Below are 268,392 nucleotides of genomic sequence, written 5' to 3' on the forward strand. Positions count from 1 at the left end.
CCTGAAGGACTATAGAAGGTAAAGACGCCATAGGATTGGTGCATTGAGCCTAGGTCTACCATAATGCCCCTACAAACCAAAGTCAAAGAAAGATGTTATGGCCAGTTTAATTTAACAAACCAGCAAATGGGCGATGATAACATCAAGTTTGAGGCAATCCCTAACCCTGGTTTGTAGCTACAAGCCAAGTTCATCCATGCATTGTTCTTAGGTGCTTGCCACAACACCGCGATGAGCAAGATCCACCTTAACATGTTTGAAGATTTGGTCACACAGAAGATTTGAAAGATATGGACCTAAAACACATAGATAAGGAGCACCATTCATGCAATAGCAATGCTACTTAGTGAGACCATGAGGTCTAAAGAGGTCATAGTGGGAAGCCAAAAGCCTGCCAAGGGAAAAGTCACTGGGACAATAGCTATGGTTGCATTTGGAGGGGTACTAATAGCCATCATTGAAGAAGCATTAAATGATCCCAACATACCCAAAGAGGTGATAACATGCACCCAAGAGGATACAACCACGTCCTCTACACAAGACACAATAAGCAATATGGGATTCAACGATCAAGGATGGAAGGAGCAAACACAAGAAGAAGAAGGGTCCCAAACCAAACTCAACAAAAAGAAACAAGGATATAAACATAGAGGGAAAAAAAGATCGAAGAAGAGAGGAGGAAAGCAGAAGATGCACAGCAAGCAGAGCTACAAGCCATTAAAAAGCAGAAGGAAGAGAAGACCATGAACAAAGAAGAGCCACTGAAAGATGACTAGGAAAAGAACAACAAGAAAAACTCTACAAAAGGGGGAAAGAAGGGCACCACCAAGAAACAAGGTAAGGAAGAAAAGACTTTGTCAAAAGAAGAAGATGCATTAGAAATAACCATGGAGGAGTCCATAAAAGTTGAAGAAAAAACACAAGCCAAGGAGAAAAAAGTAGAGGAGGAATATCTTCTGGCTATACGAAACTCAGTGGAGGAGATGCATAGAAGAGAATAAACCCTAGTGGAAGCCCCACCCAATATTAATCAATCAAGCTCCGCAAATTATGAGGATGTTATGCATGAGAGAGATGCTTTCAAATTGAAAGTGGAGGAATTGGAGACAAAATGCATGGATGTCAATGCAAAATTGGAGAAGGATTTGGATGCAAAGAGAGCAAGTGAAGAGCATGTAGCTTCTTTGTTGCCGCAGCATAGAGATTTTCGGTCAGATGAGCATGATTCTATCATTCAGGAGATGGTTCATACACTTTATCAGGATTTTTCAGTCATGGATCATGGGATCATTCAAAATCATGATGTTGGTGTTGTGGCATGTCAGATAACCTATTCTGACCTCATTGACTGGTTTAATGAATAGGTTCAGAATCATGATGTTGGTGCTGTGGCATTTTCTCCTTATAGAAAACAACATCATGGCTTCAGATAACCTTTCGAGCCTATGGATCCCATAGGCGATAGCTCATCTCACCTACATCTCCATAACTAAGAAATGATACAATAGGAAGATGGTCAATCGCTACCTAGCTCATAACTCATACTAACCATTGGTGGCCAAAATAGGACATGCCAGTAGCAGTCTCGACAGTAGCCCTAGACTAACATTAGAAGGCAATTGTAAAAGCCCATCAGGAAGTCAATTAAGAAAGAAATATTTATCAAAGGCATAATTAGCCAAGGAGTCTACAAAGTGATTCCATTGTATAAGGGGCTTAGCTGGCAAGTCACTGCCTCAAAGATCTCAAAGGTATCCAAGGTCGCACTATGGTACATCCTTAAAATGGGATCTTTCATACTATATGTCCCATTGAATTGGTTGATCACTAACTACGAGTCACCTTTCACCAATAAACCGATGAATATCACCACATCTGGCTAGATTTAATCCCATAAGCAAGGCCTTGTATTCCACCATGTTATTTATAAAAGCAATGCCTAAATATACTCCCATTTTTAAAAACACTTGACGACGAGGGTCTTTTATGACAACCCCTACACTTACATAATTAGAATGTCCTTGAGAAACTCCATCAAAATTTAATATATAAACCAAGGCTTCATTGATGTAACCCGCCATGTCAATCAACCTATTCATACTTATGATAATTAAAGTCTAATAGAGAGAGGGAGTGTAAGATAGTTACAATCCCTCCTTCATTGAACTCTACCCTATGATAGTGGTGGCAATAGACTCGAATATCGCATGTGAAAGAGCCTCTTGCCACTCAGTAATGTGATAATCCTTACTGCACTAGATCACTCTACTTTGGTGGTAATATTTCTCTAAATATGGATGCTCAAGGTAAGGAATAACTTTCCCCATCCAATAGTCTTGGTACCCTATGCAAGTTTAAGTTGAATCCTGAATAACCTGCAAAGGCTCCAAGTACAACTCAACCCCTACACATAATAGGCCTTCAGTTTATTGAAGTTTACTTTAGTTTCGAACTCTATCCCTTGCAAATATGCTAAAGGACTATAGAGCCATTCTTTCTTATACTATAGAAAATCTTATAAGGACTATCCCATTTGGGTTCCAACTTGCTTGGAAAGAGCTCATGAGGATGAGTATAATAATATAGGACCAATTGACCCTTAGTAATACTTCTTAGTCTGAAGATCATGATTATGTCTTGGTTAACAATGCGGGAGAGCCTCTCACCTATGATGAGGCTATGCACAAGGGTGATAGTCACTCTTGGGAGAGGGCTATGCAATCTAAGATAGACTCACTTCACACAAGAATATGACTTGGGATTTGGCTGCACCTCCTCAGGGAAAAAAGGCTTTGCCATGCAAATGGGTGTACAAGCTGAAAAGTACCCCTAGAAACCCCAAGTCAGCTTACAAGGCAAGACTTGTCACTAAGGGTTTTAATAGGAGCATGGAGTTGACTTTGATGAAATCTTTTCTCCTGTGGTCAAGATGACCACCCTATTCTTGGTTTTGGCCTTAGTCACACAACTTGACTTGGACTTGTACCAGATGGATGTCAAGACTGCATTCTTGCATGGGGATTTGCATGATGAGATATACATGGAGCAGATCATATGTCTAAGTTTGATGGTCATCTCCTATTAGTAGGTTCATTCTGCTTATTATGTCTGACCGTGTTCCTTCTTATTACAAAGAGCCCTCAACTTATGTCCACTCAATGTGTGTGCGGTGATCTTTTCGTGCACGGTGCGAAGTCATGCTTTCAGCTTTCAAGCGCACTTCCAATGACAACAATGTGGGGTGCGGATGCAGGATCATGAATGTAGCCCTCACTTTCTCCCCATCCGTTTTCGACCAAATATGGCTCTAAGCGCAATTTCTAGTTGCTCTTTATGGGTTCTCTAGAGCCTCTACTACGTCTCTTAGCTTGGTCAAGGAATAATCGGGGCTTGTGGGTCAATTTGGGGCTCTAAATGGGGAGATAGCTAACACATTTGCTAGTTGTCACTTTTAGGTCATCAACTCGCACTTTTCACAATCACGAAGCTCTATGAGCTGTCAGATGCATCTAGAAGGTTGTCGAAAGGTTTCCCTACTACAAGAGGTGCTCTACCTAGTCTGGGATGTGTTGGATTTGGCAAATTTTCCTATCAGCTTTTGGTCTAATTTGCAAGTATGTGATTATCAGAATTGGATTATCTGATTTCGGTTGGTCCAATTGTTCAATTCTAACGTGTCCGATTTTGAGAGGTCCTAGTGTCCGATTCCCAATCGTTCGATTGTCGATGGCTCGATGATCCAATTGTTTGATTTTCCAAATCAAAAGAGCCATGTGTCTAATCGAACGAGTTGGGTGGTGTCTGAGTGGTCTGATTTGCAAAATTGGGCCATTCGATTATCTGAAATTGGACATCCGAGTCCGATTCTGAGAATCAAATCTTGTTAGGTGCGTCCAATTTCGACGATCGTGGTTCCAAATGAGGTGAAAATTGATGTGATGGCAATGATTCTAGGCATGCCTAGCCATACAAACTTCCAGAATGTGAGAATAGACAAGGGGCAAGGTTTGTATATACCTGACGCAGCTAGAAAATACCCATACGCGACGATCTGTTCTTTGCCCTGGAACTCTCTCTTCTCTCTCACTCTATCACTCACTGTGCTGAGATTGAAATTGAGCCTTCACCCCCTCTTCCTTGGTTGTTGCTATGTTCGTGCTCTTGCCTTGTCAATGGATTTCAACCCCTTTTTTCTCTTGTTTTTGCCGTGTTTTGGGACTATTTACAAGAGCAACCCTAAGTGATTTGCTTCAATTTCTTGGTCCTAACCTACTCTGAATGTAACAAAAATCAAAACCCAAGTATTGAAATGATTTATCCTATTTGCCTAATCATTAAAAACTCAAAATACTTACTAGCTTTGAAGATTAAACTCCCAAATCTCTTATCTAAGCATTGGTTCAGGGATGAAACCCTACTTCAATGCTCGATTTTAAGTGCGCAAGTGCTCAAGATTAAATCTGTTTTGGTCCCAGCAATGAAACCAAAATGAAGTGGGAGACCCATGGACCACTTATTGTTTCAAGTGTTTCAAGTGAGCTCTAATGGCCATTTCTCACCTAGCCGAAGTGCCTCCAATTTCACAAGTGTAGTGAGCTTACCTTGATGCCCAAATGAGTAGCCTCCTCCGTCAAGCACTCCTGTAGCTCCACGATCCATGATGCGAGCTCAAGAAAGCTCAACCCTCTACCATTAAGCTCCATCCACCATAGCCACGCACACAAGATAAGAGAAGAGAAGAAGAGAGGAGAAGATGGAGAGCTTCTTCACCACTGTCCCTCACTCTCATACACTCACACTCTCTCTCTTAAGCACAAGCACAAGCACAAGCAAGAAAAGAAGGAGAGAAGAAGAAGAGAGCTACTTTTGCCACACACCAAGAATGAGCTTCTCCTTCACTTTTTGAGTTTATATACAAGTCCTAAATCCCTTGGGCACCCATTCCCTTTTTTATATGACCGGGCATCTTGCCAAGGTCCTCTTTTTCTATTCCCTTTCCTTTATCTTATCCCTTCACCTATGTCCATCTAGATTTTACAATTTGCACAGGAGGGAGCGTGGCGCTCTTTTATAACATTTTAGGGGCATCTTTCATTTAAATTTTCACCTTCCATCTTTTGCATTTTTTTGAGATTGCTTTTGCATCTTTTTCCTTTTCTCCTTCTTGTTGACTTCATTGGGTCTGCATTTCGAAATTTTCTTGGATTTATTTTTGCTTTCCTTTTTTCTTATCCTATACTGGGGTTAACATAACTTATTATATTTAGTTTGTTGCACCTATCTACAGCTGGCATAGTTATAGCACTAATCGGAGTATAATGAGTTATGCACTATTTAACTAGGTAAGCTATTTTCCTTTATATTGTATCTTATCTATACTTTGTGTACATTGTATTGTGTGAGGGAAAAAGAAGAAAAAACCAGCAAGAAAATGTTCTGGCCTCCATCTCTCTTCTTGTGTTCTTAAGTGAGCTTCCTCTTGTGTGTATGGTGTATATTTGGTGTAGAAACTCAAGCAAGTCCCCCCACCATGTGTTTTTTGATAAAATAGATGCTCACCTAAACACAAATTCATAGAATGAGTAGCTTATGATGACACCTTACCTCTAGGTACATACCATATCCCATACTCCTAGGTACTTCACCATAGGTACAAGTATGCCACACGTAGATTAAAATTATATCACTCTATAGTCAAGACTACTGGCATGCTAATTGCTACGGTATTTTAACCTAGATACTTCACTCAGTGAGAGAGGAGTTTTGAGCCCGGAATGTGCCTAAAATTTGCCAAAAAATCCAAAATTTAGGGAAAAAATATTCGACATCGAAGGCGGCGACTGCAGCTAGGATGATTTTAAGCACCAAGTGAAAGATGGCTTTTAAAAGGCGCCCGAGCGACACTTATGGATTTTTGATAATTTTTCCGACGGAGATGCGGAAGATTGATGTGCAGCATGGGATTGAGAGCAATAGAGGCTCCGTCCGCTGGTCATGCAGTCATTTAATGCATCTCAAGTTTCGTAAAAACACGGTATGACCATTTTTATGATAGAAAATGAAGTTTTTTTATAGTTTATGATGGTAATGATGTTCTTATTGGATGGAAATTTGTTTGAGTGCTGGTTGCATCATGATTAATTACTATTCATAAAAAAAAATTGATTTTGCAATGATTTACATGCGTTATTTAATTCCCGTAGAGCCCGAAATGCGGTTTTTAAGTGGTAAAATGATAGTTTTGTCGTTTCGGGTGGGTGAAATGTGTTCCTATGGGGGGAAAATGGAAGATAAATTGAATGTTAGTATGTTGAAGTGATTGGAACAAGAAAAAATAGAAAATAGCATATTTTATTGATAAATAAATCAAGAAAATGGGAAAAATAAGGGAAAAAATAGAAATACGCTTCACAAAAAATAAGGAAAAATATAATGATTGTTTGTGGATGTATGATAGTGACAAAGCATGAGGTTTAGCATCCGTTTTCCCTACCTCCTTGTCAAAGTTGGTGATTTATTGCTTTTCATACATCAAAACATGACAAAATGAACCTCTACACCTGTGCAACGTAAGTAGTACCTAAACGTAGGGGGTTGGGGTGTTTGAATGGTGTGATTTGCGTGCTAATTATTACTGATTTGCTTATGCATATCATGGCATAGAGCTTGTGGTATTTTAATTAAAAGGATAGTAGCACGAGTGTTGTCTCGGTGCTATCCTTACATCGCCGCAACGAGTTAGTGAATGAGCATTGGAAAGCCTAGCTGTGCACGTCACGTTTTTGATTAAAAATTATGTTTGAGCACTTTAGGATCATCCACTTTTGCATGTGCATGTCAACCATGGTATCAGAATACAAAGGATTGGATGCATAGCACCTGTTTTCGATGATGATGACCCACGCTTGAGTGTGGAAAGGCAACCTAAGCCGTAGGATAGACGTTCGTTTCTTGGGGATATGTTGAGCAACGCATCAAACAAGGAGCTAATCCCTGCGATGTAGGAGAGCTGCAGTGGGGCCGCGGTGATTCCACCGAGAGGTTGCCTCCCATGTATGTGATTATCGTGGTATTTCTTGCCAGTGTGTATGGGTTCTCCCTCTGTGGAGTTTTTTAGAAAGGGAAATGTTGGACTACAAAACTATAAACGCATAGATTAGGCTTTAGGACGGTTCATCCTTTAGTAGTAGATAAACGCTCCTGGCCCACGAGGCTGTGTGGGTGTGTTTGTCTATTATGAGCATGAGGTCTGGCTAGTGCCATAGCCAATGCCGGCCCATTTGAGGTCCCATCAATGGTGCGTCTGCCGGGAGCTGCCAATAAGTGGTGGTTCTCGAATCTAGGGTTTTTAGGGACCAAAAAAGTTGGTTTATGTCCTCTAGCAAGGACCATCAAGCCAAAATACAAAAAGCAGAACGTGCTGAGAGGGCTAGACGGCGGTTGGAGATTGTAAGTCGCTATTCTCCTCAAAGGAGCAGCCCGATATGCATAATAGGTAGTGGTCTTAGTAACTCAACTGCTGCACATAGTCCTTTAGGTGCAAGAGGAAGTGCAAGTTCTTCCTCTCTTCCACCAAGTCAACCCACTTCAAGTGGGGGTGTGATGCCATCAGTCTAAACTCCTATTATTAATCCGATTGTCATCATGGCACAACCCATTGCAATTCCTGCAGGGATGCCGAATCTGCCAGCTTTAGGAGGCCTTTGCCCATTTTTAATGGGTTAGCCGAAGAAGATGCGGAGTTTCACATTTGTGAATTCCAAAGATTAATGTTTAATTACCGCATCCAAGACGAGGGACATCTTATGATGTTCTTTAACATGATATTAAAAGGAAGGGCTGCAGTATGGTATAATACCATAGAGACTGGAACCATAACCACAATCGACCAATTTTATGCAGCTTTCCGAGGAGAATATGCCCCTGAAAGAGGTGGCCAATACTGATTGCGTGTTTTGAATGTAACACACCAAGACCCCCATGAGAATGTGAAAGGCTATGCCAAGAAGCTTAAGGAAGTATTTCGTAAGTTACAAACTTACATTTCCATTCCGCTGGCTGCCCAATTGCAATACCTCTTGCATGGATTGGATTTCAATATTTAGGTACAATTGAGCAATGTGGATTTGGCTGATATAGACATCGCCATCACGCGGGCAGAAGGAGTAGAGTCACGATTACAAACGGCCTACTTCTCTCGAATAAATCTTAATGTGGGTCTAGTACCTGGAGGCAATTTAGCATTGATAAATGGAAGTCAAGGGATGCATATAAATAACCCTAATGGGAGAGGAAGCATGGTTCAAAATGTACCTTTGCTGCCAGCTCCTCCCAGTGTGACTATGCCTATGGCCAGTCAGTTGACTCCACCAAATGTTGGAGGCCAAGCTTCAAACCCTAATGTTGTTCCTGTGAGTCAATAACCAATGCCCAATCAAATTGTTAGGGCAATGGAACGACGCATAGACGATCAAGGCTATAAGTCGAGTGCATCTAATGTCCTTGGTGAAGTTAAGGATATGATGAAGCACTACACTGACATGATTTCTGAACAATATCGGCAAATAGCTATTGACATCAATTTCGTAAAGAAGCAGTAGAATCTGATAGGGAGTGACGCCCTGAAGAGGGTGGTCCCTCAAGATTCAGCTGTAAGTAGTGTGGCGGACAACATTTCCCTAGAAACTGTCCAAATGTTAAATGTGATATTTGTGGGAAGTCGGGCCACTTAGCCGCTACCTATCGGAGTAAGATTAGTTCCCTCCAACAAGGGAGTAAATAGCCAGGTCCAGTTAATCATAGAGCGCAAGGTAGTAACCTCCAGCAAAATGATGGACCAAGGCAAATATTGCAAAGGGGAAAGACCACTATAGAAGAGTTGCCACAAGGCAATGGAGTCAGCTTTATCGAGGTCGTACGCGTCAATGGCGTTGAAACCTCTAACCTACGAGCCGTGACAAGAGGCCAAAAGGCTAAAGAGGTTGACAAAGATAATGCAAAACCGACCAAGAATAACCCTAAGCAAGGGGATAAGGGGACACAAGTCCTAAATCCTGGCGTGGAAGGTGGATCTCTAAGGCCTGTTGATAGAAAAGTCGATCCTAAGAAGGATGAGGAAGTGCCAAGAAAGAAGGCAAGAGCTAAAAAAGAAGCACCAAAGCCGGTCCCGAGACCAAAAGAAAGGATGGTTTGGCGAGGAAAGAGAGCTTTGGCTACCTATCATGATTTTGATTTAGCAAGTTCTCTTTGCGAAGTCAAACCAGATGTAAACCTCTTACAGTTGATTAAATTATCTCCAGGAGTATGCAAGGAAATCAAGAAGATCCTGCATATTGGGTATATTGTAGAACCTTTGGGCATAGCATGAGTACGGGAAGATTGGCTTGATCATGCTAAAAAGAATTCCCCTAGGATTCCAACATACGTGGATGGAATATTAGTGGAGCATGCTATCGTAGACACTGGGTCCTCCGTCAATATGATGAGTTTAGAGTTGATGGAGAGTTGGGTCTAGGCATCCAAAAAGATGGCTCCACCCTTCTTAGAATGGCTCATGATAGTCTAAGGCAACCAGAAGGTTGCGTTACTAAAGTCCATGTTACAGTTGTAAGTGTAGAATGCTTCTTGGACTTTAGGGTAATAAGATTTGCAGGACGTTCTAGCTATCGAGTCTTGCTAGGCAGGCCTTGGATCTTACGAACAGACTGTCAAGTCGATATACCCGCCGGTCGAGTGGTTCTAGGTAGAGGTGCTAATCGAGTAATAGTCGATACTTACCCTGAGTCTCCTCAGAGTGAGAGAGCTCCTTTATCCTCTGCTGAATTAGAGACAGCAGATGATCCATCTAGTAGTGAGACATCATCCAGCGATGAATCTAAAGAGGGGTCCACTACAGAGGATATTTATCAGATAACTCTAAATGAGCCGATAGAGCCGCAAGATAGGATAAGAGACGCGGATGTGCTTGAGTTGGACCTTGGCACGCTGAATGATTTGCGGCCAATTAAATTAGGTTCCATGCTCAGTTCAGCAGAAAGGGAGGACTATGTGTCCTTGATTCAAGAATTTCGCGACATCTTTGCTTGGAGTTATGAGGAGCTAAGAGGCATTCCTCCCAGCTTGGCTGTTCATACTATTCCTGTAAAAGAAGGCAGTCGTCCTGTGCGTCAGAAAGTAAGGCATATGCCTTTTGAATTGAGGGACGGGCTATTTGAGGAGTTATAGAAGTTACGGAAAGCTGGTTTAATCTTCCCTGCATAGCACACAGAATGGTGTTCACCAGTTGTCATCAGGAAGAAGAAAAACAACCAGATCCGACTATGTGTAGATTTTAGAGAGATGAATAAGTAAACGGTTAAGGATTACTACCCATTGCCATTTATTGACCAGATTTTGGATCAATTAGCAGGTAGGGAAATATATTCGTTCATGGATTGCTTTGCAGGATACAACTAGATGGCAATTGCAGAAGAGACAAGTTGAAAACAACTTTCATTACTGTCTTTGGTACTTTTGCGTACCATGTGATGACCTTTGGTTTGTGCAATGCACCTAGATCATGGCAATGAATAGCAGACAAGACCTTTGGTGACATCTCCCCAGGTGAGTTGAAAGTATTTATCGATGACATGGGGGCAGCCACTGTAAGGGAAAGGATGTTGATTATCTTAACAAAGTGCTTTGAGCGCTGCAGACAATTTTGTATCGCTCTTAACCCACGAAAGTGTGTCTTTGGAGTGCCTTATGGGCTATTGCTAGGCCATGTGGTCAATTCAATAGGGATCACAACTGACTCTGAAAAGATCAAGGTTATAGTCGCTATGAGTCCACCACGCACTCCAAAAGAGGTACATAGCTTTCTCATCAATAGGGTACTATCGGAGGTTTATAAATGCCTTGGCAAAAAGGACGTTGCCATTGATGAGCCGAAAGAGACTGTAACTGAAGGAAGTGATATCGAAGAAATGTTTAAAATTGATACAGCTTCTATCCCATCTTGGTATACTGCTATCACGCATTATCTATCAACGGGAGAGACTGGAGCTGGTTTATCAAAATCTGAAAAGAGGAAAATCAAATAACAGGCTTTGAAGTTTTCCTTGATCGTAGGACCATAGCACTTCCCTCTTCAATCGTCCTTGGAGCTGACATTTTTGCCTTTACATCAGTGACTTTCTTTTCGACATGCAATGTCATGGCACTTTCCATTTTGAGCATGACCTTAGCATCTGGTCTCTTATCACATAATCTTGGATGTCCTCTTTCTCTTTCTGCTTAACATTCATGAGTCACACCAGTAGGTTATCGGAGTATCCTAGTTCGGAGAATCTCTTAATAAAGAGATTTTTCAGGCCATTGAAATTGGCTCACTTAGCCACATCCAAACTCGTGTACCAGGTCCTACCCTTGTCGCCTAAGCACAGACTAAAAGCTTGCAAGCGTTGAGCAAGATCAGTGAGGCCATCGGCCTTGCAGACCTGCTCGAACTACTCTATGAAGCTATATGGGTCGTCATTTTGCTACTATTTGTCCAGCTGCTTTGCTACTATGGGAATTTTTGATTGGGTCTTAGAGCCTTGGTTGACTCCTAATCCCGCCAATAGTGATGTTGCTAATGTTGCAGTGCTCTGCTCTGCTGCTATATTATTTAGAAGCTGCTTTGCTCAGTGTGAGGTCTCCTTTTAGCGCTCTCTCATTCTCTATTCGATTTCTGCCTACTAGGACCATCACTCTCTGGATCTCTCACAATTCCATGCTCTGGTATAAGCTCCTAGTTTGATGATCTTGGTTGTAAGCAACTATGCCTTGCAGAGCCTTGCGTGCTAGTTACCTCTCCTCCTCAAGGTCTGCTATGATTCCTCTGTAGATCTGTCGTGATGTTCTAACTGGGTTTGAGCATCATACTTGCTCACTAATTGTTGGATTTCCTCAAGAAAGTCTCCCAGGTCAAGTCCTTCATCGATTTTATGATCTGAACTGCCTTCTACCATGTCTAAGATTTCTTGTTTTGCCAGGTTGTCTATCAGGATGATGAGATCGAGCAGATCCACTTTTTCGATAGTGTTGGTCCTTGGTACGTCTGGCTTTTTTGTTGTGTTTTTATGTCTCAGTGAGTTCCTTGTTAATTACAAATAGTCCTCAACTTACCTTTACTCTGTGTGTATGTGTGTACTCTTTTCTGTGCACTGTGCGCAATCAGGCTTTTAGCTTTTCTCAAGTGTGTTTCAAGTGTGAGAAATCAGAGTGAGTGAGAAAATAACATGTCTAAGAGGCTCTTGTACTCTCGTTCTTGGGTTTGGCTTGATAGGCTTGTATGTTTGGTTTTTGGCCTTCTGGCCGTCCTCGCCGGTTTATAGGGTTTTCACTACACCTTCCACTTAGTCAAGTTTCATTTGGGGGTTCTCGACTCTGCTTGATGCTGGTAACAGGCTGGATCATTGGATAGTCGACCAGTATCGCCTTTACATCTATGTCTCGCCGTTGATTCTTCTATCCCTTGTGCTGAAAAGGTGTTTCAAGTGTCTGTATGGCCTTCGGAGATTCGTATGGCCGATGTCTAGGTGGGTCAAGTCCAGAATTTAAATTTTTTGGGAAAAATCAAATTCAGCCCAATAGGTCTGAATTGCAAGGGTCGAGTATATGACTCGGACGGGGGACCGAGTGGCCAAGGGCCGAGTGAAACTGGGCCGAATCGGGAGGGTCGAATGGTTGAATAATGTAGGGTCGAGTAGTCGACGAGACCGAGGCCGAATGGCCGAGGGTCGAGTCGGACAGGGTTGAGTCCGGTATGGCCAAGGGCCGAGTCCAAGTGGGCCGAGTGGCTGTGTGTCCGAATGGGCGAGTCGGATGGGCCAAATAGATGTGTTCGAATGGAGGCAAAAAACAAGTGATTGAGGGCCGATTTTGGGACTTAGGCCTGAATCAAGCTGCTTAGACGGGCCAAACGTGGTGCATTTCTTATCGAAATGGCAAAAAAATTGATGAATTGAGAGATTCAAGGCTTCATACTTGTGAGTCACTTCTAGATCACATCCATGGATGAAGGAGAAGGGTTGGGTGTACTTGTAGTGGGCGACAAACTCGTCGATGGCAAGATCGAAGCGAATCCATGCAATGGAGCTCTCTCTCTCTCTCTCAACCAGGGTTTCAAATGAGCTCTCCCTTGGCCTCTTAGCTATTAAACCCCTTCCCAAAAAAGGTATTGCTACTCCTAATCACTCACTCGTCGACCTTAATCCCCTTGAGCACCCTTTTTTCCGTTTTTCTTAATTTGTGTCTTGTTTGGGCCTATTTTACAAAAGCAAACCCTATGCTTTTCCAATCTGATTTCTTAATCCTAACCTACTCTAAATGCAACAAGAATCGAAAGCAAAGTACTGAAATGATTTTCCCTACTCTTCTAATCATCAAACCACCAAAATAACCAAAATACTTGTTGTTGTGAAGATTTAAAACCCAAAACTTCCTACCTATCTCAAGCTATGGTTCGGGGATGAAACCCTTACTTCGATGCTCGATTTGAGGTGCGCAAGTGCTCAAGCTTGAATTTTTTGGGTCTCGGCAATGGAACCAAAATGTAGGGGCAAGCTCAACCGCCAAGACCCATGGATTGCTTATTGTTCAAGCGTTTCAAGCAGAGCACTAATGGCTACCTCTCACATAGCCGACACGCTATCCCTCTCTACGAGTGTAGTGAGCTTACCTTGATGCCCAATTGAGTTGCTTCCTCTCTCAAGCACCCCGATAGCTCCACAATTCGTGATACAAGCTCAAGCATCCTCAAGCCTCTTAGCCACGCGTAAGACAAGAAAAGAGAAGAGAAGAGAAGAAGAAGAGAGGATATGGTAGAAGGATTCACCTCCAAGATCCCTCACCCTCACACACTCACTCCCTTACTCACTCACACTCCCTCCCTCAAGTACTCACAAGCAAGCAAGCAAGAGAAGAGAAGGAGAGAAGAAGAAGAGTCCACTTTCCCACACACTAAAGAATGAGCTCTCATTCACTTTTTGAACTTTATATATATGCCCTAAAATTCCATGGGTAGTCATCCCCTTTTTTACATGGCCAGCCATTGTGGCAAGGCCCTCTTTTCCAATCCCTTCTACTTGGCCTATTTCTTTGGCCTATGCCTGTCTACCCTTTTACAATTTGCACAGGAGGGAGCCTAGTGCTCTTTTACAAAAAATTTGGGGCACCTTTCACTTAAAAATATGCTTTTTCCTTTAACTTGATTTTAGAGGCCATCCTTGCACCTTTGCTTGTTCTCCATCCTGCTTCTTCCTTTGCATCCGTATTTTAGTTCTTTTTATTCCATCTCAAGCTAGTTCATTTTCTTTCGTCTCGACGTAGGATTAACACCTGTCCTTTGTCTCTATTGGTTTATTTAAACATACTTGTTAAACCTCCTCAGTAGTAGAACCCTCTTCAGAATCATTAAAACTTGAGGTTCCAACAGTTGAGGTTCCCTTGAGTGCCTCCTATTCTGTAGTGGAAGGTAATGCTCTTTCATCCAACGGGCGATCATGGTATGCATCTAGAATTATTCTCTTTAACCCACACCCAAAAATCAATTGACTAGCTGGGATATCCACCAAAAAATCGAAATGTAATATCCATGGACGTCCAAGCAACAATTGATAGCTTGGCCTCCTAGCGAATTAGATAACATGAAAGTTAAGGACGCACTAAATACTAGCAACCGTCACATGCACTTGTGCTACCGTTCATTTTGGTTTCCTTAGGTTATCATCAACCATTTTTAAAACCTTCATGACATCCTTTTGCAGTGGTAGGCCTAGTGTCTCCAATAAATCCATACTCATAATATTTACAGAGGATGAGCCGTGGTCCACCACTACATTATCTATCAAGATTCTATTGACATATACCTGCACCCTAGGGTGGTGCTTCTCTACGTGATCCCATCATTCACTACCCACTCGATGAATACCAAAAGGTTCTACGACATAATTAGTTCATAGGATTTTCTTGAAATCCTTATGAACGTTCGGTGATAGTTGGTTTAGTTGTAGCACCGGTTTGACTTTACATAATGTATTTAGTAGGTCAAGCTCACAAAAGTTTTCCACTACTCTCTTTTCTTTCCACATCAACCGCTCTTTTGGCTTCTTGATAATATTAATACCCTCCTTTTCTTTAGATTTTTGTTTTCTTTTAGTCACAAGATCCTCTAAAATACCATCATTTTTAAGAGGATCCACTTGGGCACTCAACATCTTCTTATAATCCTTGCTAGGTTTAGGATTAACTTTGCTTGTAATAGGGTAACCTTTTTGAGCCTCTTTTAGTTTTTGACCCCTAGTTACTTCCCTAACATTGTTAGAAGATAAACTCTTACAAATGGGCAAAGTTTTAACTAGACTTACCCTAACGAGCATTTCCTTGAGTGTGGCTTTACCCCTTTGAAAAATTTGCTTAGGATCCTCTCCTTTAGTATTCTCATTATTCGCACGATGGTTCATATGCCCAGGTTACTGACTACCTTATTGGAGAGAACTAACCCTAGTCCAATAGGTAGTGGTGGCTAAGTGACCAGACTTCCTGCATATATCACATTTGACATTAGGACAATGATGAGGGAAATGTTGCCCACCACACCGCTTACAGCTGAATTGTGATCGCCCCCATCATCGGGCTTTCTAGTATCCATCAAATTTTGCAGTGCTTTTAAAAATTAGCATCTACGACGATCTAGCAGTATTGCTTAGTGATCATATCTGTATAACGTTTCATTATATCTTTTACTTCCTTCACAATGTTTGATGCAAGGGACTCATAACCAGTGGCTTTAGGAGCTACCCCCCCTAGGTTGCACAACTTGCAGCTGACAACAAAGGCACATTTTTCATCATGCTTCATCTATCATTTGGGTTGGTCATAGTACTGATTGCACCTTGATCTCCATTAACCAATCCCAAATTATTTCTAAGACTAAGGCTCGAATTTAAATTTACTCTCGATGTGTAGGCCACTTGTAAACAAGACTCTACTTCCTCTTCTCAGGTTATAACAATATCTATATTTGCTAGAGGGACACTACTCAACTGCATTTGGATATTGAAGTCTAATCCATGCAAGAAATATCGCAGTTGGGCAATAGGTGGGATAGAGATAGAGGCTTGCATCTTGTAAAAGACCTCTTTTATCTTCTTGGCATATGCTCATGCATTTTCATGGGGCTCTTTTAATGTATCACATTTAGCATACGTAGCCAATATTGACCACCTCTCTCAGGGGGGTAAATTCCCTTTGAAAGGTTGGAAATAATAAATCAATTGTGGTTATGGTACCGACTTCTAAGTCATGATACCACATTGCAACACTCCCTTTTAGGGTCATGTTGAAAAACATCATGAGATATCCTTCATCCTGATTTTGACAATTAAACATAAGTTTCTAGAACTCACTGATCTGAAGTTCTACATCTTTATCCGCAAATCCATTAAAGATGGGTAGAGGGTAAAGCTGGCAAATTCGATGTTCCTGCAAGAATTGCAATAGGCTGTGCTATAACAACAATCGGATTTGCAATAGAAGTTTATAATTGTGTGATACAACCCCACTTGAAGTGGGTTGACTTATTGGGAGAAGGGGAGCATTAGAGCTTTCTCCTCCTCTTAATGGACTGTTTGTGGCACTAAGGTCATTAAGACCTCTCCCTCGTAGGGGTATCAGGCTGCTACATTGAGGGGAATACCTCCTAAGGATTTCAACCCACCCTCTAGCCCTTTCGGCTCTTTCGGGAAATAACGGGTCTATCTCAATGCTCTTTGGTATAAATTGACTAACTAGTCCCTATTCAATTGGGATTCAAAAATTGCCACTTATCGACAGCTCCTGGAAAACACACCACTTATTGGGACAAAAAATGGGTCGGACACCTAAACAATCCGACGGTCTCACAGCAAGAAGTGTATAGACACTATGAATTGATTTATCGAAAGAATGCATCTATAGATACAATCTCTAGATTGTAGCTCAATGTGATGCCCTTCTCGGCTCCAAGCAGGGGTACCCAAACAAATAGGTGGTTAGCACCTCGTAACACAAACGAAGGGAGCACCCCTAGCTTATTTTGCTATGGCCCACTACGATTTTCCTACACCTTGGGGATTAGCCCTAGGATGCACCATCTCAACAAATAACATATATGCACAAAGTCCACTCTTCATGATATTCGTTCCAAGAGATGGTATATTCCTCACCAAATTAGTTCCCAAGGGAAACGATTAAACTAAACTTACAGCATAGGGAGCCTCACACTCATCGTGGGTCAATAGTTTGAAATAAAGTGCTATGCATCTAAGAGATAGTTCTCTTTATACCGTGTCAATGCAATGCAATGCAAAGTGAATGACTTTGAGTGCACAAACATTTAAACGAAATGAGCATTGTGAATGTGCTCCAACATTCTTTCCATGAATTATTCCACTAACAATTTTGCTGTGAAGATAAGGTAGTGCCGGACTATTTCGTGCCATTATACCTCTTAATATATTTAAAACAAGATTGAAACCTATATAAAAAGTGCAACGATGGGTAGGTTAAGAGGTGTTTCTATGTATGTTTTTGTATAATAAAAATGATAAATATGCACTAAAACATACAAATGGGGGTAAACTGAGGCCACTTCTTATGATTTACCTCCATTATACATGCACAAATATAATCCTAAATTTCTATAATTTTTTAGACACAAACTATTTTTTCCTATTTTCTTTGTCCCAAAATCGTAATTTTGATTAATTTTCTTATTTTCTTTATGTAAAATGCTATGTTTTCTAAAATTTTTAGATTCAAGAATGTGATTCACACTCTAGTCCATCATCATATATAATATCATCCCATATGAACATGATTTGATCACCTTAAGTCAAGAAAACATCATCTTCCTCTTAAAACACACATTTTGGGTTTTTAAAAATTAATAACTCATATGCACAGACACGGGTTCTGCATTTTATGCTTCATAGCCCTCAAACACATCACAACCAAGGTTCAGACAAAATTTTATCATATATGAACAAGATTTGCACTATGAAATGTAAAAAAGAATCCAAATTTTCACTTAAAAAAAGGCTTACTCACATTTTTCATGTTTTGGGACTCAAGAATTGATTTTATGGATAGTGATTGGACCTACCATTGGTCTCCTAACAAAGTTGATTCATCACTCCTCAATGTCAGCATGATTCCACATCAATCCAGTTCAAGTGGACAATTGATCTCTATCCCGATCTTTTCTAAATAATTCCCGCACATGAATTGCCCATTGGAGGAGAGAGGGAGGAGAGCGAAATACTAAATTTGTATCTTTGCATGTAGGCCATCATTTACTGAGGCAAGACTAGAGATTGAAGGTGAAGAAATCAAGAAAGAGGATGATGAGATCAATTACTATGCTTCTTCTTTGCCTCATTGGACCCCCCTCTTCATTTTCATGGCGTCGTGCCTGAATGTACCATTTTTTTTCACCCACTTCAAAAAATGACACCCCCCCTTCACACAAATTTAGGGGGGCCTTCGGTCCCAAGGGTCAAAACTCTTCTTATTAAGGTCCTTTTTACATTTCATTTCAACCCCCTTTGCCCCGAGCTTTATCAACTTCGACTTTTGGCATTTGAATTTCGATCCAAAATTTTTTACCTAAGCATCTTAGAGTCCTACATTGCCTAGAACTTGTTCCACTTTATTCTCATACTTGGAAAAAGTACTAAAAATTCGAGATAGCTGCGAACTCCATCTTCAGAAGCACATTTAAATCCCGCCTTCCATGGCTGCTTAAAATCATCAAATCTACATCCTTTGCTTCCAGTGAGCTTCTATTTCTGCCTCAAATTGATAAAATTTGGCACATTTCTGGCTTCTTTTTTCTAGGCTTAAAATCCCACTCTCAACAAAGGGGAAGTGTGGTGCAAAGCTCAGGGTGATAGGTCTACCAATGTTCTGAGGATGTCTTGCCCTTGAGGTGCCGTGAGTTAAGTGAAGTGGCAAAGGGATAGGGGCTACGATTTCCAAAGTGTTGTGACTGTGTGTGGTCCTTGGTCTTTTTCTTTTCTTTTCCTTTTCTTTTGGTAGAAAGCATTGTGTACTAGTAAATGAGGAGGGATTCATTGGGGCTCTATGTAATCCTGGTGAGGTAGTGGCCACAACAATATTTCTAGGTATGCTTTGCTCATCATATAGGTCTTTAGTGTGGACCTTGCTACCAAGGGTGTCATTGGGAGAAAAGATGGCTACAGCTAGTGAATTGACTGACGTTCATGTCTTCTAGTAACTTAAAACAATATGTGGGTACCAGTGTACCATGAAGGAGTAATCTCATCATGGTGTACTTGTCTATCCTTGCATTCAGATTGAAGAACAATGGGTGAAGACCCTCCTCTTCCATCGCCTTCTTCTGGTTGAGTAGTTGAAGAAGTTATCTTAAATAATTGCATGCCATATAATGAAATCCACATTTAGATAGGAAGATAAATTTTCTATGAATCTTTTAAAGGAAGGGAAGATCAAGTCCTTCTCTTGGAAGTTGAGACTATCTTTTGGCCTTTTTTTTGTTGATGATGTATATAAAAGGAAAATCGCATCTACCATGCCTTGTAGAGTTGTAGTCAACTCCACGTTGCCTAGGATAAGGAAAGTAAGTGGGGTTCCCTCTTTTGGATGGTAGTGAGCTATAGAAGGCCACCCATGCTTCCATGTTGTCATCCAAGATATTCTATCTCCTAGCAGGTTGAGACTCATAAGCTTTCACAGTCCGTGGCACCTCAAACACCTTATCATGTTGCCACAATCCAATGTCTTAAATCTTTTGCTCCAATCATTTTCCCCTAAAATTAATGACACCTGAATGATCTTTTGCATAAGTATCAAAGGAAACATCTATTTGAGCCCATGTAGAAAGTTAAAAGCAAATTGCATAACCATTTCTTGAGCCTCACAGTGTTCCCACGTGATGAGTTCTCTATTCCAATTGATTGATAAGTACTCCCCTCTCTATGAAAAGGGTACGTTTGAGTAGTGATAGTGAGCTTCCTTCTACTTCTTTCTACCCGTACTCTTCTTCTTTGCATAGCTTCCATAATATTTCTTGGGGAGAGTGCTCTTTCTATTTTTGTGGTGGTTTTTGGTTGTGGGGATTCTGATTGTGCATGTTGTTCCTGTTTCAAGTCTACTTCAAGCACAAGGGGTGATGATGGTGGTGCTTCCATGGTTTGGGTGGGTTCTTCAGTGATGGCTATTCCAATTATCTTCAATTTTTTTTGTTGGAGAGTTCCGTTTCCCTCAGCCTCTACACTTGTTCTTCCTTTGACATGTTGTACTCTCACTAGGGAACCATCACCTCTAGGATATGTTTTGAGTACATGCCTAGTGAGTTGCAACTTATTCTTGAGATTTTTCATCATGTCATCATCACATGGCTTCCACACCTCAAGTACTATGTCGATGAAGCCTTGCTACTAAACTTGCAATACTCCTTCAATTGCATTGTCTCTTTCTATTGCTGGGCTTCTTTTACATTTTGCTTGTGCTAAGTGGGTGGCCATGTTCTGCAACCCATCCACATTATTTTCTTCCCACTAGTGACTCATCCTTTCCTTTGCTATCTCTAGCACTTGGTTTTTCCATTGAGCAAGGATTTCAAGTAGTTATATGTGAATTTTTCTATCTCATTTTCTAACTCCACTACCTACCAGGTCTTTTGCTAGGTCTCCCCTTTGGCTTGCTTTGCCTCCTCCATCTCCCTTATTCATTGTCCCTAGACATGCTTCAGCTCATTTGGTTTTTCTTCTAACTTAGCTTTGTCTTTCATGGCTTGGTATACTGACCTTTGAGTTGCACATGGTTTTCTCTTTCTACTTCACATTGTTCATGCAACTCTTCATATCCTTTTTCCTTGTCATTTCCTTCTCTCACTACTACCAATTCTCTCTTTAGACTGAAAATCTCTCTTGTTTTCTATTTGTTTGGTAAGTGGCATGTACCTTCTTTTCCTTTTCTAAAGCTTCCAAGGCTGACTTCCTCTCCTCATCTAGCTAATCCCTTTGTTGTTCTAGCTCTTTTAACAACTCTTCAAAACATGGTGTTGGGCTTAGGGTGTTACCCACAAAAATGCCAAGGACCCTTCCACCCTTGGCATTTTGGGCACCTTCTAACTAGACTTTACATCGACAATTGTAAATTGTTTAATAGAGTGGCCATGGCTTCTTCTAATCTCGCCTATGAGAGAGTGGTGACCTAGGTAGCAAGCATTCAAGAGAGCGGTGACTCTTGTGCACCAGAGCTCAATGCCTTAGTCACATCATGGATGGTTTTTATGGTGTAGGCATTGAGGTTTTTATTATCCATTGCTCGAGTAGCCACACTTTCTAGCATTGTGACTTGGATCTTACTCATCACATGGAGTTATACATGTTTCCAGAGAATAGGGCATGCATCAATTTGGCTTGAACTTTAATTGAGGAATCTAGGATGTCCTCCACAGTAGTGCCATCATTAGTGAAAACCTTTTGCTTGTCCATCTCTAGCATTGCATAGACATCTTGCTTTGGTCACTTCTCTTTCTTATTTGGTAGGACCAATACTTTATGCACCATCATTGGATTAAGAGGAATCTCCACCTGTTTCCATCCATAGTTGTCACTCACTGTAATGGATCCACTATTCTTGTCAGGATTTTAGGTCGTGAGAATTTTGTGCACTATTCATAATTTATTTGCCTTTGAATTTCTCCATATAATTGTGCAATTCACACTAGTCTACTAGTCCTCTGGCATATGGATTTTTGGCAACCACTTCTTTTAGGTTATGGATTTATTTGTACCACAAGTGCTAGTATCCTTTAAGGTACTCAACTTGTAGTCTCCCTGTTCTCCCTCAAAAAATGGTGTTTGGGACATCCTTTTGCATGTGGCTTTGTCTCCTTATCCTGGCATAATCAAGGTCTAACAACAACTTGTGGTGAGTTTTCAAGAAGTAGTAAATTTGTTAGGAGCAAAACATATATGTACAAGTTGCCAATAAAAACTAAAGCTTAATACCTCGCATAAGCATAAAGAAATTGGAAACTTTTGCCTTAAGGTTTCGTGTCTCACACAAGGAATTTTTTTCTTGTTAGAAAAGTTGAAAAATGATTCTAAAAAATGTTTAATTTACAGATTTTATGTAGAGTTTATGCAAATTTGCAAACCCCTCCTCCTCCCAACGGAGTGCAATACTTCCAAGATTGTGCAAGGGGTGATGGCAACAAAGTTTGCAACCACCACTCATAGAAGTGCGGATTGTATCCGTGGCATCGTAATGATCCATCTCCTATGGACAGATATTGATATGGGTAATATAGGTATTCCATGGCGGCGTAATGATCCATATCCTATGGATAGATATCGATATGGGTAATATAGGTATTCCATGGTAGCGTAATGATCCATATCTTGTAGATGGATATCAATATGGAGGTCCCTTGAATCGATTCAACTAGAAATATGAAGCTCTTTTTCACTAAGGACTCGATCTATGTACGAATGCAACATCACATAATCTTCTAACACGCGTTTTGAAAGTGGGAGAAATTACCTAAAAGGACGTGGGGATAACATAAGTAGGATTGTACTCTAATATATTAATGGCACACCATTGTTCTATGTTGGTCATGATTTGACATCCCACTCTTTTCCATTGTGCTCGTAGAGTAAACCAATGCTACATCAATGAGGAGTCAATTTGTGCAAGATGATTGAGGTTGCTAGTTCATTAGAAAGGATCTCAACACAACTTTATTTGAAGGAAGTGATTATTCTTTCTTTCAAGACTTGCTTCCGTGAAACTTGAGTTGCAATAAGCTCCTCAATGATTGAAATAGCCTTGGTGAAGATGAGTTCATATTCTTTCCATGAGCATGGTAGAGACCTCATATCGTCTATGATTTTCTCATCAAGGAGGCCTAGGTCAAGTTGTTTGTAGTTGCAGGCAAATAGGGTGAAGGTGTTATCAAGCTATCGAATACTGTGAGATAGGGAGGAACCGGTAGGGACACTTTCACATTCTTGTTGGTGGATGTGAAAAGTGGCAAGTATGAGGTTGGGAGAAAGGTGTGGACTTGGCATCTGTGTTTGGCTAATCTCATTTGTCGAGCAGGGGGGAGCTTGGAGCAAGAGTCCGTCATGTGCCCGTCATGTGCCCTGGAGTTTTCGTTTTAGCTTTTCCTAGTGGTCAAGCCACTCCTCCTCATAATCCCATTGGAGTTTCTCAATGGTCTCTAGGTTGATTGAGATCACACCATCCAAGTGCTCTACTATTGGCTGCATGTGTATGAAGGAAGAAATTTTCCTTCTCTAGTACTACGCTTTGTTTTGGATATCATCTGCAAAGGCCAACTATGCCTGCTTGCATGCCTCCAATCTTTGCCAATGTTCATGAAGGGTGGCATCCTTCTACTGAAGCTATTCAAAGAGGGTAGTATTGGCCTACTTGAGGTGGTCTACTTAGGTAGTAAGCTCCTCATGTTGGTGTTGCTATAGGGTCAGGAAACCATTGATAAAGTTGAGGGACTAGTGTGCCATTTTCGAGCTGAACTTCGAAGGGATGAGGATGAATTTTTGGAAAAGGGGAGTAGAAGATGGAGCGGCAGCAACAGAGAAGGTGCCATCTAGACTTGTGAGTATTGCTAGAGCGATCATAGGGCACTTGTTGTCTTGGGTGGAACATTAATATCCCAAACACACTGAAATCATCTAAAAAGACTCTCATGAAATCAATCAAATAGGGGCCAAATATCTCCTACATGTCCCTTTGAAAAGAAGCTAGAGCATTCTTGAGACCAAACCACATTATTGCACACACACAAATACCCCATGTTGTAATGAAATCCATTTTGGATTGATCCTTTGGGGCAAGTTGCGCCTGGTTGTAACCACTGAATCCATCCAAAAAGAATACATCTTGTGACAACCACTTCATTTAGAATATTGCCTAAGTAGGGAATAGGAAATGGATTTGGAATGGTGGCGGCATTGAGCTTCTTATAGTCAACACAAATCGTCAACTTCTTGTTCTTCTTGGGGACAATGACAATTGGTGAGATCCAATCAGCTTGATCTACTAGGTCTATGTAGCCAACTCATAGCAGTCGGTCCAATTCTTCCTTAACTTGTTTGGCTATGCGTGGATTCATCCACTAGTATTTTTGCATCTAGATTGGAACAACATCCAGCTTCAAGGGTATCCAGTGTTAGTAGAATCTTAGATTCAATCCTTTCATTTCTGAGTAATCCCAAGCAAACATATCCTTGAATTCTTTTAGTAAACTAAACAATTGCTCCTAGAATCCTGGCTCAAGATGAGCATTGATTTTCACTGGTTTGGTCTCCTCTAGGGACCAATAAATACTGTAGCTAATTTATCTTCTTTCACGCTCGTGACTTTTTGCATTTGAGCTTCAAACTCTCATTCTTATCTCAATACTTCTGTTATCCCAACTTCTACAATGTCTTGAATGTTATCATTTTCTATTTTAGATTCCGAAATCTCAGTTCTGAAAATCTTCAGAGTACATCCCTTGTCCTCTTTCTTTGGGGGTTCTTATGGTAGACTTTGCGGGGTTGCACATACTATCTGTTGATCTATAAAGCATTAATTAGGCATCATGGTTGTAGATCTGCATTGGCCTTTAGAAATTCCTCTTCCTTATCATCACTCAATCCTTTCACCATGTTGACTATTTTTGCCACAACGAGTCGGTATTGTGGTGAGGGAGGGGCAACATTTTGCAAGAACACATAGATTTGTGTTGATTCTATAACGAATACTGAGTTTGTCTTGATCCCAATTGTGAGTGACTCTTTCTTGGAGGAGCCAAGGCCTTCCCAACAAGATGCGGTAACCCTCACTTACATGCTCTAGATTCAAAATAACTAAAGAAACCAAGAAGGGAATGGTAGCACTTTCCAAAAGCACAGAGTAGATATTGCCAAGTGGTCTTACTCTTGCTGATTTGCCATTCTTACTAGAAATGGGGATGCTTCTCAATCCATCAATCTGAATTCCTTATAGGTTGCCAAGGTGATAATGTTGACACCAGATCCACTATCAAGTAGGACGCTTTGGATAATTTTGTCCTTGCATCGAACATGGAGTACTAGAATTGCTAGATCAGACAATGGGCTTGGTGGAACTAGCTCCTACTAGATCCTTTGAAGAATTTTCTCCTTCAAAGCGATCGCAGTCAAAGCTTGTCAAGAATTGCGTGGTGGGGGGATTTTCTTGAGCTATTGCGCCAAACACACATTGTATACACAAGAGGAAGCTCACTCAAGAACACAAGAAGAGAGATGGAGGCCAAAACGTTTTCTTGTTGGTTTCTTCTTCTTCTTCCACACACTATACAATGTACACAAAGTATAGATAAGATACAACATAAAGGAAAGTGGCCTACTAAGTCAAATAGTGCATAACCGACTACACTAATCGACTGGCACTATGTCTTTGCCAGCTGTAGGTAGGTGTAACAAACTAAATATAATAAGTGATAAGTTAGTGGCCATGTGAATATCATAATGACCACCAACGTGCTAAGTGTAGACGTGCAGACTCATCTAGCCAAGTGGTCCATCATCAATGTCCGCACGTGTTGAGCTTGCCATCTCAACACTCCCTCTCAAGCTCAACTCTAACTTTGCAACTCCAAGTAAGCTTCGAAACTTTCGAAGCTTCTCTGCACCCAATGCCTTTGTGAAAATGTCAGCTATCTGATCCTGTGTGATGACATATACCAAGTCAATCTCTCTTACAAGTACCTTCTCTCTCACAAAGTGGTAGTGCACCTCAATGTGTTTTGTCCTAGCATGGAACACTGGATTCCTAGCTAGCTGTATGTTGCTCATGTTGTCACAATGAATGACAACTGGACCATCTCCCTACACATCCAAATCACCTAATAACTTTTGCAACCATACCACCTCACATGCTGCCATAGCAACACCTCTGTACTCAGCCTTTGTACTCAATAAAGCAACTGTAGGTTGCTTTTTGCTGCTCCATGTAACTGCTGCACTATCAAGGGAAAATATGAATCCACTTGTAGATCTTCTGTTTGACATGCTACCAGCCCAATCTACATCTGTGTATCCAAAGACCTGTACATCCTTACCTGCCTCATAAAAAAGTCCATAATGTAAAGTGGACTTCATGTACCTCAATATACATCTAACTGCATCCAAATGAGGCTTTCTAGGTATTTGTATAAACTGACTGACAAGGCCAACAACATAACTCAAGTCTGGCCTTGTGATAGTAATGTAAATCAAACTCCCTACTATCCTCTTGAACATAGTAGGGTCTTCTATCTCATCCCCAACATCAGCACTCAGCTTCACCTTTTGCTCCAATGGTACTAAAAGAGGCTTACATGCTGTCATACCATACTTGGATAACATATCCAAGCCATACTGCCTTTGGGATAGCCATATACCATCATCACATCTGATCACCTCAATACTAAGAAAGTATCTCAGCTCACCCAAATTTTTCATCTCAAACTTCTTCTTCAAGAAGTCCTTAACTTCAGCAATCCTAGTGTCACTATCACCTGTAATAATTAAGTCATCCACATAGATGACTATGATGACCAAACCTGCATCTCCCTTTCTCACATAAAGTGAGTGATCAGTATCAGAAATACAAAATCCAATATTGACAAGATACTCTCCAGTCTTGTCAGACCATGCTCTAGGTGCTTGCGTTAGCCCATAGAGCGCATTCTTTAACCTGCACACATATATGGGATGCTCTAAATCCTCATAACCTACTAGCTGCTCCATATACACTTCTTCTTGCAATTCACCATGCAAGAAGGCATTCTTAACATCCATTTGCTGCAAACTCCAACCTTTGGTTGCTGCCAAGGCAATCACACACCTAACAATTGCCATTCTAGCAATTGGACTGAATGTCTCGCCATAATCTATGCCATATGTTTGAGCATAGCCTTTTGCAACCAGCCTAGCCTTATACCTGCTAACTGAACCGTCTGCATTATGCTTGACTTTGTAAACCTACTTACAGCCAATAGTTTTCTTACCCTTAGGTAAGGCTACCAAATCCCAAGTCTTATTGGCTTCTAATGCAGCCATCTCCTCATCCATTACTGCATCCCAATGAGCATGACCAACAGCATCCTCAAAACAAGTGGGCTCAACATCCTCGACTAGTTTCATCATATAAGCATAATGGTGAGATGCATAACCTTCAAAATCAAATCTTTTAACATGATATTTGACCCTGCTAGATCTGCGTACCATTGGATCACTCAATGGAGCCTTTACATTACTATGAGCTCTCTGTACACCTGGTGTCAAAGGAATACCAAGCTCATCATCCAAGCTCTCCGAACCACTAGAATCTTCATCCAATCCCAAACGACTGGTACATGCATAATTACCATCCAACACTTTCTTCTTTTCTTTGTTCTTCCCTGCAACACTTATAGATCCACCTGAAGATGTGGGGCTACTCCTTAGTCTCCCAGGCTAAGGGCTCATTGTAGGTGTAGTACTAGATGATGTTTCTGCTCCACTAAGACTCCGTCATTCTTGTTTATCTTTCTGCACATAGCTGTCCTGATCATTATCATCATCCAAAACATCACCACCAAGTGTATACCAACTTCCCATCTCATCAAAGATAACATCCTTGCTCACTCTGAACTCACCTGTGACAGGGTTATAACAACGATACCCTTTCTGCTCTAAAGAGTATCCAATAAAAATACATTTTTCTGCCTTTGGATCAAGTTTCTTCCGTAGCTCATCTGGCACATGAATGTATGCAACACAGCCAAATACCTTCAAGTGCGATACATCAAGATTCTTGCCAGTAAAGCATTCTTCAGGAGTCATCCCATAAACTGCAACTGTGGGAGTTCTGTTCATAATGTAAACAGTAATATGGACAACCTCAGACCAAAAATGTTTGGGCATATTCTTTTCAGCCATTAATGCCCCTGCAACTTCTGCAATATGCCTATTTTTTCTTTCAGCAACACCATTTTGTTGTGGGGTATACTTGCAAGTAAATTGCCTCTTTATCCCATGACTCCTCAAGAAGCCACTAAACTCATTAGAGAGGTACTCTCCCCCTCCATCTGATCTCAAGCACTTTACTTTTAAGCCGGTTTCTGTTTCAACAACTACCTTAAAAGATTTGAAGTGCTCAAACACATCACTTTTTTCCTTTATGAAGTATACCCATAACTTCCTTGAATAGTCATCAATAAATGTGACAAAGTATTTGCTGCCACCAAGAGATACATTCTGTGTAGGCCCCAAATATCTGTATGTACTACGTCAAGTATATTTCTGCTTACTTAGCGAATATCTGTAGGCCATTTGCTGATAATAAGATAAAACCTAGCGCAGATCTGCGATGATAGGCATCAAAGAAAGATGAATCAAATGGACATTGTTTGGAAAGGTGGGCTAAGAGATTCACCCTCAGTTGGTTAGTGCTTTGTACATGAGCAGAGGCTTTGTTCTAACGTTGATTCAAAATCACAGAATCAATCATTATATGCCAAGAAGTTTCAAGGCAATCAATCACTTTAAAAGAATATGTCTAGAACATTTGATCTATTTGCAACTCCAAATGTCTGACATATAAAACAGCTTGCAATACCACATCTCTAACATACCAAGACAAATCTTCATCATCAGGGATCAACAAGTCACCTCGCAAGTACATGTAAGACATAAGCATAGTATCCAGAGTCACTGAATCTTCAAAAACCATTCTAACCACATTAGTCAATAAATCAGAAGACCAAGATCCACTCCAGCTATCCTCTGGAGGAGATAAATCCATCGTGAAAAGCTTAATATAAAATGCAAACTTATGTTGCTGATAGTGCACCATCTGTATATTGAGGTTAGAAAATTTTTATCTGGCAGAAGCTAGCTCAGTATTAGTCTTGTTCAATGTAATATCTCCGCATAATAAAAGTTAGTTGGTTGGTTCGTAAGTTAGTTAGTCAATTAATAAGTTAGTAAGATTACTAACTAAAGACTAACTAAGGTAAAAACTAACTAACATTAATTATTGATAATTTTTATTTAATTTAAAATATTTTATTTAGAAAAATCAAGAGTCGTAAATTCGATATTTTTCTCGAATTGGCAAAGACCGTAGCTACCCTTCACGTAAATTACAATGTGAACGAGACTTATGAGTTATATTAATCATTAGGTTGATGTGTATAGTTTAGATGGTCCAAAAATATTAGATTTTGGGCAAAACTAGTATATTTTAGATACTTTAGATATTATCCTAAAAAAAGATATGGAGATTTTTAGAAACTGGATGTCATTTAAAAGAATAGACAAGAGATATTTTAGTTAGTTTGCAGATTTTATAAAAAGAAAAAAATAAAGAAAAGTGACTGGCGAAATTGCGCGCGCCGCGATCGCAATTTACAGGCAGTAGACAGCACTTCGAACAGAGAAAAGGAGTGAACTGAGAGCTTTCTAAACAAGTGTCTTGGGGTTTTACCCCCCTTTCAGAGCCAATGGAACCATCAGATTTATGATCTGAGCATCAGATCACTGATCTTTCCAAGATCCCCCTCCACAAAGAGCTTCACTCCTCAACCACAAGCCCTCTTCTCCAATTCACTATAAATATGAGGCATGGGAGAGGCATAAGAAGCATAAGGAGATCCTGAGAGGCTGCGAGAGAGAAGTAGAGAGAAGGATACCCCTCCAAGAGATTGTGAGGAAGAGCTTGAAAGAGAGCTTGAGAGAGAGAGAGAGAGAGAAGAGTCACCCCGAGAGGCTGCAAGGAAGAGAATTAGCTCAATTCCCTCTGTCTCGATCCTTGGCTTAACCATCTTCTCTTACGATCTCCCATCTTGAATCTATTCTACCTTCTTAAATCTCTTGAGTCTACCTGCGGACGATGGCCTCCAAGCGAAGAATATCGCGTGCGGATGACAATCCTGCAACAACCAGCAACAAGGCTTCGGGCAAAGGCATCACCGTCAATCCAACTGCGGTTCCGGTCGTAAGTAATGTATTTTCAAATTGATAGATGCTTGCTTTGATTCTCGTATGAGATACGTTAGGCCCCATACTACGATGCATGAGTATAGGTTAAGGGAAAGGATAAATTTCATCTCGCCTACTTGGAAGATGGAGTTTGCGAAGTGCATATATCAAGGGTAGATAATTGCACCTAGTTACATATGACTTATTTGCTAGTAGAGCAATTACAATGAAGAATCAGTCAAGCGTTATGAATGGCATAGTCGTAAAAAAAAGAACGGCATTAAAAGATTGGGCATACAAGTGCTAGATTAAAGTATAGTCAAGGGTTATAAATAGCATAATTACTAAAAGAATATGACATTGAGAATCATGAATAGAAAGTACTAGTTAAAAGTTAGATACTTCAAAGGTACTTAGCCTAAGAGCCCGAATATTAAGAAAAACTAGATTCTAGCTCAATGCACGGTCTATTGGAGTCTAATTACTTGAGATCATCTCGCACTTATCTTATTAAGTATTTACACGTTATGCCTATAACATGTTTGATATATGAGGATAATTTTCTAATTGCCTCATGACTTGACTAAGAGCTAGTACAAGAAATTAATCATAAGGGTTAAAACTAGGATGTCTTGAGATCCGTTGGATAAGGATGACTTTTGCCAATCCAAATTCAGAGTTGGGTTATCAATCAAAGTAAGTGACCTATAGAACTTACATCATGAATAGTGTTTGAACCCTTAACATATACCCTAGCCGAAGGAAGGAAGTGTTAAGAACATGTTTGCATGGTATTGCTCTTAGATCCCAAGGGAGAGAGCAAATATACGATGGAAATGTTATATCGTCTATTCTTGCATTGTTTGGAAAGAATGCAATTGGTTTTGTTGATTGATCTAACAATATCCTAAATGTTTTTACATTCAACTGGTTGTTAGTTGTGGTTTGGATGATTATTCCAAGTGCTTGTGATTTATGATAAATGCATGGCAAGGGTTTGTGATGACAAGTCGCCATGGAAATAAAGGAATGTTTTCTTGGAAAATGATATTAGGTTGAATGCCTTGTTTGTGCTTGACTCTTAAAGGATTTAATTAAGGAATGATATATTGTACGGGTGGATCACCTCCATGGTCGCACCGCGTATTAACCCGAGAGGGCACTGCTCGATTCATGGGCTGAAGGTCGAGTGGTGAAAAGGCCAACCACGGGAATGATGTTTCGCTCCTAGACAGCTTGCGGGTCAGTTGGAGCTCTGGACACCCCTTGCTAGGTCAAGAATGGAGTTGAAGACCTCCGTGGCCCCCAACATCTGGCATGTTGGGAGATCCTATTCTAGATAAAGGATTGAGTTTTGGTGCCATGTGAATTGGACCAGTTACTTCTGCAGGGCAGAAGGGATACTTCTGTTGGACAGAAGCGAAACATAATTTCTCCTGTATTGGCGGGAGACAAAGATTAACTTGAAGATAAGTTAAGGAACTTGTTTGATCTTGTTTGTCAATAGATTGATTTGCTCTGTTTTCGTGTCTGTGCTTTAATTTACGCGAACGAACCTTGTTCCCTAAAAGGCTTAATTAATGAAGCTGATTTTAAGTGTCATACATAAATGTGGTAGGACCTAATTAGAAAACTAAAGCTATTAAGGGAAGCGGGTGGGCGGAACCCCCAACGGGTCCGTCCTATGGGGCAGGGTGGTTCCAGAGAACTGGGAGGCTTCTCATAAGTTTTTATCGTCATTCGACCTTTAGGTATTGATAGGTTAGAACCCGATTCATGCCATTTTAGGGGACCGGAATGGGACTATGCCCTATGGGCAGAGAGGTTGAGCAATGCATCCCTCTCGTTTTCCATTCTCTTTGAACCAAGTGCGGCATAGATCTGCTTCGGGTTGGGTATCTCTGCGTAAAGTAGGATGTCCAATACCCGACGCTAAAATGCTAACAGGAGACCTTGACAACTAGGAACCCAAATTTCAGGTCGATCATAGTGGGTTCGGTCGTGAACGTTCCGTTGCGAGGGGGATTCGGGAAACCCTAGGCGACAAAACTCGAAACATTCCTTGGGAGTGCGGGGCAGTGACTCTTAGATTCGTTTCTCGATAGACCACTAAAAGAGTGCCTGGAAAGCCGATAGGCGGGCACCCTCACATTCAACTCCTCCTTGGATTGTTGTATCTCCTCATAAAAACAAGAATAGTGTTGCTGAATACAAGCAATAATTGAGAGTTCAACAGAGCTTTGGATGTGCACAGAAATGAAATTGCATCTCTTGTCACCACATGTTGCATAGAAGAAATTAAAATATCCAGAGTACCATCCCTATGCATTCTGAAAAGATTAGGGGTTGTAAGGAAAGCAGTCAACTGACTACAAGATTGAACATGAATTGGAATTGGAGGAGTGGAAACTGGTACTAATTCAACCACTTGCTTAAGACGTTTCCTCTGAATGACCAAAGGAGGAGGATCAATATCCGCAATAGTAACATTAGGATCTTCAGTAGTAGTAGGAGAAGGGGCTGGAGGATCAACTGGTAGTGAGGGAGTATCCTTCATAGGGGCAGCATATGTCAAGAAAACATAAAGGTAGAAACTGAATGTGACATTAGTCACATTACCCCTCATGACTTAGATAAAATGTTGATCCATTTTAGCAAGGAGATACGAACTCCAATGAATAGCGATACCCTTGAACACCATACGAGAAGTTGTAAACAAGTCCTTCGAAAGATAATTAGAAGGGGTTTTGGCAGGCATGAACCTATCTTGAAGGAACTACCACAGCTGTTTCCAAAAAAGGGTTAGAAATCTTGGACACACTAACTCCCGAAGTAGTAATGACCCACTTAGCATCCAAGACATCTGTGGTGGTCTACTTTTGCAAAATCTTCAAAATGTCCTCATTTGAGAAAAGTTGATGGGCAGCAAAAAAAGATTTCCCACGGTAGGGTAAAGAAAGAGCTTTGCCCAGGTTCTTAGGCATCATGAGGATAACTGTGTCATGAACAGAGCCATGCCTCTTATTGTAAGAAGTTTAGAACCGATCACACATGTCAGGATCAACAGGGATAAGTGGTAGTGTAAGAGCCACAAATTTGGATAACCCAGCCTTAGCAATAAGGTCCGATTCTAGCAACTGCGAATAACATGAGAAACCAATGTAACATATTGGACTAGGGGAGGAGTACGAGGCGCCATTCAGATGGATCACACACACCATACACAACTACAATCATAAGGAATTCTCGCAAAACATCATAACAGCAACATATAAGGTATTGACAAAAGAAAGGACTCACATAGACACGACCGACTGACCACCCCAAGCAATCCACACCCTTAAAAAAATTCGGTATGACCTCTCCACTTATGTGACTGAAAGCTTTATACTATGTAAACATAAATGCACTCAATATCCTCGTAATCAGGCAATCCAAATAAAATATAATCAAGTCACAATGTATCTCTGATTCCAATTGAATGATCAATGAAAAATTGGACTAGACCAAACCACAACTGTGACTGATAACCAAATCATAATTGACTAAGATGGTCAACAAGGACTAAGATTGAAAACCACGTCACCCACCCCACGTAGCGCTTCGTTTAAAAGGGGAATCATGCAATGTGCAGGAAATGAAAAATTTTATTGAGTGTAAATCTTAATAATTAATTAATCAATGGGCGAGGTTTTTATTAAGTGTGATAAACCTTAGCAAGAAAAAGATGGTTTATTTGATCCATTAGTTAAAAATTATTAAGTTCCATGGTGCTTAAATCTTTCTCATACATCGTTCCTAACTTAAGGTCTCCAAATGCAAGTTCATTTTTATAAATTTAATGTGTGTGGAGTGCTTTCTTTTTAGCACGTGCCTTCATGACTGCGAGTTTATTTTATTACAAATTAAATTGTGTGTTTAGCACACGAAACGCATGCTACGTGAATGGTTAGTTCATTTTATTTAAATTATATGTGTGTATATAGCATGGATGCACATGAAAAATGTGCTCAATTGATTCTTTTTTAGCAATTAATTGTGATGTTGGGATATAACAAGACAATAAGGAAAGGAATGGGATGAACAATGATCACGCCCATGATTGAATATACAATACACTTTAGCTATCTAGAAAATTTTCTGTATAAGCAAAAATACCACAACCCATGTGTATTTTGTTTGTATTATTTTGGTTTTCTTGTTTTCTAGATTTTTATTTAATTTAATTTGGATGTGTTTGGTTTGGTTTTGATTGTTTGTTTTTTTAAAGTTTTAATTAATTATTTATTTTTTGAAAATATGTATTCAATTAACAAAAAAGAAAAATCAATAATTAAAATATACTAGATTTTTTCAAATTTTTTGTTAATTTTACTACTAATTTTTTTGAATTTTTAATGGATTTTTAAGTTTTATGAGATTTTTTTTTTTATTTTACTTATATTTTTAGCTTATTTACATGATCAAAATTTTTAAATTTCATTTACTATATTTTTGTAAATTTTTATAATTTTTTTTTTATTTTTTACGATTTTTATATAAAATTTTTAATTTGTTTAATGTTTTTCACAATTAAAAAAATACAAAAACATCTGTACCCGGGTTGGACTGCGTGTGAACAACAACCAGCCCATTGCTACACAGACAAGAACACATGTGCATCCTCGCATGAGAACGACTGCAAAAACCATGACCATTATGCCTCTCGCGCGCGAACGACCACAAATGGAGCGAAGGGACGGGAGGGGCAAAATTGTTGACATGAAAACATGGAGGAAGTGGGGTGTGGGGTTGTTGGTTTTTTTGTGTTTTTTGTGAGTTCATGGTTCATATATATATATATATATATATGATGCACATGGGAATATGTTTTCTTTTTTGGGAGGGGTCAATGGGGGTGGGTAGGGATGTGGTGGGCGAGGGGTTTGGTGGGTAGGTAGGGAGGGTAAGGGGGGTGTGGGTAGGAGGTGCTGGATGGGGGGGATGGGCAAGGTGAAAGGGAGGAAGGTGGACGAGAAGAGGAGGGAGGGTGTGGGATGGCACCGACGGCTGTTATGCGGATGAGGAAGGCTTTGATGTGATGTACGGTACTATATGAGCAACGATGAAGGCTTCGACGATGGTGGTGGCTCCGACAACAATGGCGGTGAAGGCGCAATGAGTGGATGGCATGAGCGGTGGTGACTGCACCGATAGACGACGCTTCAGGGAGAACGGTGGTCGGGGTGGCTAAGGTGGCTGAGGAGGAGGAAGGGAAGAAGGAAGAGGGAGAAAAGGAGGAGGAGGAGGAGAAAGAAAGAAATGGGGAGAAGGAGAAGAGGCGGAAGGAGAGGGAGGAGGTGGTAGGAAGGGTGGGAGGAGAAGGAGAAGCAGCAGGAGAAAGAAAGAAAGGGGGAGAAGGAGAAGAGGCGGGAGGAGAGGAAAAAAGGAGATGGGGGAAAGGAAGAGGGTGGGAGGAAGGGTGGAAGCCACCAGGGAGGGAAGAGAGAAAATGAGAGGGGATGTAATGTCCCCATTACTTAGTTTATTTTAATAAAGAATGTGCGCATACATTCCAAAAATTGATTTATGTTGAAAACAAAATTGCACATTTGAAGATAATTGAGGAGGTATTATACGCCAGTTCATGAAAGAAAGACTTGGGAAAACCTCCCAAGACAAGCTTATTAAAACTATGTTTGTAGTATAGAACAACAAAAAGAACTAGCCTGGTGGATAGTCACTTGGCAGTTAAGTGCACTTGGCTGACGACACTGCCAGGATGGGTGACCTCCCGGAAAGCTTTTCCTACAAGCTAGTGGGAGTTTCTCAGGTGTAGCCAACTGCACTAATGAAGCCATCATAGCCATTGCCAAGTATGCCAAGGGCAAGATGCCAAGGTCTATGCCTTGGTCACTGCCTTGATCATGAGCCTTGGAGTGACGCCCGACAACGTGACATGCGGTGCCGTATCTTTATCTCCACGTTACATTCCAAAAATGGAGAACATCTCTAACATCATCGATGATATCATTGAAAACGCTAAAAGCAAGCGTTCTCTCTTTGCCCCCCAGATTCCTATATAAACAGGGATAGAGTGTCAGGTCAGAACAACAATCCATGCAGAAGTCTCTCCGCTGGCTGCTGGTGACTAAATTGGATAGATAGTTCTTCAAATCTTCTCCTCCTAGAGTACTTGTAGTATGGTTTTTCCAAGTCTCCGTAATCACTGCATAGACTGGTTGGGTTGATATCAAGAGGGTCCTCTATTCTAATTTTGATTCTAATTCAAAGCTCTTGTGGAGACTTGTGGTTATTGGTTCCAGTTGGTAGGGTTCCACTCTTGTTGTTGAGTTGCCATTGAGGGAATTGTTTGAGGCCACTATTGTTGTGGTTGAACCATCATTTGAGGTACTGTTGTCTGCAGCCACTGTAGATTTAGTGCACTGTACTGTAACACTATTTGCATTTGAGGGTAGGGGTAAGAAACAGTCCATGGGACTATGTTTGGTGGGTATACCATTCTTGGTATGGGAGGAGGTAAGACTCCTCTTCTTGATATCATCGACATCCTTGCTTCAACTTCATCATACAATCTTGCACCTTCCAGTGTAGCTTGTAGGTTGACTAGTCTTCTCAATTCCACAAACTTACGAACTTCTAGTTGTAGGTCTTTAAGAAAAACTCCCTTTTGGATGTCTTCATCCAAGTGATGGTTGGTCCATCTCTTTAGTATGGATTCCATTCTAGAGACATATGCTTCCACTCGTTCACTAGAGTGGACTCCTCTAGCATCCGCTCTTCAAAACCTTCACGCCTGAATTTAGTGAGGAGGGCCATTCCATGTGTCAAAATTTCATGTTGCTTGTCTCTTATACTAGTGAAACACCGTACCTTTGAAAGTGGTGGGAAATATTGCCAACCAATGCTCGGAGGTTCAAATATTGTTGGCTACACATGCTCCATGAACTCAACTACATGAAGATCAGGGTCTTCATTGTACTCTCCCTTGAAGATGGGCAACGAGACTCCATTTGTTGGCCTGTCTCATCAATCTTTTCAGGATGGATCTAACTGGGAAGGGGACCATGAGTCACCATGGGGACTTCTGTAAAGAGTGCTGCAACAAGGGCATCAAAAGAGGCTTCTACTATGCTAGCTTGTTCTTAGCTTTGATTCTTGCCTTCTCTCTTCTTACGTACCTCTGGACTTGTTCTAGTGCTTGCTACTTGATCACATCATTCATCAGGGAGTTGGCTCCACCCAGTTTGTATGTACTCCACAATACAGAATCAAAAGGGCTTCAGTCTCTTGAGAACTCTCTTGCTAACATTTCTTCTACTTTCTTCTTTTCAATATCTCTAAATTCAGCTTTTATTCCACTACAGAGGGGAAGATATTCAATTATGAAGGTATTGAAACTCATTCTTTTGAGGGTTGGCATACTGCCATTATCTTGATAATACCAACTTTGGAGAGTTTCAATAGCATAAGTTGTGAAGAACACTCTGTCTACTAGCTTCCAGTGGATTGCTAATAGGATAAACGAAAGGTTATCAATGAACCAAGCATCCCATGTATCTTATTTTTGGGTATCCACGAACAGATTCCAACTCTTTTCCTTCTTGTTCTTGTGAATTTCAACTAACCACGACTCCTGAAGCTTCTTCATAATCTCCCACTTGATGATGTCTGGAAATTCTTCAATGAAGGCCAAATCCCCCATGGATAGTTATTCTCTCTGTTTTTGCTTCTCTTTTCAATTTGTGGAAAACAATTGGCTATTGTGATACAACTTTCTATAGCTTTAGAGATTAGTAGAATCGATTTCTCACACGTAGAGCCCGCATCAAGATAGTGATATGCTTTTGCTTTTGGAGGGATGCACTTCTTATAGAAAGTGGCTTTGGCAATGAAGATCTCCAATTTGTCAATAATAACAGGGATTCTCTAATTGTCCATTGCTTTTTTTCTTCTTCAACAGTGCCATTTTTTCCATTTTTAGCCTTTGTTTTGGTGCCTATTGATGGCAGCTTCTGCGGGCTGCACACAAAAACATGGAACCCCAAGAGGAATACTAAGAAAAAAAAAGAATCTACTACAAGAAAATCTATATTGTATCATCAACAAGCATGTTTTTCATATTTGAATCAACTGCAAGAAGAAAAACAACACAAATCTTCTCAAATCTTCACGTAGCATCATATAACAATTCTCCCACGAATTTATTACAACAAAACTTTGACGTATTCTTCATATTCTTCGTCCAAAGAACAAGAGAACACAAAAAAATGCTTCACTTTGAATGGAAATCATCACATAGTATTCATCGTCAATAGTTTCATAGTCTTTATAGTCTCTCTCATGTAGATACAATGTTTCTCATAGAAAATTGGCTTTCTCTTACCCTTTATCTCTCTCACATATGCTCTCTCTCAATAGTACATTTGAAACATGAAGAATAATCATCCATAATCCCTCTTTGATTGTGGATACCCCTCCCAAGAGAGGCATGTCTGATATGAAGGGTCATCAGAGCTTCTACGGTTTCCTTTTATAGCAATAGTGTCACTGTCACTTCAGTCTTCACTTGAGTCTTGAGTAGCTACTTCTTCCACTTCTTTGAGCTATTTTGAACTTGTATTCATCTCTTCCAAATATTAGGAAACTTTTCCAAGCCACACATTCATCCAACAGAACACTTACAGAGGCATACAAAGTAAAAATAGAACAGAGACACAGGCTTACAAAAGCTCTACTACAAAGGGTCTAGAGTATCGTATAGAAGGTCATCAGAAAGCATTAAGCTCAACTAAAACCATTCAAAACTATCAAGAATCATTCAATAATCCTCCAAACACTCTTAAACTCCATCAATCATCATTCCAACCTCTCATTTAGAAAGAAATCAGAAAAAAACAAAAGCTGACTAGAACCAATCAAAACCTATTACACACTCAACAGAACCTTTCAGCACATCATATGTCCACTGAAAAACATCATAAACTTCTCAAACCTATTCAATCTTATCCAAAACTCTCTCAAACACTTTCAAACCAATAAATCATCATTAGAATCATACAAAAGTCACCCAAACATCCAAAAAAGAGAGCAAAAAACACAGTCATATCAATCCTCAATACATCCTAATCTACAATTAGGATCCAAGGTGTGGAAATAGACATAGTCAAAACAATATAGAGACATAGTCAATATACTCAAACAAGAACTCCCAAGTGTATATTGATATCTGAATCCAATATAATAGTCTCAACAAAGACAAGGATGATAGTATTCGAATACACAAGGACAACACTTGAGAAATAGCATAACTTCATAGACTCCAAGACAATAATAGTACAAAGGGGAAGGCAATATTACTGCCAATGATCATGATTGAGGACATGCAAGGGGGATCAACTTTGCTACTATTGTAGCACTTAATATATCAATCAAAGAACATGTCAAATGGCCTAATTAACAAACGACAACCCCACAGAAAGACCAAAAGGACAAACCCCTTGCTTAGGAGGGCCAGTTGTAATATTCTCTTTGCCCATGTGTCATGCTAATGGTCTTAATTATTGCTACACTCGTATGCTCATCAATGCATTGCTAGCCATCTTGCTTTGAATGCTGCTAATAGCCACTTCCCTTAACACTACTACTAGAGTGCCTTGAAGTGAAAATATTGTCCTATATCATGTGTAGTTAGAATCTTAAATGGGCCTTAGAGAAGAAACAGTTATTGCATATCCTGTGCAATCCCAACCTCTGGAGAATTTGAATTCAAAAAAGTGTTAGGACAGCTACTAGAATCAAGGCAAACATGAGAGCTTTCTATCAGTCCATGCCCAAGGCAACCAAATGCAACGTCCCACAATTTGGCTGGACCTTGTGCATGCCTCTTTCTACTTAGCAATCTCATTGCTTTTTGGAAATTTGATAGGGTTTCTAATGCTATTGTGAAAAGTCTGCTAACTCAACTTGCATAGATTAACTTAAAAATGGAAGAAGACATATGTATTGGAGTCTTGCTCAAGAGTATTCTTCTAGAGTTCGGTAATGTCTCTACCACATTAATTAACATGCCAGATCCCAAGTTGGTAGACATCAAAGGTTCACTCCTTGAAGAAGAGACAAAGCTCAAAAGTAAACAAGGAGCAAGCACTTCAAAGGAAGAACATGTGCTCTATGTTATAACAACAAGTACAAAGGGAAGAAAGACATTGTTTGTGACTTTTGTAAAAGAACTAGGCACATTGAAAATTTTTGTCATACAAGGAAGAGATCACATAAGGTCTACCTTAGAATTGTCAAAGAAGAAGAAGACCACGAAGAAGAAAAAGAAGAAGACACTCAAGAGCAAAAGGACAAGCCTCATCAATCCTTCTATTCACACTATTGAGACCATTAAGCCCTGTATGTACTTGCATTAATTCTCTAATCATAAGCCTTGTAATCCTCATGTAACCTATGCACTACACTCTCTACACACTTAGTGAGGCCTTGTGACAACCTCTAGCTCTATATGGTTGGTTTTTACATGTATACACTTAGCAAGTTTCTACTCATGATAGCCTCTGTATACTCAGTGTTTTTATGGTTGTAATTGAGGAGGGGTGTTGAGAAATATGCAATCACACTCCTATGATAGCCTCTTTATATGGAGCAGTAATGCAATGAACATACAATAGCCTAGAAGAGCTATCTTGTATCCCATAGGCATAGTGAGAAAAAGTGGTATCATCCTGCAACTATAAAAGAATGTACTTGACAATCATTTGAATGCAATGCTATTGTACTTTGTACTTTCAGTTTATGTCTCTGTCTACTCAACATTCTGTTTATGATCCCAAGCTAATCTAGCTTGGAACCTAATTCACTTGAATAATACTCTCAATCGTCATGCTTCTAGTCTATGAGTTCCAACCACCATAGCTAAACCATTGCTCAAGATCCGTGTTTTTAACATGGTATCAAAACCATGGTGAGCTTGGTTTACCTCAGCTCGTTGATCTTCCAACTCTTCTCGATCTTAGCTTAGCTCAGCTCCACAAAAACTCTTCATTCTCAAACTCCATCTCCACTCTACATCTTGATCTCCATAGCCACCCAACACCTTGCTCACTTGGAGCAGCTAGATCTCTTGATCCAGGCCATATCTTAACAAGTTGTTTTCTGGGGGAAATCTTCTCCTGCTCTAGGTGCTTCATCTTGTTGCATCAAACCTTGAGATTAGTCATTCTCATGCCCGACATTGTGTGCTTCCTCCCTCGTTGTCAAAACAACGCCTACATCTTGTCATACACTTGATACAATGCAAACATGCCACAATGCATCCTATGGCCATATGGCATTTGGATCTTTGTGTCTAAGCTCTCTCCTCACCAAATATTAGATCCAATGGTGGACTCCTCGAGTTGCTGGAATAGAAAATTCAATTGACCTTCAAAACCCTAAACATGGCAGCCATAGCCACTTGACCTAAATCTCACTTTTCACTTCATTTTCTTACTCCTCTCAACTCCAACAACTCATTGCCACTTTGTTCTACTACCACACAATGTTTAGCAAGATTGCCACATCAAATCAACAGCGAGGGGAGGATTCAACATCAATCATCAAAGCTCAACTAGCATAGATATCCTTTTATACTCATTTAGTGCTTCATGAGACTATCCATGAGATCACACATTAGAGAGATGGGAGGTAGTCTCAAGAGTTCCTCCCTTTGAGAATACAATTTTGGATTTGTGAGGTTATGTACAAGTCCATACATATAGTTTTCTTACATTTTTTCTTTTAGGCCTTATTCCAATGTGGTAAGGGATTGATTGTTACACTCTAGTTCTTGTTTTAGTTCCTTCGTAGTTTGTGTTTTGCTTTAATGGTAGTTTCAATTCTTAAATTGCTTTGTTCTCTTTTTTCCTCGTGTCACAAAATCCATGAAGTAACAATAAGTCCTCCTCCCATGTACCATAACATCAACAAGAGCTTGAGAGTCATACATGATCAAATGTAGTAAACCCTCTCCTAAAGCTTGTATAGCCCCATGTTCTATACCCATAGTTTGTCACACACACACACACACACACACACACACACACACACACACACACACACACACACACATTCTCTCTCTCTCTCTCTCTCTCTCTCTCTCTCTCTCAACAACCAATCTCTTAATCTCTCTCTCCCTCTCCATCTAAGCCTAGTCTATTGAAGAGCTAGTCTCTCTTAGAACATAGGTCAACTCGTCCAGTCTTTCTACTCCTATCTCTTTTCATCTGACAAAACAGTTTATCTGCACCACATACAATCACTACGTCTACATGATTTTCCTTCTCTCATATAGCAATTTGCCCTATCTCTTATACTCAATTCATATAGTCAACAACTATTTCATGGAACCCTCCTAAATAAAAGCTTGTTCATATAAGTCCGTCTTTTAAAAAAGTTTCCTATATTTTCATCACCTCCCCCTATGATGCACAAGTGACATCTAGGATGAGATGTACTCCAAGACTTTCTCAAGCATCCAAGTAACATTACCTAAGAAAACTTGAGAGCCAAGCCCATGGAAGGAATATAAATGCCAATGATTGTACAACTTGGAAGTAGAAAATGTGGCCTTGAAGGACTGACTTTGCAAGGCGCATGTGTGCTTCGCTCAATTAGAGGAGAAGTTGGCGATGCATGCGACCACAACTAATAAGAATATTGAAGATGAAGTCAAGGACCTAACCAAAAGAGTGCAAATGGATGTACATAAGGAAATTAAATTAAGGAAGGAAGAACATAAACAATGTATGATAGAGACAATTTTTTCTATAGTTAGCGAAGCTACATTGCAAAAGAAGATTGAATCTCATGCATGACTACAAGGACATTCTAATGGATGGCATGGAAAAAAACAAGAGGAACTATAAGATGAAAACCACCAAGACTCTTTGGAGTCATACGAGTTAGAAACCAAACTAAAGTAAATATTAGATAAACAAGGATTCAACTAGATGACACCACAACGCATCACCAAACAAGAGAATTACTAAGCAACTTCGAAGTTTGGAGATGTACAAGATAAAATCAAGGCACTGATGTAATCAAAGTGTTTCAAGGAGACCAAACTATGGATCATAGATGAGTTCACACTAGCACAACTCAAAGCACAACCATGTGAGATCGTCTAGATGAAGGCAACCAGAAAAGAGGGCAAGCAAGCAATTTATATTGAGGTGGTAAAGCCATCATAAAAGAGTTTGAAGCCTAGGCATTAGGCTACTTTCGAACCATCAACATGTATAACAACTCTTGTAGCTTTGGGATTCATACTTCTTCATGTCACTTGATCTTTAAGTGGATTGCATATGAATCTTGAGCTCCATCATTTTGTCCTACATGCCTTGAGACATCTTAAAGGATACTAATCACTTTTTTTGTTTCTACCCATGTGCCATGTTTCATGCCCTATTGTTGCAAAGTTCCTTTTGGCCGAGGGGTTATTGATAGGAATATCTTTTCTTGGAGAAAAGGATTGGTATAGCTTTGCCTCCAACTTGGCCAAGCACTCACTTCTTTCTCTACATTGGACATGAAAAGATCTAAGTGACCTATGAATGGTAGCCCCAATTGCTATAGCTACAACTTTGCCTGTCTCTCACAACACTCGTTAGCATACCAATAGTTTTTTTGGAGTACCGCACAAGTAACATGGTCCATGGGTACGCAACACCGCATCGCATCTAGAATATGCAACGAAAGCCAACTCAAAAGATATGCCAAGAAGACACCTTCATGTCATGGTATGCATCCTCCACGTCCTGTTGTGTCTCAAGGCCATCATTCCATAGATATCCCTCTCGCACTGTGGCTCGCTCGCAACATGTGTGTTGCATTGGAATAGCTTGCACTTGGGTAACTTGGTGCTTGGAGTCACCAAATCGCACCATGGAAGACATCCAAATTCACAAGTATCTACCTTCAACCATCTTGGACCACGGTGCCACAGGGGAAAGATAGGTCACTCCCACCTCTCCTCCATACTTAAGGGATAGTAGTGCCACTAATGCAAGCAAAACTCCTCTCAACGTTGTTGCGATCTCATCCAAAGTCAGTGTGGACACATAGTAGAGAATTTGTTGTATACCCAAGCTGTCCATTGTAAAAACTAGTATCTAGGGTGTCTAGAAACTTGGGTTCCTCAGGGTAAACATTTTACGAAACTCAAATATGAGAGAGAGAGAGAGAGAGAGAGAGAGAGAGAGAGAGAGAGAGTGTTGTGCACACTACGCATGCATAGTATCATGAAAGATGCATGCATACATGGGCATACTTGTGCTAAGGTTAATAGTTGTAAGATACACGAACACTCAAATACTTGAAACCAGACAAAGGTCTGGTCTATCTAGTGAATTCAAGACTGATTTTCTCTGAAAACCTATTAGGCACATCACTCTATTTGGGTAAAAGCTTCCCAAGTATGCATGATCTACTGCCAAATAATTAAGGCCATGGGACAAGTTTGCAGGATGAAACATGCTTTAATGTACAAATGCACAGATCCTGCACAAATGGCACTTGCTCTTGAAGTGTAGAGCAAGGAGTGGCACAGAAAGCTTAAGGTTGTGGATTTGGACAAGAACTGTGCCTGTTTTGGACATTTTTGTGAAGCACTATGCTCCTAATACATATGATCAAGTGATTGTTGCTACATATGATCAAGCAATTGCTTCATCATGTGCATTATCCTTGGATTGCTTTTGCAGAGAAACACAACTGCAACAAGAATGGGAAGATGTCTATAAGATTGTGGCCAAGCTGTTGTCAAAGACCTTGATAGCTCATTATTGCACCTGACAACTTAGCAACTGCATACACGTAGAGTACATCCTCGCAGCTTGAAATGATCCTTGGCTCAGGAAACTGGGAACCCGATTTCTCTTATCAGATCTCCACATGCTCATGATCAGCTTTGGACCTTGCTTATGCTCCAGGCCCTTCAAATGCACTTTGACCACCTTCAGTGTTTGGAAATACAGGACTTGGCTTTGAGTTCCCATTGTAAACATTATTTGTCAGTCGTCCCTCTTAAGGGCTTCTTGTGAAGAGTAAAGAACCTTCTTTTACTATAAAATCAATCCAGTCGCTCGGCTGTTGGTGTGCAAGAGAACCTCCTTTGACTAAATAACAACTGCAGTTGCTTGATCATGAGTGTGTTACAACTTCTGTCTGCTGAAGCATGGTCCAATAACGAGTGCAGGAGGGATTCAAGTGCACTGCTCTTCTGAACCATGATCTTGAACTGTAATTCAAATCTACAGCCCTGGAATCAGTTACGTCTGTACCTTTTGATCTCTTTGCTAGTAAGCCCATTTGAAAGTAGACCTCAGCTGGTTTGTGTTCTGCAAGGAGGCATTCTAGGTAAGCACAGAGGACGAGAAACAACAGAACCAATATTTTGATCAAGAAAGATGAAAAGACTAGAGCAGTGCAGCTAACCTGGAGGCCAAATAGACCATTCTGATCTTATAAGTTTCTCCCATTTCATTGTGTTATTAGTTTTACCCGCCTGTGCCTGGGCAAGCATAAGACTTGCTATTGGCAGCTTCACGACGCTGCTTGAAGCAACTATTGAAAGGCTGCGAACAGCTGAGGCTAGATATGAGGATCCTGAATCAGTTTTGCTTAGCTCCATACCAATTGCACCTGACATTCGAAATGCATGAGAATTGAGAACATAAAATCAATGCTTAATGCAAAATGATCATATCCCTATTTAAAAGTACCATGTAGAAGATGCAGCTCATCAGATTCCGTCCTTAAGGTTAATGCATTTAAAGCTGCTTGTTCTGCACTTATAAAGTCCCCCTTTCGGGCACTCTTCTCTGCAGCTTTGAATGCCAAAAGTGCCTTTTGAGCTTTGGTAATTTGAGGCAGCACTAACTCGTAGCTTTTAGATGGAAAATCACATACTTCCTCTAATCTGCAAGTGGAAGTGAGATCAATAATCGAAAGCCATGTCAGAAAGTCCCCCCTCCCAAGACTATTAATTTTCTCATATGTTGCAGCTACAGCAGATATATTCCCTTGAATAGCATAGCATTTGGCAAGCTGCAAATGACACAGAGATTTCAAAGGATCAGAAAGCTGGAGTGCAGTAGAATCCAGGGCTCTCTGTAAAGCTAGTCTGTTATTTCCACATCGGAGAGCAGCTTCTGATGCACATAACAACATTTGTGCTTCCATGTACAGATATCGCTTATCAGCAGCATGGTCAGCTCTTTCCAAACTTGTGAGGACATTTTCTGTCATCCGTTGAATCATTCTACAAGTGCCAACAGGAAACCGTTGTTCCCGTGTTTGTTGCATCAAACTCAGAATCAGATGATATGGTGCTAAAATGTTCCAGGGTTCCAAATGCATCCACCTAAAGACATACAAAAGATCCTGGTCATACAAATGCAACAGGACTGTCTTTGGCAATGTAGAGATTTGCATGATACAATACCGCTGCAGCTGTTGGATCGTAGAGGAATTTGATTTGCGTTGGGGCCTACAAGATGAGAATGAACAAGAAGACTCAACATTGCCACATACGCTGCAAGCAGCAGCTGTTGCGCCAAGCATTTGGCAGAGTTGATTCATCTCGTCGAGTTTCATACTTGACAAGCTTCTATAGCAGCACCTAGAAGCTAGAATGGTTTCATTTCCTTCACTTTTTTCAAGGAACATCTGCATCAGTTTGGTCCTGACATGTGCATACATCATTAGTATAAGGCAAATTACCAATACAGCTGAGAACAGAAAAGGCTTAAAAATCAGTCAGTTTTAATACTCCTTAATCATCAACTAATTGAAGTTCATATTCACAGCATGAGAATGAGATAAGGGGTCTTACCAACTATCATCAACACGACTACAGCAGCTTCTCAACAGCTGATTGGAGCCTCTCAATATGCACTTGGCTGGCATGTTCATATGAGTAGGATCAAGAAGACCCCAGCAGCATTGCTTGGTACATATGGACCACCAGATGCAGCCATACTATAGATCTATTGGATATACACACCGCGGAGGCTCCCTCCAAGATCTGGTCCAAACTGTCTATGGGAGATAGGAGAGGATGCAAGGCACCTTGGAGACCATCAGGATTTGGGATTCTGGCACCTTTCACTATCAGATATACAGTCTAGCACTATGGACCCCTTCATTGGTTATTTATTCAGGCCTTGTAATAAACTTCCACCTTTGTTGTATATTTTTTGTTAAGGAAGTCCCCTATTGGGTTGTTTGTATACTGTACTTTGCCTTGGGATACATTGTCCCTGAGGAGTTTTATTGATGGAAGTTCCTTTTCTCTGTTTAAAAAAAGTGAGGATCCCAACAGCTCATAGAAGCCTATTAATAAGCACTTAGCTGGTATACAGCAGAGTAGAAGTTGTCCATTGAAGATGCAGAAGTGCCTTACAGTCCAAGCAGTATAGGGTTGTACTGATTTTTCAGGATACTCGCAGAGAGAGAGTTCTCTGTGTATAGTAGTGGCTTCCATTCTAGGCAGAGGGCCAGCCTGTGCTTGTCAGGATTTTCATCCTATTATGTTAGAAGACAGCAGATACACTTTTAATAAATGCATTGGAATTTTCTTAGACAAAATGAAGTGCATATGCATAACTGTACTTGGATGGGAGCCGGTTCTAGAATTATTTGTTTTCACTTGGATTGGTACATTGGGACAAGAAGAGGTGACCAGGTCAAGAAGCAGCAGCATATTAAGGCTTCTGAGCAGTGAGACCCTTACTCATGTTTCCATATGGATAATACACATTCTAAAAGGCTGAATGCACATATTACAGGGTGACTCAGATTGTTCCCTTACTCATGTTCCCTTACTCAGAGAGAGAGGTGGCCTTCTGCCACGTGAGATGCATTCATCCTCTTCCATCTTGGGAACTCCTATATAGTTTGGTATAATTGATGCTTTCCATAATCTTCTAGTGGTGATTGGGAGATGTCTAACATCTATCTTTATATCATTTTATCTACAGTTTTCGCATTTATTGCTCACATAGTGATCTTTGTAACACGTCTTTAGTAGGTTTCTAATCTTGGAGGTTTTCTTCAAAAGTTTAGGCCAGCTAAAAGGTTAATCTTACGTAATGAGGGCATCTCAGAAGACATATTCCCTGCAAATCCTACCGACCTCTCTGCACAAGCCTCCCCTAAGAGTCTCCAACCCTCCATTGTGGACTATGGCTACATGTGTATTCATACACCACTTTCTTCTCGAAGCAAGCACCCGAAGCCTTTAACATGTGCTACCTAGATACTCTCTCGAGTCAATCACCTCCCTCTTTCTTTCTTTCTTTCTTTCTTTCTAGGTGACGATATGATAATTCCTCTAAAGTGGCTGTAACCCAACCAAAAATTCTCCCTCTTTAGAACAGGCCATCATCTCCATCTGAATACATTTTACCTTGTTATAAGATATTAGTGCATAGTCTAGACAGTGCTAACAAAGTGGAGGCCTCACCCAATAAAGCAACACACACACTCCCATAGTTGCCAAGGAACCCATTTTATCAGGTTAGGAAACTCATTTCATACCTGAACATTTCAAAAACCTATGAAACACCTATTTCAAATTTCCCAAAAAGCCAAACCCTAAAAAAAGTGTTTGGAAATTTGTAATCAACATCTGCCACAGATTCATTTGACACACTAATATCAATATTAGCATTTGATTGCCAGGATTTTTCTAGAGTTGTTGATCTATGATGCAAATATGGATTGTGTTACGGGGATGTGAAATTTTAAGATGCTTTCATCTTGTTGATAACATTTGATTAAGTTATTAATCAAATGCGCACGGTTGTTTAGCACATGTGATGCACATGGTAGTTATTTCATGGTAACAGGCCAAGGAACTCGAGAATGTTGTGGGTGCCAAAGACAAAAGCTGTGATAAGTTATGCCAGCTAGGCTTTGGGGGTCAAATTTCTGCAAAAATTAAGGTTTGACAGCCACCTTGGGACCCATGCCAACAAGAACAGGCATCATACATTGAAATCAACACCTGAAATTTGAGGAATTGACAAGGATTTCAAATGCAAAGTCATTCATTGTAAATTGGGGCAGCAGTTGGCCAGTTGGTGGTTCCATTTGTGTAAATCTTGGGTGAAAATTAGGGGCAATTGGCTGAATTACTTGCTGATTGTATGTGCAACAAGGGACTCTTGGATTAGCAAAGGTGATTGTGGAATCTCAACTTGTATACTATCCATTAGCAATTAAAGATAAAGAAATACTAACAAGGGTGCCAGGCTTTTGGGCCAACCGGGTGTCTATTGTCCAAGATTGTCAAGGTTATGTGTCCATTTCAATTAATGCTCAGCTTAATTGTTGTAATTAGGTGCTTGATCAAGTTTTACCAGCATTATCCGAGGAGAAAGGGTGGTTTCTTGGTTCTATTGCCCAGATTCAACTCAATCCCTTGATTTGGTGGGCCACCCAAGGCACATGATTGCAAGCCAAAGCTTTGTGCTAGTGCTGATTTTTGCTCTCAACTGAGAAATTACAGCAATATGTCCTCTTATAGTGAGATATAATGAAGCAATGATGATGCCTTGCAGTATGGATACTCATATGGGGAAGAAGAAAATGTAATGCCTAATCTTGGACAAGGCTCAGACCATGGACAACAAGTTGAAAACGTTGTTCTTGGGCAAGATGCAAGGGCTTCAAGGCATAATGAGGTTGATGACCAGCAAAGTGAAGAGGAATTTGATGACCAATTCAAGAATCCGATGAAGACAGCAGCAAATCTCTTTGCTGAATTGGCAAAGGATCATCAATTCACCGGATTTTTGAATGCTTCAAAGAAAAACAGCAAGGACAAGAAGAACAAGTCATCTTTTATACCTTTGGGACAACAAGGTGCATCGAAGAAAATGCCAAATCCTTAATTTGAAGCTCCCAAAAATGCTATGGAAGCAAAACAATTAGTACCTGCGGGGCAAGAAATGCAAATGCAAGGCCATCATGGAAGTGTCCATCCAATGGATTTTGGACAGTGGGGCATGCATGCTATGATGGGGCAACTAGGATACTTTGGTAGTAGAACAATTTTTCATGCTACGATAGGATAGGGACCGCATACGAGAATGTAAGACAAAAATCCCTACAATATGTAGTAGCCAATGCATGGTGTGCAAGGCCCAATATATTTGGGTACGGCTAGAAATATGCAAAACCCTATGTATGATAGCATTGGCTTGATGCATGGGGCACACAGTAGCATGTTTGGTAATGCACCTACACCCCCAAATACTTATGGGGCTCAAGGAATGAGTGCCGGTCATGCAAATGCTCCGTTTGGTATTAGTTTTGATGTAAATTGAGCGAATGCACTCTTTTTGCAACGGCTAGTGTATGACAACTTGACACCCGAAGAAGCAACAAATGACTACGATGAGAGTGGAAAAGTAGTCAAGTTTGACCTCTTCAATGATGCACAAGATAGGCTGAAAGATTTGACTTTCATTTAACTGTTTAATGAAACCTATTTAAGGAGAAACTTCACGGAGTTCTCAAGGATTTGAAAGGTGGTCACTTTCTTGAAGAGGAGGTCCACTCTTTTGATGCAAGGTAGAGCACCATCAACATGGGTATAATTCAAGCAAATGTTTGCATCGAATTGGTTGACAAGTGCCTTTGAGGTGGACATCATGACAACTTGGAATAAGTTGGATGCTAAGGAATGTAAGAATTTGAAGCAATATAATAAGAAGTTTTGGGATGCATTGCTGCCTATCACTTCCTATCGGCCGGTACCCCTTCATGAGCAAGTGGAAAAATATGTTTCTATATTGCCCAAAGGAATCAAGGATTTTTACATTAAATCTACCGTATCTAGTATATTTTAGCTCATAGAGACTACTAGTACAACAGATACTTTGCTATATGGAAAGGATTCGGGCTTCCTTGAGAGTGGGGAGAAGCCGAATAAAGAGTTGTTTAAAGTTAAGGGGCAGATCCGAAAATCAGCCTGAAAAGATGCCAAAACAGCAAAGAAAGGGCTCGAAAACATTGGTACAACGTAGGGAATTGATGGCTGCAAATAAATGCTTCATTTGTGAACACGAGGATAACATTGCAAGAGACTATCCCAAAAGGCAGCAAGCTGGAAAATAAAAAAATCACAGTGATCCTAAAGGAAAGAAGCCCAAAACATCAAGGGGATTGGTACTCGATGCTATTAGTGATCAGCCCAATGATGATGCTACTGAGTTGTGCAGAGCATGGAGCAAAATTAGGGATCAGTATGCATTGATTTTCTTTGATGATGGTACATGAGCTAACTTCATCTCTATTGACATGGCAGCCCATCTAGGCATCAGAGAAGATGAGATGGAATCCATGGGAAAAGTTAAAATGGCATGCAAAGGCCATACAAAGCCTATCACACCACTCATTGGAAAGCTTCAGTTGCACAAACAAGGATATGTGGACAGCGAAGAGTTCTTCATTACTCCACTTGAAGGTTGTGATGTATTGCTTGGAATGCCATAGTGTCGCTGTACAAATGCAATGATTGATTCTCGTGCAAAAGAGATCACTATTCAGCATAAGGAAAAGACACTCACACTTGATATAAAATTAAAAGATAAATCTATCCCTATTATATCTGGAGCTACAATTTCTAAAGTAATGAAAAATCATCTTTCAGCGTACTTGATTTTTACCAAGGATAAAGATGATAGTGAGGATGTTGGGAATATGCCTAAGTTAGAGGAGGATTGCAAGTCATTTCTGAAAATGTATGTTGATTGCTTCTCTTGGTTACTTCAACAGCGAATACCACTTGAAATGCCAAAAGATCATGGTATAGATCTTATCCCTATAAGTAGCCCACCTAATAAGCTACCCTATAGAGTTAGTGCAGCCTACCACAAGGAGATTATGAGTCAAGTGAATGAGCTGTTAGAAAAAGAAATAATTTATTCCAGTTCATCTACTTTTTGTTCTCCAATGCTTTTGGTACAAAAAAAGGATGGTTCATGGCGTATGTGCATTGATTATCATGCTCTAAACAAGATCGCAATAAAGAATCGCTTTCTGACCCCTCGGATCGATAATGTTATGGATAGATTGCAGGGCCAGCCATATTCAATCATATAGATTTGAAAAGTGGATATCATCAGATATGCATTAGATTGGAAAATGTGCTTGAGACAACTTTTAAGACATCTTTTGTATTGTATGAGTTTCTTGATATGTCTTTTGGACTTACGAATGCTCTTGCCACTTTTAATCAGATGATGGATCACATCTTTAGGCGACATAGAGGATTTGTGGGCACTTTCTTTAATGACATGATTGTCTATTCAAAGAACGAGGCAAAGCATAGAAGAAACTTGGACATTGTGTTCAATGAATTGCATGAGCATAGGCTCCTTATCAATGACAAGAAAAGTCAATTCTTCTTGCATGAAATCCACTTTTTGGGGCATATTGTATCGGTTGATGGTATTCGCATGGACCCTGCAAAGGTTGAGGCAATACAATCATGGCCACCTTTGAGAAATGTGCATGAGATTCGCAGCTTCTTGGATTTATGTTCTTACTAGAGGAAGTATATACGCGGGTCTGCTAAAATTGCATGTTTATTGCATGTCTTGCAAAAGAAGGATGTGTCATTTAGATGGACAGTAGTGGAAATTTTCAGCATTTGAAAAGTTGAAGGATAGGATGACTTCAAATCCTATGCTTGTGTTGCCCGATCTAAAGAAGTCGTTCGTGGTTCAGTGTGATGCTTAAGGTAACAAGCAGGGTGGTCATGTTGTGGCTTATGAGAGCCGAATTCTCCACAGTGCAAAGAAGAATTTGTAGATCTATGAGAAAGAGCTCTTGGCTATAATTTATGTACTGTCTACATGGAAACATTATTTGTTGGGGACTAATTTTACACTGCAAACATATCATCGGACTTTAAGGTACTTTCTGACATAGACAAAGTTCTCATAGAAGCATATGAGATAGGCAAATTTTCTCTCTATGTTTCATTTTCAGATTGTACATATTGATGATAAAAAGAATGTTGTGATTGATGCATTGTTACGTAAGCCATAAAATTTCAATGGTCAGCATGCTTTATCACATGGAGTTGGATACTATGAAAGAGTAATATGTTGTTGAATCGGACTTCGCTAATATTTATGATCAGCTTTGCAATGGCTAGAGGCATGAGCACTTTGTGCTTAGAGATGGATTTCTGATGATGCATGGACGACTATGTGTCACAAAGCAGTTGAAACCTAGAGTTATCACTGAAAGTCATGCTCCTCCGTATGCAGGACACAGAGGTATTAATGCCATAGTCAAGGCAGTGGAGCATTTCTTTTATTGGCCAGCTTTGAGGCATGATATAGACAGTTTGTCAGGACATGCGTTGTATGTCAAAAGGTAAAACATGATGGGCAAAAGATACCCGACTTCTTGCAGCCTTTGCCTATTCCACATAGGCCTTGATAGAGCATTGCAATGAACTTTATTTTTGTGCTTCCTAGGACATCTACAAGGAATGATGGGATATGAACTATCATTTGCAAGTTTAGCAAACATGCCCATTTCATTACCGAGAAAGAAAATAAAGGCTGATCATATGGCATGCTTGTTTTTGCAGCAGATATTTAAGTATCATGGTATATCAAAGTAGATCGTCAGTGATTGAGACCCTCGGAAAACTAGTTTATTTTGAAAGGGGTTATTTGAGAACATAGGTACCACCCTGAAATTCTCATCATCCTTCCATCCCTAGACAAATGGTCAGTCTGAGGAAGCAAATTCCACAGTGTTAGATCTTTTGAGGTGCTATATCTCAAACTAGGAGACACACTAGGAGCAGTATTTGCCCTTGAGTTTGCTTATAACAATACAGTGCATAGTTCCACTGGCAAAGCTGCATTTGAGATGGTTGAGGGTAACAACAAGGTACCACCTATCTTGCAAACTAAGGATAAGATCTTTGAGGTTGAGCGTTATGTGGAAAACTTGGATGCAACCTATGCAAAGATAAAGTATGCACTTCAAAGATTACATGAAAAGCAAAAAAAAACGGTTGATCACCATAGATGTGCTTTGTAGTTTGCAGAGGGCGATTATGTGTTGTCGTATTTTAAAAAGGCAAGGCTAAAAAAGATTAAAGAAAAAGAGAGTTTGTATTCGAAGTTAAGTATGAGATACTATGCATCCATCTAGGTGTTGAAAAAGATCAGCGATGTGGCATATCGGCTCAAGTTATCTCCACATTGACGGATACACAATGCCTTTTATGTCAATTTGTTGAGGCCTTTTCATGGTGATGTGCCAGAAGATATGTCTACTAAAATTCAGTCCGAGGTTAACGAGCTAGATGAGATTTTGATACCTGAGCAGATCTTTGCATATAAGGAAAGAAAGGTTAGAGGTAAAGTTTCCAAGAGATATTTGGTAAAATTTCAAAATTATTCACCAATGAATGCAAAATGGATGGAAGAGGATGACTTGGCAAACCATCCTTAATTGTTGCAACTTTAGCTAGATGCCTTTCAGTTAGAGTCGACTTCAATTTGAGCTCAGCCAAGTTCAGTAAAGCAAGGATCCGGAGTATTACCTGATGCTCGAGGGGGGGAGGTAGCACTTCCACTCCTCCAGTTGTGGACACCCCTTGTATGTAGTGAATCTCGGATTTTGCATCACTTTGGGATCACTTCATGATCAATTGGACATGAACTTTTGCCTCAGTTTTCAGATCAAATTTTTATCAATTTCAACTCAGATTTTGATCAGTTAAGAACCGTTATGATCACTTTTGGAATCAATTTTGTGTCAGTTTTTGCGTTAATGGCATATCAATTTTTGCAATTAGTTTGAGGTCACATTTGCAGTAGTTTGCGATCAGTTCTCAGATCAGCAAGTAATCAGATTATGATCAGGTTATGCTCAAGTTTCAACGGTTTACAGCTGGTTCCATGAATAGTTGAGAAACACATGCTATGGATGCATCCAATGGGTTTTTAGCTGCAAATCATGGCTGGAAACAGTGACAGCAGCCACCTTTTGCACATCAAGAAGCTTGAGGGTGCACACAATTTTGCAATATGGCAAAAATAATGCTACAATATCTTGGTGCCGAAGAAACAAGTAAAGCCCATCAAAGCGAAGGAAATAAGACCAGCAGGTATGGACCAAGAACAATGGGATGATTTGGATGAGCCTACACACTCTACCATAGAGCTCTTAGTGTCAAACAACTTGCTCTTTAGCATTGAGAAGCTAAGTTCAACATACAAAATGTGGCAAAGACTTCAGGAATTGTATGCTAAAAAAAGTGCAGCCAACAAGGTTTATTGGCTGAAAATTTTGATGGACCTTCGCATGAAGGAAGGTACAGCCATGTCTGTACATTTGAACGAGTTCTACTCAATTTTTAGTTAGCTGATTGCTTTGGATTTCTACATTGATGATGAGCTCAAGGCTACTTTCTTGCTATGCACTTTGCCTGAAAGTTGGGATACTTTCAGGACAGCTTTGAGTAACTCAATTGCTCAATTTTTATATTATGATGTGGAGAGTTCCTTGCTGATGGAAGAACTCAATAGGAAAAATAATTCAGCAAACAAGTCTTCTAATGCATTGCACGCTAGGGGCAGATTTCAGCAAAAGGGCAGTTCTAAAAATAGAGCAGGCAACAAGTCTCGTGGCAAAAATATGGAGTGTCATCATTGTGGGAGGAAAGGGCACTACAAACGGGACTGTTTTCAATTGAAGAAAGAGAAAGCCAAAAGCAAAAACACTGAAGACAACAAGATTGAGAAAAAGGACAGCCAACCTACAAAGAAAACCAATGTGAAGATAGAGGTTAATGTAGTCACTCATCAGAATGACAGTGACGGTGATGTACTTAAAGCAATGTGAAGAGAGGTAAATGTAGTCACTCATGAGAATGACAGTGACGATGATGTACTTCTTCCTTCATCTTTGAGTGCACATGCATTTACCAGCAAAATCTGATGATGACATGCACACTTAGATACTTGATTCAAGTGCGTCTTTTCATGTTACACCACATCATGAGTGGCTTTTTGACTACAATGGGGATGCACATGGTGTTGTCCACTTGGGGGATAACTATGCATGTAAAATTGCAGGTATTGGCGATAAACTCCTATATCATAAGTTGTGCCTTTTTTTGGGGGGGGGGGGGGGGGGTGGGGTGTGCGAGGAGCGGACACTACCACAAAACTAGTGGCATTGTGCGGAGGGGAGGTAGACTATAGGTGAGGTGAGCTAGCACGGTTGTGGAGGACGTCGCCCCTGTGGGGGGATACTGTGACTAAGGGGCATGAGGCTGGTGAGGGGCTAGGCAAAGGGGCTGTGTATGTGTGTGTGTTTTGGGGAGGAAGAGGCTTGCTGGGGTGGTGAGTCTTACAAAGGGAGTGGGGGTAGTAAGGGAACCCATGCTCTCCTACAAGGGTGGAGGTGGTGGTTGCTAAGGGGGGGCCTCTAGTGGGGACCTAATTTATGGCCCCCAACCTCTGCTGAGGCTACGGTGTCAACTGTAGCCCATCCTATCTCCTCCCCCTCTAACACTGTTGGACCCTCGTGAATCTCTCGTGTAGCCCTTGCACCAAAGCGAATACAACCCACGGGCTAGTGTCCATTGACCACGGGCTAGTGTCCAAAGCCATGGCATCGTAGGCACTGGGCTGTCCTGTCTCACAATGACATGTTGTCTAAAGGTCTGCCTATCTATCTCAATCTTTGAAAACTTCAAATCTTTTTTGTATCTTCCATTGCCACCCGTACTTTCAGGACCTTTGCAGCCGTAACTACATCAGCAAAAGAGGAGGGAGGACCGTGCTAAAGCAACGCCCATAATCCTCTACCAACTATTAGTACTTGACAACAAGTCCAGGTAAGGCAAGATGACGGAATAGCAAGGAAGTCTGTTGTGGAGCTCAAAGTTGTCAACGGTGGAGCCGTAGTACCACGGGACTATGTAAATGGCTCCCTTCGTGGAGGCTATGAGAAAATATCATTAAGCTCCATAGCTGCCTCTGCTGAAGTACACATACTATAAAGATACCTTAATCCATCAGTCTTGCTTCCCTGATTTGCATAGTACCAATGCACAACATGAAAGGGAGCCAATCACAGAGTTGTGGCCTAGATGGAAAGTGACCGACAACCTTAGATTGTGGTCTCCTCTAGTTCCCTTTCCCTTTCCATGGCACGAATGGACAAAAGCTGCTCCTCCCTGAGGGTGATGCACAAGGCATGTGACTGGGGTGCACTTGCAAAGTGCTCCAACATCAAACCAAGAGTTTCCATTTGTTGGGAATAGAGGGCCACCGTGCCGTTTATACGTGCTCGGATGTGAACATACCCTTCGTACTTGTACTTTACATATAACTATCGCAAAAACCTAAAAGAGGTACAACTCATTGTACCCACACATCGTGTATCTCTCTCACTCTCACTCTCTTCTGCTGCTCACACACACCCACACACTCTCTCTCTCTCTCTCTCTCTCTCTCTCTCTCTCTTTTTTTTCGTAAATCTCTCTCTCTCTCTCTCTCTCTCTCTCTCTCTCTCTCTCTCTCTCTCTTTTTTCGTAAATCTCTCTCTCTCTCTCTCTCTCCGCCATTGTCATTGCTGAAGACTGCATCTCTACTGCACATACACCACTTCACCATTGTGAGTCTTCATGGTGGACCATCCGAGAATACTATCGATGTTGCCCAATCACGAAGGGTGCCTTGAAGCGAGGGGGCACCACCAAGTACACAAAACAGCCCACCTATTGGGGGGGGGGGGGGGGGGGTGTGCCGGCAGGTGTGGGTCACAAACACTTTCCCTCCAGAGAAGTTTGAAGGTTTTCACAAACCTCTAGGCTTACTCCCCTTTGTGAAATACCCTGCAGTCAAATTGTTTGAAGGAGGATATCTTAAAGTTCTTGTTTTTGAAGAATTCAATCTCTTCAAAACTTCTCAATCCTATGGATTCAAGGCAGATCATTCAGGTTTTATCTTTCTTCTTGAAGATCTTGTTTTCCATTCAAGCTAAAATTTTAGATCTGTGATTATTTTGGGAGTTTCAAGATTAAGTCATCATATCAAGATGTCAGGACAATATACTCATAGAGAAAAAAGGTTATGAAGTTCAAAGATGGGAAATACTGATTTGCAATTTTTAGGACAATATATTGTTATGAACAATTATGCTCTATACCTAAATGGACTATAATATTCATGACACTGCATGCCTACAGCCAATGCCTACAGCCAATTATGATGTATAATGCATCCCATATCAAGAATTCATTACCCATCCTTGACATGTACTGCCACCAAGTGTGTGCATATCCCTCTAGGGCTGCAAATTTAATCTTGGCATTCTCTGGTCTAGGATACAAAGAGAAATACATCTCAAGCTTGTCAAAACATTCTTCTAATTTGGTAGGGGATGGATTTTCACCCTTGAAATTAGAAATTTTTATTTTCTCCTTGTATTCCCGCTCATATTGATGAGATTGGCCATTATTGTGTTGCTGTCCATAAAAGTGAGAGAGGGAGTGTGAGGGAGTGAGTGTGTGAGGGTGAGGGACCGTGGGGTGGAGAAGCTCTCCATCTTCTCCTCTCTTCTTCTCTTCTCCTCTCTTCTCTTCTCTTGCTCGTGGTGATGGAGCTTGGAGCGTGGAGCTTGAGGATGGAGCTCGCTTGAAGCTTGCACTCGGATCGTGGAGCTACCGGAGTGTGTGGGAGAGGAGGTAACTCGAACGGCATGGAGGTAAGCTCATTACACCCGTAGATATGGATGGCACGTCGGCTATGTGAGAGGTAGCCATTAGTGCTCGGCTTGAAACACTTGAAACAATAAGCGGTCCCACATGAATATAACTCCTACAAATTCTAGTTCATGATATGATCCTTTGAAAAATGATTTTTAGGGAGGAATACTGAATTATCACACTTAAAACTATTTGGTTAATTCATTGCATATGTTCATGTGCTTGATAAGTTGACAAAGAAACTTGATCTAAAGGCTAAAATATGTATCTTTGTTGGATAGTCGACTAAGTAGGGGTAATTGATTAACTAATTGAGTTTTGATAAAAAGTTAGGAAGGTTGGGTTATGTGTCAAATAGGGGTTAACTTTCGATTATGAGGTAGACTAAGGTTATTATATATATCTAGATAATGCATTTAACTAAGGTTGCCTTGAATTGAACAAGTTATAAGTAGGCTAAATGTGAGGCCATAATGAAGGGGAGGTGGTGATTCTATAGTTTAATTAAAAATTGTAGTAATTATGAATATGAATGAATGGCTAAAAATACTGCATGCCTTCACTGAACACTCCCTCTGTATCTGAGTTAATAAAGTCCTAGCTCCCCCCAAGCCTAGAATTTTCTATCTCTAGGTAGAGACGAGAAAAAGAATTAGAAACCTACTCTCCCACTATAGCAACAACCTGTGTTGAGAACCTCTTCCAAGAAAGATGTGATTTTTATCTTTCCATATGGTTGGACTTTACCCTCGAAATGACATTAAAGAGGAGGTTTTCCAAGGCTAACTGACCCATGCCAAATGACAGATCCCTAGGCTCCAACAATGGAAGATTTGGACCTGAGATCCCCTTCCAAGGTTATTGGCCTTGTTTTATCGAAAGATCTAGTATATGCTAGATTGCCATAGTTCTCCATAATAGCAGCAGTGATGGTCTCTTATCTCCATAGCAGTAACTTCTTGAATGGCTACTCACCTACAAGAAGACATCCCATAAAGAGCTTCAGAAAGCTCTATTGCTAATCTAGTTCTATAAGCCAGAACATTTTGGATCTAGGCATGATGACCTCCCATGCTACCTTCTCACTAGCCAGGCTTCCATCTCCTCCTACACCCAAAGAGGCACTTCACCTAGCCATGCCCTAGAGAACACCCAATAAGAAGCGATATTCAACATGATTGCTAGGACGACTTAATTAGCAACCACAGCTCTCCCTGAAGAAGAAAATCTTGTAGTGCTCTGGTGAAAGAGCTTCTACCTTACAAGTGTTCTCCATTGCATCCACACTGTAGACTTATAGGATGTTTCTCTGCAAGATTTGGATAGAGATAGTTTGCACTCTCCATGGGAGATAGGAGATAATGCAGGGCAACTCAAAGTGCATGAGAAGAAGAGATCCTTCTCTATGGACTGAGGATAGGCACCTTCTTACATTTAGGCTCACATGTGGTCCAACATCATAGACAGACAAACTAGCTTTTTACTCTACCCATGTTTAGAACCAAGTGAATAACTAGAACCTACCTGTGTGCTGAAGAGAATTGAGCAGCAACTCCTAGAACCTCCTGCTCTAGAGATCCCATCCTCAACACATGGTGTAACGTGCCCCACTAAGGAGCCCTTAGCGGCACGACTTAGTGGTCCATCAGAGATTTTTCTTAAGTGATGCCGCCTGGTACTCCTTAGAATAACACGGGGTTTGTCACAAAAGAAGATGCAATCCACAACAACTTATTCTTCTTTAGTGCAATCCCCAAAACAATACACGCCAGTCATATGTAAAAGATACACATCTCTGGTATTTTCTTTACATCGCAAGTCTTTCCCCTAAATGATGCATGCTTTATCATGCACAATCCATGCATAACTCTCTACGTTCCACTTCCACGAATAATCTTTATTTAAACGTATAATTGTTCCATCATTGCTATGCAAAAGCAAACTGGCTTAGGTAAATAAAGCCAAAATAGCACCTAGGCCTGACAATTTCTAAATCCAATCTAATCCAAGTCTAATAAACCCCAATCCAGCCTAGGTCTAATGATATTTATGATCCAACTAGCTTGTTCATGTGGCAACATATTTACTAAGTTAGATAGCACCTAGAAAGTTTGCGATGCGGGTGGAATGGACATCGTAGTTGTGATCGAGTGTTTTGTATTCCAGGTGCCCCTCTTGGGTGTGATTCCAACTCCTAGCTCTTTCGCTTCCTTGACTACTCCTTGTGACAGTCCTTGGATAGTTCTTAGGTTGCCTTCGCAACTTCCCGTCTTCTTCTATCCTTCTTTGATTCCTATTTCTCTCCCACACTCTCTCTCTCTCTCTCTCTCTCTCTCTCTCTCTCTATACTTCCCCCTCTAACGTTCTCTATCTTTGCCTCTCTCTCTCTTTCTCTTCTCCTATCCTTTCTCTCTCCCTCTACCTCTACTCCTTCCCTATCTTATCTCCTCTTCTCCCTTTCCTTCTTCTCCCCCTCTTCTTCCCTCTTTTCTCTTCCTCCCCTATTCTTTCTCTTCCTCTCTTAACTATGTACTCCTCTTCTTCCTCCACTATCTTCTCCTCCTCCTTTTCCCTTCTTTTTCTCCCTCTTCTTCCCTTCTCCTCCTCCTTTTCTCATCTTTCTCTTCCTCTCCACTATCTTCTCATCTTTTTTTTTTCGTAAAAGGTAATTGTATTAATTACGAAAAAAATACAAGATTACTTGATTACAAGATACATGACGACAATCCAAGCCATCATGTGAAGAGGAGCTAAGTACTACAAGTTACAATTTCATGGCAAGGATGCTGAGGAAATCGCCATATGCCAAGGACGGAAGTCCTCCGTAGAGAGCAAATCAGAACGATGGAGAAGAGCTAACTGCCAATACAAGAGGCCCTTAAGCCTCACAATATGCCGCTGAACATTATGGGCGGAATCAAACAGAAAGGCATTCCGAATGGTCCAGTTATGCCAACAGCCCCAGTATCGAAGAAAGTGATACATGAGCTTCATATGTGGCTGTGCGGGAGTAGGGTATTTGGGCTGGCCCAGAACCCAATCAAAGGGGCGCAGTGTGATACCAACCACCCCTTGCCAAACGGCCGACAAAAATAACCAGACTTTCTGAGCGACGGGGCAAGAAATAAATCGGTGGCGGGCGGATTCCATAGTAGTGGTGCAAAAGAAACAGGTGCCATTGGAGATTCGTCGCTTGGAAAGAGCCGAAGCAAGCGGAAGACCCCCAATCATCACTCTCCAAAGAAAGACTTTGTATTTAAAGGGTGTCTTGTTGACCCAGCCCTCCATCACAGTTGCCCTCCACCATGACCGGGATTTGCGCAATCCCCATAAAGCATTCGCTTTAGTAACTAGCCATTGATTATCTTTAATCAGAAGATGATACACTTGGTTGGCAGAGGCTTTGCTCAAATGCAGCCGGCCTTGTAGGTCCCAATCCTGCCAGGGATGATCCGAAGCAAGAGCAAGAAAGGGTTGTCTGCTGTGGATCACCGTCAATAGCTGTTCCCATAAAGGCCTATATGCACGAGGGATCCTGAAAAGCCGCCTAGCAGTACGAAACGATATAAGCACATTGCGACTGGCAAGGGTGGCATCCGCAACTGAGGACAAGCCCAAACGTGCCATTCGGTTGAATTGGGGTCAAAGCTCATGTTTACCTTCCCACGAAAGTAAACGCGAGACTGCCAGTAATTCCAATTGAAAAGAGTTAGTAGCCAAGCGATCCTCCGGTGGGTGCCACTAAGCCTTTTGAAGGACGTGTTTCCAGGAAGACACCAAATGAGTAAGCAGCAATGAAGAAGAACTGGAAAACTGCGAATCAGCATTCAGAACGTGCCACCAAGAACTTCGGAGTTGGGTATTGCCATGCCGAAGCCCATGGCCCTCGAGGAAATACCGGGCGATAGCGACCCACGGATGATGATCATCCGAGCACATGGCGCGGAAAAGGGACCAACGAAGTGCCTGCATGTGGGTTTGGGCATCTAAAATAGCTCCGCTACCCATGCGTTTGGGGGTGCACGCATGCGACCAAGAGATCCAGGAAATACCTGCATGCAATGAGTCCTTCTTCCATAGCATGAAGCGAATAGACTGAGTGAGAGCATTCAGAGTCGTAGGAGTCCAGGGCAACAATGGCAAGAAATAGGTGAGCATTGGCAACATAATGATCTGGGCTACTTTGAGGCGAACATGAAAAGGCCGGGCCTGAGACTTCCAATACATAAACTTGGCCACCATTTTCTGAGAAATCCACTGCAGAAGCTCCTTTGGGGGAATATCAATGCCCAAAGGGTATCCAAGATGCCTGACAATGGAACCTCGAGGAACAACCAGACCCTGCCAGTCCAAGGACTGCAAATCCGACTCCGTGCAGCTTAGAATGGCTGATTTGAGCGCATTGATACGAAGGCCTGACGCCTGACCAAAGAGACCCCAAACATCCAATGCTTTTCGAAGGTTATCCTTGTCCGCATGCAAAATCATAAAAGTATCATCCGCCAGGGATTGGCTAATGAAGTGTTGTCCGGTAGGAAGCGACAGTCCGGCCAACTGGGAGGAGGCGGCCATATGTGATAACATGGAAAGAACTGGATGTGTCGCAAGGGCAAAGAATAAAGGGCTCAAAGGGCACCCCTGTCGGACAGAACGGGCAAGGAGAAATGGCTCAGTAACACCTCCGTTCAGCATGACTCTCGAAGACGCCGCAGCACTAATGGTGTAGATCAGACGAGACATCCGAGCACCAAAGCCCATAGCAGCCATAAGGTCACCAACGAAAGACCAGTCCAGATAGTCAAAAGCCTTTTCCAGGTCCAGTTGAATCAGTACCACCTCCTGATTAGAATGCCGGGCATAATCAATGGCCAATTGGGCATTCAAAACATTGTGGAGAATATTTCGGCCCTTAATGAAACCATACTGGAGAGGGTGCACAAGGGCAGGGAGATGCTTATGGAGCCGATTCGCCATCACTTTGGAAAAGATTTTGTACATTGAACCCATCAAAGAAATGGGGCGCCACTGTGTCAGCTTAGATGGCGAAGGAACTTTTGGAAGCAGTTTAATAAGTCCTTGTTTCCACGAGGGAGGCATGATCCCCGTTTCCCACACCTGCTGAAACAAGGCCTGCAATGGTTTCGCCAGTTGGGTAGCGAAAGCTTCAAAGAACTCATTGGTAAGACCATCCCAACCCGGACTTTTATCTTTGGGCAAGTGTAACAAGACATCCATAACCTCTGCTTCACCAATATCTGACTCCAGAGTAGCTTGCATGTCCTGCGGAAGCTGATTGCGGACCAGGTCATAAAAAACCGAATGGGCCTGAGTAATTTGGGCGGAAGATGGAGAAGCGGAACCGAGAAGGTCACGGAAATAATTCCTGCACATCTGCACAATAGTCTGTGGATCCAGGATAAGGTGGCCTTGTGCATCCTCGAGTCTGGTCATATTCTCTCGAGCAGGAGAGGCATGGAGAGCTCGAAAGAACTTATGGGTCTGACATGCACTATCTTGCAAAGTCTCTGTCAGATGTTGCAATTTGGCCTACTGATACGATTTTAACTGGAATTTTTTAATAAGCTCGGCCACCCGCATGGCCAGTGCAAGCAGAAATGCATCATCCGGAGTGTCCATCAGCAGGGAGCGAACCAAAACCAGCAGGTCCTCCACTGCCTGTCGACGGCGCCGACAAAGAGAGGCATGATAGATCCCATATTGCCGAGCAACCCGCTGCACATTAGAGAGCAATCTTTCAAATGACGCAGTGCCCTGAGAGGAAAAGTCCAACAAGAATCTGTCAAGCAATTGCTGCATGTAGCCTTGGAAAATTGTATGCTTTAAGTAGGACGAGTTGAAACGCAAAGGGAGTCTCTCCAGAAATTGCTTGAAAGGGGCAATGGGTTGTGCAAGCAACTCGAACTGCAGAGGGAAATGGTCCGACAAGACATATTGCTGCAACACTTTTATTTCAAGCATCTCAGGCAGAAAATCATCATTCTGCATGATATATATACGGTCCAACCGCGACCATGTTGAGGCATACTGGGCCGAATGGAAAGTAAAGCCTGGAGAAGACGGGTGGAGCCAGGACCAAAGATCTTGCTTAAGAACAGCAAGAGCCAACTCTTGCCACATACGACTTTCCGGCGCATCCATGACCGAGTGTTCCGATGTAGACTGGGAAGAATCAACACACATATTGAAATCCCCCATGAAGAAGCCCCGTCTGCCAAGCGACAAGGAAGTCTGCAGAGTCTGCCAAAGCTCCCGGCGAGATAACAAATCATTCGGAGCATAGAGGCCAAGTAACCATAGGATTTCCCCTTCGAATAAGATTTCAATCACCAAGAAGCGGCCATGAACATCATTTTTTATAAGAACAGGTTGATATTTGGCATGTACAATCATGAGCACACCCGAGTAATGCATGGCCTGTGTTCCTGCATAGAACAAACGAAAGCCATGGCAATCCACAACTTTACCGGCATCACCGTGACTCTTGTGCTCAACAGCGCACAGGACATCCCACTGATTCTCATACAATGCAGCCCACATGGCATGTTGCTTGTGGCGAGAACAAATTCCTCGCACATTCCACGTGGCTATTTTCATGTGTCTACAAAACACAATCAGGTACGAGGCACAGCTTGCCTCGATTTGACTTTATCGGCAAGAATGTCCAGGACTCCCTCATCCAAGAAATCCGCCAAGACCGCAAAAGAGTTCTGAGGACCAGATTTGGAAGTAGATGGCATATCTGCTTGCGTGGGGTTGGAACGTGGGTAACGACGGTCCCACGGAGTAATGACGTTGCCTCTGGTATCAAAAGCCAGCTGGGCAGGAGGACCCTTTAGACGATCCGAATACATTTTCCTGGCGGGCTGATGACGGGGAGCTGAAGAAACCATAACAGGAGCAGAGCGCTCGGAGGACATCATTTCCTTCCTGCGCATATAGGTTCACATGGAATCTTGTGAGGTAGTAGGCACAGTACTCTCCATGCCAGCACCAATCCTGTTGCCTTTTTTGGGACGAACTTCAACCCAATCAGTGGCACGGGAATCCTGACCCGAAACCTGTTGTTTGCCTTTGGCCCGAACTTGGGGCGGGTGGATAGTATCCAACGACGGAGCATCACACACCATATCTTCCATGGGCGGGGCAACATGACCCGCATCTGAAACGTGTTGTTGCTCTGGGCATTCAGCCATAAAGTGCCCCACCTGTCCACAAAAAAAGCAATGGCCGGCAAAATTGGCCCATTTCAAACGAAAGTGTAACGGATGCATACCGGAGCAATTGAGGCGTAGCCACGCAGGCCGTTTCCTTGCAGTATCCCATAACATGCACAAGCGGTTGCGATTCACAGCCCTGAGACTGGGAGGGACCAGAACCGTGCCCACCGCGGCCATAGCATCCTTCAATAGCGGCCAATAAACAGCCGGACAATTTTCCACTTCTACCCACACAGGGCATTCACGTTGCAGGAGGCGCTGGAAATCTGCCATCGGGCGCCAAGGAACCACATGAAGCAACCGACGATCAAAAAACAAAGGTAATTTAGACAGGAGAGCAACACGGTGCGTCTCTGTTTTCAAGAGGACCTCAAAAAAACCTCGGGATCCAACAAAAATCTCTTCAACACATTCCCCTTGTAGCAGACTCTGCAGCCATTGGCGAATACGGGAAAGCAGCAGGATGCGACCAGTGAAGAAGAGTATCACCGCGCGATCATAAAAAACCGAAAAGGAGCGTAGGACAGTTTTCGGGTCAACGGTAGCTTCCAGAACATCGTCTGGAGCAGAGTCAGAGAAGGCTTCCTGATTATGTTGAACATATTCACCAAGTAGAGTGTTGGCAAATTCCAACAGATGCTCCCAGTCCACCTCCTGAGAGTCCACAGAATCCGAAGCAACCTGCGCATAGGAACGATCCGGAATAACCCCTATCTCTTCCGGGGTATGCTTGGTACGTTAACCCGCAGGCTGGATGTCAGGACCCGGGGGCAATTCTTCAGGGCACAGAACCATATCCTCCGGTTCCTCAGCATCAGAGTCCGGGCCAAGTGCTGCCACCGTTTGGTCAATGAAATCCAGATCCAAACCAGCCATCGTGTAGGACGAGCTGATCTCGAAGGAGGACTGACCGACAGCGCACATCAGTGTCAGCTGCGTTAGAGAGCTGCACCCCTATAAGCTGGTTGCGCACACGGCGGAGGACGACCCGCAGGACGTCATACGGACAGGTTGCAGGCGTTAAAAGTCTGGGATGACCACCACGGTGGCTGACGGGCGAGGGCAGCGTCTCTCTTTCTCTCGCTCTCTCTCTCGCGCCTTCTCAGGCAAAACAGGAGGGCGGCGACTGTCAACAGGGCCCAGGTCCGACTGCAGGACGGGCAAGGCAGCAACTGTGCAGGGCAGGGGGCGGGCGCGGGCAGAAACCCTGACGCGCAGGGCCAAATGGGCGCAGGGCCAGACGGGCGCAGGAGGGCCAGACGGACGCAGGGGCAGACGGGCGCGCAGGGCCAGACGGGCGCAGGAGGGCCCGACGGACGCAGGGCCAGACGGGCGCAGGAGGGCCAGACGGACGCAGGGGCAGACGGGCACGCAGGGCCAGACGGGCGCAGGGCCAAACGGACGCACAGGGCCAGACGGGCGCAGGAGGAAGTGGAGGGCGGAACGTGACAGGTCAGACGACCTTCTGCAGGGCGACAGAATCAGGCGGCGCCAGCGCGATCCATCTCCCCGCCATCGCGATCTGTTCTCTTCTCTCACAGTAGTCTCTCACTATCTTCCCATCTCTCTCTCTCTCTCTTTTTTTCGTAAATCTCTCTCTCTCTCTCTCTCTCTCTCTCTCTCTCTCTCTCTCTCTCTCTCTCTCTCTCTACCTCTTTTCCAGAGAGAGAGGATACCTATGAGGCGGAGATCCTTAGATTGTTACATGATGCAGACCCCGACGTTCCATTACAGGAGCTGACTAGCAGTTCAGTGAGGCCCTACACATTGATGCAGGTGTAGCCTTCCCACACTCACGGCCCATACAGAGAGCCTCCACCGGGGGGACACCTCGGAACAACTGGTATGATGATGAGTGCCGTGAGACCAGAGCACGGCTACAGAGAGAGATAGCACTCAGGTCCACTACCCACAAACAGGCATAGATACTCTTTACACGCCTCACACGGTGGAAGAAGAGAACATTCTTGGCCCAACTGGAACGAGACCTATATCAGTTATTCCTGAGCCAGGACTCTAGAGAGGCTTGGAGGCTTTTCAGAGAGCATTGCCAGGCCACACCTATCACGTCCACCACTATATGGAAAGAGTATGCAGCTAGTCTCTATACTGTGGAGGGTCAGCCACCTCTTCCTGACCCACTTGAGTCTTGTCCAGAGACCACCATTTTCTTTACAGAAAGTAGGGTCCAAGAGGCCATTGACAGACTTAGCAGAGGAAAGGCACAAGATCATGATGGACTAGTAGCCGAGCACTTGATCCATGCTAGAGATTTGATGGCAGGATTTCTAGCTTACATGTTTAACAGAGCCATGTGTGAAGGTCTACCGGAAAGCTTGAGCACGAACACTATTGTGCCTATCCTCAAGTCATGGGACTCTACTCTACCTAGTGCCTACCCTCAAGTCAAGGAACCCTACTCTACCTAGTAACTATCGGACTATCATGGTTGGGCATACATTGGCTAAGTTATATGCTTCCATCCTAGAGCATGAGTTAAGCAGGTGGACAGAGAGGTGGGGTCTTAGAGCACAGGGACAGGCTGGCTTTAGGAGAGGCTTCACACATTGGATCACGTCCTCACACTCAAAGCAATCATTGAGGAGGGAAGGGCCCATGGCCAACGGGGACCTACTGCTACTTTGTGGACTTCCGCAAAGCCTTTAACATGGTACCGAGAGACACGCTGATACATAGATTGCATGCCATGGGAGTACCGAAAGAGCTCAATTGGGGTATTTTGGCACTGTATGAGAGAGTTGTGGGCAGAGTCCGAACACCTGAGGGCCTTTCGGCACCTATTTACTCCACCATTAGGGTGAAGCAAGGATGCCCCCTCTCTCCGACATGCCATTCATAGGTAATTTCTACACCTTGTACTCGCCTTATGTCTCTCCAAGTGATAATCTAGTTTAATAGGAGAGGTCTAAGAGAGGGGTTTGATGAATTAACACACCAAAATCCATGCATGTATGGAAAACAACTCACACATTTCTATATCTATACTTACTTACCTATACGTTTATGATATTGCTTGCTCCACTAGCTGACACTTGGATACGTCTCCTATTGTATGCAAATGACATTGTATTGATAGCTGACTCTCCAAAGGGTCTATAGAGACACTTGGATGCATTATACTCCTATACTTTGGACAGTGGGCTTTCAGTGAACCTTGGTAAAACCAAGGTGATGGTATTTAATACTACACCACAGTGGATCAGGAGATCAGCACCTAAATTCACATATGGATATGAGGAGCTAGAGTATGTGGATTCTTATACACACCTGGGAGTCTTATTCACAGGGCCCACCTTTTCTATGCGAGAGGTAGCAGACACTAGACTGACTCGCATATACACAGCACTAGGTGGTTTGGAGAGAATGTGGTCACAGGTGCAATTCCAAGAACCCCGCACCAAGCTATGACTCTTCGATACACTGGTCACATCCACACTACTTTATGGAGTACAGATATGGGGGCCCAGTCTTGACCACCATAGCAGATCAGGGTGCACTTGTGATGGGGATGGAGATTGATGGAGAAACCCCTAGTGTCCATGATATCTAGGATGATCAAATGTAAGGCCTCAGTGCCACATGAGATCATCAGAGCCGAGCTAGTAGCTACACCGATTGTGGTAAAGGTCCTCACCCGATCGGTCACATATATACATAGCCTACACAGGTATGCACGGTTGGCCCTTAAGTCCTCCAAGCAGCTTGCCAGAGAGGGTGATACTTCATGTTGGTATGCACAGATGTCGGCCTGGTTTAAGCTGCATGGCTTTAGCATGGACAAGTTACCCCCCTTCCAGTACTCCCTTGATGCACCATCTCTTGATCTGAGCAGGTTAGAGATTCGCAAGATCATCAGAATGGATCTTACCCAGTTGGATATCAGGCGGACATGGTTGATGCCAGGGCAGGAGCTAGGGACAAAGATGGCTTTCTGCCGCAAGCATTCCCTTCATACTGCAGATGATGGATTTATTGCTCGCCCAAGATACATGGACACCCACCTTTCCCATGGGATCAGATGTACTATTGGCCAGTTGCGCACCTCCTCACACCAACTGGAGATTGAGACTGGCAGATATAGATCCATCCCATCAGAGGAGTGCATATGCCAGATATGCCAATTAGAGCCAGAGACAGAGGAGCATTATATCTGCTGCTGCCCAACGTATTATGAGGTCCATGGTCGTTTCCACTGTCTTTTTAGAGATGGATTTACCGTCAAGTGGGAGAGGACAACAAGAGGAGGAAATAAGACTGTGCAGTGACAATCACAAGGGATCAATGATAATGGTTTTTCAAGGGAGAAGTTGCTGATAGTTCGCAGGGTGATGGCGCAGTTCGGCAGGAGACGTCATTGTGTTTCTCATTTTTTTCCTCTCTTACAATAATACTAAGGTTTAAAAGTTTTAAAACTCACCCCCTCCTATGTGCTAGTTCATGCAGAGGGGGGGGAGCAACATTACACATGGTGTCCTCTTGAATCGTGTGAAGATCCCAAAGGATGTAGATGAACCATCATTACTTGGAATAAAAATACTATCAATTTCCATTTAGCGCACTTCAACCATATGGTTACACATAGCTAATCTAAGACTTCGCATCCCACTTTACACACACCGTACTATGATCGGACAACAAAGCATATCAAGCTTCATCAGATCTGTACCATTCTTTCTCATGCAGCAATTCCTTAACACAGAATCCTGCTCCAGTCCAGCTTCTAACATCTTCATGGGGCCAGCTGCAGAGGAAAGAGAGAAAAAGAACAAGGGGTACAAAAGTAGGGCCAACGACCAATAAAGAGGCAAGCAGTTAGCACACGAGCTTCCATTTCCACAGAGACGTCCTTGTGCACACAAGCACTTGCACATGCACACAAACACGTGCACACATGCAAAGTTGCCATAAAGCACTAGCCCAAATGTTACCACATTTACAATTTCATATACTTGACCTTTGATAGTAACATGTCTGTGAAAACAATATTTTACACCTATTTTTACAATCTTACCTTTCAAAGACATACTTGACCCACTTTCCACTAATGACCTAGATAATCACAGCTTTCTTTCAAAAGTAGCAAGCATGGCAGACCTGATCAGCAAACTGTCAGGGTATAAATGCAGTGTTTTCTCAAGTGATTTGATGGCATTGCTGTAATCCAAATCTCCAGGAAGCCCTTCGCCAAGCTGTTATTTGAGAAATGAAATGTGAGGACAACTTTATTATTTTTGGTCACCTACACAAGAAAAAATCGGAGAAGCACAAAAATAGAGCTCACCTGCAAGCTCACAGCAGCAAGATAACCATACTCAGCACCCTTGTCATGATTTGAGAGTAAAGGATAGTTTTCCATCATGTTAGAGAGAACCTTGTACAACCCACCAATACTTGCTATAGCAAAGGCCGTCATTGCGAGTCTTATTTCCCATTTCGCATTTAAAAGTGTTGAGTCTATTTCTTCCACTGCAGCAGAAGGTCCAGACAAAGAATACACGAACTTGGTAATCAAAATAGTCGATGCAGATATCTCCATAGGATCATATGCTTTCTTTCTGGACAACTTAGAAAAAGAGAGTGCCAATGCCTTCTTTCCTAACTGCCACAATGCAGTAGCATAACCCCTAAGAGCACTGCTGTCCTCCAGATCACCTGGACAAGTAAAATATCCTTGAAGTTTTAGTGAAAGCCTATTCCACACAAAACCCAATAAAAAGATGTTTTCTCTGGACTGCAGATGTAAACACGCTGGTACCAAACACATATATATTACAAACAGAAACGTGACCAATCTGGATGTCTATAATACAAAACCATGTGCAACTCAAAGTGAAAGAAGAGCGAAGATCACAAATGTGCAGGTACCATCCTGGTTCTAATGTTGTATCATCCAATCTTCTCAAGAAGTCAGCCTCATCCAAACCATTATTGGTTGATGCTGGCATCGCACTCATCTTCCTCATCTCTATCCTCATCCCAATCTACTGGTGCACCAAGAAACTATCCTTGGGACGCTCTAGAAAGGGGTTCTCTCAAAAGCCACCCCTCTAGGTCCCTCTACAGTCACTGAAGAGGCCTTTGAGATGCTTAGTAGCTCCAGCCATCCATTATGCATATTGCTGGATTCAAGGCCAAGTATCGTCTCTGTCACACCCTAATACCCTCACAAGATCCTATAACTCTGACTAATCCAAATCATCTCCCATAAGTCTCCAACCCCCTACAGTTCCTAATTCATAACCTCGAAAAAGTGCAATAACATGTGATATACCACATGGTGGCCATGGCCAGTAAAAACAAATTAGCTCCACCGCCCATCCTCATAAAAAGAACCGCATAGAGCTCCAGTACAAGAGCTTCTACCTAATGCTGAAGACTAAGGTTGCTAGGTGCTGCTCTAAGTTGAATTCAATGCCCACATGAGACCAGAGATACCTTGAGGCTTGTGAAGGTAGGCAAACCTGAATCATAGTCCATGATACTTCGCTGCTAAAGAAAACTTGTTTGGATAGGTAAATGATATCCACGACAAGAAGAAATAACCTAAGCCTGGTAGCCTTGGCAAGCATCTTGTATGCAATCCCTTGCAAAGTGATTGGTCTCCACTAAGTGATCTCCAATGTGTCTCCATTACCTTTGGGGATGAGGTGAATCAACCCCTCAGATAGCCTCCCTGGCATATTTCCTCACATAATAAACTCTGGAAAGGCTACATGCCGTCACTAGTAAGTTCCCAATAACTCAAGAGGAAGGCCATGTCCCATCCAATACCACCTAGGCACTTGCTTGAGGCCAATGCAACTAGAGCTTTTGCATGCCACTCCTTTAAGTAAGAGAGAGTATACTCATGCTCTCAATAGTCACCCTCCTCATGCTCTGCAACATTCTCTCTGTTTCTCTTGTAACTTTGCAATCTGGTCATGGATCCTAGCAAGGTTGTATATTAAATTGTGGCTACCTACCCAACCTCCTAAGGACCTTGGGCCTAGGATCTGTCTTGGCTCTTGAGTTTCTTGACTTGTTGTCTTAACTGCCTTGTCGACGTAATGCAGAACCAATCTTTGTTCACCCCATCCCCTGCTCAAGTCTAAAAGAAAGCCTACACATGATACTATTAGCACTCATGTTTGTCATTCTTTGTCATCTCCTACCTATGAGCCTCAGTCTAAGTCTCAGAGGACGACTTTTGGAGCTCGGACATGTCTGTCATGTGTTTTGATGGGGAAGGCTACTCGCTCTAGAGTGGCTGCCTAAATGCATTTCTTTTGTTTGTCGAGTTCCAATGTCTTTTCCATGGATAGCTTTTCTATTCCCAAGCTGTCCACACCTACCAAACATTGCCCTTGACAATCCGCATCTTTTGGTCACCATTTGGCATTTTTCATGCATTTATTGTGCCACAACCAGCATTAAATGCTGGTCGGCCAGCATTTTTATGGCATTTCCAACCACAAGTCGGCCAGTTTAGGGATTTTGTGGCTATTTATATCTGTCCCCGCTTGGCAATCATTCATCTCAATCAGTCTTCTTCCTCTCCAACAGGTGCACACTCCAACACTCTGTCTCCTCTGTGCTCATTTCTGCCATCCTCATCAGCCTGATCTAGTGCCCTCAATGACACTGTGGGCTGCGTGCAGGGACTGATCAGTCTCCTTCCGCTTTTCTGCTTGCATCAACATTCTTTCTTGTTCAATGCAGATTTCATTCTTCTTTTCTTGTAATCTCTCTATGTTCCTTTGTCTCTCTGCTTTCATTCCTTTCCGTTGCGCACTCTCACATGGTATCAGAGCATGGTATCATTGTTTGAGAGAGGCACAAAGTCCGTGATTCAAGTAGAGGAGGCCATCCACATCTGCATTTGCTGAAAACGCAAGCTTCTACTGTGTTGGTGACATCATTTGGTGGCCAAGCAACTGCTTCTGTGGACTACGACATCATCAGGCGACATCAACCAAGTGTAGGCGACTGCTTCTAGGCATCAGGCGACACATCTCCATCAATGTTTTGTTCAACGCAACCTTTTGGGTGGTGGCGACAATTTCCTTGCTAGGCGACAGTCATTCTCCAATCAAACGCAACCTTGGTGAAGCAAGCAACAACATACTAATCAGCGTTTTGTGCTTTTCGCAATCTTCTATGCACCAACAATAGCTTTTCACCCTCTGGCGCACCTTCTACATCGAGATCTTAGCATCCTCTCGCCCGTTTGTTCGGGACCCTCTCCTCCCTATTCTCTCCATGTCTCACAAAACGTCCGTTCTGTAGGCCTCCATATCCCATCCATGGCACCCTCTATGCAAGTGCTTGTACTCTCTTCTTTACCCAAAGACGACCAGCTTGATGGTTCAAACTATTCGCTTTGATCGTGATAGCTAGAGTGTGTCCTTGATACCTTTGATCTTTGGGAGTTTGTTACCCCCCCTATTCCCCGTCCAGTGGAGGATCCCACCGTTGGATCATCGATGGATTGTGCAGCCTTATGGGATCATCTCAACTCTAGAGCCCGATCCTTCCTCTTCATGACCTTAGAGGATTTTGTCCTAGTGCACATGTGCAGGTTGTGGAAAGCAGCAGAACTATGGACAAAGCTTGCTTCTTTGTACCATCAAAAGACATTTGCCCACAGGATTACTCTCGAGAAGAAATTACAGATACTCACTGCTAATGATTCTCCTTCCATAAAGGATCATATTAACAAGTTGGAGGATATAAGAAATAAGCTTGTGTCCCTTGGCAAGATTTTCTTCAAAGGATATGGCTATGATTCTTTTGACTTAGCAACTATGTCCCTGGCTTTATATCTTCTACACCAACCTTCTTACATCAAGGAACCGTAAGAAGCTTCTACAGAAGGGGCTTGCCTTGCTTGTTTTGGAGCATGATGAAGAGCGTTGTCAAAGGGTTTTCTGTTCATGGCATAAAACATGGAGTTCTTATGTTTGCAGAAGAACTTCATTAGGATCCACATAAGAAACTTTCATACATAATTCAGTCATTATTCCCTTACATTTAACTTAGATGTCATTTAATCTCATAAGTTCCTTTGTAACTTGACATGCAATTTTCAATTTGTATCAAGAAAAATAGCAATGATAGTGTATATGAGGACCTTCAACTTGATCAACAGGTGGTAATTGATAGTTTACAGGCTATGTCACATTGGTTTAAGAAATTTATTAGCTTGGAAGATCCAACTGTTGTCAAGAGCACTCCAAAGTTGACTAGGTCCACAAAAGACACGGAGTAATAGTTGCAAAGGACTTATATGACTTGTATATGATTTATGTGGACTCTTTTTTGTGTGGAAGAAGGAGAGGAGTGCAGCCCGCGTTTTGCGGCGGATTTTTCGGGCCTGCACACCTGTGGAAGATGGAGGGAGAGTTGAAGACTATGGTGAATGCTCCAAAGCATGCAAACAGAAAGAAAACTGAAGATCAAGAGAAGATACAAACAAAGAAGGTAAGAGTCCTTTTGCCCCATCCATTTGGTAACACAAAAATGAGTGGTATGACAGTCCATGAAAGGGAAAAACGGAGATAAAGTATTCAGCCTGCTCTTATGAGCGTCTTCCTCCATTCTCTTACCATATTCGTGTACCATTGAAGCCCTTCTTGTGCCCAAGTACTTGAGTGACTTTGGGGCAAGTCAAGATGTGATTTTTGCCAATGTATGGGCTGAATAGGCTCTCCCAAAACTGTCATAAACAGGGCAGCCATTAAAACTCATTCATTTGAAGGGGTTTCTTAAAATCTAATTACTTCCTAGTGTAGACCCGGTGGTAGACCTTCGACCCCCAACACGACGACAGCGTGCCAGAGAGGTTGCCAGTCGATCCACCTCCACAAAAGCTTTTGTTACAAGTTCAAGAGAGGGGAAGAAGAAGAAAGGGAAGTCAAAGGCTAAAAGACACGAGAGTTCTTCAGGTTCTGACTCTGATTCAAAGAAGCCTAAATGTCCATATTGTGAGAAGGAGACACATCCAAAGGAGAAATATTGGAAGAAATACCCTCACCTTCATCAAGGAGTGAAGGATGGAGCTAAAACATTCGAGCCTTCTACCTCTCCTCCAACAGTTACCCATGAGTCAATGTTCCTTCATATTCTTTAGGAGCCCTTTTCAATGGTTGCCTCATCTTCTAAGAGGCCTTGGCTGGTTGATTGTGAAGCTTGTAGTCATATGACTCCACGAAGTGATTTGTTGGAGGATCTATGCCCTTCTCAGGGTTCACTCACTCTTGGTAACATTGTATTGGTGCCTATTAGTGGTGTAGGCACTTTGCCTTTGTTTCCCGACCACGCTTTGCGCTCCCTTTCACAAACCCTTTATATTCTGGACTTCGGCTTTCCACTCATCTCAGTTTATGGCCTTCCTAGGCTCGGTACTGTTGAGTGTAAAGTCCCTTCGTCTCCTTGTAAATAGTCTTACGGGTGTCAACACATCCTTATTGCACCTTGTACCCTAACATATAAATACAATCTTTTATTCTTTGTGTACCATCACGAACTGGTACAGCTATCTCTGCTTTCACTCCCTCTAACTCTGAGCTCAGCTCTACAGCTCATGCCTTGATCTCGCACTCCATTGCGCACTCTTCCCTTCAAACTGGTATCAGAGCACAAAGTGCATGCTTCTCGAGGTCAAAGGGAGCTTGTGAACAATCGAGACCAAGAGACAGGTCCAAGGTGACGTGGACCAACAAGAGCAGGCACACCTCGGGCAAGCAATCAATGGGACTACTAACTGATGGGCGCCAGGTGTAACCAACCACCGCACAAGAACTGCACGTGACGAGGACCAGGGAGATGGGCACTATGGTGCTCCAGGTCGAGCGAGCAGTTGACAACCAGCGCGGGCGAGAGCAGGCAATCGACAAGACTAATGGGCGACAGCTTTGCGAAAGTCAACACAAGCGACTTCACAACTCAGAGGCGACAGGTCCAATTGACAAACAGGTAATAGGCCGGCAGGGTTCCAAGAACGCAACTAAAGGGTCGCACGTTTGGCACGCAGAGCTAGACGATGGACTGACGCCATCTAACGGGCACGTCAACGGACCTCATCACTCCTTTTTTTTTTGTCACAAAAATTTGGTTTTTTTCCTCCAAAATTCTCCTTGAATTTCCCCTTGGCCTGACTGAGGTTCACGCACGTAAGCATAAAATTCAGATTTGTGCATATTTATGCCCAAAAATGTGGGGCTTTTCAGATTGAGTGCTGCTCATGCAAAATTGAGGCATGTGCGTCAGAAATTCCAGACATTGTGCACATTCGAATCGGGGATTTCGCCAAATTTACTGAAATTTTGCTCATTTGAGTGAAATTTCTCAACATTGGATCCATAAAATTTGGGGCTTTTGTTGTATTCGTGAAATTTTGTTTAGCTGAGTTAGATTGGCTGACATTGGTGCACAATTGGACCCGAGAAATTTGGGGCTTTTGCAAAATTTTGTGAATTTTTGCTAATTTTGCCCGTTTTATGCTTTCGAAAACATGTATTAATGCAATTGGGGCAGATCGATTAGTGAAATTTTGGGGCTTCTGCTGAAATTTGTGGATTTTGGCAAACTTAATGCGTGAAATGCACTTTGGGAATATTGCTGAAGCAATCTTGTGATTATAAGCAGAGTAATTTGAGCATTTTTATCTCCCGTTTGTGAGATTTTGGAGAAATTGCAAAGATTTCTTGGTGTTTTGGGTATCAGAAGATGATACGAGCACATACGTATGCAGTACACATGTTGGACAGCTCCTATTGAGTTGATGTATTGCTGATTATTCATGTTGCAGCAGTCTTAGTGATCATTTGCAGATCTGGGATTGTTGCAAATGTATTTTTGGTGATATTGCTGAAGTGGGAGTTAACTGGCATTGATGTATGCATTTAATGTATGCTGAAATTGCAGTCATACTGCTGAAAGTCATTCATTCTACTGCTCTGCATGTACTTGGACTGAATCTTGCTATTCTTTGCTGAAAAATTGGGCTGAAATCAGCTGAATATTCAGCTCATTTTTGCTGTCAAAAATTACAGCATTGAATTCCTGGTTTATTGTTGAAAAATGGCTGCAAATGCTTCTAGCAGGCAATGACACTAAATCCCTCTTTGAAATCAAGAGGTTTGATGGCACTGGCTTTGACTTGTGGAAGGATAGGATGCAAGGTATTTTGTTTCTCAAGGACTGTGAAGATGCTCTCTTGGAGACTAAGCTTGCAGCTATAACAGATGTGGATTGGGCTAGACTTAATAAGAAGGCCATTGCATACATTAAGATGGTGTTAGTTTGCCCCTAGGACCATTAATTGGCCATTAATGTCAGTGGTGACACTAGGGACTAGGCATTAATTAAAGGATTAATGCTTGTCCAAGGGTCAATTAATGCATGGGACCACTTTAGGTTGCAAATGGCCTAGCCAATTAATTTTTGAATGGGCAAGGTCAATTTTTTGGGCATGGATTAAGGGCTGAATTAATTAATTCTGAAAATTAATTAAATAGCTGAAAATTGTTGAAAATGGATTAAGAAAACTGCCACTTGGCAAAACTTTCCCATGCAAATGGGGGAAAGGCTAAATAGGGCTGAAGGGAGAGGGAAATCTCGTTTTTTCTATTTTTTTTCCTTTGGAGCTGTTGGAAAGAGGTGTTAGACTGTTGCTGCTAGCTTTTGGGGCCAATTCCCAGCCATTGGAGACCATTTTGGTGATGGAGATTGCATATTCTTGACCTTGGGAAGCTGACAATTGCTACTATGCACTTTCTCCTGGAGATCACAGTCTCTGATGCTCCTATTGTTGTTGGTGCATCTGTTTGGGGCTGGTACAGCAGGGCAACAACTAATTCTGATCAGTTCTTCGCGACAAATCTCAAAATTTTCTCTCTCTACAGCATTCTCTCATCTCCTTCAGCCTATGCTCAGCCATTCTCAGCAATTCTCAGCCATTCGGAGGAGATCTCAGCCATTTTTGGTGGGCTGATCTGTAATTTCTGCAGAAAACCCTAATTCACAGCAGAAATTAGGGTTTAGCAGCCACCTTGGGATCCGTGCCAGAGATCGAAGGCTCGAGGGACTGAAATCAACAACTAATAATTGAAGATTATCAAGGGATTTCAAGAGCCAGCCCATCCCGAATTGATTCAGGGCAGCATTTGGCTAGCCAAGGGTCAAATTGGAGAAGAAGTCCTGGGTGATCTACTGTCCAAGAATGTTATGGTAAAGTGTGTATTTCATTTTATATGCATTTATTTATTGCTGTAATTAACTCTTAAATCAGGTTATCACCACCCATTCCAAGAAGGAAGGCTGGTTTCAGCAAACAACAAGATGTCACATGCTATCAGTGTGGGCATAAAGGGTATAAAAAGCCCGATTGCCAGTACTTCAAGAAAGAGCAAGAAAGAAAGAAACAGCAGGGTAAGAAAAAGAAGGATGATAAGAAAGATGATGACTCCTCTTCCTCAAAAGAAGTTGCAAAGGCGAATATTGCATCCAATGTGGTCATTGAAGAGCTTCCTGACACTGAAGAGATACTTGTTGCAGCCTCATGTAATGATCTAGATATTATGGCAGCAGCAGGTGATATGCACATAACCAAAGAGGAGGTAATTGATGCCTTACTTTCAGCTCATGATGGGGATAGTGGACAACGGTGCCTCTTTTCATGTTACCCCCTCCTTGGAGTCATTTTCCGAATACATAGCAGGTTGCCTAGGCAAGGTTTACTTGGGTAATAACTATCCATGTGAGATAGAGGGTGTTGGCACCATTCACTTGGCTCTTGAAAATGGCCAAGAGCAACATTTTGTAGGATGTCAGATTTGTACCTGGCATAAAGAAAAATCTACTATCAGTTGGGCAGCTTGATGCTAAAAGATATTTTACTACCTTTGGTGGTGGATCTTGGAAGGTCCATAAGGGCTCTATGCTGATTGTTAAAGGCAGCAAAAGGGGAACTTTATATTACTTGCATTGTGAACCATTACCTGGCAAGTTCTTGGCTGTGGTGAAGTCCATTCACAGATGGAGCTTTGGCACAAAAGACTTGGTCATGTGAGCCAAAAAGGCCTTCAGGTTTCTCCTCTTTAGGGAGATTTGATATAAAAGGCTCTAGTCTCGAATTTTGTAATGATTGCTTATATGGAAAACATGTGAAGTCTCCTTATTGCTCTGGTGTCATTAAGAAGTCTAATGCTCTTGACTTAGTACACTCTAATGTGTGCACTATGCTTGTTAATTCATATGGGGGTGCACGCTACTTTGTTACTTTCATTGATGATTTCAGTAGAAAGTCATGGGTATATGTACTTAAAAGCAAAAGGGAAGTGCTAGATGCTTTTGAAAAGTTTCATGCTTTTGTTACCACACAAAAATTGCTTAAGTTGAAAGCCATAAGAACAGATAATGGGGGTGAGCATGTCTCAAATGAATTTAACAAGTTTTGTGAGATGCATGGCATTAAGAGGGAGTTGACAGCCCCTTATAATCTTGCATCAAATGGCGTGGCTAAAAGATTTAATCACACACTTTGTGAGAGGGTCAGATGCATGCTGTCCATAGCTAATCTCCCGCAGCAGTTTTGGGGAGAGGCTCTTAAAACTGCAATTCATGTATGCAATCGCTCTCCCAATCGTGCATTGAAAAAAGGCATTCCTAAAGAGGTTTGGTCTGGCAAACTTGCTTCATGTAACCATTTGCGTGTCTTTGGTTGTGATGCCTTTGTGCATGTACCTATAGAACAGAGGACCAAACTAGACATGGAATCCATCAAGGGCATCTTCATGGGATATGGAGAAGAGGGAGAGATGGGTTATAGAGTTTGGCTTCCTCAAGACATGAAGATTGTACGCAACCGAGACGTAGTATTTAATGAGGTAAAGTTGCTGAAAAATGCTACACATGGTGATCCTGACAAAAAGAAGGTCAATTTTCAGTATGAACAGCCAGCCATTCAGCAGCCATTAGCTGAAAATTCTGTCCCTTTTGATGCTGAAAATGAGCAGCAACCTATTGTGCTACAGCCCAAAGATCATGGACAGCAAATAGATGCACAGGATGAACTAGGACAGCAAGAACATGCTGAAAACAGATTACAGTAGCAAGAAAATGCTAAAAATCAGCCACCTGGTAATGGTGTACACATTCCTCAGGATGTAGGCCCATTGTGTCTGATAATACAGATCATTGGGTAAGAAGGTCTACGCGTGTCAGAAGGCAGCCACAGAGGTTTCAGCCATCTTTGGATTGCATTTTGTTGACTGATGAGGGTGAGCCTCTGACATTTAAAGACGCACAATCATGTGAAAACAAGAGAAAGTGGGAGCGCTATGCAGGAAGAGATGAAGTCTCTATATGCAAATAACACATGGGAGCTTGTACATTTGCCCAAGGACAGGAAAGCTATTCCTAAAAAATGGGTTTACAGAGCGAAATGTATTGATGGGAAGCCCAAGTACAAGGCACAGATGGTTGCCAAGGGCTATACACAGAAGGAAGGCATTGACTTCCAGGAGGTCTTTTCACCAGTGGTGAAGATGACTTTATTCCGCGTTTTGTTTGCTCTCACTGCATCCTTGGATTTAAAGTTGGATCACATGGATGTAAAGACTGCTTTTCTTCATGGTGACTTGGATGAAGACCTGTACATGAAGCAACCTGAAGGATTTATTATTCCAGGAAAAGATCATTTGGTTTGTAACCTGAAACGCAGCTTATATGGGCTGAAACAAGCCCCTAGACAATGGTACATTTAAATGCAATCATGCAGATTACTACTTATACACTAAAAAGGCTGATGATGGAAGCCTTATTGTGCTTGTTTTATATGTGGAGGACATGCTGATTGCAGAACAGCATAATAGTACTTTGAATGCTCTTAAAAGGCAGCTGAGTTCAACCTTCTCAATGAAAGATTTGGGGCAGCTGATCTTGGACATGCACATTAAAAGAGGCAGAAAGCAATGTTTGTTGTTTCTCTCACATGACAAGTACATCAGTAAAGTATTTGACAGGTTTAATATGGTTGATGCTAAGCCTCTTGGTGTGCCTTTACCACCACATACAAAGCTTAGCAAAGTTGATTGCCCTAAGGATGATGCACTTGCTAGTGCCATGAAGGGTATACCTTATGCATCAACTTGTGGATCTTTGATGTATGCCATGGTTGCAACTCGCCTTGACATTGCTCATGCAATGGGAGTTGTTAGTAGATTCATGTCTAATCCTGGCAAGTCACATTGGGAAGCAGTGAAATGTATGTTCAGATATTTGAAAGGTACACAAGAAAAATATATATGCTATGGAAAGGGTACACTAGAGTTACAACGATTTTGTGATTCAGACATGGCAGGAGATCTTGACACTAGAAAATCTACAAGTGGGTATGTTTTTTCTTTGGCTGGTGGAGCTATCTCTTACTGTTCAAGATTGCAGAAAATTGTGGCACTGAGTACTACAGAGGCTGAATATATTTCAGCCACAGACGCTTCCAAGGAAACTATTTGGCTTGGCCGTTTGGTCAAGGATTTTGGTCTTTCTTCACGTACTCCAGTGCTTGGTTGTAATAGCCAGAGTGCAGTATGTCTGGCTAAGAATGCCATGTTCCATGCACGTACCAAACACATAGATGTTCGGTATCACTTTATTCGACAAGTCTTGGATGATGGTCTTGTCACACTGACTAAGGTCAAAACCCAAGATAACCCTACAAATGTTCTCACTAAGTGTCTTGCAAAGGCTCAACATGAGCATTGCATTCGTTTTGTGGGAGTTAGCTAGCTTAGAGGTACCACTTCGGGCCTCTGACTGGGAGGTTGTTGGGTGTAAAGTCCCTTCGTCTTCGTGTAAATAGTCTTACGGGTGTGAATACACCCTTATTGTACCTTATACCCTAACATATAAATACATTCTTTTATTCTTTGTGTACCATCACGAACTGGTACACCTATCTCTCCTTTCACTCCCTCTAACTCTCAGCTCTGCTCTGCAGCTCACGCCTCGATCTCGCACTTCATTGCGCATTCTCCCCTTCAGGTACCCGAGTCATCGAGCATGCCGTTTGTATTGAGGATTCTTCTACAAGGGTTGTTATCGCGATAGGTTGGTAGGAGAGCGAGCTTTATAGGCTCCATTCCCCTTCTCTTACACAGGGTCCTCCAAAGCGGTCTTGGTGTTGTGGCTATGGATTCCTTGGCCCCTAATGTTTCAAAGGGGGTTTTCCAGGATTGTGAGGAGCTTCTTCATCAACAATCTACATCGACCAACTTCATCAACATTGGCATTCCTCTTGCCACCCCAAGATCTTTTTCTTCCTTGGCCTTCTGCAACATCGAGGATCTGAGAGGGGGTGTTACCAGTCATGTTTGTCATGCTTTGTCATCTCTTGCTTGTGAGCCTCAGTCTGAGTCACACAAGGACTCTTGGAGCTCTAACACGTCTATCATGTGTTTTGATGGGGAAGGGTACTCACTCTAGAGTGGCTATCTAAATGCATTTCTTTTGTTTGTTGGGTTCTAGTGTGTTTTCCATGGGCAATTTCTACATTTCCTAGCTATCCACTCTTGCCAGACATTGTCCTTGCCAATTGGGATTTTTTGAAGGCGATTTGGCATTTTTCAAGCATTTATTGTGCCAAGACCAGCATTAAATGCTGGTCAATCAGCATTTGTGGCATTTCCAACCATAGGTCAAACACTTTAGGGATTTTGTGGCTATTTATAGATATTCCCCACTTGGCAATCATTTATCTTAGTCAGTCTTCTTCCTCTCTAGCAAGTGTACACTCTGTCTCCTCCATGCTTAGTGCTACCATCGTTATCAGCCTGATCCGGTGCCCTCACTGATGCTATGGCCTGCATGCAAGGACTGATCAGTCTCCTTCTGCTTTCTCATTTGTATCAGCATTCTTTCTTGTTCAATGCAGATTTCATTCTTCTTTTCTTGCAGTCTCTCTTTGTTCCTTTGTCTCTATGATTCCATTCCTTTTCATTCCACACTCTCACAGATACTTATATTCCCATCTAGTTTTCTTCATGGCATCTACCTCTACTTCAGTAGTGTGTATCCTCTCAACCACCGCCTTGGACACCTCTCCTCTTCTAAACTTCCCCTTTTAACAACGAACTGATCTAGGCAAGTATAGTGGCAACATTGTAGCTACAAATAGAACACTGTCACATTATCCATGCTAGCTTTCTAACCATCTCCAAATAGACATTTTGGAGGAGATTCACTTTATCCCATCCTATCATAGAGGAGCTCCCATCCTTCTGACATAATCCTATGAGGGACATTGTAAATAGTAGGAGAACCATAAGCTCTTGCCCACATTGATCACTCCATTGTTGTGTTATGATTGTTTTGTTGTTCTCTAGAATTCCATGGTAGGAAAAATACCACATATCATTCGCACATGGCACAAAAGTCTAATCAGGCATTTATTATGGATTTGTTCATTTTATGCAATAAATGTTTTACATTAATATGACTTTGTGTGTTCTAAATGCAATAAATTCACTATCTTTTTTCTAACCCACTGTGTGGTCCATGATTGGAATACACCCATTTGTGGCCAACTCTTCATGTGCTATTATAACTAGATCCCTGTGAATGTAGGAAAGCAAATTCAAATAGATAAATATAGACCTAATTCCCAAGGGCTACTTCAGAAGAGCAACAACCAGATCAAACTTTTAATGATAACAATCTACAACTAGGCATTCCAATCAAATCTCTGACATTGAGGGAGAACATAAGGGTTCATGACTATTAGGAAATTCAACTGAAATCCACAACACCAATCATAAAAGAAGTTTAAAGTATAGTACATATAGTTTTTGATTCGGCAAATTATCTTATGTCCAGAAAGAACAAGAATTTCTATTAATGACAGAAAGCATGCCTGATTTTGCAACCATTTCATATTCTTCAACAGCATCTTGCACATGTCCAGCCTGCATTAAACTACCTGATTCAGTAAAAACAAATTAAAGCAAAAAATTTCTTCCCTAAGTTGCATGTAAAAATGACTGCATCGAGTTCACCTTGCAAAGACACCGTGCTAGGTTGATAGCAATTGCACATTTCCTTTCGTGAAGAGAGTCTGGGCTCAAAACTGGAATGTGATCCAAGGCAGAACGTGACAACTGAAAAGATTCAATTGCTTGTTCATAATTGCCCAGGAGCTCACACAAAAGGCCCCTAAGATTGTGCACTTCAGGTCTGTCTGGAACTTGAACTGCTGCCTGCTGAACTGCTGCATAAACCTGTAGAGAACGCTCACTTGACAAGTTAACAATCTTTGTGATATCATCATGCAGTTTATATCAAAAGGCATGTAAAGAACATTTCCACCCCTTAATTTAAAAGCTCCTCCTTAGGCTGTCTAGTTTCCTTCCTTGATAGGCATGCTGAGTCCTAATTCTCCTCATCCTCTTCTGTCCTCCACTCTTCTCTCTCCCCACCTCTCATACACTCCCTTCACACCACCTGGGTATTTCAGCAGCCCAGAAGCACTGATCCCTGATGTCCGCCACCACACCCTCTGCTTGCAGCTGTCCTTCGCTCCTCTCTCCCCTCTTCTTGTTGGGTATGTGTAGGTACCAAAGAATTCATTAGTCATGTCGGCTTTTATCATTTGGCAGATGCAACAAGACATCCATGACTTCGCCCTCATGGATATCAACTTTGAAGCAATCTTACATGTCATGGGGAACCTAATTTCTAACCCAAGGATAAAAGGGCGCACGAGCTTGCCCAACCTGCAAAGAAGATATCTGTGGTGAACCCAAAAGGTTTGCGAAGTATTCCCTACACATACTTACAATTGATCAGGGATTCTGTGACCATTTGACCTTCTATACCTTGCAATCTCACCACATTTTCCCGCACAAGGGATGCATGCAAGGCCCGAAAGAATTTGTGAGTCTCGCAAATTCTGTTTTGAAGACTATCAGTCAGATTCCTCTGCTTAGCTTGTTGGTAAGACCGCAGTTGAAAGCCTTGAATAAGTTTGCCCAATCGAGCTGCCAATGAGATCAGATAATCATCATGCGATAGGCCAAGCAACAGCAGACATACCAAGGCCAACATGTCTCCCGCAACATGCAAACGATGCCTATCAAGCAAAGCATGATAGATGCCATATTCTCTTGAAATCACTCCATCAAAGGAGTCCAATCCTTGTAGTGGAAAATCGCATGAACACCTTTCAAGTAGCTGAGTCATGTAGCCCTTGAAAACCACATGACTTGAAAAGGAAGAGTTGAATCTCAAGGGCAGCCTACCCAAGAGACCGGCAAAAGCATCCACCAGCTGCCTAATCATGTCAAAATACAAAGGAAAATGGTCAGATAATACATAGTGATGCAAGACTTGCATCTCCAAATTTCTATGAAAAATGAGTCTTCATGCATGGCATAAATGCGGTCTAATCGAGACCACATGGCCATGTATTGAGGCAAGCAAAATGTAAATCTTGAAGCAGATGGAGAAAGCCAAGACCAAAGATCATGTTTCAAGACATCCATGGCAAAGGCCTAGCATGCCTTGCTTTCTGAGTTATCCATCAAAGACTGTTCCGAAGTGGACTGGGATGGGTCAACACACATGTTCAAATCACCCATAAGCAAACTATTGGGATATAAAGGTCCGGTGACCTCCATGTATATAGTACACGCACACTGTACATGTGAACGCACCCTTTATGTGCCCTAAGTATAAATACATTTTATTCTTTGTGTACCAACACAATTGTTGGTACTCTTATCGTCTCGTACTTTCACTCTGCTCACACTCACTCCAGCCATCACACTCATACGCTCACTCTTGCTCGATCTCAAACTCTCTCAAAAACAAGTCAAATTTTTTCTCTGATCCCCTCATTACCACTTGCCACTGACGGGAGTTCACACGCCAAAAGCACAGATCACAGATTTGTGAGGATTCCAGCCAGAAATCTGGGGCTTTTCCCAAACTTGATATAATTCATGCCTGTCATTGACTTTTGAGTCAAAAATTGTAGACATCGCGAGCGGTGACCTCAATTAAATTGGGGATTTTGCCAATTTTGTCGAAATTTTGCATTTTTTGGGTAAAATTTTCTAACATTGGATCCCAAAAATTTAGGGCTTTTCATGTATTAGCAAAGCTTTACTCAGCTGGGTCAAATTGACTGACATTCATGCAATTTTAGACTTGAAATTTTGGGGATTTGCGCAGAATTTTGGTAAATTTCTGCATCTTTGCCCCGTGCAGTGGCTGGTTAATGTATAAACAGCAGAGATTTATTTCTGGTTGAGGCCTGAGAAGGTCAAGTCAGAAATCAACGAGATGAAGACCCAAATGACGAAGGAGATCAACATATGGGCAGCGGTCGTGAAACAGGCACAAGCTGACAAAGCGGAACACTCCAAATGGATCCAAGTAGCAAAAAGGACCCCCACAAAGAAGGAAGAGTTCGTCAGCGCAGCCATTGAGAAGGAGAAAAGGAGGAAAATAAGAGCCCTCCATGTCAAGGTGGTCGAGTGGAAAGAGGGAAACACCCCTATGGAGGATGCCAAAGGCATTTGTGAGAAAATGGGGGTGGAGGACCCCTCCCTCGTGGAAAAGGTGTGGAGGGTAGGCAAGGAGTTAGTATCCTGAAATTTAACGACTTAGAGTCACCATGCGCCTTCCTCTCCAAAAGAACAACCCTCAAAGGACAGAAAATATACCTGGAAGACGATCCCACCCCAGCCCAAGTGGCCCATAGACGGGAATGTATGCCACAGATCATGAAGGCACACAAAGCAGACAAATGGGCGCTCTATCGGGATGCGCGCATCATCATCATGGACAAGCGCCAATGACGGGGCGTGGTCTATGAGACACAATTGAGATTTGCAATGAGGAACTTTAATGAAGCCATGAGAACAGATGTTGGGCTCTTCCAGGAAACCTTCATGGGCAGGGACATAGTCATGTATACAGAGATACACCAGAGCCCGAGCACGTACCTACCAACAGTGAGAGGCTACAAATGGGAGTCAGCGTGCTGCCCCCGAGCCAGATCTCGAGGGGGGGCCAAAGGGTCCGGGGCAATGGCAATACTCTATAGGGAGGAGCTACAACACATCGTACAAGTCATGAAGAGAGATGATGAAGCCTGCTTCATGTGAATCAGGATACATACAAACCGCCCATGGGATACACATGTCGCAGTATGCTACTTCACCCCAGCAAATTCCCCGTATGCGAGACCGGGAGGGTTGTCCCCGTACCTACCCCTATATGAGGATATCATGCACTACTCCAGCATAGGAGACGTCCTGCAAAGGGGGGACTTCAACGCCCGCACAGCACAGAGCCAAGTCCTTTTCTTTGGGAGAAGATGGAATTCCCCTTGGTGATGATGATCTCCCGGCTGATTAGGAGTAAACCATCAGTACCACACAAGATCGTGAGGGCACAATTTGGAGTACCACCTATAGTGGCAGAGGCCCTATCCCAAACGGTGACTTTCGTGCACAGGCTTTGGAGCCTGCCGCGACACAGATACTCCTGCCTCGCACTAGAATCATCCAAACAAATCACATCGCAAGGGGATACTAAATGTTGGTACGTCCATACTCAGGTTTGGTTGCAGCTGCATGGGCTACACATGGACCACCTCCCGCCCCTACAATATAGTCTGGACTACCCCCACCTGAAGATTAGCCAGGAGGAGCTGAACCACATCATCAGGGCAGATATTATTCAGCTAAACATAGCCAGGACATGGGTATTACCTGCCGAGGATTTGGGGAAAAAGATGGCCTTCTACCGAAAGCACCTCCTACGCCTCACACCTAATGGCTTCATTATACACCTGAGATACATGGATGTACACCTGTCCCATGGGATCCAAAGTGCCATCCGGCAACTCCATACGTCATCACACCAGGTACGGATCAAGACATACAGATACGGACCGGACTCTCTCCCCCCAAAGAACAGGATCTGCCAACTCTGTCAGCTGGAGCCAGAGACGGAACATTACATATGTAGATGCCCAGTGTACTACGAGATCAAAGGCCGCTTCCACTGTCTCTTCAAGGAGGGATTCGGGCCACTCTCCCAAACACTAGACTCCCTCGACCAGAAATGCCTCGAGCTCTTCCTCCTAGAGCTACGCCGACATAGAGACCACCTTCTACGGGTCCAGGACTAAACAGCCAGGAACACACAACAACGCACCCTCCAAGAGTTCTATAGACCCTTGGCCACCCCCTCCACAACAAGGATTGCAGCCAACCGACGAGTGGCCCCACCCCGAGGAGTCACCTTGGATAGAGCTACAAAGAGAGGCAGAGCTCGCCGCCCACACCCAGTAGGCCCATGCCCCGTAGGAGACATCACCTACAGATACAACGGATACTACAACGCCACCGGGGAGCCATACCCCTCCGCTTCAGCCTCTCCATGCTAGACAAGCCCATGCGGGACATCTTAAGATGACCACGCTCCATGAGCAGTTCCACGTTGCACGTGAAGTGCATCTAGATTGTATCGAGTCACTATACCACTTTGTACCTACTCACCTAGTTCACCATAACACTAGATAGTAGCTTTATTGGGACTTGGAAAACTTCCCAAACATTTTGTATGTAACCTTTTGGTCTCATAGGCCAACTTGTCCTTTTGTAGACATTAATATAAAAAGACCATGAAAACCACCGCAACTGGTAAAGGAACGGGTATTACCAAAGATATGGGAGTGCCAAAGGTTGGTGGAGTTGTCATTACCAAGGGAACATCAGGTGTGACGAATACAATTGCAAGCACAGACAAAATTCCCAATGCCGTTGTGCCAAACGAGGCTATTCACGTCTCAAAAATAGGCTATTGTTTTCATATCGTCACATAAAATAATTTGTTTTTTATCGAAATACAAGAACTGCTTGTTAGATTGCATGGATAACAGCTTCCATTTTACACTTACATGAAATGACAGCTTTCATCTAAAGAGTGCATTGGTACATGCATATACTGTTAACTGCTACCTATGATTTGTAGTTAGATTAGTTGAGATTATAATCCATAGGATCGCAATGGAAATAGTTGTAGGAGGATATTGCACGAAATGAGTAAATGACTACATGCACACTCGAGATTTAGTAAAATAACTTGATATATTTATTGTCAAATACAATAAGGTTAAGTGTTGATTAATGCTTAAAAAGGAAAAGTCTATTTAAAGGTCTCGGGTTAATTACTCATGAATATATTTGTAATAAGGTATTTTTTAATACCATTTTTGTACATTTTTTACATACAGAAAGGTGTAATGTAAAGGGTTATTTACAGATTGAATAGAAAAGGGTTATGTTTTATTTAGGAAAATTTCATAGATAAGGATATTTATAAATAGGCCTTGAATGCACGTGATGTAGAGGAGCAGAGGCCGACTACAGAGACCTTGCTTTGGTATCCAGGTCACTTACTCAGCCAGTCTCTTTCTGCATGTCCACATAAAGGGCAGACAGCAGTCAGGAAAAGGCACACACGGCGCTGGTAACTGTGTATGCTGAACACACTGTCACAGGGCGCCAGGAAAGGCAACAGGTCAGGCAGGCAGAAGCTGCTCGCCGCTGTGCAGAAGCAGGGTGAGGGGACTGCAGTCACAAGGATGGCTGGTGGCATGCAGGGCAACGGCCCCCCAACAGCTCGCTCTCTCTCTCTCTCTCTCTCTCTCTCTCTCTCTCTCTCAATGATTGTAAACAGAGAAGTTAATCAAATGTATTTACTTAAATTATGCTACGTCCTTTTACTACAGATTCTGCTGCACACCCCCCACACATGATACCTTTGTAACATACACCAAGTACATATATGCAAACACACATATGTGGATCTTTATTTCATTTATACAACTCTTTGAAATGCTAACATCATAGCACATGTAAGCTCTAGATCTCTCCCCCACACACAATATCTTTTGAACTCGACAAATCCACTTGCTTGTATTCATGTCGATTTAACCACATTGAATGCATGCATTGCCAACCTTAAATGCTTAGCTGTAAACATAAAGAATACAATTTACCTATTTGCATATTCATGTGGGTATAGAAAAGCCCAAATTTGCATACAATCTCTTATGTGCATTTGCAATTACATTACAGTAATTTCACATGAACAGTACAATCCAAATGGTATACGTCAATTGATTCTAGTTTTTCCCCATAAAACAGAACTAAAAGGACAGAAAAAGTATGTTGCATTCTTTTATTTGCATCCTTGAGCATGTACATACCTGTGATACCTTATCTTTGAATTTCTCTCTCTATCCTCCTCAAGTGGTTTGGATCTATATCTGCCAGTCTCAATCCCCAACTGATGTGAGGATGTGTGCAACTAGCCGGCAGCACATCTGATCCCATGACAAAGGTGGGCATCCATATATCTCTAGTGTGGACAATAAAGCCATCAGCTATAGTGTGGAGAAGATGCTCTCTATAGAAAGCCATCTTCATCCCTAACTCTTGCATTAGTGCCAGCCATGTCCTAGTTTTCTAGCTAGGTGATGTCTACCTTGATGAGCTTGCTGATCTCTGATCGGCTCAAAGGGATGGTGTATCAAGGGAGTACTGAAAAGGGGGTAATCTGTCCCTGTTGAAGCCATGCAACTCAAACCAAGCTGACACCTGTGCATACTAACACAAAGTGTCACCCTCTCTCGCAAGCTTATGGGAGGACTTGAGAGCTGTTGGGCATCTCTATATCCCATAAGCCTTGTATGTAGGTGATGGACCAGGTGAAGGCTTCTACTACAATCAGCATAGCTGCTAACTCCACTAATGATCTCATGTGGAACTGAGGTCTTACATCTGATCATTCTAGAGATCATGGATACAAGGGCAGAGAGTCGCTTCATTTTCACCCTGTGCTTCTTTCCTTGACCTGGCTACATTCAGGACTCTTGCATTTCTCTGCATTATGTTGCACCATCCTGCCCCAATCATTTCCTGCACCTTTCAGCATGAACTTGCTGGTTTGCTACACTCATGTTATCAATGTATCCTGCCTCACATACTCCAGTTGTTCATCATTCACTTTGTACAAGTATTCTTTCCTTAGTCATGTTTATTCATATATTGTACTCTATTAGCACTAGGGTTCTGATTCATAGTGCAACGAGTTTCAGTTCTTAGGGCTCTTTTCTCACATGGCTAACTCACCACATATCCCAAGCTATTGCAAAAATACCACAAGCAACAATGAAGCCCTGCAGAATGGTGTCGTAAATGAAGTGCATAAGGATGTCAATGGAGTGGGAGAGCCAATACAAAAGCATGATAGGGTCAAGGTAGAAAAGTTGATGCATGAAGAAAAATTATGTCTTTTTCAATAACAAAATACAACCTTGTATTTTGATTCTTAAAAGCTTAAAGAAAAGGCAGAACTATAGTGCCACTAGCTCAATCAACCACATGCCTAGAACTATGCCACTGATACCAGAGTATATTCCAAGGCAACAGCCATCTCACAATTGCCATGATAAAATTCTGCAAACTTCTTTTCATGCTCAAAGTGGCCTTCATAGGCCGTCATAGAGGCACCTCTTGACACAAATTCAAGGACATCACTGAAAATCTCACATCTTCAATGCAAGTCACATCTATAAGGCCAAGTCCCAAGAAAATCATATGCATCTAGCAAGGTATCAATTCATATTTATCCAGAAAAATATCAAAATCCTTGAACGTTTCAAAAAGTCATTATTAACTACCATTGTCAGCCCTAGATTTGAATTAATCATAACTTCACACTTAGATCACACATTGAAACCTATACATCATATCAGAGTCATACCAAGATAAGGAATTGCATCTGAAAAATGTACCTAAATCCAAGAACTTAAACCATAAGATGCTTATAGAACTACCATACCTGGACAAGCTGAAGTTGGTGTGTCTTTACTGCATTTTGTGCCAAGCCCAATTGAAAATCTGCGATCTATAAACCAATCTCAATCTCTCTCTTTTTTTCCTAAAAACCTCTCTCTCTCTCTCTCTCTCTCTCTCTCTCTCTCTCTCTCTCTCTGGCAAAGATGCTCAAGAAAACCCAACAGCACGTAGAGGAGGTGGAGCAATGGATTCAAATTGCAAAGAAGGGGAAGCACCTGGCACACGCACCCACAAACACCATAATCAATGACACATTGGAGGAGGAACAAAAAAGGGAAATGAGAGCACTCCATGTTCGGGTGACGGGGCTCAAGATGCATGAAAAAGTGGATGAGGACACCAAGGAGCTATACACATTAATGAATATTAAGAAAGACATGTATGTCTCCGCTTGGAGAGTGGGCAAGAAAAGCACAAAAGGGGAGAGCTCAAAAGAGTGTGCACTCATTCTCTGCTTCCCCACCATGGAGGCAAGGAGAGACTTCCTAGCTCAACGCCGTACATTGAAGGGGACTGGTGTGTTCTTCGGTGACGACCTCACACCAACCCAACTAGCCCACATGAGGGAGTGCATGCCAAAAATTAAGGCAGCCAGGGAGGAGGGCAAACTCACCTTCTACAGAGGAGGGAGAGTGGTAGTCATGGAGAGGCGCCACAAATCACGGTGTGAGACCTATGGTTGCAATGGCAGTTTGGAACTGTAATAGAGCCCTCCGTCTAGATGTGGGAGCTTTTGAGGAGACATTCAAAGGGAGAGATATAGTATTCTACTCAAAGGACACATCAGGGACCACATACTACACTTCCACAGGTAACAAGCTATAGGTGGGAGTTAGCGTGCAGGAAGGAGACACGCACACACTACGAATTGCGGGTTGGGAGAAGTGGCAGTGTTATTTAGGGAGAAGCTACAACAGATGATCCCAATAGTCCACAGAGATGAGTAGGCCAAATACATGTGCGTGGTGAGGAATGCACTTTGTATGTTGCCATATGCTATTTCCCCCCTATGACGTCCCAATACGACCCAACCAAGGGACAATCACCATATGTGGCTTTGGATGAGGATATTTGGGAGTTCTCGAAGGAGGGAGATATTATCTTGCTAGGACGCTTTAATGCCAAGATAGCCTCCCATCAAGTGTCTTGCTTTGATGCATCTGAGGAGTTTCTACAGGAGCAGGATATGTCAAAGCTACAACCACAGAGGACATCTCAAGATATGGGAGAAGTCACCGAATATGGGGGATACCTTGTGGAGATGGGCATAGCACATACGTTGGCCATCCTCAATGGCCTAGCTAGATACCGCCTATCTAGCACCTTCACATGTTATCCTCAACGACACGGTGCCAACAATAGACTATATACTTGCTCCACCAATGCTGATATCTCACATCCAGGACCTCTCGGTATCACCACACCTTCTCGGAGTTGTAGTGGATCATGCCTACCTATCATTCACCATCAACCTCCAATTCACTGACACGCGGACCCATCATGCAACTCACCAACACCCGAGATACCGCTTTTCCAAAGAGACAAAGGATATCTACAAGGTGAAGATCCTTAGATTGTTACACGATACAAACCCCGATGCTCCATTACAGGAGCTAACTCGGCAGATCAGTGAGGCCCTACACATCGCTGCAAATGTAGCCTTCCCTCACTCATGACCCACACAGAAAGCCTCCACCAAGGTGACACCTCACACTACAGAGAGAGATAGCACTGGGGTCCACTACCCACAAACACGCACAAATACTCTTTAGATGCCTCACACAACGGGAGAAGAGAACATTCTTGGTCCATCAACTGGAGCCAGACCTATATCAGCTATTCTTGAGCCAAGATTCTAGAGAGGCTTGGAGGCTTTTCAGGGAGCATTGCCTGACCACACCTATTACGTCTACCACTACATGGGAGGAGTATGCAGCTAGTCTTTATATTGTGGAGGGTCAACCACCTCTTCCTAACTCACCTGAGCCTTGTCCAAAGACCATTGTCCAAAGACCACCACTTTCTTTACAAAAAGTAGGGTCTGACAGTGACAGACTTAGTAGAGGAAAGGCACAAGATCATGATGGATTAGTAGCCGAGCACCTAATCCATGCTAGAGATTTGGTGGCAAGATTCCTAGCTTACATGTTTAACAGAGCCATGTGTGAAGGCCTACCAGAGAGCTAGAGCATGAACACTATTGTGCATATCCTCAAGTCAGGGGACCCTCCTTTACCCAATAACTATTGGACTATCATGGTTGGGTATACATTGGCTATGTTATATGCTTCCATCCTTGAGCATGAGTTAAGAAAGTGGGCAAAGATGTGGGGTCTTAGAGCACAGAGACAACCTCGCTTTAGGAGAGACTTCTCCACATTGGATCACATCCTCACACTCAGAGAGATCATTGAGGAGGGAAGGGCCCATGGCCGACAGACTCACTGCTACTTTGTGGACTTTCGTAAAGCCTTTGACACAGTACCGAGAGACAAACTAATACACAATTTGCATGCCATGGGAGTACCGAAAGAGCTCAGTTGGGATATTTTGGCACTGTACAAGAGGAATATGGGCAGAGTACAGACACCCAAGGGCCTTTCGGCACCTAATTACTCCACCATTGGGGTGAAGCAGGGATGCCCCCTCTCTCCAAATTATTTGGCATGTACTTTGATGGGATTGCTGATTATATTTCACAGGAAGGAGATAGAGGACCTCCACTAGCTAGCACCTAGATACCTCTCCTATTGTATGCAAATGACACTATATTAATAGCTGACTCTCAAGAGGATCTACAAAGACACTTGGATGCATTAAACTCCTATACTTTGGACAATGGGCTTTCAGTGAACCTTCGTAAAACCAAGGTGATGGTATTTAATACTACACCAAAGTGGGTCAGGAGATCCGTACCTAAATTCACATATAGATCTGAGGAGCTGGAGTATGTGAACTCTTATACATACCTAGGAGTCTTGTTCATAGGGCCCACCTTTTCTATACAAGAGGTAGAAGACACTAGACTGACTCGCGAATACACAGCACTAGGTGGTGTAGAGAGGATGTGCTCACAGGTGCAATTCCAAGAACCCCGCACCAAGCTATGGCTCTTCGATATACTAGTCACATCCACACTACTCTATGGAGTACAGATATGGGGGGCCCAATCTTGACCACCATAGCAAATCAAGGCGCACTTATGGCATATGGAGATCGATGGAGAAACCCCTAGTGTCCATGACATCCAAGATGATTAGATGTAAGGCCTCAGTTCCACATGAGATCATCAAATCTGAGCTAGCAACTACACCAATTGTGGTAGAGGCCCTCACCCGATTGGTCATATACATACATAGCCTAGGGGACTTACCCAGACACAGATATGCACGGTTGGCTCTTGAGCCCTCCGAACACCTTGCCAAAGAGGATGATACTTCATGTTGGTATGCACAAATGTCGGCCTGGTTTGAGCTACATGGCTTTAGCATGGACAAGTTGTTAGAGATTGTCATCCCTTGGACAGGCACAGTTAGGGTTTCTGCACAATTAGGGTTTGTACAGCAGTATACAGTGTGTTTTCCAGCCAGACAGCCACCCGAGAGGTTTACAATGTGCAGAGCAGGTTGACGGATCCGTCAGGGTCTGACGGAGCAGACCAGTGCCACGTCAGCAGCCACGTGGCAGTCTGGTGCAGGTCAGCCAGATCTGTACCAGTCGGCTGCAGCCGACCTGTCATATTTTATCGCATTTTCTCAGGCTATTTATAGCCGGCAGCCAGCACACTGTTTCTCACTTGCGATTGCAGATTCCAGCAGATCGGGCAGATTGCAGCGTACTTCGAGGTGGACAGCAGGTTGCATCATCGAGGTGGAGACACGCAGTCACACACACTGCGCCCGTGTACATATCTGCATATCTTTTGTATACAGCATACCTTATACAGCAGATCTTCATCTTCCACTGTCTCTCTCTCTCTCTCTCTCTCTCTCTCTCTCTCTCTCTCTCTCCTCTCTGTGTTCACTCTCTCTCTCAGTCTTGGTCCCACGCTTCCGCATCGCTGCACTCTGACATGGTATCAGAGCAGTGAAGGACTGACTGAGTGAAGAACCTGCCTGAAGAGGAGATTCCATCGTGACACAAGGCTGCGTTTTCAGTGTTCGAGGGCGAGAGGGAGGGCTGCGCATCGGAACAAGGCTGAAGCGAGCGTGGGCGCGCGGGTAAGGAGTCCAGTTGGTAAATTTGCTGCTGTTTGAAGAGGAGGAAGGCTGTGTTTTCAGCTTTCAAGTGCAGTTTTTACTTTTTCATCGCCTCCGGCGGTTGAAGAAGGTTCCGGACGCGGAAGAAAGAGCCCTAGCAGGCTGCGTTTTCACAGTCAAAGGGGGCTGCTTTTGCGTTTGTGCAGGCATTGCAGGTGAAGATGTCTACAGAGATTGACTTGGAGTTCCAGACGATCATGGATCGGAAGGTGCCTGTCTTACCGGCTCTTCCCTCAGATCAAAAGCTCGATGGCGACATTTACCGCATCTGGCACGTGATGATGTTGGCCATCCTTGAGTCTTACGATTTGGCGAAGCTTGTACAGGAGGAGATCGACCGGCCCTCAGTGAGAGATGAGTCCAAACTCTCTTCCGATGCCCGTGCGGAGTTGGCCAAGGCCCAGTCTCACTGGGCCAAACTGAATGCCCGGATTCGTTCTTTTCTTTTTCTGTCTTGTACTACAGCCGTGATAGCTCACATCGAGCACTTGACTGTGCTCGGGAGATATGGCTGGAGCTTGACCAGATGTATAGCCGGATGACCCTTATGAAGAGGGTTTCTTTGGAGGTGCAGATGCGGACCTTGTCCATGAACAACTCTTCTTCATTGCGAGAGCACATCAACAAGCTTCGACAGCTTCAGATACAGATTCACAATGCGAGGAAGCCAATTTCCTCCGAAGACATGGCGATCACACTCTTATCCCAGTTGCCGCCACGATTCGGTGCTTTGTACTCCGCCCTTATTGCTTCGGGGCGTGAGTCTACTCTTCGGTGGGAAGAGTTGGTTCCTATGGTCTTGGACCAAGATGAACAACTGAAGGGACAGAATGCTTCCAAGTCGGAAGCATTGACAGGTCAAGCCTCTCAAAAGAAGGGGAAGGACCAAAAGAATAAGGAGGACAACAAGCCAAAGAAGGACAAGGAAAAAGAATCAACATGCCATATTTGTGGTCAGACCGGCCATTGGAAGAAGGATTGCCCCGACAAAGACAAGAAGGACAACAAGAAGGAGGACTCGAAGGATTCTGGAGCGGTGGCTGCACCCTCATCAGCTGCGTTTCTTCATTTAGCAGTCATTGAGGACAATACACCGCAGGCTTCTAATGCTGCGATGACAGCCCCACAGGCTCGAGAGTGGATCGTAGACAATGGTGCCTCCCGGCACATGACTCCTTCATCAGTTGGTATTGCCCAGTCGCGACCTTTGCATGGGCAAATTCTCATCGGAGATAGCTCTTCGGTGTCTATTGCAGGACGGGGTGAGATGCAGCTTATTCCAGATGGACGTGGTGGTACTCATACCTCAGAGGTCTTGCACGTGCCAGGTTTAGGGTATCATCTACTTTCGGTTCATAAGATTTGTTCACATGGACTTTTGGTGGAGTTTGACAGTGATTCGGTGCGAGTCCTTGATCGTGGGTCAAGGAAGGTTCTCTCATCAAGATATGAGGAGAACGGCATCTACAAATTGACGTCTTTTACCGCCCTCCCTACTCTTCTTCTTACCTCTCAGACACAGTCAGAGCTATGGCATGCTCCGTTTGGTCACCTCAACTATGATTATCTTCGGAGGGCGTCACATGGACAGCTTGTTCGAGCGACATAGTGGTGAGCCAGCAGCCATGCGTCTCCTGCATTCGTGGGAAGCAACATACGGATGTGATTCCCAATAAAGCTTCGCGGCGGTCTACTTCACCGATGGAGCTTGTATCTACGGATCTTTGTGGCCCTATGAGGAACGAGTCCTTGAAAGGAAGCTCGTACTTCATGTTGATCGTAGATGACTACAGCGGGATGACTTGGGCCTACTTCTTGGCGTTGAAGTCGGAGGCTTTCTCCCACTTCAAGGATTGGCTTCTCTTTGAGGAGAACCGATCGGGCCGGCAATTGAAGACCTTGCGCTCCGACAAGGGTGGTGAATTTGTTGCTCATGAGTTTGCTCGTTTTTGTGCAGATAGAGGCTTTCACCAAGAGTTTGCTAACACCAACACTCCTCAAGAAAATGGCATTCTTGAACGGAAGAACCGAAGTGTGATCGAGAAGGCGCGCACCATGATGGAGCACCGACAGACACCTCAATTTCTGTGGGCCGAGGCTGTGGCTACTGTAGTCCACATCCTCAACCGATCCCCCACTTCGGCCGTTGATGGGATGACACCTTTTGAGGCTTACTTTGGGACTAAGCCCGATGTTTCTTATTTTAGGGTTTTTGGGTGTCATGCCTATGTTCACATTCCCAACACTCATCGTGATAAATTTGAAGCGGCTTCCCGACAGGTGTTCCTTGGCTACAGCTCTCAGTCCCAAGGCTATCGCTTGTATGATCCCGTAAAGCGGGATGTGTACACCAGTCGAGATGTGCGGTTCGTGGAGATTCTAGCAATAGCAGCGGGTGAGGAGCATCCCATTCTTGGAGATCCAGGGGAGAGTTGGGCTCCCGAGACAATTCCTTTGGAGCCAGCGCCTTTTGATTCCAATTCTGTTACAAATACAGAGTCTACTCTTCCACCAGTCACCCCCGAGGAGCTACCACCGGTGGCAATCCCAAAGTCTTCAGCTGATGTAGAGAGACGAGGAGAGATCCGGCCTCCTCCTCATTGGGCCCGTGACACACTCCGAGATTCAGGGATCGAGGGGGTCCCTGAGGAATAGGGACCGCAGGATGGTCCGCGGCAGTCACGGAGGCACCAGGCACATTCTACGGAGTTTGTTTGCTCTAACTATTGTTTGATGACCCGTGTTATGCAGGATCGAGAGCCCACCTCCGTGAAGGAGGTTTTACAGTCCGCACCATGGAAGAAAGCTATGGAAGCCGAGTTGGAGGCTATTGAGAGGAATGGCACTTGGTACCTCGTGCCTCGCCCCTCTCATAAGAAGGTGATTGGCGTCAAATGGGTCTTCAAGACCAAGTACCTTAGCGATGGTTCTTTGGACAAGCACAAGGCTCGCCTTGTTGCTAAAGGTTTTGCACAACGCCCAGGGATTGACTGTCATGATACTTTTGTCCCCACTGCTCGTATGGCGACTATTCGAGCTATTCTTGCCTTGGCTGGCCATAGGAGGTGGCCTGTCTACGAGTTGGATGTGAAGTCGGCCTTCCTCAATGGTGATTTGAAGAAGGAGATCTATGTAGAGCAACCTCCTAGCGTTGAATCTTCAGATGAGCAAGTTTACAGGTTAAAGAAGGCCTTGTATGGCCTAAAGCAGGCTCCGCGTGCATGGAACGAGAAGATTGACTCGTTCCTTCAGTCACAGTTGGAATATTGGCGCTCCAAGGCCGATCCGCAGCTTTATGTACACACTTTCGAGGCTGATTGTGTTCTTTTTGTGTTGTATGTTGACGATTTGATTGTCATAGGTGATCATGCACAGAAGGTCAAAAAGACGAAGGCAGCTTTACATCAGACGTTCGAGATGACGAACTTGGGTCTACTCCACTTCTTCTTGGGCCACGAGATTTATCAGTCTCAGAGGGGGATTTTCATCTCTCAGCAGAGATATGTACAGGAGCTCTTGGTTTCTTTTGCGATGGAGGATTGTCGGACCATTTCTACTCCTATGGATCCGAACTGGAAGGCCACTTCACATTCAGATTCTCCCTTGGCGGATGCTTCCCGCTACCGTCAGTTGATTGGATCATTGATTTGGCTCCTCAACACTCGTGTTGATCTTTGTTTTGCTGTAGGTCTCTTGGCGGGGTTCATGAGTGAACCTCAGAAGATGCATTGACACGCTGCCCAGAGGATACTTCGGTATTTGAGGGGGACCTCTGACTTAGGGATTCATTATCCAGCAGGCAGAGGTGGTTCAAATCTTGTACTTGCAGGTTGGAGCGACTCGGATTGGGCTGGCAATGTGGACCACAGGCGGTCTACTACAGGCTACTGTTTTACCTTGGGTACAGGAGTTATCTCATGGAGTAGCAAGAAGCAGCCCACGGTAGCCCTTTCTTCTACTGAGGCGAAGTATCGGGCCGCGTCTTCCACCACATGTGAGGTTGTGTGGCTTCGGAGATTGTTGGAGGAGCTTGGCTGCCCCCAGACTCGTCCTACTTTTCTGCGATGCGACAATGAGAGTTGCATTGCCTTGGCACGAAATCCTGTTTTCCATGCCTGGACGAAGCACATAGAGATCCAATACCACTTCATCAGGGAGAAGCTTCTGGATGAGACCATAGATGTGGAGTACTGTAAGACGGAGGACAATCTTGCAAATTTGTTTACGAAGGCGCTTCCCCAGACTCTACTTCGGAGACATGCCAAATCCCTCAGCCTTATGCCCCGTCCAGGCTCTGAGAGGGGGTGTTAGAGATTGTCATCCCCTGGACAGGCACAGTTAGGGTTTCTGCACAGTTAGGGTTTGTACAGCAGTATACAGTGTGTTTTCTAGCCGGACAGCCACCCGAGAGGTTTACAGTGTGCGGACCAGATTGACGGATCCATCAGGGTCTGATGGAGCAGACCAGTGCCACATCAGCAGCCACGTGGCAGTCTGGTGCAGGTCGGCCAGATCTGTACCAGTCGGCTGCTACCTGTCATATTTTATCGCATTTTCTCAAGCTATTTATAGCCGGCAGGCAGCACACTGTTTCTCACTTGCGATTGCAGATTCCAGCAGGAGATCGGGCAGATTGCAGCGTACTTCGAGGTGGCCAGCAGGTTGCATCATCGAGGTGGAGACACGTAGTCACACGCACTGCGCCCGTGTACATATCTGCATATCTTTTGTATACAGCATACCTTATACAGCAGATCTTCATCTTCCACTGTCTTTCTCTCTCTCTCTCTCTCTCCTCTCTGTGTTCACTCTCTCTCTCAGTCTTGGTCCCACGCTTCCGCATCGCTGCACTCTGAGCAGGTTAGAGATTCCCTTGATGTACCATCTCCTAACATGAGCAGGTTAGAGATTCGTAGGAACATCAGCATAGATCTTACCCAGTTGGATATCAAGCGGACATGGTTGATGCCAGGGCAAGAGCTTGGGACAAATATTGCTTTCTACCGTGAGCATTTCTTTCGTACTACAGATGAGGGATTTATAGTTCACCCGAGATACATGTACACCCACCTTTCCCATGGGATCATATGTACTATTGGCCAGTTGCACATCTCCTCACATCACCTAGAGATTGAGACTTAGAAGACATAGATACATCCCACCAGAGGAGCGCATATGCCAAATATGTCAGTTAGAGCAAGAGATACAAGAGCATTATATCTACCGCTACCCAACGTATTATGAGATACGTGGTTGTTTCCATTCTATCTTTAGAGACGGACTTGGACCACTATCCAGACTAGTGGATTTTACCAATCATCGATGCCTCGGCCTCTTTCTCCTTGAGATACAACGGCTTCATGACATGCGCCTCAAGAGTACACCTGCTCCAGGACACCAAGGCCCTTTACACAGGAAGCTCGCAAACTTCTTACAAGGGGTATTGATTGATTGGGCCGTTCAGCTTAGCTTGTCCAAACGTCCTAGGCCTCGACACTGTTAACCCCAACACGAAGAAAGTAAAAGGAAATAAAAAGACGCAGGGCAAAGGCGGAAAAAAGGTAGCCCGACTAAAGAAAGAAGAGGAGAAAAGGCCAAAAGCACAAGGGCAACCTTCAAAGTCCAAGGCAAATGCAAAAGGGGAAAGGTGCATTTTAAAATAAAAAGGCGCACCCTGAAATCTTGTAAAAGAACGCCGGGCTCTCACCCGTGCAATTTGTAAATGTAGACGGGCGGTGGAAAGGAAGCTAGGAAGATAGAAGGACAATGGGAAAACGGGCCTAGGCTATGGCCGGCCATGTAAAAAAGGGAAAAAGGGGATGACCGCCCAAAAGGGATTTAGGGTTTTGTATATAAAGTTGAAAAGTGAATGAGAAGCTCATTCTTGTGTATGGGCCAAAAGTAGCTCTCCTCTTCTTCTTCTTCTTCTTCTTCTTGCTTGCTTGAGCTTGTGCTTAAGAGAGGGAGGGTAAGAGTGTGAAGGAGTGAGTGTGTGAGGGTGAGGAACCGTGGGGTGGAGAAGCTCTCCATCTTCTCCTCTCTTCTTCTCTTCTTCTCTTCTCTTCTCTTCTCTTCTCTTGCTCGCGGTGATGGAGCTTGGATCTAGAGCTATCGGAGTGCGCGGGAGAGGAGGTAACTCGAACGGCATGGAGGTAAGCTCACTACACCCGTAGATATGGATGGCGCGTCGGCTATGTGAGAGGTAGCCATTAGTGCTCGGCTTGGTACGCTTGAAGCAATAAGCGGTCCGTGGGTCTTGGCGGTTGAGCGAGAGCTCCCACATTTTGGTTCCGTTGCTGGGACCAACGGATTCAAGCCTTGAGCGCTTGCGTACTAAATCGAGCTTGAGATAGGTAGAAAGTGAGGGGGTTGAAGATGGTATTTGATCTCCTTGGCAAGTAGGTTTTTTGTTTTGTTTGAGGTTTATGTTGTGAGATGGAGTAGTGTAGGTATTTACTTTATGATTTGGATGCATTAGAGTAGGAGAAAACAAAGAAAAACAAAGAAAATCAGCATTAGGGTTTTTGTTGTCAAAACAGGGAAAGGGGGTTTGATTTGCTTGCCGATTTGTACTTTGGAGGTTATTTGCTATTCCAAGGGTATAGAATCCTTCATTCATGTCTATTCTTGCATTCTGGAAGTTTGTGTGACCCCTCAAGACCAAAATCATAAAAAACGAAGCATTATTCGTCAAATCTTCCAAAACTGCGCCGCGCTCGGCGTGTTCGAGTGACGGCGATTCTGGGCCGAGTCTCAGAATTGGCCCTCGGCACACTACCACTCGGCCCATCTAACTCGGCCCTCGGACCGCTCAACCATTCGGCCCTTGGCTCACTACCACTCGGACCACTTTGAAATTCGGCCCTCGGCCCTGCCGACTCAGCCCACTTGGCTCGGCCCACATGACTCAACCCTCGGCCCACTCGGCCCTCGGACAACCAGACTCGGACTGGCCGAATTTAACATTCGGACCAGTCACATTCGACCCTTTCTACTCGGCCCTCGGACGGGCCGAATCGGACACTCGGCCCCTGCAATTCAGACCTGTCAGGCCGAATTTAGATTTTTTTCAAATTTTAGCCTAAAGGCAATGAAACCGATCGAGAGACCATATAGAGCCGAAACCATATCGTAGATCGATCACTGGGCTAAAATTTAGAGCACGTAGTTCAAAATTTGGCTATAAACAGTCCTCCAAATTGCGTATGGCGTTTACCATAACGGCCCTGCGGGCCGAGAGGGACTACCCTGCACCCCCGCAGAGGGGGCTGCCCCCTCCGCACCTCCCCCAAGTAGGTTGGAGAGAAAACGCACGCCGTGACAGGTCCTCCAAATTGGACCCTAGTGTAGTAATGGCTCTACACGAGCATGGATTCTCACTTGCAAAAGAGCAACCAAAAGCCCATACCCAAACAGAGAGAAACAGAGACCCTAGAACATCAATGGGCCAATCTAGCCATCAAAGGCAAAAAGGCCACACTCCGAGAACACAAAGACATTGTGTTCAAACCATGTCTAGTCAGAGCGAAATGCAACATCAGCAAGTTACAAATGCCAAGATGACTAGACATAACACTCTTAACGAGAGATATACCTTGAGCAACACTGCACAGACAACCCAAGACATTGGTGGAAAAACCACGTCTGGTCATGCAAGTGGGGACTCAAGGGCATCTGTCAGAAGGCTTAAATTTACAAGCCAAGATCCGGAAGATGAAGACATAGTACCACCTGCTTATCTTAGGGTCAAACTCACCGCGAAAAGAGAGCATACTATTGATGCTCTAATTGATGAAGGAGCAGATTTTAACATCTTGACCTATGAATCATGGACCCTACTAAGCCAACCAGAGCTCACACCGACTAGTGCAACTCTTAGCCCTTATGGGGGACACCCACAAGCACTCATAGGGAAGTGCAAAGTCCTTACGACAATTGAAACGGAAAGCTTGCCTATCCTATTTCATGTTCCTCCAAATAGTACTAGCTGCGGGAAAGAAACCCTCCTAGGAAGACCCTTCAAAAGGGCGACCAAGTGTGAGGCCGACTATGTAGCACAGAGGATACACCTGACACTACCGGGTGTGAGGATAGTCACAACCTTTAGCAAGGGTGACCTCATCAAACCTCGAGGGAAAGGCAAGGAAGGTGCTGACGTAATAGTCAAGCCTACTAACGAGAGCAAGGACTTGTTGGAAAAACTGATACAAGCATAGGTCGAACAACGAGAACCAGTGAGTGAGGCCATGCCTGAAACAAGAAGGTCAAGAGACAATGCCAAGGACGAGCTTTGGACTTACAAATATCGTAGGAGACCCCAAAAGAAGCCCAAGCCTTATAGACGCAAGCATCGATGAAGGGTCAGCACAACGCCGCGATGGATATCCAAAGCGTTGCTACGTGCTCAAGGGTACTACGCAGGTAACCGATGGATTTGGGTACCAAAATCCCCTGCTAAACCACCTCTATCAGCTGACGGCCAGAGTGCATCAAAAGCAATGAAGCACAGGAGGAAATCTACGAGAAACTCTAGGTCTCGAGGCAAGAAACCAGACATGAGTGTTCGAAAGAAAGAGCCTCAACCTAGCATGCTTAATAAGCAGATGTCATATGCAGCCATTGAGCGTGCACAAAAGCCATTAGTGCCCAAAGAGCCTTTGATTTTCCAAGAGGATAACACACATCATAGACACAACATTGCTCATGGCAAGGCTGATCGCTCAACAAAGCAAATGGCACAATCGTCTAATAGCCTCGAGCAAATCATTCATCCAGTGCCAAGTCCACCTAAGAGTCCTAGATCTCCTACATCCTCTTTTTCCAAACGGACACAGAAAGCACAACAGCGGTCGTCAATGGCGGCTGCTCACTCCCAATCTCTATCTCCATCAAAGCTTCCAAATATCCGAGAGGGGGGACATGACACTAGCCGTAGCTCTCGGCCCAAGGATATGCCTGTACAACCCAATGTGACCAGATCAACTCATGCTCGATCTATACACATGAATGCTCAAAGGGCAACAAAAGACATGACCACTTCCAATCGCCCTAGGGACCTGACACCGCAATCCACCAAGAGTAGCCAGCCCACTGGACTAGCTGCTACTACTTCAAATCAGGGATCACAGCAGTCACAGCCCTTGGCCGTGACAATGCCCCTTATGGAACGTGTCCTTAGTAGTTTACCTGTGCAGGAGGCGCCGCAACCAACTTCATTAACAACTCCAGCACTTCCAAAGCGCCTAAAGCCTAGACTGGAGGAGTTAAACAGAAGGGAAGAGCTAGATTCTCCAAAAAGGGAGGTAGTCGTACCCTCACAGCCTAGCAAGGCTATTCAACAGGCCACGGCTATGTCCCATAAGGACGCACTAGAGCAGGGGAAAGTCAAGGCCCAACCAAGCACATCAACGACTGACCTAGTTCAGGGTCTTGAGTCATTAAGTTATCCACTTTCACTGACCAAGAAAAAGAGGAGAAAACAACGAAAACAACAGCAGCTATAGGTAGTTGTGGACCCCAAGAGGATTGAGACCAAGAGCGTTGGAGAGCTGGGGAATAAAGCATCAAGTCTATCCACCAATGAACCCATTGATCTCTCTCCTAATAGCGGTGAAACCTTAGACACATCTCTGTGCTCTGAAAAATCAAAGCAACAATTACCTTCAACTATTGCTTGCAACACTCAATCCACCGATAGAGAAACTCGCATTGATCAATCAAGAGTGGATACAACACTGTCACAACAGGACCCTAAGACCACGCCGGTCACATCCAAGGAGAACCATGACACAACTACCATAAAGCCTCAGGAGAAACATGAAAATCTCGAAGTCATAAGCAATCCTGGCATTGATCAATCTTACTCATCTAGGCCTGAGCCCCCAGCTATGCTAAAGCCTAGGCAAACTCCTAGAACCTTGCATGAGATAGCAACCGAGTAAGCCCTCGTTGAACATAGAAGTGTCGCAGAATGCTTAACTGAGTTGGATGCTAAGCTCAAGGTGTTCGCACGTGTCTACGTCCTTGCGGACATGGGCGCATTCCCTAAGGAGCAGCTTGGGGAATACTTGCCATTTTCCCTATCGTGGGAAGAGCAAGAATATCTTGACAGACATTATGACAAGCTCTTACATGCACGCATGCAACTCATCTCTGACGAGGAGGCTGACGAACTACGCTTAACCGTGACATTTAATGAAATGCTCTGCCAGCCAAATCTCTTAGAGAAAGAGCAACTAAAGCGACAATCAGAGGGTAGAAGCCAATTTGAAAAACGTTGGTTTGAAAACCGCGCTACAATGGCCGAACTTGGAGCCCAAATCATGACAGTCTCACAGGAGCAACTGGCTAAATGGCGGTCCCAAAGAGACCCGACCTATGTGGCACCAACTTCATTTCGAGTTCTAGCTACAATTCGAGGTATGGACCTAGCTGGAACTAGCCTAGAGAGCCCTTTGATTAATAAAGTTCTCATTGAGGAGGAGCTACATGTTTCCAGTCGACTCGGACAAGGCACCATGCTACTCGATATTGCCAAATATTTATTATTGCTAAGTAGGCTACCACAGAAGCTAGATATGTGTGCCACACTCGAGTACAATCCTGAGTTCTACAATTGGTTTTTATCCTCACGGAGTGACATGGTTTCATGAATATGTACATAAATAAACAACGTGTTTTGTGACTGTGTAAATAATACCAAAAGAAGCAAAGGCCAACACACCCCATGAGCAATGATGACCAAGTGTAGGTGATAAGCATCAAGTCAAAACTAAGGGATTCAGGTTGGCGATGTCTTGTTTAGCTGGACATTTTCATTATGGTTGAAGCATGTGACTTGCATGTACTCTCACGCCTTTCCAAGTGAATGCAGAATGACACAGGTCAATGTCTAGAAGCGTTTAGTCATCACAAGACCACCAACCCCACAAAGAACCATTATGGGGGAAGTGACAGGAATACCAAGAAACAAAAGCCATGACGGAAACACCACTGGATGAGAACCCAAGGACACCTCTGCAGAAAGCACATATTGCAACTGAGCATGGCCAAAGCATAATCATCGATTACCTCCTCCTTCTTGGCCAAACTCTATGTTCGGGCAGGAGCCACGCTCTCAACAAGGGCAAACGTCTCTTCATCATCTAGGATTCAATTCGCAAAATGCTCTGCCCTTGTCCATGCACAGCTCACTCCAAGCGCTACCTCAATTGTTCGATATCTCACATGATACAAAGAGGTTTGCAAAATCTCAAGTGTATCTCTTCATCTCAACAACAGTTCCTCTAGCATCAAGGTTGGTGACACAATCATCTCTGTAATATCCATTCTTCATAGCCTTTGAATCCCAACATTTCTCAGTCCAAATGAAAGACTAATAGCCTCAATGTATGGCATTGATTGTATTCATTTTTTCTACCAAGAAAAAAAAAGGAAGAAGAAAGAAAGAAAAAAAGAAAAGAAAAGAAAAGAAAAGAAAAAAGCACACATGATCACAGCACCGCACCTAGGGGTCCTCAAATTAGGTACGTCCAGTGACCTTGGTCGGCTGGCTCCGTCTCTAATCCCCTAGCCCTTTGTACATCCCCCACAATTGTTCAGGGCACATTAAAGGCAGGACATACCTAGGGAGCTTGCCTCGCCTATGGTTAGACCTGTCACCCTGGACCACTTGCACAATTATTTTACACTCCATCTCAATGCCATTACAATCAACAGTGGTAAGCAAGGCATGAAAGACAATGGAAAAGTACACCATACTTTTCAAGCACTACAAGTAGCCACTAGCTACCAAAAGCTAAGACATCAAGGAGCTCAATTATGCTACATTGCCTTGACAAGACCATAATGATATCTCAAGCAATCTTCAAGTGTACTCCCCGTCTTCATCGACAAATTTTTCCATCAACTTAGCCCCTTGCTTCACTGACCCATTGCTATACAAGGAACCAGGCTGACAGTCTTCTAACTAAGTAATACCTAAATACACACGTGTACTCACTTAATATTCACACTATAATCTATACACGGTTTGGGTCCTCAACTGCAGGACAATACTCCAGGCTTGCTTAGAGTTCGACCTGTCTCCCAAACTAATACAAATATGTCTTGTGCATGATAAGAAGATTAGCACTACCCCTTAGGGAGAGACCACATGAGAGGTTTTCCAATTGCAGGTATTAAAGACTCCAACGAAAGCGCCGTCACCTCTACATCAACACTCAACTCTGAACTCTTGTCCTTTACTTCATCATGCAAGACCACCAGAGAATCATCACGAGTAGAATCCACCATGAGCATCCCAAGAACACCAACACCCGTGCCACCTATGAGTGACCATTCCCAACAAAGAGTAGCCCTATCGCCACCTACAACAATTATATCACCAGCCAATCAGAACAGCAAAGTGCCACCAACAACCTTCATCTGCACCAACATCAGAACTTCTCCAAGGCAAGCCACAACAGTCCCTTCCACCCACGTCTTCGGTGCAAGCTCCGCATGCTACCTTCGACAAAGAGTGCCATGGGACTGGCACTCGTCTAGGAGGGGGGTAATGTTAACCCCAACACGAAGAAAGCAAAAGGAAATAAAAAAGACGCAGGGCAAAGGCGAAAAAAAGGTAGCCCGACTGAAGAAAAAAGAGGAGAAAATGCCAAAAGCGCAAGGGCAACCTTAAAAGTCCAAGGCAAATGCAAAAGGGGAAATGTGCATTTTAAAATAAAAAGGCACACCCTGAAATCTTGTAAAAGAGCGTCGGGCTCTCACCCGTGCAATTTGTAAATGTAGACGGGCGGTGGAAAGGAAGCTAGGAAGATAGGACAATGGGAAAAAGGGCCTAGGCTATGGCCGGCCATGTAAAAAAGGGGAAAAGGGGATGACCGCCCAAAAGGGATTTAGGGTTTTGTATATAAAGTTGAAAAGTGAATAAGAAGCTCATTCTTGTGTGTGGCCAAAAGTAGCTCTCCTCTTCTTCTTCTTCTTCTTGCTTGCTTGCTTGAGCTTGTGCTTGAGAGAGGGAGGGTGAGAGTGTGAGGGAGTGAGTGTGTGAGGGTGAGGGACCGTGGGGTGGAGAAGCTCTCCATCTTCCACTCTCTTCTTCTCTTCTCTTCTCTTCTCTTCTCTTCTCTTCTCTTCTCTTGCTCGCGGTGATGGAGCTTGGAGCGTGGAGCTTGAGGATGGAGCTTGCTTGAAACTTGCACTTGGATCGTGGAGCTACCGGAGTGCGCGGGAGAGCAGGTAACTCGAACGGCATGGAGGTAAGCTCACTACACCCGTAGATATGGATGGCGTGTCGGCTATGTGAGAGGTAGCCATTAGTGCTTGGCTTGAAACCCTTGAAGCAATAAGCGGTCCGTGGGTCTTGGCGGTTGAGCGAGAGCTCCCACAGACACAAACACTAACCACACCTTCATAGGTGGATATACAAGGGATTATTGCTCAGGAGAAAGCTAGACCCTCCATAGCCACATGAGATTGTACCATCTGGAGCTCATTGTTACTAGATAGAGTTCTATATTTTACACATAGCCATAGTTAGTTTCCTTTCTTATTTTGCTTTATGCTACATATTTTGCCTAGACAGTTGTACCATCATACACATGATTGTAACTCTTGGTCTCATAGGTATCATTTTGAACTTTTGTAGACATTAATATATCATTTCATCTCTCTCTCTCTCTCTCTCTCTCTCTCTCTCTCTCTCTCTCTTTTTTCGTAAAAGGTAATTGTATTAATTACGAAAAAAGGTACAATCACATGATTACATGATTACAAGAGACACGAGGGCCCTAGGCCAACGTGTGGAAAATCCCCGTACTAATGCACTAAAAAGGTTACACCAATCATGGCAACGACCCAGACGTAATTGCCATATGCCAGGGATGCAAATCCTCCCGAGGGAGCAAGTCGGAATGTCGAATGAGATCTAGCTGCCAATGCAAGAGCCCTTTAAGCTTGGCAATATGTCTCGGTACATTAGAGGCCGAATCAAAGAGAAAAGCATTGCGCGTTGTCCAGATGTGCCAGCATCCCCAGTATCTGAAAAAGTGAAATAAGATCTGCATATGTAACTGTGGCGGTGTGGGGTACTTTGGGCGCACAAAAACCCAATCGAAAGGAGTCAGTGAGGACCCCACCACCGCGCGCCAGATTTGCGACAAGAGTAACCAGATATTCTTGGCGAGCGGGCAAGAAAGAAAACGATGTCGGGCCGATTCCGCAGTAGTGGTACAAAAGAAACAATTGCCATTCGAGATTCGACGCCTGGAAAGGGCCGAGGCAAGAGGAAGACCACCAATCATTACCCGCCAAAGAAAGACTTTGCATTTGAAAGGTGCCTTATTCCGCCAGCCCTCCATTAGCGTCGCCTGCCACCATGACATCAATTTCCGCAGTCCCCAAACAGTATTAGCTTTCACACCCAGCCAATGGTGATCTTGAATGAGAAGATGATACACCTGATTAGTAGAGGCCTTTTCCAGACTCAACCGGCCTGCAAGGTCCCAGTCCTGCCAAGGACGATCCACAGCCAGGGCAGGAAAGGGTTGCCTACCCTGAAGCTCCAACACAAGCTTTTCCCATAAACCACGGTATCCGCGCGGGATCCTAAAGAGTCTCCTAGCAGTCCAAAACGATGCGAGGACATTGCGAGTGGCAAGGGTAGCATCCGCAATCGACGTCACACCTAAACGGGCCATGCGGTTAAATCTCGGTCTGAGCTGATGTTTGTCTTCCCATGAAAGCAATCTGGATACTGCCAATAATTCCAGCTGAAAGGAGTTAGTCTGCAAGCGGTCCCCTACTGGATGCCAACGGGCCTTTTGGAGCACCACTTTCCAAGAGCCGACCAAGTGCAGTAACAAAGAAGAAGAGGGACTGGAAAATCGAGAGTCAGCATTAAGGACATGCCACCAGGAGGCCCGAAGCCGCGTGTTACCATGGCGTAGCCCGCTGTCCTCAAGAAAATAACGGGCTATGATGGTCCACGGATGATGATCCACACACATGGAACGAAAAAGAGACCAACGAAGAGCCAACATATGAGTTTCTGCATCCAAAATAGCTCCACCACCCATGCGTTTAGGGGTGCATGTATGTGACCATGAAATCCATGAAATGCCTGCCTACAGGGAATCCTTCTTCCATAGCATGAAACGAATGGGATGAGTGAGAGCCTTCAAAGTAGTAGGCGTCCACGGCAGCAATGGCAGGAAATAAGTTAACATTGGTAGCATAATTGTCTGAGCCACTTTAAGGCGCACATGGAAAGGCCACGCTTGCGACTTCCAATACATAAACTTCGCCGCCAGTTTTTGTGAAATCCACTCCAGGAGGTCCTTTGGCCGTACATCCACTCCCAACGGGTATCCAAGATGCCTGACAATGGATCCACGGAAAACCACCTGGCCCTGCCAGCCTAATGACTGTAAATCAGGCTCCGTGCAACTGAGAATGGCCGACTTAAAGGCATTGATGCGAAGACCAGAGGCCTGACCAAAGAGCATCCAAACATCTAATGCCTTTCGAATGTTGTCCCTGTCTGCCCGCAAAATCATAAAGGTGTCATCAGCCAAAGATTGGCTAATGAAGTGCTGCCCCAAAGGAAGAGACAATCCTACCAGCTGAGCAGAAGCCGCCATTCAGGATAACATTGAAAGGAGCGGGTGAGTCGCTAGGGCAAAGAAAAGAGGACTCAAAGGGCAGCCCTGTCTGACCGAGCGTGCAAGGAGAAATGGCTCTGTAACCCCACCATTGAGCATAACTCTTGAAGAAGCCGTAGCACTAATGGTGTAGATCAATCGGGACATCCGGGTACCAAAGCCCATAGCAGACATGAGATCTGCAATGAAAGACCAGTCCACATAGTCAAACGCCTTTTCCAAGTCCAATTGAATCAATACCACTTCCTGACTGGAGTGCCGCGCATAGTCAATAGCCATTTGCACATTCAAGATATTATGCAGAATGTTGCGGCCCTTGATGAAACCGTATTGGAGAGGATGCACAATAGCTGGAAGGTGCTTGTGAAGCCGATTCGCAAGCACTTTGGAGAAGATTTTATACATCGAGCCCATCAAAGAAATTGGTCTCCAATGCTGCATCTTTGACGGCAAAGGGACCTTGGAAATCTGTTTGATAAGGCCTTGTTTCCATGAGGAAGGCATGACCCCTGTTTCCCAAACCTGCTGACACATGACCGCCAATGGCTTCACCAACTGCGTGGCCGAGTTCTCAAAGAATTCATTAGTGAGACCATCCCAACCAGGACTTTTATCCTTCGGCAGGTGCAACAAAACATCCATAACCTCCTCCTCGCAAATATCCGCCTCCAAAGTGGCTTGCATATAAAGTGGAACCTGCTGGCGGACCAGATGATAGAAGACCGAGCGGGCATGCGTAACCTGGCTAGAAGGCGAGGGAGAAGAACCAAAAAGTTCCATAAAATAATTTCTGCACATAGTGACAATGGTCTGCGGATCAGTGACCATGCGACCTTCCGAATCCTGGAGTCGAGTCATATTTTCGCGAGCCAGAGAAGCATGCAAGGCGCGAAAGAACTTATGAGACTGGCAGGCACTATCTTGCAATGTGTCAGTCAAGTTATGCAACTTGGCCTGCTGATAAGATTTCAACTGAAAGACTTGAATAAGATGGGCCAAACGCCTTTCCAGTGACAGCAAAAAATCATCATCTGGGGAATCCACGAGCAAGGAACGGACCAAAGCCAGTAAGTCCTCTGCTGCATGTCGACGTCGCCGGCAAAGAGAGGCATGATGAATCCCATACTGGCGAGCAATCCGCTGCACATTAGAGAGCAGCCGGGCAAATGCAGCCAGGCCGTCAGAGGCGAAGTCCAATAAGAACCTCTCAATCAATTGCTGCATATAGCCCTGGAAAATGGGATGCTTTAAATAAGAGGAGTTGAAACGTAAAGGAAGCCTATCCAGCAACTGCATAAAAGGTGCAATAGATTGTGCCCGCATCTCAAGCTGGAGGGGAAAATGGTCCGACAACGCATATTGCTACAAGACCTTCATTTCCAGCATCTCGGGCAGAAAATCATCCCCTTGCATGATATACATTCGGTCCAACCGCGACCAAGTAGTTGCATATTGTAAGGAAAGAAAAGTAAAGCCTGAAAGAGAAGGGTGAAGCCACGACCAAAGATCTTGCTTAAGCACGCGCAAAGCAAAAGAATTCCACACCCGGCTTTCCGGCGTATCCATTACCGAATGTCCTGAAGTGGACTGAGAAGAGTCAACACACATATTGAAATCTCCCATCAAAAACCCCCTTCGGCCAAGTGACATGGAGCCCTGCAAAGTCGACCAAAGATCCCGTCGGGATGCGGGATCATTCGGAGCATAGAGGCCCAGCAACCATAAAATTTCTCCTTCAAATAAGACTTCGATGACCAGAAAGCGGCCCTGCACATCATTTTTGACAAGAACAGGCTGGTATTTCTCATGGACAATCATCAGCACGCCCGAATAGTGCGTAGCATGTGTCCCTGCATAAAACAGACGGAAGCCATGACAATCCACAATTTTCCCTGCTTCAGCGTGACTTTTGTGCTCAACTGCAGACAATACATCCCACTGGTTCTCATGCAAGACAGTCCACATGGCATGTTGCTTATGACAAGAGCAAATGCCTCGCACATTCCACGTGGCTATCTTCATATATCTTCAAACAAGGGAGTCAGGAACGAGGCGCCTGTTGCCTCACTTTCACCTTTTCCGCGAGAGCATCTAGGACGCCCTCATCCAGAAAATCAGCCAAGTCTGCAAACGAATTCTGGCGACCTGCTTTAGAGGTAGAAGGAACATCCACTGCCTTGGGAGCGGGGCGGGGATAACGCCGATCCCAGGGTGTAATCACATTACCTTTTGTATCAAACGCCAGCTTAGCAGGTGGGCCCTTGGGGCCGTCTGTATAGGCTTTCCTTGTAGACTGATTACGGGGGCCAGACGGGGCCATAGTACGCGCAACCGGCTGTGAAGTGAACATTTCTTTCCTGCGCATATACGTGCGCACGAAATCCTGTGAAGTATTAGGCCCAGGATCCGCTAGGCCTGCATCCAACTTTTTACCTTTTTTTTTACGTGCCTCAATCCAATCAGTGCTACGAGAATCCAAACCCAAGACCTGCTGTTTGCCTTTATTCACGACATTTGGTGGCTGAAGGGCCTCCTGTGTCGGGGCATCCAGCACCATGTCATCCTTAGGCAGCACAACCTGCGCATCCTCGGAAGACGGTTGCCTTTCAGGGCATTCGGCCATGAAATGCCCCAATTTACCACATGAAAAGCAGTGGCCTGCAAAGTTGCCCCATTTTAAGCGAAAATGCAAAGGATGCATGCCAGAACAATTGAGGCGAAGCCACGCAGGCCTTTTCCTGGCTGTGTCCCATAACATGCATAAACGATTTCGATTCATAGCCCTGAGGCTTGGGGGCACCAGCACTGTTCCCACAACGGCCATTGCATCCTTCAACAATGGCCAATAAACCGCCGGACAATTTTCCACTTCCACCCATACCGGGCATTCTCGTTGAAGCAGACGCTGGAAATCGCCCATAGGGCGCCAGGGTACAACATGGACCAAGCGGCGATCAAAGAATAATGGCAGCTTGGACAGGAGCTCAACTCGATGTGTTTCCGATTTCAACAGCACCTCATAAAAGCCGCGAGGTCCAGTGAAGAAAAGTATAATTGCACGGTCATAAAACACGGAGAAGGACCGCAAGACTGATTTCGGGTCCACCGTGGCTTCCAGCACATCATCAGTGCCCGCGTCAGAAAAAGTATCATTGTTGTGCTGGACATAATCGCCAAGCAAAGTATTGGCAAAGTCCAGCAAATGCTCTCAGTCAATCTCCTGCGAATCCACCGGATCAGAGGCAACCTGCGCATAGGAACGTTCCTGAGGACCCATTGGCTCGTCAGAAGTATGCTTGGAGCGTTTGCCCGCAGGCGGTAGTTCAGAACCCGGAGGCATCTCCTCCGTGCAGGGCACCATATCCTCCGGCTCCTCTGTATCGGAATCAGGGCCAAGGGCTGCCACCGTCCGGTCTAGAAAATCCATATCCAGGCCAGCCATACTGCTTCCTTAGCGCTGCCCGCGGACGAAAAGCAGGGGACCACAGGCGAACAGGCGTGCACTCGTTCACGCGTCGCTCTCTCTCTCTCTCTCTCTCCCTCTGTGTACAGATCAGGGGGTGCACCACCCGACTGCAGCAACAGGACTACAACAGAGAACCGGGCAGACACGCGCTGATGACCCGGAGTGTCGGGTAACAGGAGAAACACGGGGGAGGTGTAAATATGGCTGCAGCAGCCCCGTACGCTGACACAGAGAAGTCGACCACAGGCGGAGCAGATGTCGGGCAGGGCGGACAACAGGCGGGGCAGGCGTCAGTCAGGGCGGAAGTCAGGCGGGGCAGGCGTCAGGCAGGGCGGTCGTCAGGCAGGGCAGACGTCAGGCGGGGCAGCGTTCGACACGAGGGGCAGACGCCAGACGTCGATGCAGGCGAAGTCGCAGCAGGCGTGCAGCGAGCAGGCACGAGGCGCAGACGGCGGTGGCAGCTGCGACAGGCGTGGCCACGCAAGGGACTGACGGGCGCAGCAACGGCACGCTCTGACAGGGTTCGCGGCTGCTGTACAGAAGGCCAGGGTCGTTGGGCAGGGAAAACGGCGCAGATTCGCCCTCGCTGGCTCGCGGTTCGGCTGCACGCAGGGTCAGGGCGATCCTGCGCAGCCCTGGGGAAAGGGTTTCAAGCGACGCACAGGGCAGGGAGGCGCACGGCAGGGAGGCGCGCATGGCAAGGGTCCGCCATCGTTCCTCTCCCCCAACTCTCTCTCTCTCTCTCTCTCTCTCTCTCTCTCTCTCTCATGATTGCAACTAATGGTCTCATAGGTCATTTTGGCCTTTTGCAAAAATTAATATATCATTTCTCTCTCCATCCCTCCCCCCGCCTCTCTTTTTCTTTTTCATGAAAATAATTAAATTAAGTAGTAAATATTTACATCAGACCATCAGGTCAGCATTCTCTCCATATCTCTTACTTTCTATTACATCATACCATCAGATCATCAGAGAAACTCTCTCTCTCTTTCTCTCATTACATTCTGTTACATTAGACCATCAAATCCTCAAAGAAAATGACGAAAGACTATCAGGACTTTATCACAAAGAGAAAATCACAGTGCTGGTGTAGAGCGAACAATGGCCAGCTAGGGGGCAGCAATGTCAAGAAGAACCAGGTCAGCTGACATCATAGAAGAAATCTGCCATAGCACTAAACCTCGAATACGAACCACATGACTATGGATGCCCAAGACCGAATCAAAAATAAAGGTATTCCGAGTCCGCCAAATATCCCACAAGGCAGTCCATCTAAGGAACTCGAACATGCAGGAATAATCAGAATGCCAAGAAGGCGCGGAGGGCATCTTTCCCATAATCCATGACCAGGCTGTTATCCAGAGCTGAGTCGCCGAGAGCCACACGCAAGAAATAAAACACCAGATCTGTCGCACAACTGAACAAGAGACAAAAAGATAAAGCAATGTTTCATCGCATGTAGTGCAGAATACACAACAACCAGCAGAGATCTTTCGAGCATGCAGCACCTCTCCAGTTGGAAGACCACCAATGAGCAGTCTCCACAAGAAGACTTTTCCTTGACAGGGAACCTTAGACTTGCAAAGTTGAAGGAATCTTTCCTACTACTTCTTTTTGCCATCCCTAATATGCCATAATTTATTCACCTTGGTAGTGACCCATCTCTTGGGCTCCACCATCTGATGGTATATCTGATTAGCAGACCTCTTCTCGAAATCATCCGGAATCACAAACTTCCAATCACGCCAAGGATATAATGGTTGTAGCGCTGGTAAAGGAGAGAACCTTTGAAGTTTGACCTGTATGGATGACCAGATGTCACAATATCCACGGGATATCCGAAAGTGTTGAAGAATACGCCGAAAAGAGTAAAGACGGGACTGCCCAAGAATAACCCCATCAAAAACTGTTTGCAGCCCCAAACGAGCCATCCGATTAAACTTGAGTCTATGCAAATCTTTGTCCGGCCAATCCAACAACCTAGAGGAGGCCAAGACCTCTCCTTGCAGTGAATTCGCCTCCTTGCGAATCTCAGGAGAGCGCCAAACTGAAAAACGTAATATTTCCTGCTAGGATGCAATCAAATGAGAAAGGAGAAAAGACCGGTGATCTTAATTGGCCTTGAGGAGTTGAGCACATGCCACCTGAAGGCACGAATAACCATATTACCATGAGAGATGCCAATCTTTTCAATGAAAAACTTTGCAATGTCTAACCAAGGATGACTCTGTATATATAAGGCCTGCAAAAGGGCCAACCTCAAGGCTTTCATATGCAAATTCACATCCAACAAAGCTGCTCCCCCCCATTCGTTTAGGCGTAGTCACATGCTGCCACAAAATCCAAACCTGACTCAACCGGTTCCCCTTCTTTTTCCACAACATAAACCTGATAGGCTAAACTAGTTCCAAAAGGGACTTCTTAGTCCAAGGAAGCAGTGGCAAAAAGAACGATATCATACTGATCATAATACTTCGAGCAACTTTCAGTCTGTCATGTAAAGGCCAGCCTTGAGATTTCCAATACCTAAACCTATCATGCATCCGAGAGGCCATCCAATCCAGTAAGGCACGGAGTGCTACCTCCACACCAATAGGATATCCCAAGTGTCTAGTTATGTTTCCCTTTGGGATCACAATTCCATGCCAACCCAAGGCTTGCAAATCAATCTCCATAAAGGAGAGATGTGTAGATTTCTGTGTGTTAATATGAAGACTAGATGCCAAAGCAAAAAGATTCCATGCCACCATTGCCTGATTAACATTAGTACGATCAGCCTTAAGAAACATAAAAGAATCATCTGCCAAAGATTGACCCACAAGTTGAGTCCCACTGGGAAGAGTCAAGCCAACTATCTCACCTTGATCCGCCAACGTATCCAACAATGAGAGCATCAAGTGAGTGACCAAAGCAAACAGCAAAGGGCTGAGAGGGCAGCCTTGCCGAAGAGATCAAGATAAGGCAATTTCTTCCGTGATCCCTCCATTAAGAGCAATACGAGCCACAGCTCCTTGACCTATAGTGTCAATAAGAGAAACCATGCGAGAGCCAAATCCCATTGTAGACAATAACTGCCGCAAGAAAGGCCAGCTAACGTGATCAAATGTCTTCTCAATATCAAGCTGAAGCATAACTACTTGCTATGCTGAAGCTTTAGCATAGTCAATTCCCAGTTGAACATTCAGGATGTTATGCATGATATTCCGACCTTTAATGAAACCATATTGACGTGGATGAACTAGGTGTGGAAAAACTTTTTGCAATCTGTTGGCAATGATTTTGGAGAAAATTTTAAATAACGAACCCATAACAGAAATAGGTCTCCATTGTTTCAAAGAGGTTGGGGAGGGAACCTTGGGCAACAACCGAATGACAGCGATCTTCCAATCGAATGGCATGATACCAAAGTTTCACACTTGCTGACACAAGCGAGTCAATGGGTCTTTAAGTTGTTGCACATTAGCTGAAAATAGCTCATTAGAAAGCCCATCCCAGCCAGGGCTTTTCCTTCGAGGTAGATGAGATAGCACTTCTTCCACTTCATCTTCAGAAATACACCTCCATTAAGTCCACCCATTCTGGTTTGGCCTGGTTGCTTCCCAAGCCGCAAATATATCGACGAACAGAGAGGACAGCATCAGAAAAATTATCTTGCGGACCCAACAAGGACTTATAAAAGTCGACACACCTACGAATGATGCATGCCGGATTAGTCACCATGACACCCTGTTCATCCATTGGGCGCACAATATTTTCCCGAGCATATTTCTAGTGCAGGCAAGGAAAGAATTGATGGGATTGACAGTTATTATCATGTAATGCTTCAGCTCTGGCCATCAATTTGTATTTTGCATATTCCTGTACTTCAAGAGAATGAACCCTGCCTTTCAACCATTCAATGCATGTGATCAAGTTATCATTAGAATCCCCTGATTGACTTAGAGAGAGGGAGTGGGCCAATAAAGATTGGGCTTTCTGCAATTCAGCTCGTAAAGAGGAAGCATGTTGAATACCATACCGACGGGATAACTGTCGAGCATTATCCCTAAAAACAGTCCATGCATCCCTTTCACCAGATAGGACCTTCAAGCTAAAAGAAGCAATCAGTTGCTGAACATATTCCAAAAACTGATCCTGCTGCTCATTTACAGCAGGTATTTGCTACTGTACAACGGGCACATTTTGCTGTCCAAAAGGTATTTCTTCCCGGAACACAACCCTACGGACCTCCTTAGTCTTTTCGGGCTGTTTGTGCATGTGATCTTCTCGGAAGATAACACCATTGCTGCTTACTACTTTCCTTTTCTCAGGATTCCACAATCTATACCCCATTTCACCCTCGTCACCATATCTTAGGAAAATGCATTTACAGGACTTTGGCTCAAGTTTGCTATGTTTTTTTTTACAAATGTGCACAAAAGCCTCGCAGCTAAACACTTTCAGATGAGCATATGAAGGTGGCTTGCCCGACCACGCTTCTTGGAGAACTCCCTCCCCCAAAGACCTATTTGGTGACCGATTTATTAAGTAAACGGCTGTCATAACAGCCTTTGCCCAAAAACCATGGGGTAATGCAGTATGAGACAGCATCGTACGGACCTTATCCTGTATGGTCCGATTCATACGCTCTGCAACTCCATTTTGGGGCGGATTATGAGGGGCACTGAGCTCCCTCTTTATCCCTTTGTTGTCACAAAATGCCTGAAAGGCCTTGGACACATATTCCCCACCATTGTCAGAGCGAAGACACTTAAGTGTCTTATCTGTCCGATTTCAGCCAATGCCAAGAATTTTTTAAACTTTTTAAGCACTTCATCGTTGCTACGAATAGGGTAAACCCATACTTTCCGTGTAGCTTTATCGACAAAGGTGACAAAATATTTCTCTGTCCCTAAAGATAATCTTGGCATTTGACATACATCCGAATGTACTAGCTCTAGAGGAGAAGATTTCAAAGAAAGAGACTTTTTGTGAGACGTCTGTGCATGTTTGCCATAAATACAATGATCACAATACTCAAAATGAGCATAACGAAGACAAGGCAAGTAACCCAAACGAGAAAGCACTTTCATTCTTGTTTGACTCATGTGTCCCAACCGGCCATGCCACAAAGAAACGCTTGGCTGCTCGGTCACGGCAACAACCTCTGGCAATAACCCTAGATCCCTTACAGATCTTCCATTTTCCATAACCAAAGGTGGTATGAAAACCATCATCATCTAGTTGCCCTGTGCTAATCAAGCTCTTCTTGAGTTGAGGTACATGCCGTACATGCTGAAGTGTAAAGACAAAGCCATGTTGAAACTGTAACTGCACACTGCCAATACTTGCAATCTCACATGCATAGTTGTCCCCAAGATGGACAACACCGTGTCGACCCTGTATAGGCAGAGAACCACTCACAATGAGGGGTGACATGAAAGGAAGCACCTGAATCAAGAATCCAGGTATGCATGCCATCATTTGTATTTGCAAGTAATGCATGTGCACTGAAGTGTGAAGAGACAAAGAGTACATCACTCCCACTATCACTGTCATGAGTGACTGCATTCACCTCTTTAATTTTTACACTGCTCTTCTGTCTTCTTGCCTTTTCCTTTCTCTTTCTTTCATTTGTAGCAGTCACGTTTAAAGTGACCCTTCTTGCCACAATGATGACATTCAACATCTTTGCCACGTGATTTATTGCGTCCCTTGCCAATATATTTGCCCTTTTGCTGTGATCTACCCCTAGTACGCAAAGCACTGGAAGACTTACTGGATGCATTGTTTTGCCGATTAATCTCTTCCATAAGTAGAGCACTCTCTACATCAGCATACAAAAGGATTACATTAGAATTGCTCATAGCAGTCCTGAATGTATCCCAACTCTCTGGTAGAGTGCAAAGTAAGAAAATAGCCTTAAATTCCTCATCAATCATGAACTTCAAGGCAAGCAGCTGGCTGAAAATGGAGTTAAACTCACTAAAGTGAGTAGACATTGCTGTACCCTCTTTCATACGCAAATCCATAAGCTTTTTCAGCCAATACACTTTGCTTGCAGTACCCTTTTGTGCATATAGTTTTTCCAGTCTAGTCCATATAGCATATGCAGAATCCAAACCTTCAATGTTGAAGAGCAAGGCATCTGAAATCGATAGCTCTATGGTTGAGCGTGCAAGCTCATTTATCTCATCCCAATCGTCTTGATCCATGTTTGTGAGCTTTGCCCCTTTGGTTTTGATCGGCTCTGCTTGCTTATTTTGTAACAGGATATTGTAGCACTGCTTTTGCCAAACTGCAAAATTATGTGCGCCTTCAAGCTTCTTTATGTGCATCAGATTATTGCTGTCATTGCTGCCAGCCATGATTTTCAGCCCAAATGTGACAAAAAAACCAGCAAATGCAGGCCCAAAACTGGCACCCAAGTGACCAAGGTACAAACAAGTACCAATCAGCAATAAATGACCACGCAAAAGCACAGATTTCAGATCTGTAGTTAAATTTTTAGAAGCACCAAACCATGTGCTACAGCATTATCCAACTGATTACAGGTGTTGCAAGGGCATATGCATCACATTACATAAGGAATCCCAAAATTTCAACTGCAATTTCTTTTGTACATGTACCCATGGGCATAAAATTTGACACGAACGGTCAAAAGCCCCAAAATTTTGTCCTTAAAGCATCAAACACACATCTGCATTTCCTCTCTCATGCATAGGACAGTCCAATTTTGCCAAAATAGAGCAATTTCAGCAAAACCCCAAATTTTACCAAGTGTTGATGTCTAAATTGCGTGGAATTCAACCTGCATGTACATAAAATGACCAAATGCTGCACAAATTTAGCCCAAACTGCAAAAGCCCCAAATTGCACAGGGTCCAATGTGCATCAATGTCGAGAAATTGGGTAAATTTCAGCCCAATTTGCGCATATACATTAAAAGCCCCAAATATCGGGGACAAAATGACACAAATACCTTCCATTTTTGAGACAGATATCATTGTTGCATCTTGCTCGCACCAAATCTAGACAAATCCCCAAATTTTCCAAGTCCTGCATACACTAATTTTAGTGAAATTGAAAGAATTTCACTAAAATGTAAAAAGCCCCAAAATTCCCGGGCAAATGTGCACCGACTTTGCAATTTCTGAATCAGATAGTCCAATTCTGTGTTGAGATCCCCAAGTTTAGGAAAAGCCCCAAATTTCTGGCTCAATTTTGCACAGATCTGCACACTGTGCTTGCGCGCGCGAATGCTCGGAGGAGAGGAGGCAAAAGTAAAATCTAATGTTTTTGGAAAAAACAAGAGGAAGATTGCAGGTCAATAGACCGTTCAGGTCTGTGACCTGTCGTGCCTGCAAAGTTGCCGCCCGCTGGTCGCGCTCGTCAGCGCCCGATGGTCCCGCCCCACAGGAGACGTCCTGTCCGTTGCGCTTCAGCCGTCGCGCACCTGGTCCACGCCTGCTCTAGTCGATTGCCTCTGTACTTGTCGCCTGGTCTCCAGCAATCGTCTGGTCTTGCTGCGATTGACTGCCGTTTGCCGCTGCCCACTGCCTACACATCACGTCGGTGACTCCCCTGCTCGCCTTTCCTGTTCGAACTCTGAGAGGCACGAACGCCTCAACCGTAGCTCTGATACCAGTTTGTAGGGACTGATTAGGCACAGAGATCGAGATAGAGACTGTCGTTGCACGTAGTGAGAGACAAAGAGAGCGAGTGAGAGCAGAGTAGAGAGTGAGCACGTATTCAGGTACAATGACGAGTGTGTACCTTTAGGTTTTTAGATAGATATATATGTGTAAGCAGAAGTGCTAAGGGTGTGTTCACACCCGAGTACATTTAAAAGGCACGAGGCTTTTATTCCCAACAATATCTTATAGGTCATGGCCATCCCATACCACTAAAAGATTTGTTGATAAAAAAACTAAAAAAAGCTAATAGTTTTAGTAAATTTGATCTTAAATCAGGTTTTTGGCAACTGCCCCTCAAGATGGAAGATCGGTATAAAACTGGTTTCTGTGTTTCCCATGGTCATTATCAGTGGACTGTTTTAGCCTTCGGTATCAAAACTGCTCCCACTCAATTTCAAGGATGGACAGATCAAGTATTTGCCAAATTACCCTTTTGTTTAGTATATATTGATGATATATTAGTCTTTCAAAGACTATCAAGGACCATATTGAGTATCTTACTCAATTTGCTAAAGCAGTGGAGGATGTTGGAATGGTTTTATCACCCACAAAATCCATAATGTTCCAAAATTTTGTAGAATTTCTAGGTTTGGAAATCTAGCAAGGCACTTTAAAATTACAAGATCATGTTTTGACCAAAATTCTTGATATCCAAAAGAATTTTCCAGTGTGAAACAACTACAACAGTTTTTAGGGTGCTTAAATTAGATTAATTTTTTCCCACACCCAACATTGCCACTTATTCCAAAGACCTTTATCCACTTCTCCGCAAAGAACAGTTCAAATGGAAGCCTCTTCACACACTGGTTGTCCAAAATATAAAATATAAATAATTTGATCAGACATCTACCTTCTCTTTGCCTACCCACTGGCCTACCTCTGATTCTCTACACTGACACATTGGATTCCGGATGGGGTGCTTGTTTATGTGAAGAAGAACAAACTACCTCCCTATCAACTCTTCACCCATGCAGATATGTCTCAGGGATTTTCAACAATACACAACAAAATTATCCCTCCTATCAAAGAGAGATTTTGGCAATGATCAAAGCCATCAAAACTTTCAAGCTCTTTGTTGAATTTGTTTCCTTTACCATTTGAACGGATCTTAAGCATGTCCCTAGTTATTTGACCAAAAAGGCCCCTAATGAAATAGGGAATAAGCGCCTTTTACTGTGGTCTCTCTTTTTCGATGCTCTTGATGTGACATTTCAAGATGTTCTAGGCATCCAAAACACTGTAGCTGATCTTTTGTCTCGACAACCACCATGATACATGTAAAGATCATGTACAATATTCCCCAGCACTATTGATTGTACAATATTTCTCCACTATCCTCAGATAGTGCACCAGATCACATAAATGCTCTTCCATCAGCATCTACCACAAAGATGCTTCCTTATCTTCACTCTCATGAGTATGTCCACTAACGAAGCCTATAAATTTTCCCATTGTAATTCATTTTGTCAGAGAGCAACCAACGAGCAATATACAAGCAATCTAAGGTTTTCTTGTATATCATCTTCTTGAGTTCACACCCTGTGTCGCACCCTGTGTTTCTTGTTCTGAGTTCAGTTTCACTGTGTTGAGTTTCAATTTTTCGCCTTCCGCTTTGCTCACTCTGTGTTTGGTATCAGAGCCAATAACATACACCTCTGTGTTTTGATTTTTGTGGTCATTGTCTTTATGGCAAGCAAACACCTAGTTCTCATAAGAAGTTTGACCTTATCACATGGATGAGCCTCTGGCTCTTGTTCATTTTGATTTTGTCAACCTATGTCTTGTCAGTTGCTAGGTGCGCTAATTATTTTGTTACTTTCATTGATGATTACTCACATGAGATTCTAGTTGTCCATGTTTGACGGACGGGTCAACTCGACTGAACCGTCTTATCCAGTATGACATATCCAATTACATCCAATGGCGTCCAATGGAAACCGTTCGACTCATTTGGGGTAAGTTATAGGTGTTGCTTAGGCTTCATCTCCACAACGCACAATTACATACCCCCAATCAATTTCTCTCTTCCCCACCTCCTCAAGCTCTCCTTCGCCATATCTCCACCCTACCTTCACTTTCAAGCTCTCCATTGGCCATCCTTTCTATCCCCAAGCACTTAATATATAGACTCCTGGTATGAAGTCTCTAAATGTTTAAAGTGTATTATTTTAAGTCCCAACATTAAGTACATGTATTAAAATTATATATACAATTTATTTCATTGGACGTAGCATGGGATGTAGGGCCAAGATTTATTAGTCCAATTAGTACCGTAGTAGTATCAGACAGTACTAATCGGAGCCATTAGATGCGACTAGACATACCCCGTAAAGTAGAAATCGAAAGTATTGGCTACGCTTTAGAGTTGGCTTGCTCTTGTTGAGAACCAGTTTGGGTATGGGTTGGCATCAATTGACTGCCTTGCACACTCCACTCTAGAATGGTATGGCTGAGCGCATGAACATGACGATTCAAGAAGAGTCCATAGTATGCTTAGCTGGACAAGCTTCTTGGTTATGGGGATGCAGGTGAGATGGGTTATCGCTTATGGGATCTGCAAGCTCTAAAGGTCATTCGCAGTCATGACATTGTTTTCCATGATGATGAGAAAATGCATAAGCAATATGAGCAAGTAGTTCAGGTACGCATGGTGATCTTTTAGGAGGAGCCTCCATTTATTGTACAACCAGGTAGACAACTTGCAATCGATGCTCCAGTGGCCCATGACCATGATGTTAGACAGGATGTACAAGGCCCACAACTTGTTTTGTGACGGTCTACTAGAGATAGATGTCAGTTGGATCAGTTTGCACCCTCCATGGACTATGTTATGATGATAGATGCTGGTGAGTCTCGTACCTATAATGAGATCATGTGGAGAGGTGATAGTCACTCTTGGGAGACGGCCATGTAGTCAGAGTAAGACTCATTACAGAAAAATCATACGTGGGATTTGGTTTCATTACCTAGTGGAAAGCATGCTTTGCCATGCAAGTGGGTATACAAGTTAATGAGTACCCTTGGACGCCCTAATTTGGTATATAAGGCTAAATTGATTACTAAGTAAGGGTTTTAAACAGGAGCACAGTGTTGACTTTGATGAGGTCTTTTCTCTTGTAGTCAAGATGACTACCCTAGGCTTGGTACTAGATTTGGTTGTTGATAGGGCTCACGTATTCTTGGAATCCGCATCATGTGCGATCACTCTAAGGGGCTCATGTTACAAAAGGAGTGCATCGAGAAGATCCTTGAGCGGTTTTACATGCAAGATGTTAAGTCTATTGGCTGTCCCTTGCCTTCTCATGTGAAGGTTAGTTAGGCCGATTGTCTGTAGTTTGATGAGCAAAAGGACGAGATGACCAAGATCCCTTATGCATCCGTAGTGGTTTACACCTGGCACATGGCATTGGGATGCCGTGAAGGTTATCATGAGGTACCTTAAGGGCACTGTAGATATGTGTATATGTTATGGTGGTGATGATATAGAATTCGTGATAATCACTGACTTTGATTATGCAAGACATGCAAACAGTAGGGAGTCCATCTCTGGCTATGTCTTCATCTTTGTTGGAGGTGCTGTTTCTTGGATGTCTAGGGTGCAGAAATTCACGGCCCTATGTACTACAAAGGTAGAGTATCCTACGGCCACTGAGGTTTGCAAGGAGGATTTTTGGTTAGGCCGTCTCGTGGTAGACCTTTGTATTATTGATAAGGTCCTAAAGTGCATTCAGATTCTATGAGCACTATTTAGTTCGCCAAGAATCTAGTCTTCCATGCGAAGACAAAGCACATTGAGGTGTGTTTAGCACTTTATCAGAGAGGTCGTTGAGGATATGTCCATTGAGCTTGTTAAAATCTAAATTGACCATAATTGTGTAGATTTGCTCATAAAAGTTTCTCAGCGGAGGGTTTGCCTTCGTTAGGAAGATGATAGGCATTGGATGAGGTGACGCCTATTCCTCATTCTGTTGTACTTTACGCACATTTATACTTTGGATCAGTCAATTAATTTTATCATAAAATGGTTGAGGATAAGAGATGGATGACTGAGAAAGCAAAGAAAGTTTGGTCTGCTTAGGTTAGCAAAGTGAGATGGCATGATTAGTTGCTTCAATTGTGGAGGTCTAGGCTTTCTTTGCAAGACAATTTTTTTTAAGGAGGCTTTTTATCGAGGGTTTTCCCACATGGAATATGTTATGCAGTTGCATGATCTTTAGTGGTAGATGTTTTTTGTATAGTGTACTATATTTAATAAGACTCAAATTTATGTTTTTATCTCTTGCTCGTTGCTAGATAGATTGGGTGTTTCATTTCCTGAGTATGCAATTCAATGGCACATCAACATACAATCATCTATTCTTGGGTTTTGGGCAAGATGTCATCCACGGCTACTTCAACTGCAACATTCCTGTCTCTTTCAATTTATATGTTGGATTTGGTCTTTGGCCCTTGTGTCTAGGGTGACTCCTTGGAGTGGTGCCACCAGTCATTTACGAAAGGAAACATCTTGCTACAAAAAAACAGAGAATTGAAAATACTAAAAATGCACTAGGGATCTAATACAATATGAAACGGATATAGAGATTAGTATCATCCCAAGATCTCTCACGAGAGAGAGAGAGAGAGAGAGAGAGAGAGAGGGAGGGAGGGAGGGAGCGAGGGAGGGAGGGAGAGAGAGATCTCTCACGAGAGAGAGAGAGAGAGAGAGAGAGATCTCACGAGAGAGAGAGAGAGAGAGAGCTGTCTGCTGACCTTGTTCGCATCCGTGTCGTCGCCACAAACTGTGCGAGCCACAGTCGTCGCCTGGACTTGTGTATCCATGCCGACGTCGTCTGGACCTGCGGGAGTCACTATCGTCTCCCGTTGTCGCTTGGACTTGCCCCCAAATTTGCCTCAGCGAGAGGTCCAGGCTTCTGGTCCACAACCTGATGGGTCTCTTCAGTTCATGTTGGCCACTACCAATCATCTTATGTCTGATTATGTCCATGTTAATGAGAGTAAAGCTAACTCTTTTCCGGAAGGGGATCAGGTAGATGCAATCATGGGAATGGAACTGGTGCTATAGTAGATAGCTGCCTTTCATGAGAGGGTAGTCATCTTTTTTTTTTACAGGAAGAACTCCCCTGATCACAAGGATTCGTGCTTGATTGCAATCTATGCTTGTAAATGCTCAACAGTGCCAAGAAGATGCTCCAGGGCATGTGTAGGCCCCTCTTGTTGAAGAGATTTATGATGGTCCCAAAGGGTTTTTGGAGGTGCTTTTTCGCTCCTCGAAAGTGCGGTCTTTCATCATGCAACGCATCCCTTTGTTTTTGGATAGGCAGCTGGTTCACATGGTCCCTTGGAGGCCCATGACCGAGTTTCAGGAGGTCTTGAGGTAGGCATACCCTATTTGGGTAGAGGTGGTTGATTTCCTTGCGCATCTTTGGAGACTGCTCCCTTTGGTCTTGAGAACCTTAGGCGATGTGTTGGTAGAGCCTTGGTTGGCTTCTTGCAATCAGAACAGGGCATGTATGCTATGGGACATAGGAAAACCTCGCCCGACCAAAATTCGTGTCTTCAGGTTCCAGGACTGCAAACCTTGGTTTATGAGTTGAAATGGGGTACTTTTGCAAGACACTGTTTCCGATGCGGCCAATTGGGCCATTTTATTTCGAAATGTGACGAAAATCCGGAGGTTTTGCAGTAATCTATGGTTCCAGACATGGATATGCAAGACCACCATCCTCCCCACATACATCAGCAACCTCAAGCTGATTCTGAGATGCCTCCCCAACATGGTCGTGATGAAGGTAAGAAGGAGGTTCCTCAAGTGGGTCCTGAGCGTACTTCCATTCCGGTTGATCGGAATAAGTCTTCCTGGGAAGATTCTTGGGTATCAGTGGTTAGATGTAATGCAAGACAAGCTTCTCTTTTGGCTCCTGCCCACCCATCTTCACACCCCATGACTCAGACCTTTCAACGTAGAGGTAGGGGGTTTTACATGAACCCTCAATCTTCACGTCCTTCAGCTGGGGATGATAAAAGCAATTCGAATTCTGCTTTGCGCTTCGATGTGCAGGGGAGGCTTGTGCCTCCTAGGGATGTTTTTCGTTCACAGCAGCAACAGTTTCCTTCGCGGGCTTTGATTACTGGTTTGCAAAGGGCAGACCTTGTAGATGTAATCCGAAGCAAGATGGAAAGATTCCAGGCAGTGAAAGCTATAGATGTAAAAGAGAAAGGAAAAGTGGTGGTTCAGTAGTTTTCTCATTTCCGATTTATTATGAGAATTGCTTTGTGGAATGTGAAAGGTATCTCTTCGGGCAGCAAGCAGTATCGGGTATGGAAAGTGGTGTTCATTGGAAAGTGGGATGTACTTTGTGCGGTGCAACATAAACAACATGCTTTGGTAGGATCCTCTTATGTTTACAAGGATTATGTGTTTTTCTTCAGTGGTCGAGTTCCATATAAATCTTGGGTTATGTTGGCTGTCAAATCCTGCCTGCAACCATCTCTAGTTTCTCAAGACTCTTGAGGTCGATTTGTGATTCTGGAAATACTTTGTGAGGGAGAGGTTTTGTGGTTGGTAGGCATGTATGCTCCTTCCACGGCTAGGGAACGTTGTCTACTTTGGAATGACTTGCACTGCTTGTCGATGGCCCGTCAAGGTTTTGTCATGGGAGATTTTAATGCATGTCTATCTGGGGATCAGGCTACTTCTCTGTACTCAGTTATGGATGATCCTGAGAGATAGGCTTGGGATGCCCTTGCAATTGGATCTTTGAAGCAGGACATGTGGTCCTGGATGTATCCATCACAATCTGGTTATACTTATCGATCTTTGTAGCATCCTAACACTTGGGCCAGACTGGATCGGATATATATTTGTTAGAGTGATTCCTTTCTTCCAGCAGTTATTGACATGAGGGTGGAACGACAGCATGTCTTATCAGATCATTACCCTTTGGTCTTGGAAATGCAGGAAATGATGCTGGAAATAATCAGCCAGCTATTGCCCATGAAAATGAGCCATTACATGTGCACGAACAGCCAGGATAGCAAGCTGTTAATGCTAATTTGCAGACCGAATTGCCACGACAGCATGCTAAAAATGGAAATTTGCAGGAATAGCCAGCAAACAATGACCATTGGTTTAGGAGATTGTCTAGGGCTACTAGACAACCTGACAGGTTTGTTCTTGGTGCAATTAATGTGGCTGATTATGTCATGTTGACAGACTGTGGTGAACCGTCTTGCTTCAAGGAAGCAATGGACAGACAAGACAGCAAGAAATTGTATAAAGCCATGTTATTAGAGATGGAATCTCTTGAAAAAAATGGCACTTGGGACTTAGTGCAGTTGCCTAAAGGGCAAATCCGTGCAAATGGGTTTACAAGATGAAGGTCACTTCTAGTTCCTCACCAAAGTACAAAGCAAGACTGGTTGCAAAGCGGTACAAGCAGGAGCATGGAATTGACTTTGATGAGATTTTCTCTCCTGTAGTCAAGATGACTACATTGAGAACCATTTTGGGCCTGGTTGCAGTTGAGGATATGGAGCTCATACAGATGGATGTAGAGACTGTGTTTATACATGGTGATCTGCATGAAAACATATATATGCAACAACCTGAAGGGTTTGTTGAACAAGGGAAGGAAAAAATGGTATGTAAACTCAAAAGGAGTTTGTATGGACTGAAACAAGCACCAAGAGAATGGTATCATAAGTTTGATACATTCATGCAGTCCCAAGGCTTTCATAGAAGTCAAGTGGATCATTGCTTGTACACCAAGAAGGTAGCATATGGCAGCCTGATTATCTTGGTTTTGTATGTTAATGACATGCTGATTGCTGGCAGGGATACTCATGCTTTGGATTCATTGAAGCAAAGTTTTCATGGCAACTTTGACATGAAGGATCTTGGTGATGCAAATCACATTATTGGCATAAGAATACTCAGAGATAGATCGAAAGGCTTACTCTATCTATCTCAATAGGAGTATATCTCCAAAGTTTTGCAACGTTTCAATATGGAGGGGGAGAAAACAATTGGGGTTCCATTGCCTCCATATGTGAAACTTAGTGCAAAGGACAGCCCTACATCTAATGATGAGAAGGCTGAAATGGCCAAGATACCATATGCTTCAGCTGTCGGCAGTTTGATGTATGCTATGGTTGCTACACATCCTGACATTGCCTTGGCAGTGGGAGTGGTTAGCAGATACATGGCAACCCCTAGCAAGAAGCATTGGGATGCAGTGAAAGGTATTATGAGATACCTAAAAGGCACAAAGGAGTTGCGCATCTGCTTTCAAAGCAAAAGGCATTTGTTGTTGGCTTTACGGATGCAGACTATGTTGGTCATGCGAACTGCAGGAAGTCCACTTCTGGGTATGTGTTTACTTTCACAAGAGGAGCAGTCTCTTGGATCTCCAGGCTACAAAAGTGTGTTGCATTGTCTACTACAGAGGCAGAGTATGTGGTTGCCACTAAGGCATGAAAGGAGGCTTTATGGCTTTCACGTCTGGTGGGAGAGCTTGGCATCACAGAGTTACATGTTCTCCATTGTGATAGTCAGAGTACTATCATGCTAGCACAAAATCATGTCTTTCATGCAAAGACAAAGCACATACACGTGAAATACCACTTCATTAGAGATGTACTTAACAGCAAAAACATTGAGCTTGTCAAAGTGCATACAAATGATAACCCTGCAAACCTTCTCACGAAGGATCTTCCAGCAGAGCAGTTTGCTCATTGCCGATAGATGATGGGAGTTGGATAGATATATGTATTTCAAGAATGGGAAGAGAGACTGCATAGGAAACTCTTTTTTCTTTTTACATAAGTGGGTCATCATGCATAAAGGTGGTAATATGATATTTGATCTTCTGAATTTTTTAGACATGCAATTGCATTTCTCCTTTAATCCAATGTTCTCTAGCAACAATCTTTTGTTGGGATAAAGATTCTGTAATGGAATAAACACTTCGGCCAATTTTAGATAGCAAGGGCATTTTTGCCTATTTTCCCTTATAGGAGACTATAAAGTGATCAGTCCAAAAAGTATATGGAACCAAATGCTGTAAGATGTCAATTCCTATAAGCAAATCATATCTCATTTGCTTCACCAATTGAACCTCAATAGGAACCTTGATATGGCCAAGTTTGAGAAAAGCTTATGTTACATGGATCAATGTAACATTCTTAATGTTGGAGTATTTCACTATGATTGGAGAGGAAGATTTTATACAATGTGGAGGAAAGAGTTCAAAAGGGGCGATAGTTAGACTAGATCTTGTGTCTAACAAAGCATCCACATATGATGAAAACTGTAGCATGTTCTTTAATTGAACACATATCATAGGAATTGGACCACCAGTAGTCGTAGCATTGATCTTATGTACCTGTGGTTGTGACAATCTGATTTGATTTACAGGTTTAACAAGAATTTCCATGGATAAGGAGGAGTTATGCAATCCTTGCAGAATAGCCGTCGTACCTTGTGCTAATTCTTTTTGTCCTCTAAGAATCCTTCTATAGACTTTGCATAGGGAGTGTAATTCCTGTTGCATGAGAGTAAAAGCTTGAATCATACCAGCACTTACTTGTTAAGTACTAATAGTTGCAAAAGAGAGAGATTGCATTAGTTGTGTTGTTATTCGGGGCTGATGCATTTTCTCAAGGGTATATGGGACAAACATATTGCCTTGTCCTTTTGTTTCTCGGCCAAGAGTACCTGGTTTAGGAAGATCACACAAGTTAAAGAAAAATTCTTGGCGTATTTTATTTTTATGCTTTTTTGAAGAGGTGCTTGTAGAAGTGTCAGAGTCATTAGATTCTGACGAGCTTTGTCTGCCTTTGTATTTTCTGGAAGATTCACCTTTTACAGTAGAAGTAGCACCAACGAAAAATTTATTCAATTTGTCCTTTCTCGCAAAAAAATGAACTGATTGTGCATTTACTGGTTCAAATCTTTCTAGGTGTACAGTGTCATCTTCAGAATCTTCAGAGGTATCACTTGTTGATTCTGTATCTGTCTGTGTAGAGGCATCTATTGATGTAGAGTTTTCTATATCTGTATAAGAAGTATACCAAGAGCTTGTCAGAAGTGGTGTAGCAATGGAAGCATAAACAACATGCTAAAATAAACTGTTGAAACACAATACAAGAGAAAAAATGAATGAATGAACACAAATACAAATGAGAACTCAAATGTATGCTCAAGAAACGGAATACATATCGAACATGAGACAACAGCATACAACAGTGACTCGTGAGTCACTGGCTATGTAGGCACCCCGGCGCCGGCTCCACTCTCCCCTGAAGAATCCACAAGTGATGGCTGAAGTACCACGAGAGGAGAAACCCAGCAATAAATAGGCATAAAATGGGAGGAGCAATAAATGCATTCGGCCAGCATTTAATGCAGGTCGGCCATCATTAAATGCTCCCCAACCCTAAAAACATGCCAAAAAATGCCAGATAAATACTACATAAAATGTTGCATAAAATGCCACAACCTCTGTAGCACAAACTCGCAACTGGGCTGACTAATCTGCTAACACCCTCTCTCAAATCAAGGGTGATCGGATATAATACAATAGTACAATGATGGAGAATCATAAACTATACAACATAGAACCACTAGAAGAACCATGGATATCCAAGCAGTGAGTGGCCAACCCACCACCAAGATACCTCGGAGAGTATCTGATGTCGATCATAACAGCACCACCTAAAAATAGAGAAGAATCACAGCATCTCTCTGTGTTATGTCACCTATGTCACGCAGGACATAGAAGACCAATCTGCCAAACATGTCTCTGAACATGTGACCATGGAATCCCCGCCTTCGGCCAAAACTGCCAAAGTGTCCCCTCATGTGAGCTCCAGACGAAAGCCTCCCGCTCTCTGTCAAGAAAAGAATAGCCCACCATGAACCCAGATGTCAAATCCAGACTCTAGGATTTCACTACCACACAACAATGATGCGTCAGGGACATCCCTCTCTGGGTCCTGTGTATCTGTATAAAACTATGGATGAGGCACGCTTGCCCCACCACCACACCCTCTCACACTCCCTCTCTGGCACCAAAGAGTCGTGAGGCATGTCATCATGCCATCACTAGAAAGTAGCAGAGGGTTAAATCAGTCTTGAAAGCAGCAATAAAACACAGCACAAGGTGTGCACAACCTAAAATCTGATACCATGTCAGAAGTGGTGTAGCAATGGAAGCATAAACAATATGCTGAAATAAACTGTTGAAACACAAGATAAGAGAAAGAATTAATGAATGAACGCAAATACAGATGAGAACTCAAATGTATGCTCAGGAAACGGAATCCATATCAAACACAAGACAGTAGCATACAACAGTGAGTCACTGGCTGTGTGGGCACCCTGGCACCGGCTCCTCTCTCCCCTGAAGAATCCACAAGTCATGACTGAAGTACCACTAGAGGAGGAGCCCATCAATAAATAGGCATAAAATGGGGGGAGCAATAAATGCAGTCAGCCAGCATTTAATGCAGGTTAAATGCTCACCAGCCCTAAAAAACACATCAGAAAATGCCAGATAAATACTACATAAAATGCCACAGCCTCTACAGCATAGACTCACAACTAAGCTGACTAATCTACTAACAGAGCTATTGCTATCACTAGATCACTGGAGTCAAAAGAATAGTCTTCACTTTCAGAATAGGAAGCATACTCATCAGAGGAAGAGGAATTGCTAAGATAATGCATATTAATCTTAGCAGCATTGGTTTGGGACTTTCCTTTCTTCGGGCACTTATTAGCAAGTGTGAAGAACTACCACAAATGTAGCATTTCAGCTCTTTTTTGTATTCCTTGTCATGATATTGAGATTTACCAGTGTTAGTCTTTTGGTGAGACTTACCATGTCTATGGCGTTGTGAGTGTTTGGAGGATTTTTTGGAGTAGAAATTGTGATCTTGCCTGTTAAAATATGGCTTGTAGCTTCTAGAATGGCAATGCAAATGATATCGGTGTTTGGGGCCATTGTAACTAATAGAACCACAATTGCATTGCTTGCATTCAAAGTCAGCATCATATTTAGAAATAGATTTATAGATTGACTAAGAAAATGTTTTATTTAATTGGGTCATTTTCTGGTGGTGACAAACCTCTTTGATTGTCTGTTCAATTGTCTATATTATGTGACCCACACTATCTGTAAAGTCTTGGTTCTCTGCCTTCATTCTTTGCTTGCAATAGAAAGGGATAGGCTTTGGAAAAGAACAAACTAAATTTTCCTTCATGGAGTTATCATGTGCACCTAAACCTCTGCCTTCATTCTTTGCTTGCAATAGAAAGGGATAGGCTTTGGAAAAGAACAAACTAAATTTTCCTTCATGGAGTTATCATGTGCGCCTAAACCTTCATAGAGTAGATCCCTCATATAAATGAGATACTCTTTATACAGTCTTGGGTCACAAAGCTTTGATTTGAAAAATGCTTCTCTGGCTTCCAGAACATCGTCTAATTTGTTTCTGACCAATTCACCAAGGAGCAGTTCAAAAAACAGTTGGATTGGGTCGGCATGTTGTACAATTGCCATTTTGACTTGGGGATGTATGGATTTCCACCATTGTTTCAATCCACCAACAAATCCATGAGTCATTGCATTTAGGATGTCAATCCTGTTAGTTTGGGGTATTTCCACAATTTTTTCACCAATATAGCCATACATCATATAAATAAGAAGTTTAATTTCTTTTGGGGACTTTCCATCTATAGACCAAATAGGGAAAGACCCTACTTTCTCTGGTATACCAATCTTCTTATAGAAATTGGTATATGAAGGTTTAGAATGCGAAGCACTTACATTCAAAGGAACAATAGAGTTATTAATAGAATGAACTGGAGTTGATTTACTTACAGTATGTGCATTGAGAAAAGCACAAAGAACTAAATCCGAAGAAGTGTTTGCTCTATGAGAAGTGATACAAACAAAATCCTCATCCACCACACTATCACCATCTTCATCAGAAGAGGAGAGTGTGTAAGCAACTTGTCTTTGGAAAGCGGCTTGGTCTCTGAAATACCATGCAAGGAGTTCATTTGGAGGAATGTGAGGAGGGTGTTTCTCAATACTTTCTCCCATCATTCTTGAGTCAACTCGGGCTTCAACATGGCGTTGTAAAGCATCCTTCTAAAGGTTCTCAGGATCATTACACAAAGGCATTTGATCTAAGATTTGGTTTACTTCCCTTTGTCTTTTGATACGATCAAGATCATAAGAGTCAATTGTATCAAATGCAAGATGATAGTCGTTCTCAGACCAATCTGGGAACATAAATTCAAGGTATTCTGCCAATCCTTCAGCAGTATTTCCTGGTTACAGAGTTTTTTTATATAAACTTGGTGGGGGATCATTCATTACTTCGAACAAAGCAAGACAGTAGATATGTTGTATCTCTTTTAATATATTTTCTACATCCTGATCATCAAAAGAAGTATCCAGATCTTCAGAACAATATAGATCCATATTAGAAGTAGAGGTTTTTTTTAAGTACCTTTCACCTGTAGGGATAATCATTTTTTCTTTACCTTTGCTATTGGGGCAGATTTGATGTACATTCAATGTTCCTGATGATGGAGAAGCAAAGTGGGAACTCCATTCTTTCTAGAGTCTCTTTGTCGAGAAATTAGCCCAGTCAGTAGCAGTAGTTGTAGTTGGAACTAATGAAGAAGCTGTACTTACTAGTAGGGTTGTAGGAGTACTGGTACTGGATTTTGGGGCTTTAGTCATTCATTGGCATAGCACAAGAATTTGTTCAGTGAGTTGTTGCAAAGTATCCATTTTTTCTATCAAACCTGTGAGGGCCAAATGTGTCCAGTTAGCGGCCTGTAGTTCAGCAGTCCATGAAGCAGCATCTTGTGGCCTCAAGTATGGGGCGGCTTTATACTTGTTATTTTCATACTCAAATTCTTGAGTAACATTGAGAACATCAAAATTAGAGGAAGAAGCGTGTTCAATAAGTTTCTTGCAGTGCTGGCAAATACCATGTACAACCTGAGTATGTGAACACAATTGTGTATGAAACTTCAAAACATTAGCTCGTTGAGAAGGGGAGACCTTTAATTGTGGTTGTAAAGATGTTCGAGGTACCACAATATTACCAGTAGGAGGCTCAGGAGCTTGATATTGAGGCAGGAGAAATGTTTTGCCTTTAATATTCTAGATCTTAATGATCTTGGGAGCCAAAAGTTCTTTCTTCTTTAAAGAAGATATATCCATCTGCCATTCATGGGGAAGTTCTGTTTCTAACCAGTTAACATAGCCATAACAATATATGTGGTACTCCCACACGTAATCTTCCATAAGGAATCACCAAAAGATACAAAATAACAAGCATCATCCAAGTGTCTAGCAAAGAGTAGGCTTCTGGTCAAAGTCGCAACATGGTGTACATCATGCATCGTAAAGATATTGCCTAATGCAAACTACAGTCGTACATCTCCAATAACAAGTATATCCAATGTCAAGTCATTACCTAATCTGACAAATCTTGTCATGTTACTATAAGAGTGGAACCACTCTCAATGAGGGGTAACATGAAATGAAGCCCTTGAATCAATCAGCCAATACTGAGCATAAGCAGACAAGGCATCAATCAACTGTGAAACATCAAAAGAGAAAAATACAAGCATGTAATCATCATCTGACTCAGTCTACACTGCGTTAATCTCTTCAATCTTGACATCGGACTTGCTGAGGACAATGCTGCAAATCATCACTCTCTTTCTGCACTTTGCCCTTTTCCTTTTCCTTGCGCTTGTCATCACGTATTTTGTGACACTAGCCGAATATTACCTAGCTTCCCACAATAATGGCAAGTCAATGCGGACTTACGGCCACAAGACTAACTACGAGACTGTCCACGTGATTGAGAACGAGACTTCTAAGAGTCTCTCCCACAACAGTCATTACTACTCTTAGCATTACTGCCTCTGATTGTCAAAGCATGTGAGCTACACAAAGCATCAACATTCTTTCTGTTAACTTCTTCATTCAATAATGCACCCTCTACATCCTATCAGCCCATCAACAGGCATATTTGTACACATAGCAGTACAAAATGTGTCCCATAATTCAAACAATGTAACCAAAGACATTACGGATCTTCTCTCATAATTGCCATGCAGTCTGCTCTTTAGAGACAATATTATAGAATACTTGCTTAGAGAGTAACAAAATAACTGTTGATTTACATAACTCATCCAATTCAGACCAATCCTCCACATCAAAGTGCTCTAGCTTACACCCTCGTGTCTCAATGGCTTAATCTGCAATTTCTGCACCAAAACTTGCCATGTCTATCTTCCAGTAGTTGTAATTAGTGCCATCCACTTTATCAATATTAAATATAGCACTGTCATTTGATCCACCAGCCATCATGCCAACAAATGAGCACAATGCAAGAAAACAATCTACTATAAATTACTACAAATCAGCCCCAGATCACACCCAAGACAAGGCCTAAACAAAAGAAAACACCAAAGTGTAGGGCTGTCCACTAACTGCCAATAATGAGCTGTCAAATCAAAGCATTTGCGCTCATAAATAATACATAAACTTGCAATTACGGCACTGCTGTAATAAATGCAGCAATGAATCCAAGACCAACTGTGGGCAATCAATTAAGAAAAGCCAGGTTCCCACTCCTAGGTATATCTGCCAACAAAGGGGATTTGTAAGAGCAACTAGCAATCAAGGTGTATACAACCGGTACCAAGATCTGTCACATCTCAATATGTCAGTAAACCATACATCCACTAGGCATAGACATCATGCATGTAGTAGGTCTCAGGAGAAATAAAAGAGAACTGCCAAATGCACGACCAAATGAGCAAGGGTAACAAACTCAATACATAGCCAAGCAATGTGTATACATCACTAACATCACACTAACAGAGATAGATGCCAGATCCAAAGCATAAATCAAATCAGCCCATTGAAGAGTAACTGCATCCAATAAGCATCAAGAGAGCATGTACACAACTTAACGAGTCCCACTATCTCAATGAGAGAAACTCAACTGCATAAAGCCCCAAGCTCTACTCGAATGCAAAATATCCAAGTAGCTCAAGTGACTCCCACTAGAACAGAACCGAATGCCAATTGAGCAAGACAAGCTCAATAGATCATATACATGACATCCAAGCATCCAGGATACATCAAGTACATAGCCGCAAGCATAAAACCCAATAAAATCTTCAAGCCCGTAAGTGAATGATCACTACAGAAACTAACAAAGCTCTAAGCTCAAAAAGCTCAAGTGTCACCATAGACATATCGGGATGCATACACAAATGATAGACACCAATACATCCAAACGGTGTACCCATATAGCTTCAAAGCATAATAGGCAGAGCCGTGTCCAAGGTAACTGCTTGCTGTCCCACTGTGTACAGCTGTAAAATAGCCTCTGAAATCTAAGTCAAATCAGCTGAGTGCATCCACAAAGCATTCCCAAGAGATTTGCCAAGCATCTAGCAATGATCCAGCACTAATAGGCATGAATAGAACCATAACCAAGCTTCAAGCTCTGAAGAAAAGACCCTTCACAGTCAAATAGCTTGCTGGTTACTGTATTACAGCAGTGGAAACTCTGCTAAAACTGAGCCGAAAATCAGTCCATTGGAACCTTAATACATCACCATAATGTATCCCAAGCATCCGGGCAACCAATGAGCATTAGTAGAAGTAAGAAATGAGCTCCAATCACTGAGGAAAGACTGTTACAGAATTATAATAGCAGGTCAGTTGTATATTACAGCAAATAACAGAGGTTGGGAGCTCCAAAACTGAAGTGTCCACTGCCAAAGAGTGTGCCAGAGGTTGCCCAAGTGTCCAAGAGGAAGTAATAGTGGAAATGGGCTGCTACAGAGCAGAGGGAGTGCTATCTAGGAACAATCGCAGTCCACACTAGCTGATCTGGAGCAAATGTTGGTGTTGGTGGCCACTTTGGAGCACTTACTGTGACAAAACATGGATCTTGGACATGGTTATGGAGGCTGAAACTCAAAGAACGAACTCATTGAGACATAGACTAGAACAATGACAATCACACAAGTGAATGAGGTTCCAAAATTAAGTGCTTGGACTCATGACCACAAACTTGTGTGTATAGATAATGACACTGACTCTTGACCAACAACTGACTCTTAACCAACAACAAAAGTACAATTACATTGCATTGAAAGGTGAACCAAGTGCATGCCTTTATAGCTTTCCAACTTCTCCACTCTCCTCACTGTGCTTATGGGATACAAGTCTCCTCATCATGCAGCATACATCATTTGACCTATTTTCCAACACTTACTAGTGCTTGATCAAGTCCTCCTCAATGCTAGGAAGAAGCCCACACAAGCCCAAAAAGAAGCCAATGAAAAGTAGGACTGATACATATCTTCTTGAGTAGCAGCCATTAACCTTGGGCTGAAGCTTTCAAATCTGACCTGAAGCATCACTAATGAAGCTCCTCAAACCAATGCTCTGATATCAGTTGAAGGGAGAAGCCTAAATGGAAGCACGAGCAAGAGCCCTCTCCCACTTCAATCTTCACCCTCAAGCCTTCTCCCTTAAGACTCAAGCCTCCACCTCTTGCTCAAGCTCAACTCCACCTCCACCTCTTTCTCTCTTCCAAGTTAACACCTTCTCTTCCTCTTCCTCTCTTCCCACCTCTTCCTCTTCCTAACAAGTTCCATCTTCCTCTTCCTTTTTCTCTTTCGTTCTTTAATCTTACAAGTTACCACATCCTCTTCCACCTTTCTCACCTCCTCCATCACCTCTATCTACCACCTCCTCTATCTACACCTCTCTTACCACCTCCGTCTCTCTTACAACCTCTATCTACTCTTGAGTCTTACCTATAGTCTATCACCATACCTAAAGCCCTTCATGAAGCCTTTTCATTGCATACCTCACACATTGAGAAAGCCACTTATAGCACCAATGCTTATCGTTGGACTTGGCAAGTATTGGGGCAAGGTCCAAACAAGTAGTGTGGTGGTCCACTTGTCCAAGATAGGTGGAGAATGTGGTCCATGCCCAAAGATCCCCCAAGCAATGGCCAATGAGATTATCAAGAAATATTCCCCCATTTCAAAGGTATTGGCCAAGGTCTCCTCTAGTATGGTGCAAGCTTAAGACAAGATAGCCTCGCTTGACACGTGCACACCCACGGCCACCCTATTGGTTATACATATGGCTACTGTGGAGGGATTCATAGATCCCTCCAATTCCCCTTCTGCTTCAACTGCCACCGCTGCTGCCACCATCCATGAGTCCAAGAGGCTTAAGAGACAAGCCACGCTTATTGAGGCAAGGAGATGTGTTTGGAGCCCACTCTCGTTCCTTCGAGATTGATTAAAGAATGTGGAAATTGAGATTGCACAAACCATCATTGAGTGTAATCTCCCTTTCCACATTCTAAGAGATGATAGATGGAGAAGAATGGTGAAGGCTATTAGTGTCGTGGGTCCATGCAAGAGGTGGCATGGATTTATCTACAACAACATGCACACAAAGAAGCTAGATAAGGAGAGGAAGAGAATCAACAAGTCCCTCGACCCCATTTGTGCCGGTTGGGTAAAATATAGATGCTTCATTATTATTAACATACTTGTCTCTTGCCCTCTTAGGACTTACTTCTTGTGTGCCGTGGATGCGGGCGTGAAGGGAAGTAGAAACAAGACGACTGGCCAATTCATCTACAAGCACATCCGGCAAACCATTATAGAGTTGAATCGTCTTATCTTTTATACTTTATACTTCTTGAATATCATTTTTTATCTTTTAGATTTTATGTTTTTAACTTTTATACTTCTTGAATCTTGAATATCTCCACATCTCTCTACATCTATGTCTACCTCTATTAGTAAAGGCTTTATCTCTACATATTTTCCGATTACCCACCTCTTATCTCTAAGCCATACTATATTCCATGTGTATGTAGGTGGGACCAAGTTGTCCAAGTCATCACCAACAATGCTTCAAATTGTTAAAGGATGAAACAATTACTTGAGGAGGAACTCCTCTCTATAGTGTGAACACCTTGTGCCACACATTGCTTCAATCTTCTCATGGAGGCGTAGGTAATTTGGAGTGCATGAAGAAAATAGTAATGGATGCAAATGCAATCACCGATTTCATCACAAAAAATATAAAAGTCCTTGCTATTTTCTACATTTACAATAATGTGAAATTAAAAAAGCCATTAAAACTCACTTTGCAGTCACATGGTTACTCCTTGAGTGGCTCTATGACATGCAAAGAAAGTTGCAAAAGTGTATGGTATCTGAGTAATTCAAAGTATGAGTAGACAAAGAGCCTATACCTAGCATGGAGGAAGGCAACGCCATCCAATCGCTTTGCCTAAAAGAATCATTTTGGGTGGGCATGCGAGCATTAGTTATTGTGATCACATCCTTGTACAGAATTCTTCACATGACAGATATGGAGGGTGCCATTATAGACTTTCTCACTCATTTCATGAGAGGGGCCATGGAGAAGATTTAGGCTTCCATCATTCTTGATGCCATGATTCCATGGTAACAAGTTGTAATTAGATTTTTTTTAATGCAAATTCAATCTTTGTTAAATAATGTTTAATGAAGCTCAACTAATTTTATAGCTATTGGTTTTCTCCATTAATAGTGACACTATTTTGATGTTTTGGATGATGTCCCATGATGGGATGACATCCTCTACCTCGTTGAAATTTGGTGAAAATTGATAAAGAGGCCTATCCATGGCCAAGTAGCTCTCTTGCATCCCGCTTACAAGAATCCCTCCCTCTTCATGGACCAAGAGCTAGCCTCATATAGAGATGCTCATCTCCCAAAGACTCCCAAAGGCTTTGCATGAGGATTTGCATCGTTCATTCCTAGGAGCTAATAAACTATGGAGACCAAAGAGAAATGGCTTTTGCTAACACCATGTGCTGGAAAAGGGTCTCTTTGGTCAAGCGACTATTCTAGGAGTCGTTTGGATATCTATTACAAAATGTGTAAAAGGTAGTTTTAAGAGTGCTTGCTTAGATAATTCAAATTTAAAGCTTATCATTACGTTTCTAGTAAAGCTTTCTACTTTTCTTATTATTTTTCACTTTTAACAAGTTGAAGTTATTTTGTTAAATTTGAATAGGATTGTTCATCTAGCATGTGCGAGAGAAATTAGTCAATCTATTCTCTTATACACACCAAGATCTAAAACAAACTTAGCACCAAATAGTTAAAACGACTTATCATTTGTCGTTCTAACTTGCACATACTTAGAGACATGCATGAGATGTCAATAGAATGACAAGTGATTTTGAACTTGAGTCCATGCTTATTTTAGATTTAAGAATATAAAATTGTTAAGTAGTCTTCATACGTTGTATTGAACAATACACATACTACAATCACTACGCTACCGTACCATACCAGTTTATATGGATTCGTATGATAAAACTGCTGCAGTTTGGACACCGTGTCTAGCACATTCCAACATGTTTAATCCACATCCCAATTGCATGTCATGCTTGCCTAGCACCTTTTCCCAACCCACTTGGCCTTGGATACTACTTGCTCCAGCCCTTTTTGAGCTGTGCGCACCCCCCGCCCTCCCCCGACCCTTGAATTCCATATACAGCCACCTTCAGCCTTCTCATTGTCCACACACTTGAGCCTTGGATTCCAGCCCTCTAGGCCCTTGGATTCCTCTCTTCCCCCACACTGTGAAAGGAGATCCTCCCCTCCATCTTTCAAAACCAAATCAGCAAGCATTCAACCTTCTAATCTCGCTTTGCTAAGCATCCCTTGACATGGGGCAGCCGCCAGTCGTCTTATCTTTTATACTTTATACTTCTTGAATATCATTTTTTATCTTTTAGATTTTATGTTTTTAACTTTTATACTTCTTGAATCTTGAATATCTCCACATCTCTCTACATCTATGTCTACCTCTATTAGTAAAGGCTTTATCTCTACATATTTTCCGATTACCCACCTCTTATCTCTAAGCCATACTATATTCCATGTGTATGTAGGTGGGACCAAGTTGTCCAAGTCATCACCAACAATGCTTCAAATTGTTAAAGGATGAAACAATTACTTGAGGAGGAACTCCTCTCTATAGTGTGAACACCTTGTGCCACACATTGCTTCAATCTTCTCATGGAGGCGTAGGTAATTTGGAGTGCATGAAGAAAATAGTAATGGATGCAAATGCAATCACCGATTTCATCACAAAAAATATAAAAGTCCTTGCTATTTTCTACATTTACAATAATGTGAAATTAAAAAAGCCATTAAAACTCACTTTGCAGTCACATGGTTACTCCTTGAGTGGCTCTATGACATGCAAAGAAAGTTGCAAAAGTGTATGGTATCTGAGTAATTCAAAGTATGAGTAGACAAAGAGCCTATACCTAGCATGGAGGAAGGCAACGCCATCCAATCGCTTTGCCTAAAAGAATCATTTTGGGTGGGCATGCGAGCATTAGTTATTGTGATCACATCCTTGTACAGAATTCTTCACATGACAGATATGGAGGGTGCCATTATAGACTTTCTCACTCATTTCATGAGAGGGGCCATGGAGAAGATTTAGGCTTCCATCATTCTTGATGCCATGATTCCATGGTAACAAGTTGTAATTAGATTTTTTTTAATGCAAATTCAATCTTTGTTAAATAATGTTTAATGAAGCTCAACTAATTTTATAGCTATTGGTTTTCTCCATTAATAGTGACACTATTTTGATGTTTTGGATGATGTCCCATGATGGGATGACATCCTCTACCTCGTTGAAATTTGGTGAAAATTGATAAAGAGGCCTATCCATGGCCAAGTAGCTCTCTTGCATCCCGCTTACAAGAATCCCTCCCTCTTCATGGACCAAGAGCTAGCCTCATATAGAGATGCTCATCTCCCAAAGACTCCCAAAGGCTTTGCATGAGGATTTGCATCGTTCATTCCTAGGAGCTAATAAACTATGGAGACCAAAGAGAAATGGCTTTTGCTAACACCATGTGCTGGAAAAGGGTCTCTTTGGTCAAGCGACTATTCTAGGAGTCGTTTGGATATCTATTACAAAATGTGTAAAAGGTAGTTTTAAGAGTGCTTGCTTAGATAATTCAAATTTAAAGCTTATCATTACGTTTCTAGTAAAGCTTTCTACTTTTCTTATTATTTTTCACTTTTAACAAGTTGAAGTTATTTTGTTAAATTTGAATAGGATTGTTCATCTAGCATGTGCGAGAGAAATTAGTCAATCTATTCTCTTATACACACCAAGATCTAAAACAAACTTAGCACCAAATAGTTAAAACGACTTATCATTTGTCGTTCTAACTTGCACATACTTAGAGACATGCATGAGATGTCAATAGAATGACAAGTGATTTTGAACTTGAGTCCATGCTTATTTTAGATTTAAGAATATAAAATTGTTAAGTAGTCTTCATACGTTGTATTGAACAATACACATACTACAATCACTACGCTACCGTACCATACCAGTTTATATGGATTCGTATGATAAAACTGCTGCAGTTTGGACACCGTGTCTAGCACATTCCAACATGTTTAATCCACATCCCAATTGCATGTCATGCTTGCCTAGCACCTTTTCCCAACCCACTTGGCCTTGGATACTACTTGCTCCAGCCCTTTTTGAGCTGTGCGCACCCCCCGCCCTCCCCCGACCCTTGAATTCCATATACAGCCACCTTCAGCCTTCTCATTGTCCACACACTTGAGCCTTGGATTCCAGCCCTCTAGGCCCTTGGATTCCTCTCTTCCCCCACACTGTGAAAGGAGATCCTCCCCTCCATCTTTCAAAACCAAATCAGCAAGCATTCAACCTTCTAATCTCGCTTTGCTAAGCATCCCTTGACATGGGGCAGCCGCCAGTCGTCTTATCTTTTATACTTTATACTTCTTGAATATCATTTTTTATCTTTTAGATTTTATGTTTTTAACTTTTATACTTCTTGAATCTTGAATATCTCCACATCTCTCTACATCTATGTCTACCTCTATTAGTAAAGGCTTTATCTCTACATATTTTCCGATTACCCACCTCTTATCTCTAAGCCATACTATATTCCATGTGTATGTAGGTGGGACCAAGTTGTCCAAGTCATCACCAACAATGCTTCAAATTGTTAAAGGATGAAACAATTACTTGAGGAGGAACTCCTCTCTATAGTGTGAACACCTTGTGCCACACATTGCTTCAATCTTCTCATGGAGGCGTAGGTAATTTGGAGTGCATGAAGAAAATAGTAATGGATGCAAATGCAATCACCGATTTCATCACAAAAAAGATAAAAGTCCTTGCTATTTTCTACATTTACAATAATGTGAAATTAAAAAAGCCATTAAAACTCACTTTGCAGTCACATGGTTACTCCTTGAGTGGCTCTATGACATGCAAAGAAAGTTGCAAAAGTGTATGGTATCTGAGTAATTCAAAGTATGAGTAGACAAAGAGCCTATACCTAGCATGGAGGAAGGCAACGCCATCCAATCGCTTTGCCTAAAAGAATCATTTTGGGTGGGCATGCGAGCATTAGTTATTGTGATCACATCCTTGTACAGAATTCTTCACATGACAGATATGGAGGGTGCCATTATAGACTTTCTCACTCATTTCATGAGAGGGGCCATGGAGAAGATTTAGGCTTCCATCATTCTTGATGCCATGATTCCATGGTAACAAGTTGTAATTAGATTTTTTTTAATGCAAATTCAATCTTTGTTAAATAATGTTTAATGAAGCTCAACTAATTTTATAGCTATTGGTTTTCTCCATTAATAGTGACACTATTTTGATGTTTTGGATGATGTCCCATGATGGGATGACATCCTCTACCTCGTTGAAATTTGGTGAAAATTGATAAAGAGGCCTATCCATGGCCAAGTAGCTCTCTTGCATCCCGCTTACAAGAATCCCTCCCTCTTCATGGACCAAGAGCTAGCCTCATATAGAGATGCTCATCTCCCAAAGACTCCCAAAGGCTTTGCATGAGGATTTGCATCGTTCATTCCTAGGAGCTAATAAACTATGGAGACCAAAGAGAAATGGCTTTTGCTAACACCATGTGCTGGAAAAGGGTCTCTTTGGTCAAGCGACTATTCTAGGAGTCGTTTGGATATCTATTACAAAATGTGTAAAAGGTAGTTTTAAGAGTGCTTGCTTAGATAATTCAAATTTAAAGCTTATCATTACGTTTCTAGTAAAGCTTTCTACTTTTCTTATTATTTTTCACTTTTAACAAGTTGAAGTTATTTTGTTAAATTTGAATAGGATTGTTCATCTAGCATGTGCGAGAGAAATTAGTCAATCTATTCTCTTATACACACCAAGATCTAAAACAAACTTAGCACCAAATAGTTAAAACGACTTATCATTTGTCGTTCTAACTTGCACATACTTAGAGACATGCATGAGATGTCAATAGAATGACAAGTGATTTTGAACTTGAGTCCATGCTTATTTTAGATTTAAGAATATAAAATTGTTAAGTAGTCTTCATACGTTGTATTGAACAATACACATACTACAATCACTACGCTACCGTACCATACCAGTTTATATGGATTCGTATGATAAAACTGCTGCAGTTTGGACACCGTGTCTAGCACATTCCAACATGTTTAATCCACATCCCAATTGCATGTCATGCTTGCCTAGCACCTTTTCCCAACCCACTTGGCCTTGGATACTACTTGCTCCAGCCCTTTTTGAGCTGTGCGCACCCCCCGCCCTCCCCCGACCCTTGAATTCCATATACAGCCACCTTCAGCCTTCTCATTGTCCACACACTTGAGCCTTGGATTCCAGCCCTCTAGGCCCTTGGATTCCTCTCTTCCCCCACACTGTGAAAGGAGATCCTCCCCTCCATCTTTCAAAACCAAATCAGCAAGCATTCAACCTTCTAATCTCGCTTTGCTAAGCATCCCTTGACATGGGGCAGCCGCCAGTCCATCATACTCTACTAGGGCGCACAATGGCAAGGTCCATGGGACAAGACAAGAAAGTTGGTCTTCAGCCACCATGTGGGCATCCCCAAATAGGGTCAATTGATTAAGAAGGGATGGAGGTGGCTCGTTCTCCATCATGAAGGGTAGGCCACATTTGAATCAACCATTGCGAAGTGTGTTAATGCCACATATATTTCTTTTTTGGAAACAAAAGAAAGAAGGACTCATAATAGGCTTTTCCTTCTTCTCTTTTTCTTTTCAAGACTCCTTTCTTTGAACCTTGGGATCTTAACAAAGCTGCCTCCCTACTTCTTCTTCTTTTTCTCAACGACTAAACAAATCTCCATTAAATGCACTCTGTTTGCGATCATGTTCTCTACAGATATTATTTCATATTTACGAGCCAAGAACTCGAGGAAATCAGCGGATGTCAAACGCAAAAGTTGTCTTAAGTAATGTTGCACGATTCTGCTCGTATCTAGTGTGAGAAATTGACCTAAGACATTTCATTAGCCATAAGTGTCAATTGGTGACACTAGGGATTTGGCATTTAATGGTACCTAACGCCAATCCAAGGGCTAAAGAAGACTCCGAAGCACTTGGAAGATGAATTGGCTTAGCCAATTTAATTGTTGGTTGGTCAGACTAATTTTTTGGACACTCAAATCAACAAAGGAAGAGGCAACTGTGCTCTTTCCCTTCTCTACAGAAGATGAGCTTGACCACGCCTTGGCCTTCGCCTTGGCAAGAGGATTTGAATTAGAGCCAGATGCAACTGTGCTCTTGCTCTTCTCTACAGAAGATGAGCTCGTCCACACCTTGGCCTTCGCCTTGGCCAGAGGATTTGAATCAGAGCTAGAGTCTAAGGAAAATGACAACTCATCGGAAGAGTCCATATCCTGCTTCTTTTTCTTCTCCTCCTCCTTCCACAATGCCGCTAGCTCTTTGCAATCCTTGCATAGATTTTCCTTCTTACCATAGTGATAACACTAGGCCTTCATCTTGTTCTTCTTGTCATCCCTCTGCAAAGCTACAAAAGCCTCCTCATGGCCACGATACCAAGATGGAAGCCTCCCCTATAGCCTCAAAGATATCTCATGCTCAAGCAACATGAAAGACATATGTGTAAAGCTCACTGATGTCAATCATGTCTAGGCTTGTAGAGCATTGGCAACTCCATCAAATTCCAAAGGGAGCTATAGAGTACAAACCCCACCAAATGAACCTCTAGAAGAGCAAACTGCATGTGCTGAAGCGAATCCTACACCTGTTTAACACAAACTAGATAAGACTAGATAGTATCCTTTGACTCAAACTTCATTTGTTGGAGCTCACCATAGAGGGTCACAGCTTGCATAGTCAATGGAGCCTCGTACAACATCTCTAACTCTCCCACACTTGTCAAGCTGTTCTACAGCAAGTAACCACCTAGAGGACCTCTTTAGAGATGCAGCTAAGAAGAGTAGAATAAGCACATGCATCATCCAACTCCCATGTAAGAGCAGTTTCCTCGTAATTGCCGGAGTCACAATCATTTGGAAGAGGATTTGGAATACACAAATGCACATTAGCTCCAAAAACCATGTACTACATGTGCTTTTGCATAAACCAAGCTTTCATGACAACACTCCAAGTTAGGTAATCATTACCATGAAGCTTATCATTAGTTGAAGCACAAGGAGGTGCCATTGGAGAGGAGAAGAAGTGAAGATGAAGAATAAAACAAAAATAGATAGAGAGTACAATCAAAATACAGCACACATTGCATGTATCATGAGTTCACATGCATGATGCAGTGAAAGAAAAAGAAATTTTTGTGTCCTCATGACAATGGCGAAAGAGCAAGCAAGGTAGAAATGGCTAGCAGCGAGGGGCAAGCAAGGCAGCAAGATATGGCAACACTATACTGGCACATCAGGGTACAGCAAGGTAGAGTGACCCATGTTCATAGTGTTTAACGCAATCAAGAGAAAAATATATCTAAGTTTTTGCACTTGTATTTAGCAAATAAGCTTAAAAATCACTGATCTAACAGGAATAGACCACCAAGCTCTTAAGATTCTCACTAAGCGATTATCATCAACAACTTGCAACAATCAAGATGCACCTTCCTCTATCTTGATTTTACTGACTCGATGCTATTTAGTGTCAAAGTGGCTGGAGGGATATTTAGAGAAGGAGAGTTCAGCCTTGAGGAATGATAATTTCCTCTGATATTTTCCCAAAAATCACATTTGTCAACCTCCCAAGTTCTAGTTGGAATGTACAAGAGGAACAAGCACAAGAAGAAGCATCTTCCTCCACATAATATAACAGTGTCTTAGAGTCTCTACAGAGGTCTGAAACTAGTCGCTCCCATGACAAAGGTGACTAAGACATCATAAGTTAATTCCTATTGCTCTTGCAAAACCAAGTGTTCATGATAGTTTAGCAAACACAAAGTGTATGAATATGACTAACAAATGAACTCAAAAGAAAACCCAAATGAAGAAAACACACCAAGAATGCTTAAATGAAACACATTGAACAAACTGAGTGTGCTGGCTGTGATATAATGGATGCTCAAGGAGCATAGGGCTGTCCAACAGCCGCTGCCTCTTGTGGAGACAGGCTGAGGGAAGCTGAAGGAGAGTGTCATCCTCTGGAGCAGATTTTAAATGCAGCAAACTCCTAAAGCTCCGTGGCGCACCACGCATCTAATGGAGCAAGCCTAGCGGCCAGATGACAGAAGGCTCTCATGATGATCCATATGATGGCAATGCATGCTGCAGAGTGAAAATGCAGCCTGTGGACCTGAAACACCAGAGCTGGGACTGCCAGACAGCAAGATGAAGATGTGTGACAGCAGATCTTGGATGAGAATGTAGATGTGGCAGCAGCTGCTGACGAGGACCAGAGTGAGAATAAAGGGCAGCAGCTTCTGTTAGATGACCAGCAGCAACACCAGGCACCAGGCACTCCAGAGCTTCAGATGATGGCAATGGACCAGCAGAGAGGGTGCTGAGGAAGGCTGGTGTCTGATGGTGGCGGTGGTGGCAACGACATGAAGGAACAGGCTGATAGTAGCAAGGTGTTATTGGAAAAAAAAATTTCCAAGAAATTGAAGGTGGCAGTGGTGGCAATGACATGAAGGAACAGGCTGATGGTAGCAAGGTGTCATTAGAAATTGATTCCAGGATGAAAGAGAGGTCACACACTGATGCCCTTTATAGAACTCTTCATGTCATTTGTACTACCAAAACCTCTGCAGTTCCATATGTACATAAGCTTATTTGGAATAAGTTGCGGAGCCGTACAAGAGCCAAAATAATTTAGCCCTCACTTCAAGTTTATCTTTAAGATAAATTTTGAATAGCTTAATGATAAGATACCTAAATCTGAAACCATGGTGAAGCAGCTCAAACCAAGGGATATAAGTGTTTGGGTTAGAAGAAGCATCGGCAGGTGTAGACAAAAATTCAAACACATAGGAACCTGCTCAAAAGAGTGTACGCAAGTTTATCCTAATCTGAGTAGCTTGACAGGAACATCACTCCATCTGAAATCTTGGTGCAGCCGCTTAACTTGAGGGAGTAAAAGTCTACTAGATGTAGAACAAGGATGGGGATGTGTATGTGAAGATGGGAGGCTATGGAAAACCTGCTCAAAAGAGTGAATACAAGGAATGATGGCATGGGGAAGCCTGAGGTACAGAATTTCATATCAACTGTTTGTCTTGGCACTACTTTTGTAGCACGTGCTTAATGAGAGCCCCTGGGAGTACTAGAGAGGCATTGTGGCCACGTAGAATTCCAGGAGCCACTGAAAAAAGTTTAGCTGTCTGAGACACTGATCACTCCCAATCTGATCTTCAGCATACGACAAAGATTGATAAGGCGAGTAAGGAGAGTAAACAACTAGGCTAGTTCTTTACTATCCATTCCTGATGAATTCAACTGGTCTTTGATTTGGACATGGACAAGCTTCAATTTGACCCTACATGCCAACAAGCTACTCGTTTCTTTCAGTTGTTTTCTTTAATTCTCAAATTTTATAGACCTGTTTTCTACATTCCTTGTGCAATTCTTTGGCACTTTTCTTGGCTCAAAGCTCCTAGAATTTGTTGAATCAATACAAGCTAAGGTAAATAACATGGCATGTTATTTTTTCCATGAACTGAGGTCAATGTAGTTCTTATATGGCCTGAAATTCCCACAGCGAAACTAACAATTATTTAATTGTCCAGACCATAGGGAACTGCCAAATTTAATCGTCTGCAGCATATGCAATAGCCTTTGAGATAGCATTTGAATCTTTTTCAACCATGCTTCATCCTATACCCAAAACTCTTAGACCCCCCTCCCCGGCACCAAAAAAAGAAATTTTTCAAAAAGCACAACTACTTGGCACTCTTTGATATTCTTACAGGTGATAACTGTGAAGCATATAGAATGCTGGCAAAAGCTTCCTCAAAGCCATCACTGCAGGGTTTCACATCAACCAAGAGGGATCAGCAAAACGAACAATTGTGTATAGTTACAGCTTGCACTGTAATCATCCAATTCAAAACAAAACCCACCATCCTTCTAAAGTATAAATAATAGACATAGCAGCCCACGGCAGAGCTAAAGTAGGATCTGCAGTTCTAGCATGAGTAAATGCTTCTTTAGCTAGCCGGTAGTCACGTTCTTTCAAGTATATCTGTCTCAAGCACCACATATCCCAATCCATCATAAACAAAATGCACAAATAACAACAAAAAAAGCGTTGTTAGACATTTTACTGCCTGAATGTATGCTGATGGCAAAATAAACAAAAGCAATGCTCAAGAATCTTCTTAAAGGACAGTACATGTCCTAGATGTGCCCATGCCACTGCATGGTTCCCATTTATGAGCAATGCCTGAATAAGAGCATGCTGACGTATCGCTTTATGCCTTGCCACAGTCCCTAGTAAAGTCCACAACTCTACATTGTTGGCTTCCAGCACCAGACCAGAGCAGGCCATGGCTTCTGCTGTCATAGCCCTATGTCAATCAACCAAAGTTGGCATATTATCAGTAGAGAAGCAAGAGCATAAAGGAGGAAATAATGATCGAGCAACTACTTACTGGCTTGATAGCTTCCCATTGCTGGCCTCAAAGTTTGAGGCCAATTTGAGGCATGCACATAAGTCCATATGCAAGTTTCCCCTCCCTGGTTGCAAATGAAGGGCTTGTTGATAAGCTATTTTTGCTTTTGCAGCAGCCAACCGTCGTTGCTTGTTCCAAGACTCCATCGATTCTCGGAATTTCTCAAATCTGAACTGTTGTCTCTGTTTGCCATTTAGTAGACTCCAATTTTTATCACTGCCAATAAATTTCCAAGGGACCGTTCTAGCATAAGTCATCTGTAACACAGGAAACTGAGTTTGTAAACCTACAAGCCTTTCCACACAGACTCAAAATGAGAACTAAATTTTAAAAACCCTCAAGCCATAACAGGCAAAAATATCTTCGCAGTGCAGTACAAGATGTTATGTGGCAAGATGCCATATATCCTTCTTTCAGAAACACCTGCTTCAATACTTGGGCACCCAGGAACTTTTTGGCAAGGCAGAGAACAATGAACCATGACGATTGACTTTAGACAACTGGCACAAAGGGTTTGCCCTTGATTGACACTCAAGTTACGAGATTCCCCATCCCCACGTTGATTATTAAGCTTCAACTGTCAACTTTCCTAATAACCCAAGGTGAACAACGATGGACAGTATTGAGAACTGCCAACTATTTTTGGTTAGTTGCAAACTCAAGTTTTGATGAAATCGGAATGTGAGACTAATCTTATGAATCTTTCCACACTAATAGTCCATTCCCTTTTTTCTTAATTTCTTGAAACTCAAAAACAATGAAATAGGAATTATTGTATTACAATTGCTTCTCACTAGTATCTAGATTAATATTCGATTTAAGAATCTTGAGTGATGCATGCACAGATTCAGGGTTAATCAAACTGAACAGGAAAACAGTGGCTGGAAATCATGACCACGTAACCATCAAACTTTAACTTTGATGATTTATGACATCAAAGATCATGAGGCATATAGTGGACATTCTTCTAAATTGTCTTAAAGAACCTGAAAAGTATGAGACACCTTTTTTTGGCTGTATGCATGCAACTATACCTCAATATCTCCCAATAGCTTCCACAAGGAGGCAACATTAGCATGCTTGACTGTTCCAGAAGTTGCGAAATGAGATGCCTCCTGGAAAAAAAGAAGATGGTTGAGCCCACAAAACTGCCGGGTTTTAGCAATCACACATCAGTGTTGTTTTTAATTTAGAGACACAAGAAGTTGTAATCAAAACCTTGGCATAGCCTCATCATATGTGCAGCTAAGTTGCAAGATATGTAGACAATTTCCATTCAGAGAATTGGAAGATCCATAAGGCACAAGCTATGTTTTTTTAGGCTCAAGGTTAACCAATGATGTAACAGAAAACTTCTGTGAAGAAATTTTTCGTGCATAATTTAAGCAAGTAGTTCTCATATCAATCTGCATATGTTTCACAAAAAGGGTGCTATTAATACCTTCAGTCGTTTATCAGGAGGACAGCAAAACACAATCCCCATGGAGTCATTATCAAGCATGCGTTTATATGTTTGTGTGACTTTTATCCTTACTTTGCATGTTCTTTCAGATATTTACATTTTTAACCCCGCTGGGAGTTCTGCCCTCCATGAAACAACTTGAGTTGTATAATGCATTAATATAACACGCCTGCAATCAAGACTTCAAATGCATTCGAACAAGAAAAATCATCTTGCATTCTGTCTTTGCAAACGTGATTTCATATAGTACATGCAGATACGTATTCTCATGGCCAAGATTAGTGGTAAAGATGTGCATCATACAATCATAAACAGAAGTATTGAAATATTTCTACCAATTTAAAAGCAGAATTGTGAATATTCCTCATATACGAGGTTGCCTACTTGTCTTTTTTGTTCAATTATGTTATTTTGCAACTAAAGTATTATATAATAAACACCCACCTTTAAAAGTGAGGCACTCCACTCAAATGCAGCCATCAGTCTGCACTCGTGTGCAAGCCCAAGCAGTGCAGATGCCATTCCATACTTCCCAGCCAAATGTTCTGGCTTCTTCTCCAATGCAGTTTCAAACATGTGCACTGCCTGCAATCTTTATTGTATGTTATTTCCATACAATTCAACCCTTTATGTGAAGCTGCATCTTTACAAATATGATACCAACACACCTTTCTGTATGATCTAAGTGTCAAAAGAATATTGCCACTCTGTTGTAGAGCAAATACTGAACTGCTACCCTGAATTGCAATTACACGACTGTATGCCTGGATTCAAGGCAATCTTAGAACTGAAAAAACTAATAAACTCCATGTTTGATCATCATAAAAACTAGAGAACACAGGTGACCTTCAGAGCGGCTGTAAGCATTCCAAGTTGCTGATATGCTAAACCTAATGCCTACAAACAAAACAAAACACATAAGATAACAAAGAGGATAGACTTGATGTCCATCTCTCCTCCATGTGATGTCACAGCAACCAACACACTAACAGAACATGTAAATGGACAAATTCGTAGATAGATCCCTAAGGGAAAGTCATACCTCCCACAGATTGGCACAGTTTGGATAGCCTCTAACAGCGTGCTGAAGATTCCTTACTGCATCAGGCCACTCCTTCCGCCTGACCTATATTGTTCAATATATCACCAAACAAAATGCTTCAGGATACCTTGGGTTTTCAAAACCGAAGAACCCAGTCAATGTGACATTGCATTGCAAACTTCGATAACTATCAAGCTTCATTCATCAAGCACAAGGGCATGTGGATGCACACATGTTCTGTGTACATAGTCTACATGCATCGCGTGCATATTCTTTGTGAAGAAATACTATAATAACAATCAATATACAAAATGGCTGAACAATATTTTAAAATGCAGCCTAAAAACTGCAGAAGCACCCATTCAAACTATTCTATACAAAAGCTACACGTGCACACATACACACAAATTAAATCACAGTAATTAGCAGCTGACATCATATACAATGTGCATGTCTACGTGCCCACATGCACCACCATGACACTCATCCATCCACACTCACACACCATATAACATGCACAAAACAGGTAAATATAAATATTTCCACCCCATAAGCTTGCATATGAAGGCATTACTAGACCCAAGGTGAAAGGTGCATTATGATGTGAGTGTGTGAACTATGTGTATGCTCCCAATCCATGCCATTTGAGCATCCCATTCAACATGCTCAACTTTATGAAGGCTCCCATGTTTATGGACTGTTTTGTATCATTCCATTTGCAGACCTGTCTAAACATGACCTATGCATCATCTTTGAACTTGAAAACTTTGAAAGAAAGCTGAACCTGAGTTAGTTCATTTCAGCAAAACTCGTAACTCAAATTTCTAGTTTCTCATATCAACTATATTAATGGCTGTTGGGTTCTTGTCCAACCAAAAGCTCTACCTGCAGATAGCCTAAACGGCGGAAAGCCCAAAATGAACGAGGTGACTTCTGAGTTGCTTCATGACAGCAGGTTATTTGCAATAGTTCTTGGCCTCCACTGTCCAACAAATCACACAACGCTTCCTGAAGCAGTATAAGTGATAAGCAAGCAAAAGCAGGCTTGCATGCAGTCAAAACCCACAAGTTTGTTGTCAAACTGGGCATGACAAAGATTAAGCAACAAAATCTGATGAAATGTGTTATCATCTGAACTACTTACCCCCGCTTCTTCATCTTCAGAGTTGAGAAGTATTGCCTTTTGATAGCAACGCAAAGCCCTTTTCAGGCCATCAGGGGTATCTCTATAGTAATGACCCAAAAGGCGGAACACTTCATATTGTGAAGAGTCCAATCGTGCAGCATCTAAAAGATGGCTTAAAGCCTTTCCTTTGCAATGCAGCATATTGTCAGACATCCAATACAACAAGGCCTGCATTCAGAATGTTTTTGTAAGAATGATAATTCAAAGCAGAACACTACCTTTCCAATAAAACTCACCAGAATGAAAAACCTCAAACACTCAATTGCACTCTCTGCATAGATTAAATTGTTCAATGCAATATAAAAAGGTCGAATTGCTCTCTGTGGACACAATGAACATTCAATGCATCAACTTAGAAGTAAATGGCAATGGGTCACATGCGTGTGGCAAAGTTGCCCATAAAACAAGAATTACAAATGAACACTGCAATGATGAGCATTGTTTAGCAAGGCAAATTTCAATAGCTCATATACATGTGCCAAAATGCCTGCAAAAAAAGATGTTGAAAATGAACAGGAATGAAAATTGTATACCAATTTGTAGTGGTATCTTGCATTTTCTGGGTTAATGGTTACTGCTTTCTCAAGATTAATTCTTGCTTGCTCAAAGTCATGCTTTTGAAAGGCCAACCAGGCTAGTTCCACTAGTGCCCATGCATTGTCAGGATTGTCAGTGACTAATAATGAAAGAGCTTCTCCAGCTTCCTGCACACGTGCTTCTGCAAGAAGCACCTTTGCTTTGCCCTGCAAACATTCAATAAGACTAAGCAAATTCTTAAAGAATTCCAACAGACTAAAGAATGAACCAATAGCAACCACAAGCATTAAAGGAAAATTGCAAACCGTAAGGATGTACTAAACAAAAGGTACTTACATAAGTGTGCAAAAAAGTGGTACATAAGATTGGCTGATTAAAAGTGCTCTCTGAGGTTGTGGTCTTACTAGAGAACTTAAAGAACAGGTGAATACAATTATGCCAAACTAGGCATACAATAAATTGGCAAATACAAGCTGCCAGTGCACATTTAATGTGCAGTTTGATTGAGAAGATTCCCTGAACCTTCATCCTCATCTAAAGATCAGTAGTAAACTAATGTGACATTTGCCCTGCAGCTCAAAAGCCAGGAATTACGAAAAGCAAAGACTTGAAAAATGGTCATAGAGAACTTACACACATTCTCAGAAGATGTACATTGTCACAAGGACATGAAATTTTGATGCTATGCGTAGCATTTGACTAAGTGTGACTAAAGTGTGCAAATGCGAGGTGCACATGTGATGCACAAGTTAGTTATTTCACAATGATGGGCCAAGTCAGAGGCTATCAAAGGCAAAGACAACCAAACTAGCTTTTTACTCAACCCATGTATTAGAACTGAGTGTCCGGATGTTCTATTTAAGTTGTATTATTAATAACACCTCTGCAAAAATCCTAAGGTAAAATACAAAGTGCAAGGAACTCTATGAAGAGTAACTAAGTACATCACAAATATAATGGTTGTGTGCACAACCAATCTAGTGGGCTGTAATACCAAACCATACAAGGGGCAGCCTGTATTCCATGTCTGCAAAAAAGCCTCTTCTCTTCCTTATCCTCTCAAAGTTGCCCTATATCCTCTCCCGTGGGCCGTCTCCAACAAAAAGTGTGAATGATCTTTGTCCAGATCCTTGATAGAATCTCCCCTATGGTTACATGTACATCCAAAAGGTCAATAGCATGGCTGCATCTTGCAATCCAAATAACCAGCCTATGATACTAGCAATCAACTCCCATCTATGGTAGTGTCCCTGGGTCCACTGCGCCTCTGAGTAATCTAATGTACGGATCCTACTCACATGTTGTCCAACGATGAGAAAAGAATAGCTCCCTTGAACATCCTCATAGCCACACACTAGACCTCTATCTGTGACCCATGCTACACCCCCCACCCCAAATTGCCACCATGGCCTTTGTTGTGCCGTGAAATATCATCTAGAGGGCTCTCCTCCAAACCTTATGGGCTCTGGGGAAGTCCCATAGGCAATGTCTCTATGGATCCACTAGCTCACCACATCTTGCGTATGCTACTGGGTCCCTACCATATCTAATCCATGTGCCAACTACTAGGCTCCTATGAGTTACAAGCCATAAGAAGAGAGATCTTCCTAAGCCTAAAGCTGTCATGTAGCATTCTCCAAAAGTCACATATAAACTCATCTATGATTTCCTCTTTGTGCCAATGGGAGGTGACTGCTAGCTATGCTCGAGGCACCACCAGTGGCCATGTTGCAAGGTCTATCAAGGAATGAATCCTTCCACACCCACTCTCCTAGATCCCATTGTAGTCTTAGTAAAGGTCTACTTAGGTAAGCCCGATATCTCCATCATTCTGTTGAGCTTAAAAATGCATTCCATGTTGATTAGCCTCTTGAATAGCCCCAAAACATGCTTATTCAATGAAAAACGCAAAATCGGTGTGAGGTTAGCAAGAGCTTCTGTGAAACCCTAATTTGGGAGGGTCCATCCACATCTATCAATAGACAGGCTGCCCCCACTCAGTCCTAATCCCTTCTATGCAGGTTTTTCACGTTCACGTGAAGATCTTCGCCATCAGCCTTCCTCCATGTGGCTGTCCAGCCTTTGTGATTGCTGCCACCACTCCATGTGCTACTCCAGCCCCTGGTGACTATCCTTCTAGCTACCGCCTGCTATGTGGCGCTTCTTCCACTATTGTGTTTGGCCGTAGACAGCACTCCGACTAGTGGTTACAGCACTCAGGATCCATCTTCAGTGGACATCACACTTCAACACTCACCAGTTTGCCCTTGAGCATTCTATACACTCTTATATTCATTTATTCCATTGATTCATACACTTCAAAGTCCTTATTCTCTCTATGCTTGTATTTGTATTTTTGTATTTTTGAGTTTTGCCTTTTGCATTTCGGGTTTGAGTTTTTCACGTCATTGTTTGTGTCTTTGTGTTTCTGTCATAGTCGTGCACTCTATGTGTTGAGCTAAAAATGCATTAGCTTCCCTTAAACAGCCCCAAAACATGCTTAATTAATGCAGTAACCTTGTTTATTTAAAAGAAATGCGTTCCTAGAGAGTGTTTGTGTCCCATAAGCACAAACCCACTTTGGAGGGCCCCAAATTTTCTATGAATAAGTATGCTGCCCCCCATTCAGCCCTAAATCTCGCTTTTGTAAGCTTCAAGTGTTTTCAGCTTGCTGCCCACACCCCTTTTGCGGAGGACATCGCAATCTCAGCTATCCTTTGCTGTCATCTATTGTCTGGCGCCTATTTCCAGCCCTCCACCTCCCGTTTGCTGCTGTTTCCCACCTGCACAGCTGTGGTACAGCCTGCCACATCAAGATACTGCTGCGTTTGCAGGTCCCAGCTGCCGCCAGCACAGTTTTCACTCTCCTGACTGCTGTCACTGCAGTTTTCTCTCTCCTGTTAGCCTATTGCAGTAGATTTTCTCTCTCCTCAGCCTGTCGCAGCAGATTTTCTCTCTCCACTGCCTGCGTTTGCGGTTTTCTCTCTCCTGCAGCCTGCCTTTTTAGTCTTTCTCTCTCCTACAGCCTGTGATTTTAGTCTCTCTCTCTACTACACTACCATTTACATTAGATCCAACCTTCCTTGGATGTGTTTGTTGGTGTTCAACATCCGGAGGCTGCCTTGTTGCGATTCGGGATCCCTTCAAAATACGACACACTCTCCAGCTCATTACCCCTGCCCTGATCCTTGAGATACAGGAGTTCGAGGTTCAATATTCATTCACTGCATAATGTGTTTACTACATGAGTATTGTATATTCAATAATCATATCATTTCATTTATTCATTGTGTTCATTGTCTCCGAGTTACCCTAACCCTAACTGTGTTCTTTTATCAATCTATGTTTTGTCGTACGATTGTTATTTGTGTTTCTGTGTTAGGGTATTTCTCTACATGGTATCAAAAAAAGGTTCTCTGAGAGAAACCTAGGCCTTGATCTAAAAGCTCTCCGCAGAAGACAAAACAATAGTAGGTTCAGATGGCTTCGAACACAACAACACCGGTTCAGTCTCACCAGAAACATCTATGCCGAGAACCAAGCAAGAATGGGCAGATCAGCTTGCTCCACAAAGCTTCGACATGGTGGAAGACACTTCTGACCACACAGAAGAAAAGCTATATAAGTTGTCCATTGAAGAATATCATGCGATCATGGCTTTTAGACGAAAGAAGATTAAGGAGCTCAATCGAAGGATTGCCCTTCAAGAGAAGCTACTCAATGAAGATATGCATGAACTTCTCTCTTCAGATGTTGCACATAAATCTGATGATATTGCAAGGCCATTGAGACCTCCCTTAGGCATGGGCCCCCCTGTTGGAGACAGAGATCCGGAGTATATTCCATTCTTTCATCTTCTTCCGTCTACTCCAATGCAAGGTACTTTAGATTCGTCTTTTGTTCCTTCGTCTTTTGCCTCTTCTATTTTGCAATATACTAGTAGAAATCATAAGGAAGAAAGAGTACAATCTGTTGACTACAGAAAAAATTCTTTTTGGGACCAATTCTTGTATGTTAGCACACGTCGTACTTCTTCTTCTACTCTTCCTTCTTTTCACTTTACTTCTCAAAATCAGAATGAATTTGGTATTCCTATTCCTTCATTACATGGTGCATCTTCATCATGATCTTTTCATTTTCAATCATTAAATGGAAAAAATGGATAAAATGCATCTTCACCTTTCACTCCACAAATTCAAAACCCACCCATCCCACCATCTTCTTGCGCTACTTCTCCACTTCCATTCACACCATTCACATTTCCATTTCAAACACCTCATATTGCACCACATATCACACTGGGGTGTTATGGAAACATAGGCACACCTTTTAGGACCTCATCCTTGCCTCAGTCGGGTGGTGTTCCATCTTCTTCTCACACACTTTCGGGATCAGTGCAGCCTGGGTATCCCTCCCAATCTCTCCCGAGTGTGGATCAGTCAGTACCACAGTTTGCCTCCATGGCCTTACCTAGTGGACCTTCTGGTCGTCATACTGTGCCCCAACCGAACTTTGGACAAGACTTTTGTGTCCCAAAGCCTCCACCTACACCGGCACCTTATGGAAATATTCATCTTCCAGTGCCTCCGCTTCAATCAGCACTTCACAGCCCATTTCTAGCTACCCACCTCTTTCCCCTCCTTATCAAACCCCTCCACCACCACCACCAGCTTATTCCACCCATCCATCTTACCCCACTTTCCCGACAACTCATCTTCAGCCAAGCATGCATTCAATGACAAGACTCGTTTCAACGGATCAAACTTTACCGCTTGGTCGAACTTAATGAGACATGTCCTTGACTCATAGAACCTATTGGATCTTGTGCAGGGGTTGAAACCCCAACCCGATCCCGCACTTGTTCCATATGAGGTCATCCCCTCATAGAAGGCTAGGAATGCCTCTGCTATTGTTGAGCTAATGCAAGGCTTATTGTTGAGTTTCATTCTCAGCTTCAACATTTTGACTTAGCCTCAGAGTAACGATCACACTTGATTGATCGCTATGCGGCTCGAGATAGGACCCGTCATATCAATCTTGACCATGAGCTTCAAAATTTCAAAATCTCTAACCAGGATGACTTGAAAGTCAACTTCGCTAAGTATCGGTGTCTTCTTGCCGAATTCTCCACTATGGGGACTCTCAAGTCCTTTGAAAATCAGGTCACACCGTTTCTAAACAAACTCCCCAGAAAATACTTCAATTTTGTGGAAGGTATAGTTTCAAAGTCTACCATACCTACTTTCTACGAATTTGAGTGTCAATTATTGCATTATGCACAGTTGTTCTATCAATTTCGTATGAATAATCCCTCAGAGAGGGATCTTATTGCTCATTCTCAGAAGGGGCAACAAGGGAAGGGTAAACAAAATCAGACTTCCACTCAAAAACAAAATCAGTCCAGGGATTCACAAGGAAACTCCCGGTCACAACTCAAACCAGGGTGGCAGAATGTACCTAAAAAGAATAGGTATTGTCAGCATTGTCAAAAGGATGGCCATTTTGACGACGAGTGTTGATCAAAGGCAAGAGGCACAGCACCAAAACCTAAGTCTCAAACCCCAACCCCTCAATCGAGCAACCCCCAGCAAGGGAGGTAGAGTGATGGCAAGGGGCAGTTTCAAGCTCAGACTCACACGGCCACCAGTCAGCCATCTCAACCGACAACGTTCTCAACTCCAGAGGGCTTGTCTAACTAGTCTGCAACGGCCCACATCGTCTCTGTAGAGACATCAGATGCGAGTCTCGTTCATATCTATGAGTTGCCTCCTGACGAGGTTACCGCAAAGGCCCACTCATCACAGCCGAGCACTTCAGCTCCTATTTGGATTGTGGACAATGGGACTACCCATCACATGACTCCTATAGAGGACATCTTCCGTACCCGAGCCCATACAGCCGGGCGGGTCCGCGTAGGAAACAACTCCTCGGTCAAGATTCAAGCTCAAGGTTGCGTCAGTTTTGCCACTGACAAGGGTCCGGTTCTCGCTGGACAATGTATACCATGTCCCTCAGCTCGGGGTGAACTTGTTATCTATTTAGCAGCTTTGCCGGTTGGGGGGAGTTGTTTTCTTTACAGCAACCACAGTCGAGGTCCTTGACTCTCAGACTACTTTAGTGATTGCTCGCAGTGAAGCACAGCCTAATGGCCTATACCACATGGCACACTTTCTGACCAAGCCAACAGCCGAGGGCTCCGTGTTCCATAGCTTTCAGGCACTTGCCACATCTTGGGAGCCTACAAACAATGAGCATCTTTGGCAATTTTGCTTAGGGCATCTTGGTTATGACTCTCTTTATGAGTTGTTACACCACGCGCTAGTTGAGGGCCTTCCACGCGTGAAACTAGCTCGAAATGTCTGTAAAGCATGTCAGCTCGAGAAGTAGCACTGTACCCCTTTCTCTCAGCAGTCCACACATCATGCTGAGGCGCCTCTTAGATTGATTCATGTCAATCTTTGTGGGCCGACATCCGTTGCCGCCTTGAACGGCACGCTGTAGTTCTTTTTGATAGTGGATGATCATTCTAGATACATGTGCATGTACTTCCTCAAGCATAAGTCAGATGCTTTCACGTATTTTTCTACTTGGGTGCTGCTCGTTTATAACCAGGCTAGACATCATATTGGTTGCACGAAGAGTGATAACGGTGGTGAGTTTATCTCCCACAAGTTTTCCGAGTTTCTACAGCAGTATGGCATCTCTCACCAGCTCACCTCTATCAACTTTCCCTCTCAGAATGGAGTTGTAGAGCATAGTAATCGGATAGTCATGGAAATGGCACGCTCTTTGCCATTTGCAACAGAGCTCCCTCAGCACCTTTGATCAAATTTATGAAACGTTCCTGTCCAAGTTTATGATTGGAGGAATGAGTCTTTTCAACAATTTGTGTCTCGAAGGAAACATAAATCTATGTTAATTCATCTTCTTATTTAAACAAAAGTTACCCTTAGCTCATGAACTTACTTTGAGAATTTATCTTGCATCTAAACTTCTTCTTTTGTGAATTTGCCTTGAGTTAAGTACTCTTCATCATCTTTTGCTCCCATCTTGCTAAAGCATCCCTATGGCGAGCGACTTTCACGAACCCCCTTGCGCTTATTATTTCCTGCAACAACGGTCACAGAGAAAAAAGAAAATTTGCGGCAAAGCAACAAGCTGCCCTACCACATGTAGCACTATGTGCTGTATTTAGGCCATACAAAAGGGTTACAGTAAGGTGTACAGTGGTCATCAAATGAAGGCAAAGTATACTTGAATCTACAAGATTGATACATAAAATAAATACAAGATCGCTTAATGAAAAAGGCTATTAACACTTCAGTGCGCATCCTCAACCAGTGCCCGATTGCGGCTCTTCCTCTCAGAAAACCCCGTATGAGGCATTCTTTGGCTCCCGGCCTGTCATTTCCCACTTCAGAGTCTTTGGGTGTCGTGCCTACACACACACATACACCTGATGATAAGATAGGAAAGCTCACTCTCCGAGCTGATCTCCTTATTTTTGTCGAATATTCCTCTGAAGCAAAAGCCTATCGTTTGTTCGATCCTCGAACAAATAAGGTGATCGTTTGGAGACACGTTGTTTTTAATGAGATAGATATCGTGCAGTCCTTTGGACCAAATTCCGATCCGATTTCTTCTTCCACATCATCGAAGATCGTGCCTACTGAGCCTAGTCTACTTCCCGCTCCTGATATTCCTACAGCTTCTTAAACTCCTAGGCCCCCTTCGCTAGACCCGTTACCTCGCTGGTACTAGCACACCATGCGAGATTTGGGAATCTTACCACCGGATTCCACTCTGAAGAGGGACCTAGAAGATCTACCCGGCTTGCTCCTCAAACATCATTTGCATTGTTGTTTACAGCTGATTACATAGCACATTCTGAGCCGGATACATGGCAAGCGGCTCTTCAACACCCTCAATGGCGAGACGCCATGGAAAAGAAGCTAGAGAGTATTGACCGAAATGAGACTTGGACATTACTGGATCGTCTAAGCCTTCTTGTCATCGGGACAAAGTGGATTTTTAGGACCAAGCTAAAAGCTGATGGGACTTTAGACAAAGTACAAGGCTTGCCTTGTAGTGCAAGGGTTTTGCCAAAAGCATGGCATTGATTATGAAGGGACTTTTGCCCCTACTGTGTGGTTGGCATCTTTCTAGTTACTTCTCGCGCTAGCCACTCACCACAGTTGGCCAGTATATCAAATGGATATCAAGAGTGCCTTCCTGAATGGTTATTTGGAGGAGGAAGTCTATGTGGAGCAGCCACCAGGTTTTCCTTCGTGGAACCCGAGGGATAAGGTATTCCGCTTGCAAAAAGCTCTTTATGGACTGAAACAAGCATCGCAGTCTTGGTTCCATAGAATGGACGAGTTCTTACAGACTCAGGAATACCATTCTACCCCTTATGACCCGAACTTATATATTCGATCTACTGCCAAGAGGGTCAGCTATATCATGTTGTACGTTGATGACCTACTTATCACAGGCTCAAATTCTACTGCCATAGCAGAAATTAAGGCCAAGCTTAGTGCTACCTTCAAGATGACACACCTTGGTTTGTTGTCTTATTCTTGGGAATGGAGGTAGTTCAATCTGGGGGCTGTATTTTTGTGTCATAGTGGAAGTACGCACTTCAGCTCATGGAACAACACACTTCGGATTAGACACGGCCAGTGGCCACACCTCTTGATCCTACTGTCCACTTGTCGAAGGATAACCTAGGTCAGCCCTTTGATGCACATACCTATCAATCTGTTGTAGAGAAACTTCTTTGGTTAATTTACACTAGGTCAAATTTAGCTTACCCAATTAGCATACTCAGTCAGTATTTCATAGCATCTAGGATGTCACATTGGATTGCATGTCTTCAAGTGTTGCGTTATTTACGGTATACTTATTCTTATGGCCTGACATATGGTTTTGGTTTATCTTTATAGGGGTACACTGATTCTGATTTGGCAAGAGATCCTGACACCCAACCTTCCCATGGCGACTACCTCTTTACCTTGGGCACAGCTCCCATTTCATGGTCCAGCCGTCAACAGGAGAGTGGCGGCTTCCACGGCCGAGGCTGAGTATAGGGCTCTCTTCAATGGCACCACTGAGGCCATCTACTTGAGGAGCTTACTGGCGGCACTTCATTTTCCTTGTGACTCTCCCACCATTGTCTACTGCGACAACCAGAGTGTTATTGCCCTTGCGGACAATCCGATCGTCACCCCACGGATGTGGCATGTGAAAGTTCACTTCTACTTTTCCAGAGAGCAAGTTGAGCTAGGCACTATCCACCTAGAGTTTGTGCCTTCATCAAATAATTTTACAGACATCTTGACCAAAGTGATCAACAGGCCGGTCCTTCAATACCTGCTACCGGGGATGGGCTTGGGTACACCCTCCCCTACTTCTTCAAATTGACGGGGAGAGGATGCTTTCCCTTCTAGTTTGAGAGGGAGCGACTTCTTCTCTTAATAATGACAGTGATAATGCTTACAAATTTTAGATATTCATTTATTCTTTTGTATTGTATTATGGACGTTTGTAACTTCATCCGCACTGTTAGGATGATATGATTATAAAAGGGTGTTTGGACAAGTGAACAATTCCCCTGTGAGGGCACTGTCCAAGTAACACCGTTCCATAGCATTTTGCATGAGCATGACATCTTGCATCTCCCTTTGCATTACCTCATGCATTGGCATTCTGTTCATGTAAATACGCATTTGTGCGCATTTATCCCTTTTCGATCTTTTGAAGTGATCGACTTTAGATCCACCATATTCATGGCAGTCTCCAAGGCAATTTTTTCCTAGCTTGTCTTTCTTGCTTCCCATATTTGCTATACCCACACCTTAGCCATTTTCCTTTTTCACTCATACCCATAGGGATGTATGCTTGTTTTGTGAAGGTCTTGGGTCTGACCATCCCTTATCACTCTCCCGTATTGGGACACAAATACTCAAAAGGACGAAAACTAATCTGCAACCCTCATTTAATGCTAAATCTATCAATTCTAAAAAGCCCTCTAAAAAAAAAAAATCCATAGCAGATTCCATCCACCTTTGTAGGGCTTGGTAGGCCACTGGGCAGCCTATGAGCACCCTTTGTCCGATGCCCTGTCCTCTCTGGGGTGATCACTTGGACTCCCTTGGTAAGATAACCATCGCCTCTGTAGTCTTAGTAGACCACTAGGCAGCCGACACGCACCCTTTGTCCGATGCTCTAGCTGCTTTGGGGTGGAACGCCTTGGGGTCAAATATGACGAAAAAGGGCTTAGCTGGCCTTCATTCTCATGGCACTATTGTTGGGCTTAAGAGGGGGTGTCGAGCTAAAAATGCATTAGCTTCACTTAAACACTCCCAAAACATGCTTAATTAATGAAGTAACCTTATTTATTTAAAAGAAATGCGTTCCTAGATAGTGTCTGTGTCCCATAAGCACAAATCCACTTTGGAGGGCCCCAAACTTTCTATGAATAAGTATGTTGCCCCCCATTCAGCCCTAAATCTCACTTTTGCAGGTTTCAGGTGTTTTCAGCTTGCTGCCCACACCCCTTTCGTGGAGGACATCACAGTCTCAGCTGTCCCTTGCTGTCACCTACAGTCTGGCACCTGTTTCCAGCCCTCCACCTCCCATTTGCTGCTGTTTCGAGCCAAGCAACTGCTGCTGACCACCTGCACAGCTATCGTACATCCTGCCACATCAGCATACTGCTGCGTTTGCAAGTCCCAGCTGCCACCAGCACATTTTTCTCTCTCCTGACTGCTATCGCTGCAGTTTACTCTCTCCTGTCAGCCTTTCGCAGCAGATTTTCTCTCCACTGCCTGCGTTAGCTGTTTTCTCTCTCCTGCAGTCTGTGTTTTTAATCTTTCTCTCCTCACCTGCGTTTTTAGTCTTCTCTCCTGCAGCCTGCGTTTTTAGTCTTTCTCTCTCCTACACTACCATTTGCATCAAATCCAGCCTTCCTTGGCTGTGTTTGTTGGTATTCGACATCCGGAGACTGCCTTGTTGCGATTTGGGACCCGTTCAAAGTACGGCACACTCTCTAGCTCATTACCCCTGCCCTAATCCTTGAGATACAAGAGTTCGAGATTCACTATTCATTCACTGCATAGTTTGTTTACTGCATGAGCATTGTATATTCAATAAATCATATCATTTCATTTATTCATTGTGTTCATTGTCTTTGAGTTACCCTAACCCTAACTATGTTCTTTTATCAGTCTGTGCTTTGTTGTACGATTGTTATTTGTGTTTATGTGTTAGGGTATTTCTTTACATTGTGTTTCCTCAGTGCAAACCCTAGCAATTTCTTCACACGTTCTACCTGATAGGTGGCTTGGTCTAGGTCAATCCCTAGTGGTTTTTTTTCTAGTATTTTCAATTATTTGTTGTTTCTAGCTAAATGTTTTTTAGATTATGGTTTCTTTATTCTACTTGGGAGACAAGATGGTTCCTTGAACTTCAAATGTCTCTGTTTTTGCCTCATAGGCCGATTTGGCCTTTTGTAGACCTCCTCTCTCTCTCTCTCTTTTTTTTCGTAAAAGGTAATTGTATTAATTATGAAAAAAATACAAGATTACTTGATTACAAGATACATGATGACACAAAGCCATCATGTGAAGAGGTTCTCTCTCTCTTTCTCTCTCTCTTTTTTCTGATTACAAGAGACACGAGGGCCCTAGGCCAACGTGTGGGGAATCCCCGTAGTAATGCACTAAAAAGGTTACACCAATCATGGCAACGACCCAGAGGCAATTGCCATATGCCACAGATGCAAATCCTCCCGAGGGAGCAAGTCGGAGTGTCGGATGAGATCTAGCTGCCAATGCAAGAGCCCTTTAAGCCTGGCAATATGTCGCGGTACATTAGAGGCCGAATCAAAGAGAAAAGCATTGCGCGTGGTCCAAATGTGCCAGCATCCCCAATATCTGAAAAAGTGAAATAAGATCTTCACATGCAACTGTGGCGGTGTGGGATACTTCGGGCGCACAAAAACCCAGTCGAAAGGAGTTAGCGAGGACCCCACCACAGCGCGCCAAATGTGCGACAAGAGTGACCAGATATTCTTGGCGAGCGGGCAAGAGAGAAAACGATGTCGGGCCGATTCCGCCGGTGTGGTACAGAAGAAACAATTGCCATTCGAGATGCGACGCTTGGCAAGGGCCGAGGCCAGAGGAAGACCACCAATCATCACCCGCCAAAGAAAGACCTTGCATTTGAAAGGTGTCTTATTTAGCCAGCCCTCCATCAGCGTTTTCTGCCATCATGACAGCGATTTCCGCAGTCCCCAAACAGTATTAGCTTTCTCACCCAACCATTGGTGATCTTGAATGAGAAGATGATACACCTGATTAGTAGAGGCCTTTTCCAGACTCAGCCGGCCTGCAAGGTCCCAGTCCTGCCAAGGGCGATCCACAGCCAGGGCAGGAAAGGGTTGCCTACCCTGAAGCTCCGACGAAAGCTTTTCCCATAAATCACGGTATCCACGCGGGATCTTGAAGAGTCGCCTAGCAGTCCGAAACGATACGAGGACATTGCGAGTGGCATGGGTAGCATCCGCAACCGACGTCACACCTAAACGGGCCATGCGATTAAATCTTGGTCTGAGCTGATGTTTATCTTCCCATGAAAGGAGTCTCGATACTGCCAATTATTCCAGCTGAAAGGAGTTAGTCTGCAAGCGGTCCCCTACTGGGTGCCAACGGGCCTTTTGGAGCACCACTTTCCAAGAGCCGACCAAGTGCAGTAACAAAGAGGAAGAGGGACTGGAAAAACGAGAGTCAGCATTAAGGACATGCCACCAGGAGGCCCGAAGCCGTGTGTTACCATGGCGGAGCCCGCTGTCCTCAAGAAAATAACAGGCTATGATGGTCCACGGGTGATGATCCACACACATGGCACGAAAAAGGGACCAACGGAGAGCTAACATATGAGTGTGTGCATCCAAAATAGCTCCACCACCCATGCGCTTAGGGGTACATGCATGTGACCATGAAATCCACGAAATGCCTGCCTGCAGTGAATCCTTCTTCCATAGCATGAAACGGATGGGATGAGTGAGAGCCTTCAAAGTAGTAGGCGTCCATGGCAACAAAGGCAGGACATACGTTAGCATTGGTAGCATGATTGTCTGGGCCACTTTGAGGTGGACATGGAATGGCCACGCTTGCGACTTCCAATACATAAACTTCGCCGCCAGTTTTTGTGAAATCCACTCCAGCAGGTCTTTTGGCCATACATCCACCCCCAATGGGTATCCAAGATGCCTGACAATGGAGCCACGGGAAACCACCTGGCCTTTCCAGCCTAAGGATTGTAAATCAGGCTCCGTACAACTGAGAATGGCTGACTTAAAGGCATTGATGCGAAGCCCAGAGACCTAACCAAAGAGTGTCCAAACATCTAATGCCCTTCGAATGTCGTCCCTGTCCGCCTGCAAAATCATAAAGGTGTCATCAGCCAAAGATTGGCTAACGAAGTGCTGACCCAACGGAAGAGACAACCCGGCCAGCTGAGCAGAGGCTGCCATGGAGGATAACATTGAAAGGACCGGGTGAGTCGCCAGGGCAAAGAAGAGAGGGCTCAAAGGACAACCCTGTCTGACCGAGCGTGCAAGGACAAATGGCTCTGTAACCCCACCATTAAGCATAACTCTGGAGGAAGCCGCAGCACTAATGGTGTAGATCAATCGGGACATCCGGGTACCAAAGCCCATAGCAGACATGAGATCTGCAATGAAAGACCAGTCCACATAATCAAACGCCTTTTCCAAGTCCAATTGAATCAATACCACTTCCTGACCGGAGTGCCGCGCATAGTCAATAGCCATTTGCACATTTAAGATATTATGCAGAATGTTGCGGCCCTTAATGAAACCATATTGGAGAGGATGCACAATAGCTGGAAGGTGCTTGTGAAGCCGATTCGCCAGCACTTTGGAGTAAATTTTATACATGGAGCCCATCAAAGAGATTGGTCGCCAGTGTTGCAGCTTTGACGGCGAAGGGACCTTTGGAATTAGTTTGATAAGGCCTTCTTTCCATGAGGAGGGCATGACCCCTGTTTCCCAAACCTGCTGAAACATGAGCACCAATGGCTTCACCAACTGCGTGGCCGAGGTCTGAAAGAATTCATTAGTGAGACCATCCCAGCCAGGACTTTTATCCTTCGGCAGGTGCAACAAAACATCCATAACCTCTTCCTCGCAAATATCCGCCTCCAAAGTGGCTTGCATATCAACTGGAACCTGCTGGCGGACCAGATGATAGAAGACCGAGCGGGCATGCGTAACCTGGCTAGAAGGCGAGGAAGAAGAACCAAGAAGTTCCATAAAATAGTTTCTGCACATAGTGACAATGGTCTGCGGATCAGTGACCATGCGGCCTTCCGAATCCTGGAGTCTGGTCATATTTTCGCGAGCCGGAGACGCATGCAAGGCGCGAAAGAACTTATGAGACTGGCAGGCACTATCTTGCAATGTGTCAGTCAAGTTGTGCAGCTTGGCCTGTGGATAAGATTTCAACTGAAACACTTGAATAAGATGGGCCAACCGCCTCTCCAGTGACAGCAGAAAATCATCATCTGGGGAATCCAGAAGCAAGGAACGGACCAAAGCCAGTAAGTCTTCTGCTGCATGTCGACGTCGGCGGCAAAGCGAGGCATGATGGATCCCATACTGTCGAGCAACCCGCTGCACATTAGAGAGCAGCCGTGCAAATGAAGGCAAGCCCTCAGAGGCGAAGTCCAATAAGAACCTCTCAATCAACTGCTGCATATAGCCCTGGAAAATTGAATGCTTCAAATAAGAGGAGTAGAAACATAAAGGGAGCCTATCCAGCAATTGCACAAAAGGTGCAATAGATTGTGCCCGCATCTCAAGCTGGAGGGGGAAATGGTCCAACAACGCATATTGCTGCAAGACCTTCATTTCCAGCATCTCGGGAAGAAAATCATCCCCCTGCATGATATACATTCTGTCCAGTCGCGACCAGGTAGTTGCATATTGTGCGGAATGAAAAGTAAACCCTGAAAAAGAAGGGTGAAGCCACGACCAAAGATCTTGCTTGAGTACGTGCAAAGCAAAGGAACTCCACACCCGGCTTTCCGGCGTATCCATTACTGAATGCGCTGAAGTGGACTGAGAAGAGTCAACACACATATTGAAATCTCCCATCAAAAACCCCCTTCGGCCGAGTGACATGGAGCCCTGCAAAGTGGACCAAAGATCCCGTCGGGATGCGGGATCATTGGGAGCATAGAGGCCCAACAGCCATAAAATCTCTCCTTCAAATAAGACTTCGATCACCAGAAAGCGGCCCTGCACATCATTTTTAACAAGGACAGGCTGATATTTCTCATGGACAATCATCAGCACGCCCGAATAGTGCGTAGCATGGGTCCCTGCATAAAACAGACGGAATCCATGACAATCCATCACTTTTCCTCCTTCACCGTGACTTTTGTGCTCAACTGCACACAATACATCCCACTGGTTCTCATGCAAGACAGTCCACATGGCATGTTGCTTATGGCGAGAGCAAATGCCTCACACATTCCACGTGGCTATCTTCGTGTATCCTCAAAGAAGGAAGCCAGGAACGAGGCGCCTGCTGCCTCGATTTCACCTTTTCCGCGAGAGCATCCAGGACACCCTCATCCAAAAAATCAGCCAATACTGCAAAAGAATTCTGGCAACCTGCTTTAGAGGTAGAAGGGAAATCCACTGCCTTGGGAGAGGGGCGGGGATAACGCCGATCCCAGGGTGTAATAACATTACCTTTGGCATCAAACGCCAGCTTGGCAGGTGGGCCTTTAGGGCCGTCGGTATAGACTCTCCTTGGAGACTGATTACGGGGGGCAGACGGGGCCGTAGGACGTGCAGCCTGCTGTGAAGTGGCCATTTCTTTCCGGCGCGTATACGTGCGCACGGAATCCTGGGAAGCAGTAGGCCCAGGATCCGCCAGGCCTGCATCCAACTTTTTACCTTTTTTGGGACGTGCCTCAATCCAGTCAGTGCGACGGGAATCCACACTCAGGACCTGTTGTTTGCCTTTATCCATGACATGAGGAGACTGAAGGGCTTCTTGGGGCGTGGCATCAAGCACCATGTCATCCTTGGGCAGCACAACCTGCGCATCCTCCGAAGATGGTTGCCTTTCAGGGCATTCGGCCATGAAATGCCCCAATTTACCACATGAAAAGCAGTGTCCCGCAAAGGTGCCCCATTTTAAGCGAAAATACAAAGGATGCATGCCCGAACAATTGAGGCGAAGCCACGCGGGCCTTTTCCTGGCCGTGTCCCATAGCATGCATAAACGGTTGCGGTTCAGCGCCCTAAGGCTTGGGGGAACCAACACTGTTCCCACAACCGCCATCGCATCCTTCAACATGGGCCAATAGACCGCCGGACAATTTTCCACCTCCACCCACACCGGGCATTCGCGTTGAAGCAGACGCTGGAAGTCGGCCATGGGGCGCCATGGCACAACATGGACCAAGCGGCGATCAAAGAAGAGTGGCAACTTGGACAGGAGCTCAGCTCGATGCGTTTCCGATTTCAGCAGCACCTCATAAAAGCCGCGAGGTCCAAGGAAGATCTCCTCAACACACTCCCCTTGCAATAAATGGTGCAACCACTGGCGAATATGCGAAAGCACTGGGATCCTGCCAGTGAAGAAAAGTATAACTGCACGGTCATAAAACACTGAGAAGGATCGCAAGACTGATTTGGGGTCCACCGTGGCTTCCAGCACATCATCCGTTCCCGCAACAGAAAAAGATTCAGTATTATGCTGGACATAATCGCCGAGCAGAGTATTGGCAAAGTCCAGCAAATGCTCCCAGTCAATTTCCTGCGAATCCACAGGATCAGAGGCCACTTGCGCATAGGAGCGTTCCGGAGGACTCGTTGGCTCATCAGAAGTATGCTTGGAGCGTTTGCCGGCAGGCGGCAGTTCAGAACTCGGCGGCAACTCCTCCATGCATGGCACCATATCTTCCGGCTCCTCTGCATCGAAATCAGGGCCAAGGGCTGCCACCGTCCGGTCAAGAAAATCCATATCCAGGCCAGCCATACTGCTGTCTTCGCACTCGTCTTGGCAGAGGGCGAGCTAGGTTAGGCGAGGTCAATCCTGCGCAGGGTCGGATTGCAGGTCCCCAGCTTCACGCAGGGTCTAGTCAAGCCTGCGCTGCCCTGGGGAAAGGGGCCAGGCGGCACGCAGGACAGGACGGCGAAGAAATCACAAGGCAGGGCGGCGCAGCACGCAGGCAGGTCAAAGACGTCACGCAGGGGGCGAGGAAGGGCGACAGGGCAGGGGGCGACGAAGGGCGCGCAGGGGGCGACGAAGGGCGCACAGGGGGTAGCGACAGGCGACAGGTCAGGGCGGCGCCAAGGGCGACCGACGCAAGCACACGTGCACTCGCTCTCGCTCTCTCTCTCTCTCTCTCTCTCTCTCTCTCTCTCTCTCTCTCTCTCTCTCTCTCTCTCTCTCTCTCTCTCTCTCTCGCACCTGCAGGAAACGACGGGCTGCCCTGGCCAACACGGGCGTCGGCGGCGAAACCTGCGCCTCCACAGGTAGGCGCCCGCGCGCAGGCGGACGTTTGCAGGCAGGAAGCGAGGACGACGGGCCAGACGGCGGCTGCAAACGGCGGCTGCAAATGGCGACGAACAGGCACTGACGACGGCGGGCTTCAGAGGCAGGCGACGGGCCTGCGGGCGACGGCGGCTTCAGAGGCAGGCGACGGGCCTGCGGGCGACGGCCAGACGGCGGCAGATAGCAGCAGCACAGGTACAGGGGCGAGTCAGCGTCAGATCGAGCTCCTCCATAGCTCTCTCTCTCTCTCTCTCTCGTGATGGATTTGGACCCCTTCGTCACATCATGGAGTACAAGGACCAGAGATGCCTAGATCTTTTCCTCCTGGAGCTCGAGAGGCGCCGAACTACACTACTATGAGACAGGAGGCCAGCTCACCCAGAGGGACACACACAGAGAGCAGTGACAGACTTCTTCTACAGAGCCGACCCTACTGACACTATCAACCTAGCAGAGACAGAGCCACCCCGCCAGACACCTCACAGGCCACACCGTGGTGTCACATTGGATAGAGCCACTTCCCTTCGTCGAGCACGACAACCCCGTCTACCAGGACCACGTCCGAGGAGGCCACACCACAGTCGAATTAGAACCATTATCATGACACACCGTAGACTCACCACCAAGCATATCAGTGAAGCAGCTAGGGACCGCATCATAGCTGAGATCATGTGCAGATCTTGAGATCACCTACAGCCCATAGTCCCCACCACACTTTTGTACAGGGTTCTATCAGATCTGGTTCTCCTTTCCTTTCCTTTTCTTTTCTATTGATGGAATAACACTACACATGGTTCAACCCTAGTATAGTCCCATCATATAGTTATTTTCAGTATTGTTTCATAGGCCACCCACTTATTTGTAATGTTATCTTTACCTTACTGATGAGATGACACTAGACATGGATGTACTCTGGATTTTGTCTCATAGGCCACATTGGCCTTATGTAGACGTTAATATATCTTTCTTTCTTTCTTTCTTTCTCTCTCTCTCTCGCGTGTGCATGGCTGGGTTCATGTTGGTTAAAACGTTCGAACAGTTCTTGAATTACTTCCAAGTTTCATGCACTCTTGCAAAATGATATGCCATGTGGACACAGAAATCTACAGAAACAGTCGTATATTTAGTACACTCCTATTACTTACAAAGCTAGATTATGCCTTTAACAAAAGGCCTACAAGGCATTGTTTGGAAGTACCTCAGAAGCTGCTGTACGTAACTTAGCAGCATCCATGCCGTTCAAACTTTCAGCAGCCTGCAAAGACCTAGATAAGTCATAGAGATAGAGTCAGAATTCTTTAAAGCTTTCCATTGCATCAAATTACCTTCATTATACTTTGGAAGTTTTGACAAGCTTCATCATAAGCTCCTGACTTAAGAAGGGAATATCCAAGCACCAGTTGTAAGCTAAGCTCAGCAAGCTGCAAAGTCAGCCCATAAAGGAATCGAAATCTGGCAATAACCTGTTGACCTCTCCGGATGCACTCAGCAGCACTTGAATGTGATCCTTCAGATGCTCTAAGTTCTGCCAGAACCTGCCATCTGTGCATGAAAATGCTTCAGATCAGGACATTTAGGACCAACACAAATATCAGAGATCTGTTTTGCAAGTAAACCACATAGACAGGCCAATGTGAAGAGCATTTCGTACCCCACTATGCTGTTCTCATTCATACGCAAAGCATACTCACAGTATGACCTCTTGCGCCCTAAACTGGTAAGATTAAAAACGTCAGCTGCACGACATTCTCCCATTTTCTGATATTACACTCCACCATCACCACCAACCAAAACAGATATCAAAACTGGTATGATTTGACAAACCTTGAGAAATGGGGGAAAGATTCATGCATAGCTAACACAAGAGCTGAGAGTATAGGCCCCTCATTGGGATATGTGTGGGAAAGTTTTCTCCCTACATACACAAGCCTATTGACTCGACCCTCTGCAAATTCTGGCATTCCCAATTCATCAAATATGCTATCTACATTATCTTCTTCACAAATGGCAAGAAAGATAACAGCAGCATCAGTTGAAGCATGTTGAGACAGTAGAGACAAACAAAGTTGTGTAATTTGTAAGAGCAAATGTCTGTGTTCTTTGCCTGCAAACATTTCAGAAGCCATGCACAAATGAGAGGCATGCCAATATGGCTTGCAGTATCCCAGAAAGCACTAGAACAGCACATGCTTTACTTATACCAGACCTGAGCTGCTAGTACCACCTCGCATACGTCGAACAAGTAGCTGCAATAATAAACTGCCATACTTCCAGGAATCTCCCATCTTATTCAGGATGCACCACAGCATTTCCTCCATTTTCTGAGATTCCTCACTCCGGGCCCATTCATGCTCTGCAATATGTCTCGCTGATGCAGCATCAATAGTTTTATCTTCAGAAAGGTGACTTCTGCAAGTTTCCTCTATTTTGTTTTCCATCATGCCAGCTTTGGCATCAACAATCCCACAAAGGGCCTCCAAATGAACAGCTTCTGAAATGACTGGTACTTCTAGCAGAGATTCCCAAGCTTCATGTGCTTTTGCATGATCAGAATTTGCTGCACAAGCAACAGCCAATCTGCGTATATATTCTGTCGTGTGTACCATATCACCTGCATTTTTGAATATTTGCACAGCAGCTTCACAAGCTTCAACAAACTTTGTGAAATTCCCAGTTGCTTCATGAACTTCCACAAGACCCTGAAATTAGTGAAATATTGAGCATGTGAACAGGATAAACAAATTTGAATACTGACAAACAGTTGGACTTTGTTTCTGCATACTGCATCGCCAAAATTTCTGATGCCAGTTATTCAACCAAAAGTACTAAACAAATGACAACTTATAAAGCTCGACTTCCAATTTTATTAACACACCTAATTGTCTGCAGAAAGTCAACTGTTACTTACAGGGCTGCTGGTTGATTCCTCAAACATATAACCAAACACACAAAGACAAGCAAATCTGGAAACAATAGCCTGAGAGTTGGCTGGTTGCAGCCCAAAGAGGAATAGCTGAAATGAGACCAAGGGGGAAAAGCAACCAACAAAGTGTAAACCGAAAACCACTGAGAAGGTGGAATCGATGAAAAAATGACTATACTAGCTGTAGCCCCTCATTGAGAATGACTAACAAGTCTGGCAAAACTCCTGACCTATTTCAGACACAGAGTGAAGTAAACAGAAATGAGAGAGAGTGGACAGCAAGGAGAAGGTAAACAGAATCAAGGTGGAGGCACAAAGAACCTGGACTAGCTCCCAGGCCAAAAATGCTAAAATGAGAACTCGCGTGGTACAAAGTGTGGGCACCTGATAGTAGGCGACCGTGTGGAAATCTAAATGACTAGTAGGACCAAATATGCCAAGTGTACATATAGGGTAATCTCACCATGTAAATACCTGGAAAAAAATAGGGAGCTCTGGACTGTTAAGAGCGTGCACATCCAGCTCCATATTTGGAGCAGACTCATGTTTTATGGCCCTCTATCCATGGGCCCAGTCCCATGAATCTTCTGTCATGGGCATTTTGCCATTTAGGTTATCCCATGATTCATGCTTGCAGGTTGGTCACATTTTCCCAAAATCATGTCCGTCCCATCTCAAACTCCTGCATATATATGCAGCAGCCCACCCAGCTCTACATAGCTCTCATTAGGAGTATTTTGAAGTGTATCAAAGGCACGGCCGCCATTCAGGTTGAGACCGATCATGAAGGTAATTACAAGATTCTTATAGCTGATCAAGTGTCTTTGGCCGCCTTTATTTCCATCCTCTCCAAGAAAAGTATATGATAAATGAGCTAAACACAAAAGTGCTTCTCTTTGGACGTATTTCCCAAGGCACAATCACGTGGAGATGCTCAAGACATCAAGCTAGTCAGAGAAGGAGACATTCCAATAGAGTCTGTAACCAACTATTTGTATATCAATAGTTACCTTTTGGGTTTGACTCATGCCTATGCTCACAAAGGAGTGTCGATGATCCGCGGTAGGGCACTGGGGCACTTTTTACTCTCCTTATAAGAGGTTTTTCCCCCCACTTGCATTATCTTCTATTTTATGTGCTCGTGTTACACAGTTCGGTCACTTATCGTGTTTTACACCTTGTGGGTGTGAACGCACATTAACAACCCTAAGGTTTAAGGGTTGTACTTTGTACTTTCAATACACTCTTGGTAATTGCATTGGGAGTCGTGCTGTGTCTTCACTATCTCTCACCCTCTACTGTCAACTGTGTACTCTCAATTGAGAGCTTCCATCTCCATCCCTCACATTTGGTATCAGAGCTGCGGACTCGCACAGTCCATCTCAACCTCACGAAGATCTCGGTCAGCTCAAGCCACCAGCCATTGCTGCCCCCGCCACGAGTGCCAGCTCTGTTCGCTGGTTGCAGCACCAGCCACCCTGGTCCAGTCTTGTGCCACCAGCCACCTCGTCCAACTGTGCGCCAACGCTACCAGTCTTCAGCGATGCCACCTCCTGGACTATCACTAACGCCGATTGCTGGTGCCACCCAGCAGTCGCCAGCACTGCCTCCGCCTGCAGCAGCTCCTGCCCTGGTTCGCCAGCCACCAGCTGCAGCTCCCCCGCCTCCGCGTCCGTCAGCTGCCACAAGCGCAGCAAACACTTGCACCAGCTCCGCTTGTAGGCCCGCCACCTGCAGCACCACCATCTGAGCAACCAGCTTGTCTCCTCCATTTGCTCACCTCTCACTGTCCCTCCGCCAATTCCTCTTCCACAGCTGTATCACAGCTCCAGCAGGCCAAAGGCAGTCAACATCAGACGTAAAGGAGACATTTATTCATTTTTTATTTAAAAAATCTGAAATCACAGCAAAGGGTGTTTGCCCAAGCAGTCCATTTCTACTCCTCGACATGTCTTGGACACACTTTCTGCAGAAATTTCTTGGGAAGTGGGCCGAAAATTTTGGGGCTTTTGGGTATTGAGCAGACATTGGCACATGTACTACAGGTTCAGTCTGAAATAGACTGAAATTGTACATTTTGGACAGCAAAATTTTGGGGGCTTTTTTGTTGCTCAGTACTATTTGGGCATTGGACAGCGTGTACATTGGACAGTTGTGATCAAGTGTGACACAGATTTGCTAATTACACCTTGGTGCATGCTGTAATTTCTAGAAATTTTCAGATTTCCAGGTTGTTCCAGCTTTGGCTCTTGCTTTTGTGTTCTTTGAAACAATGACATTTACCATGGCCAATCACGGACACAATGATGTATTCGCATATGTATCCAAGGACGATAGATTGGACAGCAATAATTATTCTCTATGGTCTTTCATGATGAAAAATGTGCTGATTGCAAAAAATCTTTAGGATTATGTTAGTGGTGAAGTGTCCATCCTAGAGTTCTGGCTCCTGCAACACCTCCCACAGGAGGACGTGGTCAAAGGTCCCCCTCCAACTCAACCACTTCCCCAAAGATCAGCAACACAAAAGGCTTGGGACACATAAGATGCTCAAGCATTGTCACTAATTGCATTGGAAGTTCAACGGTCTATAATCCCACATATACGGCCTGTAGCTTCTTCACGAGAAGCGTGGCTCACACTGAGCAGATGTTTGCTGGAAAAAATGAGAGACACATTTCTTTCTTGAAAAAAGAGCTCAAGAATGTGAAGATGGATGAAGGTGATGCCATGCAGGATCATCTTAACAAAATTCAGGACTTGTGTGACCAATTAATGAATATAGATGAGTATTATTCTAATGCACAAATGATCTCTACTACTATGAATTCTGTGCCGCCCTCTTATTTGGCATTTCACACGGTCTTAAATCTCACCATGAGAATTTCTCCGCAACCACTTATCTTTCTTCAATTGGTTAGTTTACTCCTAGAAGAAAAGCAAACCTTTCTTCAGTTGGTTAGTTCGCTCCTAGAAGAAAAGCAAACAAGAAAGAATAGTAAGGTGGATGTTATAGCCTCTGAACAAGCTTTTATGGTGAGACAAAAGGGCAAGGGCAGCTAGTTTAGAAATACTCCACAGAGTTCTAGAAGTTCACGTACTTCACAGAGCAACAAGAAATAGGGGGCACACAAGCCAAGAAGGGCAAGTGCCACTATTGTAACAAGCCGCATGACTACATCACGGAATGTAAGAAGCACATTGCCAATGAGGAGTCAAAGATGCCTGTTTCTAATGCACCTTCTACTGCTATAGAGTTTGTGTCTCTTGTTGTAGACCATGACTACTATTTTTATATTTGCAGTTATGACTCTTCTTGGGTTGATAGAGCATTTAGCTCTACTGAGGATGATAGCACTTGGTTATTTGACAATGGTGCTTCGTAGCACATTACACCCCGCAGGGATTTGTTTAATTCTGTTATTGCAACTCCTATTGGCAAGTCTGCGCAATGTGCCAACAATGCATTTTACCATGTTTAAAGGTGTTGGGAAGATTGTCTTAAAAGCCATTGATGGCTCTACTCTCCGTTTACACGATGCATTATATGTGCCACGGATTTAAAAAAACTTTTTGTCCATTTCTACTTTAGCAAAGTGTGGTATACAGGTCACATTTGATGATGACAAATGCATAGTCAGGGATAAAGAATTCTTGACTTTAGTTTTGACTGGCACATTATGTCATGGACTCTATGAGTTAGATGCCTATTTGATTGATCAGTCAATCTATTTAGCATCTACTCTTACTCTTACTATGTCATTAGCAGAGTTATGGTGTACTCACAGGGGCATGTGAACTATGGCAGTTTGATGCTTATGCCGCGTACTCAGATGCTAGATACCTCATCTCTCTTGGAGAGACATCCTAAGCATTTTTACGAGGGATGCATTTTGGAAAAAACGCATTGATTCTCGTTTCCTCGTGATGTTGCTTTTAAGGCAACAGCCAAATTAGATTATGCATTCGGATGTATGTGGACCTATGCAAAGAAAGTCATTGGGTGGATGTTATTATTTCATCACCTTCATTGATGACTTTACTCGTTTTTGTTGGGTCTACTCATTGGTGAAAAAGTCTAAGGTGTTTAATGCATTTCTAACTTTTGTTGCACTTGCTGAAAAACAATTTGGTTGCAGAATTAAGACTCTCCATTCAGACCAAGGAGAGAAATACTTATCTTCCTTGCTCAATAATTTCTTGAAGAAGAAAAGCATTGTCCATCAATATACTACTGCATATACTCCACAACAGAATGGGGTTGTAGAAAGAAAGAATTGGTCACTCGTGGAGATGGCCAAATATATGCTGAAAGCTAAGAGTTTGCCACATGGCTTTTGGATGGAAGCAATTATGTGTGCTTGTCATGTTTTGAACAAGTGCCCTACCAAGGCATTAAAAAAAGTTACGCCTTTTGAGGCTTGGAATAGCCGGAAACCTTCAATTGCGTACTTTTGGGTGTCTTACGTATGCTCTATCAGAAGTGGTGCAGCAATGGAAGCATAAACAACATGCTGAAATAAACTATTGAAACACAAGACGAGAAAAAAATAAACACAAATACAGATGAGAACTCAGATATATGCCTGAGAAACGGAATCCATATCGAACACAAGACAGCAACATACAACAGTGAGTCACCAGCTGTGTGGGCACCCTGGCACCGGCTCCTCCCTCCTCAGAAGAATCCACAAATGATGGTTGAAGTACTAGTAAGAGCTCGGCAATATATAGGCATAAAATGGGGGCAGCATTAAATGCAATCGGCCAACATTTAATGCTAGTCGGCCAGCATTAAACGCTCCCTAGCCCTAAAAAGAGCACTAGAAAATGCCAGAAAAAATATTGTAGTCTCTGCAACACAAACTCACACCTGAGCTCACTATTCCCAAAGTACTAAGAAAGAAGTTGGACAACAAGGCTGTCAAATGCATTTTTGTAGGGTACAGCAATGAGAGCAAAGGATATAGACTATATGATCTTGTTTCCAAGACAGTCTTTGTCATTAGGGATGCAATTTTTGATGAAAAATCAGAATTATCCCTTGCTGGTTTTGATACATATCAGGCAGCAAATGATGTATTGAAAGGGCTGCTGCCCATTTTTTTTGGTGATACAACTGGAGTTTCAATAAATGAAAAAAATGTTCAGCCAGCTGCTCCATTGAGCAATGCAGAAATTCAGCCAATGGCTGATCTGAATATTCAGTCAGATGCTATATTTGAGGTTCAGCAAGAGCTTGCACATAGTCACGAAGCTAGACAGATGCCTAGATGGTACTTGTAGACTATGAAAGATAGTCATTTGGATGCTCCTATTGCTGGTCATACTAAAAGACAAGCCCGTCCGAATGATCATGCTAATACAATAGAGTTTATTATGGCAACACACACACTAGTAGATGAAGAGCCTGATTGTTTTGAGAATGCACAAGAGTGTGCATTGGATGGCAGCAATGCAAGTTGAATTTGATTCTATCATAAAGAATCAAACATCGGATTTAGTGACATTGCCTGTTGGAAAAAAAGCCATTGGAACAAAGTGGATCTATAAGCTGAAAAGAAAAGCGGATGGATCCATTGATAAGTATAAAGCCAGGCTTGTGGCAAAAGACTGCATGCAAAAGAAGGGCATTGATTATGAGGAGACATTTGCTCCTACATCCCATATGACTACCATTCGGTGTATGGTTGCTTTGGCTGCCCATCATGGTTGGACTGTGCACCAGCTTGATATTAAAACTGCATTTTTACATGGGGAACTTCAAGAAGAAGTGTATGTATAGTAGCCCATTGGTTTTATAGTTGAGGGATCTGAACACTTGGCATGTAAGTTGAAAAAGGCTTTGTATGGTTTAAAGCAAGCTCCACGAGCTTGGTATGCAAAAATTGATGCCTTTTTATTTAGCCAAAGGTTTAAACAGCCCATTAGAGTCTACTCTTTATGTATGCAAAGAAGGGGGATCCTTGCCGGCCATGTCTTTATGTAGATGATTTTTTGCTCACAAGGGCACATGATAATCACATTTCAATATTCAAGAAAAATTTACAGCAAACTTTTGAAATGTCAGATTTGGTTTGCATGATGACAATGATTTGTTTGACATTCATACATATGCTCCAGCAATTGGATGTCTCATTTATTTATGCAACACAAGGCCAGATATTCAACTTGCAATTTCAACCGTGAGTAGATATATGCACAGCCCACGTATGTCACATTGGCAAGCTGTGAAGCGTGTTTTTTGTTACTTGCAAGGTACTAGGACTCTTGGACTACTTTATGCCAAGGGGAGACCACTGCAACTACATGCTTACAGTGATTCAGATTGGGCTGGTGATTTTGATTCACGTCGCTCTACATGTGGAAATTGTTTCTTTCTTGACGTATCTTGCATCTCTTGGCTTAGCAAGAAACGTTTCATGCACGCATGAAACACATAGAAATCCACTATCACTTTGTCAAATAGAGGCTACATGCATGAGATATCAGCCTTGTCTACTGTCCTACCACCAACAATGTGGCAAACATCTTCACCAAAGCTCCCTCCGGACAAATTTGAAGCATTTCACAATGCTTTAAATTTGATCTCCTTTGGTGGATGATCCTTTTATGCTAATCACTTTTCACTCCAGGGGGGTTTGTTGGTTTTGACTCACGCCTACGCTCACAAAGGAGTATCGGTGATCCACAGTAGAACACTGGGGCACTTTTTACTCTCCTTATAAGATGTTTTTTTTGTTAGCGATCAGAGCCTGTCCAGGACTGCACAGTCCAGTCGGACTGTACAGTCAGTCCGACTGACTGCAGTCCAGTCGGCTGCATGCAGCCGACCTGCCTGATTTTTCGTCCAGATTCTAGCTATTTATAGCCGAGTTCTTCAGCAGTCTCCTGCACTTCTCTACTCGCAGATTACAGACTGGTGGCACGCACAGATTCCATCTCTGTTCGCAGATTTCAGACAGGAGACAGTGCAGACTGCAACGGACTTCGAGGTGAACAGCAGGTTGCATCGTCGAGGTGGAGACACGCAGTCCAGCGCACTGCGCCCGTGTACATATTTGCATATCTTTGTATACAGCACACTTTATACAGCAGATCTTCATCTTCCACTGTCTCTTTCTCTCTCTTCTCTCTCTGCGTTCTCTCTCTCTCAGTCCTACGCTTCTGCACCGCTGCACTCTTACATGGTATCAGAGCAGTGTTGAAGGGCTGATTGTGCGCAGAACCAACCTGAAGAGGAGTTTCTATCACGACACAAGGTTGCGTTTTTCAGCGTTTGAGGGCAAGCAGGAGGGCTGCGCCTTGGAACAAGGCTGAAGCGAGCGTGGGCGCGCAGGAAAGGAGTCCAAGTGGTGGATTTGCTGTTGTTTACTGCTGTTTGACGAAGAGGAAGTTTGAATTTTCAGCTTTCAAGTGCAGGTTTTGCTTTTTCATCGCCTCCGGCGGGTGAAGAAGTTTCAGGACGCGGAAGAGCCCTAGAAGGCTGAGTTTTCACAGTTAGAGGGGGCTGTTTTTGCGTTTTTTAAGGCATTACAGGTGAAGATGTCTACAGAGATTGACTTGGAGTTCCAGACGATTATGGATCGGAAGGTGCCTGCTGTCTTACCGGCTCTTCCCGCAGATCAGAAGCTTGATGGCGACAACTACCGCATCTGACGCGTCGTGATCTTGGCCATCCTTGAGTCCTATGATTTGGCGGAGCTTGTACAGGAGGAGATCGACCGGCCCTCAGTGAGAGATGAGTCCAAACTCTCTTCCGATGCCCGTGCGGAGTTGGCCAAGGCCCAGTCTCACTAGGCCAAACTGAATGCCCGGATTCGTTCCTTTCTTTTTCTATCTTGTACTACACCCGTGATAGCTCACATGGAGCACTTGACGGTGGCTCGGGAGATTTGGCTGGAGCTTGATCAGATGTACAACCAGATGACCCTTATGAAGCGGGTTTCTTTGGAGGTTCAGATGCGGACCTTGTCCGTAAACAAGTCTTCTTCGCTGCGGGAGCACATCAACAAGCTAAGAAAGCTTCAAATGCAGGTTCAGAAAGCGGGGAAGCCGATTTCCTCCGAAGACATGGCGATCACACTCTTGTCCCAGTTGACGCCACGATTCGGTACATTCTACTCCGCCCTTATTGCTTCGGGGCGGTGTTGTCAGAGTGCAGCGATCCACATCCTTAATCGATCCTCCACTTCGGCCGTTGATGGGATGACCCCTTTTGAGGCTTACTTTGGGACTAAGCCCGATGTTTCTTACTTTAGGGTCTTTGGGTGTGATGCCTATGTTCACATTCCCAAGGCTCACCGTGATAAATTTGAAGCAACTTCCCGAAGACAGGTATTTGTTGGCTACAGCTCCCAGTCCCAAGGCTATCGATTGTATGATCCCGTCAAGCGGGATGTGTACACTAGTCGGGATGTGCGGTTTGTGGAAATTCCTGCTATATCAACGGGTGAGGAGCATCCCGTTCTTGGAGATCCAGGGGAGAGTTGAGGTCTTGAAGACCCACTTGACGCCAATCACCTTCTTATTCGGGGGGCGGGGCATGAGTGACCAAGTGCCATTCCTCTCAATAGCCTCCAACTCGGCTTCCATAGCTTTCTTCCATGGTGCGGACTGTAAAGCCTCCTTCACGGAGGTGGGCTCTCGATCCTGCATAACACGGGTCATCAAACAATAGTTAGAGCAAACAAGCTCCGTAGAATGTGCCTGGTGCTGCCGTGACCGCCGCGGACCATCCTGCGGTCCCCACTCCTTAGGAACCCCCTCGATCCCTGAATCACGGAGTGTGTCACAGGCCCATCGAGGAGGAGGCCAAACCGCCCCTCGTCTCTCTCCATCAGCTGAAGAGTCTGGAATATCAACCGGTGGTAACTCCTCAGGGGTGACCGGTGGAATAGTAAACTCTGTGTCAGAAACAGAATCATAATCAAAAGGCACGGGCTCCAATGGTGCTGTAACAGGAGCCGAACTCTCCCCTGGATCTCCAAGAACGGGATGCTCCTCACCCGTTGATATGGCCGGAACCTCCACAAACCGCACATCTCGACTAGTGCACACATCCCGCTTGACGGGATCATACAATCGATAACCTTGGGACTGGGAGCTGTAGCCAACAAATACCTGTCTTCGGGAAGCTGCTTCAAATTTATCACGGTGAGACTTGGGAATGTAAACATAGGCATCACACCCAAAGACCCTAAAGTAAGAAACATCGGGCTTAGTCCCAAAGTAAGCCTCAAAAGGGGTCATCCCATCAACGGCCGAAGTGGGGGATCGATTAAGGATGTGGATGGCAGTAGCCACAGCCTCGGCCCACAGAACCTGAGGGGTCTGTCGATGCTCCATCATGGTGCGCGCCATCTCGATCACACTGCGGTTTTTCCGTTCAAGAATGCCATTTTCTTGAGGAGTGTTGGTATTGGCAAACTCCTGGTGAATACCTTTATCTACACAAAACCGAGCAAACTCATTAGAAACAAATTCACCACCCTTGTCGGATCGCAAGGTCTTCAACTTCCGGCCCGATCGGTTCTCCTCAAAGAGAAGCCAATCCTTGAAGTGGGAGAAAGCTTCTGACTTTAATGCCAAGAAATAGGCCCATGTCATCCTGCTGTAGTCATCTACGATCAGCATGAAGTACGAGCTCCCACGCAAGGACTCATTCCTCATAGGGCCACATAGATCCGTAGATACCAGCTCCATCGGTGAAATAGACCGCCGCGAAGCTGTGTGGGGAATGGCATCCCTATGCTGCTTCCCACGAATGCAAGAGACACATGGCTGCTGGCTCACCACTATATCCGACAACCCTCGAACAAGCTGTCCACGTGACGCCCTCCGAAGATAATCATAGTTGAGGTGACCAAACCGAGCATGCCATAACTTCGACTGTGACTAAGAGGTAAGAAGAAGAGTAGAAAGGGCGGTGTAAGACTTCAATGTATAGATGCCGTTCTCCTCATATCCGGATGATAGAACCTTCCTTGACCCACGATCAAGGACTCGCACCGTAGTACAATCAAACTCCACCAAAAGGCCAAGGGAGCAAATCTTATGAACTGACAGGAGATGATACCCTAAGCCTGGTACATGCAAAACCTCTGAGGTATGGGTACCACCTTGTCCATCTGGAATAAGCTGCATCTTACCCCGTCCTGCAATAGATACTGAAGAGCTATCTCCAATGAGAATCTGCCCACGCGAGGGTCGCAAATGGGCAACACCATCTGATGAAGGAGTCATGTGCCGGGACGCACCACTATCAACGATCCACTCTCGAGCTTGGGGAGCCGTCATCGCAGCATCAGAAGCATTCGGTGAAGAGTCCTCAATGACAGCTAAATGAAGAAATGCAGCTGATGAGGGTGCAGCCACCGCTCCAGAATCCTTTGTGTCCTTGTTGGTGTCCTTCTTGTCTTTGTCAGGGCAATCCTTCTTCCAATGGCCAGTCTTTCCACAAATATGACATGTGGATTCTTTGTCCTTGTCCTTGTCCTTGTCCTTCTTTAACTTGTTATCCCCCTTCTTCTTCTTTTGGTCCTTCCCCTTCTTCTGAGAGGCTTGACCTATCAACGCCTCCGACTTGGAAGCATTCTGTCCCTTTAATTGTTCCTCTTGGTCCAAGACCATAGGAACCAACTCTTCCCATCGAAGAGTAGACTCTCGCCCCGAAGCAATAAGGACAGAGTAGAATGTACCGAATCGTGGCGGCAACTGGGACAATAGTGTGATTTCCATGTCTTCGAAGGAAATCGGGTTCCCCGCATTCTGTACCTGCATCTGAAGCTGCTTTAGCTTGTTGATGTGCTCCCGCAGCGAAGAAGACTTATTTACGGACAAGGTCCGCATCTGTACCTCCAAAGAAACCCGCTTCATAAGGATCATCCGATTGTACATCTGATCAAGCTCCAGCCATATCTCCCGAGCCACCGTCAAGTGCTCGATGTGAGCGATCACGGCTGTAGTACAAGATAGAAAAAGAAAGGAACGAATCCTGGCATTCAGTTTGTTCCAATGAGACTGAGCCTTGGCCAACTCCGCACGAGCATCGGAAGAGAGTTTGGACTCATCTCTTACCGAGGGCCGGTCGATCTCCTCCTGTACAAGCTCCGCCAAATCATAGGACTCAGGGATGGCCAACATCATGACGCACCAAATGCGGTAGTTGTCGCCATCGAGCTTCTGATTTGTGGGAAGAGCCGGTAAGACAGGCACCTTCCGGTCCATAATCGACTGGAACTCCAAGTCAATCTCTGTAGACATCTTCACCTGTAATGCCTTCACACACGCAAAAGCAGCCCCCTCTGACTGTGAAAACTCAGCCTGCTAAGGCTCTTCTGCGTCCTGAAACTCCTTCACCCGCCGGAGGCGATGAAAAAACAAAACCTGCACTTGAAAGCTGAAAACTCAAACTTCCTCCGCGTCAAACAGCAGTAAACCGCTGAAAACGCAAATTTGTGTCGCGATACAAACTCCTCTTCAGGTTGGTTCTGCACTCAATCAGCCCTTTAACACTGCTCTGATACCATGTCAGAGTGCAGCGGTGCGGAAGCGTAGGACTGAGAGAGAGAGAACGCAGAGAGAGAAGAGAGAGAAAGAGTTAGTGGAAGATGAAGATCTGCTGTATAAAGTGCGCTGAATACAAAGATATGCAGATATATACACGGGCGCAGTGCGCTGGACTGCGTGTCTCCACCTCGACGATGCAACCTGCTGTTCACCTCGAAGTCCGCTGCAGTCTCCACTGTCTCCTGTCTGAAATCTGCGAACAGAGACGGAATCTGCGCGTGCCACCGCTCTGTAATCTGCGAGCAAAGAAGTGTTGGAGACTGCTGGAATGCTCGGCTATTTATAGCCAGAAAACTGGGCGAAAACTAGGGCAGGTCGGCTGCATTAAATGCAGCCGACTGGACTGCAGGCAGTCCGACTGTGCAGCCGACTGCACAGTCCGACTGGACTGCGCAATCCCATACCCGTACAGGCGCTGATCTCTAACAGGGGTCTACTCTTCGGTGGGAAGAGTTGGTTCCTATGGTCTTGGACCAAGAGGAACAACTAAAGGGACAAAATGCTTCCAAGTCGGAGGAACTAATAGGTCAAGCCCCTCAGAAGAAGGGGAAGGACCAAACGAAGAAGAAGGGGGATAATAAGTCAAAGAAGGACAAGGACAAGGACAAAGAATCCACATGCCATATTTGTGGAAAGACTGGCCATTGGAAGAAAGATTGCCCTGACAAAGACAAGAAGGACACCAACAAGAACGATACGAAGGATTCTGGAGCGGTGGCTGCACCCTCATCAGCTGCATTTCTTCATCTAGCTGTCATTGAGGACTCTTCACCGAATGCTTCTGATCCTGCGATGACGGCTCCCCAGGCTCAAGAGTGGATCGTTGACAGTGGTGCCTCCTGGCACATGACTCCTTCATCAGATGGTGTTGCTCAGTTGCAACCCTCGCGTGGGCAGATTCTCATTGGAGATAGCTCTTTCGTGTCTATTGCAGGACGGGGTAAGATGCAGCTTATTCCCGATGGACGTGGTGGTACCCATACCTCAGAGGTCTTGCATGTACCAGGTTTAGGGTATCATCTCCTGTCAGTTCATAAGATTTGCTCCCTTGGACTTTTGGTGGAGTTTGACAGTAATTCAGTGTGAGTCCTTGATCGTGGGTCACGGAAGGTTTTATCATCCGGATATGAGGAGAACGGCATCTATACATTGAAGTCTTACACCGCCCTTTCTACTCTTCTTCTTTACCTCTCAGACACAGTCAGAGTTATGGCATGCTCGGTTTGGTCACCTCAACTATGATTATCTTCAGAAGACGTCATGTGGACAGCTTGTTCAAGGGTTGCCGGATATAGTGGTAAGCCAGCAGCCATGTGTCTCCTGCATTCGTGGGAGGCAGCATAGGGATGCCATTCCCCACACAGCTTCGCGGCGGTCTACTTCACCGATGGAGCTTGTATCTACGGATCTATGTGGCCCTATGAGGAACGAGTCCTTGCGTAGGAGCTCGTACTTCATGTTGATCGTAGATGACTATAGCAGGATGACATGGGCCTATTTCTTCGCATTGAAGTCAGCAGCTTTCTCCCACTTCAAGGATTGGCTTCTCTTTGAGGAGAACCGATCCAGCCGAAAATCGAAGACCTTGCGATCCGACAAGGGTGGTGAATTTGTTTCTAATGAGTTTGCTCGTTTTTGTGCACATAAAGGTATTCACCAGGAGTTTGCTAATACCAACACTCCTCAAGAAAATGGCATTCTTGAACAGAAAAACCGCAGTGTGATCGAGATGGCGCGCACCATGACGGAGCACCGACAGACCCCTCAGGTTCTGTGGGCCGAGGCTGTGGCTACTGCAGTCCACATCCTTAATCGCTCCCCCACTTGGGCCGTTGATGGGATGACACCTTTTGAGGCTTACTTTGGGACTAAGCCCGATGTTTCTTACTTTAGGGTCTTTGGGTGTGATGCCTATGTTCACATTCTCAAGGCTCACCGTGATAAATTTGAAGCAGCTTCCCGAAGACAGGTATTTGTTGGCTGCAGCTCCCAGTCCCAAGGTTATCGATTGTATGATCCCGTCAAGCGGGATATGTACACTAGTCGAGATGTGCGGTTTGTGGAAATTCCGACCATATCAACGGATGACGAGCATCCCGTCCTTGGAGATCTAGGGGAGAGTTGGGCTCCTGCTACAGTTCCATTGGAGCCCGTGCCTTTTGATTATGATTCTGTTTCTGACACAGAGTCTACTGTTCCACCGGTCACCCCTGAGGAGTTACCACCGGTGGATCTTCCAGAGTCTTCAGCTGATGGAGAGAGACGAGGGGAGGTTCGGCCTCCTCCTCGATGGGCCCATGACACACTCCGTGATTCAGGGATCGAGAGGGTTCCTGAGGAGTGGGGACCGCAGGATGGTCCGCGGCGGTCACGGAGGCACCAGGCACATTCTACGGAGCTTGTTTGCTCTAACTATTGTTTGATGACCCGTGTTATGCAGGATCGAGAGCCCACCTCCGTGAAGAAGGCTTTACAGTCCGCACCATGGAAGAAAGCTATGGAAGCCGAGTTGGAGGCTATTGAGAGGAATGGCACTTGGTCACTCATGCCCCGCCCCCCGAATAAGAAGGTGATTGGCGTCAAATGGATCTTCAAGACCAAATACCTTAGCGATGGTTCTTTGGATAAGCACAAGGCTCGCCTTGTTGCTAAAGGTTTTGCACAACGCCCAGGGATTGATTGTCATGATACTTGTGCCCCCACTGCTCGTATGGCGACCATTAGTGCTGTTCTTGCCTTGGCTGGCCATAGGAGATGGCCTGTTTACCAGTTGGATGTCAAGTCGGCCTTCCTCAATGGTGATTTGAAGGAGGAGATCTATGTTGAGCAGCCTCCTGGCTTTGGATCTTCAAATGGGAAAGTCTATAGGTTGAAGAAGGCCTTGTATGGGCTCAAGCAGGCTCCGTGTGCATGGAACGAGAAAATTGATTCGATCTTTGGGAGTTTGTTATCCACCCTATTCCCTGTCCAATAGAGGATCCCACTATTGGATCGTCGATGGATTGTGCGGCCTCATGAGATTGGCTCAACTCTAGAGCCTCATCTTTCCTCTTTTTGAGCTTATAGGATTGTGCCCTAGTGCATGTGTGTAGGTTGTGAAAAGCAATAGAAGTGTGGACAAAGCTTCCTTCTTTGTAGCATTGAAGACAATACAGTCCGTGGTTGGCTTCATCATCATCTAGCATCATCTTCAAGGCTGCATTTTACAGCTTTGGATGTTTTAGCCATGTCTTGGTGGCTAGGTCTTCCTATACCTTCCAACATGGAGTAACGGAGCTTATAGGTTCTCTCCCACGGCTGAGTTTCAGGTACTATCAGCTCATCATGTGTATTTTTCTTCACTATAGGTTAACTTACAGGTGGAATATTGGGATTTTAGGGTTGATCTTCTCTCTCTCACTTCTCTTTTTCACTCCTTTTTGGGCTTGAGAGGGGTTGTTGAGAAACCAAGTCATTTAGTACATTTATTCTCCTTCATTCCTATTTTGGTTTCCATTTATAGCCCCAAAAAGGCTCTATTTGGATCATTAGTAAGTGTGTGGGTGCCACTCGAGAGAGCTTGGGCGCCACCCAAGAGACTTCAGTGGGCGCCACTTGAGAGAGTTGGGGCCCCACTCTAGACAATTTGTGCCTATAAATATGGCACTGACTCCACGTATTTGCCATGCCACGCATTCATTCCTTGTTACACACTGTCGCTCTCCCACATTCTTCTCTCCTCTCTCCATCCTCTCCATAGCCGTTCACATCCCTCAGGAGGACAATATAGTTCGCGGTTGGCTTCAGCATCATCTATCATCATCTTCAAGACTGCATTTTGTAGTCTAGGAAGGTCTTCTCCACTTGGCATCAGCCACTCCATCTGGCATGATCTTTAGGGCTGCGTTTGGAGTTTGGGAGGACTTCACCCCATTTAGTGTTGATCTCTCCCTACCTTGTGACATTATTAGGGCTGCATTTGGTAGTCTAGTGAGTCGTCCTTCATCTGGTGACCTTGCTCTCCATCAAGTGTTAGTATGTGGGCTGCATTTTGCTGTCCAAGCACCGTTGCCGCGTCGGCATCAGCTCTGGCATGCACTTGCTATCGTAGGAGACTGTGTTGTGCAGCTCTTTCTCCATCTAGGGTTGGATTTCTTCATCCGACAGGCATCCTATCCTTCTTCACCCTCCAAAGTTCACAGGAGTAGTAGTTGGTGATCTTCTTTCTCGACTCCGGTAGCCTCAAAGGACTGTGATTTGCTCCCTCAATAGTTGTCCTGCATCTTCAGCATTACCTTCTATACTCTATAGTGGGAGGATTGCGTTTTGCTCCCTCTACAATGGAGGGTGTAGGGTTTGCACTGAGGACACACAGAGTGTACGACCACGACAGAAACACAAAGACACAGACACAGACATAGAGGACAAAACTCAAACCCTAAACGCAAAACTCAAAACTCAAATCCTAAACGCAAAACTCCAAACTCAAACACAAACAGAAGAAGGGAGAGAGAGAACACAACTCTGAAGTGAATGAATGCTGTAAATGAATGTAAGAGTGTACAGTGTGCTCAAGGGCAGAGCAATGTTGGAGTGTGACGTCCACTGAAGACGGATCCCAAGTCTGTGACCATCAGTCGGAGTGTAGGAGTGCTGAATAGTGAATGGCAGCAGGATGGTCACCAAAAAACAGCAGTTTGGAGGCTGGAAACTGGTAAACGTAGTAGTGTACCACCGATCGGGGGCTGGAAACTGTGCACAGTCTGTTGTGAACAGCAGGCTGAAACAGTGTCTGAGAGTGTCAAGGCCTGCAATGCTGAAAACGCAGGCTGGCTGACCTTGGAGATGATGGATAGCAAGTTGAACAACAGTTTGGGACATTTTGGAGTAGTCGCCAGCAGCTGAGAGCTGTCGCCTACAGCAATGGACAGGCTGAAGATGATGTGGCTGCAGTCGATGATGGCTGGACAGCAGATGGAGGCGGGTTGCTGGTTGGAAATTGGGTGCCAACAGCCACACCTAGAGACATGCTAGTCTAAGAAGGTGGCCACCATCGCGTACATCCAGTAGCAAGGCTCTGCCAAGGGAATGCTTGACGAGGTGGAATGGAAGGTGAGATAGATGCATGAAGTGCAACGGGATCAGTACCTGCAGACCAATCAGCCAATCCTTCAGGAGTAGAGAAGGATGGCCGCTGAGGCTGTCCGTGTGCCACATGTCCAGCAGTGGCTGTGGGGGCTGGAGGAGCAGATGGGGCAGGAGCGGAAGGCGTAGCTCCATTGGACTGTGAAGTTGCAGCGGTCTGTTTGAGTTGCTGCCAGATAGGTCTTGATTCTTTGGTTCCATCGGAGGAAGAGGAGTCACCCTTTGATTGGCTTGCCTTCGCATCTAGCGAGTTCTTGCCACTGGTGGTTTTTCCTCCCGAAGAAGAAGCAACCAACACCCTCTGCTCTGAATAAGGCTGTGATGAGGATTTCTTGTGGACTTGATCATGCAGCCTTGCGTAACGCAAGAACTGGCACTCAAAATCGTAGAAGGTTGGCAATCGAGGTTGGGAGATGATGTGTTGAATGAAATTGAAGTATTTTGCAGGCAACTTATTCAAGAAGAATGTAACCTGATCGTCATCTGACTTTGGAGAGCCAGTAGTGGCGAACTCAGCAAGTAACCGTCTATAGTTAGCAAGCTTGACTTTCAGATCATCCCCTTTCTTAAGAGAGAACTCTTGAAGCTCAAAGTCGAGATTGATGTGTTGAGTACGATCACGAGCCGCATAGCGGTCGAGAAGGTGACTCCAACTCTCTCACGCAAGCGGGAAGTGCTGCAACTGAGAGTGAAACTCAGGAAGCGATCCCTGCATCAGCTCAACATTGGCTGTAGCATTGCAGACTCTCTATTGACGGATGTAGTTAGGGTGAGCTAGTCGAGGGTCCGGCATAGGCTCTAGACCAATGACGAGGTCCCAAAGACCCTGAGACTCAAGCACTTGTTGCATGAAATTCGACCAAGTAGTGAAATTTGACCCGTTAAAACGTGTCTTATCCGTGAAGGCATTCTTGGCCATTGCAATAGGAGTGGTAGTGCTCGGAGATGGATAGTGTGAAAAAGTGTAGTGGGGGTAGGATGGGGGAGCGGAGTACACTTGGGAATGGGCCCCAGAGTGCCCACCAGGCATGTGGGTAGTGTGCAAGGTGGATCCATAGGTAGGGATGGGCTGACTAGGCATGGACATGGTAGCCACATGAGGAACCCAAGGAGGTGGGATGGGAACACGGGGAGCAGAAGATGGGAATCCCTGTGTAGGTGTAACCCAAGGAGAGTGTGAAGACGCGCCATAAGCTGAGGATGGAAACCCCTGCCTATGAGTGGTCATGGGAGATATGAAGCTGGGGATAGTGAGGGGGATGCCCATCACAGTCAACCCAAGAGTGATGGGTGTGCTCATTTGCTGAAAGGTGAGAGGAACTGTGTTAAAGGGTGGCATTCCCCCTAACGAAGTACCATGGTGCAAAGAGGTAGAGAATGGGGTGGAGAAGGAAAAGGTGCTAGGAGCGGAGATGGTAGATCCAACCCCTAGGGTGTGTGATGCAGATGTGGAGTATAATCCAAGATTTTGGAAAGATGATGAGAGATGATCAAGGTGTGATATAGAAGAGGGTGGGATGGGAGGGAAGTGAGAAGTGTGTGTAATATACTCAAATGAAATAGAAGCTGTAGATGTATCTGAATTTCGTCTGCTTTGTGAGCCCCCTCTATTGAAGTTCACATACGCAAAGCCATTCGGATCCTGTATCTCAAAAGAAGAAACATGCGAGGGTTTTGATTCATGCAACACAAAAGAATTATACAAACCTGACATTGGACCTGGCGGAGATACTGCCGTATGTCCTCCATGATCTGCGGAGAGGTGGCCAGCCTCACCAACTGGTCTGAATGTGGTAGTAAAACTGGTAGGAGGGGTGTAAACATCATTGTACTTGTTGCAATAGTACTCCTCAAAGTCCTCCTCTGTCATGTTAGTGAAATCTGGTGAAGGTGGAGTGTCGTCCTCCTCACCGAGTCCATAATGCCGTCTCAGGGCCTCCAATGATGGAGAAGCCTGATAAGACATCATAGGAATTGGAGAAGAAGGTGTCTGGGACATTGTGATTCGGTTACGAGTCGTATTGCGTGCCTTGCACAAAGACTAGCTCTCAACAATATCCGCAGGATACTCTTTACAAGAGCACCGACTTTGATACCATGTTAAGAAGACTGCTAGGGTTTGCACTGAGGACACACAAAGTGTACAACCACGACAGAAACACAAAGACACAGACACAGACACAGAGGGCAAAACTCAAACCCTAAACGGAAAACTCAAAACTCAAACCCTTAACGCAAAACTCAAAACTCAAACACAAACAGAAGAAGAGAGAGAGAGAACACAACTCTGAAGTGAATGAATGCTGTAAATGAATGTAAGAGTGTACAGTGTGCTCAAGGGCAGAGCAATGTCGGAGTGTGACGTCCACTGAAGATGGATCCCAAGTCTGTGACCACCAGTCGGAGTGTAGGAGTGCTGAATAGTGAATGGCAGCAGGCTGGTCACCAAAACCCAGCAGTCTGGAGGCTGGAAACTGGTAAACGCAGCAGTGTACCACCGATCAGGGGCTGGAAACTGTGCACAGTCTGCTGTAAATAGCAGGCTGAAACAGTGTCTGAGAGTGTTGAGGCCTGCAATGCTGAAAACGCAGGCTGGCTGGCCCTGGAGATGATGGATAGCAGACTGAACAGCAGTCTGGGACAGTTTGGAGCAGTCGCCAGCAGCTGAGAGCTGTCACCTACAGCAATGGACAGGCTGAAGATGATGTGGCTGTAGTCAATGATGGCTGGACAGCAGATGGAGGCAGGCTGCTAGCTGGAAACTGGGCGCCAACAGCAATAGAGGGTGTGTGGGCTGGTGTAACATGCAAAACAAGGATGATGGCTGAATGGGGGCAGCCTGTCTACTTATAGATGTGGAAGGGCGCCCCAAAAATTAGGGTTTCCACTAAACTTTCTCGAACCGCTCCCCGTTTTAGGGTTTCCATTGAACTCTCTCGAACCGCTCCCCGTTTTAGGGTTTTACTCTAAAAGAGCATTTTTAGTGTGTTTTGGGGCTTTTTAAGAGGCTAATCAGCAAGTAATGCATATTTTAGCTCAACAGAGGGGACAGTGTAGTCATCTTTAGAGCTTTGGCTTTGCTGTATGAGCTTGGTTCACTTAGCATGATTGAATGATTTGTCATTCATCATCTTCTTCTTCTTTGTTTTTCTTGAGTTTTTCTTCTCTTAGTGCTTGCCGCACACTTTGTGATTCTCCTTGCAAACCCTACAGTCTCTCTAATATGGTATGATTGTATTCCATTCCATCACACTATTATGACACAAATGGTGGTAGAGAAGGCTCAGAATCAGAAGCAACCTGAGCATAGGAACGATCCTGACAATCCATTGTCTCTTCCGAAGTATGTTTGGTGCGTTTGCCTGCAGGCTGGAAGTCAGGACCAGGGGGTATCTCTTCTGTGCACGGAACCATATCCTCTGGTTCCTCGGTGTCAGAATCCGGACCAAGAGTGGCCACCGTTTGGTCTATAAAAGCCAGATCTAGACCAGCCATATTGTACCATTGCGTATGCCGTCAGAGACCGAGTGAAGAGCTCACGGGAGGCAGAAACGCACAGGCCTCTCTCTCTCTCTCAGGCAAAACAGGCCCTGCACTGGACTAGCGGCTTCAGTCGTGGCCTGTCCCAATAACGCGAGTGACAGGGCACAACCCTGGCAGTACAGGTGCAAAAGGGCGAACCACAGGGCAAGGCGCAGAGCAGGGACGAGGCGACGTTCAACTCTCAGGATGTTGACTGGGAGCATTTGCTGGAGTTTGCCAACACTCTGCTTGGTGATTATGTTCAACATAATCACGAAGTCTTTTCTGACTCTGCAATTGAAGATGTTCTGGAAGCCACTGTGGACCCGAAAAATGTCTTGCGCTCCTTTCCAGTGTTCTATGAATGCGCTGTGATACTCTTCTTCACTGGCAAGATTCCACAGCTTTCCCGTATTCGCCAGTGGCTGCACAATCTGCTTCAAGGGGAATGTGTTGAAGAGGTTTTTGTTGGGCCTCGAGGCTTTTTTGAGGTGCTGCTGAAATCTAAGGCGCACCGTGCTGCTCTCCTATCCAAACTGCCTTTGTTCTTTGATCACCATTTGGTCCATGTTGTGCCATGGCGCCCAATGGCAGATTTTCAGCGTCTGCTGCAACGTGAATGCCCTATGTGGGTTGAAGTGGAGAACTGTCCGGCTGTCTATTGGCCACTGTTAAAGGACGCCATGGCCGCTATGGGCATTGTTCTGGTCCCCCCAAGCCTAAGGGCCGTGAATCGCAACCGTTTGTGTATGTTATGGGACACTGCTAGGAAAAGGCCTGCTTGGTTACGTCTTAATTGCTCTGGCATGCATCCTTTACACTTCCGTTTGAAATGGGGCAACTTTGTAGGACATTGCTTTTCTTGTGGAAAATTGGGGCATTTTATGGCTGAATGCCCAGAGAAGCACCACACTTCAGAAGCTGAGCATGTTGCGTTGCCCATGGAAGATATGGTGTGTGATGCTCCGTGGCATGATGCCACCCAGCCACCTCAAGGTTTGGATAAAGGTAAACAACAGGTTTCGGGTTTGGATTCCCGTGGCAATTACTGGGTCGATGTACGCGCAAAACAAGGCAACATGCTTGTTGCTGGCATGGTGGATACTGTGCCTACTGCCCCACAAGATTCCATGCGTACTTATATGCGCAGGAAAGAAATGTTGGCTTCACAGCACTCTGCTCCTGCTATGGTTTCCTCTGCTCCCCGTCAACAGCCCACTAGGAGAGTGTATTCGGATGGTCCAAAGGGTCCACCTGCTAAGCTGGCTTTTGATACTAGAGGTAACGTCATCACCCCATGGGATCGTCGTTATCCCCGTTCCATCCCCAAGACAGCGGATATGCTGTCTACCTTCAAATCTGGCCGTCAGAACTCTTTTGCCGTGTTGGCTGATTTTTTGGATGAGGGAGTTCTGGATATTCTTGCAGAAAAGGTCAAATCGAGGTAAGTTGTGCCTCGTACCTGATTTTCTTTTGAATACACATGAAAATAGCCACGTGGAATGTGCGAGGAATTTGTTCTCGCCACAAGCAACATGCCATGTGGACTGTATTGCATGAGAATCAGTGGGATGTCTTGTGCGCTGTTGAGCACAAGAGTCACGGTGAAGCAGGAAAAGTTGTGGATTGCCATGCCATGGCTTTTGTTTGTTCTATGCAGGGACACATGCCATGCGTTATTCTGGTGTGCTCATGATTGTACATGAAAAATATCAGCCTGTTCTTATTAAAAATGATGTACATGGCCGCTTTGTGGTGATTGAAATTTTATTTGAAGGAGAGATCTTATGGTTACTTGGCCTCTATGCGCTGAATGATCCTCTATCTTGCCGGGAGCTTTGGCATACTTTGCAGACTTCCTTGTCACTTGGTAGACGGGGTTTTTTGATGGGGGATTTCAATATGTGTGTCGATTCTTCGCAGTCCACATCGGAGCATTCGGTAATGGACGCGCCGGAAAGTCGTAGGTGGCATGAGTTGGCTCTTGCCATTCTTAAGCAAGATCTCTGGTCTTCGCTACACCCTTCTTCTACAGGGTTTACTTTCCATTCTGCCTAGTATGCAACAACATGGTCGCGGTTGGACCGCATATACGTCATGCAGAATGATGATTTCCTTCCTGAGATGCTCCAAATGAAAGTGTTGCAGTAATATGCCCCTCCTCCCTGAGTCTCCAAAAATCATCTCCATCTAGCCACTCAAGCTTTGAGGTGCCACTGTCGGATCCTTTCCCTCTACACCTTGAGTTGCTTACACAACCCATTGCACCTTTTAAGCAATTTTTGGAGAGACTCCCTTTGCGTTTCAACTCGTCTTATTTGAAGCATGAAATCTTTCAGGGCTATATGTAGCAATTGATTGATAGATTCTTATTGGACTTCTCCTCTCAGGGCACTGCTTCGTTTGAACGATTGCTCTCTAATGTGCAGCGGTTTGCTCGGCAGTATGGGATCCATTATGCCTCTCTTTATCGGCGGCGTCGACAAGCAGTGGAGAACCTATTGGCTTTGGTTCGTTCACTGCTGGTGGACACTCCAGATGATGAATTTCTACTGTCCTTGGCAATGCGTGTAGCTGATCTTATTAAAGAGTTTCACTTGAAATCTTATTAGCAGGCCAAATTGCAACATCTGACGGAGACTTTGCAAGATAGTGCTTGTCACACTCATAAGTTCTTTCGAGCTCTCCATGCTTCTCCTGCTCGAGAGAATATGACTAGACTCCAGGATGCAGAAGGTCAAATGGTCCATGATCCGCAGACTATTGTGAATATGTGTAGGAATTATTTCCTCGACCTTCTTGGTTCCACTTCACCTTCAGGCCAAATTACTCATGCCCGTTCAGTTTTTTATGATATGGTCCGCAATCAGGTTCCGCAGGACATGCAAGCTTCTATGGAGTCAGATATTTGTGAGGCGGAGGTTATGGATGTTTTGTTATACTTGCCCAAGGATAAAAGTCCTGGTTGGGATGGTCTCACCAATTAGTTCTTTGAGGTTTTTGCTACCCAACTGGTGAAACCATTGACGGCTTTGTTTCAGCAGGTGTGGGAAACGGGGATCATGCCTGCCTCATGGAAAGAAGGACTTATTAAACTGCTTCCAAAAGTTCCTTCGCCGTCTATGTTGACACATTGGCGCCCAATCTCTTTGATGGGTTCTATGTATAAAATCTCTTCCAAAGTTATGGTGAATCGGCTTCATAAGCATCTTCCTGCCATTGTGCATCCTCTCCAATATGGTTTCATTAAGGGCCGGAACATTCTGCACAATGTATTAAATGTGCAACTGGTGATTGATTATGCAAGGCATTCTAATCAGGAGGTCGTACTGATTCAATTGGACCTGGAAAAGGCTTTTGATTATTTGGACTGGTCTTTCATTGCAGAACTTATGTCTGCTATGGGCTTTGGTGCTCGGATGTCTCGTCTGATTTACACCATCAGTGCTGCGGCGTCTTCGCGAGTCATGCTGAATGGAGGCGTTACCGAGCCATTTGTCCTTGCTCGCTCTGTCAGACAGGGGTGCCCTTTGAGTCCTCTCTTCTTTGCTCTTGCGACTCATCCAGTTCTTTCGATGTTATCTCATATGGCAGCTTCTACTCAGTTGGCTGGATTGTCGCTTCCTTCTGGATAACACTTCATTAGTCAATCCTTGGCTGATGACAGCTTTATGATTCTGCATGCGGACAAGGATAACCTTCGTAAAGCACTAGATGTTTGGGCTCTCTTTGGTCAGGCTTCCGGTCTTCGCATTAATACTTTGAAATTAGCCATTCTCAGCTGCACGGAGTCGGACTTGCAGTCATTGGACTGGCAGGGTATGGTTGTTCCCCGTGGCTCCATTGTCAGGCATCTTGGGTACCCTTTGGGTGTTGATGTGTTAGCGATGTCTGTCAGATCCTGGCTGTACCAGTCGGACTGGTCGGACTGACCAGTTGCACTGCCACGTGGCAGTCCGACTGTACTGCACCAATCGGCTGCATTTAATGCAGCCGACCTGTCTTTTCTGGCGCATATTTCCTGGCTATTTATAGCCGATGTCCAGCACAGTCTCTCTCACTTCTGATCGCAGGTTTCAGGCTGGAGATTCGTGTAGATTACATCTCTGTTTGCAGATTTCAAGCTGGAGATCGTGCAGACTGTAGCGGACTTCGAGGTGAACAGCAAGTTGCATCGTCGAGGTGGAGACACGCAGTCCCGCGCACTGCGCCCGTGTATATATCTGCATATCTTTGTATACAACACACTTTATACAGTAGATCTTCATCTTCCACTGTCTCTTTCTCTCTCTTCTCTCTGTGTTCTCTCTCTCTCAGTCTTGGTCCCACGCTTCCGCATCGCTGCACTCTGACATGGTATCAGAGCAGTGAAGAAGGGCTGACTGAGTGAAGAACCAACCTAAAGAGGAGATTCCATCGCGACACAAGGCTGCGTTTCCAAGGTTCGAGGGCGAGCGGGAGGGCTGCGCCTCGGAACAAGGCTAAAGCAAGTGTGGGCGCGCGGGAAAGGAGGCCAGTTGGTGGATTTGCTGCTGTTTACTGCTGTTTAAAGAGGAGGAAGTCTGAGTTTTCAGCTTTCAAGTGCAGGTTTTGCTTTTTCATCGCCTCCGACGGGTGAAGAAGGTTCGGGACGCGGAAGAAAGAGCCCTAGCAGGCTGCGTTTTCACAGTCAGAGGGGGCTGCTTTTGTGTTTGTGAAGGCATTACAGGTGAAGATGTCTACAGAGATTGACTTGGAGTTCCAGACGATCATGGACTGGAAGGTGCCTGTCTTACCAGCTCTTCTCGCAGATCAAAAGCTCGATGGCAACAATTACCGCATTTGGCGCGTGATGATGTTGGCCATTCTTGAGTCCTACGATTTGGCGGAGCTTGTACAGGAGATCGACCCGCCCTCGGTGAGAGATGAGTCCAAACTCTCTTCCGATGCTCATGCGGAGTTGGCCAAGGCACAGTCTCACTGGGACAAACTGAATGCCCGGATTCGTTCTTTTCTTTTTCTTTCTTGTACTACAGCCGTGAAAGCCCACATCGAGCACTTGACGGTGGCTCGGCAAGTCTTCTTCGTTGTGGGAGCACATCAACAAGCTTAGACAGCTTCAGATGCAGGTTCAGAATGCGGGGAAGCCGATTTCCTCCGAAGACATGGCGATCACACTCTTGTCCCAGTTGCCACCACGATTCGGTGCTTTCTACTCCGCCCTTATTGCTTCGGGGCGAGAGTCTACTCTTCGGTGGAAAGAGTTGGTTCCTATGGTCTTGCACCAAGAGGAACAACTGAAGGGACAACATGCTTCCAAGTCGGAAGCCTTGACAGGTCAAGCCTCACAGAAGAAGGGGAAGGACCAAAAGAAGAAGAAGGAGGACAACAAGTCAAAGAAGGACAAGGACAAAGAATCCACATGCCATATTTGTGGAAAGACCGGCCATTGGAAGAAGGATTGCCCTGACAAAGACAAGAAGGATACCAACAAGAAGGACACGAAGGATTTTGGAGCGGTGGCTGCACCCTCATCAGCTGCGTTTCTTCATCTAGCAATCATTGAAGACTCTACACCGAAGGCTTCTGATGCTGCGATGACAGCTCCCCAGGCTCGAGAGTGGATCGTTGACAGTGGTGCCTCCCGGCACATGACTCCTTCATCAGTTGGTGTTGCCCAGTTGCGACCTTCGCGTGGGCAGATTCTCATTGGAGATAGCTCTTCCGTGTCTATTGCAGGACGGGGTGAGATGCAGCTTATTCCAGATGGACGTGGTGGTACTCATACCTCAGAGGTCTTGCATGTGCCAGGTTTAGGGTATCATCTACTTTCGGTTCATAAGATTTGTTCACTTGGACTTTTGGTGGAGTTTGACAGTGATTCGGTGCGAGTCCTTGATCGTGGGTCAAGGAAGGTTCTCTCATCAAGATATGAGGAGAACGGCATCTACAAATTGACGCCTTTTACCGCCCTCCCTACTCTTCTTCTTACCTCTCAGACACAGTCAGAGCTATGGCATGCTTGGTTTGGTCACCTCAACTATGATTATCTTCGGAGGGCGTCACGTGGACAGCTTGTTCGAGGGTTGCCGGACATAGTGGTGAGCCAGCAGCCATGCGTCTCCTGCATTCGTGGAAAATAGCATAGAGATGCGATTCCCAACAAAGCTTTGCGGTGGTCTACTTCACCGATGGAGCTTGTATCTACGGATCTTTGTGGCCCTATGAGGAATGAGTCCTTGAAAGGGAGCTCGTACTTCATGTTGATCGTAGATGACTACAAAAGGATGACTTGGGCCTATTTCTTGGCGTTGAAGTCAGAGGCTTTCTCCCACTTCAAGGATTGGCTTCTCTTTGAGGAGAACCGATCAGGCCGGCGATAGAAGACCTTGCGATCCGACAAGGGTGGTGAATTTGTTTCTAATGAGTTTGCTTGTTTGTGTGCAGATAAAGGTATTCACCACGAGTTTGCTAACACCAACACTCCTCAAGAAAATAGCATTCTTGAACGGAAGAACCGAAGTGTGATCGAGATGGCGCGCACCATGATGGAGCACCGACAGACACCTCAGTTTCTGTGGGCCGAGGCTGTGGCTACTGCAGTCCACATCCTTGACCGATCCCCCACTTCGGCCGTTGATAGGATGACACCTTTTGAGGCTTACTTTGGGACTAAGCCCGATGTTTCTTATTTCAGGGTTTTTGGGTGTAATGCCTATGTTCACATTCCCAAGACTCATCGTGATAAATTTGAAGCAGCTTTCCGAAGACAGGTGTTCGTTGGCTATAGCTCTCAGTCCCAAGGCTATCGTTTGTATGATCTCGTCAAGCGGGATGTGTATACCAGTCGAGATGTGCGGTTTGTGGAGGTTCCGGCCACAGCAGCGGGTGAGGAGCATCCCGTTCTTGGAAATCCAAGGGAGAGTTGGGCTCTCGAGACAGTTCCTTTGGAGCCAACGGCTTTTGATTCCGATTTTGTTTCTGATACAGAGTCTACTGTTCCACCGGTCACCCCCGAGGAGTTACCACCGGTGGATATCCCAGAGTCTTCAGCTGATGGAGAGAGACGAGGAGAGGTCCGGCCTCCTTGCTGGGCCCGTGACACACTCCGTGATTCAAGAATCGAGGGGGGTCCCTGAGAAGTGGGGACCGCAGGATGGTCTGCAGCGGTCACGGAGGCACCAGGCACATTCTACGAAGCTTGTTTGCTCTAACTATTGTTTGATGACCCGTGTTATGCAGGATCGCGAGCCCACTTCCGTGAAGGAGGCTTTACAGTCCGCACCATGGAAGAAAGCTATGGAAGCCGAGTTGGAGGCTATTGAGAGGAATGACACTTGGTATCTCGTGCCTCGCCCCTCGAATAAGAAGGTGATTGGCGTCAAATGGGTCTTCAAGACCAAGTACCTTAGTGATGGTTCTTTGGACAAGCACAGGGCTCACCTTGTTGCTAAAGGTTTTGCACAGCGCCCAGGGATTGATTGTCATGACACTTTTGCCCCCACTGCTCGTATGGCAACTATTCGAGCTGTTCTTGCCTTGGTTGGCCATAGGAGATGGCCTGTCTACCAGTTGGATGTGAAGTCGGCCTTTCTTAATGGTGATTTGAAGGAGGAGATCTATGTCGAGCAACCTCCTGGCTTTGAATCTCAAGATGGGCAGGTCTACGGGTTAAAGAAGGCCTTGTATGGTCTCAAGCAGGCTCCGCGTGCATGGAACGAGAAGATTGATTCGTTCCTTCAATCGCAGTTGGGATATCGGCGTTCCAAGGCCGATCCGTAGCTTTATGTACACACTTCCGAGGCTGGTTGTGTGCTTTTTGTGTTGTATGTTGATGATTTGATTGTCACAGGTGATCATGCACAGAAGGTCAAAGAGACGAAGGCAGCTTTACATCAGGCGTTCGAGATGACGGACTTGGGTCTACTCCACTTCTTCTTGGGCCATGAGATTTATCAGTCTCAGATGGGGATTTTCATCTCTCAGCAGAGATATGTACAGGAGCTCTTGGTTTCTTTTGCGATGGAGGATTGTCGGACCATTTCTACTCCTATGGATCCGAACTGGAAGGCCACTTCACATTCAGCTTCTCCCATGGCGGATGCTTCCCGTTACCGTCAGTTGATTGGATCGTTGATTTGGCTCCTCAACACTCATGTTGATCTTTGTTTTTCTGTTGGTCTCTTGGCAGGGTTCATGAGTGAACCTCAGACGGTGCATTGGTGTAAACGCCCCGAACAACGTAGTATGCTTAACAATTATGATATTTGCTTGTTTTCGAGATTTAATATAAAAGAGAATGAACACTTAAAGCTGAAAATGAAAATTACTCACAAAATTACAGCCATGAAAATGTAAAAGTAATGGAGACAAGATTGAGGGTTGAAGATGGGCAACCCCCCCCGAAGGAATGTATTTCTGCTCAACCCAAGTACCTTAGGGAAGAGCTCAGTTACAATCAACCTGAGAGTGAGAGGAAGTAATTCTCACTCTCACAAGATCATGCAAAGATGTACAAACACACATGCATTATCTATTATGCAATGATAAGAACTGATTTCTTTACAGTATGAGAGAAGAAAAAGGGGAATTCAGCCTTTCTTCATCGTTGATCAGCAGTACATGGATAGAGCTTGCTTCTTGTAGCTAAAATGGAAGAAAGAGCTCAAGAAGGAGGTGCTGTAATGAATTTACAGGCTTGCTGTCTTGTAAAACAACAGTGATAGAAGAGGGAATATGGAGGAATTTGATAATGGAGAAGTGGGGGATGATGATGGGAATGGATGGGGCCAGTTTCTGGCTATCTGTGGGTGCTGTACATGAGTTTACAGCAAAGAAAAATGATGTTGAATGAAGAAAAACGAGCTCTTATTTATAGGAGAGGGGAGAGCTAGTACAAAAGGGGAAAGTGGAGTAGCACAAGACAAGTGTCCAGCCACATGTCATGAGATGTGACAAGTGGTGGGACACTTGGAAACTTGTGTGACAAGTGTCTTGACACTTGTCTCTTCTCTATGGCCTTCCTTTTTGGGTTGAATACTGTCAAGAATAGAAACAACCAAATTTAGTAAGCACAGTCAGAGTACAGAACTTACTATTTTTAGAATGACATCCCTATTTTTTAGGACTAGCATTTTTAGGCTAATTCGAGGCTCCTAAAATTTAGGGACCTCCTAAAATTTAGGGATCTCCTAAAATTTAGGGACCCCCCCAATATGGGTATCATATGAAAGCTTTTTCCGTGTACATCGCAAAAATGGTATCCGAATCTTCATGTGACTTTCCTATGCAAAGAAATGTGCATTTCAAGCTTTCAGCCCACACATGCACATTATACAAGCATTTTATGATCATGCCATCTTGTTGATTGTAACTGTCTGTTCTGGTGGATCTAGCCCACACTTCAAGGCATCAATCCTTTCTGTGTGCGAGTCTAACCCTGATATGCATGAGTTCTAGTCACAGGCGCCCAATCGGGTCATATAAGTGGAAGTGTGAACTATCTTTCTCTAACCCACTGTGTGGGTCCACCATAACCTGTGACCACTCATCAGTGGCCAGCTCCAATGCACTTTTCTTTATATCTAATTAGTGCAAAGGAAATAAATTTAATAAATCATTATATAGATAAATTAATGAAAAAGGATACAAATTCTGTTTCTATAGAGTTGTGACAGCCCTCTGGCTTTTATTCAGCTGTCCTCAGCTGAAAAGCTTCTTGATATTGTTGTAGAATATTTGGGTAATCCTTCATGAATTTTTCATCTACCCACTGTGCATCTGTTGTGGGTAGATTCTTGAATTTTAGCAAGAATTTTCGTGTCACAAGGCCACTTCTCGTGGTTCGATCCTTGAGAAACAAAATCTTTTCAGGTTCCAAGAGTTGCTCTGTTTCTTCAACTTCTGGGGGATCTTCAGTAATGGGTTCCTTTGGTTCTGGTCCTATGTAAGGTTTTAGCAAACTTACATGAAAAGCATTGTGTATTTTCCAATGAGTAGGAAGCTCAAGTCGATAAGAAACTTCATTTATTTTCTCAATCACTTTGAAGGGTCCAAAGTATCTACTGGAGAGCTTTGGAAAAGATGAATTTTGACCAGAACCTTGTTTGAGCCTGCTTTTATCAAACTTTAGCAAGACATATTGACCTTTTTCAAAAGCCAAAGGTCTTCTTCGTTTATCTGCTTGCTTCTTTTGTCGCTCTTGGGCAACTTTGATAGTGGCTCGAACTTGATCCACTGCGGTTTTTAAATCTGAAGCAAACTCATCAGCAGCAAAAATCTTATCTTTAGTGCGAATAATTGGAGGGGGAATCACTTTACCCTGTACTATTTCATTTGGAGCTTTCCCTGTGGATGAGTGCACTGTATTGTTGTAAGCAAACTCCAATAATGGAAGATATTTCTCCCATTGTGACTTATGTTCACTAACATAAGCTTTCAACATATCCAAAAGAGTGAGATTCATCACCTCTGTTTGGCCGTCAGTTTGAGGATGAAAAGCTAAGGAGAACTTTAAAGTGGTTCCCAAATTCTCAAATAAAGCACGCCAAAAGTTACTTGTGAATTTGGAGTCTCTATCTGAAATGATCTCAGAAGGCATACCATGTAATCTGAAGATATGTTGAATGAAAAGTCTTCCAGCTTGTGCGGATTTCAATGTTTTATGACATGGAATAAAATGTGATTGTTTGATGAATCTATCAATTATGACCCAAATCATATCATGACCTTGAGGTGTTCTTGGAATACCTGAGATGAAATCCATTGTGATAGATTCCCATGGATCTTTGGGCACTGGAAGAGGTTGCAACAATCCTGGAATCTTCTGCCTATCATATTTGGATTTTTGGCATACCAGACAAGCCTCGATGAAGTTATGTGTATCTTTTCGTAATGTTGGCCAATAAAAGTAGCGCTCAATTGCACTTAGAGTGGCTGCCCTCCCTCTATGCCCTGCATAAGGGGGTTCATGACTTTCTTTAAGCACCTTTTATCGAACAGGAAGAGTGACACAAAGGCGATTGTTCATGAGAAGGTAACCGTCTTTGATGGAATAATCTGGATGAGAACCTCCTTGCTGTAAATTTGACCAAACTGCTGCAAAATCAGTATCTTCATCATAAGTATTCTTCATCGTTTGAAAATCTTCATGATGAGCCACTGTAATAGTTGCAATGCGAGGCACTCTAGAAAGTGCATCAGCAACTACATTTTGTTTCCCTGGAGTGTACATAATTTGAAAATGAAACATAGACAAGAAATTTTCCCATCTTGCATGTTTCTCCTGCAAATGCTTTTGAGTCTTGAAATACTTCAAGCTTTGATGATCGGTTTTAATAAGGAATTCATTGCCTAAAAGATAATGTTTCCATATCTTTAAAGCATGAACCACTGCTAAGAGCTCCTTTTCATAAATGTCATACCTTTTCTCCACATCATTTAGACGGCGGCTTTCAAAGGCTACGGCATGGCCTTCTTGATTTAGCACTGCACCAATACAATCACCGCAAGCATCTGCTTCCACCACAAATGGTTTTACCAGATCTGGAATGATAAGAACAGGTCCAGAAGTAAGAGCTGTTTTCAGCCTTGTGAAGGCTGCCTTCTCTTTTTCCTTCCATTGGAAAGAGATCTTCTTCTTTGTAAGGTCATGAAGTGGAGAAGCCATATGTGCAAAATGCTTGATGAAGCGGCGGTAATAAGAACATAAGCCAAGAAACGATCGCACCTCATGTACATCACGAAGATGAGGCCATTCTTGGATTATCCTGATCTTTTCAGGATCCATCTGAATCCCTTCAGAAGAGATGACATGCCCAAGGTAATTTATTTTATGCATGAAAAATTCACTCTTTTTACCATTTACCAAGAGTTGATTTTGTTGTAGTAATTGTAGAACAATTTCCAAGTGTTGATGATGCTCCTCTTCATTCTTGCTAAAGACAAGAATATCATCAAAGAAAGTACCGACATATTGTCGATGCTCTCTAAAGATGCGCTCCATCATTCGATTAAAGGTGGCTGGTGCATTGGTTAATCCGAAAGGAACCACCAAGAATTCATAAAGACCGTATGAAGTGCGGAAAGCAGTTTTGTGTACATCTTGTGGTATTACCCTAATTTGATGATAACCACTCTTTAGATCAATGCGGCTGAAAACCTTTGAGCCTCCTAGACGATCCAAAATGTCGTCAATTCTGGGAATAGGAAACCGATTCTTCACGGTGATTTTGTTGAGGACTCGATAATCAATGCACATCCTGAATGTGCCATCTTTCTTTTGAACAAGAAGAACCGGTGAACAAAATGGTGAGCTACTTGGCCTAATTAGCCCACGGTTGAGTAGGTCTTCGACTTGCTTTCTGATTTCTTCTTGTTGAGGACGGCTCACACGGTATGGTGCTATATTAGGAGGAGAACTGCCCGGGATAATATCAATATGATAGTCTTCTGGCCTTTCTGGGGGAAGCTGATAAGGAAGATCTTCCAAAAAACAATCTTTATACTTTTCCAAGAGCTCTCACTTCTGATCGCAGGTTTCAGGCTGGAGATTCGTGTAGATTACATATCTGTTTGCAGATTTCAGGCTGGAGATCGTGCAGACTGCAGCGGACTTCGATGTGAACAGCAGGTTGCATCGTCGAGGTGGAGACACGCAGTCCCGCGCACTGCGTCCGTGTACATATCTGCATATCTTTGTATACATCACACTTTATACAGTAGATCTTCATCTTCCACTGTCTCTTTCTCTCTCCTCTCTCTACGTTCTCTCTCTCTCAGTCTTGGTCCCACGCTTCCGCATCGCTGCACTCTGACATGATGTTCCCCCAAAGCAGCTACTACAGTGGATTTCACACAAGTTGGCGGCTAAGTTTCTGTATTGGAAGTCTCAGGCCTGGCCCTTCGATGTTCGCCTCAAAGTAGCCCAGACAATTATGTTGCCAATGCTCACATGTTTCTTGCCATTGCTGCCCTGGACTACTACTACACTGAATGCTCTTACTCAGTCTATTCGTTTCATGTTGTGGAAGGACTCCTTGCATGCAGGCATTTCCTAAATTTCTTGGTCGCATGCGTGCACCCCCAAACGCATGGGTGGAGGGGCTATTTTAGATGCCCGAACTCATATGATGGCGCTCCGTTGGTCTCTTTTCCACGCCATGTGCTCGGATCATCACCCATGGGTCGTTATAGCCCGTTATTTTCTTGAGGATCACGGGCTTTTGCATGGAAATACCCAAATCCAGAGTTCTTGGTGGCATGTTCTTAATGCGGATTCTCGGTTCTCCAGTCCTTCTTCATCTCTGCTTGCCCATTTGGTATGTTCCTGGAGACTGGTCCTCCGGAAGGCTCAGTGGCATCCAGCGGAGGATCGCTTGGCTACTACTTCTTTTCAATTGGAATTGTTGGCAGTCTCACGGTTACTTTCGTGGGAAGGTAAACATGAGCTTCGACCAAAATTCAACCGCATGGCACGTTTGGGCTTAACTTCAGTCGTGGATGCCACCCTTACCAGTCGCAATGTGTTGATATCCTTTCGTACAGCCAGGAGGCTTTTCAGGACCCCTCGTGGTTACAGGCATTTATGGGAGCAGCTTTTGATGGTGCTCCAGAGCAGACAACCCTTTCTTGCCCTTGCTTCGGATCGTCCTTGGCAGGACTGGGACTTTGCAGGCAGGCTGCATTTAGATAAGGCTTCAGCTAACCAGGTGTATCATCTTCTGATTAAAGATCATCAATGGCTGGTTACTAAAGCTAATACTCTATGGAGATTGCATAAATCCCGGTCATGGTGGAGGGCAACTGTGATGGAGGGCTGGTTGAACAACACACCCTTCAAATATAAGGTCTTTCTTTGGAGGGTGATGATTGGTGGTCTTGCGCTTGCTTCAGCTCTTTCCAAGCGTCGAATCTCCAAAGGCAACTGTTTCTTTTGCACTACCAGTGTGGAATCTGCTCGTCACCGATTTATTTCTTGCCCCATCGCTAAGAAAATCTGGTCATTCTTGTCAGCTGTTTGGAGAGCGGTGGTTGGTTTCTCACTACGCCCGTTTGATTTTGGGTTTTTGTGCAACCGAAATACCCCACACCGACACAGCCACATATGAAGATCGTGTTTCACTTTCTTCGATATTGGGGTTGTTGGCATAACTGGATCATTCGGAATGCTTTTCTTTTTGATTCCGCCTATAATGTTCAGCGGCATATTGCTAGGCTTAAGGGTCTCTTGTATTGGCAGATGGATCTTCTCCGGCACTCTAATATGCTCTCTCGGGAGGACTTATGTCCCTGGCATATGGCAATTTCCTCTGCGTCTTTGCCATGACTTTATAACACTTAGGTCGCTTGGTTATTGTAGAGAGACAATGTGTTCTTTACACACGATGGGGTAGAGCCATGGTGTATCTTGTAATCATGTAAACTTGTACTTTTTTGTAATTAATACAATTTACCTTTTACGAAAAAGAGAGAGAGAGAGAGAGAGAGAGAGAAAGATGTCAGAAGTGGAGCAGCGGTGAAAGCATAAACATGTGCTGAAATAAACTGCTGAAACACAAGACAAAAAGAGAAAAGAAAAGAACACGATACAGATGAGAACTCAAATGTATGCACGGGAAATGGAATCCATATATTTGAACACGAGACAGTCGCATACAACAGTGAGTCACTGGCTGCGTGGGCACTGGCACTGGCTCCTCTCTCTACAGAGTCTGCAGATGGTGAAATGAAGTGTCTGACTGAGGAGGAGCCACTGAGTATAAATAGGCTGAAAAAGTGGGGAGCAATAATGCTGGTCGGACAGCATTTAATGCTGGCCGACTGGTGCATAAAATGCTCCACTGGCATAAAATGCCACACCAGAAAAATACCTAAAATACCTAATAAAAATGCCCAACCCAGGACTCACACATGAGCTGACAAATACTCTGCTAACACCCTCTCTCAGATCATGAGTGATCTAATACAATACAATAGTACAATGAAAAGGGATCAGAAACTATACAACATAGAACCACCAAGTAGAACCATGGATACCCAAGCAGTGGGTGATCAAGCCACCACCAAGGTGCCTCGGAGAGAACCTGATGTCAATGTCGATCGTACCAAACACCTGAAAATAGAGAAGATCATAGCATGTCTCTGTGTCCATCACCAATGTCTCGCAGTAGCATACAAGACCAGCCTGTCAAAAATGCCTCTGAACATAGGTGACCATGGATTCCCCGCCTTTGGCCAGACCGCCAAAGTGTCCCCTCATGTGAGCTCCAGACGAAAGCCTCCCGCTCTCTGTCAGATGACCAGCTCATCATGAACCTGGATGTCAATCCCAACTCCAGGATTTGATTCCGCCAGACTGAAGTCGATGCGTCAGGGACGGCCCTCTCTGGAACCTGTGCACCTGTATAAAAGTATAGATGAGGCGCGGCTGCCCCATCTGAACACCCGCTCACACTCCCTCTCTGGCACAAGAGAGTCGTGAGGGATGACCTCATCACCACAACTAGAAAGCAGCCGAGGAAGGGGTCACCAAGCCCTTCCCGCGATCCAAAGAAGAGGATCCCTTCCGCACCTTGGACTTCACCTTGGTCGGAGGATCGGAGTCAGAGTCTAATGAAGGAGAGGACTCATCGGGAGAGTCAGCATCCCGCTTCGTCTTCTGCTCCTTCCTGGAAGCCGCTAACTTCTTGCAGTCCTTCCGCAAATGTCCCTTCTTGCCACAGTGGTAACACTGGGCCTTCGACTTCTTCTTCCCGTCACCCCTCTCTGAAGCTACATAAGCCTCACCTCCATAATGTGCCGGAAGCCGCCCCTGTAATCTCAAGGATGCCTCATGGTTGTCCTCATCAAAGTCTTCAGGAAGAGGAAAAGGACGGAGAGGTCGAGCAATAGCTCCACAGACGATGTACCATAACCGCTTCTGCACAAACCAAGCTTTCATGACAGCACTCCATGTGAGATAATCAGGTCCATGTAACTTATCATCAGTGGAAGTGCACGGAGGAGCCATATGGAGAGGATAAGAAGAGAAGTAGAGATGGAATTGAGAGGAAACACAGCCAAAACACAAGCACAGACTACAGAAAAAGAGAGTTCACATGCAATAGAACCCAAAATCTGATCAATAGAAGACAAAAGCTGCTGCAGAAAGTCAAAAAATCAGTCAAAAACTGCCAAAAACAGCCAAAACGGCCTCAAGTAACAGTCACACAGCCACGAGAGACGCTGAATCAGCAATACGCAGACTGTAAACTGCAGAAAAACAGGTAGAAAACTGTCGCTAGCAGTTGCAGATGAAAAACGCAGGCAGCAGAGGGTGCGTAGGCAGCAGAGGGGGCGGAGGCAGCAGGCGATGGCAAAACTGCAAAAAACGCAGGCTGAAAACAGCCCCAAAACAGGGGTACAAAACAGTCCTGAAATCAGCAAGAAAACATAGCAGAAACACAAATCTTGAAAACTGATACCATGTCAGAAGTGGAGCAGCGGTGAAAGCATAAACATGTGCTGAAATAAACTGCTGAAACACAAGACAAAAAGAGAAAAGAAAAGAACACGATACAGATGAGAACTCAAATGTATGCACGGGAAATGGAATCCATATATTTGAACACGAGACAGTCGCATACAACAGTGAGTCACTGGCTGCGTGGGCACTGGCACTGGCTCCTCTCTCTACAGAGTCTGCAGATGGTGAAATGAAGTGTCTGACTGAGGAGGAGCCACTGAGTATAAATAGGCTGAAAAAGTGGGGAGCAATAATGCTGGTCGGACAGCATTTAATGCTGGCCGACTGGTGCATAAAATGCTCCACTGGCATAAAATGCCACACCAGAAAAATACCTAAAATACCTAATAAAAATGCCCAGCCCAGGACTCACACATGAGCTGACAAATACTCTGCTAACAAAAGAGAGAGAGAGAGAGAGAGAGAGAGGAATTGGTCTCTCCCCCTGTACAAGATTTTATTGAAACAAACCATGAGTACCAAGTGCGTGAACCATATACAATGGGCTGATGTGTTGCAATTCTGAACATTAAGGTTTTGAAACCCTGATTTTTGTATACTTCGGGCAACAAGCTGATTTTCTTCTTTAGTGCTTGGATTTCATCAAGCTAATTATCTAGAATAGACTTGTCTCTTCAAAATGACATGCGTCATTCTAGATGTCACATGTCACTTTTTGAGAGAAAGAAGCTTCTAAACCTTCTACTTTAAAAATCTGTCAAATGGTTAATAATCTATGATAACCGTTGAAAACAAAGTTGTTCTTCGTGAAATTTTGGAGCCTTTGCCACGAACATAATTTCCATTTGAATAACTTTAAAGATAACAATCTCCTAAATCTTAGGAGTCACCAAATTTGGATTTAGAAGAGCTTAATTGTATAGTTTTACTAGTCCATGCTTTGATCATGAGCATTTGGTTTTACTTTTTGAATCTACTCATTATATGGGCTTCTAGTTAATGTGACTATCTAAATGAAATAGTCTTAGTTATTTGGACTTTTTGGTTGATTTGACTGCCTGAATAAACTTTTAATTTATCTTGGGCATCTCGCTAATGACAATCCAAGTATAATTATAGGGCACTCTAGCCGTTGGCTAAGATGAACATTTAACCATATTTTGAAACACTCAAATAATACAAATCACCTTTCAAAATAGCCGTTGGCCAAGATGAATATTTAACCATATTTTGAAACACTCAAATAATACAAATCACCTTTCAAATTATATGAGCATCAAATCAATTTGAATCATTGAGCCAATATATCTTGGTAATGTGAGGGATGGAGATGGAAGCTCTTAGTTGAGAGTACATAGTTGACAGTAGAGAGTGAGGGAGAGTGAAGACACAGCATGACTCCCAATGCAATTACCAAGAGTGTAATGAAAGTGCAAAGTACAATCCTTAAATCTTAAGGTTGTTAATGTGTGTTCACACCCAAAGGGTGTAAAACACGATAAGTAATCGAAATGTGTAACATAAGCACATAAAATAGAAGATAATGTAGGGGGAAAATGTCAGAGTGCAGTGGTGCGGAAGCGTAGGACTGAGAGAGAGAGAACGCAGAGAGAGAAGAGAGAGAAAGAGACAGTGGAAGATGAAGATCTGCTGTATAAAGTGTGCTGTATACAAAGATATGCAGATATGTACATGGGCGCAGTGCGCTGGACTGCGTGTCTCCACCTCGACGATGCAACCTGCTGTTCACCTCGAAGTCCGCTGCAGTCTGCACTGTCTCCTGTCTGAAATCTGCGAACAGAGACAGAATCTGCGCGTGCCACCAGTCTGTAATCTGCGAGTAGAGAAGTGCAGGAGACTGCTGAAGAACTCGGCTATAAATAGCCAGAATCTCGGCGAAAAATCAGGCAGGTCGGCTGCATTAAACATCACCGGCCCAATCCGAGTCGCTCCAACCTGCAAGTACAAGATCTGAACCATCTGTCCCTGCGGGATAATGAATCCCTAAATCAGACGTCCCCCTCAAATACCGAAGTATCCTCTGAGCAGCCTGCCAATGCACCGTCTGAGGTTCACTCATAAACCCTGCCAAGAGCCCAACAGCAAAGCAAAGATCAACACGAGTGTTGAGGAGCCAAATCAATGATCCAATCAACTGACGATAGCGGGAAGCATCCGCCATAGGAGAAGCTGAATGGGAAGTGGCCTTCTAGTTTGGATCCATAGGAGTAGAAAGGGGCCGACAATCCTCCATCGCAAAAGAAACCAAGAGCTCCTGTACATATCTCTACTGAGAGATGAAGATTCCCCTCTGAGACTGATAAATCTCATGGCCCAAAAAGAAATGGAGTAGACCCAAGTCCATCATCTCGAACGTCCGATGTAAAGCTGACTTCGTCTCTTGGACCTGCTGTGCATGATCACCTGTAACAATCAAATCATCAACATACAACACAAAAAGCACACAACCATCCTCGGAAGTGTGAACATAAAGCTGCGGATCGGCCTTAGAACGCTGATATCCCAACTGAGACTGAAGAAACTTTGTAGATGCCCGGCCTAGCCAAGATAGATTGTCGCATGCCCAAAAACCTATTCATTTGGGGTAGAAGAGTTATAGCCAATAGCCAGAAGGGGTCACTTGATGCAAACGAGGCTACATTTGCAGCAAATGCAAATGCTGATGATTGTGTTTTCAGCCTGGGGTTGTCTCGTCTACAAAATCTTCACTCTCCTTGCATTTAGCTCTCATACCATGTGAGAGCGCATTGTCAGAAGTGGTGCAGCAATGAAAGCATAAACAACATGCTACAATAAACTGCTGAAACACAAGACAAGAAAAAATAAACACAAATACAGATGGGAACTCAGATGTATGCCCGGGAAACGGAATCCATATCGAACACGAGACAACAACATACAACAGTGAGTCACTGGCTCTTTGGGCACCGGCTCCTCTCTCCTCAGAAGAATCCACAAATGATGGCTGAAGTACCAAAGAGGAGCCCCAACAATATATAGGTATAAAATGGAGGGAGCATTAAATGCAGTTGGCCAGCATTAAATGCTCCCTAGCCCTACAAAGGGCACAAAAAAATGCCAAAAAAAATACTACCATAGCCCTTGCAGCAGAGACTCACCCTGAGCTGACTAATCTGCTAACACCCTCTCTCAGATCAAGGGTGAGTTGATACAATACAATAGTATAATGATGGGGTATCATAAACTATACAACATAGAACCACCATAAGAACCATGGATATCCAAGCAATGAGTGGCCAGCCCACCACCAAGATGCCTCGGAGAGTATCTGACGTCGATGTCGATCATAACAACACCACCTGAAAATAGAGAACAATCATAGCAACTCTCTGTGTTATGTCACCTATATCACTCAGGACATACAAGATCAATCTGTCAAACATGTCTCTGAACATGTGACCATGGAATCCTCGCCTTCGGTCAAAACCACCAAAGTGTCCCCTCATGTGAACTCCAGACGAAAGCCGCCCACTCTCTGTCAAGTAACCAATCCATCATGAACCTGGATGTCAATCCTAGCTCTAGGATTTGTACCTGCCAGACTTCGGTCGATGCGTCAGGGATGTCCCTCTCTGGATCCTGAGCATCTGTGTAGACATATAGATGAGGCACGGCTGCCCCATCTCACCACCCTCTCACACTCCCTCTCTGACACTGGAGAGTCGTAAGGGATGTCCACATCACCACCACTAGAAAGCAGCTGAGGAAGGGGCCACTAAGCCCTTCCCGCGATCCGAAGAAGAGGATCCCTTCCGCGCCTTGGACTTCGTCTTGGCTGGAGGATCGGAATCGGAATCTCAGGTAGAGAATGACTCGTCGGAGGAGTCCACATTCCGCTTCATCTTCTCCTCCTTTTTCTTCCGAGAAGCCCCTAACTCTTTGCAATCCTTCCTTAAATGACCTTTTCTTGCCACAGTGGTAACACTGGGCCTTCGCCTTCTTCATCTTTGAACCCCTCTCTGAAGCTGCAAGAGCCTCACCTGAACCTGCATAATGTGACGGAAGCCTTCCTTGTAGTCGCAAAGTAGCCTCATGCTCAAAAAGCATGGAGGACATGTGAGAAAACTAACAAGAGTCATAGATGTTTGCACCCGTAAAGCATTCGCCACTCCATCAAACTCTCGAGGAAGCTTGTAGAGTATCGTACCAACAAGATGTGCCTCTGATAGGGAAAATTGCATAGTAGGAAGCTGGTCCTAGAGTTGGGTAACACGAAGTAGAAAGGATTGAATCGTATCTTTGGATTCAAACTTCAGTTATTGGAGCTGGCCATAGAGAGTAATGGCCCGCATGGTGGAAGAAGCCTCGTACATCAACTATAACTTCGACCATACGTCTAAAGCCGTCGTACAAGAGGTGACCGCCGGTAGAACTTCTTTGGAAATACATCGAAGTAAGGCTGAATAAGCACGGGCATCATCCGTATCCCATGTAAGCATTGCCTCCTCATGGTTGTCTTCATCAAAATCAAATGGAACTGGAGAAGGTTGTCCAGGACATGCCACAGCTCCGTTAACCATGTACCATAACCACTTCTAAATAAACCAAGCCTGCATCATTGCACTCCACGTGTAATAATCACGTCCATGGAGCTTGTCATCAGTGGATGTGCATGGAGGAGCCATCTGGAGAGGATTTAGAAAAGAAGGAATTGGGAGAGGGATCACAGCCAAACCACGAGCACAGATTGCAAAAAAACAAGAGTTCACATGCAGGATAACCCAAAAACTAATCAAAAGAAGCCAAAATTTGCTGCACAAAGTCAAAAAATCAGTTGAAATCTACTAGAAACACCGAAAACGGCCTGCTCTGCCAGTCACCCAGCCCAAAATAGTGCTGTAAACAGCAAAACGCAGGCTGCACACTACCTAAACAGTTGTAGGGAACTGTCGCAAGCAACTTGATGAGGAAAACACAGGCAGTAGGAGGTGTTGGACAGGCAGGCGATACATATGCTGATCAAAACGCAGAGTATGAAAGCCAAGATCTGGTCGCAACCAGATTGACAGCAGTCGCCAAGGCAGCAAAGGGGTAAATCAGTCCTGAAATCAGCAATAAAGCACAGCAGAAACACAAAACCTGAAAACTGATACCATGTCAGAAGTGGTGCAGCAATGGAAGCATAAACAACATGCTAAAATAAACTGCTAAAACACAAGACAAGAAAAAATAAACACAAATACAGATGAGAACTCAGATGTATGCCCGGGAAACGGAATCCATATCGAACACAAGACAGCAGTATACAATAGTGAGTCATTGGCTGTGTGGGCACCCTGGCACCGGCTCCTCTCTCCTCAAAAGAATCCACAAATGATGGCTGAAGTACCGACGAGGAGGAGGAGCCCCAACAATATATAGGTATAAAATGGGGGGAGCATTAAATGCAGTCGGCCAGCATTAAATGCTCCTTGGCCCTAAAAAGGGCACCAGAAAATGCCAGAAAAAATACTGCCATAGCCCCTGCAGCACAGACTCACCCTGGGCTAACTAATCTGCTAACATGCGCAACATAAGAAGGAACGTGAACACACACATAGACAACCTACAAGGAAAGAAGAAAAGAAATCTGCATTGAACAAGGAACAAATGCTAAATATAGAAAAAGGACTGATCAGTCCCTGCATGCAGTCCACAGTGTCAGTGAAAGCACCAAATCAAGCTGATGATGATAGTAGCACCAGAGACAGAGGAATATGACGAACTCTAGGTGTACACCTGCCAAGGAAGAACGAAGATGATCTGCCAATTGAGTGGGGAAGGCTATAAATAGCGAAATAACCCCAAAACTGGCCAATCAACATTTAATGCTAGTAAAAATGCCAGATGTGCTCAAAAAAATCCCAAAAATAGTGAACAGTGCCCGATAGGTGAGACAAACTGACATATGCAAAAACTGCCCAGAAAATGCACACAAAATCCCAACTGGAGGAGAAAATGCACCAAAAGGCAATAACCTAACTACTCTAGAATAAGCTACCTCCTCCATCAAAACAAGTGACAAATAGGTCAGAGCTCCTAAAGTCCTCGTAGGTAGGAGATGACAAGGCATGACAATCATGACTGCTAACAGTAGGACCCTCCAAAGAAATCTGTACATCAGCCAACAATCCACATAGCCATGCATATTCCACTATTGCGGTGTGAAGGAAGCCTCACAAGATGAGGTGGCCACTACAAGTTGCTTCTCACTTAGCCATGAGATCCATCAATGGCCCAAAAAGAAATAGTCCACAAGTAGACTACCCAGTGCCTAAATCACCAGCCCAATTTGAATCATTGTAAGCCTGTAAATGCAAGTCTCCCCCTAGGAAAAAATAAAGCATATAACTATGTACCTTGCAAATATGTGAAGATTCACTTGGCAGCTTGCCAATGTATTGTTCGTGGGTTGTGCATAAACCTGCTCACCTGAGATATTGCATACTATATGTCAGGATGTATTGTTCGTGGGTCGTGCACAAACCTGCTCACTTGAGATATTGTATACTATATGTCAGGACGTGTCTCTTCACCATCATGCATCGACAGCTTAAGTGTTGGCTCCATATGAATGCACATAGATTGCAATCTTGCATATTAAACCTATGCAAAAGCTTATCCATATATTGCGATTGCGACATGATGATGCCATGCTGATTTTGGGTGAATTCAATCCCCAAATTGTGTAAACATCCCATATTTCACATAGCAAAAGCATGTTTCAGTTCAGCCTTGAAATCTGCAATTTTATGCTCTTTTGGTCCAGTGAGCAGCGTATCATCTACATATAGAATGATAACCACCAAGCCCTCCCCTTCATTCTTAGTGTAGAGAGTGATTATAGTTGGACTATTTGTGAATCCAATGCTGGCCAAGTAAGCATCAATCTTAGCATACCATGCACAAAGAGCTTGTTTTAAACCATAAAGAGCTTTATGCAAGTTGCGGACCATGTGCTCCTTGCCTTTTACCACCACAAACCCTAGAGGTTGTGACATAAATATCCTCACGTAGGTCACCATTCAAGAATACCATATTAATGTCCAACCAATGTACCTCCCATCCATAATTTGCAGCCATTGCAATAACACACCTAACTACTCATACAAGATGTAGGAGTAAATGTCTCCTCATAATCAATGCCCTTTTTCTGTGCATATCACTTGGCTACCAAATGTGCTTTGTACATGTGTATACTATCATCAACCTTGCGTTTTAGTTTATAGACCCTGTTGGTTCCAATGGCTTCCTTGCCATGGGGCCCATAAATGCATATTCGTCACATGAATCATCTACTTCTAACAAATCAGCCAAATGACACACCCCCCCCCCCCCCCCGCATGTACTACATGTCTAGCAGCCCTTATGGTGTGCTTAGGCAAGGGAGCATCCATTTTACTCTCTTAGAGAGTCTGTAACAGCCATGTTGGGATTGTTTTTGCTGCATTTACAGCAGCCCTTGTCAAGAAAATGACAAAGAGGCTAGCGAGACAATAGGGTTTACAGGGAGTAATATAGAGTGCGTACGGCAAACACAGAGAGAAGAGGAACTCGGAAACACAATAAGAACACAGTGATGATACATTGAATCATGCTATGAGAAGAAAAGCTGATACAACGGAGCCAAAGCTCAAAAGATAACTGCACTATCCTGTCTGAATCAGGTAGCAGCACCGGTGGGAAATCTACATAATGAAGGGAGCGAAACACGGTCCTCCAAGCAATGGGCTATCGAAGTAATCACTAGAAGGTGAACGAGAGCTGTTGAGGAAGTGAACCGCGGTCCTTTGATGCCATTGGAGATATGGGAGATCATCACCAACTATCGAGGGAGTGAAGCGCAGACCTCAAATGCTAGAAAGATGCCCGATAGCAAAAAGCACAGCAAAAGAAAATCAAAAAGACGCAGGACAAGGTGGAAAAAGGCGGCCCAACAAAAAAACTGGAGGAAAAGGGCCAAAAGCACAAGAAGCAAATTTGAAAGTCCAAGGCGAGTGCAAAAGGAGAAAGACACATCTTAAATATAAAAGTGCACCCTAAATCCTTGTAAAAGAGCCCCAGGCTCCCTCCTGTGCAATTTGTAAATGTAGATGGGCATGGGTGAAGGAATAATGTAAGTAGGAAGGGAATAGGGAAAGAGAACCTAGGCTAAAATGGTCAGTCATGTAAAAAAGAGATGGGCGCCCAAGAGAAGTAGGGCATGTATAAAAAACAAAAAGTGAATGAAGAAGCTCATTCTTGTGTATGGCCAAAACAAGCTCTCTTTTTCTTGTTCTTGCTTGTGCTTGTGCTTGAGAGAGGGAGTGACGGAGTGAGTCTGTGAGGGTGAGGGACTATGGTGGAGAAGCTCTCCATCTTCTCCTCCTCCTCCTCTCCTCTACTCTTCTCTTGTCTCATGCATGGCAATGGAGCTTGGAGCTTGGAGCTTGAGGATCGAGCTTACTTAAGCTTGCACATTGGATCATGGAGCTACCGGAGAGCTTGTGGAAGGAGGCAACTCAATCCGGCATAAAGGTAAGCTCACTACACTCTAGGCGTGAGAGTGTGCACGGCTATGTGAGAGGTAGCCATTACACTTGGCTTGAAACGCTTGAACAATAAGCAGTTCATGGGTCTTGGCGGTTAAGCGAGAGCTCCCACAGTAAGGATGTTGTCGCCAGGTATTGGAGACTGATGCCAGGCAATGGAAAGGCCTCTAAATGCCAAAACGTAGAAAAATATGAAAGCCAGTGTAGAAGAAACTTTGTGGCCCGGAAGGGAGAGGGGGCACAATGAGTGCCTCGAGGTAGATGCATATACACCGGGGGTATAGGGAGCAAAGGTCTATGTCAGCAAAGCATTGGTGGGGCTATCACCTCCTTTCAGTAGGTAAGATATGTGGAGTTGGCCTCACGGTTGAGTTTGGCACGGATTCTCTCCAGTTCTTGATGAAAAGACTAGATAGGTGCTTTGCCAAGGGCGTGAGAAGAATGGTGTCTACAAGATGTGGAGTTCTTCAGCCCTTACATTGCTTCTTCTTACATCTAGTCTCAATCCAAGCTATGGCATGCTCAATTCAGCCACCTCGACTATAAGTACCTGCAGAAGGCATCTCATGAGCAACTTGTGCATGGATTGCCAGCTATTGGGGTCTACCAATCGCCATGTGTATCTTGCATCTGAGAAAAACAGCATAGAGATGCAATTCCCAACAAGGCTTCAAGGGGGGCAATGGAGCCCTTGGAGCTTGTTTCTACAAATTTGTGTGGATCAATAGACAAAATCCCTAAAGGCCCAAGTGTGACATTAAAGTGATATTTAATGTGACATTAAGGTCACAAACATTGAATGTGACATTAAAGTGACATTTAATGTGACATTAAGGTAAATCAAGGGGAACACGCATGAGGATGACCGTCTGGGCTCTTGGGCGCCCGAACGGGGTTTAGGGGAGCCTAGAACCAAAGAGAGTCCAAGAATAGTAGGACTCACCAAGGTTTGACGGCTGGCAATCGGATCACGATGGGTCTGGCCAGCAATGAACTAGGCAAGGCTGGGAGGTGAAAGGATCACTCGTGCTCATTCATCCCGACTGCTTTCTCTGGTTTTTATGGTCTTCTTCAGAGTCATCTGTCATTGGTATCAGAGCCGACGGGTCTAGTCTTGTGGATCCGTGACGTTTTTCGACGAGAAGGCAAAGTCGACGGGTCCCGCTATTCGTTTCAGTCGACGGGTCCCGCTATTCGTTTCAGCCGACGGGTCACGTTAAGCTATTCGCTTCCGGCGCCTGGTGATACGTCATATAAAATTTGACGTGACGATTAATCGTACTACGTCACGTATTTTATGGCGGAGGAGCTATCTTTTATATCGAATGTTGTATGCTAGATCGCGCGACGAATTTTGGCTGGAGCCCGTCTGTAAACGCATCAACGGACCTGACGTCTTGTTCACCTTTCCGCAGGTTGGTCCTTCAGTTTCGTGAAACTGAAGCTATTTTCGTGAAACTGAAGCTATTTTCTAGTTCATGTGTGATCAGTCGACTGCACGCTCTGGAAATTTCTCTCGCCAGCCCGATTGCACTTGCATCACAAGTACAAGCTCGGCAGAGAACAAGTTCAGGAAAGGTGCATTGATGGCCTGCGTGAGCATTAAGAAGGGGGCTGAATACTAGCTGTTTCTGCAAAGAAGCTCCATTTCCTGCGTGACCGACTTTGTTCGAAAGATAAAATTTGTTCCTTACTCTTCGGGTTTATTTATAAACCAGCAACAACTACCTACCATTAAAACCAGGGAAGTACTTTACTTTGTATGCAAATTTCTAATCTTTGCTTTCCAATTTCAATGTATTAATGGCAGAAAAAGGAAAAGAGAGAGTAATGGAAGGTTCTAGTTCTGGGGACCATCCTATGGTAGATCCCCATGAATCGGAACTGCAAGAAGAACAGTGGGAAGAATTTTTTGCTACACGAGAACAATTTGATGATCTTACTGCTCGTGTACAGGCTCAGGGGGTTCAAATGGAATTTTTAACCCAAACACTCACTGAAATAAAATCTCAATTAACTTTATTGTTAGAAAGAGATAAAAATAAGATAGAAACCTCGGATGTCCCATCTTCATCGAAAGATTTAGATGTGACTATGCGAGATCCTAAGGAACCCCACCCTAAGTTGAGGGATAATCCAATTCTAAAGGATATGAAACCCCCTCAGTTTCACGGGGAGGAAAAAGATAGAAATAAAGATACAATCTTTAATTTCCTCCAAAAATGGAAAGATTTACATAAACTTAAAAAGACTCCACCACATCTCCAAGCACTGGAGGCTAGTTTAACTTTGGGGCCCAAAGCATATAAGTGGTGGCGAACTTTAAAGGAGGCAAATAAAATACCTGAAACTTGGGCTCAATTTAAATCCGTCTTTTTGAAAGAATTTCTTTCTGAAAATGAAATGGAAAGAAATTGGGAAGATTAGGATTATGTCAGACAAAAGGGAAGACCCCTGCTGACATATTTGGAGGAATATCGTGAGATAATCCTCAAATTGGAAGGAATAGATGAATTTCAAAAGACAAGAGGATTCATTAGGGGACTAGATAAAGCCTGTAAAAAGGAAGTAAAAATGAGTTCACCTAAGACGCTGGAAGAGGCAATTAAATTTGCATTAATCAATGAATATAGTATGCGTCTAGGTACACTCACTAGTCTCACTGATACGGAGCCCAAGTCTAAGGAATTGGAAACCTCAAAATTTGTGCGCAAATTTAAAAGGAAAATGCCATTTTTTAAGGGTAAAAAACAATCTTTTGAAAAGAAACCATATGTGAGGCCAAAATTAAGTCCTGATGACTTTGATAAGGCCAAAAAAGAAAAGTTGTGTTTCAACTACCTATCCCCTAACCATGCTGCTTGGAATTGCCCTCAAAAGAAAAAGGGGGAAGACAAAGGAAAGGATAAGGACAAGGGCAAGGGAAAAGAAAAACAAATCCATGTAGTGTAGACCTTAGAATTAAAGGGGCATGAAACGTATAAATCTTTACAGGTCCTGCACATGGATGTACAACACAAGTGTTGTATGTCAACTTCTATGTGGCAGCCTACTTTTGGGCCACATGATTTAGTTAGAGTACATGGATTGATAGCTGGAAAGAGGGTTAGAGTCATGATTGATGACTCTGCTACACATAATTTTATAAATTATGTACTTGTTAAAAAATTGAAACTTCCCCAACAAAAGAGTGGGCATCAATACGTTGTTCGTATGATGCAGGCCAAGACAATAAAATATGGGATACAATGGTATCCAATTTGAAAATTGAGATTCAAGGATATAAAGATAAACTTGATTTCCAAATTATAAACATGGAAAGAGCCGATATTGCTCTAGGGAGGGAGTGGCTATGGGGATTGGAACCATCCTTAAAACGTAGTTACCATCATAATACACTGGAATTTAAAAGGGATGGTAAGACTTTTGTCATTCAAGGTGAACATGAAGTATCTGATAATCCTTTGCTGTGTTCTACTGAAGTTCAAAAGCTGATAAAGAAGGAAGTTTGTGAGGTATATATGTTATGGTCTCTTCCTGTATAGAACACTTTTACTTTCTGTAATCTAAAGCAACAATTTTCTTATGTTTGTGAGTTGAATGTTAATAATGAATTAAGTAGTTTGTTAGATGATTTTAAATATGTGTTTCCTTCTGATTTACCAAGTGGCCTTCCACCAGATAGGGGTGATATAAATCACCCAATTGACACAAATAAGGATACACACCCTATTTCTAAACCGCCATATAGGTTAAGTGAAACACAGCATCAAGAAGTTGAAAGACAAATTAAGGATTACCTTGATAAAGGGTTTATACAACCCAGTAATTCACCTTGGGCTTCACCAATTTTATTAGTAAAGAAAAAAGATGGTTCTATGCGACTTTGTGTTGACTATAGAGCACTTAATAAAATAACGGTGAATAATAAATTCCCTATGCCCAGAATGGAAGATCTTTTTGATCAATTACAAGGGGCAAAATTCTTCACAAAGATAGATTTAAGATCAGGCTATCATCAAGTAAGAATTAAGGCACAAGATGTTCCCAAGACAGCATTTCGTACTAGATACGGGCATTATGATTTTTTGGTGATGCCTTTTGGCCTCACTAATGCACCAGCTACCTTTATGAAGCTGATGAATAGTGTTTTACGGCCCTATCTAGGACATTTTGTAGTAGTCTTCTTGGATGATATCTTAATCTTTAGTAAATCAAGAGAAGAACATTTGGAACACTTACAATTAGTATTCCAACTGTTAAGAACACATTCCCTTTATGCGAAGAAAACTAAATGTGAATTCTTTGCACAAGAGGTCAAATATTTGGGGCATATTATCTCGAAAGAGGGAATCAACATGGATCCAGAAAAAGTAAGGGCAATTATTGAATGGCGATCTCCAAGGAACCTGGAAGAGCTGCAGATCTTCCTAGGTTTATCTGGATTTTATCGTAGATTCATTCGAGATTATGCCAAAATAGCTGTTTCAATGACAGACCAACTTAAAGGGAAAGGAAAAAGTTTTAATTGGGGAACAGACCAAAATGAAAGTTTTCAAAAACTTAAGGTAGCTATTGCTACAGCTCCAGTACTATTAATTGTGGATCCCAATAAACCATTTGTGGTTGAAGCTGATGCCAGTGAGGCGATAGGCACGGTCTTATTACAAGAAGGTCGACCAGTTGCTTTTGAAAGCAAGAAATTAGACCATGCAAAACAGAATTATTCTGTTTATGAAAGGGAGTTGTATGCAATAGTACATGCAATGAAGAAATGGAGGCACTATCTGTACGGTGCCAAACTTTTGATTTTATCGGATCATGAAAGCATTAAGTGGCTTAATGATCAACCGGATTTACACGGGCGTAAAGCCAGATGGGCCCAACTCCTTCAAGAGTTCGACTATGAGATAAGGTATAGAAAAGGAAAGTATAATATAGTAGCTGATGCACTCAGCAGAATGCCCATCATTAATGAATTGAGTTTTACTCAGTTCACTTCCAACTTGCTTGAATCTTTAAAAGGAAAATGCCAGGTTGATCCGGCATATTCCAACATATGGGAAGCAATAAAAAATGGGGATCCAATTGAAAGTGCTTCTACTGAGGAAGGAATATCTGAGGATGTTCAACAAGGAAATGGAGCATCAGGGGTTGCTCAAACTGGATTCAAGTGGAAGAATTTTACCATTGATAATGGTTATTTACTCTACAAGGGTAGGGTATATGTCCTGAAAGATACAGAAATAAGGCGCCAGATACTCTTTGAGTGTCATGATACCGCTAGCGCGGGACATCCAGGAGTTAATAAGACTTATAGTCTTATTAAAAGGCAGTTCTATTGGCCTGGAATGAATAAGGACGTCCTTGACTATGTGGTCAAATGTAATAAATGCCAGGTTAATAAAGCTGAAAGATTGAAAATGGAAGGACTTCTCCATCCACTAGAGATTCCTTCGGGAAAATGGGAGAGTATCTCCATGGATTTTATTGTTGCTTTACCCAAAACACAGAGGGGCCACGACTCTGTGTGGGTGATTGTGGATAGGTTAACCAAAATGGCTAGGTTCATTCCAACTTCAACTGATGTTAAAACACCAGAATTGGCTAGATTGTTCATAGAGAACATATACCGATTGTATGGCCTTCCGGCAAATATAGTTCTTGATCGGGATAGAAAATTTGATAGCCAATTTTGGCGTGCGGTATTTAGGAAATTGGATACTAAACTTAGCATGAGTACGGCGGATCACCCGCAAACTGATGGGCAAACTGAAAGGGTTAACCAAATTCTTGAAGATATGCTTAGGGCATATGTAAGTAAAAGGCAAACTAATTGGGAAGAGTATCTACTGATAGCAGAGTTTGCATATAATAGTGTCAAGCACTCTTCCACTGGATATAGTCCATTTATGTTAATGTATGGGTTTCAACCCAGAGCTCCTTTTGCAGTAGGACTACATAAGGAAAAGGTTCAGGCAGCCAAAGACTTTTTGGAGGATATGAATAATATGTTAAAATTTGCTCAAGAAAATATTAAAAAGGCTCAAAATCGAGCTAGAGCATATCCAGATCCTCACCGAAGAGACATCTCCTTTGAAGAAGGAGAATTGGTCTATCTTAAGGTGCCTGAACAAACTAAAACTATGAAAAAGGGACAATGTCCAAAGCTTTCACCAAGGTATTGTGGTCCTTTCATAATACTTAAAAAGGTGGGAGAATTGGCTTACAAGCTCCAACTACCTGCTGGTAGTAAAATACATCCAGTTTTTCATGTAAGTAAATTAAGGAAGAAGCTGGGTGATTTGGATAATCTAATCTTAAATGATGATATTGAGGAGCTATTAAATGACCAATCTAATCCACATGAACCAGAAAGAATATTAAATGTTCGTAATAGGCGAACAAGGAATACTATTTATCAAGAATGTTTGGTTAAGTGGAAAGATTGTTCAGAAGAAAACTCAACATAGGAGCGAGTAAGTACTTTAAAGAAAAGGTTTCCCAATTTACAGTTAGACCTTCCAAGTATCGTTTTCGAGGACGAAACCGATTCTTAAGGGGAAGGAAATGTGACATTAATGTGACATTAAAGTGATATTTAACGTGACATTAAGATCACAAACATTGAATGTGACATTAAAGTGACATTTAATGTCACATTAAGGTAAATCAAGGGGAACACGCACGAGGATGACCGTTCGGGCTCTTGGGCGCCCGAACGGGTTTTAGGGGAGCCTAGAACCAAAGAGAGTCCAAGAATAGTAGGACTCACCAAGGTTTGACGGCTGGCAATCGGATCACGATGGGTCTGGCCAGCAATGAACTAGGCAAGGCTGGGAGGTGAAAGGATCACTCGTGCTCATTCATCCCGACTGCTTTCTCTGGTTTTTATGGTCTTCTTCAGAGTCATCTGTCACCAAGGGACCTATAGTAGGACTGAAAATTAAGTGTGGTTATTTGTTTAAGATTCACCACCTCCCACTTCTACAGTTCCCTCAGTTTGCAAAACTGACTCAAAGGCCAAAAATGCAGCCTTCAATCTTCCTTTATTCTGTTCCCTCTTCCCTAGGCATATCTTTGTTATAGAGAGAGAGAGAGAGAGAGAGAGAGAAAGTTATATTAACGTCTACAAAAGGCTAAGTTGGCCTATGAGACCAAAAGGTTACATACAAAATGTCCGAAAAGTTTTCCAAGTCCCAGTAAAGCTACTATCAAGTGTTATGGTTAACTAGGTGAGTAGGTACAAAATGGTATACATACTGATACAATCTAGATGCACTTCAAGTGCAGTGTGGAACTGCTCATGGAGCGTGTTTATCTTAAGATGTCCCGCATGGGCCTGTCCAGCCTGGAGAGGCTGAAGCGGCGGGATATGGCTCCCTGGTGGTGCTATAGTATCCGTTGTATCTGTAGGTGATGTCTCCTGCGGGGGCGTGGGCCTGCTGGGTGTGGGCGGCGAGCTCTACCTCTCTCTGTAGCTCTATCCAAGGTGACTCCTCGGGGTGGGGCCACTGGTCCGTTGGATATAGAGGGGGTGGCCGAGGTTCTATAGAACTCTTGGAGGGTGCGTTGGTGTGTGTTCCCGGCTGTTTGGTCCCGGACCTAAAAAAGGTGGTCTCTATGTCAACATAGCTCTAGGAGGAAGAGCCAGAGGCATTTCTGGTCGGGGGAGTCTAGTGTTTGGGAGTGGCCCGAATCCCTCTTGAAGACACAGTGGAAGCCTGTCTCTGGCTCCAGCTGACAAAGTTGGCAGATCCTGTCCTCTGGGGGGAGAGAGTCTGCTCCGTATCTGCCTGTCTCGATCCGTAGCTGGTTGATGACGTACGGAGTTGCCCGATGGCACTTCGAACCCCATGGGACAGGTGTACATCCATGTACCTCCAGCGTATAATGAAGCCGTCAGGTGTGAGATGTAGGAGGTGATCTCGATAAAAGGCCATCTTCTTCCCTAGATCCTCGACCGGTAACACCCATGTCCTGGCTGTGTATAGCTGAATAATATCCGCCCTGATGACGCGGTTCAGCTCCTCCCGACTAATCTTTAGGTGGGGGCAGTCCAGACTATATTGTTAGGGCGGGAGGTGGTCCATGTATAGCCCATGCAGCTGCAGCTAGGCCTGAGAATGAGCGTACCAGCATTCAGTGTCCCCTTGAAATGCGAGTTGTTTGGATGATTCTAGTGCAAGGCAAGACTATCTGTGTCGTGGTAGGCTCCAGAGCCTGTGTAGGAAAGTCACCATCTGGGATAGAGCCTCTGCCACTATAGGTGGTGCTCCCAATTCTGCCCTCACGGTCTCATGTGGTACTGATGGTTTACTCCTGATCAGCCGGGAGATCATCATCACCAAGGGGCGTTCCATCTACTCCCATCCCATCCTTTGTATCTCTCCTTCCCTTCAGGAAATGGCTGATCTTGTGTGGTTCGCCGTATATGGTAGAGACTAGACCCCCATATCGGGACCCCATACAAAAGTGCTTGTGTGACCAAGGTATCAAAGAGCCATAGCTTCGTCCGAGGTTCCTAAAATTGTACATGTGCACATTGGCTTTTCATGAATCCTAGGGCAGCACAGCCGCGTGTCAATCTGTCCGCCACGACTGTCCTCAGGGTAAATCTCGGCCCTAAGAATGTGATTCCCACGTAAACATATTTTTGGACCACCTCGACTATATCCTCTCCGTATTTGAAGTGGGGTACTGACCGGTGGATCCATTGGGTGGATGTGTTGAATACCATGATCTTGGTTTTCCTAAGGTTCACTGTGAGGTCCTTGTTCTGACAGAAGGCCGTAATGTGTTTAAATGGCACTACAGTCCCTCCGGCGTGCTAGAGAGGAGAACTACATCATCTACATACAGTAGCATGGGTATCAGTGTCTCTCCCAGGCAGGACCCCTCCCCTCCAAGTCTGTCCACATAATCTGATATCTTGTCAATGTAGAGCCCGAGCAGGGTGGGGGAGAGGGGGCATCTCTACTTTACCCCAATAGTGCTAATAATCTCCTTTGACAACCCTCCCGGTGCTCGAACCCGTCCAATGATAGACTCATATAGAGCCAGAATTCCCCATCTCATCTCTGTCAGGACTTCGAGCGCCTGTAGTCTCTCCATGAGTCTGGCTCGGGGAACTGCATCAAAGGCCTTGCGGAAGTCCACAAAGCAACAGTACACCTGCTTTCCCTATGCCCTGTTCTCTTCAATGATGGCTCGAAATGTGAGGATGTGGTCAAGTGTAGAGTAGCCTCTCCTAAAGTCGGCTTGTCCCCCTGTGTCTCCGCCCATTTGCTTAGTTCATGCTCCAGGATGGATCCGTAGAGCTTAGCCAACACATGGCCGACCATGACCGTCCGATAGTTTGTGGGGACCATGGGGTCTCCAACCTTTAGGATTGGTACTATTGTATTAGCTGACCATCTGGCTGGGAAGCCTTCACGTAGTGCCCTGTTGAATAGGTGGGCTAAGAGGGGGGCAATTGTATCTCTAGCGAATGAGAGGTGTTCTGCTACTAGTCCCGCGTGGTCTTGGGCCCAACCTTTTTGGAGTCTGTCAATGGCATCACGGACCATTTTGGTCCTGAAGAAGATGGAGGCACTTGGCTTGTCCTCTGGCGGCCGAGGTAGGGGGGGTTGTCTTGGCACGTAGTATAGTGAGGTGGCGTAGCTATGCCATGTCTGTGGGGAGGTAATGGGTGTCTCTACTCAGGGTGCTTGGAACGCCTTCCATGCCTTCTTACTGTCTTGCCCCAGGAATAGCTGATGAAACTCGTGCTCTTAGCCTAGATAGGTATGCCCACTTCTTCCTCCGCACTAGGCGACGGAAGATTATGCGAGCTTGGTGGTGTGTGTATGTCCCTTCGGCTTCCCCTTGTTGGAGGTGGAGGTGCATTTCCTTGCATTACTCATCGTACCAGCTATTCCGCGCGGCACTCTTGCTAGGAGGGGTGGAGTGGGGGCGTGTGTGGGGGAAGTACGCAATGGCTAATGTGTGAAGGGTCCTGGCCAGTTGTGTCGTGAACTTCTCCAAGGGTGTGTGTGGGTCCATCTCCTATAGGCTCTAGTACAGATGATCTGGGTAGACACTTGCCGTCGTCCTGGTGAAGTGGTATCTGGGGAATCTTTGAGGGCTGCTCACTTTGCCGCTTGTAATTACATGCGATGCTAAATTGGAGGTATGCATGGTCTGCAGCTATCGCCAGTGGGCGTGGTGAGATGGTGAAGGCCTATATGTCCGGGATCAGGGCAGGCGGCCCTAATAGGTAGTCCACTGTGCTGCCTCCTCCCGAGCCTCTAGATGCATGCTTATGTGGAAAGCATGTGAGTGTATCAAACCCAGGCCATCTAGCCAGGCCGTTTTGAGAGAGAGAGAGAGAGAGAGAGAGAGAGAGAGAGAGAGTGTGTGTGTGTGTGTGTGTGTGTGTGTGTTAAGAGTAGCTGCCACTGTTTTCACACATTGGTGGAACATGCATTGCTGGATTTGCAGTGTTTTGAAGTGAGTATATACTGCCTTTGCAAAAACAAAAAGGCGTATATGGCACTAGACACGCAGGCTTCAAGCAGAAAGGCTGAGGAGAGAAAGCGACAACAAAGGTGAGTTAATGACCTGCGCCAGTCTTGAAACAGGTATTTACAACTTTGCCAGGTGTTCAAACCATGATTGAAGGACTGGTAGACAGCAAAGTCACTCTTCCTTCATTTTTCTTTTTCTTTTGTTACTTGGTGTTTTTGGGTGGGTGTTGTTGTTGGTTGGTTGGTTGTTTGTTTGTTTGTTTGGGTTGGGGCAAATGTAACCGTGAAATGTGTTTCACTGGCTCTGAAACTTGAAATGCTTGAAACGCCTGATGACCTGAATGACACGGCCAACTGAAAACAGATATTTAAATGAAGATAAGAGGGCTGTTGCATTAAATTCCGATACTTCACTGAATTGCATGAAAATAAGTGATTCTTTTGCTTTTTGGGCTCTAGTTTGAAGGTGAATGGCTATGTTACCAGAAAACTGAGATGAACAGGAAATTCTGTCGTCTGTTTGAGAGAGAGAGAGAGAGAGAGAGACCTGCCAGGCTTTAATGCCAGATGCATTGATTGGGACTGCACGGCGGTACGATTGCTCTGCCTGGTCGTACTGCTTGTTGAGAAAGAGAGCCTTTCCGAGAACGACCAAGGCATCGTAGTTGCTGCGGTCTTGCTTGAGGACGTGCTTACAGCAGCTGATGGCCTCCGCAGAGTTGCCTTGGCTCAGGGCGTTCAGAGCGGCCTTGAGCAGCGATGAAGGCTTCTTGCTCGCAGGAGGCTCCGCCATAGCTTGTATCTGTGTTTGAGAGAGAGAGAGAGAGAGAGAGAGAGAGAGAAGGGCACACTATTAGGAATAGTGGTTAAATTTAACAAGACAAGAGACATAGGCTAACCACTAAACACTTCTAAGGATTTTGAAGCTATATGGAGAAAGTGGTTAAGATCGACAAGACATATGACATACGCTCCGACATGTGACATAAGCTCCTGCAAGATTAATCTTTGAACTCATAACAAAACAAACATTAACATTGCTAGGGCTTTTGAATCCTTTGGTTTGTGGATCCCTAATTCGGATTGTAAGGCCCTCAATTTTAGTGTCTAGAAAGTTACCAACCTAGTGTGATGCTACTTGGACATTGGACCAATGAAGCATCAATGTGTTAGCATTTCAAACCAAATGGCCTAACTACAAGTAGTAGGACCACTCTATCCTTCAACAATTAGTTATTTCAGACTCGATAGTTAATGCTTGTGATAGTGAGGTCTTGAAATTTGTGCAAGGGTTGATAACCTTTAAGGGAGATGGCTCTCCTCAATTGTCCGTTTCACTTAACTCGACAAAAGGTGCTCTAAATCCCAATCTCTAACTTTAAATATAGAAGAAAGGGGTTGGTAAATAGCTAATTCATGGGATTCAACCACATTAGATTAGGTTGAAGTGGGTGTTGCTCATACAAAGTTTGGGCTATCATTAGAGAGAGACTCGACGAGTTCAATAGACACTTCTTAGCTTGAAGACTAATTTGCCAACATTCCAAAGAGTTGATTTGCATTTCTATTGTATGTATTCTAGTGAGTGGTGTTGGTCTTACTAAACACTCACCTAGAAATGCTTTAAGTCAAGAACTAATTAACAAGCAAATAGATTTTGGCAAAGGCATGAAGTCAACATTTCTAACGATGCCTTGCAAGCAACCATCTTGAAGAGCTAGAAAGTAACATTCTTTAGCAAAGTTACATTCATGCTTTAGAGAGTGGCCATGAGGAGCTCCTACTATGGATAGATTTTAAAAAGTGAGCCTTGGTTTGATCTATTTCCCTCACTTGGCTCATGGAGAAGAAACATTGTTAGCCTATTTTGGAGCTCCAAGAAGGTTATGAGCCATGGAGGAAGCTGCAAGTGTGGATTGTGAGAGCTAGATTCCATGAAATGCTCACCTACTAGAAACAAGCTCTCCTCAGAATGAAGGGTAGGATGAACATTATTATAGGGCTAATCTTGTATGCAATCCAACAGTCACACAAACAAGCTAGTCTTTAGGTCAATGCCACAATTTTGCTAATGTCCTGATGAAAAATTCACAAAGTATCTTGGGGGGTCCTAAAGTTCTCACATCAATCTACCATGAAGGTAGCACTAAATTGATCATTTTAGAGCTACTTAACCTAGTCAAAGATGATCTTCTTAGGATTACGCAACCGTTACCCCTCATTACTTGAGTTAACCAGCATACTTATTGGGGAAGAATTCTAATAAGAAAAGGGCAATGCTCCTATGCATGCTTGTGCTCTCTTGTTGTTTAAGACATAGATATTATTTTTGTGAGCATATGACATTCTTTGTTCCCAAATATTTGAGTCCTCCTTGTGTACTTTTGCTTAAAACTTTTTTCACACCCACACGATGCCATGCTTTGCACAACAAACACACATCAAAACATATACAAACATATCCTACCAAAAAGAGAGAGAGAGAGAGAGAATGCTCTCTTTTGTAAAACACTTCCATCACTATAAGAGTCCTTAGTTTTACATGTGTTTGAGAGAGAGAAAAATAAATCCAATTGCAAGAGACAACCATCCCTATGTGCATATCCATTAGGAAACTAATACACCCATATGTGATAAGGAGCTCTCTTAGAATATTTTTGGCAGTTTGAAGGTGAGAGAGGGGGTATGAGCTTATGGCTTATGATGGCCTTATGACTTATTTAGTAGTAGTGCATATCATACACTTTATGTGAGCATTAAGCATGTTTAATGGGTTTATGAGTCCCTTATAGCACATAATAAGAGATCCATTCGAAAGAAACTCAATACAAGGCACGATAGACAATCTGCCACCTAAAAAAGCAAACATGAAACCTTTGTTTTGAAAATTTAACATCCTCATCTTTACCACAACAACAAAGAATAACAAAAAAGCTAAGTAGCACATTCTTTCATCATACATGAGTAAAGATCTTTGAAGAACATTAGATAAAGTATTTATGTGAAAGACACTCACCTACTATTAGGCAAGAACTTTGGATAAAAATATACTAAGTGTTGCTGCTATATCTATGTAGAATACATAACACGACAGAGAATGCTTCATGGGATAAATCCCAAATCTCATAACCAAAACTCATAGAAACTCAGAACTAACCACATAGGGATATAGAAACACTAACTTCAACACTACAGATAAGAGAATAAGAAGTAAATCACAGAGAACATGTTGCAAATAAGATAAAGACACAATAGATGATGGCCCCAATTGCTAGATCCTCAATATATCCAGATAAATCCATCATACATCAAGCATAGACATCCAGGATGATCAAATTCACAAAAATAACGCATAGAAATGCCTCATCAAGTCATGTTTTCTAACTGCCTCAAAACTGCACTTCATGAGGCACTAAACTTCATAAGACAAAAAAAGATCGCCTCACACATAAGACTAACATAACTAAGGTCCAACCATGCTAAGGGTATAATACATGATCCATAAAGTGTGAGACCATGACCATGGCTAACACCTAGCATAGCTCGATGGATGGCTGGCATAGCCATGACACGAACCCTTGCATGATCCCTCAAGTCAAAATGCCTTATCCAAAACCTAACATATCTAATTAGAAAAAGTATGCCTTACCCATAGCCTTGCACCATGAAGTAAGCCACAAAGAAAAACCATAAGTAGAGCCTCTCCACAGTAGGATACTTATAACCTTTTGGATGGTTGCATAATCCCCTCAAGAGACAGTCAAAACAAGACATAAAGGCATACATATCAAGTATGAAATAAATATGATGGATGAACAAAGAAATAGATATGACATTGGTACATCAAAGTAATTCATGAACTAGGAGGCTCATGAGCATCATGGCAGTTCGTAATAGACTGCTCCCAGTCATGCTGCTCATGTGATGATCCAAGGGGTAAAACATCCATGTCATGAACCTTATCTACGGTAAGCTCCCTTATCTGCACCTGGTTATGAATATCATGCAATATATCATTAATATCAGCCTTGATAACATCAACATCAGAAGACCAATTTTCAGCATGATCAATTTGCTTAACACTCTGCAAAGCAGTAACCATTGCCACAAATCTATGATACTTAACCTACATCTCATCAATTTTCTCCTTAAGAGCACTCTTTTCATGAATAAATGCTTCCATATTTTCATGCAGAAATGACTATTGTAAAACTGCATATGGCCAAGATATAACCTGTGACATCCTATTAGCAATACCCACTGATCATGCATCAAAGTAGTCAATGTAGCCCTCATTGAAGCCAAATCTTGCTACATAAAAACAGACCCATCTAGAACAACCTCCATGTCAGTCAAGAGTTTATTTTCAACCTTTAGAAGAGATTGCAAACGAGCATCCAAGAGTACTCTATTAGCTTAGCATTTTCCTTAGCCAACAAATCAAGTTCACCATTGAATTTATCTTGCATATTAGCTGTCCATTCCTTGAAAGCAAGCGAAGACAATTTACATTTAGCCAACATATCAACATAGTCATCAATTTGCCTTCGTAAAGCACCCACCTCATTATCATGCAATTCCCTCATCTTTTCCATCTCAATATGCATTTGCTCCCTTTTAGTCTTCATGCAAACCATTTGCTCTTGCAAAGATTGCACTACATCTAACTTCACTGCACCACTAGCATGCATTTCAGTCATGAACTGATGTAAACATATCATAAAAGAACAAGCTTCCTCAAGATTTTGAGGGACATAGGCATCTAAAACCACTTTCATGTCATCAAGCAAAACCAATACCGTGCTGCAACGAATCAATATGTTTAGGGATAGGCATATTCTCCATCTTGATCTTGGAGAATCTTACCTTTTTCTTTACCCCTATAATCACTACATATTCATGAACATTTGCATTTTTTACATCATCATTCAACCACTCTGAAATGTCCAAAGGCATAGAAGTTGCAAAAGCATTAACATGTGAGATTTCATGAGAGGAAAGATTCATGAACAAAGGATCCACCAAGTCTTTTGCCTTATCATTTCTAGTATCAACCAAAGCATTAGCATGAGAGAAATCTTTGTCATAGAGATCAACAAGTATGCCATCCACCAATTTTTGCCTCTTAAATGCACTAACCTTATCCATTTTTGGAGACTCCCAAAGAGATGGATGCATGGTCGGGCACACAACCTGGAAATAAGCATACAAGGCCACCAACATAGATCCAATCCTATTTTTTGTTGCTATTTCCAAATAGTTGGTACACGGACTTCTTGCATCAGCTTATCATACAAGGTTCCAGGCCAATTAGGAACTCCAACATTTTCAACATACCATAAAATACCGAATGTATCCTTTATAATGACATCTGCCTTAATGAACAACAAAAACCTTTGCATAAACTACTTTATAAAGAATCTTCTTTTTGGGTCAGCATGTCTCAAGACATATTGATTTCGGGCCCTAGTAGCAAGTCCAAATTCTTGTTGCATGACTTCATCGGTACACCTCCAATGCTTTGGTCTATCGTTGATTTCAAGAGAGAATACTTGAGCCATAAGAGAATAAGTAAGTTCCAATTGACCACCAATTTTGCCACTCTCTTGGATCATCAACAACTATTGTTGAGCATGTACATTGTTACCCCAAGTATCCCAAGGCAACTCAACAAAATTAAGCAAACCAATCTGCTTCAACTAGCCCTTGGTATTGGGATCATTTGTATCCATAAGAATAGAACAATAAATCGTTGGTGTGGACAGCTCACCGTCGTCATCACTAAATATGATAGACAATACCTTCGGTGTTGAATCCTTGGCTTTAGAAGGAGTAACATCTAGAGGACTATCACTCCAACCCTCATCACGATCAAGAACAGCTCTTGGCCATTGTCTTCCTCTCTTCATAAGAAGTTTAGAAACCTTTCTTTGCCTAGTTTTTACCATGGTAGTTTTGCCGCCACAACCTGTTGAGAATCAGAGAGGTAAAGAGATGAAAAATATGAAGAAAGAAGATGGCGTGGAGTTGCAGGATGGCATTGTTGGATGGGCATAGGCATCAACACACATGTCTTCTTTCCCATGCTTTGCCCTTTTTCTTCTTGCCCTACTTCCCAATGAGTTACACTCCTAGAAAAGAGAGAGTGTATCACATGGTGATGACAATATGTACTTACTAGGAGTTTGACATATGTTTGAAGTCTCTTCAAATAAGCCTCATGTAACTGAAACTCAATGTCTTCACACAGTTCCATTCCCACAACAATTGAAGTTGAAATCAGTTGCTCTACTAAACCATAATGCACAAGTCCAAAATTAAAAGGTAAAAGGCCTTTCAATGCACATTCACTCTATGCCATGATAAGACTTTGCCAAGTCATAATATATTGTGAGAAGTCTTTAAAAATATAACCACCATAATGCAAATTCCCATAGCCCACTTCTAATTTAATAAAGTGCCACCACTTCATGAAGCTCCTTTGCTCTTGTAACAATACAAAGAATAACTCTAAAGTATCCTACACTTCATAAAGCAACATTGAAATTTGCATAGCTTCCTTATGAAGACCATAAGTAATAGAAAAGATAGCATCACCTGCCAACATCTGACAATAAAATAATGGTTTTGTTTGTAAAGAATCAATCCAAGCAACCCTAAAAAGAATCATCAGGTGTAAGGAATCATAAACTGCTCTATGGGGTAAAATCCCATTGCTTGCTCCACGAGGCAACATTACTAATGGTTGAATCAAATTAACAGCAACTGTTGGTTTCTCTTGAACTTCATGAGGTACATCATCATAATCTAGTTGTACTAGTCTTCTTAATGTAAACCCATTTACTACAGGCTGGAGTATGTTACCCTACAAAGTAGCCAACACAAAAGTACCTTGGCCCACATCTTTTACAACCTCATAAGGACCAACATACCTCAACTTTAGCTTTCTCGGATGCTTTCCAAGCCTTGAATTATACACCATAACAAGGTCTTCCTTTAATTATCTTTTTCTTGATGTGTCTGTTTACCCATGTATGTCTTCTTGATTGCACCATTGCTGAAAGGTAATGAGCTATAATCCGATCTTCTTCCAGCTGCATTAACTTCTGCAACCTATCATGAACTGATTCTTCAGGACAACCTATAATTAATTGCCACTCTCAAACTAGGAACCAAGAACTCCTTGGGGACAACTGCCTCAAGGCCATAAACCAACTTGAATGGAGTTAAACCAATAGACACCTTATATGCTATGCGGAAAGACCACAATGCCGAGTCCAATTTAGTATCCCAATCCTTACAATTATCAACAACCATCTTCTTAAGAATCTGAAGTAAAATCTTATTAGAACTTTTAGCTTGCCCATTTCATATGTTTAGAAGTCAATTCCTTAATCACTTTAGTAAGAAAATGCATACCTCGATTATTACCAACTCTATGGGGCATCCAAATCGAGTCATTATATTAGAGTAGAGAAACTCTACCACACTTGCTGCCTTATTGTCCCACAAAGCTTTAGCTTCAACCCACTTAGTACAATAATCAGTACAAACCAAAATATACTATTTTTACTTTGACGAGCAGCTAGCTTGATAGGATCCACAAAATCAATACCCCACTTTTGAAAATGTTCTAAATGTAAAACTAGATGATCTTGCATTTGATCCCTAGATTGTGGTTGACCTTCATTCATACAGTTAATGCACTCCTTTGCATATCAATAAGCATCCTTAAGTACATCAGGCCACCACAAACCAACTTGAAGAATCTTCTTACCTGTAATTTCTCTTGAAAAATGACCTCCAGTGAGTCTTGCATGTGCCTCATGCAGAACAACAAGTTGTTCTTGCGCAGTTACTCATCTCCTTAACACATTGTCAATGTCCCTCCTACAGAGCACTCCCATAATAATAACTTGAAATTTTCTGCTCTATAATGCCAACCTTCTATGATGGTCTCTTGATAAGTCTATAGGCATCACTTCATGGAGCAAAAAATTCAACATTTGATCATAGAAGGAATTGAATTGACTTACTTGCACACTAAATAGCTCTCCATCAGGCAACTGATCATTTACCCCCAATGCAGGGTCCATTGACTCAAGTCTACTCAGAAAATCAGCTAATACTGCATCCTCTTTACCTAGTGTATGTACTATTTTATAGTCAAACTCTTGCAAAAGTAGCATTTACCTTGCCAATCTTCCCATAAGTTGCGGTTTGTTAATGAGATACAATAAAGCTTGATGATCAACATGAAAAATGACTTGATTTCCCAATAGATAATGCAGAAATTTTTGCAATGCAAATATCATCCCAAGAGCCTCTCTTTTAGTTATTGTATAATTCTTTTTAGTTGATGTAAGCCTTCTACTTTCATATTAAATAGGCCTAAACCAAACAACCACTCTTTCCTACATTAAAACTGCACCCATTGCAATGTCAAATGCATTTACAAACACATGAAATGGTATATCCCATTGGGGAGGTTGCAAGATTGGAGCCACTACCAACATCTTCTTCAATATCCCAAAAGCATTATCTTGATCATGCCTCCAAACAAATTGAACTCTCTTCTTAGTAAGCAAAGTGAGAGGAGCACAAATATGAGCTAAATACCACAAATACCGACTATGCCATTTGACTTGCCCCATAAAGCGCATATCCTCTGAGGCTGTAGTAGGGACAACAACCTTTAAACAACTTGAATTTTCCTTGGTTCAATAGGCATACCTTCCTGTGATATAATATGTCCAAGAAGAATTCCTCTTTTAGCAAGAAAAACAGATTTAAACAGATTAAGTGACATTCCAAATTGCCGACATCTCTCAAAACACAATCTAAGATGCTATAAATAATCCACTTTCTTACCAAAGACACAAAAATCATCTATAAAGACTCTCATGAAAGATGTAAGATATGGATCAAATGTTTTATAAGCTCCACCTTGAAATTCTGGTGGTCCATTCTTTAACCCAAAATTCATAACAATACTCACAAATGCTCCCCACTTTGTTATAAAGGCTATTTTGTCCATATCATCTAGATGCATGTGGATTTGATTATATCTAGAGAAACCATCCAAGAAACTATATATCTCATGGCCTGCTATATCATCCAATAAAGAATATGTGGACAGAAGAGGAAATGGATCAGTGGATTGTTGCTGCATTCAATTTCCTATAGTCCATACAACCTCGTATCTTGCCATTCTTTTTGGGCACCACAACAATAGGTGACAACCAAATCACTTCATTGACGAGTTTAATAAAACCAACTCGAAGAAGTTTGTCAATCTCTTCCTTCACCTGCTTAGCACAATTGGGATTCATACAGTATCATTTCTGCATAATGGGCTTTGCATCTGCCTTTAAATTAATCCTATGTTGACAGACCCTTGGATCAAATCCTTTCATGTCAATATACTCCCAAGCAAAGATATCTTGAAAGTCTTTACACAAATTGATCAATTGCTACTTGAATTCTTCCTCAACAAAAATACTCACCTTTATCGGTTTAGAACTTATTTTAGCTTCCAAATATACTTCCTGAACATCATCCTCAAACACCGTAGCTGACTTATTCATAGTATGTTCATATTTTAGCTCTACATCAATAATAGCTTGCTGACTTACTATGTCTAGATCCTCCTCTGTCTCTAATGAAGGTTTCTTTTTCTCTTTAAGGGTTTCTAGATCAAGTTCTTTATTCTCCTCAGGAGTAACATTGCTTTCCACAACCAAAGTACTGTTCTGTTGTATGAAATCACTGCTCTGCTCTACAGAGTTACTATTTTGCTCTATGGAGTCACTATTTTACTCTATGGAGTCACTATTTTCCAAAGGTGATATTGTTGGAAAAACATTATACTGAGACAAAATCTTTTCAGCATCCACTTCAAACACTCATATAACAATAGGATTAGCATGCAAAAAAAGTTCCTCCTCATCATCTTCAATCTCAGGGGGTACATTAATTGTTTGAGCAACTAATGGATGGTATTTAGACTTCAATACCACTTGATTCTCAGTAGATAAATTGACCTCCCTCCCCCCATGAGGATAATTACTGTATCAAAACCCCAATCTTGTTTCAACTTGGCTAATCTGAACCAAGGTCTTCCCAACATCATATTATAGGAATCTCTGAAGCCTTCCATACGGAGAACTACAAAATTGACCTTGAACTTCAATCCTGCTACTTGAATGAGTTGATTCCTTAGTATGCCCAAAGGTTGAAATATTTGTTGATAAGCCATTTTAACCTAAAATGGTGCTGCAACAAGTCCTTGCAATTTGTGTGCCACATATAGTTCTTTAGGCAAAATATTAACCCCTGAACCTCCATCTAGTAGTACATCATCAAACTTCCTACCCAAGTATTCAACTAGGAATGGTTGGGACCTTATAATCTACCACCTCCGACTGTGTGGGGATTATTGCTTGACACTTTGAGATCAGTCCACTATCACCATCATGATGATTCCATACCCTATCCTGTTAGACATAATCTTTGCAATGAGCTTTTCCTTAAATCCTAGAATCAAATCAAGAATTTGTTCCAAAGTTAGCTGTAAATAAGATTTAACTAATGTAGCAAATAACTCATGGGAACCATGAAATGACTCATATGGGTCAAAACTTTGATGCTGGCCACTAGTTTGCTTTGCTATCAAAACCATATCATGTTGTTTGTCCTCATGGGGCACTTGAGTCTGCTGAACCCCATGGGGCAATTCTACATCTTTACACCGTTTTGAGTGTTGCTTCTTCTGCAACTTCATAACCTCCTTAGAGAGACCACTTCTCTAGCCTTTTCCCGATCCCCACAATTAATCTTTTGCTTAGCTTTTTCCCTAGTAATGGCCAAAACTGCTATCTCATCTGAACAATCTTCCACAACTATGCAATTTGAATAATCACAACCCAATTGCGGTTCTAACCCATGATTGGGTACATCTAAAACATCCTTATTTGGCACCTCTTTGTGACTTACTACTTTATTTTTCTGCTCTACTGATTGACTTAGTGCTTGGCCATCCATGACTTCATAGGGTATCTCAACCAAGACCATTGCTACATGTGTCAGTGGTGGTTGCTGTCCACGGGGTAGTCCTACTAGTGGCCTTCCTTGTTGCTCTCTCTGATCTACATTCCCCTTTCAGCCCTATGGCATACCCATAACTCACAGCTAGGTCCTGACATATGTCCATGCCTACCACAGTAATAGCAAAGCCCTTGTTTCCTTTGCTGAGCATTATTCCACTACCTTGGCTGTGGTCATTGCCCCATTGTTTAGGTGGCTGACCCTTCCTGTTCAAACCTTTAAACCCTCTCTGATGTACCATTTTTGGTACAATTTGATTTATTGGTGCCACTGGGGGTGCTGTATGTTGTCTTGTATTTTGCACTACTGAGTTGTACTAGCATTCTCTAGCTTCATGGCCAACTTTCTGACATATACTACATGACTTCCCCTTTCTTGAAGAAGTCACAACTCCCATATCCGAGAGTTGTTTGCTATCTTCTTTTCCAACCTCTTTTTCAAAGTTGTCTTTTCTCCTTTCTCTTTCTCCTTTTGCTTCTCCTTAGAAGAACTCTTATCCTTCTTAGATTTCTTTTTATGCCATCTTTACCTCCTTTTACTTCTTTCATAATTCGAATCACTTGATTCAGAATCTGTCTCAGAACCTGATGAGGTATCTTCATCATCAACACTATCATCAGAATCAGAATATGAAGAATCCCGATTACTTTTCTTTTTAGACTTGCTTATACCAAGCCTTTTTTCCACTCTTTGTGCCGCTTTAGCCAACGCATCAATGGCATTATTATTTCCCACCTCTGCATTAGCAATGGCTCGTGCAATACCCTTATCCAACCCCTTAACAAAATATGAGTATTGTAAATCCAATGAAGGCCTATCCTATTGATTCAACCTATTCACTAGGTTCTTGAATTTTTGGGTATAATCCTGAACTAACATATTCTTTTGCTTGATTTGCTTTAACTTTTTTAAAACATCTTGAGCAGTCTTATATTTTCTAAACTGCTTAGAAAAGCATTCTTAAGATTATCATATGTTGTGAAATGTCCAACATCATAATAAGTACAGTACCAATCCATTGCTTTACCCTCAAAGGTTGCTGCAAACTACTGTAATTTGACCTGATCCCCAAACTACTGTAAAACCATTGGCCACCCATCTTGTTTGAAACTGTGTGACATGGCAGTCAAGATCTTCTTTCTTTTTGCCAAAGAAGTTAGATGCCCTAACCTTAGGGTTAAGTGGTGGATTAGGATTCATAGCTCTTGGTTATTCTTCTTTATTGGAGGCAAAGGATCAAAAGTAAGAGACTTCTTTCCTGTATTTACTCTACTCCTCAATAAGATGGTACTCCCTAACACCAAATGCTGCAATCTTTCTGCTGCTCTATTAGGAGGAGTGTGAAAAATAATCCAATTTAGGTATTCCATTTTCATCTTCAATGGGACTTGGAGGAGATTCATTGGATGTGGTAGGAGAATGATATGGTGTAATGGTACTAGCAAAGGTACCAATATCTTGGACCTCCTCTCTAAATAAGGAAAGCACTTCTTCATCCAGGATGGGATTTCCTCCTGCTTCCCCAGCATCATTTTTCAATAACCCCTACCATTGTCCAGCCAAATAACTCTCTGAATTCTTTGGATTTGCTGCTATGGGTTAAAAGAACATTTGATGGGTACAGGTAATTCTCTAATATATATGCAAAAATGCAAAGTTAAACCTTTAATTTGCATCATGTTGCTTCAAGCAATCTACCATAGCTTCAAGAATAAACCAGATTCTCATATTTATATCATCAACACATATTATTTTGATTATGCTTTAACATCCAAAATAGAAAACAATAGAACAAGGTTGATCCCCCTACCTATGATACTACATAGTTGCTTCCTACAACGATTCTGCTTCATACAAAAAACTAATTCATGTAGGAAACTGCTTCATGCATGAACTACTACTTTATGCAGGAATTCTACTTCAAACAGAAAACTCACTTCATGTAGAAATTGCACTCCATATAGGGATCTTGCTTCATACAGCAAAATCGAATTTCTGGCCTTAATCTTTATCGTTTTTAATGGTGTTTGAACACAGGACACATAGAATTAATGGCAGCATATACCGACAGAAAACCCTTCGAGCTCCATACAGAAAATATGTTTCTCATCCATAAAACAAAGTCGTTTTTCACAAAGCTTAGTTTTTACTGCTTCAAGTCTATGCACAAATTTTGCACCTAGAAAACCTTTCAAACTGTATATAGGAAATTAGGTTGTCTTCCCCAAAACAAGGTCGTTTTTTATAGAGCTTCCAATTTTTGGCATCAACTGAAGTCATTTTCCTTTTACACTTCCACACTAGAGATTCAAAAAAGCATGGCAAGATCGCCAAAGTGTTGCTTCTCTATCTATGTAGAATACATAACAGGACAGAGAATGCTTCATGGGGCAAATCCCAAATCTCATAACCAAAACTCATAGAAACTCGGAACCAACCACATAGGGATATAGAAACACTAACTTTAACACTACAAATCAAAGAATAAGAAGTAAATCACATGGAACATGCCGTAAATAAGATAAAGACACAATAGATGATGGCGCCAAAATTGCCAGATCCTCAATATATCCAGATAAATCCATCATACATTAAGCGTAGACATCCAGGATGATCAGATCCACAAAAATAACACACAGAAATGCCTCATCAAGTCAAGTTTTCTAACTACCTCAAAACTACAGTTCATGAGGCACTAAACTTCATAAGACAAATAAAGACCGCCTCACACATAAGACTAACATAACTAAGGTCCAACCATGCTAAGGGTATAATACATGATCCATAAAGTGCTCTTGCTCTCTTTCTTCTTTCACCATAGCTCTTGCTTCTACTTGCATGCTTCCACTCAAGGCTTCTCCCTTCAATTGGTATCAGAGCTATTGCACACAGGAGTCTCCTTGGCATTCTTCTCAACTCATGATGAATACCTATAGCAATTCACTCATGGGAACCACAATTTTTTTACCCCAAGGTATGCATTGATGGTTTTCTCCTCTAGTACTTATCAATGCCTATTGAGCCTTGCTCTCGGCATCAAATAGACCTCTTTGAGATTTAGAAAACTCTTCATATAGTGGGCAACATCAGCATCAGGACCCTCAACCCCATCAACATGGACTGCACTTGTTTTTGGGCAGTGCTTCCCTTGCTTCATAATAGCCTACTTTCACATGTCCCTTCACTTGGACACTTGGGTAATCATTTAGTAACTCCCACGGGAATCCTTGGTTGCATTGGAGCACACTTTTGAGTAGCATATGATCTTATATTGGAGCTCAATATTCAAACATGCCTATTATTTATAGGTTTGAACAACCTGTAACCCATTTTCACCCACTTCTATGATGTTCTTAGTACTTGGTTTTAATACTTGGATGGTTATCTAATGCTTGGGAGTCTCTTGTGGATTGGATTGAGCCCGAATAGCTCAATTTTGACAGAGATTTACTGTTGTACATAGCTTTGGATAGCAAGCTTTGACAAGGAAAGCTTTATGCCTATTATGTCTTGAAGTCATTCAACTATGATACATGCTTATATGATGCTAGGATCATTAGAGAATGCTTACCCCATGCCTTGAGATGATTTTTGAGTTGATCTTGAGCTTTTCTTGGATTGTATAGAGCAGCCATTGCTAGTTATTGCAGATAGTTTGCTATAATACCTTTGGGCTAGCCTATTTCTCAGAGTTTTGGAGACCTACTAATGCTTGTATGCCCACATATTGATGCCAAATCATTGGGGGTTGTTATGTTGATGTCTTGGAATGCTTTAGGGCTTGATTTGAGCTTGAAATAGCTCAGTTTTGATTTTGATTTGAGTGCTATAATAACATGGCAACACACCATTTTATATGTACCCCCCTATACCTCTTGCTCTCAAATGCTATTAAATCACTTTATTAGATGCATTGATGTTTGGCATGGATGCTACACACTCAATAATGCTTATTGAGAGCTCTTGAGCTATGCTTTGGGCTTGGTTACATTTGCATTGGCTATGATTTATGCTATTGGCTACCACTTTGGATGATATAGTAAGAGCGTAAAGAAGATATTGGGTCTTGATTCTCCTGGATATATGTCACATGTATCTTGGATGCTACACCTCTCATGTATTGAGCTTCTTTTGCTCATTTGGCATTCACTCTTCATTGCGGTGGGAGCTTTCCTAACATTTTGGCATTACATAGAGCTTTGGATATTTGCAGTTGAGCTTGAGCTTACTTTCACTAAGACCACGGGACACTTCATGTACATGCTCTCTTGATATGTATTGGATGGAGTTACCCTCTAGTGGGTTAATTTCATCACTCACTTTGAACTTGGCACTTATGTCTAACAATGTGTTATCAATGATATTTATATGCTTCTAGGTTAAGAATTGAGCTTTGCTTAGTGGGTTATACATTTGGCAATTATCTTCTCTTTACCTAGAGATATCCTATGCATATGATGTCTATGCATTACCACATGTATGGTTACTAACCCACTCTAGTTGTGACAACTTTCAATGTCGGTTGTTCCTCATCCTCCTTTCTTGGTTGCTCATAGTTGGTTGTTGGCATATTGCTGCAATTTATTATAGTAGTCTTTCATTTGAGTTTTATGCATTCTATTTGAGGGCAATCACTTCGATTTGATAGTTACTTGATTACAATTCATGGATAGCTCACCATTTTGGCAGTTCCTCTTGCTTGGCCCTTGATTTAGCTGTGATCTTGGGGTCGTTTTGTTGTCATTTACAAGAGTCTATTTGTCTTGGATTGTGCTTTCATTTACTCCATTTTGGTAGTGGGTCAAATGATAATGCTATCTTCAATATCGACAAGTTGAATGACACAACCACAGCTATTGGAAGGCACAATTTGGTAGGTCTTACTGCAAAAATTGCAAATTAAGCCATTGAGATATGAGGGTGTCAAGATCATGAATGCATTAATGCATAGGATTGGGTTGAACTAGATGAGTTATATAAATCCACAATCATTTTGTCACTCTCTAAGCAGGTCTAATATAATGATGTCTTTGATGAGCAGACCACTTGGTAGTTATGGGATAAGATTCATAATATCTATGATAAGCAAAGCCCTACCTCTCACATGTCTTGGTTGAAGCAACTCATGGGCCTTCATATGAAGGAGGGGACTTCCATGTCTACCCACTTAAATGAGTTTCGTTCTATTTTTAGCTAGTTGTTTTCGCAAGGAATCAATTTTAAGGACAAACTCTCTCCCTTGCTCTTGTTGCTGGTTACATTACTTGAGTCATGGGACACATTTTATACTGCTATATGTGCAAATATGCATGCTGGTGGGTTGAAATTGTAGGATGTAGAGGGTGTGCTCTTGAATGGAGAGGTTAACCAAAAGAATGTACAATCTTCCCGCACCTCTCATGCTTTGATAGTAAGAGGCAATAATGGTAGAAGTGGTAATGAGCACCATGGGTGAGACTCTCAAAAGTCTTACTCTTAGTCATGTGGACAATCTCGCATCAAGTCTTGTGGCCATAAGTCTGCATTAACTTGTCACTATTGTGGAAACCAAGATCATATTTGGCCACTATGCCATAAAATGCATGATGATAAGCGCAAGGAAAAGGAAATGGGTAAAGCGGAGGAAAAGAATGATGGTTGCAGCATTGTTCCTAGCAAGTTTAACATCAAGATTGAAGAGATTAATGTCGTGCAGATTGATTTTAATGGTGACTACATACTCACATCTTCTTCTCTTGATGTTTCGCATTTCACTGATGCCTTGTCCACCTATGCTCGATGTTGGCCGATTGATTTAGGGCCTCATTTCATATCACCTCTCGTCAAGAGTGGTTCCAGTCCTATCACATCATGACAAGATCTATTAGATTGGGCGATGACTTAGCATTTGATATTATTGGTATTGGAGATGTCCAACAATTGTTTCCTCTAGGCAATATATTTACTTTGCATGATATACGCTATGTTCTAGCTTAGAATAAAAGCTTACTTTTGGGCTGGACAGTTGGATAATGCATATTATGTTGTATCTTTTGGTGATTCCTCATTGGAAGCTTAGCTGTGGGAATCTTATTATCGCATGAGGTGCCAAGTCTAGCACTCTCTATCCCTTACTTGTATCTAGGTCTATCAACCATGTTTTGGCAGTGGCTATAATATCACCAGTATCGTTATGGCATTGTTGCCTTGGGCACATGTTATTAAAGGGAGTAAAAATGCTTACTCATTTATAATATCTTCTGCCCCTTGACTATAAGTGTTTTGATTCTTGTGATCATTGTCTTTGTGGCTAGTAGACCCATAATTTGCATAAGAAGTCTGGCATTGCATACATGAGTGAGCCTATGGCTCTTGTTCATTCTGATATTTGTGGACCTATGCCTTGCAAGTCTTTAGGTGGTGCAAAGTGTTTCATTACTTTCATTGATGATTACTCGCCGCATAAGATCTAGGCATACCTTATAAAGTAGAAATTTGAAGTTTAGGCTACATTTTAGCATTAGTTTGCACTTGTTAAGAACCAGTCTAGGTATAGACTAAAATTTCTACAATGAACAATGGGGGTGAGTATATATCTAAAGCTTTTGAGAAGTTTTGTGATGAGAGGGATATTAAGTGTTAGTTGACCACCTTGTACATCCCACCCCCACCCCAGAATAATATGGTGACTGAGCACATGAATAGGACAATTCAGGAGCAAGTTCTTAGCCAGGCAAGCTTATCGCAATACTTTTGGGCTGAGGCAGTTACTATTGACATACATTTGATTAATTGATTCCCATGTGCTGCTCTTAACTATTAGATTGTAGAGGAGGTATGGTTTGGAAAATCTCCCTCATATGCTCACTTGCATGTCTTTAGTTGTTTTGAGAATTTTTGCCATGTTCCCAAGGACAAGCACAGTCCTATATGTGTTAGGATCCATAGGATCCCCTGACTTGTGGATAGGTACAATGGTGTGCTCTGTCCACGAGTCAGGGAACCCCTCAGACAATGCACGGTTGAAGAGGTGAGCAATGAGTGGAGCCAATGTGTCTCTGCCATATATAATATGCTCTACCTGAAGATCAAACTGGTCTCAAGCGCGGCCATGCTGTAACCGTGAGATAGCATGTTTCACCATACTAGTGGTGAAAAAGGATGAAATACCTGGTCTCGGTGTACATGGTGTGGGTATCAGCGGCTGTGCGGGTACATGATATAAACTCTGTGCGTATCCATGCCATACTGCAGGGTCATGTATCGATGTGGGTGAGTGTGGTTCTCTGATCTGCCTCCATGCCTCTGCACAATCTCTGCTCATAAGAAGGTGGTATATATCCCAATATCTCTCCTCCTCCCATTCCCGCTTTTTACGGCGGGTCAAGCGGTGCATGCGTCTCTGCGCCTGTCTGTGTGTGATCTCTCCTCTGGCCTCCAAATCGCGTAGCTGTCGACGTAGATCTCTGCACTCATCATCATACCACCTATTTTGTGGCATGGTACTGGTCCGAGGGGGGTGCGTGTATGTGTGATGTGGAAAACTGAGTGTAGCAGAATCATGCAGAATGCGTGTGATATCAGTGGTTAGTGTATCAAGGGGTGCGTATGGATCAAGTGACGTGATGTGCTCCTCCAGATGCTGTGAGTAAACATGTGAGAGCTCATGAGTGAAGCGTATGGTAGTATGCATGTGGGGTATGATATTTGCAGGTGGTGATGGTAATGAGATGAGGAGTGAGAAACTGAGAAAGGTGTGATCGGCACCGAGTGGAAGTCTCCCAAGGCCGAAGGACTCGATAGTATGCATCCCATCGATCGGTCCGAGCAGATAATCTACAGTACTCTCGCCCCCCCGTGTGGGAAGCATGTAAGACCTCCTGAATATGGCCATCGTGCCATCCCGTTATAAATAACGAGATGATGTCTACTACCAAGCTCAAGTAAATGCCCTCCATACCCTGTGGCGTCTGGCCCGGTATCTGCTGACTCCCTACTGATCCCCAACTCCTCAGGGTCTAATGCTCTCATGATCTCTGGCTGCTCCATATCAAAACTCTCACACTGTCGGCTCTGTGTGCGCCCATTGAAGTCCCCCATAAGGAATACCTCACCCAAACTAGAATACAGAATAATGTCCTTTGAGAGCTGTGAATAAGGGGAGGGGGAATCTCTGGCCTGAATATCACCCTGCGTAGTAGCATATCTGGACCCTCGTGGTGAAAAGTAGCATACTGCCATATAGATCCATCTCTCATCTGATATCTACACTCTGATCCATATGTAACTGGCCTCTGAGAGAGAGAGAGAGAGAGAGAGAGAGAGAGAGAGAGAGAGAGAGAGAGAGAGAGAGAGAGAGAGAGAGAGAGAGCTATTGCCCGATTCGATCCGATCGCACCAACGACGAGCCCACCACTCTATCCAGGTATATGAATCCCTTCCCTTACCCCCTTAGCTAGGATCTGGAGGTTTGTGCCTGATATGATTGAGTAAATCAAAAGGAACGATCGAAATCAAACTCGCGTTGTCGACGAGCGTCGCGCTCGGCCCATCCGAACGGTCACTTCTGGGCCGAGTCCCAGAATCGGTCCTCGGTCCTATTTCACTCGGCCCACTCAGCCCAAACCCTAATTGCTTGACTCGGCCCGTTCGAGTTTACCATTCAGACCATGGACCAATTCGGCCCTCTGCCACGTGTCAAACTCGACCCTCGGCCCACTTCCCTTGGCCCAATTGCCTCGGCCCATCCGAGTGACCTCGTCCGAATTGACCACTCGGCCCGTCCGAGCGACCTCGTCTGAATTGACCACTCGGCCTGTCTGAGCCAATCTGTCCGAGTGACTTCGTCCGAGTCCGCTCCTTGGCCCATTCAAGCCCACCCTGTCCAAGTCCCAAATTCAGCCGTCGGCCCATGCGCCTCGGCTCGTCCAAGTGACCCACTCGGACCCTGCAATTCGGACCAGTTGGGCCGAGTGTAGATTTTTATCAAATTTTCAGAAATTTGACCTGACCTGGCTAGAACTCAGTAGCGCAAACTATTGAAAGCCCTTAGGATGTTCAGAACTTGATTCTGGCACACGGAATAGACAAAATCGTAGGGCGCAGTCGCTTAGCAACTAGAAGTAGACAGTTACGAGACCCAGAGGCTTAGACGCAAACCGCTGAGTTGTAAAGCCTGATTGGACCAAAAACAAATGAGACAACATATTAGAGAAACGCTAAATCCTACCAAGATGGCCAGAAAATTGACCAACAAGCCTATCAGGCCTGAAACAACGCGAGGGTGTGTAAGATGCCTAGAAATTGGTTGCTGCACTCACCCTGAATTTCTGCACACTTGAAGTACACTTAAGGAAACTGAAAGCCTGATTGAGCACAAGTGCACATGAAAAGACACACACATTGAGTGGCCATAAATTGAGGATTGTATTGAATAACTGAAGGAACTCACCCAGATAAACCACTCAAGAAACCCACCAGTAGGAGAGGACCCAAGACATAGACAAACCATCAGCGTGCAAAGTAGGACCAAGCAAGGGGCATCGACGAAGTGGATTTGACAAGTCTACTGAACCTGATCGATAGCTTGGCGGAGCAGGAGAACTCGACAATGGAAAAAGAAAGTTTACACCGCAGATCTAACGAGGAATTCGACTTAGGAGTCTTTCCAGATGCTATTCAGCAGCTGGTCAACAGTTACAACGCTCATGCCCGGCATGAGCACCGCGGCAGGATAGCAGACGCTATCATCGCAGATCTAGAAGAGGAGAGAAAGCTAGCCCGTAAAGCATTGCAAAGCATGGATGAATACAGTAGGGATCAGTAGGCTAGGAGCCAAAGGCAAAGCATAGAGTTGCCAGACGTGCAGCGGGTGCTGAACCTGGTTGGCAGAAATCGAACGGACCATGAGAGAGCACTAGAAGGAGACTTAACGCTGAGTGAGCTTCTCATGAAGCGGCTGCTCGATAACACAGCTGCAGAGCAAAGTGCCACGGCTCTAGCGACATCGCTGCTTGCAAGATTAGGAGCAAACCAGGGCTCAAAGAGCCAGTCTAAAATCCCTATTGTTGCCAAGCAACTCGATAAGTACCAGCCCCATGATGATCCATACAACTTTGTTGAGCAGTTCGAGCAAGTCTGCGAAGCCAACGGCCTCAAGACCTAACTCAATGCTCTCAAGCGTTCGGACTTTGCTTGGGCGACAAGGGTAGGACGTGGTATACGAGCTTAGATGCCGCAGAGCGAGCCAACTTCGATGGCCTCAAGGATCTCTTCATTAAGAGATTTGCCGAGCCTGAATACTTCGATAATCTACTAGTACGCTTGATGAACGTCAAGCAGAAAGAGAAGGAGGACATTCACGATTACGTGACCCACGTGAGGAGTCTCTTCAAGAGAATTCCTACTCGAGAGCAGCCGACTGAAAGAGTAGTATCAACTGTATTCATCAGCGGGATTCGGAACGAGGAACTATATAAGGCTTTGGCAGGCAACTCGAGCTTGCAGCAAGATGCGCTAGCTAGGGTCTTTGAGGAAGCCATCCAAGTTGACGATCAGCTCTGCTGAAGAAATGAAACTCTAGGAGCTCGAACTCTGAGCAAACCAACTCGTGAAATTCAAAGAGAGCGTCAGCCTCGTGTGAGCGATCAGTCCCATCATCCCAAGATAAGGGGAAAACCACCGAGACGAACCAAGACTTGGCTGACGTTAAGATGGAATTAGCCAAGTTGCAAGACATGTTGAGACGACCAATGCGCCCACACATCCAATGCGTGTACTGTGGCAGAAACCACTTGCCAGCTGAGTGTCAAGACCCTAGGTCAAGACCTTACGCTAACTGCAGTAGGTTCGGTCATGAAGTCGCACATTGTAGATTTCCAAGAAGAATTCCATACTCACAACCATACTGCCAGCCTTACCTAGCGAAGAGGCCGCAACCATTTTTCGAAAGGGGAGCCCCATTGGCCCTCCTTGTGCCTAACGACATTAAGCCGGTTGTTCCTAGGATGGAAATAAATCCTACAGGCATTCCTAGACCGCCTGGTCCTTACGTAACCCATCCATCGAGTGACGCTCCTGTCCACTACATGGAAGAACCAACTGAAGAAGAGACCTACGTATACCCTTACATCTCGCATGATGACGAGGGCAATGCAGTCCTCATGGATTATCGACCAGTGCCGGTGATGGCGTTGGGAAGAGGGCGAGGTAGAGACCTAGGAGGGCAAACGCAGGATCCAATCATTTGTTAGACTTGTGATCACCCATGACATGTCTCGTCACGCTGCCCTGAAAGGGAGCAACAAAACAGAGACAAGGCTGACCAAAGATGTGCAGAGTGCAGAATCACTCATCTCTTCGTTGATTGCCCAAAGCGAAAGCCATCTTCTAGTTCAGTCAACGTGCCATCTGTCCCATTGGGGCTGTTTGGTGTCGAGAACCTCGATGGGGAGGCCACGCCTATCCCATTGCGGGTCATGACCCATGCCCAAACGAAGTAGGCTGGCATCTCTCTGCCAGGACCTAGCAATTAGATGCAGCCTCGATAGGAAAGAAGAGCTGTAGATGGAGGAGGAAGAGGTCGGAAGCTAAAATGGTTCTAAAAACGGAGAGTGCTACAACTCTGCCTACTAGAAAGAAGGTCTCTGATGCAGAGGCAAAGACTTTAGCCCCTAAGACGGCCGCAAAGGGAAGTGCTAAGGTAGGGGAATACCCGCATCCAAATCACAGTTAGAGGCCATAGAAAAGGTGAAGGAATGGGTGAAGGAAGCCCAAGAGCATCTAAAAGACATTGAGCCCATCCTAGAGGATGAAATCGATGACCTCTCTAGCATAAGTACGCCAACCTCACCTCCACAACCAAAGTCGGGAGAAGCAACTGCACCACAAGCAGTGCCGCTAAGGCCAAGCCTCGGCATTGCAGGGCCACAGTTCAGTCATGGCCATTGGTCAGGACGATCCAGGTTAGACGAGAGATGAGCACCCAATGATCTCTTGACCACGTTGGTGACTATCCCCATAACACTTAGCCTGGGAGATCTGCTTAGGCAGCATCCCACCCTATGGCAAGATCTTAAGCATTGGGTTGAAGGGTCACGAGAGCAGGTCACGGAAAACTCTCATGACCATGACGCAGAGGCGCAAATACCGAGTTTGACGCTGCACTCTATACCTAAATCTTTACACGTCAATGCCTTCTAGGAAGGTTCCGAGATGCATGCGGTCTTACCAATTTTAGCCCTAGGCGATACAACGAGAAAGGGAATCGTGGACACGGGAGCTGGGGTTAGTGTGCTTAGCCACGTAGTGCTTCAGACTTGGGGAAACCCACTTGTTGAGACTACTAGGTTTAATGTCACACTAGCAAATGGTATGAGAGTCAAGCCATTCAGGGTGCTTAAGAATTGGCCAGTGAAGATCGCAGGTGTCCAGTTCTCCGTTGACTTTATAGTCATGAAGGGAGTGGACTACGACATCCTATTAGGCCGACCTTGGATGCGCAATGCTAGAGTCATCGAAGATTGGGGTAACGGCTTGATCTTCCTTGGCAATAGGACGGACACCGTGAGAGTAGAGATGGACACTTGGAAGACCTCACCAATCGACTTAGATGCCATCTCTGCTATGCTCAATGGTAACACCCATATCAAGAAATCCTACGGGACCTTGACCAAGTATATCCCATGCCCAGAGGACGAGCAAGATTGGATGCATATCCTTGCTACAATCGACCTGCCATTCTCCGATCACGAGGCATATGAGCAAGCCATCAAAACAATCGGCAAGGCTAACGACACACCCTCCGTACCAGTCTGCATGATGGTAGGAATCCTTTGTGGAAAATCGAAGCCCGTCAACTTTCAAGTCCCAACCAAGAAAAGGGAACTCCAGGAGATATTGGAATACCTAACGGACAAGCTAGCTGGCAATCCAACTGCAAATTTCAAACCACTGCAGGACCTCTTAGATGAATCCAAGTGGCAATGGACCAGAGTGCATGACTTAAACCTCATGTATAACTGAGCTCTAGTTCCTGACCAACGACAAGAGATATACCGAGCCCTAGGAGACGACGAGCAGTCTAATGAAGAGGATTCTAACGACGAATACGAAGACTGCCAATCCTTCAGTGATGAAAATAAGGGTGAGGTAGATACCGTGGAATACGACACTGAAGGACAAGAAATAGAGCAAATACGAGCAGACTCCAAGCCATAGAAAAAGAGTATCTTTTGGATGGAGCAAGGAGTCATGCGCATGGAGTGTGATCACGCCTGGTTGGAACACGTAGGAGCCATAGACCTTGAGCAAGCAAGCCTAGCCCAGCCAGGAACGACATCAGTGCTTAGGACTGAATCACCATCTGAACTGTGCCCACCAGGGGAGACCACCTCTTCTAGCGAAGATGGAGGGTTCGACTCTGAATCGGAGGTTATAGTGATCCAAAAATCCCTAGGCTACCCAAAACCAGACGCACCAAGGGGGATCTACCCGTCCACCTGAGGCGCAGACGATTGAGGTAGGAAAAGGCAAAACAACCTAGGGATACACGAATGGAAGAACAACGAAAACTGCACGACCTCCCTAAACGATTTACGAAATTCAAAAAAGGGGATACGGTAGTAGTCATGTTAGGTGCCAAACGTCAAGCGCAGATGAGCGAACCAATCGAGGGACCAGCCAAGGTCAAGGAGGTGGACCTAGCCTAGGAAGGGGAAACACCCCGACCAGTCTTCATTGCCGATGACTTGACTGATGAAGAAGAAACGAGTCTTGTCGCTCTCTTGCGAGAGTACATAGACGTGTTCACTTGGTCCTTAGAAGAGCTTAAGGGGGTAGATCCGAGTGTCGTGACTCACAACATACCCATGACGCTAGACGCAACGCCGATCAAGCAACGGCCATACCCTATGAACCCAAAACACGCTCATGCTGTCAAAGAAGAGATTGATAAGCTGATGAGAGCGGGAGTATCGTCCATAGTCATCGTGATGAAGAAGAATGGAAAAATCCGAGTGTGCGTCAATTAGAAGAAGGTGAACACTGCTACCAAGAGGGACAACTATCCATTGCCGTACAATGAGCACATGCTTGAGAGAGTGGCAGGCAAGGAAGCCTATAGTTTTCTCGACGGCTTCTCAGGGTACAACCAGGTGCAAGTGCATCCTACGGACAAGCATAAGACTGCCTTTGCCACTGAGTGGGGCGCCTTTGCTTACATAGTCATGCCCTTTGGGTTGACTAATGCCCCTGCCAATTTCCAACGCCTCATGTGCACCATCTTTAAGGACATGCTTCGCAAGGAGTTACAAGTCTTTGTCAACGATCTCTATGTCCACTCGACCTGGATCGAACACCTAGACAGTCTTCGAGCGGTGTCGCTTATATCGTGTCTCCTTGAACCCCTTAAAGTGCCAGTTTTGGGTGAAGCATGGATGCATCCTAGGGCATGTGGTGTCGAAGAATGGCATTGCCACTGACTTCTCGAAGGTCAGGGTTATTGTTGACCTTCCACCCCCAAACAACTATAAGGGAGTTCAATGCTTCCTAGGCTATACTGGATACTATCGGTGGTTTGTACTGAATTATGCGTTGATCGCCAGACCCTTGTATAGGTTGCTTATTGTCTTCGAATGGACCGAAGCATGCCAATGGGCATATGAAGAGTTGAAGAAGGCTCTAACCACAACACCAATCCTACGAGCCCCAGATTGGACCATTACTTTCCATGTGCATATCGATGCTTCTAAGTTTGCCATGGGGGCAGTGTTGTGCCAACCTGGCAAACACAATTTAGACTATCAAGTGAGCTTTGCTAGTAGACAACTCACTGAGACGGAAATGAACTACTCGACGACGGAAAGAGAGGGATTAGCCATGGTATTCGCTATGAAGAAATTCCGGCATTATCTTTTGGCCATGCCCTTTACCTTCTTTGTGGACCATCAAGCCTTGCTCTATCTAGTAAACAAACCTTGCGCTACAGGACGCATAGCTCGATGGCTCCTTTTGCTTTGAGAGTTCAACTTCTCCGTGGTGGTATGGAAGGGAAAACAACATTACATGGCTGATCACATGTCACGCATTCCCACCGGAGAAGCCGCTAGACAAGGTATTGTTGATGAATTACCCGACGCCCATCTGTTTAACCTTTCCAGCGAGAGAGATCTATTTAAGGCTGATCTAACGCCATATTGGGTAGATGACATAGTCTAAGTGCTTGAGCACGGACTGCCTGACCGACTGATGGAAAAAGCCCGACTTAGGCGATTAATCCTTAAGATCCAGCCCTATCAGCTAATTGCACGCCAACTCTATAGGTTGGGATAAGACAGATTGTTGCGCAGATGTGTATGTGAATATGAGATGCACGATGTGCTCTCAGAAGTGCACGACGGCATTGCCGAAGGGCACTTTAGCGGAGACACGACAGCACGAAAAGTGTTGCAATCTCAATTGTGGTGACCCACGCTTTTCCACGATGCAGCACGATTTGTCAAGCACTGTGATGAGTGCCAGCGGACGAAGGTTCTGATTCGCAAGGATCAAATATAATTCACCCCAGTTATTGCTCGACAACCCCTTCGAAAAATGGGGGATTGACTTCATTGGACCCATCAGTCCTATGGCACAGTATTCGTCGCAAGCCAAATACATCATTGTGGCCACGGACTACCTCACGAAATGGGCAGAAGCGAGAGTAACACGAAAAAACGACGCTAGAATGACTGCTAAGTTCTTATGGGAGCAAGTGATTTCACGATTCGGCTATCCCATTGAACTAGTCAGTGACCAAGGCATGCACTTCATCAATGAAGTGATCGTGCATCTCCTGTCCACCTTCCTCATCATCCATCGCAAATCCTCGCCATACTACCCTCAGGCAAACGGCCAGGCTGAATCAACAAATAAGATTCTTGTCAATGTCCTAACCAAGGTTGTCTCTGCTTCACGGAGCGACTGGGACAACAAGCTGATGGCAGCTCTGTGGGCTTACCACACAGCTTATAAAACAGCTGTCGGCCAAACCCCCTTTAGGTTGACATATGGAACAGAAGTGATTCTACCATTAGAATTCTACCATATGAAACAGAAGTGATTCTACCATTAGAATTCTTCGTTGCTAGCCTGAGAATAGCGCTTCAAGAATGATGGGAAGGGAAGGAGGCATGGACACAATGCCTAGTTGAACTCGGATGTCTCTCGGAGACTCGTCTTCTAGCCACCCATGCACTGATCTGTGAGAAAGCCCGACGCAAGAGCTGGTTTGACCAGCACATCAAGCAGTGCAAGTTCAAACAGGGTGACTTAGTGCTCCTCTACTCAGTTAAGGGGCATAAGCAAAAAATGAAATTTAGAGGTCTTGGACCCTTCAAAGTTCGTGCGATCAGCCGAATAGGCAATGTCAAACTTGAGACCCTAGACGGTGAAGAAATAGGCTTCTTCAATGGCAGTCGTGTCAAGAAGTACTACCCTCCTACGCACCCTTTGCATGAGCCACCAATGTTAGAACCACCTGTCAAAGTATGAGTAGCCATAGTCACTGAAATTGACGATGAGGATGAGGAAGCTGTAGAGTCCGCATACCTCCATATCACGGTCACTGCCAACCAAACATGCGGTTTTAATGCCCTGATCGACGAGGGAGCAGACTACAATGACTTGAATCACGATCATTAGACCCAACTTGGCAAATCACGACTTCAACCCACCATTGCCAAATTAAGCCCATATGGGGCCCACTCATATGTACTTTTGGGCAAGTGTAGAGCTGCCATCTCTATCGAGTCTGCGACTATACCACTGATTTTTTACGTGTTGCTAGACACTAAAGACGTGGGCAGGGAGTCGCTGCTGCTGGGGCGAACTTTCAAAAAGCAGGCTCACTGCAATGTTGATTACGAGTCACAGCGCATCCACCTCGCAATAGGCAACGTTCGCATTGTTATAGCTTTCAGCAAGGGCTGTGCGACCTCACCTCGAGCCACAAAGCCACCAATAGAAACATATGTAGTCAAGTCTAAGGAGGGGGTGCGCGGCCGCCACTCCCTGAATTTCATAAACCGCAACCCATAGCAGCCAAAGCTAAGGCCCAACAGCCTCGCCTTCAATGGATGCCTAAATAGCCACAACAGCTACCTAGGAGTCGACGCTCCTACCCTCATAAGACCAGAAACTCTAAACGTAGGAGGCCTAGACGCAATTACAGCAATAGACGCGTAATTAGTCAAAGATGGGTCCCCAAAGCCCTCTTGCAAGCACAAGGCTATTATGAGGGCAATGCTTGGATATGGATACCTAAGGCCCACACGGCCAAAGGCACCACTCGTATGCTAGCCTCAAGCTTGATCATCCCAAAAATCGTAAAACCTCAAAACCACAAGCCACAGAGCCTCCCTAACCCACAACCATCAAGTTCATCCACGCGTGAACCCAAAATAGTCCCCCAAGCCTATCGACCCAAGCGACAGCCAACATCACAAGAGTCATCACCTGCCAAAGTCGATCCGACTTTCCAAATCCATCTTGAAAGCAGTAGGCCATCACTCAAGGCTGCTGTTAACCCAGCCATAGTCCTAGCGACCCAATCACAAGCTCAAGAACACTCACAACTGCAACTTTTCATCGCCAAAGGCTCAAGTCTTACCAAACCCCAACCACCCGCCGCAGACCTTAGACCCTCTTACGAGAGGAAATCCTTTTTCACACTAGCAGCTGTTTTAGCTGAAGAAACAGGGGATGATATGGTAGATTGCATTAAGTGACTGGACACCACTTTTGTGTCGCTAGCTCTGAGCTACGATCGGCTAGACTTAGGTCTATTGGACGAATCCTTTGCAATTGAAGTTCAAACCATGCCTTGCTCCTGGGAAACCTTTAAATTAGCATTCGCAAACGCTTCCCGCTCCACTGCTGAATTACTCAACATCGAAATATCCAAGGAGTAAGCCATCAAGCAATGCCTCATCCCATCATACGATCAGTGAACCACTTCAGCAATCACTGAACAAGAAATCACAGTGTTATCAAATCTCGTTGATACCGACTCCCCATTCTTGAAGCTTTGGTACACTCTTAGGCTGCAATGGGAAGTCGAAGGGTGCCGCATAATGACCAACGCTGAGCAGCGCCGCGCTATCAAAACGACGGAATAAGACCCCACATATGTCACGCCAACCTTATATCGAGTATTAGTCACTCTTCGGAGCCATCCCATAGAAGAACACATCAAAGGACACCCCTACCTCGACCGCTTGTTGATCGAGGAAGAGTTACACATTGCTAGCCGAGTCAACTCTGGTGAGTTTCTAACAGATATTCTCACATATATCACACAAGTGGGGATTAAACCCTCTGATCTGGACCGCGATGCTTACTTAGAGTACAACCCCCAATTCTATGATTGGCTCCTTCACAAGTAAATCCTACGCCGCCATGCCAAACGCCCTCGCCTTTCTAACTCTACATCCTAGGAAGGATTCTTCTTAAGTTGGAAGGGGAGGGGGAATTAGTGAAACACATAAAAATATATTATGAAAAACATGCAAAAAGTTAAAGGCTGAAAAGGAAAATCTACAGTGGTTCTTAATGAATTCATTCAAAAAGCACAGAGTTCTCTCTTTTTTTCAGCAGTCAGCAATTTACTATGTGGAAAGCACTAATGAAAATTTTGGTTTATGACAGGAATGAAAAATATCGCACCAAGACCGAGCCCACAGACTCCCATTCACGGAAGAGGAGAGAACGTGGTACAGCATCACCTTGGAGAGCCGCGCCTACAATCAATTGAAATTCTAAACTATTCACAATGTAGAAGGATTAGTGGCCAAGGAAGAGGCGGCCACCAGGAGAGTCGTGGAAAGCTGCAACTTCAAGAAGTACCTGGAAAGATTCGCATAAGAACCCGACCACACGAGCTGTGTGGAATTTCTCAAGTCCTACGACCGCGACAACGAATGCGACACCGTCACAGTGGGAAGAGGACAGAATGCCAAGCAAGTATTGGTTCGCCTAACCCCGGCCTTGGTGGAGAAGGCATTGGGACTGGAACCAATGGTGGAAAAGAAGAAGAAGAGGGATGTATACGCCATGCTGGGGATGAGAAAGGAGGAGGTGCTCACCAATGACGGCATCAGCATCCTAGACATCCCCGATATACAAGCTAGGCTGCAAGCAAAGCTAGTACATGTGCTCTTCTCCAGCCAGCGCTACAACTCCCTGATGCATCGAATCAGCGTGCCTGTGCTGGAGAACATAGCAGCCCACACTCTAGACGAAGTTGACTGGAACGGGTATGTACGAAAAACTATCGACCAGGCAGCTAAAGCATTGGCTTTAGGAAGTGTGCCAGCAGGTGGAGGGTCTCCAGCCTCCAAGGCTACAGAAAGGAAGAAAGCTTCATCCAAGGCCTCTTACATTAGGTATGGAGGTGTCTTGACTGCGCTCATCCAAGAGGCAGTAAGGGAGGCGCAGGAGGCAGAAGAGGGGGAGGGGGAAACACCTGATAGGTCACCTCCTCATCAACACCAGGAGAGGTCCAGTGATAGGACTGAGACCGAGGAAGAAGGGGAAGAATAGAAAAGCAAAAAGCAGGTCAAGGAGACCGAGAAGAAGGCAATGCAAAAGAAAAAGAAAAAGGATGACGAGGGCCGCAGGAAAGAGAAAGAGGACTTAGAGAAGGCCAAGAGAGAGTCCCTTAGGGAGGCCAAGGAGAGGGAGAGGAAGAAAAAACAGGAAGAAGAAAAGGAAAAGGAGGAATTGCATAAGGGTAAGAAGGCATCAAAACAGGAGACAGAGGAGAGAAAAAGAAGGGAAAAGGAAGAAAAAGAGAAAAATAAGAAAGAGCAGAGAAAAGCAGAAGAGGAAAGGTGAAGAAAGGCTGATGAAGAAGAGGAAGAACTAAGAAGGAAGGAGGAAGAGGACCTGGTTGAAGCTACACGCCGGTCCATCGAACAACAAAGCAGAGCAGATGAATTGGGGAGTTTGAGCCCACATAGAGAATAAAGGCGTGGGTCAAGCACACAGGTGCCGGAGATTGTGCCACCCACTGTCACTGAGGGCAAGGGCAAGGCCCCAATCCACCCAATTCCTACTCTATTAGTGCCTCTCATCGAGCCAATCAGCATCACCCCCAACATCCCCACCAGTGCAGATGTATCAAATCTTGTGGCATGGATGCAGTACTTCATTAATAAGGAGATAGCCTAGGGGAAGAGCACCGAAACTACGACTATAGGGCAAAAGCGGCCGGCCACCCACAGACGCAGAGTCTAGGCAAGATCCTAAATGACAAAAGGTGGAGGCCTCAACAACACCCATCCAAAAAACGATGACGCCGCTAGCTAATTACGACAAATACGTACCGAGCTACTTTCTCAGTTTGGAGAAAGCTAAGGAGGAATGAAAGATAGCTGTGGCTAAGTTGGCAGCTAAGAAGGAATCAATAGCCACCTTCCAGCTTGACAAAACAAGGATGATAGCCATGCAGCAAAGGGAGATCGCGGATCTCAAGTAGGAAATAAAGGCTAAGGATGACAGAGAAGAGCACTGGAGGTAGCAGCTCGAGAATGAAACACAGAAGCTGGTGAAGATGCAAAGAGAACATAAGATCTTGATAATGCAATATCAGGAGCTCATTGCAAAAACTACTAAAGTTGAAGAGCTCATGGCTGAGCTCAATGCCGGGGATGAGAAAAGAAAGTAGGACATGGAGGAGCAGCAAGAAGAGATTGAGCGCCTAACCGATCAGTGGAACTCTGAAAGAGAAGAACATGAGAGGCTGATCAGGGAATTGGAGGACCAAGAGCAAAGGCTCATGATACTGACCCTGAAGCAAGGGGAGAGCATGGAGAAAATGAACAAGAGAACAGAGGAGTGGGTGGTGCATAATGAAAAGAGAGTGAAGACACTGGCACGGCACCTTGCTCTGGTAGAAAAGGAAAAGATCATTGCAGAGAGCAAGGCAGAAGCCACCCAAGTGGCCTTCGGTGCCCAACCAAAAGCCTTCCTCGACACTATCATGGACACTACCCGCCCAGAGGAGGGAGAGTTGTTAGAGGTGGCACAAAGGAAGCTCAGCATTGCACGCAGAGCCCTACATGCAGGACTGCAAATGCCACCCCAACCTGCGAAGGTTAGGCTGAGCCTGGACGAGCAACGGAAATACCTATTGCCGGCCGACCTAAACCCCCAGGAAGTGGACACCCTAGGATTACAAGAGAGAGCACCACAGGGAAACTGGCAGGGGGAGAAAGCTGAACTCGAATTCGACATGGGCAGATTCAGAGAAGATGTGATTCCACAACCCCCCTTGCTGCACATTCAGGAACAACAACCACTTGACCCGCCCCTGGACAAACAAGCCACACTCAAGGAGAGACGGAAAAAATTGGTGGAAGAAGCCAGAAGGCGGCTGCAGGACAAGCCAGTCGTGCGGCCATCCGCATCCCTCCCACCATGCCCCGATGACTTCCCAACGCAATTCCACGCGGAGCTGGTGGTCTGGGAATGACAGGAAATCAAAAAGGACCCTTTCTCTTTCAGCTTCCTTATGCCTAACAGCCTGAGAAGAGTCTTGTCGATCAAAGTAATGGAGGAGGTGATCGCGGCTGGCAGCTGACTAGGCCAAAAATGGCTGGACGACAGGGCAAAGACCCCCACTCTGTGGGGCACAGAGGAAGCAGAATTTTGGCAAGACAAAGTGTTCGCAGTGCCGCACACTGTAAGGGGCTACAACTGCCAACCCCTCTAGAGAAGGCGAATATGCGATATCAACATGCTCGCCTGGATGGCATTTTGCAACACCCTACCCTCCGAGAGGAACGACCCCACGATCATGGCATATCCTTGTAGGGTAGGCGTGGATTTTGTCGCCACTCTCCATGGGCGGCATGACTTCCCCATCATCTACAATTTCAACGCCATCTCCTTTGAGAATGCCCTCCTTTTTGATTTAGGAAGCCTAACTGACTCCATGACACGCTTCCTCACAGAATTCTCCTCCTGTCCCGATCCTGCTTTTATAACTACGTGTAATTACCCGAGGCTTCTCAAGCTCCTACTCAAGCAAGATCCGGCACTGTAGGAGAATGGCTTGCCTCCCCTCTTTTTTGATCCCAATGCTATTGATAGCTGTGCTATGGCACGCTTAATGATGAGAGCTAGCCTACTACCTTCCTTTTGCCTAGCTCTCCTAGAGGACATAAGTGACAGCCAATTCACTAGGTGTAATCACCCCTTCGTTTCCACCACCTCTCTCCACGTCTGCATGAACCTGAAAGGGTACATGCAAAGCCACCAATTTTTGCGCAAATCCATCTGCCCTCCTTCCCCCCCTCGTTCAGACGAAGAGGATTAGGCCTAGCTGTCATTCATTCCACAAAAAAAAAAAACTGATTGGTCAACATCACCCACTTAAGAAGCACTTATTACCACAAAAAGCACGATCACTACACCTAGGGGTCCTTAAGTTAGGCATGTCTGGTGGCTTCAGTCGGCCGGCTCCACTCCCAACCCTCTAGCCCTTTTTGCTCCCCCACTTCACGCTTAGGGCACATCAAGGGCAAGACACACCTAGGGAGGTAACACTCACCTATGGTTAGACATGTCACCCTAAGCCACTGGCACCGC

At 43.8% G+C, this 268,392-nt stretch overlaps 2 protein-coding genes across 3 annotated transcripts; one reads left to right on the forward strand and one right to left on the reverse strand.

Moving 5' to 3' along the window:
- Positions 1-44,382: 44,382 nt before the first annotated feature.
- On the reverse strand, positions 44,383-235,586 carry LOC148028535 (Tetratricopeptide repeat (TPR)-like superfamily protein). Of its 2 annotated transcripts, XM_087688817.1 has the most exons (27): positions 235,226-235,586; positions 178,241-178,733; positions 177,859-178,138; positions 177,686-177,748; positions 177,360-177,576; positions 177,233-177,289; positions 158,431-158,640; positions 157,856-158,065; positions 157,597-157,719; positions 156,712-156,795; positions 156,516-156,566; positions 156,338-156,433; positions 156,114-156,254; positions 155,242-155,322; positions 154,187-154,464; positions 153,928-154,102; positions 153,656-153,777; positions 153,503-153,557; positions 93,027-93,092; positions 85,160-85,381; positions 85,018-85,069; positions 71,407-71,777; positions 71,220-71,314; positions 46,546-46,785; positions 45,824-46,464; positions 45,537-45,743; positions 44,383-45,439 (listed from the first exon to the last, which is right to left on the reverse strand). In XM_087688817.1, the coding sequence occupies exons 1-27, from the start codon at positions 235,469-235,471 to the stop codon at positions 45,243-45,245; spliced, it is 5,073 nt and encodes a 1,690-aa protein (XP_087544943.1). In that variant the 5' UTR covers positions 235,472-235,586; the 3' UTR covers positions 44,383-45,242. The 2 variants fall into 2 exon arrangements, with proteins under 2 accessions (XP_087544943.1, XP_087544944.1); XM_087688818.1 differs by lacking the exons at positions 178,241-178,733; positions 235,226-235,586 and having other exon boundaries at positions 44,387-45,439; positions 177,686-177,743; positions 177,859-178,023.
- On the forward strand, positions 93,187-93,747 carry LOC148028536 (uncharacterized). Its single transcript, XM_087688736.1, has one exon. It carries the CDS (start codon positions 93,187-93,189, stop codon positions 93,745-93,747), a length of 561 nt encoding a protein of 186 aa, XP_087544862.1.
- Positions 235,587-268,392: the final 32,806 nt, after the last annotated feature.

The sequence above is a fragment of the Lygodium microphyllum genome, chromosome 11 (genome assembly GCF_053477565.2).
Source record: "Lygodium microphyllum isolate KBCC chromosome 11, Lygodium_microphyllum_v1.1.10, whole genome shotgun sequence".
NCBI classification, from domain to species: Eukaryota; Viridiplantae; Streptophyta; class Polypodiopsida; order Schizaeales; family Lygodiaceae; genus Lygodium; species Lygodium microphyllum.

What these genes read in the sequence shown, in the direction of transcription:
- LOC148028536 (XM_087688736.1), top strand. Translation starts at nt 93,187, where the DNA reads ATGCTCAAGAAAACCCAACAGCACGTAGAGGAGGTGGAGCAATGGATT.
- LOC148028535 (XM_087688817.1), bottom strand. Translation starts at nt 235,471, where the DNA reads ATGGCGGAGCCTCCTGCGAGCAAGAAGCCTTCATCGCTGCTCAAGGCC. An exon ending in TCTTTCCCCCATTTCTCAAG is followed by an intron (nt 177,749 to 177,858) that starts GTTTGTCAAATC and finishes TAATCTTACCAG; the next exon opens with TTTAGGGCGCAAGAGGTCAT. An exon ending in ATGCTTCACAGTTATCACCT is followed by an intron (nt 93,093 to 153,502) that starts GTAAGAATATCA and finishes ATTGGTTTATAG; the next exon opens with ATCGCAGATTTTCAATTGGG.